Raw genomic sequence first — 268,906 nt, 5'->3', positions numbered from 1 at the left:
ACTCACACACTCACTCATTCGAGCAGACACATGTCAGACACTTTCCCCCTAAACTCAAACACAGGGATGCGGTATGTGGAGAGAGAAGAGGAAGGGAGAGAGGGAGACATTGTCTTACACCTCGTTTTGTCTCTGCTTTTTAAGAATACATCTCACCCTGTGCCCTGTCAAAATGGTACATTGCTAAAGCTTTGTTACCTGCATTTAAGATGGGATTATGAAAGCATGTTCTAATGAGAATGTTTTTATACATAATTTTCTGAAGGAATCTTTTGTCATTGGTCAACAGTGCGAGATGATGCAACATTTAATCTGAATTGAATGAACTGGTGATTCAGAGCTGTTGTGAAATTTCATAAAGTTTTTCTCTGTGCATCTGCCTAAACATGTCAGCACCTGGTGAAGAGTTGGGCAAATTGGGAAGGTATAGCAGATGTCAGACAATCAAGAAAACCAATTACGAACATGCCAATGGTCAAAACAAAAGCATATTTTTAGGTTTATATGGATTACGGTATGCTTTAATAACTGCCAATACGTCAATTCTTTCTTTCCATGTTAATCCAGTTCTATGTGATCACAGTCCTTCAACAGTTAAATGAATACCATTTATTCATTTCCCCCCAGACCCACCCTTTCTCACACACTCACAGAATTTATCTGCAATGAGACATTCCTTGTTTGTGGGCAGACATGCTGGTAGACAGGCTGCAGGCTGCCAGCAGAGTGAAAGCTGTTTTCAAGGCTGTAAAACCATGAAGGTGATGGAAAATTCTCTCCAATGTCCGTTGACTTACAGTACCTTAAGAAAGTATTCATACCCCTATTCATACCCCTTTTTTGTGTTCTAGCCTGAATTGAAAAATGTGTAAATGTATGTTTTTCCTCACCCATCTACACACATTGCGCCATAATGACAAAGTTGTAGCAATTTAAAAAAAATGAAATACAGAAATATCTAATTTACGTAAGTATACACACACATAAGTCAATATTATGTAGAATCACCTTTGACAGTGATTACAGCTGTGAGTGTTTCTGGGTAAGTCTCCAAGGGCTTTACACACCTGGATTGTGCAATATTTGCCCATTTTTTTTATTTTCTAATTTCTTCAAGCTCTGACAAATTTGTTGTTGATTATTGCTAGACAACCATTTTATAGTCTTGCCATAGATTTTCAAGTAAATTTAAGTCAAAACTGTAACTCGACCACTGAGGAAGATTCACTTTCTTCTTGGTAAGCAACTCCAGTGTAGATTTGACCTTGTGTTTTAGGTTATTGTCCTGCTGAAAGGTGAATTAATCATCCAGTGTGTAAGGGGTGTGGAACTGGTGGCAGAGAAGTCAGACGCAGGAGAGCAGAACTGGGTAATAACCGGAGCAGTTTAATATACAAAACCACCGGCATCCAGAATAACAACGTATGGGTACAAAACCCGTCGAGCACCAGACAACAATGTGCACAAACACTTACAACAAACAATTCCACACAAAGACATGGGGGGAACAGAGGGTTAAATACACAACACGTAATGAGGGAATGAAAACCAGGTGTGTGGGGAAAACAAGACCAAACAAATGAAAAATTGATTGGCGATGGCTAGAAGACCGGTGACGTCGAACACCGCCCGAACAAGGAGAGGAACCGACTTCGGCAGAAGTCGTGACACAGTGTCTGGGGGAAAGGAGAATGAACCAGGTTTTTCTCTAGGATTTTGCCTTTGCTTAGCTCCTTCCCATTTTATTTTTTATCCCAAAAAACTCCCCAGTCCTCAAGCATACCCATAACATGATGCAGCCACCACTATGCTTGAAAATATGGAGAGAGGTACTCAGTAATGTGTTTTATTGGATTTGCCCCAAATATAAGTATGAATTGCTTTGCTGCATTTTTTTGCAGTATTACTTTAGTGTGTTGTTGCAAACAGGATGCATGTTTTGGAATATTTTTTATTCTGTACAGGTTTCCTTCTTTTCACTCTGTCAATTAGGTTAGTATTGTGGAGTAACTACAATATTGCTGACCCATCCTCAGTTTTCTCTTATCACAGCCATTAAACTCTGTAACTGTTTTAAAGTCCCCTTTGGCCTCATGGTGAAATTCCTGAGTGGTTTCCTTCCTCTTCGGCCACTGAGTTAGAAATGACGCCTGTATCTTTGTAGTGACAGGGTGTATTGATACACCATCCAAAGTTTAATTAATTACTACACCATGCTGAAAGGGATATTCAATCTGCTTTTTTATTTTTACCCATCTACCAATAAGTGCCCTTCTTTGCGAGGCATTGAGGGACCTTTTAAACCTTCTACACCATGCTCAACTGAGGGACCTTTTGAGGGACCTTTTAAACAATTATCTGTGTGTGGGGTACAGAGATGAGGTTGGCATTCAACATTCATGTTAAACACTATTATTGCATACAGAGTGAGTCCATGCAACTTATTATGTGACTTGTTAAGCAAACTTTTACTCCTGAACTTTTTTAGGCTACCATAACAAAGGGGTTGAATAATTACTGACTCAAGAAAGTAATGTGTAATTAAATTGTTGTTGTTTTTTAATTGAAAAACATAAATCTACTTTGACATTATGGGGTGTTGTGTGTAGTCCAGTCACACAAGAAATCAAAATTTTATCAATTTTAAATTCAGGCTGTAACAACAAAATGTGGAAAAAGTAAAAGGGTGTGAATACCACCTGCCTAGAGCTAACACTATACATGACCTATTCAAATATATTGGCGACTTTATCCGATTATACTGTCTATGTTGCTTCATGGCTCTCCTGAGAGAGGGAGAACGAAAATGCAACCCTAACCATAACAGACATCCATCTGTTTGAGTCATCATGTACTGAATATCTTACATTCTTACTGTCGTCACAGACGATAAATGCATAAACAGGAAACCACAGAGTGTCACGAATGTCACATCTGATAGCTACAGGATGGTGAGGTTTTTGTTCGTTGAAAGAGACTTCGATGTTGGCCAAGCATTGTGCTAATAAGCAGCTGGTCCAGGAGATGGAAGATGGGTTTGAAAACAGCACTTCTCTGGCCTTCTGGGAAATTACATTAGTCAGTAGAAACAATGTGCTGTGTTGAACCTGCTCAGATCTAGATGTTCTTGACCCTATTTTCAGATAGTATGGGAACTTCCTGCCATTTTAGCACTGAGAAAGTCTTCAGACTCCTTACTGGAGTCACTGATCTTTCCTGTGGGTGTTGTGCTGGAAGAAATTATTACAGTAAGTATAAAAAAAAATACCATTGTCTGAAAACAATGCCAGAAAATGTCCCTCCCCTAAACAGAGCATAGCCCACTTGGCAAAAACTGTTAGAATCCAGGTTCTTTCCACATAAAAGTATATGGGATGCTGTTGAATCAGTGTGGAAAACTGATTGGATTTGCAAAAGTCATGAATTTAAGGGATTAAGGGAATGTTGTATTTTTCCCCCAAAAAATGTAAAACCTAATTCCAATGACGTGACCATTTTTGTTGATTTCAGGTTTCGTTTGTTAGTTGACAACTAACCAAATGTAAATCAAAACTAGATGTTGAAATCACGTCTGTGCCCAGTGAGAAGTAATGGACAAGATGGTACAATGAACTTTTTGTACATTGTTGTTCCACTAGCCTGTGCTACAAAGACACATAGACATTAGTTGGAAAAGAATGCCTTGCACGGCTCTAAATGTAAAGTTGCAGAAAGATTTGTATGAATGAAACTTTCTATCCCATAATATTTCAGTAAAACTCTGCCAGCACTAAACTCACATAATCCCACCTCTATCTTCTTTATTCTATGATTTACTGGAGCATCAATTTAGCTCAAGGTTTAAGTTCAAATACACTGACCTCTGGAGTCACCAGTGCAGCCTACTCATCTGCTTTATTCAGTCCTTGCCAAAGATTGAACCCCTGTGCAATGTGAGTACTGGTGTGGGCATTGAGCTAAAGCACTTGCCTCTTTACCTCCATTTGTTTACCTCCCTATGCCTCTGTCTGGCAGTTTTTCCTGAGGCCTGTTATGGGTGGATAGACATACTGTCCAATCTGCCATTATACACCAGCTCTGGTTGCTGCTGGCAGTGACTCTGCAGTGGCTGATTGGATCTCAGTTTACCTCCTCTGTCCTGGCTGATTGATGACCTGGAGGGGACTATTCAAACTGTCTAAAAGCATTATGTCACAGGCCTCGATTTGACATCCACCCCACACAGAAAATGACTTGGTTGAAACAGGACGATGTTTATGTTTGGAGCCACTGACAGTATTTGAGCGTCAGTATTGCTGAATGTCTCTTGCTAGCAGACTTGTCTGTCATTCTGGTCTTGCGTCACCCAGTTGAGCCAACGTATTCTAGGAAACACATCTACAGCTTTGCAGGCAGGTCCCACATCCCCCCCCCCCCAGCAGGTGAGCACTGACAGCCTACAGGGGTGTCAACTCAGGGGTGTCAAAACTCATTCCATGGGGGGCCTAGCGTCAACAGGTTTTAGTTTTTTCCTTTCAATTAAGACCTAGACAACCAGGTGAATTCATCAATCAATTACAAGGGAGGAGCGAAAACCCGCAGACACTCTGCCCTCGTGGAATGAGTTTGGCACTTGCCTACAAGGAGGTGAGAGTCCTGGCGAAGTGGTGCCAGGAAAAAAACCTCTCCTTCACCGTCAACAAAACAAAGGAGCTGATCGTGGACTACAGGAGACAGCAGAGAGAGCACTCCCCCATCCACATTGACAGGGCCACAGTGGAGAAGGTCAAAAGCTTAAAGTTTCTCTGATGTTATTTGTCACGTGCTCTGAATACAACAGTAGACTTCACTGTGAAATCATTTCTTAAAAGCCCTTTCCCAATGATGCAGAGTTAAAAAGTAAGAACATTTGCAAATAATTTGTAAATGATAACACAATAAATAATATTGAGGCTATATACAAGGAGTACCGATAACTAGTCAATGTGCATGGGTACGATGTATTGTAGTTGAGGTAATATGTACATGTAGGTAGGTGTAAAAGTGACTAGGCAATCAGGATAGTATGTAGAGTGTGAAAGTGGTGTGTGTGTGTGTGTGTGTGTTGGAGTGTCAGTGTAAGTACAGTGCATTCGGGAAGTACCCCTTGACTTTTTCCACATTTTCTTAAGTTACAGCCTCTAAAAACGTATTCAATTGTCACAGAGGAACTCTGGAGCTCTGTCAGAGTGACCATAGGGTTCTTGGCCACCTCCATGACCAAGGCACTTCTCCCCCGATTGCCTTTCCAAATCATGTCCAATCAATTGAATTTACCACAGGTGGACTTCAATCAAGTTGTAGAAACATCTCAAGGATGATCAATGGAAACAGGATGCACCTGAGCTCAATTTCGAGTCACATAGCAAAGGGTATGAATACTTAAATAAGTTATTTCTGTTTTTTATTTTTTATAAATGTGCAGACATTAAAAAAAAAAAAACAGTTTTCACGTCGTCATTGTGGGATATTGTGTGTAGATGGATGAGGGAAAAAAAATGTAATCCATTTTAGAATAAGGCTGTATCGGATAACTTTCTGAATGCACTGTATGCGTGAGTGTGTGGGTAGAGTCCAGTGAGTGTGCAGAGTCGGTATAAGAGAGTCAGTGTAATAAAGCCTCAATGCAATAGTCCAGGTAGATATCCAATATACATACTGTTGTAGGCTACACACCTGTTCTATTAATATACACACCATTTATATATTTTTATACCCCGGACTCTGGCATTGCTCGTTCTGATATTGCTCGTTCTGTCTTAATGTCTTGTTATTATTTTTTTAACGTTTGAATCATGTGTTTATTGTTATTGTATTACTATAAATCACTGCACTGTTGGAGATAGAAACATACGTATTTCGCTGCGATAACATCTGAAATCTGTGTATGCGATTCTATATGTATAGGCTAGTACTGAACGTATTTTTACATAACGTTTGCAGAGCTAGACTAATGGGACTTTGAATTGAATGATCATGGGCTTCAAAGATATCATATTCATCGTCTCCTCAAGCACAGGTAGAGAGAGGTTCACTCTAAACCCTTACCCCTACCCATTTTTATGTCAACTTCAATTTGATCAGGACGTCCCAAGGACCCCGGATAGCAGGGGCGAGTGGCGATAGCGCGCGCTCCCGAAAAGGCAAAGAAGAAGTGGGAGGGGATAAGCAGCTGATCAGCTAGCTGCTATGCTAACTAGCTACAACATTGTTCCAAGCAACCTCTCCAGCGTGGCACCTCATGCCATTTCGAAGGAATTAAAACACATTCTTCTGCACTCATGTTTTGACTTTCCGCGATGGAGGCTTGACCTCTCCGAACTGCATTGATCAACGACACTTAAGGAAAACATAATTTACGATTTAATTGTTTTAATAGCTACGTGGATTTTTTTCGCTCATTTCCGTACGGGCCCGACAAACACAGTTTGATAGCTAACGTCACAGTACAGTAGCTACTGATTGTTCGAGTTTGTGCTCAGAAACTCGGTTGTCCTCATCCTGAAATGGACACAGGAGTTGTCCCCGAAAAGAAAAGGTACGTTAACCTCTAGTTTACTAGCTAGCCAATGTTTAAAAAAAATAAATCTAAATAAATAGATAGCTAGCTTCTGTTATATTTTTAACGTTAGATTTTGATGCGTTTGCGTAGCTAACTATATAGATAACAAGCTAAAGCTAGCCTAGCCAACTAGCTAGATAGACAACTATACTTTAAAAAAAAAAATATATATATATATATATATATACACACAACGTTAGTTAGTAACTAACTACCAGCTAGCTTGTTAGCTGTCTGATAGCTAACTAAGCTTCATGATGTTTTAATAAGCGATCGTTAACTTGCTAGGTTCTTCTCTCCCGTAAGGGACAGTGTACAGCCAAGAGGTCGCAAGATGTGGGTATGTGATTCAATCTGTATCGCTGAAGTTCAGCGTTACAGCGTGATTAAAACGACCATTTTTGTTTGAGCTGACATACTGTTGTCCATGTAGTATATGTGGACACTCCTTCAAATTAATGGATTCGGCTATTTCAGCCACATCTGTTGCTGAAAGCTGTATAAACTCGAGCACACCGCCATGCAATCTCCATAGACAAACATTGTCAGTAGAATGGCCCGTACAGAAGTCTTTCAACGTGGCATACTATCATTGTAATCCACCTTTCCACAAGTCAGTTCGTCAAATTTCTGCCCTGCTAGAGCTGCCCTGTTAAACAGTATGTGCGGTTATTGTGAAGTGGAAATGTCTAAGAGCAACAGTGGCTCAGCTGCAAGGTCATAGGCTACACAAGCTCACAAAATGGGACCGCAGAGCGCATAAAAATTGTCTGTCCTCGATTGCAGCACTCACTACCGATTTCCAAACTGCCTCTGGAGGCAACGTCAGCACAATAACTTTGTCGGGAGCTTCATGAAATGGGTTTCCATGGCCGAGCAGCCGCACACAAACCTAACATCACCATTCGCAATGCCAAGCGTCTGCTGGAGTGGTGTACTCTGGAGCTGTGGAAACGCGTAATATGGAGTGATGAATCACGCTTCACCATCTGGCAGCCCGACGGACCAATCAGCGTTTGGCGGTTGCCAGGGGAATGCTACCTGACCCAATGCTTCGTGCCAACTGTAAAGTTTGATGGAGGAACAATGGTCTGGGGTTGTTTTTTGTGGTTCGGGCTATGCCCCTTAGTTCCAGTGAAGGGAAAATGTAACGCTACAGCATACAATAACATTCTAGACAATTCTGTTCTTCCAACTTCGTGTCAACAGTTTAGGGAAGGCCCTTTCCTGTTTCAGCATGACAATGCCCCCAGTGCACAAAGCGAGGTCCATACAGAAATGTTTTGTTGAGATCGGTGTGGAAGAACTAGACTGGCCTGCACAGAGCCCTGACCTCAACGCCATCGAACACGTTTGGGATGAATTGTAACGCCGACTGCGAGCCAGGCCTTATCGCCCAACATCAGTGTCCGACCTCACTAATGCTCTTGTCGCTGAATGGAAGCAAGTCCCTGCAGCAGTGTAACAACATCTAGTGTAAAGCCTTCCGAGAAAAGTGGAGGCTGTTATAGCAGCAAAGGGAGGGACCAACTCCATGATTTTGGAATGGGATGCGAGTACTTTTTGCCATGTAGTACATGCAGCGTTTACAGTGAATGCAGTCTCTGAACGCGGCAACATTGCCTTTAAATTTCTGTCGCACTATAGCGCTGAACTTCAGCGATACAGATTGAATCGAGCCCTTACCCTGTTGGCTACCTTGACCTTCTTGGTCCTGAGAAGACAAATGTGACATGTTCGACCAAGGTATACACAGGAATGTTGATATGCCACACCTATCAGGTGGATGAATTATATTTGCAAAGGAGGATTGCTCACCAATAGGAATGTAAACAAATGTGTGCACAACAGTTGAGAGGAAATGGCTTTTTGTGAGTATGGAACATTTCTGGGGTTTATTTCAGCTCATGAAACATGGGACCAACGCATTACATGTTGCGTTCTATGTTTGTTCAGTGTAATTTGGTGTAGTCCTACAATGACGAGATGGCGCTGGAGAACAAGGCTGACGTTTTATGTATTCCTAACCAATTGTTTTTTTTTTGTTTCTTTGTGTTTGTAACATTTTTTTATATTTACTTTGTACATAATGTTGCTACTACCATCTCTTATGACCAAAAATATATTTTGGGCATCAGAACTGCTATTACTCACCACTGACTGTCAGAATCCTTTTTTTCCTTTAACAAGTCTGACGTGCCCGGCGTGAATCGTATACTGCTCTCTCGGGAACAGGCCCAGATCCCCGTCATTTGCGTGAAGAGAAGGCAGAGCAAGGGGCCAGAGGGCGGTCGTAGGCGATCAAATAGACTAGAGGTCGACCGATTAATCGGAATGGCCGATTTAATTAGGGCCGATTTTCAAGTTTTCATAACAATCGCAAATCAGTGTTTTTGGGACAACGATTTGGCCAAATAAAATAAAAATGTAACACCTTATTTGAACCTTTATTTAATTAGGCAAGTCAGTTACCTTCTTGACGCTACCCATCCCTGTCGTGGGAACAGCGCAACAGTCAAAAAAATCCCAAACTAGGTGTTAATCCACCTGTCGTCTCAGATTTTGAAATGATGCTGTACAGCGAAAGCAATCCAAACGTTTGTGTGAGTTTATCAATAGCCTAGCATAGCATTATGTATACTTAGCATCAGGAAGCTTGGTCACAAATCAGAAAAGCAATCAAATTAACCGTTTACCTTTGATCTTCGGATGTTTTCACTCACGAGACTCCCAGTTACACAACAAATGTTCCATAAAGATTATTTTTATACCCCAAAATACCTCCGTTTGTTTGTCGCATTATGTTCAGAAATCCACAGGAAAGAGTGGTCACGACAACGCAGACGGAAATTCCAAATAGTCTCCATAATGTCCACAAACATGTCAATGTTATTTTTTATAATCATTTCTCAGGTAGTTTTTATGCGATATACCGGCAGGATAGAACAGCGGCATGGGGCGGCAGACCTATGTATTTTTGTAAATAACAGCTGATGCACGATATCTAAGGAAGTCTCGAGTTATTGCTAGCCTGAGGTAGAGTATCTCATGATAAGCTGTAGACCACACTACCTACAGAGAAAGTTTTCATCTGTATTCTTCGTAGCTGTTAACATACCACCACAGGGCCTCCCGGGTGGTTAAGGGCGCTGTACTGCAGTGCCAGCTGTGCCATCAGAGTCCCTGGGTTCACGCCCAGGCTCTGTCGTAACCGGCTGCGACCGGGAGGTCCGTGGGACGACGCACAATTGGCCTAGCGTCGTCCGGGTTAGGGAGGGATTGGCCGGTAGGGATCTCCTTGTCTCATCGCGCACCAGCGACTCCTGTGGCGGGCCGGGCGCAGTGCGCGCTAGCCAAGGTTGCCAGGTGCACGGTGTAGCCTCCGACACATTGGTGCGGCTGGCTTCCGGGTTGGATGCGCGCTGTGTTAAGAAGCAGTATGGCTGGTTGGGTTGTGTATCGGAGGACGCACGGGCCCGTACGGGAGTTGTAGTGAGACAAGCTACAAGCTACTACAACAATTGGATACCACGAAATTGGGGAGAAAAAGGGGTAAAATTTAAAAATAAATAAAAAACATACCATAGTGGCCCGTGTAGTCTGTTACTTTTATTTCTTATTCTTACTCATATATTTTTTTAACTGCATTGTTAAATGTGTGTGACTACTAATATTTGTTATTTCAAACTCTTATCTTGTCTGAAATATAATGAATCTCATTGTGAAGAGATTAGTGATTTTTCTTTAAAATATTCCAAATTCAATTCGAAGTTGTTCTTTGGCCCATCTATAATTTCAGTGGTTTAGTTGCCATTGGCCCACTTAGAGTGAACCGAGGTAGGCTGGAAAATGGTTTTGTTTGTGTTGAGTATAACATTCTCTGGGTGTAGGTGGGCAGAATTTAGTCATGTAGGGAATATATTTATGTATGTTGTGAGGTTTGACTCATACAGGGGGCTAAATGTGTTACCTTTTTATTTACCATTTAGTTCTTATTTTACTTAGAACTGCTAAAATGAATTCAGGAACATCCGCTCTACTTTCACAACACTGCTTTGCCCACAGGTTTTATATAAATGGAAAACAAAACCATTGCAAAAAGTAGCAAGGTTATTTTAATGTTATGGTACACTGATTTTGTGTGTGGCAGTCTACACAGGTTGTTGTGATCTGATTTCTTAATCATTGAGAGCCTGACGTCAATGGGAGTTCCTGGCACAAGTAGGCCTATCGGTATTTCATGATCTGTGGTCTTAAATATATTTATCATAGGCACAGTGCTAGCCTACTTCCTGTTCTGTACTAAACCTGTAGCTACAGGATGGACCTATCATGAGCTTAATTTTATACAAGAGCATCAACCCATAGCCTGGAGCGATTGTGTCTGAGATTGAGCAATTTGGTTTTGTGAGATACATGCAGGCTGTAATACAATTTGTAGAAATCAGAAATGAGTAATTTATCACTGGTCAATTGAAAAGAGGTTAGAACAGCTTGTGAACAGTGTTTTGCACAGTGCTCTACTGTCCTCTGGGGCACTTTACAGCCTGAAAGAGGTTATGTAACACAACAGACAGGCTATGTTTTCCTTCACACTGGACGCTAGTGACAGATCACCCCAAACAGTTCCAAGTAAAAGCAGGTCAGTCCATTTTATTAATTCAGTCAGGGAATGGGGTTATGATAAAATTGATAATGCCTTTCTACAGCACTGAATGTGAGACTTGTCTTTTGACCCATGTCCACCTGTTTGCATGACTGAGCTTTATCCTCAAGTCTTATATAATATATTTGTTGTTATTATAAAACAGGGCAATTAAGACTAACATTATACAACAGATGTGATGGTTAGGCCTATGCTATATCTGCGAGATAATGCATGTGTGTAGAGATGTTTTGTAATGGTGGCCTCTCTTAGCCTTTGTTTTCAGCCTATACTTGTGATTCTGATGAAGGATGAGGATCAATGCAGTGCTTTCCCTGCTTTTAGACAAAGGAAAAAACAGCCTCCCATCTGTACTGTGGATGGGGCAATGCACAATTAAAACTGCCGCAGAAGATTCCTGTATGCTGTACTTGCCTTTGTTTGTACTGCACAAAGTTCACTTTGTAGAATTTGACCTCTAACCTAAACCAGCACCTTTTCAAATAGTTGTCCAGGGAATTCTTGTCTCTCTGCATAAGCCATAGTTGTCAGTTAAATCTGAATAGAATCCTTACAAATACTAAGCACAGAGATATTTTTCTAAATGCTAGGTTAGATTTTCATGTGGCTGATTTCAACAGGTGAAGACCTAGATACTCAGATTTTTTTTATTTTGATCTGCCTCTTAGCAGCAGTGGTTGGTTAGTTGAAAGATATTGCTCTGGGCTGTGGCCAGGCCTCTGTAACAGGGGCCCGGAGGGTGAGAAGTGTGTTTATGCTATGCAGAACTGGTTGCGTAACACATCGGATCATCTTTCAAACTCGGACCCCAGAGAGGCAGACAGTCAGGTCCTGATGTAGTCTGGCAGAGCTGACGTAGGAGAGTTCCCCAACTGGCGGCCTGCGGGAAGAATTGGGCCCACGGGTGGTTTTACAAGCTTTCTGAGTAAAACAATTATATATACATTTGTATTGTTGGAAATGTAAAAACACCAGGAAATAAGCCCCAAATCATTTGAATTTAAGAAATAGGTTCCCAAGTATTCTTACAGTATTCTTGTTTTAGTCAAACATTATAACTGTTTGAGCATCTTGTGGTCAATGTGCAGTCCACTAATTATTTGTAATTATGTTCCAGCCCCCCGACCATCCGCTCAACAAAAAAATCGGTCAGCGGCTGAATCTTGTTGATTTTATCCCTGGTATAAATATTTGGCCTCCGCTAACTGAGCTCCTGACCTGCACAGTCAGCTTGAGGCACAGACTGACTGACTGCCAGCCTCTCTGTTTGACTTCAGGCTGAGGGAATGCATGAGTTCGTCTCATCCAGGGTTTCCATTAGCCAGTAATAGCCAGATTTTGTCCTATTTATTAATTAATTAATTTTAAATTGGCGCCTACCAATTGTCTGGGAGAAGGAAAAAATGGCATTGTGAAATAATGCTTTTTAGCTTATTCATTGATGGGAAATACATTTGATTGCTGATCGGTCTATATGTTAATTAGCTTAACTAAGTGGAATTAAATTGGTTTGTGTGTACAGTATATTCGTTGTGTAGCATACCGATACAGAGCCTTTGAGTGGAAACTCTGTCAGGGAGTGTGAGAGCTGCTGCCATAGCATCTCAACAGCCAATGCATAGGCAATGGCTGGCAGGCTTCGTCAGCACGTCACACCACTTTGCAATGAGCTGGAGGCAGTATGCATTTTTAAGGTATATACTTAATTGTTTGAAACTTGAATGTTTTCTTACATATTATGAGGCATGTCTTACCTTGCTTCAAAGTAGCCTAGACAAAATTAGACCATATCCATGGAGGCAATTATTTGATCAACTAACTTTCATTTTCCAGTAAGTAGCCAAATGGCACAATCCTAGTCATATTAGTAACCCATGCTAGTTTGTTGCATATTAGATCTCCCCTCTTTCTAAATTTCAAACAGATATTTTCATCTGCCCTGTTAAACTGCTTGCATGTGCAGTGCTCTTTTGATAAGTGTTTTCTTACTAATTGCATTATAGAACAAACATTCACGTGTAGCTTACTGCCCTGTGCGCATTGCTGCGCTTATAATGTGAATAAATCATAGTTTAGCAACATTTTAAGCTAAACATTCTGTTCTGTGGCATCACTCATACATTTTTTACTTTTTTAGTATTTTTCTGTAGCCTAGACCAATAGAATAGGTCAACTTTTCTACTATGGGACATAGGCTAGTGATTATGCCGTTCGTTACTCGTCTTGAAAAGTAAAAGTAGACCGTTTATTTCTAACATCTTCAAATTGCGCATCAGAATTATTTAAGAAGGACCGCACATTGTTGCTTCCCTTTTTATATGAATTAGCATAATCTAAATGTGATTTCTGTCATTCTGAGCACTGTGGGTGGACTCGGTAAATTCTTCATATGTCTGTTAAAATGCTGCTGGTCATTGTCCTTTGTCTCATCATGCACATTATGCAAAACCTGCAGACATTCAGTGAGAACAGGGCTCTACAGTGCAACCATTATATTCACATATGCGCCTAACTATTTTGCTGTGTGACCTAGACTTTCAATTTAAGATTCTAGCTTTAATAGCTGACATTTTTTTCATTGCTCCTACATTTTTCAACTTGAAGAATTCCAAATATTTTGGTCACAAAGCAGATCTTCATCTAGGCTACTCATGTAGGACAACATGTAGACCGACACACAGGTGGATCAGCTTCTGTCAATAACTGTTTAGTAGGGACGTGTTTCTGTACTCTAAAAATGTTGGGAAATGTGCAGGCTGGTAGTGCATTTTTATATAAAAACAATGTCAATTCAATTATCTGATGCATTTTCTTCATTTACAGACAGCCTCTAAACATAATTATGTTACTGTAACTTTGTAACAGATCAATTACATTCCAAGTTTCGGAGGGCTTTTATATTGTCTTTATTTTTGTGGGGAATGCTGCACACTTTGTTTGATTTACGCTCCTTAATGTAGGGTTATGAGTCCAACTCAGCAGAATCCCCTGGTATGCATTGGTGTCTACAATCTCTACATGCCTCTATACATCCGGACAAGACCGACAATAAGCAAAGCATGTGATCACATTTGGGAGATAAAAATGCAGACTCTGAAGGGGATTGAAAGATGTTTTGTCTTTGTTTTCAGCAGGCCTTTTTTCAACATCAATAAAGCCTCCTTTCAATTCCCTTGGAGCGTTTCTAAAGTACAGTGGGTTCAGAAAGTATTCAGACCCTTGACTTTTTTCACATTTTGTTACGTTACAGCCTTATTCTAAAAATTAATTATCGTTTTTTTCACCTCATCACTCTACACACTACCCCATAATGACAAAGCAAAAACCGGTTTTTATACTTTTTTGCAAATGTATTAATTAACTCACATATGTATTCAGACCCTTTACTCAGTTGAAGCACCTTTGGCAGTGATTACAGCCTCGTCTTCTTGGGAATGACGCTACGAGCTTGGCACACTTGTATTTGGGGAGTTTCTCCCATTCGTCTCTGCAGATGTCAAGTTGGATGGGGAGTGTCGCTGCACAGCTATTTTCAAGTTTCGCTGAGCGCTCTGGAGCAGGTGTTCATCAAGGATCTGTTCATCTCTCCCTCGATCCTGTCTATTTTCCCAGTCCCTGCCGCTGAATAACACCCCCACAGTATGATGCTGCCACCACCATGCTTCACTGTATGGATGGTGCCAGGTTTCCTCCAGGCGTGAAGCTTGGGTTTCTGGCTAAGAGTTCAATCTTGGCTTCATCAGACCAGAGAATCTTGTTTCTCGTGGTCTGAGAGTCCTTTAAGTGCCTTTTGGCACACACCAAGCGTACCTTCATGCCTTTTACTGAGGATTGGCTTCAGTCTGGCCACTCTACCATTACTGCCTGATTGGTGGAGTGCTGCAAAGATGGTTGTCCTTCTGGAAGGTTCTTCCATCTCCACAGAGGAACTCTGGAGCTCTGTCAGACTAACCATCAGGTTCTTGGTCACCACCTTGACCATGGCCCTTCTCCCCCGGTTGCTCAGTTGAGCTGGGCGGCCAGCTTTAGAAAGTCATGGTGGTTCCAAACTTCTTCCATTTAAGAATGATGGAGGCTAGAGGCTACTGTGATCTTGGGGCCCTTCAATGTTGTAGACATTTTTTGATACCCTTCCCCAGATCTCTGCCTCAACACAATCCTGTCTCGGAGCTCTGCGGACAATTCCTTTGACGTAATGGCTTGGTTTTGGCTCTGACGTGCACTGTCAACTGTGGGACCTTTAAATAGATAGGCGTGTGCTTTTTACAAAATCATGTCCAATCAATTGAATTTACCACAGGTGGACTTATATCAAAAGGTCTGAATACTTATGTGAAGGTATTTTTGTTTTAATAAATTTGCTCAAATTTCCTAACCTGTTTTTACTTTGTCGTTCAAATGAAATTTTATTGGTCATATACACATGATTAGCAGATGTTTTTGTGAGTAGCGAAATGCTTGTGCTTCTAGTTACAACAGTGCAGTAATATCTAACAATTCCACAACAAGTACCTACTACACACGTCTAAGTAAGGAATGGAATAAGAATATAGACAAATATATGGATGAGCAATGTCAGAGCGGCATAGGCTAAGATGCAATAATATAGAATACAGTATATACATATGAGTTGAGTAATGCAACATATGTAAACATTATTAGTGGCGTTATTAAAGTGACTAGTGTTCCATTTATTAAAATGGCCAATGATTTTAAGTCTATGTTGGCAGCAGCTTGTATGTGCTAGTTAGTGGTGACTGTTTAACAGTCTGATGGCCTTGAGATAGAAGCTGTTTTTCAGTCTCTCGGGTCCCTGCTTTGATGCACCTGTACTGACCTCGCCTTCTGGATGATAGCGGGGTGAACAGGCTGTGGCTCGGGTGGTTGTTGTCCTTGATGATCTTTATGGCCTTTCTGAGACATTGGGTGGTGTAGGTGTCCTGGAGGGCAGGTAGTTTGCCCCCGGTGATGCGTTGTGCAGACCTCACTACCCTCTTGGGAGCACTGCGGTTGTGGGCGGAGCAGCTAACGTTCCATTATGGGGTATTGTGTGTAGATAGTTTTTTTTATTTTGTAATAAAATGTGTAAGGGGTCTGAATATTTTTGACTGCACTGTATGAAGCCTGTAATTGAGCTCTATTACACCAGCCTATATGTTTTAACATCCCCTCCCTTAATGGAGAATCACTCTGGCCTATTTTTGTATTCGGACCTCTGAGGGACCGATCTTAGAGAATCCAAGGTCTAGCCTGCATTCTTAGGTTTTTTTCACGTTTCAGAAGAGGCTCCTTTGTTCCTGCAATGGTCATTGTTGCATGCAGTGTACACTTTTAGGAGGCAATCTGCCCAGTAGTCTGTAATTTGTTTAAAATCCAAGTAGACTGGTGAATGGCGCTGTAGGAGTAGGGCTCATTGTAATGGCTGGAATGGTATTAAAGGAATGGAGTCAAACACTTTTTTGTTTTCATGTGTTTGTTTGTTACCGTTCCATTGATTCCATTCCAGCCCTTAAAATGAGCCTGTCCTCCTATAGCTCCTCCCACCTGCTTCCTCTGTAAGTGTATGTGTTCCAAAAGAGCCCTGTCTGTCTCCTTGCTGTCTCAGTAGTGTAAGACGGGACTGTTGGCAGCAAATGTTGGGATGATATGCGGTGCACCAAGCAGGCAGAGTGGAGGGAGTACTGCACATCACACACAACCAAGCCCCGTCTCCTTGGCAATCACTCCATGGGTTATCGCTGCGCTTCCAATAAGACGTCAGACTGAGCCAGCGTATGTAAATGAGCCTACTGTGGTGAGATGGCTGGACTGAGAGCTTGTTGCTGACCCTGCATCCTCTCCCACTGTGTCTGGCCAGTGGCTGAGTGAGCAGCTCACAGAGTAGAGCAGACACAATAACAATGCAAGCCCTGGTGGTGTGTGTTTGGTCTGGACCCAGACTCTAACTTGCCTTGATTGTCTTGTCTCCAACAGCAGGGTGAGCTCGGACCGGAGGAAGGAGAAGTCCCGGGATGCGGCGCGATGCAGGAGGGGGAAGGAATCTGAGGTGTTCTACGAGCTGGCCCAGGAGCTGCCCCTGCCCCACAGCGTCACCTCCAACCTGGACAAGGCCTCCATCATGAGACTGGCCATCAGTTACTTGCACATGAGGAATCTGCTGAGCACAGGTCAGTACCCCAGGGGAAGGAGTGGGAGGATATATATGTTTGTAGTGTCCAAAGTACCTTGGAGGTTAAGTGGTGGGTGTAAGAGAGAGAGAGATGGTGAAGAGATGAGCAGCCTTTGTTAGCCAGGTTAGTTCTGGGAGATCTATGAACTTGCAGACAGGAGGAAATAGATCCTTTTGTCCTCCTGCCTCTGTGCACTCTTTCTGTGTACGTCCTAGTGCCTTGCCCCACAAGCATGTACGTTGGCTTGTAATCCTATATCCCGATCACCACTCGGTCCCTTCTGCTACCTCCTTCTTATTCTTTCTCTCTAGACAATGAGGAGGAGCAGGAGGAGAGTGAAATGGACTCCCAGCTGAATGGATCCTATCTGAAGGCTATAGAGGGCTTCCTCATGGTGCTGTCTGAGGACGGGGACATGATTTATCTCTCTGAGAATGTCAACAAGTGCTTGGGTCTGGCACAGGTAGGTTTTCTGCTCCATTAGTCAGAGACCACTGACTAGGACAGACCGATAAAGAATGCAGATCTTTTTGCTATTCTTCCCTTGGCTTGAACATGTTTGTTTCTAAATGTCTTTCCTCTCTGTCCATGGGCAGATTGACCTGACAGGACTTAGTGTGTTTGAGTACACACACCCCTGTGACCATGAGGAGCTGAGAGAGATGCTGGTACACAGAACAGGTGAGACACCCCTGTGAAAACACAAACTAAGGTTTCTCCTGAAACAACTGTGTTACACACAGCACTCTGGGATATCAGAGTAACAAATAGTGCAGCGCTGAAGTTTAGCAGCTCAGAGCAAAACCAAGTCGGAACCGGTTATCATTTCCCCCACCATCCCTGAGGTCAGTGGTTAGTGGGCTACAGTCTTCCCATGGCATTCACTCTGCTTCACTGGTAAACTGCTACATTCCTTTTTGCACATCACACCAACACTAAATGTAATTTTTTATTTCTTCACCTCTGTCTCATCTCTCTCTCCTCTGTCTGTTCAGGGACCTCTAAAAAGTCCAAGGAACCAAACACAGAACGCAGCTTCTTCTTGCGGATGAAATGTACCCTCACCAACAGGGGGCGCACTGTCAATGTCAAATCAGCCACCTGGAAGGTTCTCCACTGCTCAGGCCATGTGCGGGTCCATGAATCCCCAGCTGAGCAGATCCCCGGTGGGCACAAGGAGCCGTCCGTCCCCTACCTGGTGCTGGTCTGTGACCCCATCCCCCACCCCTCCAACATCGAGGCGCCGCTGGACACCAAGACTTTCCTCAGCCGCCACACACTGGACATGAAGTTCACCTACTGTGATGAGAGGTGAGACAGACCTACCACTCCACTGACTGCAGCACCAACATAATGTACTAGAATAATACCTAATCTTGCACAAATCTTTATTCCATATCAGGGCTATTGCTGTAAGAATGAAAAGTAAAATGACTTGTATTCTCACACAAATATGTGAGGAAAAGAATAGGTAGCTCCTGAATCTAGTGCCACAGAGCCACCTGGTGTCCAATAAACAGTAGGATTAACCTGTCCCCTATCTCTGTGTTGTCAAGGATCACTGAGCTGATGGGTTATGATCCAGAGGACCTGTTAAATCGCTCTGTGTATGAGTACTACCACGCCCTGGACTCAGACCACCTCATGAAGACCCATCACAACTGTAAGCACCCCTACCAAAACATGACCATGCAAAGATATTCCCCCGGAAAGCAGACAGGCTGGAAATGTCCAATGTTGGCAATAGGCTTCGGTACATAATACAATGTTCAAGCTACTTGCTGTCTCTTTTCTCCTAGTTTTTTCTCACCCTCTTCTTTCTTCCTCTCTCCAGTGTTTGCGAAGGGTCAGGTGAGCACAGGCCAGTACCGCATGCTGGCTAAGAGAGGAGGCTTTGTGTGGGTGGAGACTCAGGCCACTGTTATCTACAACAACAAGAACTCCCAGCCCCAGTGTGTTGTGTGTGTCAACTATGTGCTCAGGTATAGTTATGGACCCCAGAGTGTGTTTTAAATAGGATAGTTTGAAGGGGGGGTTTAAACTGTCTGGGGGACTGACTCCACTAGGTTTTGACTCAACCAATCAGATGTTCACTTTGTAAGGGGGAGTAATACATTGATATGTAACTGTTTTTGGCTCCTGCTACAGTGGCATTGAGGAGGAGAAGATGATGCTGTCTCTGGAGCAGACGGAGGATATGAGGCCTGTGAAGAAGGAGCTGGAGGAGGAGGAGAGCTCTGAGCCAGAGGTGTCCCCTGTGCTCCTGAAGGAGGAGAAGAGCCCAGAGCTGGATGTGATCAAGCTGTTCACCCGGGCGGTGGAGACCCAGCCCCTGTCCAGCCTGTATGACCGACTGAAGGAGGAACCAGAGGCCCTCACCCTTCTGGCCCCGGCCGCTGGAGACACCATCATCTCCCTGGACTTCAGCAGCCCCGGTCAGTAAAAATGAACAAGATAATTAGTGATAGGACTCACACTTTACTGGTCCCAACACAGACTCTCTGACCCCCTCTTTCCTGTCCCTGCAGACTCTGACATCCTGCAGAAGGAGGTGCCTCTCTACAAGGATGTGATGCTGCCCTCCACCAGTGACAAGCTGGCCCTGCCACTCTCTCTGCTGCCCCCCAGTGATCAGCACCTGGTCCCCAACACCTCAGTGGACACCACTGAGGTGTCCACTGGTCCAGACTCCTCCAGCACCCCAGGCAGCCACAGCTTCACTGAGGTGAGCAGTGATATCACATCCAGACCGAGACCCTTTGAAACTGCCCATCAGGAAATCAATGGAAAGTTTATTTGTCAAAAATACTTATGTTCTCAAATACTAGTCTATAACCAATGTAATGTCATCTGCAGCCTGACAGCCCATTGGACTTCTGTTTCCCAATGGAGTCTGACATCAGTGCTGAGTTTAAACTGGACATGGTGGAAAGACTGTTTGCCATCGACCCAGAGCCAAAGACTCCTTTCACCTTACAGGTACGGTACCTATCTATGGTGAGACATTGTGGGTAGACTAGCTGTATTAATATAAATGTAAAAAATCCTCACTATTTGTAAGTTCGCTACAATATCCATGTGTGACGATCAGGAACATTTCACAAGTTTGAGTTACACACTCAGCATTGGAGTCAAGATGGGCCAGCATCCCTGTGGAATGTTTTCGACACCTTGTGGAGTTCATGCCCTGATGAATTGAGCCTATAAGGGGGGGGTCTTAATGTCTTGTACACTCAGTGTATGACTTGAATGTGAGTTTGAATTCTTTGGTCAATCGTATGCATATGGTCACTTACGGACCATAATGGACTTCACCATCATCTCAGTACAATGGTAGACCCGAATGAAACACAATCACACCACTCTCACTTGAGTATCTTACCTAGTTATTTTCAGACCTAATTTTGCTCTTTTGTAGCTTTGTCAACTATGTGTGTGTGTTTTCTATACCAGTTTACGCCACTCCCTGTAGGCTTTACAGACAATCCCCACCCCTTGGCTACAACCCTTTTAATTTAGTTTACTCTGTGGGCACAACCCATGTGGATTCCTGGTCTCTGGCAGCGTTTGGAACTGCCGATCTGCGGTCAAGAACGCAGAGTTAATCTCAGCCTCTGTTGACCTTCGGTCCCTTGACCTTTTGACCCTTACAGAGACATGGATTACCCCTGAGAACACTGCTACTCCAGCTGCTCTCCATCTGACTACGTTTTCTCTCCGAGAGCATCTGGTTGTCGTGGTGGTGGAACAGGGCTACTCATTTCTCCTGAGGTGGAGATTTTCTAAATTTCTCTACTCACCTGTCCATCTCCTCATTTGAATTCCATGCTGTCACTCACTTGTCTGCTCAAGTTTAACATTGTCATCTATTGCCCACCAGGTGCTCTTAGAGTTCCTCAATGAGCTTGACACCTTAATCAACTAATTTCCTGACAATGGCTCACCTCTCTTCATACTTACCGACTTCAACCTCTCGACGTCTTCCTTCATTTATTTCCAACCTTGCCTCTTTTGACCTCCTACTTTCCCAGTCCCCCTCCCACTTTCCCAGTCCCACTCACACTTTCCCAGTCCCACTCACAAGGCAGGTAATACACTTGACCTCATCTTAACTAGAGGCTGTTCACCTACTAATTACACTGCAACCCCCCTCCAGGTCTCTGATCACTACTTTGTTTCATTTTCTGTCTCCCTCTCCTCCAACCCTAACCACTCAGCCCCTACCCAGATGGTCATGCGCAGCTGAAATCTTCGCTACTTTCTCCTCTTCTATCATCTCCCTTCTGCTAAATAATTCTCCCTCCCGATTCTGCCTCTTCGACCCTACTCTTCTCCCTTTCCGCAGCCCGTGACTCATACTGTCTCCTTTCCTCCCGTCTGGCTCAGCTCTCCCCACCTGCTCCCTGGCTGAGTGACTTTGCGATCTTACAGAACAGGGCTGCGGGCAGGAAAACTAAACTTCCGGAGGACCTATCATCCTGTCACTCCCTACTCTCTACCTGCTCTTTCTCTGTATCTGCTGCTAAAGCCACTTTCTATGACTGTAAATTTCAAGCTTCTGCCTCTAACCCTTCTCCTCCCTCCCTAATCCTCCACGCCCTTCCTCCTTCTCTGCAGACGACTTTGTCAGCCACTTTGAAAAGAATGTTGATGGCATCCGCTCCTCATTCACTCAGCCTAATGAGTCCACTGGTCCCACTCACTCAGAACTACCCTACGCCTTGACCCCTTTCTCCCCTCTCTCTCCAGATGAAGTCATGTGACTAATGAGGTCCAACAACCTGCCCGCTCAACCCAGCCCCTCCTGCCTTCCCCAGAGCATCTCTGGGAACTTCTGTTCCCTCATCAACTCATCCATGACCACTGGCTGCGTCCCCTCTGACTTCAAAATGGCCAGAGTCACTCCCCTCCTCAAGAAACCAACACTAAACCCTTCTGACGTCAAAAACAATGGACCGGTGTCCCTTTCTTTTATTTCATTAACACTAGAGCGTGGTGTCTCTGACCAACTCTCTCGCTATCTCAGAACAATCTTCTTGACCCTACCAAGACTGCTCTTCTCTGTGTCAGTCTCTCCTCACTGCCAAAGCTGACTCTCTCCTCTGTTCTCATCCTCCTAAATCTATCCTCAGACTTCGACACCGTAAACCATCAGATCCTCCTCTCCACCCTCAGGGCTGGGCGTCTCAGGCTATACACACTCTTGGATTGCATCCTACCTGGCAGGCCGCTCCTACCACTGACATGGAGAGGATCTGTGTCTGCTCCACGTACTCTCGCTACTGGTGTCCCCCAGGGCTTGGTTCTTGGCCCTCTTCTCTCTATACACCAAGCCACTCTGCTCTGTCATATCCTCACATGGTCTCTCCTATCGTTGCTATTCTGATGACTTTCAACTACTTTTTTCTTTCCCCCCTTCTGACACCCAGGTGGCGACACACATCTCTGCATGTCAGGCAGATATCTCCGCTTGGATGTGGTCCTACCACCTCAAGCTCAACCTCGACAAGACGGAGCTGCTTTTCCTCCCGGGTAAGGCCAAGACCTCGCCATTGCGTTTGAAAACTCCACGGTGTACCCCTTTGAGAGTGCAAGAACGTTCGCGTGACTCTGGACAACACCCTGTCGTTTTCAGCAAACGTCAAAGCAGTGGCTCACTCCTGCAGGTTCATGCTCTATAACATCCGCGGAGTACGACCCTACCTCTCACCGGAAGCGGCGCGTGTCCAAATCCAGCTACTTGTCATCTCCAGTCTGGACAACTGCATCTTACTGTTGGCTGGGCTTCCCGCTTGTGCCGTCAAACCCCTGCAACTTATCCAGAATGCTGCAGCCCGGCTGGTGTTCAACCTTCCCAGGTTCTCCCATACTCCTCCAGTCGAAGCTCGCATCCACTACAAGATCATGGTACTTGCCTACGGAGCAGCAAGAGGAACTGTCTTTCCATACCTTCAGGCTATGCTGAAACCCTACACCAGTGTTCCCTGACTGGCAGTCCATGGGCCGAAGTTTTCTGAGCAAAAATACATGTCATTTTTTCTAATTTTCATTGTCGGACATGAAATACTTTAAAACACCTGGAAATCGGCTTCAATTGATTTTTCATTTTGGGAATCTATTCCCAAGTATTCCCACGCATAGTAGAGACACGTGATCGTATACAAATGTATTGAAATGATCATGTTTTAGTCAAATTGTATATCTATTTGGGATTCTAGCATTCTGTTCTGCCACCTCTGGTCTCTTGGGCCTCTTGCCCCCTACTAGTGCTGACTTTGCTGATAGCTACTTTATTGAGGAACATCTTACTTAGTATGACTGATATGTGGTCCCACCTAGTTATCTTAAGATGAATGCACTAACTGTAAGTCGCTCTGGATAAGAGCGTCCGGTAAGTGACTAAAATGTCAATGTAAATCAGCTGGTATGAGGAAGAGATATAACTTGATTCAGGGAAGAGATGATCTGATATGTGCTTGTTTCCACCTGTAGGCCATGGAGGACCTGGACCTGGAGATGTTGGCTCCGTACATCCCCATGGATGATGACTTCCAGCTGCGCACCCTGTCCCCAGAGGAGCCTCTGTCTTGTGGCCCAGCCCAACCCCTAGAGTGCTCTTCTCTGTGCTCTTCTGTGCGCCTCACCCAGGAGGTCCACAGCTACCCTGGCTCCCCCTTCAATGCCCCAGGCAGCCTGACAGCTTCCCCAGCCCTGGCAGCGTCCCCAGCCCTGGCAGCCCCGGAGCCAGCAGATAGCCCTTGCCCTGCTTCCTTACTCACCAAGACGTAAGCCCCCCTACACACACACACAGACGCACTCCCTCAAACTGAGCCTCTCCTCAAAACAAAACACTGTGCTGACATGGTGTGTGACTGACTTTTTGTGCTCCAGGGTGCCTCAGATGGACATGGAGATCTCCCTTAGGTCACTGGCCTCCCAGAATGCACAGCGCAAGAGGAAGATGTCTCTGTCTCAGGCTGTCGGAATAGTAAGTGTGTAGGAAAGTTCTTATCAATTCATTATGTGTAAAATGTTTTTCATTTTAGTTGAGATATTGTGTTCAAAAACATTTTGGCTCATATTGAGTGCTAATTTGAATCTGTTTTTCCCAGGGGGGATTGCTCCAAGACCGTCCTGGTCCAGGTAAAAAGCTCAAAGTATCTGAGCTGAGCCACGCTGATGCTCCCTCCAACAGGACCATACTGCTCCTGCCTACAGGTAGTTTGTCCTCGAACACCAAACAGCCATGGCCTGGTATTATGCCTCTGCATGTTTTACACATCGTTTACATGAAACAATGACACTAATGACCCTTATTCTCTTGTTTCTCTTAGACCTGGCAAGCCGTTTGCTTGGCATCTCATCGGAGGGCAGCGGCTCACCCTTCACCCTTCCTCAGCTGACCCGATATGACTGTGAGGTCAACGCCCCCGTGGGGGGTCGCCAGCTCCTGCTGCAGGGCGAGGAGCTCCTGAGTGCCCTGGACCAAGTCAACTGAGTCAACGCTTAGCCTGCCCCCTGCTGGACCAGACCAGACACTACAACTTCTCCTCATTCACTCTGTCCCCACCCGCTGCCCCTTTATTTGTCTCTCTGTATCAGTGATCTTATAGTTTGGCTGCTGTCTGCATCCACCAAGTGATATCTGCAGCGTTAGAGTTAGTGTTGGGGATGTTGTAGTGTTTGCAGGTAGAGGCACCTAATTGTTTCTTTCTCGGGAGTCTCTGACAGCAAACGTATGGCACCTCCATGGATGGCTCTGTTGTATCAGGTCTCCAGGAAAACCGGCGGTGCTACTGCCAGCAGTGTATTGTAAGCTTCAGTCGCACAATTTATATTTTCTTAAAAAGAAAAAAAGATTACCAGCAATCTATATTAAGCCTTTTAAAAAGTAGTTTTAATGGAATTTCAACCATTTTATTTTACTTTTTCCTCTGCATTCTTATGTTGTGTATAACAATACTATTTGGTCCAGAAGGTATTTTTGAATGTTATATCCCCATTACTGGTTACCAGTATTTTAGGCAAATGTGTAGTCATTCAGTACTTGTCACTTTATTACTTTACTACTGTATGTGTGTGTTTGTTACTGTGCATAGACCAGGGGAACATTCAGAGATTGCTTAAATGCCTTGTCATGAATAATAAATACATGTGCGCGGTATAATTAGATCTAAATCCGTTTGTTTTTAAGATTGGAGGATTGGCCCCTCAGTTTGATCATGTAATCAATACATTTTTAGTTGTCAGACCCAAATGGTTTATTTAGATTGAAGTAACATGTACTTCCTTAGCACCATCATATGATCATATTTTACCAGTATAATTCTCATTTATTAGTAGCAAGTGTTACTCTTGCATACCTGTTTTCTCAGTTGTCTGTTTTATGGTATTGGTCCACATACTGCAGTTTTGGGTTTCTTTCATGCTTCCTGTTGCTGTCTAACATAAAATTACTCCCAAAAAATTATCATAGCCTTGGTTGTTTTTCTTCTTAAATATTTCAACTCTTTAATGTGAACATGGAATATTGTGATGTCATTATTGTATTACACAAGCAATGAAAAATATATATTATACTGAGCCTAACAAACCTCTTAATAGTTTATTAGGTGCTTTACATTTGTCCTATTTCACACATGTAAGTGTGAATTGGAAATGACACCCTCAAAGTGGGGTCAGAACCAGGGATCAGCCATTATTGACAGCAGCTCTAGAGCAATTAGGGTTAAGTGTCTTCCTCAAAGGCACATCAACAGAGTTTTCACCTTGTCTTCTCAGGGATTTGAACCGGCAACTTTCCTGCCCCAACACTCCTATCAGCTAGGCTACCTGTCACCCTGATAAACGCTTGAAATATATACTGAACTGCACCAAGTGGCACAGCGGTCTAAGGCACTGCATCTCAGTGCAAGGGGCGTCACTACAGTCCCTGGTTCGATTCAAGGCTGTATCATCTCTGGACATGATTGGGAGTCCCATTGGGCAGCGCACAATTGGGCCGGGGTGGGCGTTATTGTAAATAAGAATTTGCCTAGTTAAATAAAATGTAAAAATGCAACATGTAAAGTGTTAGTGCCATGTTTCATGAGCTGAAATAAAAGATCCCAGATCTGACACGTGGCATATCAAGAAGCTGATTAAAAAGCATGCTTAAAATGTGCAGATGTCTCAATGCCACAGATGTCTCAAATTTTGAGGGAGTGTCTCTGAATGTCTAACACTTTTTTGGTTACTACATGATTCCATATGTGTTATTTCATAGTTTTGATGTCTTCACTATTATTCTACAATGTAGAAAATAGTAAAAATGAAGAAAAATCCTTGAATGTGTAGGTGTCCAAACTTTTGACTGCTACCGTATACAAAGTATGTGGATACCCCTTTAAATTAGTGGATTCAGCTACACCCGCAACGGGTGTATAAAGTCGAGCAGACAACCATGCAATCTCCATAGACAAACATTGGCAGTAGAATGGCTTTACTGAAGAGCTCAGTGACTTTCAACGTAGCACTGTCACGATGCCACCTTTCCAACAAGTCAGTTCGACAAATTTCTGCCAAGCTTGAGCTCGCCTAGTCAACTGTAAGTGCTGTTATTGTGAAGTGGAAAAATAATCTGTCCTTGGTTGCAGCATTCAATACAGAGTTCCAAACTGCCTCTGGAAGCAACATCAGCACAATAACTGTTTGTCGGGTGCTTCATGAAATGGCTTTCCATGGCTGAGCAGCCACACACAAGCCTAAGATCCCCATGCGCAATGCCAACCCAGCTGGAGTGGTGTAAAGCTTGCCACCATTGGACTCTGGAGCAGTGGAAAGGCATTCTCTGTAGTGATGAATTACGCTTCACCATCTGGCAGTCCGATGGATGAATCTGGGTTTGGCAGATGCCAGGAGAACGCTACTGGCCCGGATGCATAGTGCCAACTGTAAAGTTGGAGGAATAATGGTCTGGGGCTGTTTTTCATGGTTCGGGATAGACGATTCTGTGCTTGCAACTTTGTGGCAACAATTTGGGGAAGGCCCTTTATTGTTTCAGCATGACAATGCCACTGTGCACAAAGCGAGGTCCATACAGAAATGGTTTGTTGAGATTGGTGTGGAAGAACTGGACTGGCCAGCACAGAGCCCTGACCTCAACCCCATCAAACACCAGGCCAAATCGCCCAACATCAGTGCCCGACCTCACTAATACTCTTGTGGCTGAATGGAAGCAAGTCCCTGCAGCAATGTAACAACATCTCATGGAAAGCCTTCCAAATCAAAAATCAAATCAAAATGTATTTGTCACATACACATGGTTAGCAGATGTTAATGCGAGTGTAGCGAAATGCTTGTGCTTCTAGTTCCGACAATGCAGTAATAACCAACAAGTAATGTAGCTAACAATTCCAAAACTACTACCTTAAAGACACAAGTGTAAGGGGATAAAGAATATGTACATAAAGATATATGAATGAGTGATGGTACAGAGCGGCATAGGCAAGATACAGCAGATGGTATTGAGTGCAATATATACATCTGAGATGAGTATGTAAACAAAGTGGCATAGTTAAAGTGGCTAGTGATACATGTATTACATAAAGATGCAGTAGATGATATAGAGTACAGTATATACATATGAGATGAATAATGTAGGGTATGTAAACATTATATTAGGTAGCATTGTTGCTAGTGATATATTTTACATCATTTCCCATCAATTCCCATTATTAAAGTGGCTGGAGTTGAGTCAGTGTGTTGGCAGCAGCCACTCAATGTTAGTGGTGGCTGTTTAACAGTCTGATGGCCTTGAGATAGAAGCTGTTTTTCAGTCTCTCGGGTCCCAGCTTTGATGCACCTGTACTGACCTCGCCTTCTGGATGATAGCAGGGTGAACAGGCAGTGGCTCAGGTGGTTGTTGTCCTTGATGATCTTTATGGCCTTTCTGTGACATCGGGTGGTGTAGGTGTCCTGGAGGGCAGGTAGTTTGCCCCCGGTGATGCGTTGTGCAGACCTCACTACCCTCTGGAGAGCCTTACGGTTGTGGGCGGAGCAGTTGCCGTACCAGGCGGTGATACAGCCCAACAGGATGCTCTCGATTGTGCATCTGTAGAAGTTTGTGAGTGCTTTTGGTGACAAGCCGAATTTCTTCAGCCTCCTGAGGTTGAAGAGGCGCTGCTGCGCCTTCTTCACGATGCTGTCTGTGTGGGTGGACCAATTCAGTTTGTCTGTGATGTGTACGCCGAGGAACTTAAAACTTACTACCCTCTCCACTACTGTTCCATCGATGTGGATAGGGGGGTGTTCCCTCTGCTGTTTCCTGAAGTCCACAATCATCTCCTTAGTTTTGTTGACGTTGAGTGTGAGGTTATTTTCCTGACACCACACTCCGAGGGCCCTCACCTCCTCCCTGTAGGCCGTCTCGTCGTTGGTCTCGTCGTTGTTGGTAATCAAGCCTACCACTGTTGTGTCGTCCGCAAACTTGATGATTGAGTTGGAGGCGTGCGTGGCTTACGCAGTCGTGGGTGAACAGGGAGTACAGGAGAGGGCTCAGAACGCACCCTTGTGGGGCCCCAGTGTTGAGGATCAGCGGGGTGGAAATGTTGTTGCCTACCCTCACCACCTGGGCTGGGGGCGGCCCGTCAGGAAGTCCAGTACCCAGTTGCACAGGGCGGGGTCGAGACCCAGGGTCTCGAGCTTGATGACGAGCTTGGAGGGCACTATGGTGTTAAATGCCGAGCTGTAGTCGATGAACAGCATTCTCACATAGGTATTCCTCTTGTCCAGATGGGTTAGGGCAGTGTGCAGTGTGGTTGAGATTGTATCGTTTGTGGACCTATTTGGGCGGTAAGCAAATTGGAGTGGGTCTAGGGTGTCAGGTAGGGTGGAGGTGATATGGTCCTTGACTAGTCTCTCAAAGCACTTCATGATGACGGAAGTGAGTGCTACGGGGCGGTAGTCGTTTAGCTCAGTTACCTTAGCTTTCTTGGGAACAGGAACAATGGTGGCCCTCTTGAAGCATGTGGGAACAACAGACTGGGATAGGGATTGATTGAATATGTCCGTAAACACACCAGCCAGCTGGTCTGCGCATGCTCTGAGGGCGCGGCTGGGGATGCCGTCTGGGCCTGCAGCCTTGCGAGGGTTGACACGTTTAAATGTTTTCCTCACGTCGGCTGCAGTGAAGGAGAGTCCGCATGTTTTAGTTGCGGGCCGTGTCAGTGGCACTGTACTATACTCTTCCCGAGAAGAGTGGGGGCTGTTATTTTTATTTTTTACCTTTATTTAACTAGGCAAGTCAGTTAAGAACAAATTCTTATTTTCAATGACGGCCTAGGAACAGTGGGTTAACTGTCTGTTCAGGGGCAGAACGACAGATTTGTACCTTGTCAGCTCGGGGATATGAACTTGCAACCTTCCAACGCTCTAACCACTAGGCTACCCTGCCGCAGCAAAGGGGGGACCAATTCCATATTAATGCCCATGATTTTGGAATTAGATGTTCAACAAGCAGGTGTCCACATACTTTTGGTCATGTAGTATATCTGCCAATGCCTTGTGCTCATACGGCACTATTTTGTCCTGACACCCGCACTGTAGCAAAACACATGACGTCATCAGCAATGCGCTTGTGGTCGTTGATGAGTCGAACTAGCTGGTTAATTGCAATGTGGTGGGACAATTTTCCTTGCTTTATTTAACCAAGCAGCCAACACATTGCGGAAAAGTTGTTGATAATGGATTACTGCAAAGACCGTCTTAAAGCAGACTGTGAGATGTTGCTGAGTAGATTTCAGCAGACAGAATCGGTGCGATACGAGCAATTCTTGACCATATGGAAAGAGATGAAGTTCCAAAGTATTTTCTAGTAAGATTCTGTTTTTTTTGTTAGACTAAAATCTACTGCTCTGTCACCTGTAAAATATAGTATATCGTCTGTCTCAGTGAATTTCATTAGCATCACGTGTTCCAATCCAGAGTGTTGCGATGAGTGTAACGTTGTCATGTAAACGGTTTCATATTTGCGTCTTGTGTCTTTTACAGTGGAAAAATTGAAAACAATCTAAAGAGGCTGTTCAGTCGTGAAGTCCTGGCTACAGCGTACACATACTTTCTGCCACCATACACCTTTCAGATTAGAGTTGGGGCCTTGTACCTGCTCTATGGGCTATACCACTGCCAACTGTCCACACCAAAGGAAAAGGTTAGATACTCTGGTTTCACTGAAATACAGATTCCACCACCCACTATATAGCAGAACTACCATTGAACGTTTGAGATACAATTAAAGTCAGTCTTGGACAACATATTCATACACAAACGCATTCAATTATTAACTGTATAAACTTGCATTTGTGTTCATTCATTATTCACATATAATGCAGGCTTTTTAACATAAGCTGTTATTTTTCTCTTGTCTACAGACAAGGCTAGCCCTGAAGGACTGGGAGGAAGTGAATAAGTTCCAGCAGGATGCAATTAGTGCCCAGCACTTTGATGTGGTCTACATCATCAGACAGCTCATCTCACAAAAAGCCTTCTACTTCACTGTCATGCCCACGCCAGTAAGATCTCCAGTCTTCTTTAGCTTGCTGTCCACATCAACAAATGGATAGACCCTGTAGAGTTAATACAGAATCATCCTTAGTTGAATGATTGCACATGAGTAAAGGGTTAGATGTGTTAAAAAATACTAACAAATGTTTGTGCTATAGCCTCAACAACATTGTTTTATAAGAAGGCCGTGAGGAACATTTATTGTTGATTTATTTGAATCCATCTACAATCCATCTACATGATTCAGCTGATTTTCAATGTGAAGAAGAGCAACAAGAACTCAAGAACCGTGTGTGAGGATTTCCTTGAGCGAGCGGCCCGGCCACAGGAGCTGGTCAGCATGGACATGCTTGAGGTGAGCTAGTAGAATGACCATGTATTCCTACACACGCACACAAGCAGCAGGTTGGAATGGTAGACAAGTGCCTGAAGGATACTTTTGTCTTTACTTTCTCAGAGATTATAAACCGGGGTACGTGTAGTTTAAGAGGCATTACTAGTGTCGATGCTGTACTAGGGCCTACATGTTACTGTGTGTATTCTATGGATGAACACAGGAGCTGGCGAACGTACATGAGCACTATGAGCAGGTGAAGGCATCAATTTCAGCCAAGCCAGGCCAGCCAGACCCATCCATCAATCTGATCCACAAGAACTTGGTGCCACGGCTACACAATACTGTCGTGGGATTCTACAACTGGCAGAAGGCTCAGGTTAGAGATCTGTTCATCGTGTGTGTGTGTGTGTGTGTGATACACCTACCATTATGCTAAGATTGTGTGCTTTATGTTAAATTATGTTTAGGGTTCGGAAGATAGAGTAGATGGAGATAGCGGCGAGGGAACTTCAAATAAGCAAGAGGTGAGTTTTAATATACCAAAATAACGATATTTATTTGTTCTAAATTCACCCCTATGTTGAATTAAGACTGAATATTATTTGTGTCGTGTCCACAGATTTTCTCCACTGCCCTCAATACACATGTCTTGCAATAATGACTTTGGCCAGAGGGTGGCACTGTGGTCAACATGTTTTCTCTTTTATTCTCTTCCCAGAGTTCCCAGCGAGCTCAGCTTCTTGCATCCATCAAGTCTAAATCATATGGTCAGATAGTGGAGGTTTGTAAAGTTTTTCTTATGTTCAAACTTACACATACCGCTTTTGGTCCCGCTTTATTTAAAGTGCATCTTATGAAAGCGTCATAAAGGCTTCATATAGGCTTCATAAGCACTACATAAATGCTTCACAAATCATCTATAACCGTATATCATGCTCTATAAAGATTCATAATGTGGCATAACCATCCATTTATTTGTTCACATTTATTAATCCTTTATAGAGCATATACGGTTATAGATGATGAGTGACCCATTTATGTATTGCTTATGAAGCCTATATGAATGCTTTATGAAGCCTTCATAAGATGCACTTCAAATAAAGTGGGTCCCAGTTTTTGTCTCATCTCAAGTTAATTGGTTCCGGTTAATTATAATCTCTGTAATGACTGGAATGGTGGTGACGTTTCTCCCCAAAGGCCTCCAAGGCCCGGCGACACCGGCAGGTTGAGAGGGATGAGGTGGTGCTTGCTAAGGAGACCACGTACCATAAGAGACACAAGTCACTCAAACAAAGGACCAGTCATCTGACCCAAGGCAAGTCCCTATATACCCGCCTGCCAGTAGGCCTGTTCCTCACATCACCTTAAAATGGTCCTGATCAACTGACAGTCTCTGTGTCCAACTAACAATCTGTATGTCCAATAGGCGCTGCAAGGGAAGAAGCTCTGAAAACCACCAGCCTGTGGTGCATGAGTCAACTTGAAGCTCAAGGTATGTAAGGGCTGTGGCACACGGGGTGAATGGATGTGGCAAGGTCACCACACTCAAGTATCTGCTCAGACAGTTTTGAATCAGATAGTGGTAGTTCTAGAGATGAATGTGATTGGATAATACAATTATGCTGTAATGTATTTGATATGAATGATTAGGACTGGGAATTGCCACGGACCTCACTATACAATATTATTATGATACTTACACTACCGGTCAAAAGTTTTAGAACATCTACTCATTCAAGGACTTTTCTTTATTTTTACCATTTTATACATTGTAGAATAATAGTGAAGACATCAAAACTAGGAAATAACACATATGGAATAATGTAGTAACCAAAAAAGTGTTCAACAAATCAAAATATATTTGAGATTCTTCAAAGTAACCACCCTTTGCATTGATGACAGCTTTGCACACTCTTGGCATTCTCTCAATCAGCTTCACTTAGAATGCTTTTCCAACAGTCTTGAAGAAGTTCCCACATATGCTGAGTACTTGTTGGCTGCTTTTCCTTCACTCTGTGGTCAGACTTATCCCAAACCATCTCAATTGGGTAGAAGTCGGGTGATTGTGGAGGCCAGGTCATCTGATGCAGCACTACTTGGTCAAATAGCGCTTCCACAGCCTGGAGGTGTGTGTTGGGTCATTGTCCTGTTGAAAAATAAATGATAGTCCCACTAAGCCCAAACCAGATGGGATGGTGTATCGCTGCAGAATGCTATGGTAGCCATGCTGGTTAAGTGTGCCTTAAATTCTAAATAAATCACAGACAGGGTCACTAGCAAAGCACCATAACACCACCTCCATGCTTTACGGTGGGAAATACACATGTATTTCACATCATCCGTTCACCGACACCGCAGTTGGAACCAAAAATCTCAAATTTGGACTCCAGACCAAAGGACAAATTTCCACCAGTCTAATGTCCATTGGTCGTGTTTCTTGGCCCAAGCAAGTCTCTTCCTATTGGTGTCCATTAGAAGTGGTTTCTGTGCAGCAATTCGACCACGAAGGCCTGATTCACAGTCTCCTGTGAACAGTTGATGTTGAGATGTCTGCTACTTGAACTCTGTGAAGCATTTACAGTGGGGAGTATTTGATACACTGATGATTTTGCAGGTTTTCCTACTTACAAAGCTCGTAGAGGTCTAATTTTTATCACAGGTACACTTCAACTGTGAGAGATGGAATCTAAAACAAAAATCCAGAAAATCATATTGTATCATTTTTAAGTAATTAATTAGCATTTTATTGCATGACATAAGTATTTGATACATCAGAAAAGCAGAACTTTATATTTGGTACAGAAACCTTTGTTTGCAATTACAGAGATCATACGTTTCCTGTAGTTCTTGACCAGGTTTGCACACACTGCAGCAGGGATTTTGGCCCACTCCTCCATACAGACCTTCTCCAGATCCTTCAGGTTTCGGGGCTGTCGCTGGGCAATACGGACTTTCAGCTCCCTCCAAAGATGTTCTATTGGGTTCAGGTCTGGAGACTGGCTAGGCCACTCCAGGAACTTGAGATGCTTCTTACGGAGCCACTCCTTAGTTGCCCTGGCTGTGTTTTTCGGGTCGTTGTCATGCTGGAAGACCCAGCCATGACCCATCTTCAATGCTCTTACTGAGGGAAGGAGGTTGTTGGCCAAGATCTCGCGATACATGGCCCCATCCATCCTCCCCTCAATATGGTGCAGTCATCCTGTCACCTTTGCAGAAAAGCTTCCCCAAAGAATGATGTTTCCACCTCCATGCTTCACGGTTGGGATGGTGTTCTTGGGGTTGTACTCATCCTTCTTCTTCCTCCAAACACGGCGAGTGGAGTTTAGACCAAAAAGCTCTATTTGTGGTCTAATCAGACCACATGACCTTCTCCCATTCCTCCTCTGGATCATCCAGATGGTCATTGGCAAACTTCAGACGGGCCTGGACATGCGCTGGCTTGAGCAGGTGGACCTTGTGTGCGCTGCAGGATTTTAATCCATGACGGCATAGTGTGTTACTAATGGTTTTCTTTGAGACTGTGGTCCCAGCTCTCTTCAGGTCATTGACCAGGTCCTGCCGTGTAGTTCTGGGCTGATCCCTCACCTTCCTCATGATCATTGATGCCCCACAAGGTGAGATCTTGCATGGAGCCCCAGACCGAGGGGGATTGACTGTCATCTTGAACTTCTTCCATTTTCTAATAATTGCGCCAACAGTTGTTGCCTTCTCACCAAGCTGCTTGCCTATTGTCCTGTAGCCCATTCCAGCCTTGTGCAGGTCTACAATTCTATCCCTGATGTCCTTACACAGCTCTCTGGTCTTGGCCATTGTGGAGAGGTTGGAGTCTGTTTAATTGAGTGTGTGGACAGGTGTCTTTTATACAGGTAACGAGTTCAAACGGGTGCAGTTAATACAGGTAATGAGTGGAGAACAGGAGGGCTTCTTAAAGAAAAACTAACAGGTCTGTGAGAGCCGAAATTCTTACTGGTTGGTAGGTGATCAAATACTTATGTCATGCAATAAAATGCAAATGAATTACTTAAAAATCATACAAATGTGATTTTCTGGATTTTTGTTTTAGATTCCGTCTCTCACAGTTGAAGTGTACCTATGATAAAAAATTACAGACCTCTACATGCTTTGTAAGTAGGAAAACCCGCAAAATCTGCAGTGTATCAAATACTTGTTCTCCCCACTGTATTTGGGCTGCAATTTCTGAGGCTTGAAACTCTAATGAACTGCAGCAGAGGTAACTCTGGGTCTTCCAATCCTGTGGCGGTCCTCATGAGAGCCAGTTTCATCATAGCGCTTGATGGCTTTTGCGACTGCACTTGAAGAAACTTTAAAAGTTCTTGAAATGTTCCGTATTGACTGACATTCACGTCTTAAAGTATTAATGGACTGTCGTTTCTCTTTGCTTATTTGAGCTGTTCTTGCCATAATATGGACTTGGTATTTTACCAAATAGGGTTATCTTCTGTATACTACCCCTACCTTGTTATTTAATAGCTCAATTGTTTGAGCCAATCAGCACAACTGATTGGCTCAAACACATTAAGAAGGAAAGAAATTCCACAAATGAACTTTTAACAAGGCACACCTGTTAATTGAAATGCATTCCAGGTGACTACCTCATGAAGCTAGTTGAGAGAATTCCAAGAGTGCAAAGTTTTCATCAAGGCAAAGGGTGGCTATTTGAAGAATCTCAAATATAAAATCTATTTTGATTTGTTTAACCCTTTTTTTTCATGATTCCATGTGTTATTTAATAGTTTTGATGTCTTCACTATTATTATACAATGTAGAAAATAGTAAAAATAAAGAAAAACGCTTGAATGAGTAGGTGTTATAAAACTTTTGACCGGTTGTGTAGGTTCCGATACGATATGTATTGAAATTCGATGTTCAAAACATATTGGTCACTTGTCTGCTGCAGAGGGACAAGAGACCCATGAGAAAACGAGTTTATCAGTCATGGAAATAAGTGCTGAAAACAAATTGGCTCCCTATTTAAATATAACATGGAGAACAGGCTATGAAGGAAAAATACTGGAGTTTTGGTGCAGGTACAGCCAACTAGTGCAAAAATAATATTGTGATATTGTCAAAACGATATATTGTGAAAAATAATGAAGTTCGGAATATTTTATTTATTATTTAAATGTAACCTTTATTTAACTAGGCAAGTCAGTTAAGAACAAATTATTGTTTACAATAACTGCCTACCGGGGAACAGTGGGTTAACTGCCTTGTTCAGGGGCAGGATGACAGATTTTTACCTTGTAAGCTCAGGTACTCAATCCAGCAATTCCCGATTACTGGCCCAACGCCCGATTACTGCTGCCCCAGGAATAGAAGTGTAATGCTATGAATGTTGCTCTCTGCTTGTCCCATTTTTAGAAACAACGGAAAAAAAAAAGAAAAGGAAATTCAAATGGTGACATCACAGAAGAGGAAAAAGTTTCCGACGAGTTGGGTTGGTTTAGAGTCAGTCAGACATCAATCCCTGTGTACAACCACAATCATCATATTTGGTACAACTGATTTTATCCAGCATACATCTGGTTTCACCATAGGTGTTGTTTAATCACTCAATGCAATGCTTTTAAAGTCTGGCACATAAGGAAGTTAGTCTCTAGGTGGTACCCTTCATTTATGAAGGCTTTCGAAGACATGCAAAGATTTTGTTCATGTCGCAGTAAAACATTTAATTGTATTGTGCTGGTATCAGTCAATGATATGGATCATTTGTTTCCATCACTGACAATTTTATTAACTACTTGATTCTTGAAAATATTGAGAGAGAAAAGTTAAATTACGTCGAAAACCAAGTTCCCTTTCAAATGCCTATGATGTTTTTGATGCTGTTGTTGGAACATCCAATGTTATTACTGTTATGGAGTTATGAGTTCAGAGAACATAATGTTGTCACATATGTATGTCTCTTTATCAAAATGTATTGTTCACGTGCCCAATACAACAGGTGTGGACTTTACAGTGAAATGCTTACTTACAAGCCCATTCCCAACATTGCAGTTCAAAAGTAAGACAAATATTTGAAATAAGGAAATAGTAACAAGGTACAAGCAGTATGAGTTCTGAGGTCTCTGTTTATGACGTCACTTTTTTTAAAATAAAAATTCATTTTTACAGAATGTTTGTGGTTTCTCCTTTTTATGCTGTCCAGATTCCTGCAGTCCAGTCTTTATTCTCTTGCCCACCATCTTACTTTGCGTTTGCGTATGTTTCTGTGTGCGTGGGTGTGTTTGTGTATGTTTCTGTGTGCGTGGGTGTGTTTGTGTATGTTTCTGTGTGCGTGGGTGCGTTTCTGTGTGCGTGTTTGTGTATGTTTCTGTGTGCGTGGGTGTGTTTGTGTATGTTTCTGTGTGTGTGTTTGTGTATGTTTCTGTGTGCGTGGGTGTGTTTGTGTATGTTTCTGTGTGCGTGGGTGCGTTTGTGTATGTTTCTGTGTGCGTGGGTGCGTTTGTGTATGTTTCTGTGTGCGTGGGTGTGTTTGTGTATGTTTCTGTGTGCGTGGGTGTGCTTCTGTGTGCGTGTTTGTGTATGTTTCTGTGTGCGTGGGTGTGTTTGTGTATGTTTCTGTGTGTGTGTTTGTGTATGTTTCTGTGTGCGTGGGTGCGTTTCTGTGTGCGTGTTTGTGTATGTTTCTGTGTGCGTGGGTGTGTTTGTGTATGTTTCTGTGTGTGTGTTTGTGTATGTTTCTGTGTGCGTGGGTGTGTTTGTGTATGTTTCTGTGTGCGTGGGTGCGTTTGTGTATGTTTCTGTGTGCGTGGGTGCGTTTGTGTATGTTTCTGTGTGCGTGGGTGTGTTTGTGTATATTTCTGTGTGCGTGGGTGCGTTTGTGTATGTTTCTGTGTGCGTGGGTGTGTTTGTGTATGTTTCTGTGTGTGTGTATGTTTCTGTGTGCGTGGGTGTGTTTGTGTATGTTTCTGTGTGCGTGGGTGTGTTTGTGTATGTTTCTGTGTGTGTTTGTGTATGTTTCTGTGTGCGTGGGTGTGTTTGTGTATGTTTCTGTGTGCGTGGGTGTGTTTGTGTATGTTTCTGTGTGCGTGGGTGTGTTTGTGTATGTTTCTGTGGGTGTGGTTGTGTATCTTTGATTGAATGGGCATCCAGGCAATTTAGCTGGATGGCACTGGCTGTATGACCTCTGAGGTCCGTATGGACTGCTCTCATCTCTGTTAGTGTGTTTGCACACGATTAACTTCTACACATGGGTGACTCTGTCAAGCGGCTGTGTGTGCGTGGTTTTTAGTACTATATTATGTCACAATGAGAATACGAAGTACTAATCTAATCCCCAGATCAGATATACACTCAGTTGGTTTTATCAATCTCTGCATTACATGCTGATGCGTGTCACCACCACAATGCCTGACCTGGATAACCAATGTGCTACCAACCTCAGGGCAGCCTACCAAACACACTCACTACATGCTTATTTTTTTCAATCCCAATATTTATTTCAGATGAATTGGAAATAAAGTTTGACTACAATTTGCAATTATGCAAATATTTCCATCAATTGGAGTTAACTGGGTTGTAGGATGCTGTAACATACTAGTCTTGCAGTAAATTGCTAACTGAAGATGGAGAACTAGTCTGGCATTGGAGGTGCAGAGGCGGGAGAAGAGGACAGGCAGCACACACCATGAGTATCAGCCAGTAACTGTGGGTTTTGTACACTTAAATAAAGAATTCGATCATTACTATAGTCACTCCCAGTCGCGGTAAGTAGTAGCCTATCGTTTTTGAATTATGGTGAATTGTTTCGAGTCATTTATTTATCCTATAATCTATCTAGGTCACTCACTTGGCCAACGTGTCTTTAACAAGACCGACCTGGTCCAAGTACATCTGTGTCTGGAAAGTGTTTATTTAATTTGAAATAAAATAATTTGTGCTCTGTTGGTCAAAGCCAGGTAGGTGCACATAAGGTCACTCGTGAGAAGATGAGAGAGAGACGGGAGGGAGAGGTATGGGGGCGAGCACGTCATTGTTTTGAGGCTAGGAGGGACGGTGTGTTGGCGAAACGTCAGGGTGGTAGGAAGAGTCTAAACCGTAAATGCGGCTAGAGAGCTGGGCAACTGCGGAAGGAGGCGAGGAAACGGCCCACAGCAGCCAGTATACCCCTACCCGCCGCTATCCGTACGGCAATCTATGGACAATGTGAGCCACCGGGGATGCCACTGCAACGTTAATACTATTCACATCTAAATCGGACCTTAAACAGACTCAACCATGGCCACAGATAGTAAGTACCCCAATAGAGAAAATGAACAAATGTATTTTTTTATAGTAGAGGAAAGGCAAGCGATAGGCTAGTACAATTATTTAATTCCACGATCTGCTGTTGCATATGCTATACGGTTGAGATTGAAGCTATTTTCTTTCTTGGTGCGTCTGGCTACAATGTTTCCATTTTACACTGCTTGATACAGTGATACAATATATAATTGTGTTGGCTGCGTCGGCTGACATAATAGGCTATAATTACGCTATTTCAGCTACGACTTTAACACGCATGTTGTGCTCTGCAATTGTATGTTGGCATATGTGAGAATTCCCCTTTGCCATATTTCCTGTGACGACCTGCCATTGCAGTCATTATTATTGACTTTTCTGAGGGCTATGTGTTAAATTATGACGCAAATGATTAGAACTCGATTCAGTGTTGGAATTAAGGATAGGCCTGCGCCCAGATGAGTATTTGCATTTTATGTAGGCTACGGCACACAGAAGTTATATTTTTGATATAGCCTGCCATCTCCAATGGAATGGTTAATCTAGGTCAACATTTGACAAGGTACAACATTAGTTTATACAAATCAGGCCATAAATAGGCTACCACTTGTGAGGTTGAATAACAGCTGGCAGGAGCCTGTATGGACTTCAATGAATGGTAGAATCCCCTAACTGACTCCACACACACACACACTATAAGCGCCTTATTAAATGTGTAAAGTTATCTAACAACTGACCTATCTTTATTATTCTGTCCCATTATTTCAATAGCCTGTTGTACCAAAGCTGAATGGCCCTGCATTGTAGTGATAAAGTAACAGAGAGTAACTCACCAGCAGTTGGACTCAACCTCACTTGCCAAACATAGACATTTAGAAACACAGTCATTTCTAGTTGCCAGCATGGACATTCATGAGGAGTGTGCCTGATTTTTCACTCATAGTATATTCATTAAGAATGCCTAATCGTGTTTATATAAACTCATGGAAAGGTGTGGGTGGAGTCGAGACACCCTTTAAGGTAAATATGCAGATTTACTGTGAGACTAGAAAGTCTGTACATGCATCCATACTTTCAGATCCCTTTTCTGGGTCATATCCCTAGAGGTGGCCACTCTCTCCAGTGGACATTCTATCCCTGAACAACTGGTCTGGAACCATATCTCACCAAACTGCAAAACAAAGCCTGGGGAAAACCTAGACATACTGAACTGTAGACTAACTCAGCCGTAACCAACCTCCTCTCTCAGTTCCCACAATGGAGAGACTGAATAGATGATCTCTGTATGTTTCGGAGCTTTGTGTTGTACAGAAGCTCCTCTGAGCTGGAGAATATGGTTGAATAAGTACAGAGCACTCTGTTGTGTCTGCTGCTGCTGCTAATGTTGGCCTAGTTACAGGGCCATGCGTAATTCATACATTTCTCTCCATGTTGGGCAGACAGGGCTGGCCTGGAACTGACCGTGTGTGTGTGTGCGCATGTGTTATTCATGTACAGTATTTCCTGTTTACTGTAGTCTAAACTCTGTTCAGAATATAGCATATTAATCTATATAGTTTCATGAAACGTCAGATGTTCACACACAGACACGACTTGTTTAATTATTTTGTTAATCATCAAAAAACAATTTGGGCCAACACTTTATCTTAGATGTGTTTCAACCTTACACCAGTGGAAAGGCAGTCTAGACTTTTTGATCGATGTCATCACCTCGCTCCATGTTATTGCATCTGAGAGCATTATTCAGGAAGGGTGTTTGGCCTAGCCCAGTTGGACAGGAAGAACATTAGGAGAGATTGAGGGAGCTAGTTCTTGTAGAGTCAGACAGAACACAGGGAGGGAGAAGGAAGTAGGTTGCGGACAGAACAAAGGTTACGTATGTAACCACAGTTATGTGAGCTACATAATTAGTTCACTCCAATATGGTATCCTTCCTCGCGTCAGGATACATTCAGATTAGTCCAGTGTATCGTGTAGTGCTGAGGCTGTGGCTGACCCCCTTAAACAGCTTCCGCCGCTCTACTTCCACCTTGTCCTTTTTCGAGGTGCCGTAGATCACAGACAAAGAGGATTGAAGTGATCCAATAGCTCACATAGCCATGGTTACATACATAACCTTTTATGTAGCACTATATTGGATCACTCCATTATGGTATCACAATACCAGATTAATCGGCAAACTAGGTAAGGGCCAGGCAGAGAGCAAAGTCCTGTAGGACTGAGTTCGGGGCAGTCATAGTCGCGGTGTTCCTCCGTCCCGACTCAGGGAAGCAGAGGCAACCTCCAGCACAGCCGCCCTGACCTCATTGGCGGGGGCAACATTGACTCGATAGTACCTCTTGACCGTCATCACGGCATGCCTATATTGCGGCTAGATACACTCTCAATGTGGATGCCGCATCGAGCTGTGACTGTGAAAACCGTAAAACCGCTTGCACATATGACTCTCTCACCAGGTACAGAATTTGCCCCGCCACATTTGACATGATGCATTGGTGGAAGAAGCCATGGCGCTCCGCAAAGTGTTCACCACATTGTCCTGAAGGCCTAGACTGGTCCACTAATGCCTCTCAGAGGCCAAGCCCGAAGCTGGAAACGGTGTGGGTCCGTATGCCACAGTGTCCCCCCCCAGCCTGAAAGAGCGGGTCGGGCCTCAGGGGCAGCTGTCATGGAGTCCATGAGAGGAGGGACAACAGGAGGCTGAATCATGGTGGTCTCAGGCCAGCATGAAGCTATCAAGAGCAGCTGGTGGCCCATCAAGATGACCCTGTCTAGGATATGGGAAATGCTGGGAACATGTAAAGTGTCGTTGCCTGCCAATCGTGAGCTAGGGCATCCAGACCCAGAGGGCTTATAGGGTCTGACATCGAGAAAGAGCTGGGGAAATCAGTGTTCTCCTGAGCTGCAAACAGGTCCACCTGTGCTCTCACGAACCTGTACCAAAGCAGTAGCACCACCTGAGGGTGTAGACTCTAGTCCCCCTTCGACAGGCTGAGAGAGCATGTCCCCTGCATTTTTCAGGACCCAGGGGATACTGTATGTTCTGCTTGCAACGATGCCAAGCGGGTTTGGGCCCATGGCAAGCGCTCCCGAGCCTATGGACCAGGAAATGCTGTCCTACCAGGTAAGGCTGGAACTGTTGGAGAGCTAGGCGAACCAACCTGAGCTCCAGCACAATGAGGCACCATGGGGCCTCCAGCGGCCGCTGGCTGCCATGCCACTGAACACGGCTCCCCAACACATCAGAGAGGCGTAGCGCACACCAGCTCTCTGCGGTGGATTCTGATCAGGCACACCCTCTTTTACAGGAAGGAGTAGGATAGCCACTTCGATAGGGTCCTCAAACATGCACTCATCACCAGCAGTTGATGGTGTCTGTGTTGTTTTGGGTAACGGCCGTGGGAGTTGAACCATTGCTGGAGTGGCCTGATGGAACCAACAGGGTAGCCACCATCAGTAGGTCAAGTAACTGTTGGCACTCTAACACTGACAGGGCTCTTCCGAGACAGAAACGGTTGAGGTAGGATAGGATTTTTACTCTCACCTTTGGGAGGTGTCCTCATGAGAGTTGAGTCTATGGACATCCCGAGGAAGATCGCCTTCTTTGGGACTTAAGGGAAAGTGTGTTTATTACTGTGCTTAGTCCTGCAATGGTCACCTCTTGTTAAGCTAGATACTTTGCAAACTTGGAACACAGAAAAGTCTAGGCAAGATGGCTGCACCTTGTGAGAGATGAAAACGTGGTGCGCCTCGCGAAACCTAGCTTACTCTTAGGGGAGAACTGCAAGAAACACACATAGTCTCTTGATCCTGCGGCGCGGTCCCCGAACCCCAATGCTAAAACCGTGAGGGTTCCGGTGTACGGACAAGTCACGCAGACAACTAAGACAAACTCTCAGCGCCGCTATACTGGTCGACCAAACCGAGTATCGACTAGGTTGGTACGCTGTCACAAGTAATAAAAACAAAGACAAAACCAAACAAGATGGCACAAGCCAAACCGAGTGGGGGGACAGCAGAGCACCCAGATGGAGGGCTAGCTAGCTGCTCCAAGCTATTGAATAGCTGCGGGTATACTTCTGCGCTAATACATGCTAACGTAGAGCTCTTACCAAGCAAATCCTCTCTAGAATGAACCAAGAAAATGAAGAGCCACACTAGGCAGCTATTTAAGGGGCTCAGCAGTAGCATCAACACTAACCGGTACACAACTTTAATCTGAAATCCTATCTTGCCACGTGGAAGGATACCCTATTGGAGTGATGCAATATAGTGTTACATAACTCAACTGAGACTGGGGGCAGGAGTGCAAGATTTAACTCTAACTGGAAGCTCGGTGTGAGACATGAAGGGTGAGAGAGGACCTACAGACTCACAGTTCCCCTCTACAGGGACAGAACCTGCTCTACTCCACTCAGCCAGGACATTTGAGCTGCTTTCATTTCATCAGTATATCCTCAGTCTAGTTTGTGCCGGCTGATAGGAAGATGTATGAACATGATATCGGCTGATTAGGGGAAAAAAATCTTGATTGATTTTCAAATGTTTGAAGATGAGAGAACTTGACATTTACACTTTCTTTGCACCTCTATACAGTTTGTATCAGAGGAAACAGCAGATATGTTTCTTACATTGATAGTAATGTAACAAAATGAAAGGTTCCCGTTGTAGAAGGTTAATTTCCGCAGACCTCTGGGAGTCATTTGATAAATTGGTTGTTCTGTTGAATGCCACGACTAAAATGTCCAACAGATGGCGCTATCCTCTTTAGTCTCATGGGTTTAGGACGTTCTCTTTCTAAATCATCAAAGACAGAGAGGTTTGGGGAAGACAGATATTTCCTCTATTTGAATTCACGTAGATTGTGACCTCATTCCAGTGTGTGGGTCTGTGTAATTTTGTATTGTATTGTCTTTCATGATGTTGCATATGCTACATGAAATTGCTCAGTCTGCAGAATATTCATGCTCAACCTCATGGAACCAGCAGAGGGCATCTGCACATCAACATTGTGACAGTGCTCCGATATTGGTTATTGAAACAGGACTGAAGGCCTTGATCATTCATGTGAATGTTCAGTCTTACTTATTTTCCCTGCGTCAAGCTTATTCTATGTTGACGTTAGTATTACCTTCTTCTCATATGCATGGTTAGACAGGTGAACACATGCCCCAGCACATACAATACAGTAGCTATAGCCCACATGTTCATGATTGTTATCAATCACGACCCCCTGACTATTGTTGTGCTTCCTGGTCCCCATTCTCTCTGGGCCCTGTCCTTTGTTTCTGATCCCTACTAACACACTCACCTCATCACTGAAGAGCTCTTGTCCTCCTGACCAATCATGGCAAGACTGACTGGCAGTGCCATGGTAACATGGGTCCTTTCTCTACGTGTGGGCAAAGACACTCATTACATTATCCTCAACAGAGCCATTGGGCTGTTTCCAAGGAAACCAACTACTGCTGTGATGCTCAGGTGTTTCTGAGCTGTGAGATAGGCGTTGTGGTCATAGGGTTTGAACTAAGGAGAAAACAACATAGTGGATATGAAGAAAACATAATGTGGTATATAAGGGTTGTGTTCTTCAACCCCCTGCCCAGAAACTGATTCTCTCTCTCCCAGGCACAGTGTGTACCACAAACACATGTTGGTGTCCTCACCTCAACATCAATGCGCCAATCTACATAGTCAGCAGTACATTTTATAATAAAGATCATGCTTGGAGACTGGACACACACACATAGTCCTGTACCTTGGCACAACTACAGCTGCTACCCCAAACAATAGGACCACTCACACAATCACACAGCCAATAGACAGCATACAGTACCAGTGTTTGTTCACTGCCCTGCCCCTCTCTCTATTACACACCTGTCTACTCCAAGTCTCACTCTCCTGAAACAAGTTCATTAGCAGAGAATACATCCATATCTTCAAGACTTTTCCTTTGTAGCGAGACGATCTGATTCTACTATAGTCGTCTAGTTGAGTGATGTTGCTTTGGCTCATTCTGTTCATTCTGCTGGAGGGCTGTGAACTAGCTGGGTATGTGAGATTTATTTTGATGTGAGTGGAGAGATGTGTTTGAATGTTAATGCCTGTCTGTGCATGATCCTGTTTGATTATTCAGTAAGAGCATGCCTGCTGGAGTGTCAATGTGGTTCTGCGTGAATATTAAAACATTAGCTTGATTATTATGCTGCTGACTTTCCCACCCAGCGTTGAAATGAAACCAGGAAGAGGAGAGAACACTTTGAAGTCAGGGTTAGATTCAACGGATGACTGAAAGCATGGTAAAATTGCACCTCAACTACATGATGATGAGATCAGTCCATAGAGCTTCTTATTAGTGTGAGAATTATCACAGTGGTGTTTAGATTACCTTATAGTGGAGCTGAACAAAGGGACTTCACACTTTCTTTCAGTCTGGTGTAAACAGGGATAATTAGGTTTCCTCTCTGCTTGGCTCGGCACTACTCTAGGTATCCTTCATCTCCCTGCTGTTTCAAATGCAGCTTCTGAATTGGTATTGGTTTGTTTTCCTAGTGAAGACTCAGATGATATTGTCAGTAGTGTTGGCTCTGGTGTGTGTGTGTGTGTGTGTGTGTGTGTGTGTGTGTGTGTGTGTGTGGTAGAGGCAGATTGCCCTGCTGAGGGCTCTGTGGGAGGAGCAGGTGTCGCCCCAACCCCCTGACCCTGGTCCATTTCCTGTCCATCTGTATGGGGACACAGGGGGCTCTCAGAGAGACATAGTGGACCCGTTGTGTGCAGCAGAGAAGGAAACCCCAGTTATCTTGTTTTGGGTCTCACCACAAATTTCCTCTGGTTGTTGTATGTGGATGTGTAACAGACCACAGTGAGAGACCTTGGGGAAATAGCAGATCCAGAGGCTTAGTGCGAGAAGAGTAGTACAACAGAACAGAGAATAACGAGAGGCATCATGGAATAATGGAGAAATGAAATGGATGAAGGAATTGTATTACATGCTTCAGCGTCTTGTACACACACTCACCCACGCACACCTACAGTAATCCTCCCAGTAGTGTTGACTTCATACCATCTGTAAAGGGTGTTTCTCCAAGGCATAGAGTCATGGCAAAGCTCTACTTCTCCTTTTATTGATTCCGTTGCACTTTGGAGGTTGTCGTGGAAACCACAAAGAAAGACTTGGCTCTCTCTTGTACTGTATTTGTATTCATTGGTTGGAAGAGTCATTAAGAGTGGAGTGGAGTACTCTATTTTTCTGTCTTTCTCTTAGGGGCCATTTACATCAGTAAAATATGTCTACTGAGATCTACCTATCTTCAACATCCGATTTGCAACTTTTCTGTTCACACTAGCCTTGGATGTCGTGTGGCCAAAGCCACATTCCTGCTTCATGTGTGACTCAGAAGGAGGTAGTGTGGGAAAAATCTCTTAACGAGAGATTTGAATCTAGATCTGTCTCTTTACACTTCACAGGTATCTCTCCTGGACCGGGTTTTGTTTTGTCAAAGTAGTGTAGTGTAAAGGGGCTGTTAGTACACAAGTCCTCCTCATGGCCTTCACAAGACAGCTCACTAAACATGTCCATAGAAGGACAGGATTCTGAACTTGAGCTCAAGCAGTGGGGGATGTTTATCTATTCCTTCTGTTTTACTATTCATTAGAGTGGTTTCAAAAGAGTTGTGTAATACATGGCAAGTTACGTAACACTTACAACCCTGAATCAGAATCAGAATGTTCAATATGCAATGCTAAATCGCAAGAAAGTTTCATAAGCTTATGTATTGCAAACAAATGTATTATTATTTGAAACATGTACAATTGTATGTATATTTGCTCTAAAATTCAATAGGCAGATACCACACCCAGAATATGTAACTTCTGCCCTGTTAGCTTAATTAAACTGAAACTCTTACTAAAGTGTTGCCCATTCTGTCTGTGTGTGTATCCTGTGTGTATGACTGTATGTGTGTGTGTGTGTGTGTGTGTGTGTTCAGGCTGTCTGTTTATGTGGTCTGATCAGTGTGTCTTTGTGTGTCCTCTCTCCTTCACAGTCACCCCAGAGGCCATCGGCTTCCTGTCTGCGGTGGGTGTCTTTGTGGTGTTTCTGGCTGTCCTCTTCCTCTTCATCAATAAGAAGCTGTGTTTCTCCCGCGTTGGGGGTCTACCCTGTCTGGAGCAGCACGGCCGCGGGAAACGCTCCCGCAGCAGGCCCGGAGTCCGCCAGGGGCTGGGTGAGTGGTTTGGCATGGTGCCTGACTGGGGCCTAGGGGTTATGAGCCTGGGACTGGGGAATACGGGAGGCAGAGGGGTGGGGTCTGTCTGCTCTCTGGGTCCTGAGGTAGGGTTTCTGGTATTGGGTGACCAGTTGGAGGGGTGGGCCCTGGGATGGAGACTGGAGGTGAGAGACTGTCAGTGAGGAGGGAGCGGGCCTAATGCAGGGAGACAGGTAGGAGGCCAGAGAGTGGCTGGCTGGGGAAAATATGTTATATCCATGTAATTCACTATCTTCCTTTCTTCTCAAAAATTGTAGAAATGCTGTCACTTTATCTTGAAACATACGGTAGTAGAACAATGGAACCCTTTAATGCTAATCATTCAGCTAGGGAGGAGGCTGTGCTTTGTTCGTCATTAGTCAAACACTGCAAACATTTCCCATAATCCCCAGGTAAACGTTTGGCTCTCTGTGGTTGGAGAGGGCGGTGTTCTTGGCTCCGGTATTTCCTGGTTGTTCAGTCCCTTGAGCAAACATCTCCTGCTTGGATAGGCAGAGTTTCGGCTGATACTGTACTCAAGTCAACAGTTGCAGTCATGTCACTCTGAAGTAACAGTCGTTTACAGTGCGCTGCTACGAGATGAAGCGAGACGATCCTGTATCGGAGATCCTTTCTTTGAAAGGATGGTTCGTCCAGGTATCGGAGTCTTTGTCTGCGGCCCTCCTACCCTCGGGCCAGGGACCAGGCCAGGCTAGGGAGTCTCAGACAATGTCTGCTGACCCAACACCCTCACCAGGAGACACCCAGGAGGTGTCTGATCCCTCAGAGCTCCAGGAGGACTTAGGGTCCCGTACCTCCAGGGCTGTTGTGTCCTCAATGGACCCCCAGCAGAGGCTACAGGCCCTCCAGGCTCAGCTGGCTCTACGGGGCATGAGTAGGCCTAGCAGCTCTTGTTCTGGGGCTGCCCCATCTGCAGAGTGTCTCTCTATCATACCCGAGGAGAGTGAGGTGGTGGGGAGCAGGGTGAGCTGGGCAGCCTCACGGTACTCCAGTAAGGCTGGCACAGCAGGTAAAGCGTTTATCTTTCATCACACTGGGTGGGTCAATATCAGAAGTAGATTCAGTCTGTTATACTGTGACATACTGAGATGTCAGACATCACCTTGAAGATTGTGAATAGAGAGACTCTTATGTGAATCCTCACTGTACTGTACTGATGTGTGTTTTACAGGAAGGGTGGTTAGAATATGTGTGTAAGTGCGTGGGTGACAGATACACAGAACTCTGAGGGATGCACACACACACACCCACACACTGTTGAGCGAGAGTTGTATGGATCTCTGCTATACTGTAGGCACTTGAGAGTGGCCTACTTTTAGACGTGGGCTCTGAGAGTGGCCGTCTAAATGAGCTCTCCAACATGTGCTACGGCTGTCACATGGAGACTGAGAGGACTGACAAATACTCTCAAGGTCATTCGCTTCAGGAGTGGCCCTCCGCCATATTCATTTGCATACCTTGATGGATGTGTTTGTGCAGCTCTCTGTGCCTGCACCTACAGGTCTTCTCAGCATTGTGGAGTTGAACCTTCTCACTTTATTTTCTCGATCATCTTTTAGTGCGGTCAAATGAGCATGAATCAAATGTTTTTTTTTTTTAATGGAAACCTGCTTTGAGGATTCTTCTGTGCACTCACTAGGCTTTAGTGAAGTGATGGGGGCTCTGCAAGAATAACTGTTAGGATGTGGTGAAGGTCCTGAGCGCAGGAATGATAAGCCTTGGTGTGATTGTGATGGTGGAGTACTGAGGTTGGAGTGGCAGAGAGCTGCGGTCAGTATGTTCCAGTAGTGATGACTGTGTGATAGGGTTGAATATTTTTCCGGTATTTTACAAACGTTCCATCTAGAGAATAAATCACTTTTCTCCCTGGTAACCCGGTATTTCCCGGCAAAACCGGAAGTGTCATTAAAAAGCATTATATTTGATTTGAGCTTTGATCAGCATGAAAATTCAAACCTGATGCTACACACATTAAATACATTTGATTTTTTCCTTTATTTAACTAGGCAAGTCAGTTAAGAACAAATTCTTATTTTCAATGACGACCTAGGAACAGTGGGTTAACTGCCTGTTCAGGGGCAGAATGACAGATTTGTACCTTGTCAGCTCGGGGGTTTGAACTTGCAACCTTCCGGTTACTAGTCCAATGCTCTAACCACTAGCCCAAGCCCAAATGATTGTGCCATTATCCAATACATAATACGATATAGGCTACTGCACATTACACATGACAGAAAAATATAAAAGCCGATAGTATCATGACACTAGGTGAGACCCAAATGCAGACACAGGAGGCAGATGGTTGGAGTTTAAGATGTTTAATAAATCCACAGGGAATAGGAAAGAGAATGGTCGTGGACAGGCAAAAGGTCATAACCAGATCAGAGTCCAGGAGGTACAGAGTGGCAGGCAGGCTCGAGGTCAGGGCAGGCAGAATGGTCAGGCAGGCTCGGGGTCAGGGCAGGCAGAATGGTCAGGCAGGCTCGGGGTCAGGGCAGGCAGAATGGTCAGGCAGGCTCGGGGTCAGGGCGGGCAGAAAGGTCAGGCAGGCTCGGGGTCAGGGCAGGCAGAATGGTCAGGCAGACGGGTACAGAGTCCAGAACAGGTAAGGGTCAAAACCGGGAGGACTAGAAAAAGGATAAAAGGCAAAGCAGGAAAACGGGAAAAAACACTCGTAGGCTTGGACATACAAGACGAACTGGCACAGAGAGACAGTTCTGGGACACACTGGGAAAACAAGTGACACCTGGAGGTGGTGGAGACAATAATGAGGACAGGTGAAACCGATCAGAATGTGACAGGAAGATGTAGCTCGCTATATGCTCTCTTGGGTAAATAATGAAACTAGCTCCAGTAGGCTAATCTTGTTTAGTGTGAACTATATTACTGTACTGTATTGTATTATACTATATTATATGGGCTGGAATTAGGCCTACTCACATCGTTCAAACCCTGATAAAGCAGAAGAGAACATGTGATTCGGGTGCAAGCACTTGCGGCCAACAAAGTTACAAGTGTCGGCTAGCTAATTAGATTTTAAATGTTAAATATAATAGGGCCTATTTGTATAATTATTGGTAGGCTGACTCATATGTACCTTTTTATAATATTTCCCCTAATGTTGTTATATGTAGCCTACCCCCTCTTTCTCTCTATTGTTTCTTCATTCCTTCCTCGCTTACAACAGTTAAATGAAATAAGTTTGTCCTCATCTTCATCATTTTAATGACATGCTTAACATAATATATAGTACTATAATTAGATGCAGACGGCTTTCACTTCTCTTCATGAAGATTGAATGGTTATGGGTCTGAATAAATAAATGCCATAGCCTACCACCATCGCGCGTTCCCTCTTCTTTTAAACTACCCGTGAGTTCTATTGGCTGCTGTATTTAACATTCAGCAAACAAGAACAAGAAATGCAAAGAAATAATGTCCAGCAAGCTATTCTAGTCTAGCTTTTCCTGCATGGGACTCCAAGAGCTAAGGAGCAGTTTTTAAGGAGAGGCCAGAGGAGCACAGGTGTTTGTGTATTGCGCAAGAGACAGAGGCTATAAATTATAAGCTTGTTATGCATAACCCATCATTAGTTAGCTAAAAAATGTGGCTAAAAGTGCATTGAATTTATTACCTGGAAGAGGTAGGCTAGGAAATCTCTATATAGAGGGCTATATATATCAATCTAGAACAGGATTATCTATTTTGGATGCAATTTGAATAGAGTTTATGGGAGAGAGAGAAAGGCTGCGAGAGAGTGCTCGCGTGTACACTGATTTAAAGCAACGATATTCGAGTGATAGGCTATTTTAAAACTCTGCAGCTGCAATAAGAAAAAATTTAAAAAATCTTTACAATTAAAAAAACAAGTTGACTCCCGAAAGCCAGATGGAGATGGGTAAATTAGATGCACATTCGGTCTTCATATTATTGTAGCATAGGCTTCGCTGCAGCAAGTGTAACAAAAAGTTACCATGATGAGATAGATGATAACGCAGTTCACAATGCATGTAGACCTGTCTGTGGTTTTGGCCGGTAAATCCCGGTAAATCACGGTAACCGGGTTTCCGCCATTCAACCCTACTGTGTGATGATATTAAGGCTAAGGGTTAGATGGCTCTCGGTACTGCAGCCCTGGAGACGCATTGAACACGAGGTGGGCAGGGCCACAGCAAATCAATCAGCAGCCTCTCGCCCACTCACTAGAGCCATCCAAGGGTTACCATGGTGATGTATGGTTCAGGTAAAGAGGGTGGTATTGTACTGGGTGACCTACACTGACGAGGGAGACAGGGCCAGAGACATGTGATACATCTCCATTACAGCCTCAATCAATATGTCAACAGACACTTACATAACCAAGTTACTCACTGTCTTTCTGTCCATCACTGGTGGAACTAATGGTGTTCAGATGAAATGCTTTGTTGAGAGGGAGGGAGAGAGTGAGAGAGAGAGAGTGTATGAAAGGATAACAGGTAACAGCTAATTTGTTTTGTAATGCTTTGGGGATGTACAGCTGGCACTTCTCTCCCGCTCTCCTTGTTCTGGTTTCATAGCATGTTAGATCACTGGTTGACACTAAAGTCCCAGTGATCCAACACTCCTCTGCCAGGCACAATCCAATTTGGATATGCGGGTTGTGCTTGTGATCGTTTTATCAAATGGTCTTTGAATTCATTCCTGTGTTTGTCTTGCCTTCAGCAGTAGTTTTAACAAGCACACGTATTGATGTGATCATATTCACATTGTTATTATTGATGTGTTTCTCTATCCTCCTCTCCTCTCTTATCCTCTCCTCTCCTACTATAATCCTACTATAATAATTCAGTTCTATAGTAGCTCTCCTGCCTGCACCTTCTCTCCTTCTCTTTGTGAACTCTGCATTCCGTGTGTGTGTGTTTGTGTGATCTCTGGTCCATCCAGTTAACAGTTACGGGGATGGTGAGGATCAGTCCAGCTCATCGGATAGTGAGGACGAGGTAGTGAAGCAGTTTGAGATCTCAGTGTCTCGCTCTCAGAGCTTCCGCTCTACAGGGACCACCGAGGTTGTAGCCCAGGCTGCACCGGGAAAACGCCACAAGTTCACCCGCCTACTCTCTGACCAGGAGGAGGGCAGCACAGAGCCCTCAGACTGCGAAGGTACACATACACACACACATAACGCACACAGAGGCACACATACATAACGCACACAGAGACACACGTTCTGACACAGTACAGAGTACAGATTAATTGGAGGATCTTAATTGGATCACAACTTTCTTGCAACGCAGGACATTTGAAACTTGTAGTGTATTTGAGGTTTAGAAAGGCTTCTGAAGTTTTTAATTTCCACATTTCAGACTTGATTTTCTCTTACGGAAATGTATCAAGCCCTAGAAAAATGTCCATTAATTATAATCCACATAATAATTCACATTTCCTGTAGCTGCAGGATTATCTTCCTGCTGTAGCAAACTGGCTCAAAATTACAGTGCCTTGCGAAACTTTTCGGCCCCCTTGAACTTTGCGACCTTTTGCCACATTTCAGGCTTCAAACATAAAGATATAAAACTGTATTTTTTTGTGAAGAATCAACAACAAGTGGGACACAATCATGAAGTGGAACGACATTTATTGGATATTTCAAACTTTTTTAACAAATCAAAAACTGAAAAATTGGGCGTGCAAAATTATCCAGCTCCTTTACTTTCAGTGCAGCAAACTCTCTCCAGAAGTTCAGTGAGGATCTCTGAATGATCCAATGTTGACCTAAATGACTAATGAGGATAAATACAATCCACCTGTGTGTAATCAAGTCTCCGTATGAATGCACCTGCACTGTGATAGTCTCAGAGGTCCGTTAAAAGTGCAGAGAGCATCATGAAGAACAAGGAACACACCAGGCAGGTCCGAGATACTGTTGTGAAGAAGTTTAAAGCCGGATTTGGATACAAAAAGATTTCCCAAGCTTTAAACATCCCAAGGAGCACTGTGCAAGCGATAATATTGAAATGGAAGGAGTATCAGACCACTGCAAATCTACCAAGACCTGGCCGTCCCTCTAAACTTTCAGCTCATACAAGGAGAAGACTGATCAGAGATGCAGCCAAGAGGCCCATGATCACTCTGGATGAACTGCAGAGATCTACAGCTGAGGTGGGAGACTCTGTCCATAGGACAACAATCAGTCATATATTGCACAAATCTGGCCTTTATGGAAGAGTGGCAAGAAGAAAGCCATTTCTTAAAGATATCCATAAAAAGTGTTGTTTAAAGTTTGCCACAAGCCACCTGGGAGACACACCAAACATGTGGAAGAAGGTGCTCTGGTCAGATGAAACCAAAATTGAACTTTTTGGCAACAATGCAAAACGTTATGTTTGGCGTAAAAGCAACACAGCTCATCACCCTGAACACACCATCCCCACTGTCAAACATGGTGGTGGCAGCATCATGGTTTGGGCCTGCTTTTCTTCAGCAGGGACAGGGAAGATGGTTAAAATTGATGGGAAGATGGATGGAGCCAAATACAGGACCATTCTGGAAGAAAACCTGATGGAGTCTGCAAAAGACCTGAGACTGGGACGGAGATTTGTCTTCCAACAAGACAATGATCCAAAACATAAAGCAAAATCTACAATGGAATGGTTCAAAAATAAACATATCCAGGTGTTAGAATGGCCAAGTCAAAGTCCAGACCTGAATCCGATCGAGAATCTGTGGAAAGAACTGAAAACTGCTGTTCACAAATGCTCTCCATCCAACCTCACTGAGCTCGAGCTGTTTTGCAAGGAGGAATGGGAAAAAAATTCAGTCTCTCGATGTGCAAAACTGATAGAGACATACCCCAAGCGACTTACACCTGTAATCGCAGCAAAAGGTGGCGCTACAAAGTATTAACTTAAGGGGGCTGAATAATTTTGCACGCCCAATTTTTCAGTTTTTGATTTGTTAAAAAAGTTTGAAATATCCAATAAATGTTGTTCCACTTCATGATTGTGTCCCACTTGTTGTTGATTCTTCACAAAAAAATACAGTTTTATATCTTAATGTTTGAAGCCTGAAATGTGGCAAAAGGTTGCAAAGTTCAAGGGGACCGAATACTTGCGCAAGGCACTGTAGATCCTACATCTGTACACACACTCAATGAATCAACCCACCGCTCCAGAGCCCAAAAATAACATTTCATCACAGACTGCTGTCTGTAAAGATCTCAGGCTGAGCTTGGTTGGCCCACTCTGTGAGGGATCAACACAGAGATAGTGAGAGAGCGCTCTGGGTCTTTAGATTAATTAGTGACTTGTTTGGACTCAAATGGTGGCTGTTGTCTACGACAGGCTATAAGAATTATCAGTTTAAGTGGTGACAGCAGACCCAGGCATTATACAGATGTCATGGCCCTGGATAATAAGGGGGGATTTACCCACCCAACCCCCTCTTCCACCACTAGTTACTGGTACATAAAGAGTACAGTTCAAGTCTAAGTGTTCATCAAAGCCCCTGTTAGACGCATTGGAGGCCCCTTGCATTATGAATTCCCTGACTATGCCTAAATATTTTTTCATTGAATTCAATTATTTTATTGAACAAATAATCCATTTGTTTGTATGACTGACATCCTGTCATGGGGGTTCAACATGCCTCAGTGACTCACAATAACTACCTGTGAATCATAATAACTACCTGTGAATCATAATAACTACCTGTGAATCATAATAACTACCTGTGAATCATAATAACTACCTGTGACTCACAATAACTACCTGTGAATCATAATAACTACCTGTGACTCATAATAACTACCTATGATTCAAAATAACTACCACATTTCCTTCCTCCAGCGAGCATGTGACTGGTGGTGTTATGATATAACTAGTGGTCTGATCGACCCTGGGAACACACAACACACACTGATGAGTCACACTGTGCCCTGTTGCCATGGTGATCGCTCTCTGTAGTCGTTGATATAACTGTCGGTCTGCCCTTAATGGTACAGAATTGGAGGTAATTGCCATTGATCAGCTCATGGTGCAGCCCCATACCAGCCACACTAATTGAAGGAACAGGTTTCTGAAAAGTTATGCAATTTCTGTTCAAATAGGAGGCTTTATATTGCTTATGTTTATAAAATGCATTCAATTACTATGTTATACACACAGGGCTGGCTTGTATTTCATATCCCAAGGATGTTTCATGACAATGTTTAATTACAGAAGTCTGTTCTGTCCGATATGTTTATTAAGGGAAGCCTGTTCCATTTCAGACTGCATACTATACAAAATATCTCAGTGTGAGTGTGCTGTATGTTTCCATGTGATATTGTGTCTTTATGAAGCCCTGCTGTGATCGTCCCCAGACGTGGACGGAGACCTGAGCAGGCTGAGTTACCAGAACCCCCTGTCATACGGGGATGAGAAGCGGGGCTCCCTGGGGTCCCAGGAAATGGCTGAGGTGCTGGACGGCCCACCACGGGAGGGCTCGCTGGACACAGGGGGCAGCCCGGCCCTCAACATGAGTCGCCAGGCCACCGAGGGGAGCCTTGAGATGGAGACAGCTGTGGACAACCAGGGTGACGACAACAACGACCCTACAGACAGCTCCTCCACATGGAGCCCAGAGGTACTGCAGCCAACGAGCCCTCGCTGTCACCTTGGGCCTGGTGAACCAAAGTTTCCTGATCAGGGTTCAGGAAACAGTCCTAGCCCTACTAATAACATACAGTAGCTTTGCTATACAGAGAAACATAGTTTTTTCTCAAGGGAAATGTTGGTTGGCAATAAGAGGCAGCTATGCCCATCATGCCACACTGATGAGGAACCTGACAAGGAGAAGATGTTTTGTATTAGTCCCACAGTCTTTTCCTGTCAGATGAATTTTGGGCATACCAAGAAAAGGCTGACATGAGGCCCAGGGGCACATTGGAAACAGTGCATAACTCCTTCCTTATGCCTCATAAATATTGATGAAATGTGGCACAACCTGTTGCTGTAAAGCGTTACTGAGTATTGCTAATGCTTGCATAAGCGTTGTGTTTGTGTGCTACTGTGCTAAAGCACTTATGTGTCATGTTTGATTTAGGCGCCCAGTTGGAGTGAGGTGAGAGCGAGTGGGCAAGTGATGCTGGCTAGCACTGCAGGCCTCCATTTCACTGTCTGCCCAGACCCAGGCCCAGACGTGCTTTTGCGACAGCTTGTCGCTGTGTGTGTGTGTGAAATGGGGAGCAATCTGTGCATGAGTATCCCACTAACTTTTTTTCACCTTTTATCCAACTCACTTTGTCGAATAGAACATGGTATGTAGATGGTAGCTAATAGATACCTTCGACATGTATTGAAAGATATATATATATATATATATATATATGGATGTGAATGTGAATGGAACAACACATACAGATACACGTGAATGAAAGCAAATTGTTTGCATCATTGTATATTGTTTGTTTTGGATCATTTGAGTCGTGGCTAACCTTGAGCGTCAGGTTGTCGTGTCAGTAAATGAAGGGAGTGTTGGGGAGGGATATAGCTTGAAGAAGCGCATGTCGCCTGATCTGTGCAGTATATTGTAGCTGCCACTATGATTATCTTAGCTGTGGTTGCCGTGCCAACACCAACACTCCGCCTGCTCTGTCAACATGATGACCCAATCGATGCTGTGTTTACTGACCGCATGAAGCGCTGCTTGGCTGGCGTCAATTTTCTCTTTAACACCATCCTCTATCTTTGCCTGATGCAAAATACAGTATGTGATTAGAATTATGACATTGATGACTATTTCATATGTTGGCTTCTCGCAGGGAGCATATATCAGCAACTGTCTGTGTTTTCTGCTTCTCCTCCTCTCAGCAGGAGCATCTTCCTGTAGAGGAGGTCCTCCCTTGCCCCCCCAGCTCCACCTCACGCCCCCCTATCACCAAATGTGGTGACCTCGAGGTCACCCTGGACTACAAGGCCGCCTCTCAGAAGCTGTTTGTTACCGTTGTGACCGCGCGGGACATCCCAGACAAAGGGCGCAGTGGGATGGACTCGTGGCAGGTGCATGTGGTCCTGCTCCCAGCAAAGAAGCAGCGCCATAAGACCTCCGTCCAAAAGGGGTCCGTGCCCGAATTCAACGAGACCTTCCGCTTTTCACACCTGGAGCCTTCTGAGCTGGGTACCTCTGCCCTGCGCTTCCGGCTCTACGCCCTGGGGGGCCGGATGTCCCGTGAGCGCATGATGGGGGAGAAGGTGGTCCGCCTTGAGGGGCTGAGCCCAGAGGGGGGAGATATGGACACCACGCTGGTGCTGGAGCCCCGCAGCAACATGAAGGTGAGAGAATAGACCCTTAACATCACCCAAAGACACAACAAAACACTGCTAACATGTTACTGTATACGATGCAAACTTATACTGTATGTGTGTAACCTTCTCCTGTGCTCCAGAGTGTTGACTCTCAGGTCAGTCTAGCTGGGGTGTCCCAGAGTGACAGTGCATCCTCCACCCAGTCTCTAACCCACGGGGGCGTCCCTGAGCTGCTGGTGGGCCTGTCCTACAACGCCACCACCGGGCGCCTCTCTGTGGAGCTCATCAAGGGAAGCCACTTCCGCAACCTTGCCATTAACAGGCCGCCCGGTGAGCAAACACCCTCACACACACACCCATGTTTACCATCATACGTACAGACTATCAGATTGTAAGGGCTATTGCAAAGTTCCAATTCGCCACTTGATGCATGAGTGATGTTTCTGATGCCCTAAACAGAAGAGACTGGTGGGAGGAGCTATAGGAGGACGGGCTCATTGTAATGGCTGGAATGGAGTTAATGGAATGGAGTCAAAAATGGTTTCCATATACCATTCTATTTACTCCATTCCAGCCATGACAAGGAGCCTGTCCTCCTATAGCTCCCCTCACCAGCCTCCTCTGGCGCTAATGATTTTATTTTATTTGGACTAAATGATGTAATGTCCAGACTTAGATATATTGTTGGGTGATGTAATGAATAAAAGAGTATGATGACACATTATACTTGATGATTCACCGTGATGGTTTGTGGTTCAGTAATCTGTGTTAAAGGCAATCTTGTGAATAGCGGTAAAAGAAACTGCTGAATCTCCTGTTCACCTATGCATGACCACTACCTGGTTACCGGTGACCTTATACACCTGACCCACCACATGACCCATAACCTCAGTGAGACTGCTCTCTAGTGGTGAGAAATTACAGTCCAAAACTGACAAAACTATACAAACATACACCAGAGGAGGCTGCTGGGGGGAGGACGGATCATAATAATGGCTGGAACATAGCAAATGGAATGGCATCAAACCATGTGTTTGCTGTATTTGATACCATTCCACTCATACTGCTCCAGCCATTACCACAAGCCTGTCCTCCCAAATGAAGGAGCCACCAACCTCCTGTGACACACACCCTATCAAAATGGCTCTTAAACAGAATGCACCCCCATGCAATCATGACTTAGTCAATCATACTTTTTTTGTTTATCCCTTTTGACTTCATTAGCTCTATCTTAGCCTCTCCTTTCTTTCTGTCTCCCTCCCTCAGACACCTATGGGAAGCTGACTCTGCTCAACTCAGTGGGCCAGGAGATCTCCAGGTGTAAGACATCAGTGCGGCGGGGGCAGCCCAACCCCGTCTACAAGGAGACCTTTGTATTCCAGGTTGCCCTGTTCCAGCTGTGTGACGTCACCCTCATGGTGTCCATCTACAACCGCCGCAGCATGAAGCGTAAGGAGATGGTGGGCTGGCTCGCCCTGGGCCAGAACAGCAGCGGGGAGGAGGAGCAGCTGCACTGGCTGGACATGAAGGAGTGTAAAGGCCAGCAGGTCTGTCGCTGGCACGTCCTCCTGGAAGCCTAGAAGCCAGGATGGAGAGGAAAGGATGGGAAGCAAATCCCCACCACTTACCCAGTCACTTAGGGCCCAATTCCGACGTATTATGCCTTTCTTACTCACCACTTTCCTACGCACTTCTCAGTAGTTGGTATTCAGACTTACCTTATGAAGGTGGGAACAGGGATTTGCAGGTGTGGTTCCCTTGCACGTGCTGAATGAATGTAATTCAACCACTGAAACCTACGCACTTCCTGGCCAACAGATTTTCTTGTGGAGTTTTCATTCAATAGGGTTTTCTGTACATTTATCTTGAACCATCCTTTTAAATGCGGTGTACCTTTAAGTTTGTCCACAGACTCACTAGAATATATAGTGAGAACGGTTTCAGAATATTAGGGATCAATGAAAGAAAGCCATCTACATATGCACCATCTAAATATATGCATATTCGTCTCTGTTTCAGCACCAAATGGTAGATTTAAAAATACTTTGATCTTGTAGATTATTTAGTGATAGGAAAGTATTTATGAATCATAAAAAACAGGTTTGGAGAGCGTTTATGCACGAAAGAAAGAAAACGGTGGTTTGATTCATTCTTAAAATTGTTAACCCGTGGTAATGTTGGAAGATTAGTGTACATAGAATTATAATAGGGAGAATAGTGTACAATAGTAGGCTATACCCATGTTTATTGCCTGCACTAACCATGGAACTGTGTGATGACACGGCCAGGTATTGCGCCATGCGACTTACGGCTTGGTCTGCGCCCTTCTCCGTAATGATTTAATTAGCCTACGTATATATTTTTATATTATCAACTGTTACTAATGATCCTCAGCAACAACCACATGGCCGTGGCAGCGTTTACAGAGGAAGCAAATGAAGGTAAACGAAACAATGTATTTAAATGGAATGATAATGTAGGCTATAGCAATTGAGGGAACTAACAGTAAATTGTCAGGAGAATGTGTGTTATTAGGATTACTGACAGTCAATGCTGATAGTGTCTAATATTTAACATGATAGAAATAGGAGACAGAGAAAGTTGAGGTAGCCTATAATTAAGACATTCGAGAGTGCCCATCCCTGCAAGTTAAAAGGCAGTACAATTAAAAGTCTGCATAATGGCCCAGCATTTCATAAACTTTACAGTGGGAAAGTTGATATGTTGATATGCTTCAGTTTGCTACCATATGACTGGTTTCACATTTTTTCCCCAGTGACTATAAGGTAGAATATATCTAAAACAAGTGTAGTTTATATTTACAATTCCCTTATCCAAACAGTTTGCTCATATACCTAGCTCTTATCAATAGCTCTTATCAAGTTGTAAATTAAAGTGCATGGAAAATGGTGTTATTGATTTTGGAAAAAATTAAGTAGATGCTTTTTCCACTTGGAACCGGCAGGTTCGCTAGCCCTTATACATAGTTCCCTTGCGCGCAAAGTTGATTAAATTATTATAGGGAATTAAGTCAAGGTCAGAATATCGCTTATCAGTAGACACACAGAATATTGCGTATCAGTAGACACACCTCAGCCACACCTTACTTTAGTCAATCTCCACCCTGAGCGAATAGCAGGTGAATAGCATGCTATTCTCATGCTTAATTGCAAGGTCAGAATACGCATAGAGAGAAAAGTGCATAAAAGGGGAATTCCGTTCCATTTATGCACTCATCACTCGGGTTGGAATCGGGCCCCTAGTTACTAAGTTGGTTGTTCCTGGTAAGTGGAGGGAGTTATCCTGACTCCAGTCCCCGGACAGACACCTGCTCTGTGTAGGCAGGAGAGCCTCAACACAACTACTGCGGCCCCACCATGACTACAATCTGCAACCTACAGCTCCACACACCTGTTTACACCATTGATGAGCAAAAAAGGATTTCACATAGCAAAAAAAAACAACAAAAAAAGTGCTTCAATTATGCCGATATGGATATACAGAAAAGATAAATTGTTGCATTTATTCTATGGGTTTTTATAAGTTTAAATTCAGAAAAGGTTATTGAGTATTGGTTTCAACTATAGTTACATTGTGTTGTCACAGACAGCTAGAAGTTTGGTTGGTCTTCTCTGTATATCCGCTATGAAGATGTCAAACATTGTGTCATACAAAAATGAGTATACTGTTATGATTGTCCAAGGACAATGGTTTTTGATGAATTACTATCGTACTTTATTCAGCCACACTTCAAGGTGAAGAAAAACAAATGTTTTAGAATGATTTCTTCCTTTATGAGGGAAAGGGAGACTGAAATCTTTGTTCTTTTGTATCATTCCAAACATACATTTAATCATTTGGATTTCAAAACTGTTTTGATAGATTTCTTCCTGCTTTCTACTTTTCTAGGTTTTGAAACTGTATAGTTCAGGGTAATTTCACATTGAATGAGCATGTTTTCTGTTCTTTATCACACGTGTTTGTATCTTCATCTACAACTTTTACTCCTCCTCTCCTACTGTAAGACATGACCTGCTCTCAGACAAACAACTGAAGGACTTTTTATGACTCTTTATATTACTCTATTTGATGAGAACATCTGTCCACTCTGTCTGACAGATTCAATATCTTCATTTAGTGGCCCTTTCTTAGTGACTTCCCAGGGTAAAGTTCATTTCAACTGCCATCCATGCTGAGCTGAAAAGAGGCTTTAAATATCCCAGTGCATCTGTTAATAATATCATGCCATGAATGACCCTCCCAAGCAGTGTATTATTTTTCTCTGCTCATTGGTAGTTTCAGTCCTTGGACCGTACAGTGTGATGATGAAGATGATGCTGATGCTCATGGCCAAGTCTGCCTCAGCTTCATTATATCCTATGGCAGTAGCTGCTTTTGGGTGATTACACTTATTACACACCCTAGGCCAAGGGTTTCTCACACCAAGGAGGATATTTTAGAGCAACTGTATTCCTACTAAGCATATTTTGCAAAGCACCTCTCCCTGGACAGCAGTTTACTGGTCTTCTAGTCCACTGGTCTTCAACCTTAGTGTACCTACAGTTCAGTCAGTGTCTGGCTTGTGGACTCCTATGGGGCCTGTCTGATTAACTCTATCTAAGCAGTCATTGATTGTTCAATTAAGTACTGAGGTGGACTGTAAATCAGTATTATTCTCTGCCATTTGAGTTAATTATGCATGGTCCATGACCTGTGGGGTGTTATGGAGCATTGAACCTGCAACCTTCACAACCACTCTGTTTTCCTGGATAGACAACAGATGTAATTGGGTCCCTTGGGTTGCATAGGGGAATCATACTCTTAGTCAAAACACCAGGGTTTGACTCAATTAGAGAGCTGTGCTACATATGAAAATGTACATTTCCTCCAATCAAACTAATCACCCCTACATCACATATGGAATTCTTCCAATGAGAAGAATGGATGGAGAAATATATTTGAGCTTCCTTGGAACTGAGTGGCTGTCTTAGAATTGCCCAGGTTGGTCAAACGTTTACATTTGTATCAAAGGTTAAAACCACTTTTTTTTCACTTTTAGCGAGAACATTGACTTAGTAAGTAACTGATTCAGGGAAGAGAATAGCACTGCGTTTGATGATGATCTTTTCATTACAAGATGACAAACTATGGATGCCACAGTTGGAGAGACTTTCCTCTGCTCTGTGGATGAACTAACCTAACCTGATATGACTGGTAGGTGCAGTTCATGTCATGTTTATAACACGGGTTTGTATAGTTAATGATTTGACCAATGATTCCAGAATGACCATTACATTGATAAGATGTTATTTACTGTACCGGCTGAACCAATTATGATGTATTGTATGCATGTCAAGAGTTGCTGTACATGATCCCTCTATATTTTTGACATTTGAAATGATCAAGATGCCCTCTGAAGTATATGTTACTACTACAGCATGCTAGCTTTCAGCTTCCACACAGTGAGATTCTAATGAAGTGCCTGTATCGTAAGGGTAAGAGTTGATGCCTGTATGGGGTGAAATTGATAGATGCATAAAATAGAAATACATGCATAAAAATGAGCATGAGTGTATAGTCAACCATGTTTAATGTTCCTGTGAGATGCAGCTGTATGCACGGACTGTTGATTTGTTCTCATGCCTATATACACAGTGCCTGCACCATGCATGCAAAGAATGACAATGACATAGATAGTACTTTTGTACATACTGGTGGTATTAGTTTTGTTCTTCCTAATAAAATAAAGATCCACGTTGTAGTAAAACTGGCTGCCATCTGGTTTTTAAGTCTTCTGAGCGTGTTAAGATGCCTTAATTCTCAGAATGGCTGTGTCTTAATGATGGTCATCAGCAGGACATAGTTGGTCCCATAGTGTGAAAGGTTTTCAGTTGTAATACCTCCTTGCCCAAAACACTAAGGAAATCATCAGGCTCATAGGCAGGATTATGAAAGATTAGGAATACAATCTTGTGGTTTCTAAGTGTTTTTGGATGAGATAAATGAAATCCAGCAGATGCTTGATTTAGTTAATAATTCCAGTTTTAAGAGGGGGAAACAAGAACTCTATGTTTTGTACCTAAACCAAGTTGAATAGGGCACTATTGTTTATTTGTCATATCTGGGCTATCATAGCAGCTGTAAAATAAAAAGGTTTACATTTAAATCAGACATCAAATAATTACTCATCCAGTCAATAGGTTGCCCATACACCCAAGTAGAGCGAGAGACACCCAGGTATAGATAGAGAGAGGGGGGGGGGGGGGGGGGGGGGTTGGAAACCAAGGAGCACATTTAGAGGATGTGAGAATAATGGAGCCTGATGATGAAGCGTCATCATTGCCTAGTGACTCTCCTAGCAACAGGAAACATCTGCTTCGGCGAAGACCAATGAGGTTGTAGAGAGAATGGTGTTGTTGCTTGTTGCACAGAAAGGGATATTTTAAGACTCTAGGAGTGTTTCGTACACTGAAGGGATTATTAAAACGAAGATACGGTGACTGGGTGTGAAGCGCAAACTTAAGGCAGAGCTTGGAGCGGGATAATTGGCACAGACGGTAAATGTCGCAGCAACGGACGGTCACACATTGGACAGACACATCCAGAAGAACGCATTACCTTCAAAGGCTGCCTACATATAAAAGGACTGCTGATTTGCTGAAGTGCTTTATGAACTGTTGGAGATCGCCATCATAAGGTAATTTTCCTTCTTGATGTGATTATATTTGATCAAATGTGTGGGTGATTCTTACAAATAGGTGACATTCCAAACTGATAGAGATAGCTAAGTAATATTAAGACATCATCATTGCATGGTATCATCATCATCAACATAATCATGAAGATCAATCAGTTGCATGATATTTTTTGTCCAAGCAGGTGAATGCCTTATTTGTGTTACAGGTATTTTGTTTGATCCCTTGAATAGGAATATTACAGTTCCACTGTGCCTAACTGCAGTGGGAGTGAAACGATGTGTTATAGCAGGTGTCATTCTGTTGAAAATTCACTAATAAGTGCAATATCAGAAAGTCTCTGTCTCTCTGTTCGCTCTCTCTCTGTGTCACACACGCACGCACGCGCGCGCGCACACACACACACACAGATACAAACAGACTACCCACGCATGTACTCAACCCAATTTCTTTGTAAATAGCCTTGTGTGGGGAAATGGCAATGGCTGTAAAGATTTCAGCTTCGCCTACAAAGCACATGCTGCAGAAAGAAGAAGAAAATGTGCTTTGATATTTAAAAAATAATCTGTTTAATCTGGCCATGGTAAATAGCCTATGCAGTGAGATGACATCTGAGAAAACATAACCCACATTTTCAAATTGTGCAGAATCATTTTTTAATGGTTGTTTTGAGATACAGATTAAAACATATTGTGTGTGATTTACAACTTTAATAAAACAGGTGTCTCTCCAATCTCTTATTTTCTCTTTATATCTCATTCTCCTCCACTATAGGCCCCTGAAGGCAATGTGTGAGGCTCAGAGAACATCCCAAGCAATCAGGACCCCAGTCAGACAACTCATTTGTGGCTCTGGGCTGTCATCATCAGGTAATGTACCGTGGCGTGGATATGACTCCACTACTGCTGGGGCTGTTATATAAATCTGTGTCACTCCTCTAACCACATAATCTCTCCTCACTAATGTGTTCAAAGGGAGAGCTTTTTCAAGGTTGTAATTGCAGTTTTCCTGATTGTGCTTCAAGCAGTCGATTCCCTTGAATAGAGATCAAACCATTCAACAACGTCGAAAGTTGCCTACTTCAAGAGGAAATATGCGGAAGAGGAGGATTTACATGGCGACCTACATGGATATTTTCAAAAAGTACGAACTGCTTTGTTTGTGTTGACATGTTCAGACATCAATCTGTTGTCCTATGACATGACACTTCAGATGTGTCTGTCTCATAATCACAACCTCTTTTTCTTCAGCACCTGATACGTCAGGAGGACCGCAGCTGCATCCTCAAGCTCTCCTTGGAGAAGCTGAGATTCCTGGAGGACCCTGAAGCCTACCTGCGACGCTCTGTGCTCATCAACAACCTGCTGAGGAAGATCCACCATGAGGAGAAGGAGGTGGAGGAGGAAGAGGAGAGGCAGGGGACCTGTGACAGGGGCTCAGGCGGGCAGCGGCTGCTCTACCCAGACAGGAAACGTGTGAAGGTGGTGGTGGCAGACTGCTGCTCTCAGTCCTTTGGGTTGGAGGAGATACCCCACTACCACCTGGTTCCCTACCCCTCCCCCACATGCCTCTATGGCCTGGGCACATGTCCCAGCATCTCCCCTGGCCACGGGGCTCAAGTCCTGCTCTACAAACTGGATGATAACGGGTGACTGTGACTTGCTGCCAAAGTACGGGAAGAAATTTGATATGGACCATGCACATCGAAGTAATTGGCAGGGAGTGGTTCGGTGACAGAATGCCCTATTCACTCAGAGCTGCATTCTGTATCCTGCAGTCTGACGTTATCTACATCCAAAAGGGAGGCTACGGCTTCTCCTGTGTGATTTTTGACTAGGTCAACAGAGCAAGTCCAAATCAGGGTCTGTCTTCTAAGGGCATCTTTGTTACAGCGTCACTGCCTTTACAAGCTGATGTGAGAGACGGAGATTCCTTGCAGGAATTTGTTTTAATGGTCTTTGCACATGTGAACCTTAAGGGATACATATAGTACAAGTCATGCACCCTGCCACTACACTACTCTCTAAGAAGAAAAATTGCTATCTAGAACCATAAATGGTTCTTCAGCTGTCCCCATAGGAGAACCCTTTGAAATATTTTTTTGGGATTCCAAGTAGAACACTTTTGGGTTCCAGGTAGAACCCTCGGGTTCTACCTGGAACCAGAAAGGGTTATCCTATGGGGACAGCCGAAGAACCCTTTTGGAACCCTTTTTTCTAAGAGTGTAGAGAAACAGACAAGGTTTGTGTTTGGAGGTTTGGATGTCTGCTAGTATGCTTGTGTGACCACAATCAAACTACTCTGTTGTGTATTTGAAAAATATTACATTTCACTAAACATATCCCTAATGTTAAATGACTACTTATCAGAAGCTTGCAAAACATGATTGAAATGCATATGGGGAAAACTAATTCAAATGAAACTCATGATGGCATATTTGTTGAAAAATTAAGCATTATGCATTTGATATAGAGGTTTTGGTGTAAGTCAACTCTCTGGGCGAATCAATTGTTACACATTTCTGTCATAGTGATGCATGTAATTCCCCCCCCCCCCCCCCCTCCTGTTTCTGTGTTCTTTCCTACAACATTTTGCTGCCCTCCAGTGGTCAAGTTGAGTGTGTGAATTTTGGGGCTGGCTATTCAGTACTGTGCATCATTCTGACATCAATATTTATATTTTCTTGTCTGTTTAAATTAGCTCTCTGTAGCTCAACCATCCCGTTTTGAGGTGGAATCTATTCAGGCCAAGAAAAATAAAGCAGAACAGTAGGCCGTTTCACAGCCTCGTCTTGAATGTGCCAGTTTTAATGTATTAAATAATTTTAATTCTCAAAGAGACATAACCTTGTTTAGTGCTTGTTACTCATGCTCCAAGAATACACTAACTTGATTCAGCAAGAGCACATTGGCACATTGCTTTCTTTGATGTCAAACAATTCCCTGTATTTTCTAGCTAATTTTGATATTTTTCTGCAGATTTCTCAGTTTTATGTGTCAGGCAAACAATGTTAAGGTAAATAACAAATATTTATGAATAGATTGACTGTTCATTATCTTGTTTTTATTTTATTTTAAAATTTGTGCAACAATGTGAATATCGTTTGCTATTGTCCATTTTTTTTTCTGTAATTGAGTATCGGTAGTTGAGTGTGTTCAGTGTAAGGATTGTTTTTCCATTATTGTTAAACATCTTACAAACTACAGACTAAAATAGAATTTTAAATGCTACTTTTCAACACAATATTTTACTGTATGAAATGTATATTTGGAAGACAATTTACATAGGCCTATTCCTTATTAAAGATAAGCTATTTTGCCAAAAGACTTAAGTAGCACCATGAATCTTTCTTTTTTCAGGTGATTGCTAATGCTATAAAATAAAGTGTGTAAGATGACACTGCCATTACGTGTTGGAGTGATTATTTGTAACGTTACTCTGATGAGCTACAGAGCATCCACTGGTCAGACTATGATAGAAGAGAGACTCTTCAGGGACAATTCAGGGATATTATGATGTGTCATTCATCCATAGGTATATCTTCTACTCTATGGAAGCAAATGTATTTAAAGGGACAAGCTAAAACGATTAGATAAAAGCTTGGGTCAATCAATACCCATGATTTGCCCTATTTAAATTGTGAAGCGCGTCCACAGCACCGCGAAATCGCGAATACAAGAGTCCTTGGAATTCACAATCTTAGGGACGTCCCTCAGGGACGGTCCCTACCGCATTGAAGTTTACGTTTTAAATGGTTACTGTATGGGTTATGGTTACGTACGCGTTATGGGTAGGGATTCGTGTTAGGGTTTAGAGTAGGGACATCCAAAGGAATCGATAAGCACTAACCTGACTGAATACAAGCACAGTCCCGTTGAAATCGTGAGTGCGTCACCCATGCGTGCGCGTTCGCGAGCACTTCATAGATCTATCATTAACCGGATACTACTTGAGATAGCGGAGGTTCCTGGACGACTAGCTACGAGAAAAATACTCTGTCATCTAAAACGTGTTTGCCGAACATTGTAAAGTATCACCTGATCTTTTAACCGGCCTTGTTGCTTCCTTCGACAGGAAAACGTGATACACGTGTTTATTTTATGGGAATAAGCTATATGGAATGAGTAATAACTCATGATGCACGAGCTTCTGCTTGAAAGCATAGGAAGCTTGATATATGGCTAACGTTAGCTAGCTAGGAACGGTTAATTTATAGTAAATACACAGTGCTCTATATTGAATCAACATGGCACACAATATTATAACGCAAATTGGACAACTCTGTAATTATCTCCAAGACCCGATTCATGTAGCACGGTTTCAGCAGATTTGCGGTGTGAGCGGGACTTTTTCAAGGAACCCAGCAGAGACTAAAGAAGTGGAGCGAGCTCGCTTGCACAACAACAGCATTAGCGATTTCCAGGGTGAAAATGAGAAATGTACTGTCAACGGAGGAGAAGGGGAGAAAACCAAGAGTCTCCGGCAGAGAAAAGTCACCTCGCCGGGGAACAGTTTGAAACAGGAAGGAGTAGCCAATGCTTCTCAGAACGGGTCAGTGGTAACTCCTGCGGGGAAAACGGCCGGGCACATCGGGAGCGGTTGCCGCCTCGCAAGATCCAGTGATTTCGGGGTACGGGACCTCAAAGAAAACGGCTCAAGTGGCGTCAACGGGTCCAGGGTGGAATGCACCTCTGCGACACCTGATGAACGGCTTAGTGAGGACCCCGGTCCTAAGACTACTGTCAAGCCGCTGCGCAAAAATTCCCTGACAGGCGATGTGGGCCAGGAGTTTTTAATCGAGAACAAGTTTTTGTACTACCTGTTCACCTTAGGAACTGAGCTGGGCAACGAGCTGTTTTACATCACCTTCTTCCCGTTCATCATATGGAACGTGGATGCTTATGTAAGCCGGCGTCTGATCGCCATCTGGGTTTGGGTCATGTACCTTGGCCAGAGCACTAAGGATGTCATTCGGTCGTCCAGGCCAGCCTCACCGCCCGTGGTCAAGGTGGAGATGTTCTACAACTCTGAGTACAGTATGCCCTCTACACACGCCATGTCAGGCACGGCCATTCCCTTCTCACTGTTACTGCTGACCTATGGCCGTTGGGAGGTAAAGTTTTGCTGTGTTGTTTTCAGTTAGGAGGAAGTATCAATGCACAGTTTGATCAAATTGCTTGTGTTTTCATGGAACGGGCAGCTATTGAGGAAAACATCAAGTTCCTCTTAGTAACCCCACTGTAAGTGGCGTCATCAACTTGTTACAGTTGTAAGGGTCAAATGTCCTCAAGGCTGCTTCAGCTGACAGTCATGCAAATATGAAGCCCATGTTCTATGGATTTATTTATTGATGTTACGGTCACTTGTGAAGTGTAATTTTTTGGGGGGACAAAACATTGAACTTCAATCTCCCCCAAGCAGCCTAGCTAGACTAAGGGTTAATTATACAATTATATCAGAGAGTTCTACAGTGTCTCAGACATGATTCCCTTCAGTGTGCAGTTGCAGAAGATATTGCATTACTCCCACAGTCAGTGCTCATTTTTATAGTCTTTTGTTAGCCCCTGGCCTTATTACTCATTGTCTCATACCAAATCATCATGAAGCATGAAAGAGCCAAAGGAAAGAAAGGAGTGCTTCATGGCTCCACTGTCATTACCTTGACAGTACACTGCCTTCTTCCCCTACGCTGCCTGTAGGCTACATCCCTCCTGTACATTCCCTGTTTCCTCATACATTATGCAAATGTTGACATAATAGTCTGTAAGGTCTACATATACACCTGGCCATATGGTCCTTACTCTTATTATTACTCAACGTTTAATTTACCAGGTTATCTGATAGAGAACTCTTACTTACAGCAACGTTGGGAAAAGAGTTGCCGAGTTTGACCTACTCCTTCTGGCAGCCGAGTTCTAAAGAGCTCTGCTGGAGAATCATTTCAGAGGCGACAATGATGCTGTTTGAATCATACCATGAGTGCAGGGGAGGGATTGATGTATGTGCACTGCTCACTATATGTTTGCCTGGAGATAAGAGAGGAACCAAGCCTCCTGCAGGTCATCAGATAAGCCATTCACATCTTTTGCCTCAGCACTAGAGTTACGCCACGGGCCCAGCCATTGTGTTGTTTCCGATTTGACTCAAAAATACAGTCCTGTCAACATGATAGGCCTATCATGCTCTTTCATTAGGCTGTTTTTGTATCGTCCTTACAGTTCTCTCTCTGACTTGCTCTGGCATGCCGTAGTCTTCATGCGGAATGCCTGCCTCTGACTTGCCTGAGCAGTTCAAGTATTTGGGATGTGCTGCAGACCCCCTCCACAGTCTTTCCGGCCCTGCACGAGTAATTAGAGCCAGATGTCTCTCTGTATGAAGACACTGGCAGTAAGAGGACAGCCAGAGGGAGAGGCAACCAAGGTCCTCTGTGGGACAGATCTAATACATGGAGAAAAACATTCCCTGGCAATAAGCTGCTACAGGCCTGGTCGGGAGGACAACCATGTTTACAGATGTGACCTTTTATTTTGGCTGTGTTGATATAACACAGAAAGCTGCTGTAGACTTTGCACTGACAATCCAGTCCCGTCTCTGTCAGCATCTCAACTGAGTAATGTAGGGATCCACCACCACCAAGTGATCACAGAGCTACAAGCCCAGCAGAGATCCTTCTCAATAACAAGCGGCCAGTGAACCACAAGCTGCACACAGCATAGTGCTGTACACACACCACCTCCATAAATGTTTGCATGACTTAGCTACAGTATGACCACACACCAGAGCATAAGAGGTCTGTCAGTGGGCTTCCAAACCAAACGAGCATGTTAACATGGATGTGGCCCTGTGGGGCCCGTCAACAGACAGTTCATGTGTTGACAGGGCTGTTTGGACAGTCTTCCACCACAAGGCTTGTGATTTCATCAACCCCCTGCTCTCTGCTCCCACAGACACACTGACCTCAGGACAGTTTAGGAGGGCAGGCAGTAGGGCAGCAGGCTATGTGTGTGGCCTGGCTTTGTGTCTACTACAAACACAAATGAGTTTTTTCTCTCCCTCTTTCGCTCTCTGTTCCCCTAGTGTTTCTCATTCTCTTGTGTGTAAAGCCTTCAGAGAGGCATTGTTCACTGGATGGACTAATTACTTTTCATTTGACACTGAAATCTCCAACCATATGCGTGTTCAGTTCTGCAGAGGAACCAGTAGTGTGCTGTGAATCCAGAATGATGATGTGTGTGTTGCGGCAAGTTTAGGCTCCACTCTGGTTAATTAAGTCATCTTGATTTCCCCTCAAGGTTTCAGTCCCAGATGAGTGGGAGTAAGGACAACCGGGGGAGGTTACATGGATTCTGTGCAAACCTCAGCAGTCCTCGCCCTTTATCTCTCTCTTTTTATGGACCAAGTGCACTCCATCTGATAAGAAAATAACTAAAGTGGCAGGCTGTGTAGAAAAATGCATAATCCTCGTGTGACTGAACGATGTGTGTTTAGCCCCCCTTCTTTTGAGTACTATCCCAAAGGTCTGTCAAATCAATTTCAATGAGCATTGCTGAGAAGTGTATATATGCCTATATATCACGCTTCAAACTCATTCCACAGAGGGCTGAGTGAATGGGTTTTTGTTTCTCCCTTGTACTTACTCACTGATTAGTAAGGAACTCCCCTCACTTGGTTGTCTAGGTTTTAATTCAAAGGGAAAAACAAAAACCATGCGTTTGACACTCCTGCTATAGATCAGGGGTTGACGTATTCTATTGAAGTATAATTTCATCTACTTTCTCCTTCCTCATCCCTCTCTTACTCTCTCTCTACAGTACCCCTTCATGTTTGGGTTCACTCTGGCAATGTGCTGGTGTGTGCTGGTCTGCATAAGCCGCATCTACATGGGTATGCACTCCATCCTGGTAAGTCTACCTTACTTCACATATTTGTGGTGGTACCTGCCATTTACACTAATATCAACCAGGCTGTCAACTAGAGATCGACCGATTTCAAGTTTTCATAACAATCGGTAATCTGCCTTTTGGATGCCGATTACATTGCAATCCACGAGGAAACTGCGCAGCAGGCTGACCACCTGTTACGCGAGTGCAGTGTCAAAAGGACCTTGTGGCTGTAAGTTGCTAGCTAGCATTAAACTTATCTTATTAAAAAACAATCAATCTTAACATAATCACTAGTTAACTACACATGGTTGATGAGATTACTAGGTTAACTAGCTTAACCTGCGTTGCATATAATCAATGCGGTGCCTGTTAATTTATCATTGAATCACAGCCTACTTCAACTTCGCCAAACGGGTGATGATTTCACAAAAGGGCATTCGCGAAAAAAGCACAATCGTTGCACAAATGTACCTAACCACAAACATCAATGCCTTTTTTTAAATCGTTACACAGAAGTATATTTCTTTAAACCTACATATTTAGTTAAAATAAATTCATGTTAGCAGGTGATATTAACTAGGGAGATTGTCACTTCTCTTGCGTTCAGTGCAAGCAGAGTCAGGGTATATGCAACAGTTTGGGCCGCCTGGCTCGTTGCAAACTGTGAACTCATTTGCCAGAATTGTACATAATTTTGACTTAACATTGAAGGTTGTGCAATGTAACAGCAATATTTAGACTTAGGGTTGTGACCCGTTTGATAAAATAGGTAACGGTTCCGTATTTCACTGAAAGAGTAAACGTTTTGTTTTCAAAATTATAGTTTCCGGATTTGACCATATTAATGACCAATGGCTTGTATTTCTGTGTTTATTATATTATGATTAAGTCTATGGTTTTATATTTGATAGAGCAGTCTGACTGAGCGATGGTAGGCAGCAGCATTCTTGTATACATTCATTCAAACAGCACTTTATTGCGTTTGCCAGCAGCTCTTAGCAATGCTTGAAGCACAGCGCTGTTTATGACTTCAAGCCTATCAACTCCCGAGATTAGACTGGCAATACTAAAGTGCCTATGAGAATATCCAATAGTCAATATTTAATATTTAAATCAAATTTAACATGTTTCATTATTTAATTCAGACGAAATACATTTTATTTATGTATTATATTAAGTTACAAGTGTTTATTCAGTATTGTCGTAATTGTCATTATTACAAATATCTATATAAAAAATTGTCAGATTTTAATCGGTATCGGCCTTTTTTGGTCCTCCAATAATCGGTATCGGCGTTGAAAAATCAGAATCGGTCGACCTCTACTGTCAACCACTCAGCTAGTTGATTCAGGACTGTTCACTGCTGGCATGTCTTGAAAGCACTTGAATTTGATACCTAACCTATGTGAAACAGTATCTAAACCGTAATGTCACCTTGTCCTGAGCTTTGTGTCAGGCGCTGGCTCTACTCTAGTGTCTTCTCCCGGTCTGCCTGTAGGTTATAGACACCTCAGTAGAGGCCTGTATTGGACAGTTAAAACACTGCAACAAATGATGATTTCTTTGGGAGGGGAGAGCATAGGGATTCTGCAGTAGATCAAATGATTATAGGCATTTTAGGGAAGAGAGGGCTTATTAGATACAAAGCTGGTGGTCTGGTAAGCCGGAAGAGGGGTTCTGACCCCCACATGGCAGGCAACATGTTGGTCTATGGAGGTGGTCTCTCTATACCACATACCCACAAAGGCTGGTGCTGGTGGCCCTCAACTACTTCCAGCTAGAAGTTGGGACAACATGAGAGAGGTTGTTGTTGGTAATTTAACAAATTCTAGGTTACTCCTCTATGATCATAGGGACTATCACCAATCTCCCATAACAGGAACCAGTGAAGAAATAACTAGTCCCAGCACCAGAAAGATACTAAAATAAATGCATTGGATTGAAACAGTGGCTTACTATGGGATGCATTCAGGCACAGTTTATAAACACTACTCCACTCTGTGTCGTCTACCACACAACTCCATGGGCATCCTGGCAGACTTGTTTGCTAGTCTGTCTGCCACTGGGCTTTAGGGAAATGAGAACATTACAGATTTATATTTGCCTTTGTGTAGTGCCTTAAGGTCTACAGTGCAGACCCATCTGTCCTATAAGCGGCAATGCTGTCGTCAGGGTATGAGTATTTATCCTGAAACTTTCTTTGAAGAAGAAAGTAAAGGCCATTTTTAGTATTTTCTCCAACCTTTTTATCCCAAAATGTTTTTTTCTCTTATGTAATAGAACACACAGCTCAGATGTGGCAGGCAGGCAGTAGGCCCATCTGGAGAGTGAGACTAGTAGCGATGAGGCATGCTGTCTGTTCTAATATGGACCTGCCTGTTGGCCTCCATTTCTACATCTAAGCACCAGAGAGACAGAACTGTGCATGTTTGACTCGCTGGCTGTTTGAGTGTGACAGTGTCTGTGTTTTTCAGAACGTGTGCGTTTGTTTCCACAGCTCCAATTAAGTCCCAAGGGGTGATGTTGTTGTCGCTTACTGGTATGATGTCATTGACCTGGTTGGCTGCAATGTTGCGTTTGACTGCCGGTCGCACGGGCAACTGTTGCTTTGGTGATGCCTGTATCATGTCTCAGGGAGTTGACTGATGCAGTGCAGTCAACTAGGCACAGGCAAGGGAGTTAGTAGTTACCCAGCCCAGTAACCCTGTGTAGCCTTTCTCCTCCTTCTCTATAGCTTCACTGACCCCCTCATGTACACTGTTGATCTGTGTCTCTCTGTACAGGACATGAGGGGGCTTGTTTCCAGCTCATATAAGCCTTTAATGGCTGAGCTAACGCTGTTAATGGGGCTAAATGTTGTCTGGGGGACATTATATCAGAAACGGTTTTTCTGGGGTCTGCTGGAGTGTAGAACATCCATTTGTGGTCTCTGACCACTGCCAGGCTTCACTGCTTAATGTGTTCTGTATCAACTTAAAATATTATCTTGCTCAATGAATACGCTTCCCCCTCTTTTCCTACACTGGAATGGTTTGAAATGTAGCTAAAGGAATTACCGTAGATATGCCAGCACTATCTTCTCCACCATCTGAGAAGCTAACAAAGGTTGGTCCTCCAGGCCTGTCTCTCATTAAGCTGGGAATATACGGTCATTGGAACTAATGAGGCTTGATAGCTGATCCTATTAAGTCATTTAGGATCTAAGAGGTAATACAAGAGACCAAGACTTGTCTATTCTCTATCCTCCTCCCAGGCTTTCTGTAATGGTAGGCAATGTAGGAGCTATGTCATAAATGATTTTGTGGGTTGTATGCCACAGTTCATGGTATTTCTCTCTATAGGCTTTATGAGTGCTGGTTTGGCTGGGGTTAGAGAGAGCACTGAGTAGCACTAGATTAATGCTAGTGTAGTGTCAGCACAAGCTACATTTTCAGGGTGTCTGAGTTTAGCCTAGTTGGACCAATGGAGACAACGGTTGGGACAGACTAGTGATAGCATTCACAATGAGAGACTAATTCTTAATGATTAGACAGAAGGTGATAAAACATTACAAGGGCATTGATAGGGATATAAACTCTAGTGACCCCATCTACGGAATATTTCCTGCTACTTTTCTTTTTGTTGACTTCACAGTTAACAGTCAAACTTTGGACCAGAGACTTTTCTCCTAGCCTGGTACTGAGGGATGCCTGGTAAAGCCTTCATTGACATTGACATTGAAGGATATTGTGATTTATTTTTTAAGTCCCTGCATTTGAAATGAAATATTGGAACTTATATGGACAAGTATTGATACTTGTTATTAAGGGTACATAGGTTACTGTGAGAGGCTGTAACAGGTTTTCAGTTTGCCGGGCCAAAAAACGAACAAAAGAAAAGCAGAGAAATAAAACTGTTGCCGGCCAAAATGACCGGGAGAAAAAAAATCCCATTCCAAAATAATGCTTTTTATTCATTAATGGGAATCAATTTCACTGTCATGTTTATCGGACTATAGGTTAATTTGCAATTTGTGGAATTAAATTGGTCTGTGTGTATTTTCGTTAGTCATCCTGTTTCTTATTTATCCAACACAACTATCACACATACAGAGACTATTTTGAGCTGGAATTCTCCTGCATCTCCTCAACTGGTTGCTGCTGGAGTAAAACATGTGCTTTTATAAGACCATTAATTGCACAACACTTCTAAATGTAAAAGTGTGTTAAAAACAGTTGGTGCACAATTAAAAAGAGCTATTTTTTCCCCTTCTCAACTTGTAATTGAAGTCATCTCCCATTCAAGTGTAGGCAACAGGCTATTAGCACATCACCCACTCCTTTACAATGTAGGCTGGAGGCAGTATACATTTTTAGGCTCCTTAATGGTTTGAAACCTGAATGTTCTATTTCATGTTAGGAGGCATGTCTTACCTCACTTCAAAGTAATCTATAGGCAAAATCCGACAATGGAAACATGGAGTCAATTATTTTATAAAGACTTCATAGGCGGCACTTGAGTTTAAAGTTTGGGGAAACAAACCATGTATCCTACCTATTAGTATGTTCTGCATGCCAGTTATGATTTTCATATGCGCATTTTCGTGGAACAATTTAACTTCATTAATAACGGTTTCGTTTCTCAAAATCATTGTCAACTGGTTACTCTAAAAATCTGAATGAAAATGATAATAACCTAAAAGTAAACTAATGAGAGATCACCAGCATCTGCCATATGGACACATTGATACACGGTAATTAATGATTGGCGGCTAAAGAAATGAGCACATGGAACTCCTAGCCCACAGGCCAATGCAGCAGTAGGCCTATAGCTTCCATTGCTCTTTCACACCGAGGATTGGTGATTATGGAAGAGTAGATTGTTGGAAAGATTTTTCAAAAAGCTTATTAAGATGCATTAGATGTTAAGATGCATTACCATTATCTAAATGTGATTTATAATTCTGGGCACCGTGGGTGGACCCTACTGGGTTTTGCAGCCAATGCATATGGGTCTGGTAAATTTCTCAAATGGCGGAAAATTTAAAATCTTCCCATTCATGTTGTCCGGCGCCACATTTTCCTAACAGAAACCCTGTCAGTAGTGGAATAGAAGCTTGTCTGAAAGTGCTTCTTAGAGCTATTTCACTGTGTGCCTCTGGCCTATCTCGCCTCTGGAGCTCTGAAAGTCCCTTTGATTGTAACATGTGGCCTTGCAGTGATTTTACCACGAGGTCACACAGAGAGGCTGCCAAGTGCCAACACGTGAATGTGGAATGACTTTGACATGGCTGTGGTAGACACGTGTAGGCCAGGGTGGGTTAATGACTGACAGCATGAAGAGCGGGGTAGAGGTAGGATGATCTATGCCCACTGGGCACAGACAACATTTCAACATCTATTTTTGATTTCATTTTGGTTGAGTTGTCAGCTAATGTGAAATCAACAACAAAAATGTCGCCATGTCATTGGATTTAGGTTCGAAGTGATGTGAAAAGACGAAAAATCCTCACGTTGATGACTTTTTGCAAATCCAATCAGTTTTCCACGTTGAGTCAATATCATCACATACAAATCTTTTGTAGAAATTACGTGGAAACAATGTTGATTCAACCAGTTTTTGCCCAGTGGGTGGAGTGTAAATAGTTTACTGTCCTGAGCCCTGTACTATGAATTGGGTACTGTATGAGGAGTTAGTGAGTTAGCTTTGGTCCCCAGCTAGCACATATGGTTCCTTGGAAGTTGTGGGAACGTACGTTTTTGATTTCCCATTGGTTCTGGGAAAGAAGCCATACGCTTCCTAACCGGTAAAACTGAAAGTTGTTTAAACGTTCTGAGAATGGAATTGAAAACTTTTTATTTTTAGGTTGTAGGGAGGTTCTGAGAATGTTTTACTCTGGTTCCTGAAGTTTTCCTGGGAGGTTTTATTAATGCTCTGAAAACAGAAATGGTTATTTTGAGGTTTTTTAATAACTTCCTTAACTTTTTTGTTTGTTTGTTTATTTATTTATTTGTATTTTTTGAATTTGACCCCTTTTTCTCCCCAATTTCGTGGTATCCAATTGTTTTAGTAGCTACTATCTTGTCTCATCACTACAACTCCCATACGGGCTCGGGAGAGACACCGTGCACCTGGCAACCTTGATGAGACAACTATATCCCTACCTGTTCATTTTAGTATATTCAAACAGACCACATTTCAAAGGAAAGCACTCATTAAGATCAGGTGAGGTCATTTACTGTGCATGGCCAAAACACCTGAACACACTTAACAAAATGGAGGAGAGAGAGGGTTTTGTTGATGCTGAGAATGGAATGTATGTTTTTAAATGACATTCTTAAAACGTTCTCTGAACATTTAGTAAAGTTTTCTTGTGGAACGTTTTCTTAATGTTCTCAGAACAATTTGAGAACATGACTAAATAAAACCATGAGGAACCTGTAGGAAACGTTATGCGGAAGTACTGATATTCCCACAGAAGAACATTGTTTCTGAACTGTTTGAGAACATTCCCAATGGCAAACCAGTTCCTAGAACATTACCAACATTGAAATTAATTTGAACTTTTAGGATACATTCTGTTAAAGTTTTGAAATGCCCAGAATCTCATTTTCTTAAATGTGCTGAGAATGTTCCAAAGCCAAGAAATTATCCTGCACTGTTGTATGCAAAATAACCATAGGACAACCACACTCTCACCAAGCTCTAAGAAACTGTCTGGGTCAACTGAGTTCAATTTGGGATTACCGGTCATACGAAAGTTGCTCACCTTTTAGCCAGGTAAATTTCTATGGCAACGAATCCTTCAGAACTTACCTTACCTCTGCGGCAGGCTAACTCACTGCTAACTCTACTTACACTGAATGAAATAACTGAGCAAATTAAATCAGATTCCCCTCCCTCTTGCACAGATTGCGTTATCCCCTTCATTTCAGGAAGACAATTAAATCAGATGGCAGCGTACGCACTCCCTCTTTTTTTTCTTTTTTTTTTCTGGTTCAAATACAGTCAATGAAGTACGTAGACCAGACCCAGCTGCTAATGCTTTGGTGCCTATGGGAGAGCCACCCCATTAAGCAGACCAAAACGGACCTATTTTTTTTTCCAATGGTAAACTGCTTGAGTGTGACATCTTAATTTATCCACCATCTTTGATTACGTTTTGTGTGTGTTATTTTAATATTACTATTTCTACCACATTACACCTTTAGTAATGACAGGATGCAATCGAAAGTTCACTCACAGTAAAACCTTTGTATGACTTTATAAAATAATTGTACCGATAAGATTGGGGGGGAAAGGTGGTTGTGCATTGATAAGCACACCAAAGACGGCATTAACGATACGTAATAAATGAATGACGGCACTTCTAATAGCCTATTTCATATCATAGCCTGCTGAATTTGCAAGAACTTTTCTTTCATGTTGATTTCTGAAAAAAAGAAACTGTGACACTAACTTGACCATGGATTGATGGTTTTGCATTGTTTCTATTAATAGCTTGGCCATGTGCGACATGCACGAGCAGGAACAAGCCAGCTTGAGTTGGCAGCAACTGCATGATCAATATCCACCTTCGTAGTATGGATGAAGCCTGAGTTGGAATGTGAAGCAAACTGAAGCTGGCTAACTTTATAGAAGTCTGAGTAGATCTAGCTTCTATCGTAGTTTAACCCTCTGGTTACTGAACTGTAGCTAGATAAGAGGTGTTTCCCCATGGTTCAAGTGAAAATCAAAAGTAGATTATAGCACTGTCTCACATATATGTAGTTGGACCCTGCTGATACGTTCCCCATACTTTCCCAGGAAAATAATCACTGTAGAGAATGAGCTTTAAGGTTTATAGGACATGAGTCACATTAGGCTGTTTGTGTGCATAGTTTTGTTCGGTGGCCTCCATGGAATCGCACACTAAATGATAAAGTGATCTGGAACGTCAACTTCACTAAAACACACACATGAGCACAGGCTATTCTGTTAAACAGAATAGCCTGCTTCATGACCCCTGGCCTGATTGTTTTCAGATTGGTGGGTTGTTCTCCCTAGCCAGTCTTTTTTTCTGCACAACATGTCACACCACCACTTTATGGTCCCATCCACCCCCCTTCAATTAAAATAAAAGGTTTTTATAGATATTTTGTTACATATACATTATTCAAAGACTTCACATATATGGTACTTTTATACACACATGGTAGGAATACAGTTTGATATACACATTCAGTGTAAACATGGGATCTTTAGTGCCCACAGAGTTGGGACACCCGTTTAAGGTCCCACCTGCTTCAATTTTATTGAGGATTGTTAATTAGTACTTCAACATTATTAAAATGAAATTAATGTTGTACAAGTGTATCATATAAAGGTCAAGAATATGATATTACTATTAGAATGAAACACTAGTAGGGAAACTAAGAAGGTTGCTCTGTCAAATAGAATTACTCTGTGCTTGGAATGGAAGCTAGCTAGCTCATTTTAGATAAGAATAGGGAAATTTAGCTACTAGAAAGGACAACTTACCCTTTTGCGAAAACTTTTGTATTTTCTTAATGTTATACATTTTAATGACGTTTGCAATTCTTGTTCCTGTATGTATTTATATTGTTATTTTGTCCTCAAACCTGAACTCGAGATATGCCATTTAGAAAATGAGGCATTTCCCACAAACCGGCATCATCACACTCCCTCCACTGATTGGTCGGATAGGCAGATCTTCCTCTATTGTGTCATTTTCAAATAAAAAAACTCAGGTTAAGCAAGACTTGAAAATCTGTCATACATTACTCACATGATTAAAGCATTGTTAAGATTATATGCATTTATTAAGGAGTGCTGTCTGTATAGTGTATACTTTGCTAAGTTGTTCATGTTGTTTTTTTCTAGGATGTCATTGCTGGCTTCCTGTACAGCCTCCTGATCCTGGTGGTATTCCGGCCAGCACTGGACCTGATTGACAACTTCAACCTGACATACCGCTACGCCCCCCTCATCATCATCTCCCTGCACCTGGGCATGGGCCTCTTCTCCTTCACCCTGGACACCTGGAGCACCTCACGGGGCGATACCGCTCAAATCCTGGGCACTGGTGCTGGCGTGGCCCTAGCCTCCCACCTTAACCACTACCTTGGCCTGATGCCCGACCCCCCGCTGGACCAGCTGCCCCTATCCCCCCCGGCTCTCAGTGCCGCCCTGCTGGCCGTAGCCATGCTGAGGATGTGCCTGGGCGTCCTGGTGCTGCTGGCCATCAGGGCCCTCATGAAGGCCATCACCATCCCTCTGGCCTGCCGTATCTCTGGCATCCCCAGTGGAGACGTAAGAAAGGCCCGGCAGCACATGGAGGTGGAGCTGCCCTACAGGTACATTGTGTACAGCATGGTGGGCTTCAGCACCCTCTTCCTGGTGCCCCAGCTCTTCACCTACCTGCAGCTGTCCTGATGAGAGAGCCCTGTGGATCCCCCAGTCCCCTGTCCTCACCCCTGCTCATCTAAAACCAAGCCCATAGGAACATGGGAAATTCACACCTTACATATCCTGTACATCCACCTCCTATACCACTAACCTTTGTCCCTGCCAGTTCTAATGACAGAAACCTCTTATCAGGGAACTCCTATAGACAGATTTGACACGATGTCAGCACTGATTACTAAATCCTATTCGCTTTATCTTACTTCAATTTTTTTTTGTCAATCAGAATTTGACCTCTGTTTTATCTTAATTTTCCATTTTATGGTCTCAATTTGAAAGGAGAAACACTAATGATTTTGGGCATCAGAGCAAGTTATGGATCAACTAGACTAATAATTCTCTATTATTAGTCACCCCTTCCCCATCCGTATATACATAGTCTATCCTGAGTATTTATTTAAAGTACTTTCCCTGCTTTTTTGTACTTGGGAGAAAATGAGGATTCAATTCTAATCTGATAATTTCAGTCTGTGTCCTGGTTGTGTTCTCTTATCTATTTTTCTAAAGGGCTCTTTTTATCTATTATTATTGAAGATGATCTGTTGAGGTTTGAATAAATAGATTTTTACTCTGTACTGATGAGAGAAAAGCCATGACTGGGGCTAGGCACATGATGCAGTGGTGTTACTGTGGGATATATAGAGGACAGGACATTAGCCCTATAAGTCAGAGGGTTAAAAGTGGGATTGTTTTGAGCGTCAGGAGGACTTGGCTCAGACACACAGTGAGGAACTTCCTGTTTTATAGGAGGGGATGCACCTGACTGCACGGAATCACTTCCTGCGGGTCTCGTGTTTGGAGGGGCCAAGGGAGAATTAGAGGAGATAACCCCAAGGGTAAATAAGTATAGGAGCTAAGTTCTGCTTAAATGCAGGTTCTGGACGTCTTTCGTTCAGAAACATTACTTGCATTCACAGAGGGATTTCACATGGAAAGCCCCTCAACAGTAACTAAGCTAGACAGATTATCTTCCAGTTGTACTTTAATGAACACTGGCAACTCTTTTCTATCACTGTATGTTTCATCCCCTTGTTTCTTTGACTAGCACAATGAAGATTCTTTCTTCGTCATGTCCCCCCAACCGTACTCCCTCTCTACCTTCCTTTGCATCCTTATTTTGTTCCAAGTCCATAGTGACTGGACTAGATCCACAGGCACTGAAGAGTGTAAAGTTACTCTTACCTCAGTGTTCTTACTATATCTCTTTCCAGAAGTGACCAAGACGTTCACTGCTTTAATGAGGTACATAATATAGTATAGGTATACTATCATAGTATTGTTTATTTGTCCGGCTAATTGATTTGTTTTTGATTGTTTTTAACAAAAGAATAGTGCTGACCGGAAGAATGCCAGCAGTTTCCCACTAGCAGAGAAAAGACTGAAAGGACTGGAGCCCGTTGCTGTGCTGATCACACTGATATAGATATACTGTAGATACATCTATTATTGGAAAAACAATATTGTTCCTGGACCAACTGTCATAACAGAACTGTATCTTGGCCCACAGGGGAAGAGGCTTGATAAGAAAGCTATACTGTACATCCTAGTGTGGTTATGGAATACATATGATATATAGATGTCTATAGTACTGTCCTAATAGAAACCCAGCTAGCACATTTTGTTCCTTGTAAGTGGTGGGAACGTATGTTTTTGGGAACGAAGCTATGTGTTTCCTGACTGTTAAAACGGAAGTTAAAAAAAAAAAAACATTCTGAGAACAGAAGTGAAAGTTTTGCCTGTTCTGGGAACTTTTATTTTTAGGTTGCATGGAGGTTCTGAAAACATTTGACTCTGGTTCCTTAAGTTTTCCCGGGAGGTTTTATTAACGCTCTGAGAACAGAAATTATATGCTATTCAGAGTTTTTTTTTTTTTATATATAACTTCCTTAACAATGCTAGCTTGTAGTGGGTAAACTTTTTTTTTAAACTCCAAGCATGGATAGGACACATGGAAAGGAATATCTTGAAGCATTAATCATGCAAAATAACTTTTTATTTTGACCACATTAGTGAGATTCAAACCTATAAAATTCTGATCTCTATCCATGGACTTAGTCCACTGCGCCACCAGGATGGAGCTAGTATGCCTTTTTCTTTTGTATATAAAGCTATTCATTTTAGTCTATTCAAACAGACCCCATTTCAAAGGAAACAAGCATTAAGATCAGGTGTGGCCAATTAGTGGGTGCGACCAACACACCTGAACAATTAACAAGGTGGAGGATAGAGACAGTTTTGTTGATGCTGAAAACGGAATGTATGTTTTTTAATAACATTCTTAGAACGTTCTCTGAATGTTTTCTTGTGGTTTTTATGTTAAGTTTTCTTAACGTTCTCGGAACAATTTGAGAACGTGACTTTAAATAGAACCATGAGGAAACTTGTAGAAAAGGTAATGCTGAAATTCCCCCTGAAGAACGTTGTTTCTTAATGTTCTCTGAACTATTTCAGAACGTTCCCAATGTCAAACCAGTTGGGGAACATTTCTAGAACATTATAAACATTCAAATTAAATGTAACCATGTTTGAACTCTTAGTTCTGTAAAAGTAATGAAGTACCAAGAGAATTACTTTTTTTGTCAACTTATTTAAATGTGATGTGAATGTTCCTAAGCCAAGCAACTATGAAGCACCATTCTCAGAAAGTTGTGGGAAGGTTGTATGCAAAATAACCATAGGACAACCACGCTCTCACCAAACTCTAAGAAACGTATGGGTTCTCAGAATTTTATGAGCTAGCTGGGAATGCACTGTTTCCACAATGCACTGTTGTTGTTGCCCTGTCCATTTGCTGGTCTGTCTGTCTTTTACTGGCCACTGTTGACCGGAAGCGCTCAGGAGACAGCTGTGTTGTGGCCTTGTCTTACGTGTGAGAGTTTGTGTTTTATTTGTGCTTGTCTCCTTCCATTTCAGTGAGAAGGAAGGTCATTTTTGTGGTTATTGTGAACAGACAGTACAGGGCTCTGATATGATAATAAACTTGGACTAAAATAGAGCACATCATTCTGATCCTCTAATAAACAGTGTGGTTGGACCTAGACAGTCAGTTAATTTAGCACTACCATTTTATCTTGGCCAGGAAGCCTCCCTGCAGATTGATGCAGGGAGGCTTGGCCAGGAAGCCTTCATTAGATCGATGCAGATAACTCAAGTTTCAAGTGTTATTAGTTGTATGTGCGGGATACGCATGGTATTCGTCGTCTAACAAAATGCTTACTTGCATGTGTGTTCCTTCTCGACAATGCAATAACAATAAGAAAAGATAAGATTACAAACATAAAGTTAACAGCAGTAGAGTATGTATATTTTTTTAGCATAAGTATCCTATAGGAAGGCATCATTTATAGTCCAATATTTACGTGTGTATTGGGGGTGGCATCTTCCTGATGCTGATTACAGTAGTTATTTCTATACTGAAAGCCTCCAAATTCTGAAGTGAATCTTAATAATCAGAAACTATTTTAAATAAATGTAAGAAATGATATGGTTAATTGTTGGGTTGTGTTATCTATGTCTTATTTCAAAGCATTTAGTTTCAACATGAAGATGTGACGTTTTCCAAGATATTCCTAATGACTTTCCATTCAAATGGTGATGTGATCACCGTTTCTTTTAAACTTTTCTACCAAATGAAAAGGGTTCAGTAATGTAGCTGTACTGTGGCTTAAGTAGAACTCTGTTCTTACTACCCTAGTGCCTTTACTGTGTTTCAGGAAGGAGTTGTAACCTTTCATGTTTTTTGTAGCCATTGAATTGGAGAGTGGTGAGAGACATGTAAAAGTGTTGTTGGGTTCAACCTATTTCAATTCCATTTTAATTATATTAAAAACTCTGCGTTTGCCTTTGCACTTGTAACTGCAGATTTAGGTTGATTGTCATTAATACTTTAGTACTTTGTTCAAACGGCAGATGTTTGAAACAGTTATCCATGTTTTTCACTGTTACTTGTTTCCCGTTTGCTTCTCATTTTAATTTGAAGCATTTGGTCCTTAGTTCTTAATGTGTCAAACTGAATTCTATGAGATATTTGCATGAACAAATCTTACAGATGCGGTATTTGTGATGATTTTTGACATGGCTACAACAAATGTCCATGTCAAATTGCTTGTTTTACAGAATCATCTTTTTATAGACCAAATAAATATTTATATTGAACTGTATTTAATATTAGAAATGTTTGTGTCCACCTGAAAATCTCTTGATTCAGTTATTTGTTTGATCAAATGTTATTTGAAATGACCATTTTTATGCAGTTTTGACATGGTAGGTAAATTCTTTACAACCTAAAAAAAATGTATGTCCATTTTAATGGTTGGGTTCAATCTATGATGAGAATGTTCATTCTATGAGGCTCTGATCTGTATGAGTGAATTAATCAAAATAATCTAGTGAGCTAATTAAAACAATCAAATTGACTGTCCACTCCAGTCCATTTTTAACAATTTCAATAAAGAGATGTAATTTTTGGTCACTTAGTGTCTGTGGTTTCACTTTGAAATGGCTCTAGTTTTTACCATGTTGAAGGGACTTTCTTTTGTGTCCTTTCTCTGCATTACCTCAGCCCTGTTGGTTCTGTAGATTATGTAGACGTGGTGAGGTGTGTTTTTCTAAGCACTGAAGACATTCAGCAAAGTTTCCAATCTGTGCTGCCAAGGTTGTCAGGAACAGTGAAAACATGCAACCACTGGCCCAAGATAAAATATATTTTCCTCTGCAGTGAGGCATGTTGATGCAAGCGAAGCATGTGGGAGTTGGTCAACCTTGCTCAATGTTTTGGAACACTTGCTGTACCTTGCCTGCAGTGCTTACACACTCAAACTGCACTAGCAGCCAGCTAGGCCACCTGCTACTAGCCAGCCTCACAGCAGTCCACAGTTCACCAGCAGTATGCAATCACGCAACCAAGGGAGGGAGGGCAGGGGTCACAAAACAGATTGACAGTAGGATAGCACCTAGGTTATATCATTTGTCCCCCTATATCATTTGTCCACACTCATCTGATATCCAGAACTGCACATTACTTAGACTTGTAGTGAGGGGAGGATGGCTCATAATGAATGGAATGGTATCAAACACATGGACAATCAGGTGTTTAATGTGTTTGAGACCTATCCATTAATTCTCTTCCAACCATTACTATAAAGTGACACCAGCCACCTCTGTTTGTATTTCACCAGGCAGCTAGAGGAATGACACTAAAAGTGCCTCACAATGGCCTTTTTTCTTATTTGGTTTGCTCAACTGCTGCATCCTCTCCTCTGCCTCCCTCACCTATCGAAACTCTTCCGGAAAGGACTCTGGTAGGATACACCTGACTTTCCTCAATGAAAGGTGCCTACTCACAAATGGACACTCTCCTCGACCGCTTATCTGTTTCCGAGTCACAGAGGAGAGAGGACGAAGGATGTACATTTGTCTAAAAAAAGGAAAAAGACAATAACAGCCATGTCACTATCCACAGCCTCCTCTTTCTACGATCTGGGCATCCCATACAATAATGTTGTCTCTCTGTCTCTGGGAGAGATGAGGGCTCTCAAAGAACAACCATGCAGATAAAAGGCTCTCTCATTTTCTCTCCCACACACAAACATTAACTTACTCACCAAATGACTTCTTACAATTGTGTTGTGTGCGTGTGTGTTTATGTGTGCCTGTATGACTCACTGTATGACTCTCACACTTGCTTGTCCCTTAAAGATTCGTAGGGCACTCCACCCATGTGGCAGCTCTTAATTCATTCAGCCATCAATTTTTCCTGTCTAGATTTTTGTAACATTTTATTGGTACATTTGTTGGGGGGGGGGGTCTGTGAACAGTTTAAAAGTATTGTTAAATGTATATAAACGTGTACAAAGAAGATGTATATAATCAAATTGAAATAGTAATCATTGTATTCGTTGGTTGAGTTTATTGCATCAAAACTGGTGAACACCAGGGGCTACCAGATTGCAGGGGTCTACTCCCACCTGGTGGCCAAGTCCATGAAGATCACACCTAAGCCTGTCACTAGATCGCCACACCAGAAATGTCAGTGGGAGAAGATGGAGCGAGATGGATTTTGGCTGACATTCTGCAAATATTCTCATTGATAAAACATTTGATCTCCATACAGTTTTCTGTTTCCGAAACTAGAATCTGTAACAAACCGAATGGACTGCGTTTTGTAGACTTTACCTTTCGCCAAAATGGTAAAAAACGACATTGTTTAGATGGAGTGCCAGAGCGAATTTAGTTATTGCACACGCGCACTTCACACAGTAGGCGTTCCCTAACATATTTGTATAACTAACCCAAGATGGAAACGACAGGCTCTGGTCTAATGGTAGCAAATTAATCATAATGTGCAGACCAAATAACGAGAAGGGCAGAGCCAAGCACGAGCTAGTGAGATCCTATTTGCGTGTTCTAGCATTTATTTGCATATTTTCGCTACTCTGTGAGGTGCGCGTGTGTAATAACAAAATGTACCCTTGCGCTCCTAAACAACACGATATTTTGAAAATTGGCATAGGGTAAAGTCTACAAAACGACGCCCACCACTGTTTGTTACAGATTCTAGTTTTATAAACAGAAAACTGTATGGAGATCAATCGATGAGACAATTTGCAGAATGTCTGATAAAATCTCACACCGTCGTCTCCCACTGCCAGCCGCTGGGGTTCCCCTCCTCTCAGGGACTGAAAAAGCCAACCGAATGCTTCACATTTATAAATCCGGTGAAATATCTATCTGTGGCGACACCATGTCACAATGTGCTCATGAAAATCAGAACCAGCCGATTTCGCCGGGTATGTGTCCTGTGACGTCCACAAGAGTGCAGATGTTACATAAATTATTTTCCGGTTTTTGTATTTGTGGTTCATACTGGGCATTGAATTAAAATGTTACTCCAGAATGGCGCAGCGGTCTAAGGCAGTGCTAGAGGAGTAAATACAGATCCTGGTTTGATCACACAGGCCGTCATCGGGAGTCCCATAGGGCAGCGCACAATTGGCCCAGCATTGTCCAAGTTAGGGGAGGGCTTGGCCGGGTAGGTCGTCATTGTAAATAAGAATTTGTTCTTAACAGACTTTCTTAGTTAAATAATGGTTAAATAAAATGTAAGAACTTATTTTGTTCTTTCAAGAAGTGAACCACATAATTTGTACTGTCTGAGTGAACCCTTCAACAACTTTCCACTTGCAAGCTAGCTAACGTTAACATTGGGTTACGGATGTAAACATGGTTCTCTGAGTAAAGTAACGGTTCCCCAAATTACCTATGGGAACTCCTTCCCCTTCATGTGATGTGATTGAGATGCTTAATATCAAAGATGTTTACAGTCACGTCACACTCTTACTGTTCCCACATGACCTGTCACTATGAAAGGCGGTGTGGCGTGACATACTGGCTATTACTTTACTTGAACCCCACGAAGGCGGAGGAGCGACATGAAAGCTTGGGGACCCGTTACTCTACTCTGAGAACCACGGTTACATCCGTAACCCAACGTTCTCTTTAGTTTTCATAACGGGTTGACAAAATATGTATGTGAGAGTCTGTACCAAAGAGGTCATCCCAACAACAGAGCGGGAAAACTCATCATTTAAAGGGGAATTTCATCCTGGGGGAATCTTGGCATGTGTTCATCATATCTGAGGTATTTGCAGAAAAGTGAGATGTGATTACCCAGGAGGAATGCAGGTCAAAGCTTTGAGCGCTGAATGACACACCATATGACAGCTTCCAGTGTATTGATGTGGGGGTAGTGGCATTTCACAAAGGTTCTGTGTTAATAGGTTCTGATCACACTTTTTGTGGGTGTAGATGTGATTGTCCTTGTTCGATAGAGCCATTTGATGTCTTTCAGCGATGTTCCTATTGGCGGATTAATTGCTAAATGTACAAGGAAACACCGTTTTTCCAGTCCCTGAAAGACTACAACTTGTGTTGGGCTTTCCTTCCTGCTCTAGCATCCGTCCCTCCCCCAAGTCAGACTTTTTTGAAAAGGAGGTGGACACCAACAACAATCCTTTGGGCAAAACTGAAAGAACTGACCAGACGCGATGGCTTCAAGTGATTCCTCTTATCAACACAAATTCAACGATGGAGCATCTATTATCTACATGGTGACATTCAACCATACATGTTTCAACCAGAATATAGTGAAGAGGATTTGAAACAAAGAGTTGGATTTAGTTAATGTTAGAAGCTCAGCTACAGCTGATGCCAGCACCAAGAGAGCAGATGACAAATACTGTGCCTAGCTAAGTAAGTTCTAGAACATGATGATGCCGGTGGGTAGGGCTGCCGTCTTATCGTCCCTCAACCAATAATGCTATTTTGTTAGTTTTTTCGCGTTGTTCGTAACTTGTTTTGTACATAATGTTGCTGCTACTGTCTCCTATGACCGAAAAGAGCTTCTAAACCGCAGAATTGGGATTGCTCACCTCAAACTGGATGAAGATTTTTTCTTCAATGAGTCGGACTAGAGGGATATACTGTTGACACCTGATCAGGCCCCGATCCCCATGATTCGCTGGAGAAGGAAACTGAGATTCCGAGGCAAAGGATCAGGGTGCCTTGTGAGGACCAGGCAATGAGTGGCTAATCTACCTTTGCCCTACGTTCTGCTATCCAATGTTAAATCGCTAGAAAATAAATGGGACGAACTGAAAGCACGTATATCCTACCAACGGGACATTAAAAACTGTAATATTTTATGCTTCATCGAGTCGTAGATGAACGACGATATTAAGAACATATAGCTGGTGTGTTATATACTCTATCGGCAAGACAGAACCGCAGCCTCTGGTAAGACATGGGGGGCAAAGCATTTACTTAAACAACAGTTGGTGCACGATATCTAAGGAAGTCTCAAAGTTTTGCTCGCCTAAGGTGGAGTATCTTATGATAAGCTGCAGACCTCACTATTTACCCAGAGAGTTTATCAGTTTTTTTCAAAGCTGTCTATCTACCACCACAGAGCAAGGTTGGAACTAAAACCGCACTAAATGAGCTGTATTCCGCCATAAGCAAACAGGAAGACGCTCTTCCAGTGACGGTGTTCCTAGTGGCCAGTGACTTTAATGCAGGGAAACTCAAATCAGTTTTACCTCATTTCTATCAACATGTTAAATGTGCAATTAGAGGTAAAAAATATTCTAGACCACCTCTACTCCACAGACAGAGATGTGTACAAAGCTCTCCCTCGCCCTCCATTTGGCAAATCACACCTTTTTTTTTTACTTTTTTTTTTCTCACCTTTATTTAACCAGGTAGGCAAGTTGAGAACAAGTTCTCATTTACAACTGTGACCTGGCCAAGATAAAGCAAAGCAGTTTGACACATACAACAACACAGAGTTACACATGGAATAAACAAACATACAGTCAATAGTACATAGAAAAAGTCTATATACCGTTGTGCAAATGAGGTAGGATAAGGAGGTAAGGCAATAAATAGGCCAGGGTGGCAAAGTAATTACAACATAGCAATTAAACACTGGAATGGTAGATGTGCAGAAGATGAATGTGCAAGTAGAGATACTGGGGTGCAAAGGAGCCAGATCAATAAATAAATACAGTATGAGGGATGAGGTAGTTGGATGGGCAATTTACAGATGGGCTATGTACAGGTGCAGTGATCTGTGAGCTGCTCTGATAGCTGGTGCTTAAAGCTAGTGAGGGAGATATTAGTCTCCAGCTCCAGTGATTTTTGCAGTTTGTTCCAGTCATTGGCAGCAGAGAACTGGAAGGAAAGGCAGCCAAAGGAAGAATTGGCTTTGGGGGATGACCAGTGAGATATACCTGCTGGCGCGCATGCTACGGGTGGATACTGCTATGGTGACCAGTGAGCTGAGATAAGGTGGGGATTTACCTAGCAGAGACTTGTAGATTACCTGGAGCCAGTGGGTTTGGCGGTGAGTATGAAGCGAGGGCCAGCCAACGAGAGCGTACAGGTCGCAGTGGTGGGTAGTATATGGGGCTTTGATGACAAAACTGATGGCACTGTGAAAGTGCATCCAATTTGTTGAGTAGAGTGTTGGAGGTTATTTTGTAAATGACATCGCCAAAGTCGAGGATCGGTAGGATGGTCAGTTTTACGAGGGTATGTTTGGCAGCATGAAAGAAGCATGCTTTGTTGTGAAATAGGAAGCCGATTATAGATTTAATTAACATTTTTAACCATAACTCTATCCTCCTGATTCCTGCTTACAAGCGAAAATTAAAGCAGGAAGCACCAGTGACTCAGTCTATAAAAAGTGGTCAGATGAAGCAGATGCTAAACTACAGGACTGTTTTGCTTTCACAGACTGGAATATGTTCCGGGATTCCTCCGATCACATTGAGGAATACACCACATCAGTCACTGGATTCATCAATAAGTTAATTGAGGACGTCGTCCTCACTGTGACCGTAGGTACATACCCCAACCAGAAGCCATGGATGCAACATTCGCACTGAACTAAAAGGGTAGAGCTGCCGCTTTCAAGGAGCGGGACTCTAACCCGGAAGCTTAAGAAATTCCGCTATTGTTAAGCACGCCTCTTTGAAGAGGGAACGCAACACCCTGCTACAACTCAACTCTCCGTGAAGTGAAAGAGGTATGGACTGTAGGTGCGAATAAGGATGACAAAAGGCAGAGAATTTACCATTTACTAGGACTTTATTCCTTCACACGGTAATATGGGGAAAAGGGTCTGGATGGAACCAAAGCAAAGAAAGTAAATATCAAAGCCCCCTCTCTCATCTTACCTGCCTAATCACTACTTACCTAATTTAGCACCACCTGGTGCCCAAACCAAAATACGGGGGGTGGTCCACCCAGGTCTTACCTAGTGTGCCTAGACCATGAATATACTACGGGTATATGTATGCCCGCTGGCCTCTTGCCTAAGCACTCCCTAGGTGCCTTCCCCTTACCCCCTGGGAACAAAGGAAACATAATATTATTAACAATTTTGCAAACACACTGAGAAGCACAGGACATCAAATAGGCTCTGTCTGACTGAGCAACAAACTAACATAGAACATACCAAAGCTGCTCCCAGCAACAACTAACACAGTAAATAACCCACAGCCATCAGCCTCATCTCCCAGCAATCATCTCAAGATATACAATCAATCTCTCTGCAATGACCTCCCAGCAATGATCTCTCTTCAATCTATATCTCTGCAATGATCTCTCTCCAATCTTCGACGAACCATCAAACAGGCATAGCGTCAATTCAGGACTAAGATCAAATCGTACTACACCGGCTCTAACATTCATCGGATGTAGCAGGGCTTGCAAACTATTACAGACTACAAAGGGAAGCACGGCCGAGAGCTGCCCAGTGACACGAGCCTACCAGACGAGCCAAATAACTTCTATGCTCGCCATTGAGGCAAGTAACACTGAAACATGCATGAGAGCATCAACTGTTCCGGATGACTGTGTGATCACACTCTCCGCAGTTGATGTGAGTAAGACATTTAAACAGGTCAACATTCACAAGGCCGCTGGGCCAGACGGATTACCAGGATGTGTACTCCGAGCATGCGCTGACAACTGGCAAGTGTCTTCACTGACATTTTCAACCTCTCCCTGTCTTTAATACCAACATGTTTCAAGCAGACCACCATAGTTCCTGTGCCTAAGAACACTAAGGTAACCTGCCTAAATGACTACCGACCCATAGCACTCACGTCTGTAGCCATGAAATGCTTTGAAAGGCTGGTCATGGCTTCACATCAACACTATTATCCCAGAAACCCTAGACCCACTCCAAATTGCATACCGCACCAACAGATCCACAGATGATGCCATCACTATTGCACTCCACACTGTCCTTTCCCACCTGGATAAAAGGAACACCTACAGTTGAAGGCAGAAGTTTACATACACCTTAGCCAAATACATTTAAATTACGTTTTTTAATCCTAGTAAAACTTCCCTGTCTTAGGTCAGATAGGATCACCACTTTATTTTAACAAATGTGAAATGTCAGAATAATAGTACAGAGTGATTTATTTCAGTTTTTTTTCTTTCATCACATTCCCAGTGGGTCAGAAGTTTACATACAATTAGTATTTGGGTCAAACGTTTCAGGTAGCCTTCACAAGCTTCCCCCAATAAGTTGGGTGAATTTTGGCCCATTTATCCTGACAGAGCTGGTGTAACTGAGTCAGGTTTGTAGGCCTCCTTGCTCACACACACTTTTTCAGTTCTGCCCACAGATTTTCTATGGGATTGAGGTCAGGGCTTTGTGATGGCCACTCCAATACCTTGACTTTGTTGTCCTTAAGCCATTTTGCCACAACTTTGGAAGTATGCTTGGGGTCATTGTCCATTTGGAAGACCCATTTGCGACCAAGCTTTAACTTCCTGACTGATGTCCTGAGATGTTGCTTCAATATATCCACATAATTTTCTCTCCTCATGATGCCATCTATTTTGTGAAGTGCACCAGTCCCTCCTGAAGCAAAGCACCCCCAGAACATGATGCTGCCACCCCCGTGCTTCACGGTTGGGATGGTGTTCTTCAGCTTGCAAGCCTCCTCCTTTTTCCTCCAAACATAACGATGGTCATTATGGCCAAACAGTTCTATTTTTGTTTCATCAGACCAGAGGACATTTCTCCAAAAAGTATGATCTTTGTCCGCATGTGCAGTTACAAACCGCAGTCTGGCTTTTTTATGGCGGTTTTGGAGCAGTGGCTTTTTCCTTGCTGAGCGGCCTTTCAGGTTATGTCGATATAGGACTCGTTTTACTGCGGATATAGATACTTTTGTACCTGTTTCCTCCATTATCTTCACATGGTCCTTTGCTGTTGTTCTGGAATTGATTTGCACTTTTCACACCAAAGTACATTCATCTCTAGGAGACAGAACGCGTCTCCTTCCTGTGCGGTATGACGGCTGCATGGGCCCATGGTGTTTATACTTGCGTACTATTGTTTGTACAGATGAACGTGGTACCTGCAGGCATTTGGAAATTGCTCCCAAGGATGAACCAGACTTGTGGAGGTCTACAATTGTTTTCTGAGGTCTTGGCTGATTTCTTTTGATTTTGCCATGATGCCAAGCACAGAGGCACTGAGTTTGAAGGTAGGCCTTGAAATACATCCACAGGTACACCTCCAATTGACTCAAATGATGTCAATTAGCCTATCAGAAGCTTCTAAAGCCATGACATCATTTTCTGGAATTTTCCAAGCTGTTTAAAGGCACAGTCAACTTAGTGTATGTAAACGTCTGACCCACTGGAATTGTGATACAGTGAATTATAAGTGAAATAATCTGTCTGTAAACAATTATTGGAAAAATGACTTGTGTCATGCACAAAGTAGATGTCCTAACCTACTTGCCAAAACTATAGTTTGTTAACAAGACATTTGTGGAGTGGTTGAAAAATGAGTTTTAATGACTCCAACCTAAGTGAATGTAAACTTCCGACTTCAACTGTATTTGAGAATGCTATTCATTGACTACAGCTCAGCATTCAACACCATAGTGCCTCCAAAACTCATCACTAAACAGCTCCCTCTGCAACTGGATCCTAGACTTCCTGACGGGCTGACCCAGGTGGTAAGGGTAGGTAACAACACATCCGCAACGCTGATCCTCAACACGGGGGCCCGCTCAGTCCCCTCCTGTACTCCCTGTTCACTCATGACTGAACGGCCAGGCACAACTCCAACACCATCATTAAGTTTGCTGATGACACAACAGTGGTAGGCCTGATCACTGACAATGATGAAACCGCCTATAGGGAGGAGGTCAGGGACCTGACCATGTGGTGCAAGGACAACAACCTCTCCCTCAACATGATCAAGACAAAGAAGATAATTGTGGACTACAGGAAAAAGAGGACCTAGCATGCCTCCATTCTCATCGACGGGGCTGTAGTGGAGCAGGTTGAGAGCTTCAAGTTCCTTGGCGTCCACATCAACAACAAACTAACATGGTCCAAGCACACCAAGACAGTCGTGAAGAGTGCACGACAAAACCTATTCCCCCTCAGGAGACTGAATTTTTTTTTGACATGTTCTCGTTTAGTCATAGATATGGCTAGCTACTAAACAGCAAGCTACAATGTTACAACATGTCACCGAAAGCTAGGTTTACCAGCAAACGTTAGCACATGACTGGAGTTGACTAGTTAGCCTGGCACCTGCTAAGTTGTTTCTGTGTTGTGGTTTTGTTTGTATGTGTGTGTTTCAGGATGGCTTGAAATTCCCCCAAGCAGCTGATTGGTCAGCCCCATTGCTAATTGGAGCTGACCCCGCCCTCTCGTCAGAGGATCCAGCTGTCTCCCATTAGACTCCCTCTCCAGCTATATAAACCAGTGTTCTGTTGCTGAGAGGGAAATGATTAGTATGTCCTATGTTGGATTGTTGCAGAGAAAAGAGCTGAGGGTTATATAATATGTTGGTTGTTTCTCAGAAAGAGATTTTGTATGTACTATGTTAGTTGTTGCTGAGAGAGCTGATGGTTATGTTCTGTGTTAGTTTGTTGCTCAGTCAGATATAGCTTATTTGATGTCCTGTGTTATTTGAGTTTTTTTGTGAAATTGTTTGTAATATTCTGTTTCACTTGTTCCCATGGGGAAGAGGAAGGCACCTAGGGAGTGCTTAGGCAAGAGGCCTGTGGGCATACATAACCCGTAGTATTTACTGTCTCTACACACTAGGTAAGACCTGGGCGGACCACCCCCTGTATTTTGGCTCACCAGGTGGTGCTAAGTTAGGTAAGTAGTGGGTAGGCAGGTGAGGTAGGAGAGGGTAAGTAGTGGGTAGGCAGGTGAGGTAGGAAAAGGGTAAGTAGTGGGTAGACAGGTGAGGTAGGAGAGGGTAAGTAGTGGGTAGACAGGTGAGGTAGGAAAAGGGTAAGTAGTGGGTAGACAGGTGAGGTAGGAGAGGGTAAGTAGTGGGTAGACAGGTGAGGTAGGAGAGGGTAAGTAGTGGGTAGACAGGTGAGGTAAGAGAGGGTAAGTAGTGGGTAGGCAGGTAAGGTAGGAGAGGGTAGGTTAGGTAAGTAGTGGGTAGGCAGGTGAGGTAGGAGAGGTTAGGTAGGAGAGGGTATGTTAGGTAAGTAGTGGGTAGGCAGGTGAGGTAGGAGAGGGTAGGTTAGGTAAGTAGTGGGTAGACAGGTGAGGTAGGAGAGGGTAGGTTAGGTAAGTAGTGGGTAGACAGGTGAGGTAGGAGAGGGTAAGTAGTGGGTAGGCAGGTAAGGTAGGAGAGGGTAGGTTAGGTAAGTAGTGGGTAGGCAGGTGAGGTAGGAGAGGGTAGGTTAGGTAAGTGGTGGGTAGGCCGGTGAGGTAGGAGAGGGTAGGTTAGGTAAGTAGTGGGTAGGCCGGTGAGGTAGGAGAGGGTAGGTTAGGTAAGTAGTGGGTAGGCAGGTGAGGTAGGAGAGGGTAGGTTAGGTAAGTAGTGGGTAGGCAGGTGAGGTAGGAGAGGGTAAGTTAGGTAAGTAGTGGGTAGGCAGGTTAGGTAAGTAGTAGGTAAGTAGTGGGTAGGCCGGTGAGGTAGGAGAGGGTAGGTTAGGTAAGTAGTGGGTAGGCAGGTGAGGTAGGAGAGGGTAGGTTAGGTAAGTAGTGGGTAGGCAGGTGAGGTAGGAGAGGGTAAGTTAGGTAAGTAGTGGGTAGGCAGGTTAGGTAAGTAGTAGGTAAGTAGTGGGTAGGCCGGTGAGGTAGGAGAGGGTAGGTTAGGTAAGTAGTGGGTAGGCAGGTGAGGTAGGAGAGGGTAGGTTAGGTAAGTAGTGGGTAGGCAGGTGAGGTAGGAGAGGGTAGGTTAGGTAAGTAGTGGGTAGGCCGGTGAGGTAGGAGAGGGTAGGTTAGGTAAGTAGTGGGTAGGCAGGTGAGGTAGGAGAGGGTAAGTAGTGGGTAGGCAGGTGAGGTAGGAGAGGGTAGGTTAGGTAAGTAGTGGGTAGGCCGGTGAGGTAGGAGAGGGTAGGTTAGGTAAGTAGTGGGTAGGCCGGTGAGGTAGGAGAGGGTAGGTTAGGTAAGTAGTGGGTAGGCAGGTGAGGTAGGAGAGGGTAAGTTAGGTAAGTAGTGGGTTGACAGGTAAGGTAGGAGAGGAGGCTTTGACATTTACTTTCTTTGCTTTGGTTCCGTTCAGCCCCTTTTCCCCAAATTTACCATGTGAAGGAATAAATTCCCAGTAAACAGTAAATTCTCTGCCTTTGTCATCCTTACTCGCACCTACAATCCCATACCTCTTTCACGCCACGGGGAGTTGAATTGTAGCAGGGGTTTGCATCCCCTCTTCCTAGAGGCGTACATAACATGCACCATGCCTTGCATTTGTAACGTGTTAGCAAACGTGTAACATCAGCAACTGTAAATACGTTTACTAGCTATGTAACATAATTGATGAGGGTTGACATTGGTTATGATTATGACTGTGGATGCATTTTAATCCCACAAAAACAATAGGCATGATGCAAGATAGGATTCCAAACATGTAAATAATAAGTATTCCATATCCAGCAAGCTAAATTTACTAGCAATCAGGGAGGAGAAACAATAATACAACAATTTACTGTTAACCTCTAAAACTGAAGCTGGTTTAACTATAAAAATATTTGCCTAAGCATGCCTGATCAACATGTATGTATGTTGATACTGTCTGCCTACCGACCTAGGCTCATTTGCACTGTCTGGTCTCTGTGCAAAGGTTGAGAGTTATGCCATATTTCCTTCTATTAGGCTACACATTTTTGTAAATGTAATCTGGGTCTGTGCACATGTATGCATGTTCAACTAGTCTACCCTAATGTTGATATTATGCTGGCATGGTTCAACTGTTCAAACTGTACAATATAATTTGTTTAGTTTTTTGTCTTTCTGACAATACCGTGTGGTGCCTGGGCTTCTTCCTGGGGTGGATTCTAGATACAGAAATATAAACCTTTGCCTACACGTGTCATTGTAGCAAAACTGCATCCTGTAAACTGTATCCCTCTCAAGGGATTAGACATTATGCTGTATTTCAAGCAGATGACTCACGAGGAGCTGAATGGCAGTTTGATTGTGAAAACACTCCTCCCATCTGCTGGTCACAGGTTCTCTTAGCTACAGAATGTTACACCAGATAATGTGATTTAACCAAAGACTTTTGGTATTCATTACTGGGAGTTACAGGATAGGTACTGTTTGGTGTAGCACAGAGAATTTTCGACCAACCTTGGTGATGCTGTCTTCGTCCTCAGTTCTGGGGAAACAGGAGTCTCATAAAATGTCCATGTCCAGTTGCAGGGGGTCAGTTTGAACTTAGGAAATGCTCCGTTATTAAAATAAATACTTTTTTTGTGCGCCGCCATCATGTTTATTTCAAGTCTTCTCACTCATTGATTGAGACAGGTCTCTGTCCACATGACATGCAGCACTGCCTCGATCAATGAGAGAAGTCATGAAATAGACAAGATGCCTGCAAAAATCTTTGGTAAATCGCATTGTCTGGTGTAATAATCTGCAGCTACAATTCTCTGCACTTGAGTCTACACGTTAGACACACTCGGACACGCTGAACTGTACTACACAGTTCATACTAATTTTTGTTGTATGTTACTTTTACCATATAACGTTCTTGTTGAATACCCAGTTCTCTTGAGTTAGCATTAAATAGTGTACACTCCCCTGTATTTCAGAATATGACAAATAAACAAACATTCTTTGGGTATCTGAATGTCTAGCATCTCTTTGATGCTACAGAGCCCTGTACAGCTTATATGAATATCTTATGTAAATCCATAAGGGCAGACAAATGTTTAAGATTGATAGAAAATATCCATATTTACATCAGGGCTCTCCAACACTGTTCCTGGAGAGCTACCGTCCTGTAGAACCTACAGGGGGGTTGCTCTCTAGGAACAGCGTTGGAGACCATGGTCTTATGCTGAGCCACACTGGCTGCGTTTACACAGGCATCCCAATTCTGATATTTTTTCCACTAATTGGTCTTAATCACATCAGATCTTTTTCAGAACTGATCTGATTGGTCAAAAGACAAATTAGTGCAAGAGGACTAAACAGTTGATGGTTAAGAAGCCCTACACCACTTTCGGCAAAGTCTTATCCAGCTTGCCATTCACCGCAGCCACAGCCCTTTATCCGGCTTCGGTACACTGGCAATTGTGTTTGGCATGGTGGACTGGGGAAGCTGAGACTCTTTGTGCTTATGGCGATGGGCTGTCCTGTCGGCGGTGAATGGCCAGCTGGATAAGACTCTGCCGAAAGTGGTGTAGGGCTTCTTAACCACCATTGTTTGATCCTCTTGCAGAATATTTACTGGTACTACACATCTCCTGGAAAGACATGTTTGTGGTGTTAGCATTTTACACTTTTTGTGAAAGGGACACAGGGCAACACACCTTTGGTCAAGGTATCAACTGAATGGGACATATTTATTTACAATAACGGCCTTGGGCCAATTGTGCACCGCCCTATGGGACTCCCAATTACAGCCGGATGTAATTCAGCCTGGATTCAAACCAGAGATTGGAGTGACACCTCTTGCACTGAGATGTAGTGCCTTAGACCACTGCGCCACTCGGGAGCCCTTACAGTGAAATGCTTAGTTACAAGCCCTTAACCAACAATGCAGTTTTAAGAAAAATACGTGTTAAGTAAAAATAGATAGGTAAAAAATCTAATTAAAATAACATCATTAAAGAGCAGCAGTAAACGCTCACCCTCCCCACTAATCTTAGACTGGCTAGGTAAGCATACCTAACATGAACATTTCAATATGGTCAGCTTGCTGTTAGCTAACTAGTGTCACTAAATTTGTAGCAAGATTGCTAGCCAGCTGAGACTGCCTGAGAACCAACTAAATCAAATAAATTGTATTTGTCACATGCGCCGAATACATCAGGTAAGACCTTACCGTGAAATGCTTACTTACAAGCCCTTAACCAAGAATGCAGTTAAGAAAAACAAGAGTTAAGAAAATATTTTCTAAATAAACTAGTGAGTAGCAGCAACGTAAACAAAAAATGGGGGATCAATGCAAACAGTTTGGGTAGCCATTTGATTAGCTGTTCAGCAGTCTTATGGCTTGGGGGTAGAAGCCGTTAAAAAGCCTTTTGGGCCTAGACTTGGCACTCCGGTACCGCTTCCTGTGCGGTAGTAGAGAGAACAGTCTATGACTAGGGTTACTGGAGTCTTTGGCATTATTTAGGGCCTTCCTCTGACACCACCTGGTATAGAGGTCCTGGATGGCAGGAATCTTGGCACCAGTGATTTACTGAGCCGTACGCACTACCCTCTGTAGCGCCATGCAGTCGGAGGCCGAGCAGTTGCCATACCAGGCGGTGATGCAACCAGTCAGGATGCTCTCGATGGTGCAGCTGCAGAACGTTTTGAGGATCTGAGGACCTATGCCAAATGTCCTGAGGGAGAATAGGCTACGTCTAAGCACACACCCCCGAGGGGCCCTTGTGTTGAGGATAAGCGTGGAAGATGTGTTGTTGCCTAACCTTACCACCTGGGGGCAGCCCATCAGGAAGTCCAGGATCCAGTTGCAGAGGAAGGTGTTTAGTTCCAGAGTCCTTACCTTAGTGATGAGCTTTGAGGGCACTATGGTGTTGAACGCTGAGCTGTAGTCAATGAACATCACTCTCACATAGGTGTTTCCTTTGTCCAGGTAGGAAATGGCAGTGCAATACAGGTTGCGTCATCTGTGGATCTGTTGGGGCGGTATGCAAATTGGAGTGGGTCTAGGGTTTCTGGGATGAGGGTGTTGATGTGAGCCATGACAAGCCTTTCAAAGCATTTCATGGCTACAGACGTGAGTGCTACGGGTCGGTGGTCATTTAGGCAGGTTACCTTGGTATTCTCGGGCACAGGGACTATGGTGGTCTGCTTTAAACATGTAGATATTACAGACTCCGTCAGGGACAGGTTGAAAATGTCAGTGAAGACACTTGCCAGTTGTCAGCGTATGCTCAAAGTACACGTCCTGGTAATATGTCTGGCCCTGCAGCCTTGTGAATTTTGACCTGTTTAAAGGTCTTACTCACATTGGCTACGGAGAGTGTGATCACAGAGTCGCCCAGAACAGCTGGTGCTCTCATGGATGCTTCAGTGTTGCTTGCTTGGAAGTGTGTATAGAAGTCATTTAGCTCATCTGGTAGGCTCATGTCACTGGGCAGTTCACGGCTGGGTTTCCCTTTGTAGTCTGTAATAGTTTGCAAGCCCTGCCACATCCAATAAGTGTCGGAGCCGGTGTAGTAGGATTCAATCTTAGTCCTGTATTGAGGCGTTGCCTGTTTCATGGTTTATCTGAGGGCATAGCAGGATTTCTTGTAAGTGTCCGGGTTAGAGTCCCGCTCCTTGAAAGCGGCAGCTCTGCCCTTTAGCTCGGTGCAGATGTTCCCTGTAATCCATGGCTTATGGTTGGGGTATGTACGTATTGTCAATGTAGGGACGACACCATTGATGCACTTATTGATGAAGACGGTGACTGATGTGGTATACTCCTTGGTGCCATTGGATGAATCATGGAACATATTCCAGTCTGTGCTAGCAAAACTGTCTTGTAGCTTAGCATCTGCATCATCTGATCACTTCCATATTGAGCGAGTCACTGGTACTTTCTGCTTTATTTTTTGCTTGTCAGCAGGAATCAGGAGGATATAATTATGGTCAGATTTGCCAAATAGAGGGCGAGCTTAGTACCTGTCTTTGTGTGTGGAGAAAAGGTGGTCTAGAGTTTTTTTCCCCTCTGGCTGCACATAGAATGAGGTCAAACGGATGTAAGTTTCCATGCATTAAAGTCCCCAGCCACTAGGAGCGCCACCTCTGGATGAGCATTTTCTTATTTGTTTATGGCCTTATACAGCTTGTTTAGTGTTGTTTTAGTGCCAGCATCGATTTGTGGTGGTAAATAGGCAGCTACGAAAATATAGATGAAAACTCTCTTGGTAAATAGTGTGGTCTACAGCTTATCATGAGATACTCTACCTCAGGCGAGCAAAAACCTTGAGACTTCCTTAATATTAGAATATTGACAAATAGACACTGACCACCACCCCTTGTCTTACCGGAGGTAGCAGTTCTGTCTTGCCGATGCACGAAAACCCAGCCAACAGTAACCAACCATAGACGATTTATACACATTCATCATTGCTACCAACACACAGAGTGAGTTTGCTATATCAACAATTAAATGTTTAGTAATGGAGTGTTTTGCAAACAAGGGTGGAATAGACGGCTACCAAATTGAGATACCAAATAAGAGTAACATTAGCTAGCTTACTTTAGCTAACGTCAGTCAAAGATAGATCGAACAAACAAACATGTTTGCTCTGCTGAATATAACTACCAGTCTAGCAATGACTAACATGGCATAAGCAAAATTGATTGACAGTGTGTATACCAAAATATAGGTATATGATTTAACTGATGGCTTTCAGAGTTCAATACAGGACTGTAATGTTAGCTAGTTAGCTAACTTACCCAGTTTGTCCAGCTAGGCTAGCAAGCTAGCTAACGTTAAGTTACCTATAATTGAGAATATTCCGTTCTGTTGTGAAGGAAAAAAATAAAAAATAAATCGATGGTCACTTCTCAGCTGTTGTCGAAATGGATTCCCCTTCAGTTCAGTCTGAAAATAATCCCTCTGATAATCTTTGATCATTGCATAATTTTTGATAGCCATGAGGCACTGGCAGAATCGAGGGGATTCTCTGGTACGTATAACTTTTTTTCATGCTTGTTTGTAATTAGCACAGCCAGGCACAGAACACCACACTGGCATGATGACGAACATTAGTGAAAAAGATTCCATGAGACTTTTAAAAAAAACATGCAGGGGTTGATATTAACCTGTTTATCCACTTGTCCTCCAGGCAAGGAGGTGACTGAAAATGTTGTGTTAAATGCAAGAAACCACTTTACAAAATAAAATGTATTATTATTTCCATACCATTATTACAGAAAATCAGACAAATTATGCTACACTCTGCCTATTGGCTACTTATATGCCTATTGATTGCTTATTTGAGACCATCTCAAAATACACTTCCCCTTTAAGACATAAATAAGCTCTTTACCTGACTCGCTTCTCAAAGATGGCTAGAAAGGCAAACATTTTGGGCTCTTGTTGGAGGAAACCACTCCCCCAGTGTTGCTATAACTGGGCTAATAACTCACTAACTAGCAAAGAATATGAACAATTGTGCACACATGGCTACATGCAGCTCTCACTTTGATCTCAAAACAAGCACATCTACTCATGACCACTCATACTGTAGCCTAAAACACAGTTCAGTTCAAAGTGAATGGCACAGATCCATATATGGCAATGGTTATTTGCATATGGGCCTGCTGCAGCTCTGATTGGTTATGGCACACCAGTTTGTGTAGAGTATGGGCCTGAGTGTGTCTGTCAATGCAATGGAATCCTATTCCAATGCACTCTGCCTTCGTTTTGCTTAATAAATGTTGCATAGTTTGTTTTGTTTTTGGTATATTACATTGAAAGTGGATAGTGTTGCATTGATTCGGTCACAATTCCCACAGTAGTGAGAAATGTTGATAGTGTAAACTGAAGGGGAAAACTGTAGAAAGTTCACTGAAGTTCAATCTCATGGTTCTCTGCACGGGCTCATATTTCTGTGCATGTAGAGGGAACATTGTTAATGACTATATGCCGATGCAGAGCAATGGTGACATTCCCCTTTAACTTAGTCCAGATGAGTCCCTGGGACGTCCTCTTATCCACCACAGGATTGTCGTGTCTTTGGCATCATTAAAAGTGAAGACTGTTATTTTATCAAATTAATTCTCTGTAATTATTATTACATAATTGAACTAATCATGTAAATGTATTTAACTAGGAAGTCGGGACACCAAGGAAAATCTTCAGATTACAAAGTTATAATTTTCCTAATATAACTCTTCAGATATTTTAATATCTGATCAATTAGTCTTCAAAATAACTAATTATTATTTAGCTCACGTCAGTCTCATTCCAAACGTTGTGAATTATTGGTTATCTGCACGAACCCAACCTTTACTATGAATCATCCATACACAAATTGGCTTAATCATTTATTTACTAACTGACTAAATAATCAAAGAAATACATAAACAAACAGTAGATATGGTTACAAGGAAATGGAAATGATAGGGGAGGTTCCCTAGTGGGCTAAGCCAATATGACGGATTGGTGGACAAAGGGAAGTGGGTGTGGACTGAGAACATGCCGGAAAGACAAAAGGGATCACTACACAGTTGATAATTAATATGAATTGAAATGGTATCCTTTGCACATGAATGCTCACCCATTCGGGAATAATTGAAATCAATATATATTTACGCCCAGTGTGTAGTCATGATCACTGTTGGAATCGTCAGTCCGTCTGTTGGAGAGTTCATCCTAGTCTCTTTCTCTCTCTCTCTGTTTCTCTCTCTCTCTGCTTCCCCTTTCGTGGTTACAATAGACACTTCAGAGTACCATTCAGAAATGTTCACATAGAATAGATGTTTCGGCGGTTGTCGGTAATAACATTCCCAGGTTTACATCATTTCTAGCTGCAGAATAGTAATTCATATCTAAGGTTTGCTCTTATTCTGTAGGGATCGATAGTCTCAGAGTTGAACCATTTCCAGCCGTGTAGCCAACGCGGTATGGTTAGGAAATCAATAACTATTCGCAATCACAGCTCACGCTGTGGGTTTGCTTAGTCTAAACTCAAACCTGTGCCCCCTCAGTGTCCACTGAGGTACGTGTGGTCTGAAGAGGATTTCCTCAGGAGTGGGTTTATTCATAACAATAGAAAAGGCGGTTCTATGATGCCAGATCATGTCTGTGCTCACGGGGGCGGGCCAATGACTTAGTTCAACTTTAAAGGGAATTCTCTCACATTAAAGGTTTAACATCACGTTACATCATTTCACAAATAGTTGAATCTTCACTCATTCATTTTATACCTGAATTAGATGCAAAACTCATAATTGAGAAATGTACACATTCAGAGATATTAACTCAGCAAAAAATGAAACAGGACCATGTCTTTCAAAGATAATTTGTAAAAATCCAAATAACTTCACAGATCTTCATTGTGAATGGTTTAAACACTGTTTCCCATGCTTGTTCAATGAACCACAAACAATTAATGAACATGCACCTGTGGAATGGTTGTTAAGACACTAACAGCTTACAGGCGATGGGCAATTAAGGTCACCGTTATGAAAACTTAGGACACTAAAGAGGCCTTTTTACTGACTCTGAAAAACACCAAAAGAAAGATGTCTTAGGGTCCCTGCTCATCTGCGTGAACGTGCCTTAGGCATGCTGCAAGGAGGCTTGAGGACTGCAGATGTGGCCAGGGCAATAAATTGCAATGTCCGTACTGTGAGATGCCTAAGACAGCGCAACAGGGAGACAGGACAGACAGCTGATTGTCCTTGCAGTGGCAGACCACGTGTAACAACACCTGCACAGGATCGGTATATCCGAACATCACACCTGCGGGACAGTTACAGGATGACAACAACAACTGCCCGAATTACACCAGGAATGCACAATCCCTCCATCAGTGCTCAGACTGTCCGCAATAGGCTGAGAGAGGCTGGACTGAGGGCTTCTAGGCCTATTGTAAGGCAGGTCCTCACCAGACATTACCGGCAACAACGTCGCCTATGGGTACAAACCCACTGTCGCTGGACCAGACAGAACTGGCAAAAAGTGCTCTTCACTGACGAGTCGCTGTTTGGTTTCACCAAATGGGGTGATGGTCGGATTTGCGTTTATCGTTGAAGGAATGGTCATTACACCGAGGCCTGTACTCTGGAGCGGGAACGATTTGGAGGTGGAGGGTCCTTTCATGTTCTGGGGCGTTGTGTCACAGCATCATAGGACTGAGCTTGTTGTCATTGCAGGCAATCTCAATGCTGTGCATTACAGGGAAGCCATCCTCCTCCCTCATGTGGTACCCTTCCTACAGGCTCATCCTGACATGACTCTCCAGCATGACATTTTCACCAGCCATACTGCTCGTTCTGTGCGTGATTTCCTGCAAATCAAGAATGTCAGTGTTCAATCCCATTGAGCATGTCTGGGACCTGTTGGATCAGAGGGTGAGGGCTAGGGCCATTCCCCCCTTAAATGTTAGTGCAGCTGGTGGCCGCACCAGACACTGACTGTTACTTATGATTTTGACCCCCCCCCCCCCTTTGTTCAAGGACACATTATTCAATTTCACCAAATGAAACACACTCGTCATACCCGTCCCTTACGTGTCCATGGACCATTCCCACCTTCTCACAGTGACCATTTCCCCTGCACATCCCGCAAAGATGGAGGTGTTGCTGACATTTACAATGTCAACCTCTTCAGTACCTGCAAACTGAGACGAGGATATCGGTCTGTGATATACTTTAACTTATAATAGCCACTGCCGCTGTTGCGGCTGAACAGTTTGTTTGTGTGCTTAACTCTGCTGGATGATTCAGAATCCATTGAAGAGCTTGAACGATTCATTGACGAGAGATACTTACGAACTCAAAGAAACATGTCGCTGGTTTCGGAGGATTCAAGCATTGTTAAGGACAACCAACCAAATCAACGAAACAAAACCAGGTTGGCCAATAGGTATCAACGATGGAACCAAACCATCCCCTAGTAAGAGGGCGTGTGTGTTGAGTGGGGAGAGGTTTACTGATATGGATGTTGACTTGTTAAAATCCTTCAATGAAGGCCTTGCCAAACTTGATAACTTAGATATATTGCGAGAGGACATCAATGCATTATGTGCTCGTCTCGAATTCACCCAACTTCAGATTGATGATCTAAGGAAAGAGAACACGACGCTGAAAGGTACTGTAGACTCTATTCATAGCAAGGTGGAGGTGGTGCAAAGGGAGAACAAACAACTTAAAGAAACATTGCTTGATGTAAAGTGTCGATCAATGCGGAACAATCTAATATTCTCAGGGATACCTGAGAATGACAACAGCAGAGGCTGTGAGGTCATAGTCCGAGACTTTATGTCAACTGAACTGAAACTGCCCACGATGTTGTGCGTAATGCCACTTTCTCCAGAGTCCATAGAATTAGTTAAGGCCTCTGGAAATAGGCCACGGGCTATTATTGCATGTTTTGATAAATTTAAGCAAACGGAAATGACCAAGAACATGTGCAGAGAACTCAGAAACACTGATTTTGGAATGAATGATCACTTCCCCACCGAGATCAATGAAAGGAGAAAAAAACTATCTTATGAAGGAAAAGCGTTGCCTGAATCAACGAGTCTCCATGGTGATGGATAAACTTTATATCAACGGGCAATTGTATCAGGACTCTAGAGTAACTCCCTGGTCATTTTAATTGAATGTTTAAAACTGAGTTTGTGTGTTGTACTGTATCATGACAACTTCAACTATAATGAATACATGCTATATTGATCTCCACTTGATAAGGAAAGGGCTGCATATAGCTCAGGTTAATGTATGTAGCCTTCCTAACAAAATACATGAGGTTTTTAACTTGGTCAACATAAATAATATTCATATTTTGGCTTTGACCGAAACGCATTTAGATGCATCTGTAAATGATGGGCAAATTAACATTCAAGGATATAGTCTACTGAGAAGGGACAGGAATAGGAATGTTGGGGGTGTTGCACTGTATATTCAGAATCATATACCTTTTAAGAGGAGGGATGACCTTAATGTAGGTCAAATAGAGGCACTATGGGCTCAAGTACATTTGCCTCACCAGGCACCCATATTGGTAGGATGTGTGTATAGACCTCCTAGCTCTACGGTGTCCTATCTGGATGACTTATGTACTGGGTTTTACCAGGCCACAGATAGCAACAGAGATGCATTTATCTTGGGTGGTTTTAATATAAATTGGAGGGTCACAATAATACGAATAGAACAAAATTGATGAGATATGCTAAGAACTGTGGTTTGAAACAAATGGTTAATGATACTACTAGATCTTCAATTAAGTTGATCATCGTTCAGACACATGCATTGATCTGATTTTCTGTAATATACCATTGCAATGCTTAAAAGCCAGATTGAATTTTTTTATTTAACCAGGCAAGTCAGTTAAGAACAAATTCTTATTTTCAATGACAGCCTAGGAACAGTGGCAGAACGACAGATTTGTACCTTGTCAGCTCAGGGGTTTGAACTTGCAACCTTGCGGTTACTAGTCCAACACTCCAACGCTCTAACCACTGGGCTACCCTGCCGCCTCAATGCCAGTGGGATGGACAGACCATAATATTGTGACCATAACCAAGGTTCCAAAGAAACCCCCTAGGATTGTGGTAAAAATACATTTTAAAACATTTAATCATCAGTTATTTCTAAATGATTTAGCTGCTGTACCCTGGGAGCTGATTTACCTAGAGGATGATTTAAATCACGCTACAGAATGTTTTATTGATTTGCTCATGGAGGTAATGGACCATCATGCCCTATAAGAATGAGTACAGTTGCTGCCCGTCCATCTCCATGGATTGATGATGAAATGGGTGAGGCTTTTTTTTCAAAGAAATATGGCAAAAGTCTTAGCAGCCAAGTCAAAATTAGAAATTGGTGAACAGAATTATAGAACATTACGTAATTATGCAGTTAAATTGAACCGAAAGAAAAAAAAGTTATTTTACAACAATGCTTTTATTGATTGTAAAAAGGTATGGAACACAGTTAAGGGCTTACTTGGTACATCTATCTCATCATGCCCATCTAGTGTGAAGGTTGACGGGAGAATATTAACAAAACCAGTTGATGTTGCCAATCATTTATCAGATTTTTTTTACACAGAAAATTAAATTACTGAGCAACACTGTAGACATACATTCTTCCAAACAAGCTATTGTCCAATGGATTGATGATCATATTATGATCAATAAGATCTGCTCTTTTAGTCTACAAACGGTATCAGTGGAGGAGGTGTTAAACCTATTGAAGTCATTACCTGATGGTAAATCTACAGGTTATGGTCTTATGGACAATTTTTTGCTTCCCTGTGCTGCTCCCCAGATTGCAGTTCCACTGAGATACATATTTAATTGGTCACTGGAAAAGGGGATGTTTGCAAATGTATGGAAGCATGCGAAACTGTGTCCTATTCCGAAAGACAGCAAAGAACCCCTTACTCCTGCCAATCGTCAACCAATTAGTCTACTCCCTTCACTCAGTAAGATACTGGAGGGTATTGTGAGTAGACAAATGTGGGAGTACATGGAAAATAATGATCTGATTACAGCCAATCAGCATGCTTATCGCAAAAACCATTCCACTACCACTGCATTGGTTGACATGACTTACCAGTGGCTCAATGCTATGGATAATAGCACATTTTTAGGTGTACTATTTTTAGATTTCAGTGCAGCATTTGATTTAGTGGATCATGAAATAATTTTTACAAAATTAATGCATTATGGTTTTAAGGAGGTAGCATTGAATTGGGTACAGTCATATCTAACTGACAGGAAACAGTCCACCTATATCAATGGTTTATTTTCTTCCTCTAATGTGTTAAACTGTGGAATACCGCAGGGCAGCTGCCTTGGGCCACTTCTTTACTTAATACACTGCTCAAAAAAATAAAGGGAACACTTAAACAACACAATGTAAATCCAAGTCAATCACACTTCTGTGAAATCAAACTGTCCACTTAGGAAGCAACACTGATTGACAATAAATGTCACATGCTGTTGTGCAAATGGAATAGACAACAGGTGGAAATTATAGGCAATTAGCAAGACACCCCCAATAAAGGAGTGGTTCTGCAGGTGGTGACCAGACCACTTCTCAGTTCCTATGCTTCCTGGCTGATGTTTTGGTCACTTTTGAATGCTGGAGGTGCTTTCACTCTAGTGGTAGCATGAGACGGAGTGGAGTCTATAACCCACACAAGTGGCTCAGGTACTGCAGCTCATCCAGGATGGCACATCAATGCGAGCTGTGGCAAGAAGGTTTGCTGTGTCTGTCAGCGTAGTGTCCAGAGCATGGAGGCACTACCAGGAGACAGGCCAGTACATCAGGAGACATGGAGGAGGCCGTAGGAGGGCAACAACCCAGCAGCAGGACCGCTACCTCCGCCTTTGTGCAAGGAGGCCACAAATGTGCATGTGTCTGCTCAAACGGTCAGAAACAGACTCCATGAGGGTGGTATGAGGGCCCGACGTCCACAGGTGGGGGTTGTGCTTACAGCCCAACACCGTGCAGGACGTTTGGCATTTGCCAGAGAACACCAAGATTGGCAAATTCGCCACTGGCGCCCTGTGCTCTTCACAGATGAAAACAGGTTCACACTGAGCACATGTGACAGACGTGACAGTCTGGAGACGCCGTGGAGAACATTCTGCTGCCTGCAACATCCGCCAGCATGACCGGTTTGGCGGTGGGTCAGTCATGGTGTGGGGTGGCATTTCTTTGGAGGGCCGCAGAGCCCTCCATGTGCTTGCCAGAGGTAGCCTGACTGCCATTAGGTACCGAGATGAGATCCTGAGACCTCTTGTGAGACCATATGCTGGTGCGGTTGGCCCTGGGTTCCTCCTAATGCAAGACAATGCTAGACCTCATGTGGCTGGAGTGTGTCAGCAGTTCCTGCAAGAGGAAGGCATTGATGCTATGGACTGGCCCACCCGTTCCCCAGACCTGAATCCAATTGAGCACATCTGGGACATCATGTCTCGCTCCATCCACCAACGCCACGTTGTACCACAGACTGTCCAGGAGTTGGCGGATGCTTTAGTCCAGGTCTGGGAGGAGATCCCTCAGGAGACCATCCGCCACCTCATCAGGAGCATGCCCAGGCGTTGTAGGGAGGTCATACAGGCACGTGGAGGCCACACACACTACTGAGCCTCATTTTGACTTGTTTTAAGGACATTACATCAAAGTTGGATCAGCCTGTAGTGTGGTTTTCCACTTTAATTTTGAGTGTGACTCCAAATCCAGACCTCCATGGGTTGATAAATTTGATTTCCATTGATCATTTTTGTGTGATTTTGTTGTCAGCACATTCAACTATGTAAAGAAAAAAGTATTTAATAAGAATATTTCATTCATTCAGATCTAGGATGTGTTATTTTAGTGTTCCCTTTATTTTTTGGAGCAGTGTATATACCAACGAACTTCCCTATGCCTTGGTTGAAACTCAAGCTACTATATTTGCAGATGATACTACAATTTATGCAGCAAGACAATCGGTTCAACAGGTACAGCAGGCTTTACAAGGAGATTTGGAGAATATCAGGAAGTGGGTTTGCCTAAACAAACTTGTTTTAAACACCAAGAAAACCAAAGTTATTTTGGTCTGTTCAACTAGGAAAAGGCCAAAACAGCATGGGATACAATTAAGTATGGGAGGAGTACAAATTGAAGAAGTGGCAGAAACCAAACTATTGGAAGTGCAGCTAGACAATTGCTTATCATGGTCATCTCAAATAACTAATCTATGTAAAAAAAAAAAAAAAGAATATTTAAACAGCATGCATAATCAGAAGGATAGCTAAATATTTACCAGGAAATATTCTTCAGCAAATAACACAAGTATTAATTGAGAGTCAGGTGAACTACTGTTCGGTGGTCTGGGGAAATGCATCATCAAGTGAAGTTAGGAGGCTGCAGAATGCACAGAATAAAGCAGCAAGGATTGTTTTAAGGTGGAGATATGGTTCTTCTGTTGCAGTCATGCGCAGTGTTCTTGGTTGGTCATCAATCGACAAGATACAGTGCCTTGCGAAAGTATTCGGCCCCCTTGAACTTTGCGACCTTTTGCCACATTTCAGGCTTCAAACATAAAGATATAAAACTGTATTTTTTTGTGAAGAATCAACAACAAGTGGGACACAATCATGAAGTGGAACGACATTTATTGGATATTTCAAACTTTTTTAACAAATCAAAAACTGAAAAATTGGGCGTGCAAAATTATTCAGCCCCCTTAAGTTAATACTTTGTAGCGCCACCTTTTGCTGCGATTACAGCTGTAAGTCGCTTGGGGTATGTCTCTATCAGTTTTGCACATCGAGAGACTGAATTTTTTTCCCATTCCTCCTTGCAAAACAGCTCGAGCTCAGTGAGGTTGGATGGAGAGCATTTGTGAACAGCAGTTTTCAGTTCTTTCCACAGATTCTCGATTGGATTCAGGTCTGGACTTTGACTTGTCCATTCTAACACCTGGATATGTTTATTTTTGAACCATTCCATTGTAGATTTTGCTTTATGTTTTGGATCATTGTCTTGTTGGAAGACAAATCTCCGTCCCAGTTTCAGGTCTTTTGCAGACTCCATCAGGTTTTCTTCCAGAATGGTCCTGTATTTGGCTCCATCCATCTTCCCATCAATTTTAACCATCTTCCCTGTCCCTGCTGAAGAAAAGCAGGCCCAAACCATGATGCTGCCACCACCATGTTTGACAGTGGGGATGGTGTGTTCAGCTGTGTTGCTTTTACGCCAAACATAACGTTTTGCATTGTTGCCAAAAAGTTCAATTTTGGTTTCATCTGACCAGAGCACCTTCTTCCACATGTTTGGTGTGTCTCCCAGGTGGCTTGTGGCAAACTTTAAACAACACTTTTTATGGATATCTTTAAGAAATGGCTTTCTTCTTGCCACTCTTCCATAAAGGCCAGATTTGTGCAATATACGACTGATTGTTGTCCTATGGACAGAGTCTCCCTCCTCAGCTGTAGATCTCTGCAGTTCATCCAGAGTGATCATGGGCCTCTTGGCTGCATCTCTGATCAGTCTTCTCCTTGTATGAGCTGAAAGTTTAGAGGGACGGCCAGGTCTTGGTAGATTTGCAGTGGTCTGATACTCCTTCCATTTCAATATTATCGCTTGCACAGTGCTCCTTGGGATGTTTAAAGCTTGGGAAATCTTTTTGTATCCAAATCCGGCTTTAAACTTCTTCACAACAGTATCTCGGACCTGCCTGGTGTGTTCCTTGTTCTTCATGATGCTCTCTGCGCTTTTGACGGACCTCTGAGACTATCACAGTGCAGGTGCATTTATACGGAGACTTGATTACACACAGGTGGATTGTATTTATCATCATTAGTCATTTAGGTCAACATTGGATCATTCAGAGATCCTCACTGAACTTCTGGAGAGAGTTTGCGGCACTGAAAGTAAAGGGGCCGAATAATTTTGCACGCCCAATTTTTCAGTTTTTGATTTGTTAAAAAAGTTTGAAATATCCAATAAATGTCGTTCCACTTCATGATTGTGTCCCACTTGTTGTTGATTCTTCACAAAAAAATACAGTTTTATATATTTATGTTTGAAGCCTGAAATGTGGCAAAAGGTCGCAAAGTTCAAGGGGGCCGAATACTTTCGCAAGGCACTGTAATTGAAAAAAACATGCTTATTTTATTTTATAATATACATAATTTAAAACGGCCAATTCTATTCATAACGGTATTCAGTTGGTAAGAGACAGACATTCTGTAAATATTAGGAATGGATTGTCCACCATCTATGTGTTATCCAGACAGAAAGGAGAAAAAGGCAAAAGAACATTTCGATTTAGAGCAATAAAGAAATTGAATAAATTAACTGAGCAAACTAGAAACCTTTCAATATATACATTTAAACATTATTTTAAAACAATTTAAATATAGTATGTAGAAAATGTTGTGGAACTATAGTAGATGAAGAATCAATATTTTTTAGATTGAGTATTTATTGGGTAATTATGCTAGTATATTATGTATGTTTATAATAGTGTGTTATATGTGAAAGTATGTTTGTATTATAAATTGTATTTTAATGTTTAAGGACTCTTGGAAGATTAGTCCAAATGGGGACTAAAAGAGATCCAAATCCAAAAAATCAACAAAATCACACAAAACAATCACAAGTGGACATTTTGTTCGCCATGTGAAATCCATTGTTCTCTCTGTGTCTCCCTTTCTGCATGGCCACGGGGAGAGATTCTCCGCCAGGAATGTATGGCCTGAGATAACAGAACCTGGGTGTAGGACAGAGTGAGAGAGAAGGGGAAGCCACTATCTAGACTCAGAAAGGGCCACGTCATGACAGGATGCAACAGAATATATCTACCCAGCAGGGTGACACAGAGTTTCAACTGTGGTATACAACTGTATACACAAGCAAGCTGAATGCTAGAACTTATAACATGAGGCTTCAATTAGGTGCAACAGCACTAAGAGTGGAAGGCCTCTGTATAGAACATCCATCTCACTAATGGTTGATGTGTAAGTATTTACAAGCTTTACGGTATGCTCACTTATCTCGATTGAGACAGTGTGCCGTGTCCAGAACCACAAACCCCACTGATGGTGTAGACATAACATTGAGTCTGTAGTACCTCATGCAAATCATGGGTGATGCCCAACTTGCAGCAGCACAGATAGAGTCCAGGGAGGCCCCTCTGAACAGGGCCCATGAAGTGGCTATACCTATACCTTTGTCCACCTGCTGCAGCATATGATTTTGACACTGCTTTGGTATTCCAATGTGCCAGTCTCTGCTTAATGGCAACGCGGCCTTTGGTGTTCTCCCCATAACACACAAAAGGCTGTTCTGTTTGATGAACAGTTCTTGTTGCAGCAAGATAAGCAAAATGTTTGCAACTCATGAATTCCTGTGAGGAGTGGGGTAGTGGGTGAAATGCCACTATGATTAAGGGCTGGTTAGCATGTGATTATGAAAGCAATGCCTTAGTTCCATCTTCTGCTAAAGTGAGGCATGAAGGATGTGTAGAAAGCGCATGTAATTCTTCAAAACACTTGGCTGAAACAATAGCCAATAGAAAGGCAGTCTTGAACTGAGAGTACACATAGCTCAAGTGACGGGATCAAACGGTGAACTCATAAGTGATCGTAGGATAACATTTACTAAAGGAGCCTTGCGGGACCGTAGCCTGCGGGCACTTTTCATGAATTGCGATAATAGAGGGTGGGCCCCTGATGATGCAGCCGCAATCTGGTCATGACCCATAGAGATGGCTACCATATACACTTTCAATGTAGATGGGGACTTCCCTGCAGCCACAAGCTCCTGGTGGAAAGTCAAAATGACAGAAATTGGGCAGGAAGATGGCGATTCTGCATGGTTGACACACCACTACCTGAACACATTCCACTTGTAGGAACATAGGTTTTGCATATTGGATGCCCTTGCTGCCTGAATTGTATCAATTACCATTACCAGCTTTGAAATAAACATGCCAAATACATTAAAAGGAACAGAGACCACGCTAGAGACTTTTATTGGACTCAGGTGTGTCTTATTATTTCACGATTGTGTCCCTGTTAAAAGAGGTGTGTTTTCTGTGGTCCTTTGCAGAAGCTTGAATTGTTTACCGTGTGCAGTCGTTTCCTGAGTGACTTAGTGTTTGTTTTATCAAGTGTACTGTGATCCTGTGGCTACCGTTTCTCAGTAAAGTATTATGTTTATTCTAAACCACTGATTCCTCGTCTGGTCTCTTCTCTGCACCTGGGTCCAAATTTAACACGTCACAACTTCAGCATGCTGGTGTCGTGACATTGTATTAGTTAATGTGATGACTGTTGCTCATCGAATGATTACAAATGTCTAATTACGTGATTAAATGATTAAATGAATCAAGCAATTATTAACTCATTAACCTGGGGCACCATGGGAAAACTAGTTTGTATTGAATTTCTATTTCCCTAATTAACTCAAAGAATATCAGAATATCGATTTTACAACAGCCGCTAATTAACCAGTAATTAACAGTTCCAAGAAAAGGTAACAAAAAATATTTGTATTTCTATGTTTCTCAGTGTATGCTTCGGTATCGGCTTCGGATGCTTTGAGAGAAAGTTATACTTACCTTGGCTCCGACCCTCCGACCCATAGTGCTTCGGGGTTGACACTCCCGCCTAAATATGTATCAAGGACCAGGCTCAAAACTCTCCCCTATATGAAGCTACATAGAAACCATGTGTTTGATGTTGTTGATACCTTTCCACCTATTCCGCTCCAGCCATTACCACGTGCCTTCCCCAATTAAGGTGCCACCAACTTCCAACTTCCAGGTCAGGTAGTCCTGAGGCATGGTCCTAGGGCTCAGGTCCTCAGAGAGAAAGAGAGAGAAAGAGAGCGAGAGAAAAAGAGAGAGAGAGAATTAGAGAGAGCATACTTAAATTCACACATGACACTGGATAAGACGGGAGAAATACTCCAGATATAACAGACAGACTCTAGCCCCCGACACATAAACTACTGCAGCATAAATACTGGAGGCTAAGGCAGGAGGGGTTGGGAGACTCTGTGGCCCCGTCCGACGATACCCCAAGACAGGGCCAAACAGGCAGGATATAACCCCACCCACTTTGCCAAAGCACAGCCCCCACACCACTAGATGGATATATTCAACCACCAACTTACTATCCTGAGACAAGGCCAAGCACAGCCCACAAAGATCTCCCCCACAGCACAAACCCGAGGGGGGGGGCCAACCTGGACAGCAAGATCACATCAGTGACGCACCCCTCCTAGTGATGGCATGGAAGAGGACCAGTAAGCCAGTGACTCAGCCCCCATAATAAGGTTTGAGGCAGAGAATCCCAGTGGAGAGAGGGGAACCGACCAGGCAGAGACAGCAAGGGCGGTTCGTTGCTCCAGTGCCTTTCCGTTCACCTTCACACTCCTGGGCCAGACTACACTCATTCATAGGTTCTACTGAAGAGATGAGTCTTCAATAAAGACTTAAAAGGTTGAAACCGAGTCTGCGTCTCTCACATGGGTAGGCAAACCATTCCATAAAAATGGAGCTCTATAGGAGAAAGCCCTGCCTCCAGCTGTTTGCTTAGAAATTATAGGGACAGTAAGGAGGCATGCGGCTTGTAAGGTAGGTGTAGGTATGTACGGCAGGAACAAATCGGAAAGATAGGTAGGAGCAAGCCCATGTAATACTTTGTAGGTTAGCAGTAAAACCTTCAAATCAGCCCTAGCCTTAATAGGAAGCCAATGTAGAGAGGCTAGCACTGGAGTAATATGATACCATTTTGGGGTTCTAGTCAAGATGATAGCAGCAGTGTTTAGCACTAACTGAAGTTTATTTAGTGCTTTATCCGGGTAGCCGGAAAGTAGAGCATTGCAGTAATCTAATCTAGAAGTGACAAAAGCATGGATCAGTTTTTCTGCATAATTTTTGGACAGAATGTTTCTGATTTTTGCAATGTTACGTAGATGGAAAAAAGCTGTCCTTGAAACAGTCTTGAAATGTTCGTCAAAAAAGAGATCAGGGTCCAGAGTAACGCTGAGGTCCTTCAGTGGTCCTTATCCACAGATAAGATCTAAACCAGGCTAGAACTTGTCCATGCAGACCAATTTGGGTTTCCAATCTCCCTAAAAGAATGTGGTGATCGATGGTATCAAAAGCAGCACTAAGGTCTACTAGCACGAGGACAGATGCAGAGCCTTGGTCTGACGCCATTAAAAGGTAATTTACCACCTGCACAAGTGCAGTCTCAGTGCTGTGTTGGGGTCTAAAACCAGACTGAAGCGATTCGTATACATTGTTTGTCTTCATGCATTGAGTTGCTGAGCAAAAGCTTTTCTAAAAGTGGAGATTCGATATAGGCTGATAGTGTTTTATATTTTCTGGGTCATGGTTCGGATTTTTCAAGAGAGACTTTACTACTGCCACTTTTAGTGAGTTTGGTACACATCCGGTGAATAGGGAGTCGTTTATTATGTTAAACTATACTCAAAACTATACTGTACAAAGATATAAACGCAATATGCAACAATTTCTACGATTTTACTGAGTAAGAGTTCATATAAGGAAATCAGTCCTTATAAAATTCATTAGGCCCTAAATAAATTAATTCATTAGGCCCTAATCTATGGAGTTGGCCTGCAGGGATGCCACCATTACCTTCGACCAACTGGTTACCCGTGGACGTCCAGAGGGGGCTCTATCAGTTCCATCTCCACGCCCCCCCGCTCCGGTACCCATGGAGCTGGGAGGGGCTGCGCGTAGGGAGGCTGGAGGAGGGGCCTTCACGTGCACCATCTGTGGCCGCAGAGGGCACACTGCAGGTCGGGGCCGGGTTGGTTCCTCTGGGAGTCGAGGCAGCAGGCAGGGCACTCTGGCGTCACCCCAGGTGAGTTTGCACCACTCTCATCCAGAGCCCTCTGTTGTTCACTTGTTTGTACAATTTTTTTCTTCCCGAGTTTCCCCGCATTCCCAGCATAAGGCTCTCGTCGATTCAGGCGCAGCTGGGAATTTTATAGACAGAGCGTTCGCCTTTAGTTTAGGGATACCCATTATTCTGTGGTTAGACCTTTCCCGGTACACGCTCTGGATAGTCGACCATTAGGGTTCTAGCTAATCAGGGAAGCCACCATCTCCCTGGCTATGGTGACGCAGGGGGGTCACGAGGAGAGAATCAGTCTCTTTCACATTGATTCTCCTGCGTTTCCTGTAGTACTAGGCATTCCCTGGTTGGCCCGTCATAACCCCACCATTTCATGGCAACAGAGGACTCTCAAGGGGTGGTTGCCAGAGTGCTCGGGGAGGTGGGTAGGAGTTTCCATTGGTGCTACAACGGTGGAAAGTCCAGACCAGGTCTCCACTGTGCACATCCCCCCAGAATATGCCGATTTGGCTCAATTACTACCCCATCGACAGGGGGATTGTGCGATAAATCTCCTGGTGGGCGCTGCACTGTCCAGGATTCACGTGTATCCCCTGTCGCAAGCGGAGACGGAGGCTATGGAGACATATGTCTCTGAATATCTGCGTCAGGGGTACATTCGGTCATCCACTTCACCCGCCTCGAGTTTTTGTGAAGAAGGAGGGAGGTCTGCGCCCGGGCATTGACTATCGAGGTCTCAAATCAATCACGGTGAGGTACAGTTACCTCTCATCGCCACGGCGATTGAGTCAATGCACGGGCAATGCACGGGGTGCGCTTCTTCACTAAACTGGATCTCAGGAGTGCGTACAACCTGGTACTTATCCGGGAGGGAGATGAGTGGAAGATGGCGTTTAGTACTACCTCAGGCCATTATGAGTACCTCGTCATGCCGTACGGGTTGATGAATGCTCCATCAGTTTTCCAATCCTTTGAAGACAAAATTTTCAGGGACCTGCACGGGCAGGGTGTAGTGGTGTATATCGATGACATTCTGAAATACTCCGCTACACGCGCCGAGCGTGTGTCCCTGGTGCGCAGGGAACTTGGACGACTGTTGGAGCATGACCTGTACGTCAAGGCTGAATAATGCCTGTTCTTTCAGCAGGTCGTCTCCTTCCTAGGGTATCGCATTTCCATATCAGGGGTGGAGATGGAGAGTGACCGCGTTTCAGCCGTGAGTAATTGGCCGACTCCCACCACGGTAAAGGAGGTGCAGCGGTTTTTAGGGTTTGCCAATTACCACCAGAGATTTATTCAGGGTTTTGGCCAGGTGGCTGCTCCCATTACCTCACTGCTGAAGGGGGTCCTGTAAAGTTGCAGTGGTCGGCTGAGACGGACAGGGCTTTTGGGCAGCTAAGAGCTCTGTTTACTTCGGCTCCCATGCTGGCCCATCCGGATCCCTCTTTGGCGTTCATAGTGGAGGTGGACGCGTCAGAGGCTGGGATAGGAGCCGTGCTCACTCAGCGCTCGGGCACGCCACCGAAGCTCCGCCCTTGTGCTTTACTCTCGAAGAAGCTCAGCTCGGCTGAGCGGAACTATGATGTGGTGGACCGGGAACTGTTGGCTGTGGTTAAGGCCTTGAAGGCGTGGAGACATTGGCTTGAGGGGGCTAAACACCCTTTCTTCATCTGGACTGACCACCGCAACCTGGAGTACATCTGGGCAGCAAGGAGACTGAACCCTCTTCAGGCAAGTTGGGCCATGTTCTTTACCCGTTTTGTGTTTACCCGGTCATACAAACCAGGTTCTGTCTGCTGTCCGTGACCAGTTGATCTACTGGCCCATACGTCACCCTCCTCTGGTCATCCAGGGATCAGTCGGACGGTACGCTGTCTGATTGGGAAGTATTGTTGGCCTACCTTGGCCAAGGACGTGAGGGTTTACGTTTCCTCCTGCTCGGTGTGCGCCCAGTGTAAGGCTCCTAGACACCTGCCCAGAGGTAAGCTACATCCCTTGCCCTTTCCACAGCGACCTTGGTCACACCTGTCGGTGGATTTTCCAACAGATCTTCCTCCTCACAGGGAAACACCACGATCCTGGTCGCTGGATCATTTCTCTAAGTCCTGTCGTCTCCTCCCTCTGCCTGGTCTCCCTACGGCCCTACAAACTGCGGAGGCCCTGTTTACACACGTCTTCTGGCACTACGGGGTGTCTGATCAGGGTCTCCAGCTCACTTTGAGAGTCCTGAATTCAAGGCACCGGGCGAGGGGCTTTCAGTACCTCGTGGAGTGGGAGGGGTACGGTCCGGAGGAGAGGTGCTGGGTTCCGGTGGAGGACATATTGGATCCTGAATTGCTAAGGGAGTTCCGCCGTCTCCGTTGCGCCTCGTCCTCCGGGTTGTCCCCGAGGCCGGTGTCGGTGCGCTGCTGGAGCCGCACGTCAAGGGAGGGGGGGGGGGGGGGGGGGGGGGACTGTCACGGCATTCCACCGGCTTCACAACTCTTCACAACTCTGCTCTCCTGCACCTGACTTCTTCACCAGCAGCGCCCAGCCTTAATTAACACTTGCATTCAATTGCCACTCCCTTTTCACATGATCTTCCATTCTTGTAAAAGGAAAATAAAAATAACCATCAACATTGAAATAGCAAATTATTTTAACTTAAATTGTAACTTTTACTCTGAGTACTTTAATGTGCTACTTTTTACTTTTACTTGAGTAGTATTTTACACCAGTACTTTTACTACTTGATTAAAGTAACAGTTATTCTACTTAAGTAGGATTTTACAGTATTCTTTCCACCCCTGCGTGTTTCACACAGAACCCACAGTCACCCTGGCCCCTCGGACCTACAGACCGCACCAATCCCCAATGTGATCAATTCAGTGTCAGGACGGCTCGAAGTCACCCGCAACCGACCAATTATAGGTGTCTTTGAGTCTACTTACTCTCAGATCATCTTCCACTGACTTGGCCCTGTTTATGCCTCCAAGGTCACACAGGAATACACACTCAATCCACTTAACAGAGGCTTTGTTAAAATCTCAACTTCAAGTGTGGTTCGCGCACCTCTCTCTTTTTTTAAACTAAGTTTGAATGTGGTATCCACTTGGCTTGCTGCCTATCAGATCAAAGGTGGGTCCATCTGCTTCGTTCCCGAAGTGTGGTCTCTCTGAGATCCCAAGTTTGAGGGATCCCTCATGCACAATTTACCGAGGTCGTCAGGAGCGGTCACCAAGTGAAGATTCACATGCCCGTTGCCAAATGTGGTGGTTAATTTCTTTACTATCAAATGAGGAGAGACAAACTTATCACACAAGTCAGAGTTATACTTAAACAAAATCTTGATTAATTTATTAATAAGGGAGCAGGTCAAGACAACACACACATATAAAGTGAATCAATTGCTTGCTCTATGATAATGATGGCTGTTCAACGAATCACCCTCAGATGATTCGTTGAGAGCCCAGAAACAAAGGTATATAGCCTTCAGTCTACATGACAAATAACAGATGTATGGAATGGGTCACATGGTTAAGATTTGTATAAAAGATACTTAGAATTCACAGCAGACAGTATCTGCTGTAAAAACGGTTCTTATTGTGTAGAGAGTGGGGTCTGGCCCTGGAGACATCTCCCCCTGGTACCCTATAGAACAGAAACACCAACTCATGCGGTCTTGTTAGGATTATCTTTTTTTTTTTTTAATTTTACCCCTTTTTCTCCCCAATTTCATGGTATCCAATTGTTGTAGTAGCTACTATCTTGTCTCATTGCTACAACTCCCGTACGGGCTCGGGAGAGACGAAGGCTGAATGTCATGCGTCCTCCGATACACAACCCAACCAGCTGTACTGCTTCTTAACACAGCGCGCATCCAACCCGGAAGCCAGCCACACCAATGTGTCGGAGGCTACACCGTGCACCTGGCAACCTTGGCTAGTGCGCACTGCGCCCGGCCTGCCACAGGAGTCGCTGGTGCGCGATGAGACAAGGAGATCCCTACCGACCAATCCCTCCCTAACGACGCTAGGCCAATTGTGCGTCGCCCCACGGACCTCCCGGTCGCGGCTGGTTACGACAGAGCCTGGGCGCGAACCCAGGGACTCTGATGGCACAGCTGGCGCTGCAGTACAGCGCCCTTAACCACTGCGCCACCCGGGAGGCCCTTGTTAGGATTATCACCCAAATCTTCTGTCAGCATTAAGCCCCACTTTCAGTTCACACAGACACATTAGAGTTATAAGAACCCTCTATTATGTTGCATAAAACAACCATTTGATGCAATAACAGTATTATAGCATCATTTTGTAATTTCTCTCACAGTAGAGGGAAGTATCTGGGTCAGTGTCCCACTCCTTGAAAGTGATAGCCTTTAGCTCAGTGTGGATCCCCACATTCTTTATCTTTATAGTACATTTTTAAAAATATAGTGATATTACAGTGAACTTTGATGATTCCTTTGTAAAAAAAATAAACACAGTAAAAATGGCTTTTGAGGTGTGTGCTGCTAGTAAATCATTAATCCAGTGTGATGACCATTGCATACCATAAAATGCCCATAAGTGCTGAGCGTTTAATCAAAATGTTGGTTATTTTTCATTTTTTGACCAACATCAGTTAAACTATTTGAATTCCATTTCTTTCTATGTTTTTGTGGGCACAACGCACTGTTTCTCTCAAGGTAAATCAGATCAAGCACAAACTGCAATGTAGTAGGTTGTTGTAGTTTCAAACAGGCCAATTTTCGCACAGAAAACAGCTAATTAACTACATTGCCCGCCTACTTGTCCAGTCTGTGTGGTGTAGACCATAGAGAATGATAGAGGCCTCTAGTGGCCAAAAGGCAGTTTTAGCATGAGCAAAGGCAGTTTTGTGTGTTTCCACCATGCATCCACCATTTTAAAGGGATACTTGGGGATTTTGTCAATGAATCCCTTTTATCTACATCCCCAGAGTCAGATGAATTCATGGATACCAGTGTGAAGGAAGTTAGAGGGCATTTTGCGAGCCAATGCTTTCTAGCATTTTTAGTTTTACTTAACCTTTATTTAACCAGGAAGGGCTCATTGAGATTAAAATCTCCTTTTCAAGAGCACCCTGGCCAAGATAGGCAGTACCAAGTCATTACAAACTAATTACAGACAGACAACATGACAAACTACAAGTAATCTAGTAAAAACCATTGGATTCACAAGAGTATAAAACAGCAAATTAAAAACATTGACAGGTCAGGGAATCAGACTCAAAATCCTTCATCAGTGATTTAAAAACACCAATCGGGCATTAACACAATGACTGGAAGTCTATGGTATCTACTTTTTTCCCCTTTTTTCTATGGTATCTACTAACATGCTAGCAGTTTACATAGTTTCCAGTCATTGTGCTAACACTAGTTAGCAATTGCGCTAATGCTAGTTAGTGACTTCCTCCAAACTGCAAGCAGACACCAAAATGGTATCCACAAGTTCATCTGATGCTGGGTAAGTAGATAAAGGACTTCATTGTCAAAATCCTGAAATATCCCGGCCTTTAAAGTAGCCAAAGTAGTCAACAGGGTGGGGATTCCTATGGGTTGTACTGGTGGAGGAAAAAGTACTCAATTGTCATACTTGAGTAAAAGTAATTATACCTTAATAGAAAATGACTGAAGTAAAAGGGAAAGTCACCCATTAAAATACTACTTGAGTAAAAGTCTAAAAGTATTTGGTTTTAAATATAGTTAAGTATCAAAAGTAAATGTCATTGCAAAAATATACTGAAGTATCAAAATTAAAAGTAGAAATCATTTCAAATTGCTTATGTTAAGTGAACCAGGGGCACATTCCAACACAGACATCATTTAAAAACAAAGCATTTGTGTTTAGTGAGTCGGCAAGATCAGATGCAGTAGGGATGACCAGGGTTGTTCTCTTGATGAGTGTGTGAATTGGACCATTTTCCTGTCCTGCTCAGGATTCCAAATATAATGAGTACTTTTGGGTGTCAGGAAAGATGTATGGATTAAAAAGTACATTACTTTCTTATGGAATGTAGTGAAGTAAAAATGAAAGTAAACAAAAATATAAATAATAAAGTAAATTACAGATACCCCCAAAAACTACTTAAGTACTTTAAAGTAGTACTTTAAAGTATTTTTACTTAAAACTGTGAGTCTTTCTGGCTAAGTCTCTAAGAGCTTTGCACACCTGGATTGTACAATATTTGCATATTATTATTTTTTAAATGATTCAGGCTGTGTCAAGTTGGTTGTTGATCATTGCTGGACACCCATTTTTAAGTCATACAGTTAATTTATTTGCCACCTTTTTTGCAGTTTTACTTTAGTACCTTATTGCAAACAGGATGCATGATTTTGAATATTTTTATTCAAATATTGTATTATTCTTTTCACTCTGTCAGGTTAGTATTGTGGAGTAACTACAATGTTGTTGATCCATACTGTTTTCTGCTATCACAGCTATTAAACACTAACTTTTTTAGAGTCCCCATTGGCCTCATGGTGAAATCCCTAAGCAGTTTTGTAACTCTCCGGCAACTGAGTTAGGAAGGACACTTGTATCTTTGTAGTGACTGGGTGTATTGATACACCATTCAATGTGTAATTAATAACTTGCTCAAAGGAATATTCATGCTCAAAGGAATATTCAATGTCAATATTTTTACCCATAGGTGCCCTTCTTTGCGAGGCATTGGAAAAACCTCCCCGTTTGAATCTGTGTTTGAACTTCACTGCTCAACTGAGGGACCTTACATATAATTGTACTGTATGTGTGGGGTACAGAGATGAGGTAGCTATTCAAAAAATCCTGTTAAACACTGTTACTGCACACAGAGTGAGCCCATGCAACTTGCTATGTGACTTGTCAAGCACATTTTTACTCCTGAACTTATTTAGGCTTGCCATAACAAACATAATTAGTGGCACATGTACTAGTGGCACATGTGACAAAATGTTTACCATTCATTTTTACTGTGCTAAAATTCAATTAGCTTTCCTAAACGTTCACTGTAATATACAGTAAACAAGTATTTTTACCATCTTGGAACTGATATATTATGGGCATCTTATGGTTTGTATAGAAATTCCAATATATAGAATTACAAATAATTTCCCCCCATCCTTTAAGCTAGCATAATATGGGCATTAGTGCTTAGCGATTAGTGCTTTTTGAGGTCGGTTCAGCTTCATCTTAAAAAAAAATGTGGTTTTCCATTTTTTTTTTTACATGAAATGCACCATGCATAATGCATTGTTATGGTTGACTGCTGTAACAACACATAATAAAATCATTTATAAAAGTCCCATGATGGTAGTGACTGCCTATTTACTGCTTATCACTTATTAATATTACTTTACCTTAATAAAATAGTTCAGTTGTTGTGCATATGACATTTGTTTTAGGCCTATTTGATGACTTTATTATTTCATTCCAAGTCACCACCTGTCACGGCCGTCGAATGAAGTAGACCAAAGCGCAGCGTTGTGAGCGTACATATTCCTTTTATTTAGGATGATGACGCCGACAAAAACAATAAACAATACAAAACAACCGTGAAGCTTAAGGGCTATGTGCCACAAACAAAGTTAACTACCCACAAAGACAGGTGGGAAAAAGGGCTGCCTAAGTATGGTTCCCAATCAGAGACAACAATAGACAGCTGTCCCTGATTGAGAACCATACCTGGCCAAAACAAAGAAATAGAAAACATAGAAAATAGAACATAGAATGCCCACCCCACATCACACCCTGACCTAACCAAATAGAGAAATAAAACGGCTCTCTAAGGTCAGGGTGTGACACCATCTCATCTCTATAGAGCTGCTGCCTATGTTGTCTGACAAAATCATTATTTCAGTACTTCTTCAAACTAAAGAAGGCATACTTTTATGACTCAATCACTTAGAGAGAAGTTGCTTCGTGAAAATACACAATCTATCTCTCTTGATCTCACATATCAGTCATACAACTAAATAAAGTGCATATAGTGCCTAACACATATCCCCAAAGTGCAGTGAGAGTCTCAAAGGTATGTTAACCATCATTATAATATGACGCACCACTAGTGTATGGTTTATTACTTTATCACACACCCAGTGCACTTGACTTGGGTAATATAAGATATGACCAGTTCCAACCCCTGGTATAGATACAGTCACCTCCAAAATGATTGGCACCCTTGAAATAGATTAGCAAAAAATTATACCAAATAAATAATACAAATACTGAGCTATATTGTATGCCCCCTAAAAACTGGGAAACAATATTTTATCCTAATACAATTTGTCATAGAAATAGATTTTGCATAAAAAGTAAATACTATTTTCTCTATCAAAAAGAGGGTTCAAAATGATTGGCACCCGTTTTCAAGACTCCGGTACTCTCCCCTTGCGATGATAACAGCACAGCCTTTTTCTAAAATATTTGATGAGGTTGGAGAACACATTGGGAGCGATCTTAGATTATTCTTCTGTACAGTATCTTTCCAAATTCTTGATATCCTTCGTCTGCACTCATGGACTCCCCTATTCAATTCAAACCATAGGTTTTAAGTGGGGATAAAGTCAGGAGACTGAGATGGCAATTGCAAAATGTTGACTTGGTGGTCAATTAACCATTGCTTTATGAAGGGTGCCAATAATTTCAATGGTGACTATATGACTGGACTAGAGAAGATCTACTTGAAGTGCCTAGAGGGTAGGTCCCACCCCTCCCTCCCTGCCCTAAAATATGCAAATGTTATTTTTTGTTGTACAAATATACGCATAAGAACACCAGAAGCCTTTTGAAATCCCCTATATTAATTTCTGGTGGAAAAACAGATATTTCGTTTTTACCTCCACCATTCCTACTCTATACCACCAGAGGGTTTCTTTATTTTTCAAGCTATAACATGAAATTACCTGAAATGAATTACAATTCTTAAACAATATTGTAATTCAAATTGTAATTGTAATTGTAAAATTGTTATAAAAATCTATAATATTATATAATATTCAAGCACAGTTTACCTTCTTTCTTATATGATACTGTATTTGGATAGAAAGCAAGCATTTAACGTCAATGGAAGGGTATAGCTGGCTCAAACGTGTGTGTGTGTGTGTGTGTGTGTGTGTGTGTGTGTGTGTGCTCAGCCTGGAGTGGGGGATGGTTTTGGCTTTTGTCTTCCCTCCACCCCCATTCCCTGAGCAACACCTCTTCTGTTTGTCCTCCCCTCCATTCCTCTTTTTTCTCCTGTCATCTGCCTCATCCCATGTGTGTTCGCGCCTCATAGTTCCCCTCTAAACCCTGTAAGGAAGAGGGAGACAGGAGAAGATACAGAGACAGGAGAAGTTAATGTTAGGGACAGTTTCAAGACGCAAGTATTGAAACGAACACCATGCAGGAGGCTGCAGAGAATTGGTGTGTGTGTCATATTCATATAAATTCATTTTTATCAGCTTTTTGCTTTAGCGGACCTTTATTTTTTTTACAGTGCATTTGTAAAGTATAAAGACCCTTTGACTTTTTCCACATTTTGTTACATTACAGCCTTATTCTAAATTGGATTAAATATAAATGCACAAACCTGTCTATATAAGGTCACACAGGCCAGCATCCCAGAGTCGCCTCTTCACTATTGACATTGAGACTGGTGTTTTGTGGGTACTATTTAATGAAGCTGCCAGTGAGGACTTGTGAGTTTCTCAAACTAGACACTCTAATGTACTTGTCCTCTTGCTCAGTTGTGCACCAGGGGCTCCCACTCCTCTTTCTATTCTGGTTAGAGACAGTTTGCACTGTTCTGTGAAGGGAGTACTACACAGCATTGTACGAGATCTTCAGTTTCTTGGCGATTTCTTGCATGGAATAGCCTTAATTTCTCAGAACAAAAATAGACTGACGAATTTCAGAAGAAAATGATTTGTTTCCGGCCATTTTGAGCCGGTAATCGAACCCACAAATGCGGATGCTCCATATACTCAAATAGTCTAAAAAAGGCCAGTTGTATTGCTTCTTTAATCTGCACAACAGTTTTCAGCTGTGCTAACATAATTGCAAAAGGGTTTTCTAATGATCAATTCGCCTTTTAAAATGATAAACTTGGATTAGCTAACACAACGTGCCATTGGAACACAGAAGTGATGGTTGCTGATAATGGGCCTCTGTACGCCTATGTAGATATTCCATTAAAAAATCAGCCATTTCCAGCTATAACAGTAATTTACAACATTAGCAATGTCTACACTGTATTTCTGATCAATTTTATGTTATTTGAATGGTCAAAAAATTAGCTTTTCTTTCAAAAACAAGGACATTTCTAATTTGAACAGTAGTGTATATTACATTTATTTTAGGCCTATTTGAGCTGCTGCCTATAGTGTCTTACAAAATCACAATTTTAGTAGTTCTTCAAAGTAAATAAGGCATACTTTTATGACTGCGGAATACCAATTATCAATCACTTAGATCATGTATTTTCAGGTAGAGATACTGCTCTCTAAATACTGCAACTGCTCTCTATCTCTCGAGAGAGCACTCATGCTTCTGTCTTCTCTCAATCTCTGTGTCTGCACCATAGAGATAGATATAGGACTCATCTTTATATCTATGCAATTATAGCATCTGTGATTGCATGGGCAGCACCATTGAGGCTACACACCATAGGAATCCCCACCCAGTTGATGACTTTGACTACTTTAAAATGGTGGAAACATGGTGGAAGCCCTCTATGGCACCGCCCATGCTAAAACAGCCTTTAGGCCACGAGAGACCTCTATCATTGTCCATGGTCTGCACCACACAGAACGGACAAGTATGCGCACAGTGGAGGATGGTCATTGTAGTTAATTACCACATTTTCTGTTCTAAACTATGTAGAATATTGGCTAATTGGAAACTACAACTCCCTACTACATCGTTCAGTTCGGGCCTGATCTGAGTTATCTGAGTGATGCCGAAACGTTGGTAAATACCCATTAAATTGCTGGAAGTTTTTACATGGAGTACGCGACTTTCTTTATTTTGATAGTTTATAGTTTATTCGCCATTAGTCAGCACATCCACACAAACAAATTGTTCTGGGTTTGCCCCAGCTCATGTTAATTGGTATCTATTATGTGTCATAACGGTAACACATCTTGCTTTCACAACTTAACATTTGCTAAACAGTACCCCCGGGTAGGCTACTGCCTCTCCTTCCTCACTCTATCCATGATATCAGACTCAGGAGTGAAAATGAAAGAAACGATTTGGTAGAATTTTTATTGTGAAACATTGAATAAGTGTGCTTCAAACTGTTTGCTTGGAATGATTTGTAGCTATCATATCTATTTGTGCATGAATGCATCCAACTCCAGTTCGTAAATTCATCAGTTATTCTGCGCTGTGGCTCAATCATACTAGAGTGCTCCGAAATCGGAGTAGTTAGCCAGAGTAAATTTACAAACGGTCACCCTCAGTTTCCCTACCAGAAAACACGTGAGAGACATAAGCGCGGATGGCTTGAGTGCATTTTGCAAGTGTTGGCTCACTTGACCGCAGTCTAAAAGAACTCAGTCCTCTTTAAAGTGAACTCTAGGGTGGAAAAAAAGCTGAACAACCCAGTTCTCTTTGTATTCACACTGCTCTTGCCTTTGAATGAGGACTCAATTCTTTTGCTAGTTCACTTCACCTATTTTGTGGTCCAAGTCCTCTTTGTATTCACATTGCTATGTTTAGAAAGGAACCCAGATCTTTTTCCAACATTCATTCACTTTTATTTAACTAGGCAAGTCAGTTAAGAACAAATTCTTATTTACAATGACGCCCAACCAGGGAATAGTGGGTTAACTGCCTTGTTCAGGGGCAGAAGGACTGATTTTTACCTTGTTTGCTCGGGGATTCAATCCAGCATCCTTTTGGTAACTGACCCAAAACTCTAACCACTAGGCTACCTGCCACCCAAATGCACTCTGGGTTTTTACAAAGTGCAGGACAAATCAAATCAATCTTTATTTATACAGCACATTTCAGAGTGTTTCACAGGGAAAAACTAATAAAACGATGAAAATAAAAACATAAATATTTACTAAACAACAAACAGAAGAGGATAAAAAAAGAATAACAATATAAAATTAATGACTAAAAAGCACCCTAAGGAAAAGCAAAGCTAAGAAGTTGTGTTTTAAGATCTCTTTTAAATATGTCCACAGTTTCGGCCCCCTCAGGTTCTCTGGCAGGCTATTCCAGAGGCTGGGGGCATAGTAACTAAAGGCTGCATCTTCATGCCTCTTGGTCCTAGGCTTTGGGATAGTTAAAAGGCCAGTGCCAGAGGACCTGAGAGACCTACTGGGTACAAAACTTAAAAGCATGTCTGACATGTATTGAGGTGCACAATCGTGGATTGATTTAAAACCAATAGAAGAATCTTTAAATTAATTGTAAAACTCACAGGCAGCCAATACAGAGACCTTAAAACCAGTGTAATGTCTGCTCTCCGTCAGTTTAAGCCATTGCATCAAAACGTGTTAAAGGACAGCTATACAGCTATATACTGTACAGTGTCAGTCAAAGTTTGGACACACCTACTCAGTCAAGGGTTTTCTTTATTTAAACAATTTTCTACATTGTAAAATAATAGTGAAGACATAAACTATGAAATAACACATATGGAATCATGTAGTAACAAAAAAGTTTCAAACAAATCAAAATAGATTTTATATTTTCCATTCTTCAAAGTAGCCACCCTTTGCCTTGATGACAGCTTTGCACACTCTTGGCATTCTCTTAATCATGAGGAATGCTTATCCAACTGAGAACTTGTTGGCTGCTTTTCCTTCACTCGGCGGTCCAACTCATCCCAAACCATCTCAAATGGGTTGAGGTAGGGTGATTGTGGAGGCCAGGTCATCTGATGCAGTACTCCATCACTTTCCTTCTTGGTCAAATAGTCCTTACACAGCCTGGAGGTGTATTGGGTCATTGTCCTGTTGAAAAACAAATGACAGTCCCACTATATGCAAACCAGATGGGATGGCATATCGCTGCAAAATGCCGTGGTAGCCATGCTGGTTAAGTGTGCCTTGAACTCTAAATAAATCACAGACAGTGTCACCAGCAAAGCACCCCCACAGCGTCACACCTCCTCCTCCATGCTTCACAGTAGGAACCACACATGCGGAGATCACCTGTTCACCTACTCTGCATCTCACAAAGATGGTTGGAAGCAAAAATTTCTCATTTGGACTCATCAGACCAAAGGACAGATTTCCATTGGTCTAATGTCCATTGCTCGTGTTTCTTGGCCCATTGGTTTCTTTGCAGCAATTCGACCATGAAGGCCTGATTCACGCAGTCTCCTCTGAACAGTTAATGTTGAGAGGTGTCTGTTACTTGAACTCTGTGAAGCATTTACTTGGGCTGCAATCTGAGGCGCAGTTAACTCTAATGAACTTATCCTCTGGGTCTTCCTTTCCTGTGCTGAGAGATAGTTTCGTCATAGCGCTTGATTGTTTTGGGGCTGCACTTGAAGAAACTTTCAAAATTCTTGAAATGTTTTGGATTGACTGACCTTCATGTTTTCAAGTAATGATGGACTGTTGTTTCTCTTTGCTTATTTGAGCTGTTCTTGCCATAATATGGACTTGGTCTTTTACCAAATAGGGCTATCTTCTGTATACCACCCTTACCTTGTTACAGCACAACTGATTGGCTCAAACACATTAAGAAGGAAAGAAATTCCACAAATTAACTGTTAACAAGGCATACCTGTTAATTGAAATGCATTCCAGGTGACTACCTCATGAAGCTGGTTGAGAGAATGCCTAAAGTGTGCAAACCTGTCATCAAGGCAAAGGGTGGCTACGTTGAAGAATCTCAAATATAAACTACATTTTGATTTGTTTAACACTTTTTTGGTTACTACATGGTTCCATATGTGTTATTTCGTAGTTTTCACTATGTCTTCACTACTACAATGCAGAAAATGTAGAATGTAGAAAATAGTACAAATAAAGAAAAACCCTGGAATGAGTAGGTGTGTCCAAGTGTTTTACAGGTACTGTGTATATACAGTACCCACTTACATTTTGGAAGCTAATAGATTGCATTTCGTTAAAATATGAGACATAATAATTGCAATCAGAAGATGAACATATAAATATTATTGCTAACAGAATAAATAGCAGAAGAATAACTACAGATTAAATAATTCTGTAATTGAAAATGGTGTACCCAATGTAGGCTACGGCCCCTTTAAGATATATCATTGATTTTGTACCCTATGTTGTGATTTTCACGAAATATGTTGTCTTCTCAAACTATTCAAACCCCACAAGCTAATAAAACAAGTTGATAAAGTTCTCTTTATAGACAACATATTGCTAACAAATAATCTGGACTAAAAACTCTAATCTAATCAAATCCAATAACAGCAATGTTTTTTTTCAGAGAACCTGCTACTTTCTACTTTCTAGCACCAATGTGAGGGGTTATGGCAGGGGAAACAGTATTGCAGTATTCTAGTGTGTTGTGTGGGAATAATGACAAGAGAACCTGGGGAGCTTTGTTTTCACAATGCCCTTAAAAAGAGAACCGGACCTAGGAATTCAAGCTAACCGAACGAAGACCATCTCTCCAGATGGTCTCAGTTCGGTACGCTTCTGGGGCTTTTTTGAGGGGTCTGATTTCCTTTTAACTGAACTGAGTTCACAAAAATTGTCTGAAAGGGACCTAGTGTGAAAACACCCTTGTAGTACAAGAATCGTACATGTTCTGTTCAGAGGCAAATTGACAAATACTAAATCTAAATGTGAATTGATTTTCAATTGCAGCCCTCTACTTTCATATCACATTGGCCAGAAGATACTATTGTCTATAGGCTCTAAAGGTAGTTAGCGTCTATGAATGGGTTACTCACATAGTGGATAGTATTGCCACAGTTAGTTAGCTAGTGTTTTAACCATAAGGTAACAGGTAACATTGGTGAGCAAGTGAGGTCAAACACTCACAAGCATAAAAACAGCTGTCAAAATTTGATTAATCAACAGCTTCCTTCACAGGGTGGCAAGCTACTAACTTTAGAGATACTATAGCTATCATCGCTATGGGTGTAAGTTGTCTAATACTGTAGCTTAGGCTTTGTTATTTTTGGGGTCTTTTTTTGTACACAGAGTATGTACAACAAGCCTCACGAATCACAGTGAACTCTATGGAAACTGTAATGTCCCATGGCTCCTTATTGTGTTAATTTCACCATCATCAGACCAGTGTTTCTCATATTAACTTGCCACCGCTGCAAAAAATATTATGTCCATTTTTAGGTGTGACATTTTTTAAAATATATTTCTGCCGAGATGTGATTTTAAATGCATGTGGCTCAACGACTGGAAATCTATGGGAACAGCTAGCATATCATTGCACTAACATTATCCCTGGGTCAGAGGCAACACAGGTGTTGAAAAGTGACGCCTACCACCACTTCTGCATCTTTGATGTGAGCTGCAGCTCTGTGGTCCTGTGTGCAGGCATTGAGCAGCTGGACGAAGAGGACAGCTTCTTGGGTTTTCTGGGACACCTGCATGGCCAAGGAGAAGGAAAGAGGGGATCTTGGAATGTACTCTGAGTCCCACAGTGATGACATCACATAGGTGCACTTTCACTGACGGAATGTGGACCACCTGGCTCCACTGATGGCCGGGTGAATGTGTTTGACCTGAGCCTGGTAGCAGAGGAGTACGCCCAGCTAGCCACCTGCAACTGGGGCTCCTCAGCCAGTCCAATATGCAGGGCAGGAAAGGACTTTGAAGAGGGCCTCCATCTGTGGGAAATGGGTGAGCTGGATGCAGACGAGCCCTTCACACTCCTCAGTGTGATTCGGCCGCAATAAAGGGTCATCAAAGTCAGGACCGCAGTCTGAATTCTTTCAATCAATATTCCTCTTGCACTAAAAGAGTACTCATTTGGATTCATGTAATCAAATAAACAGAGTTTAAAAAAAAACATTGTGTCAAACATAGGACTTTCTTGCTTGTTGGGAAGAAAGTAATATTATAAATATCCCAGGAACGGATTCATCATATTTTTAACCGCTTGGTCTAAAAATGAGATTGAATCGCCATATACATTTTTTTACTGTGTTTCTCCCAACTTGTTTTGTAATTTGTTTAGCTAAAACCAACTGGTATTTCTTAGATATAGAATACTAATACTAGCTGAACTAAAGCATACCTTCCTGTCACCTAATTAACATACTCCGTGGTCACAAAGGCCAGGGTTCAGAACCAGAGCACTCGGTACTTCTTCATATTCAGAGGAGTAGTTTTCATTCCACTCATATGGCACAAAGTGGAATAACATGGCAGTTGCTGTGCAGGGACTCTGCTGTTTATGTACTGTATGTTCCCTCACATGCAGTCCTGAGACAAGTTGAGTGTTTATGGGGTTTAATTTCAAAGTCTTCAGGGCAGAGATGAGCTTTCCATTCATTTGGCCGCCTCTCCTTCCAGTTCTCTGCTGCCAGTGACTGGAACGAACTACAAAAATCTCTGAAACTGGAAACACTTATCTCCCTCACTAGCTTTAAGCACCAACTGTCAGAGCAGCTCACAGATCACTGCACCTGTACATAGCCCACCTATAATTTAGCCCAAAAAACTACCTCTTTCCCTACTGTATTTAATTAATTTATTTATTTTGCTCCTTTGCACCCCATTATTTTTATTTCTACTTTGCACATTCTCCCATTGCAAATCTACCATTCCAGTGTTTTACTTGCTATATTGTATTTACTTTGCCACCATGGCCTTTTTGCCTTTACCTCCCTTATCTCACCTCATTTGCTCACATCGTATACAGACTTGTTTATACTGTATTATTGACTGTATGTTTGTTTTACTCCATGTGTAACTCTGTGTCGTTGTATGTGTTGAACTGCTTTGCTTTATCTTGGCCAGGTCGCAATTGTAAATGAGAACTTGTTCTCAACTTGCCTACCTGGTTAAATAAAGGTGAAATAAAATAAATAAAAATAAATAAAAAAATTAGGTTTACTGTGCCTGCTGCTTCCTGTGGTGTGCAATGTACATGAGTTGGAAAATCAAGGTAATACAATTTTTTTGTTATATGCTAATATATTTGTAGCATTGTATTTATCAGCTCCCTAAAACACTTCTGTGAGCAGGCCTTTCTAATAATTTTGCACGCCCAATTTTTCAGTTTTTGATTTGTTAAAAAAGTTTGAAATATCCAATAAATGTCGTTCCACTTCATGATTGTGTCCCACTTGTTGTTGAATCTTCACAAAAAAATACAGTTTTATATCTTTATGTTTGAAGCCTGAAATGTGGCAAAAGGTTGCAAAGTTCAAGGGGGCCGAATACTTTCGCAAGGCACTGTACTTCCGGCCCGTCCTTGGACACTGTGCTATCTAACCTCCAAACGAGCTTCAATGCCATACAGCACTCCTTCCGTGGCCTCCAACTGCTCTTAAACGCTAGTAAAACCAAATGCATGCTTTTCAACCGTTCGCTGCCTGCACCCGCACGCCTGACCAGCATCACCACCCTGGATGGTTCCGACCTTGAATATGTGGACATCTATAAGTACCTAGGTGTCTGGCTAGACTCTAAACTCTCCTTCCAGACCCATATCAAACATCTCCAATCGAAAATCAAATCAAGAGTCGGCTTTCTATTCCGCAACAAAGCCTCCTTCACTCACGCCGCCAAACTTACCCTAGTAAAACTGACTATCCTGCCGATCCTCGACTTCGGCGATGTCATCTACAAAATTGCTTCCAACACTCTACTCAGCAAACTGGATGCAGTTTATCACAGTGCCATCCGTTTTGTCACTAAAGCACCTTATACCACCCACCACTGCGACTTGTATGCTCTAGTCGGCTGGCCCTCGCTACATATTCGTCGCCAGACCCACTGGCTCCAGGTCATCTACAAGTCCATGCTAGGTAAAGCTCCGCCTTATCTCAGTTCACTGGTTACGATGGCAACACCCATCCGTAGCACGCGCTCCAGCAGGTGTATCTCACTGATCATCCCTAAAGCCAACACCTCATTTGGCCGCCTTTCGTTCCAGTTCTCTGCTGCCTGTGACTGGAACGAATTGCAAAAATCGCTGAAGTTGGAGACTTTTATCTCCCTCACCAACTTCAAACATCTGCTATCTGAGCAGCTAACCGATCGCTGCAGCTGTACATAGTCTATTGGTAAATAGCCCACCCATTTTCACCTACCTCATCCCCATACTGTTTTTATTTATTTATTTTTCTGCTCTTTTGCACACCAATATCTCTACCTGTACATAACCATCTGATCATTTATCACTCCAGTGTTAATCTGCATAATTGTAATTATTCGCCTACCTTCTCATGCCTTTTGCACACAATGTATATAGACTCCCATTTTTTCTACTGTGTTATTGACTTGTTAATTGTTTACTCCATGTGTAACTCTGTGTAGTCTGTTCACACTGCTATTTTTTTATTTATTTATTTATTTTACCTTTATTTAACCAGGTAGGCAAGTTGAGAACAAGTTCTCATTTACAATTGCGACCTGGCCAAGATAAAGCAAAGCAGTTCGACAGATACAACACAGAGTTACACATGGAGTAAAACAAACATACAGTCAATAATAAAGTATAAACAAGTCTATATACAATGTGAGCAAATGAGGTGAGAAGGGAGGTAAAGGCAAAAAAAGGCCTTGGTGGCAAGGTAAATACAATATAGCAAGTAAAACACTGGAATGGTAGTTTTGCAATGGAAGAATGTGCAAAGTAGAAATAAAAATAATGGGGTGCAAAGGAGCAAAATAAATAAATTTATTAAATACAGTTGGGAAAGAGGTAGTTGATAGGGCTAAATTATATGTGGGCTATGTACAGGTGCAGTAATCTGTGAGCTGCTCTGACAGTTGGTGCTTAAAGCTAGTGAGGGAGATAAGTGTTTCCAGTTTCAGAGATTTTTGTAGTTCGTTCCAGTCATTGGCAGCAGAGAACTGGAAAGAGAGACGGCCAAAGAAAGAATTGGTTTTGGGGGTGACTAGAGAGATATACCTGCTGGAGCGTGTGCTACAGGTGGGAGATGCTATGGTGACCAGCGAGCTGAGATAAGGGGGGACTTTACCTAGCAGGGTCTTGTAGATGACATGGAGCCAGTGGGTTTGGCGACGAGTATGAAGCGAGGGCCAGCCAACGAGAGCGTACAGGTCGCAATGGTGGGTAGTATATGGGGCTTTGGTGACAAAACGGATTGCACTGTGATAGACTGCATCCAGTTTGTTGAGTAGGGTATTGGAGGCTATTTTGTAAATTACATCGCCAAAGTCGAGGATTGGTAGGATGGTCAGTTTTACAAGGGTATGTTTGGCAGCATGAGTGAAGGATGCTTTGTTGCGAAATAGGAAGCCAATTCTAGATTTAACTTTGGATTGGAGATGTTTGATATGGGTCTGGAAGGAGAGTTTACAGTCTAACCAGACACCTAAGTATTTGTAGTTGTCCACGTATTCTAAGTCAGAGCCGTCCAGAGTAGTGATGTTGGACAGGCGGGTAGGTGCAGGTAGTGATCGGTTGAAGAGCATGCATTTAGTTTTACTTGTATTTAAGAGCAGTTGGAGGCCACGGAAGGAGAGTTGTATGGCATTGAAGCTTGCCTGGAGGGTTGTTAACACAGTGTCCAAAGAAGGGCCGGAAGTATACAGAATGGTGTCGTCTGCGTAGAGGTGGATCAGAGACTCACCAGCAGCAAGAGCGACCTCATTGATGTATACAGAGAAGAGAGTCGGTCCAAGAATTGAACCCTGTGGCACCCCCATAGAGACTGCCAGAGGTCCGGACAACAGGCCCTCAGATTTGACACACTGAACTCTATCAGAGAAGTAGTTGGTGAACCAGGCGAGGCAATCATTTGAGAAACCAAGGCTGTTGAGTCTGCCGATGAGGATGTGGTGATTGACAGAGTCGAAAGCCTTGGCCAGATCAATGAATACGGCTGCACAGTAATGTTTCTTATCGATGGCGGTTAAGATATCGTTTAGGACCTTGAGCGTGGCTGAGGTGCACCCATGACCAGCTCTGAAACCAGATTGCATAGCAGAGAAGGTATGGTGAGATTCAAAATGGTCGGTAATCTGTTTGTTGACTTGGCTTTCGAAGACCTTAGAAAGGCATGGTAGGATAGATATAGGTCTGTAGCAGTTTGGGTCAAGAGTGTCCCCCCCTTTGAAGAGGGGGATGACCGCAGCTGCTTTCCAATCTTTGGGAATCTCAGACGACACGAAAGAGAGGTTGAACAGGCTAGTAATAGGGGTGGCAACAATTTCGGCAGATAATTTTAGAAAGAAAGGGTCCAGATTGTCTAGCCCGGCTGATTTGTAGGGGTCCAGATTTTGCAGCTCTTTCAGAACATCAGCTGAATGGATTTGGGAGAAGGAGAAATGGGGAAGGCTTGGGCGAGTTGCTGTTGGGGGTGCAGTGCTGTTGACAGGGGTAGGAGTAGCCAGGTGGAAAGCATGGCCAGCAGTAGAAAAATGCTTATTGAAATTTTCAATTATGGTGGATTTATCAGTGGTGACAGTGTTTCCTATCTTCAGTGCAGTGGGCAGCTGGGAGGAGGTGTTCTTATTCTCCATGGACTTTACAGTGTCCCAGAACTTTTTTGAGTTAGTGTTGCAAGAAGCAAATTTCTGCTTGAAAAAGCTAGCCTTGGCTTTTCTAACTGCCTGTGTATAATGGTTTCTAGCTTCCCTGAACAGCTGCATATCACGGGGGCTGTTCGATGCTAATGCAGAACGCCATAGGACGTTTTTGTGTTGATTAAGGGCAGTCAGGTCTGGGGAGAACCAAGGGCTATATCTGTTCCTGGTTCTAAATTTCTTGAATGGGGCATGCTTATTTAAGATGGTTAGGAAGGCATTTTAAAAAAATATCCAGGCATCCTCTACTGACGGGATGAGGTCAATATCCTTCCAGGATACCCCGGCCAGGTCGATTAGAAAGGCCTGCTCGCTGAAGTGTTTCAGGGAGCGTTTTACAGTGATGAGAGGAGGTCGTTTGACCGCTGACCCATTACGGATGCAGGCAATGAGGCAGTGATCGCTGAGATCTTGGTTGAAGACAGCAGAGGTGTATTTAGAGGGGAAGTTGGTTAGGATGATATCTATGAGGGTGCCCGTGTTTAAGGCTTTGGGGAGGTACCTGGTAGGTTCATTGATAATTTGTGTGAGATTGAGGGCATCAAGTTTAGATTGTAGGATGGCTGGGGTGTTAAGCATGTTCCAGTTTAGGTCGCCTAGCAGCACGAGCTCTGAAGATAGATGGGGGGCAATCAGTTCACATATGGTGTCCAGAGCACAGCTGGGGGCAGAGGGTGGTCTATAGCAGGCGGCAACGGTGAGAGACTTGTTTTTAGAAAGGTGGATTTTTAAAAGTAGAAGTTCAAATTGTTTGGGTACAGACCTGGATAGTAGGACAGAACTCTGCAGGCTATCTTTGCAGTAGATTGCAACACCGCCCCCTTTGGCAGTTCTATCTTGTCTGAAAATGTTGTAGTTTGGAATTAAAATGTCTGAATTTTTGGTGGTCTTCCTAAGCCAGGATTCAGACACAGCTAGAACATCCGGGTTGGCAGAGTGTGCTAAAGCAGTGAATAGAACAAACTTAGGGAGGAGGCTTCTAATGTTAACATGCATGAAACCAAGGCTATTACGGTTACAGAAGTCGTCAAAAGAGAGCGCCTGGGGAATAGGAGTGGAGCTAGGCACTGCTATGCCTTATCTTGGCCAGGTCGCAGTTGCAAATGAGAACTTGTTCTCAACTAGCCTACCTGGTTAAATAAAGGTGAAATAAAAAAATAAAAAAATAAAAAAGTCAGTCAGCTAATATCAGTTTATTTAACAACGATTAAATAATGCTGGATCTTGTCTATATTGATTATTTCACTACAACAAAAAAAAACATTTTGGGGCTGAACAGTTTCAAGATGACCAAAGCTGAAAGAAAAAAATGGTGCAACTTCTGGTCTAACAATATGCACTTTTTTAAATATTCCCATTAGAATACCATGAGTCATAATACCCATAAAACATAGCAGTCAAACAGGGAGTTTGTTCCAATCGTTTTTCTACCATTAACTTTAGAAACTCTTAAAATAAAGGTTGAGTGTCGTGTACACTTACTCTGGAGTGACGTTTTGATAACTGTGTAAATATCTCTAGGACAAGGTAACATATCAATATATTTGCCTGTATTTACCCGCAGAAAATGAAATGCTATATAGCTGCTAATGTGGCTATCATAAATAACTACAAAAAAACATTGTGTTCTGGACGAAACTGCCGAATCGAGGCAAAGGTAAGGATCTCTGGATTCATAAAAATGTATTTGTTTTATTAGGATCCCCATAAGCCAACACCAGTGGCGACAGCTAGTCTAACTGGGATCTCACACAACGAAAAATACATTACAGACAAAAGACTTTACAATTTACATACTGTACATTGAAAAACATTAACATGTAGTGTGTGTGGGTGTGTGTCCATCTATCAGTTACACAGACATGTCAGTACATACACACAAGAAGTAGGTCATTTGGGGGAGAGACGTTATGCCATAAGGTGTTGCTTTATTTGTTTTTTTAAACCAGGTTTTTCTGTTCACTTGCGCTATAAAAGATGGAAGGGAGTTCCACGCACTCATGGCTCTGTAAAATACTGTACGTTTCTGTGAATTTGTTCTGGACCTGGGGACTGTGAAAAGACCCTTGGAGGCCACTGTGTTCTTGGGGACTTTCAATGCTGCAGACATTTTTTGGTACCCATCCCCAGAGCTGTGCCTTGACACAATCCTGTTTCGGAGCTCTACTGACAATTCCTTCAACCTCATGGCTTGGTTTTTGCTCTGACATGCACTGTCAACTACGGGACCTTATATAGACAGGTCTGTGCCTTTCCAAATCATGTCCAATCAATTGCATTTACCACAGGGGGACTCCAATCAAGTTGTAAAAACATCTCAAGGATGATCAATGGAAACAGGATGCACCTGATCTTAATTTCGAGTCTCATAACAAAAGGTCTGAATACTTATGTAAATAAGGTATTTCTGTTTTTTATTTTTAATACATTTGCACAAAAAGATTTAAACCTGTTTTTGCTTTGTCATTATGGGGTATTATTATGTGTAGATGAGGATTTAAAAAAAAAATGTAATCAATTTTAGAATAAGGTAACAAATGTGGAAAAAGGGAAGTGGCCTGAAGATCTTCTGAATGCACTGTATATAGTTTAATGAAATACTATAGCTACTGCACATTGTCACTGTTGAAAATCAACCTTGATAACAAATGCTTGTATATTTTACATTTCACTAATATTTTCACTAATTGCCATTCTGTTTTTCAGGTATTATTCTTATCAGTACTATTTCTGCATTTATTATGTAACAGTTGATGTGGTGCATTTCCTGAAAAAATATAATTTAATCTCAGTGGATAAATAGAGCAAACTGTTATTGTAAATCCTCACCTTCGATCCGTAATGTGTGTGTGTGCTATTTAAATAATATAATTAATGGGAAACCGAAAGGAGTGTTTACGGACATATTCAATCTCTCCCTATCCCAGTCTGCTGTCCCCACTCGCTTCAGGATGTCTACAATTGTTCCTGTACTCAAGAAAGCAAAAGTAACTGAACTAAATGACTATCGCCCCGTAACACTCACTCTGTCATCATGAAGTGCTTTGAGAGGCTAGTTAAGGATCATATCACCTCTACCTTAACTGACACTCTAGACCCACTTCAATTTGCATACCGCCCCAATAGATCCACAGATGATGCAATCGCCATCGCACTGCACACTGCGTGCTCAGCCCACTCCTGTACTCCCTGTTCACCAATGACTGCATGGCCACGCACGCCTCCAACCCAATCATCAAGTTTACAGATGACACAACAGTAGTACTGGACTGAGTGCTTGTAGGCGTATTGTAAGGCAGGTCCTCACCAGACATCACCGGCAACAACGTCGCCTATGGGCACAAACCAACTGTCGCTGGACCAGACACAGCTGGCAAAAAGTGCTCTTCACTGACGAGCCGCGGTTTTGTCTCACCAGGGGTGATGATCAGATTCACGTTTATTGTCGAAGGAATGAGCGTTACACCAAGGCCTATACTCTGGAGCGGGATTGATTTGGAGGTGGAGGGTCTGTCATGGTCTGGGGCAGTGTGTCATAGCATCATCGGACTGAGCTTGTTGTCATTGCAGGTGTAACAGTATAACTAACATCCGTCCCCTCTCCCCGACCTGGGCTTGAACCAGAGACCCTCTGCACACATCAACAACTGACACCCACGAAGCATCGTTACCCATCGCTCCACAAAAGCCGTGGACCTTGCAGGGCAAGGGGAACCACTACTTCAAGGTCTCAGAGCGAGTGACGTCACTTATTGAAACGCTATTTGCGCGCACCACCGCTAACTAGCTAGCCATTTCCCATCGGTGACACAGGCAATCTCAACGCTGTGCATTACAGGGAAGACATCTTCCTCCCTCATGTGGTACCCTTCCTGCAGGCTCATCCTGACATGACCCTCTAGCATGACAATGCCACCAGCCATACTGCTCGTTCTGTGCATAATTTTCTGCAAGACAGGAATGTCAGTGTTCTGCCATGGCCAGCGAAGAGCCCAGATCTCAATCCCATTGAGCATGTCTGGGACCTGTTGGATTGGAGGGTGAGGGCTAGGGCCATTCCCCCCAGAAATGTCCGGGAACGTGCAGGTGCCTTGGTGGAAGAGTGGGGTAACACCTCACAGCAAGAACTGTCAAATCTGGTGCAGTCCATGAGGAGGAGATGCACTGCAGTACTTAATGCAGCTGGTGGCCACACCAGATTCTGACTGTTACATTTTGACCCCCTCTTTGTTCAGGGACACATTATTCAATTTCTGTTAGTCACATGTGTCTGGAACTTGTTCATTATATGTCTCAGTTGTTGAATCTTGTTATGTTCATACAAATATTTACACATGTTAAGTTTGCTGAAAATTAACACAGTTGACAGTTAGGGGACGTTTCTTTTTTTGCTGAATTTACATAGACATGGAATCACTGGTCACTTTAATAATGGAACGTTAGTCACTTTAACATACTGCTTTACCCATTTCATATACTGCTTTCTATTCTACTGTTTTAGTCAATGCCACTCCGACATTGCTCGTCCTAATATTTACGTATTTCTTAATTCCATTCTTTTACGTTTATATTTGTGTGTATTGTTGTGAATTGTTAGATTGCACTGTTGGATCTATAAATGCAAGCATTTCGCTACACTCGCAATAACATCTGCTAAATATGTGTATGTGACCAATACAATTGTATTTGATTTGAGAGAAGTAGCTAGTGTTCGCCTGTTCAAAACCATCTTTCAGTGAGGATGATACGGTAAATCAGGGTTGGTTGGGCCTTGGACAGGTTTAACTTCATTCCATATGGGGAGGATTCGCGATTCCCATCTCGTTTTCTGCCCAATCTCTTTCTTAGTCCCATGCTCTTCAACCTACCTGTTTTTATTCATCTCTATGAGCGTCTCAACTCGCGCAATGATGGACGTTGTCGAACATCCAACCCCATCCATGACCTCTTTCAAACCGACCAATCACCATCGTCTTTAGATCCAAACCGAGCATCACGGTTAGTTGTATCTCTGTTTTGTGTGCCATGGACTCAGCCCAGTAATATTGACAATAGGGTGAAAAGAGATTACCCCAAATAAAACACTGTTTAAAGAAAATTTACCTAAAGTACAGAGGTGTGGTGTAAACAAGTGATTTCCTTCATAACTAGGGAATGTGATTGACTCAGCTTAATATTTTTATACATCCGTATTTTGTTATTAATGGGACTCGGAGGATTATTTCGTTAGAAGGTAAAAGGTGCTCGTGGGTTTGGCTGTCTAATAAAGGCCAAGATAGCCTTTTCTGGTGTTTTTTTCCGCTACTTGCGAGAGGCTACTTGTACGGGATTGGAAGCATTTTAGTTTAATATCGTCTAATACAGGATAACTACTTGCCACCGTCTTCGTTTCGAACCACAGAGCCTCAGAGGATCAAGGTAATGTACGATACGACTCATTCTCGTTCGTCTGCAGCTATCTTGTTTCGGGTACGTGTGGTTCTAGTTAGCATTAGAAGCTAGCTAGTTTCCATATCGAGAGATGTGTGGGATTAATGTTCAGCTCGTTTTCACAATTCGATGTCAGTAGGACACATTAGAATACATATTTTTGTTATAAATTAAATCGTTTTAAAAATGCTAGATAGCTATACAACGTTATGTAACACACACAGTACTCATTCCTACAACGTTCATGTAACTCGCTAACATTAGTTAGCTACCTAGCTATGACTGGCTGACGAATTTAGCTAGCTAGAACGACCCAACATCACAGCTGGCTAACCGTTAGCTAACTTTCTGTCGTTACTAGCCATTAAATAACGATAATCTTATATTTTGCTCATATTACTACCAATATTACCAGTATTACATTATATTGTGTTAAGACCAAAACAGTATATTGTAAGTACACCTAGCTAACGACAAACACTGAAGAAGACGCTTGTTTTTGGTGGAAATGTCGGATGGCTAGGTTGCTAACTAGCTAACGTTAGCACCAATTACTGTGATCTTGACTTCGCTAGCTACTATACGTGTTTGTTCAAGATAAGTAGAGAGTTGATGCTGAGCCTATGCTATCCACTAGTTATTATTATAGCAATACAACCGTCAACACTTGCATTGCGTTACGTTACATTGGTGTTGACGGAATGTCTCAACAAAGGTCGTTAGCTAGGTATATTTGAGATGGATATGGATTAGCATATGTTTTCACGCTCTCACTAGAGATAGAGAATTTACACTCGGTTTCCAGCTGACAGGCGAATGCAGTCATTATGTTGTGGTCAGGGTGTGCTTCATCGAATTTGTTATCAAACCATGTTCCACCAAAGAAAGCATGGGGCAATTGGCAGGTCCATGTGAACAAATAAATGTTCTTAACTAGATTAGTTTTTAATATGTATTTGTTTTATAGCTAGTTCGTTTAATTTTACCCCTGCGTATTTAAATATTTATCGGTGCATTTGAATCAACAATCGTGTTTAACCCAGGATTGGTTTTTAATATATATTTGTTTTATAGCTAGTTCGTTTAATTTTTGCATTTGAATCAACAATCGTGGTTAACCCGGTTTTAATAGAAGTTTGTAGGCTAACTAACCAAGGGTTTCCTAGATGTGCATAATGTTAACATTAATCCATTTGTTCTTGTGGAGGCTTGCCCAGAAGGTCAGGTTCAGAGGAAATGTAATCATCATACATACATTGTCCCTGTTTTGGTTGAGGAATACTGTCACATTTCTGAGCCTTGCCGTTTGGAATGAAGATTTTGACAACCAGTCTGTACTATTAGAGTCCTTGGACAGATGTTCTCCAGTGGCATATTTGGTGTCGTCTTTATTTTGTTTATGAAAGCATACAGATAAGGGTGGCTTGATTGAGATTTCATTTGAAGGGTGTTTTTTTTTGTTATTTCTGCAAACCATGTTTTTCTTAGAAAATGCTTAAACCCAGTGAATCATGTTGAACAATTTATTCACACTGTAGGTGTACATGATTGTGATTTAAGCATCCACAGGTGTGTGCCAGTGTTTGTGTCTCGTGTGTGTTTGAGTGAGCGTGCGTGTGTACACACAATTTTCATGTGTCCCACCGGGTCATTCTGAAGGGTTTTGAATGTCACATTGAGGAAGGTAAACATCATGTCCCAGCCAAGATAACTTAGCATCCAAAGTCCCCTGTATTTATGATGGGAGTAAGTGCCTATGCCATGTGCCTGACTGTAATATAGCCCAAGTCTTAGTCACTGTTCCCCCACCTTATCAGCCTTCTCTGGGCGCCTGTCAGTTTGGGCTTGGTGCATTATGGGATTGCCTTGTTTTATGATGTGCCTGAGCTCTGTGCAATCATTATAGACTATCAGGAACTGACCGGGTCATAATTTTATGTCATCTGTCAGTTCTCATGATTCAGTATACATTTGTTACTTGGAAAAGTCCGGACTACTGTCTAACGCCTATCCTCAGTTTAAATGCAGAATTAGGATTAAACTATTGTGATTATGATACCACTTCCCTTTCCCAGAAACTTTCTAGATTTTAGTTTTATTTAGCCATAGTAAGCAGGTCCTATTTTCAGGTCCTTTGTGCACCGGTTTACATGTACACTTAACAAAAATGTAAACGTATCATGCAACAATTTCAAAGATTTTACTGAGTTACAGTTCATATAAGGAAATAAGTCAATTGAAATAAACTCATTAGGCCATAATCTATGGATTGCACATGACTGGGCATAGGCCCACTGGGGAGCCAGGCCCAGCCAATCAGAATGAGTTTTTCCCCCATAAAAGGGCTTTATTACAGACAGAAATACTCCTCAGTTTCATCAGCTGTCCCGGTGGCTGGTCTCATACGATTCCGCAGGTGAAGCAGCCGGATGTGGAGTTCCTAGGCTTGGTATGGTTACACACGGTCTGTGGGTGTGAGGCCGGTTTGACATACTGCCAAATTCTCTAAAATGACATTGGAGGTGGCTTATGGTAGAGAAATTAACATTAAATTCTCTGGCAACAGCTCTGGTGAACATTCCTGCAATCAGCATGCCAATTGCACGCTCCCTCAAAGCGTGAGACATTGTGGCATTGTTGTGACAAAACTGCACACTTTAGAGTGGCCTTTTATTGTGATCATGCTGTTTAACCAGGTTCTTGATATGCCATGCTTGTCAGGTGGATCGATTTTCTTAGAAAAGGAGAAATGCTCACTAACGGATGTAATCAAATTTGTGCACCACATTTGAGAGAAATAAGCTTTTCTTTTTGTGCTTCTGGAAAATGTCTGGGATATTTTATTTCAGCTCATGAATCATGAGACCATGTTGTGTTTATATTTCCGTTCAATATATATCCACCTATCACACTGACACTTTTGCACACATACATGCACCACCCACCACTTATGTTGCTACCATACTGTTTATTTTTTTATCCTGCAACCAATCACTTTCTCCCAATCCCTGCCTACATGTACATATCTACCTCAACTACTCCAGTATCAGATTCCCTGTACATTGTAAATGTGGTACTGCCACTGACCCTATATATTGCTTACATTCCCCATTTTTTTCTTCTGCTTATGTGTTATTTCTTGTGTTTTTGTTATACTATTTTGTTTTTGAATAATGCTCTGTTGAGAAGGGCTTGCACTGTACTTGTGCATGTGACAAATAAAACCTGAAGCTATGCTGGGGAGGAGTTTAATAGGGATTTTGCAGTATGGCACATTGCTTGATCCCCTCATCAATTCTGTCCATCCTTTCGCTCCTTGGGTTTCTTTTCTGTGTTTGTGATTTGTTCTTCTCCAGCTCCCTGGCTGGTAATAAGAGGAGCTTTCTTGGGCCTGCTGATATTTGTTAACTTCCTGTAGTGTTGCTCTCTTCTTCCCCATTCTCCCTGCTCCCTCTGTTGCTCTCTCTCCCTCTGTTGCTCTCTGTGTGTTCTCCCTCTGTCTTTAATCCCCCCCAGCCTGTGTGGATGTCATCTGGTCACTTATGTAAGGAGCATGGGGGGGGGTGGCTTTGTGCTGTGAAGCAGCAGCGGCACCCATGCCTCAACCATTAGGGCTTGTTGTTTGGTCAGTGAGTGAGCACTAAGGACTGATGGTGATATGTGTGGACTCTATTGCCACTGTGCACAGGTGATTGTAATGTGGAATAGCATGCACCGCTGTGTGCTTGGGTTTACATCGGCTGTAGCCCAAGTCTCCACTGCATGGTGGCAGGTGGTGTTTGCATGGCTTTTTGTAGGCTTTTGTGGCATGTTCTCTGGCTCCAGGGACTCACTTTGTATAATATTTGAATAGGCCTGTCCAGTTTTCAGTGGCAAACTATCACAATATTTTTCTGCGGAAAAGGACTTGTTTGCTTTCTAGATTTTGTTTTTCTGTGGTAACAGACCTGCGTGGCTATGCAGGTAAGCAGTAGGAACGAGAGTTACGACCATCTGATTAACTATTTCACCCTTGGGTCGGTAAACAGGCTAATAAAGCCATAGCTAACAATGCCACCCATATTCTCAGGGCAGGCTACATGACATGATTGTGTGTCTAGTTTCAGGGCTGAGTGTCTTTAGTTTGCTTGCTATTCTCTGTCTCCCAGCCTGTCCCTTGACCGGTAATGTGTTAGACGTTGGATGAATTTGACCCGATGGATGGATTCTTGTTAACCCTGCTGCACCCCGTCTCTGTCAATGCTGTCCCTTACTCCGCTACGCTGTGGGTTTCTTCTTATTACACACACAGTCTGAGACCCGTAGTAATCCAATTATGAATTGCCTAAATTGGTGGATTAAAGGCGGCGCATATGCGCCATTTTGGTTTAGGCTGTATCACAATCGGCCGTGATTGGGAGTCTCATAGGCGGGCGCACAGTTTGGCCCAGCGTCGTCCGGGGTTGGCTGGTGTAGTCCGTCATTGTAAATAAAAATTTGTTCTTAACTGACTTGCCTAGTTAAATAAAGGTTAAATAATAAAACAAATTGTTGTAGTGCAGTAAAGGCTGTTGGTTTTGGTTGTGTACAGTGTCTTTCTGGCTTCCCCTCCTGGTGCTCCTAATCAATGGCTATGAGGCATAATCAGCAGCACACACAACACTGGACATTTCCTTAGCTTCCTCTCAGCACAAGAGTGTCTGCACTCAAATGACAGCTTTCAACCTCACTAGCAGCATTGTTGCTGGTGGTGCTGTTGTGTGTGCATGTAGGTACGGCGTGGACATTCACTATATATACAAAAGTATGTGGACAACCCTTTTAAATGAGTGGATTTGGCTATTTCAGCCACACCTGTTGCTGACAGGTGTATACAATCAAGCACACAGCCATGCAATCTCCATAGACAAACATTGGCAGTAGAATGGCCCTCCTGAAGAGCTCAGTGACTTTCAACGTGGCACCGTCATAGGATGCCACCTTTCCAACAAGTCAGTTTGTCAAATTTCTGCCCTGCTAGAGATGACCCGGTCAACTGGAAGTGATGTTATTGTGAAGTGGAAACGTCTAGGAGCAACAGCGGCTCAGCTGTGAAGTGGTAGGCCACACAAGCTCACAGAACAGGACTGCTGAGTGCTGAAGCACGTAGTGTGTATAAATCGTCTGTCCTCAGTTGCCTTAATTTTGCTGTCCCCCAGGAAAAGTCAGCAGCTAATGGGGATCCATAATAAATACAAAAACAAACACTCACTACCGAGTTCCAAACTGCCTCTGGATGCAACGTCAGCACAATAACTGTTTGTCGGGAGCTTCATAAAATGGGTTTCCATGGCCAAGCAGCCGCACACAAGCCTAAGATCACCATGCGCAATACCAAGCGTCAGCTGGAGTCGTGTAAAGTTTGCCACCATTGGACTCTGGAGCAGTGGAAATGCATTCTCTGGAGTGATGAATCACGCTTCACCATCTGGCAGTCTTACATATTAATCTGGGTTTGGTGGATGCCAGGAGAACATGACCTGCTCCAATGCAAAGTGCCAACTGTAAAGTTAGGTGGAGGAGGAATAATGGTCTGGGCTGTTTTTCATGGTTCAGGCTAGGCCCCTTAGTTCCAGTGAAGGGAAATCTTTACGCTATAGCATACAATGACATTCTAGACAATTCTGTGCTTTCCTGTTTCAGCATGACAATGCTCCCGTGCACAAAGCGAGATCCATACAGAAATGGTTTGTTGAAATCTGTGTGGAAGAACTTGACTAGCCTGCACGGAGCCCTGACCTCAACCCCAAACACCTTTGGGGTGAATTGAAAGGCCGACTGCGAGCCAGGCATAATCGCCCAACATCAGTGCCCGTCTTCACTAATGCTCTTGCGGCTGAATGGAAGCAAGTCCCCGCAGCAATGTTCCAACATCTAGTGGAAAGCCTTCCCAGAAGATTGGATGCTGTTACAGCAGTAAAGGGGGGGACCAACTCCATATTAATGCCCATGATTTTGGAATGAGATGTTTGACAAGCAGGTGTCCACATACTTTTGGTCGTGTAGTGTATTTGCACATGAACACTGTCTTGTTTTTTATGTGTTGCTATATGTTAAGCAGAGACTTACAACTTGTTATCTCCCCTCCTACAGCAGGGCTATGTCCTCGGCAGCCACCACACCTCCATCTGTGGACAAAGTGGACGGATTTTCACGGAAGTCTGTCAGGAAGGCCAAGCAAAAGCGGTCGCAGAGTTCGTCCCAATTCCGGTCTCAGGGCAAACCCATCGAGCTCACGCCCCTGCCTCTGCTCAAGGGTAAGTGTTTCATTTCGAATACCTCATATCTTCCCACATAGTCTCTTTCCATAACCCTCCAACTAACCTTCATGCTAACTTGTGAGTGGTGTGATGTGGGAGTGTGTTTAGTAGTGAATGCTGATACCAGCATGGTCAGAAGAGAGCAGAGAGATGTCATCGATTCTTGTTCATCCCTTCTCTCTGCAACTCTTTTCATGAGCCAATGTGAGCGAGTGTATGTTTATCACAGTCCCTGTGTCAGGGATGCAAACTCGTCACTTTTGAGCTCAAAATAGGTAATCCACGTGAATCGTGTAGATCCATAAAAATAACTTTTGTGGTGGCTGAACTACAAAAGAGAGGCGCGAACTGATCTTCTCCCTGTGTGATCACCACCAGAGATACTGGATATAGTGATGGGATGCTTGTGTCTCCGCCCTTAACAATGAGATTCGTTGTCCACAGAGCGGAACGGCGGGCTGTCAAGCTCCCGCCTGTTCCGCTCTTTTTAGGGAGGGATAATTCACGGGCTGCTGCGTTGTCACAATGGGAACTCTTTCTAGAGCACCCGGTTAAATTGTGCATAACAGTAGGGTGTTAGGTGACGTGACAAACAATGAACGCTATACGATAATAAAAAATAAAAAACACAGGCTAATCAATAATGTGATCATCAAAATACATAGTAAATCATTTCAAAACACAAACATATTTTCAGTCTAAATGGTTAATGTAGTGAGAAATATGTGATTATCGTAAAAGTTTGTGAGTGCATCAGTTACGATCATCCTGAATTAAAATATGGAATAATTTTTGCCATATTAAATTATTTTATATATGCTATTTTCCTTGATGTGTGTTACTACATTACACAAGCTCATGTTTTGAACACATCAAATTTGGGGAATTACTCATCCCTTTTACATCAGACTGGTGGTGATTAAAACAACTCAATCTATTTGTGGGCGGCAGGGTAGCCTAGTGGAGCGTTGGACTAGTAACCGAAAGGCTGCAAGTTCAAATCCCCGAGCTGACAAATCTGTCATTCTGCCCCTGAACAGCCAGGCCGTCATTGAAAATAAGAATTTGTTTTTAAACTGACTTGCCTAGTTAAATAAAGGTTTATAAAAAATACAATTTAAAAATGTTGTGTGTGCTTGTATGATTGTGTGTGAGAGGAGCCAATGTGAGCGAGTGTATGGTACACTGTATGCTACTGACCTTATATTGACCTTAATCCCCAAAAACCCAAATAACTGCCAGGTGTGTGTTTGAAGAGGGTGGTGGGGTGTCTGTGTTTACTTTTGTATCTATGCCACTGGCTTTCATGTCTGTATTTTATTTTGTGGTTCGCAATGTGCCCCACTAAACTAATGCACTGCCAGGGATAGCTGTCACTTTGGTGTGTGGGAAGAAGGAGATGACACACTGCAGCAGTGCTAGTATGGAGGTAGATAGTAGGGGAAGTCAGGATTTTGCTAGTGCGTTTTGATCTGTCTATTGAAAGGCCATGTAAGGTTAGTGTTGACTAATGGCATAATGCTGGTGAGCCGGGCACAATCAGGTGATTGTCCCATGGTCCTGAGTTTACATATCAGCAAAGGTACTGTATCATGTTGTTTTTGAGAAACTTGGTGGATCACAGGTTGACAGGCTACCAGGTCCAACGCTCTGTAAGTGGGCTTACGTGGTTTTGTAGGCACATGTTTCATTGCAACGTGGTGAAGATCTGGTTGGAGAGCTGCACTACTCTCTGCTTCCCATGTTGAAGGAGTACGTTATGGTTTCCCAGGTGCGTATCTTCACATTTTAAGTGAATTCTAAATTCTTATTGGATAAGAAAAATGATATACTATGCCTACTCTCTGGGTCTCATCAGTTGGATGGACATATAAGCAGAGTATTTGCCCTTAACTGCAAACCATCTCTCTGTGTGGTCATAAAATAGTACAATTTTCCTTTAACATGCCATAATGAATTCACAGGGCAGCCAAACCATTGTCCACAAGCAGCTTGAAGTGATCACCACTTTCATGGCATGCTTTCTCAAGGCTGAGCATCACCACACCCAAGAAGCTCATGGAGATGGACTTCATTGACAAGATGCTGCCTTCCAGAGAATTGAATGATGGATCAGTGTCTGAGAAACCTAAGGCAGAACATCCAGGACACCCTGTTAGTAAATGTATAATAATAATGAGAAATTAAACTTAAAACACTTTTTTTTGCTGGGTAAGATGTTTTCATTTACAATCTATTTTGTCAATGTTTTCCAGATTGTGCAAAAGTTTCTTAGCGTGGTGAAGACTGCATACATGACAACTGCAGCCTACATGCAGAAGAAAATGCCACTGGACAGCATGACCCTGCAATTGCTCTCTGCACACGACCCAGTGGTGAGAGGCCATTCACAGACTGGCATCCTGTTGAAGCGGCTTGCTAAGATGATGGACCACTCAGTTCCACCCGAATTTCAGCTTCCACTGGAAGTCGTGAAGTTTAATGTGGATTCTACCCTTCCCCCTTACAAGGATGAGGACAACATGGTCAAGTGGTGGGGCCTGAACCAGATTTTACTAGTGTCTCCCTCAATCTTCCATGGTCCTATTGTGAAGTCTTCATTTATTGTGATGGGAGACATCACAGCTCAAAAGAGCATGAACATGGCTACCTTCAATGCAATTCAGACCACCAATTATATCCACAGGTCCAGGAGTCTGATTGCCTTACAGATGTTCCAGAGACATGATGTCAAGTTGAGCAAGGGATTCTAAGAACATCCGCACTGCAGGAAGGAAGGATAAAGCTCAGAGACAGGAGAACCTGATGAAGAGGGAGGGGTATGGTTGCCAGCCAACATCCAGTGCCCAGCAGACCAGGAAGACTGCAGTGGAGTAGGAGAAGCAGGCCAGACTGAGGACACAGCTAAACAAAGAAAAATATCAAAATCATTTTTAGTCTAAGCTAAAAAAGAAGGAAGCTAAAATGTGGTCTGTAGGTGGGTGTAGGCTAGATGTGAGTGATAACCTGTTACTGTTTATTTTGAGCTTCAAAATAAAATAATTGTCTTAAAATGAGTTGTGTGTGTGAGTTATACTGACAGGTCAAATTCTACTAAGAGGAGACTGAGTTGTGCTTAATGTTGGCTAAGAATTAATTTAGCAGATGGGTCTAGTCCTTGACCTTCACCTTGCAGTGCTTCATTAAACCCACTGGAAAATGTATGTCCCCAAGAAAATAATCAAATCCTCACTCTGTCTGGGGAGACTGAGATTTATCATGACATGATAACCCATAAACCAAGACCAAAGAACCCAACCCCCTTTTCTACCCCAGGACACTATTTTCTCTGTCTATTGTGGTTTGAAAGGTTAGGAGTATTGACAGTATTCCACTATGTATTATGCACTTGATACTCTCTGAGAATATGCAAATTATATGCAAAAAAAATAGCCTTTTTGGACCGTCACCAGTTTGCACCTCTGCTCTATGCTCGTGTAGCGTACACGCCAGTGTGTGTGCATTCTGCTGGTGGTACTTGAACTGCATGCCCAGACAGGGAGGCAGCCTGCTGCTGATTCACAGGTGGGGTCAGTCCTCTCCTGCCTGCCTGGCTCTATACAGAGAGGTTGAGACTAGAGTGACGGACGGAATGCAGCCTGACAGGAACCACAGCCTCAGCCAGGGTGTGTCCCTCCCTCCTGGAGGTCTGTCTGCCACGCGAGTGACCTATTGGGCGTGGGTGGCATCACTTCACTGTCCTCTCTCTTCTCCACTCAGGGCCGCTCTTTAGTTTGTTTGCCTGGCCGTGAGTGAGTCACACTTTCACCATTACCAGCCAGTGCCGCTGCAGAGCAGAACACAGCAGAGCTCTGGGCGAGTAGGGTGCAGTAGTTGCTCTGCATTCAGGCCCATGTGAGGATGATGTGGTCGGGCAGCACTACTGTGCACTGTATACCATCCGTGTTCTTATATAAACACCTGCATAATAAAAGGTGCAAATCTGATCTGACATACTATGATTTTCTCATCATATTGGACACCATCATTTTAAATGGTTAAACCTAAGTATTGTTGTCTTTGTAAGTGCCTTTTTAAAATGTGATTCCATTTTCATGATAGCTTGTTACCTGTAATCTCCTCTTTAATTCAGGGTATGAGTACTAGAGCTCTGCTCCCCTCCCTGAGCCCGACGGACCCCGACATCATGCTAGGGCCAGGCAGGGCCTGTTTTCTTTCCTCTATAACAACAGTACGGGCAGGGCACGGACGGGTACACTAACATTTTGAAGCTCAGCCATTAGCGTGTGATGTGCTGCGCAGTACAGTCATATCTGTTTAAGATCATAACATGGTGTCAGAAGTGATTCAACCTCACGACCAGAGAGATTATTTCACAAAAAAATAATGTTCCTTGAGTTTTGTCAGAGTCTAGCGTGACGAAAAGTAGCTAACAGCTAACTGCTCTCTCATGTCTCTTCATTGAGCAGAGCAGCCCAAGCGGAGCCGTTGCTATGGATACTCAGAACCGCCATGAGCAGAGCACAGGGAGCGAGTGACCGAGGAGCAACAGCAAATAGATTTACTAACAGAGGAAGTTATTTCTGGTTTCGAGCAGGGCGTGGCCTTAAATTTGGCAGAAGCAATCAGGCCTGAACATCGTGGACATGGGTAGGTGTTCGGGCTTAAATTCATGCCCGTTCATTGCTCTAACGAGCACATCACCACAGTGAAACGCAGAACCTTAATACATTGAAATGGTATCTACCATCCTGTGACGTGATCACAGATCTGACATGACTGGATTGATGAAAGCTTTGTGAAACCCTCTGATTTCACCTCTCAATTTGTGTTGGATCTTTGCACACTTGGGAATACTTACAAGGATTAGAGGAAGGATGCATTTTCAAACGATTGTAGTCGGGTCTGGGACCATGTAGACAACAGGAGGAAGTAGCTGTTGGCTGACTGAGGAGGTGTGTGTAGTTGCCTGGTGTTAGGTGAGCTGCACTTATTCTATCCAACCATGTGGTGGCGACTGGCGATGCCTCAACCCTCCGTGCGGCACCAACACACGCCCTCATCTATCATCAACTGACTGACCTTTGACCTCTAAGGAGGAGCACTCTATGTACGCAGTCAGTGAGAGTGAAGAGACTGAGGGTGGCCTTTCAGACTTCACCCGCTAGTCACAGCCAGGGAAATATGGTTTTCCTGTAACTAGATCTGAGCCTCCTATGTTGATTCAGTTTGTTTAAATTCTTTTGCTATTTCTTGAAGGTGGAAAGGGGACAGATTTTCACCCCATGTCAACAAAGACAGTAGAAATAAGCATTCATAGTTTGCTAGGCTGCAGAGCCCATGGTCCCAACAAGGGATACTTTTTATTCCTAAATGTTGTTTCGGGTAGTTGTTCCAGGCCTGCGTGGATGTCTCCCTCAGTGTGCAAGTCAAGAGTTGTTGTGGTAGCTCTTTAAGAGCCTTCACAGGAAGTTAGAGGGATGGTGAGAGTGACCGAGAGAATGAGGGAGTGGTGATGAGTCTGGCATGGAGCCTGAAGAAAGAATTAGTGTCCTAATGCTTCATGGCAGAGGGAGGGAGGAAGAGGAGGACGAAGAGGATTTTCCAATGCTTGGCCAGGTCATGGCAAACCCTTTCCCCTCCTTCCACATCTACTAGGTGGAGTGGAGATTCCCTCTGTTTACCAGAATCTTCGAGGTGAAGTGATGCCCACGTTAAGGATGTGCGCTGGCGAGATGCCTGTTTTTTAAGACCACCTCTCTGTGTAGTACGGAAGACAGATCGCTCTCTCTGACCTCGTGAGCCGAATTTAAAAAAACAAGGGGAGTAGAAATAGAATGAAGACGGTGAAAGGGGAGTTAGGGGAACAGCACTGGCCGTAGAGCTTCCACCAGCCCCTCTGTCTGGTGGTTCCTGGTCTCTGTTTGGTCAGTGCGGCCCCCCAACGCTCCCTCTCCCCCCTACGCCCTCCCCTCAGGGGTAACCTGATCCACCAGTTGTCTCGTTATAGATTTCCAGTCCCACTCGCTCCAAACAAGCTGCATAGGGGGGAGTGTGTGCCCACTACAACAAACTACTATTTTTCACACCATCAGTATTTGAATAATTTTGCCCCAACAGATAATATTTTGGGCTGGTGGACTCTACAGAGGAACGGAAACCTGAGAGTGAGTGTCCGTGATTCTGCTGGGGGTGGAGGAGTGTTCTAGTTAACCTACTAAGGGCCCTCTTGAAGGCTTGGCAAGCTGTGTTGGTATGTCTGTCTGTGGGGCTGAGTGGAGAGTATATAAATGGAGTGGTAATGGCAGGGGGACATGGAAAGAGGGTATGACTGAGCTTTTGAAGTCAGATGTAGGATAAGGGTGGAGCGGCCTGTGCAGCAATCATCTCTAAGGAGTGCTGCTGTGTAGTACTGTGGATGAGCAATGCAGTAGCTTCGCCATACAGCAGCCTTCGTTCTGTTGGCTTTCTGTCTGCCAGAGGATGTGGTAGCCAGGCAGGTCTTACAGCAGGTAGCATATTGACTGTGTTGTCATGGTCAGTGCCACTGATTGCAGGGGTTTTCAGAGTTATGCTTGTTAAGGGCGTGGTGGCTATGGCTGGTGGAATGCTTGCTATGTGATTCACCTGCGCACGCTGCTGCTGGCCCTCTCACCTGACCTTGTGTGTGAAGAGTGCCTTTGTGTTGACAGCCCCAGATTACCCACACTGCCTTTGAAAGGAGGCACACAGAGAGAGAGACTGTTCTCTGCTACCAAGAGGTGACCGTAGCTGTACAATGCCTAGGAGGCTTTCGATGTTCAAAGTTAAAATGACTTGTATGAACTCCGTCGGCCTTGTTACTATAGTGGAGAGCAAAGTTAGCACCGTGTGATTACATCCGTCAATGATTGACAGTACATGGCAGTGTAGTTCATAATGAGGCTTCTTGAAGCTGCCATATGAGAACACATAGAGAACAGAAAATAATGTCTCAACTTATTTCATGGTGTCATTCCATTGTATAGCATACTGGTTGACTAAATTAACAAGTAGTAGGAACTTGTTTTTAAAGGAATTAAGTATTTTCATTATAGAATCGTCTGAATGATGAGATGGATACAAAGATGGGCACACAAACAGGAAGGGCTCAGGTGGGAATTGAATCCCTATGGTCCAGAGTTGGTTGCGTTTCTGCCAGACCATACTCCGACCAACCATTACCTGGTTTGTTGTCTAATCTTCAGCTCAGAGACGATGCAAACGGTGTGTGTGTGGTTCTCCATCTCTGACACAGTGTTGATGTGATGGTCTGCCTCCCTGTGTATACATACAGTACATATCATACATATTGACCTTCAGTCTCTGACAGTGTTGGCCCGGTCACCTGCTGAGCCCATCTGTTGGAACCGCTCACTCTCTCCTGCAACCGTAACCCAAGCCCGCCAGAGTGTATAGTGTGGCCGGGATTTTCCCCTTAGACAAGCAAGCAGGCAGACTTTCTGTGTGTGTGTGTGTGTCGGCTGCTCTGAGGGACGTAATTGTTACTCTATACCTACACTCACTTCCTGGATTTGTGTTTCCATCTAAAAACGGTGACCACTAAGAATAGCCTTCTACGTTCTGAGTAAACTCCATGGATGATGGGTTTTTATTAAGTCCTGAAGCAAAGTACTTGAGTCTTAAGACCTGGCAAAGTGTCCATTTGCGTTACTTCCATGTGAATTTCAACTCAGTGTCCGTTAGCTTTAGCATCACATGACTAACACTGCTGGTCGTTCATTTACAGGGATGGCCTCCCAGTTACAGTACTACGGAGTACTTTGTACTGTACTACCGTGTGCTCTGTACGGTTACAGTACTACCGTGTGCTCTGTACGGTTACAGTACTACCGTGTGCTCTGTACGGTACTTACAAATGTTGCTACTGCCGTTGCTATTGGATTTTCTCTGCCTGCAGGTGTCGTTGTTTAACCCACATTTTTCAGTCAGGTGAAAAAGGTGACTGTTGGGCAGGACAAGGGGACTGCGACACATTGGGCTGAGGTGGGTGTGTCAATCATGACTGATGTCATATGATGTCATGCGGTAGAGCAGCATTGCACAGCAAGTCCAAGTCTCCACATAGGGCTCAGAGACACCAGTAGCGTTTGCTGGCCGAGAGTACTTGGCACATCTGGATGTCATTTGTGAACCGAGTGCGCACCGATTTTACATTTAGAATCGTGGGAAATGTCGGCAGTCAGACGTCTTCCTCGGGTGGTCCTTAAAATACAGCGTGCTGAACGATCGGCAGACGACCGCTGGATCCACATTGGGTGAAATGTGTGCGAGCTTTTAGAGTACGTGATGTTCCTGAGGCTCCAGTCTCTCATCAGTAGATGTCCTATGAGAGGACCCTGGTTATGTGGATATGACGAGAGGCTTGCTTGCACCCTGCTCAACAGCTTTAAGTGATTATGAAATTTACTTTCAACATTTCCTGTGGTGAGCCATTAAACTACTCTCTCTCTCTCTCTCTGAGAAGCTCAGCTTTCTCCACATTAATTAAGCAGCAGTCTTTATTTAGTCTGCCAGGGGAGCTATGATGATGCTCCCCTCCCTGTGCTGAGGCTTGTCAGAGTGTGCTAGACTGAACTATTCTGTGCAGAGTGCTGACCTAGTCTTGGGCTGGGAAGGGTGATGTGGTTTGCTGTGCTCAGTTCTGCTGGTATGGGCTTAGCATCTGAATTTTAGATGTCATTATTTTAGATTTTAAGGTAACTGTTAGTGAATCAGGCTAGATTACATGGTGCTGAATGCTGATCTTTCCTATGTTGCTTATTTGGGACAATTGGGATTGAGACCTGCTGAATGCTTCTTCAATGGTGTGAGTCTGGACCCAGCAGCCCAGGGTTGTGCTAGGGTAGTCTGACAGGGATGGGTTGGACTCTCACCTATTTTCTAAACTATACATACTTTATTACACATTGGAATTGTGGACTTTACTGTGTTGGTGTGTGCCAGGGGCTGGGCAGAGAAACGTACTCGGTATTGTGATGAACTGGTATCTCCATTGTGTTGTCCAAGACTGGGTGCTCCAAGCCGTTCTAGGACTTGCTCCCTGTCATGGTCTGTTGTGGTCAACTGAGCCGTGTGCTCACTCCTGGTTGGTTACTGTATGCTGTATTGTTATGGATAGGGCTGTCGTGTTCACTCCTGGTTGGTTACTGTATGCTGTATTGTTATGGATAGGGCTGTCGTGTTCACTCCTGGTTGGTTACTGTATGCTGTATTGTTATGGATAGGGCTGTCGTGTTCACTACTGTTTTAAACAGAACAAATATTTATTAGGATTATTATTATTTTCACCCTACCACCCCTTCCCTGATTGGAGTAAACTGACAACAACACTTCTGCTACTTACAGCTATTTTCGCTCACATGTACGGCACATGTAGATAAATAATTATACATATATTCCTCATTTCCTCTTTCTGCAAGTCTTCGATTTTCACCGACTGGCCAATCCACCATTTATTTTGATCTTAACTCCAACCCTCAGATGTCCACAGACAGGTTCATCTGTCCCAGTACACTACCATTTTGCTATTTCCTTTTGCAATACATCCCTCCATTTTACTGTGATGTCTTACGAGGGTCCTGAACCTTCCTATGTGTAACATTTCTACTGATATTGCCCCAAAGATAAGTACTTGACCCCAGGAGCATATTGATATTTCCCATTGACTGATCGTGGTTTTTCAGATCCCCTAACAATACAGTTCGCAGGTCCATCTAAACTGTAATATTATGACATAAAAACCATTCCTGGACCCGACTGCAAAAGTGAGCTATTAGATAAAAATGTTGCTGCAAAAATAATGCTCAACATATGAGGAATTGAACAGTCAGCCTTGTGCAGACTCTGCCACGAAGAAACACTCACTAGAGCATCTTTTCCGCTACTGTCCATCGGTGGCTCGCTTTTGCAGTCAGATCCAGGAATGGTGGTTTTATGTCATATCAGGGTTCAGATGGACCTGCAAGCTGAGTACCAGAAAAGATGCTCTAGTGAGTCTGTTTCTTCATAGCAGAATCTGCACAAGGCTGACTGTTTAATTCCCCATATGTTCAGCATTGCTTTTTTGTGGCAAGTTTATCTAATAGCTTAAATTTAAATGAACGGATTGATGTCAATTGTTGTTTTACATGTCAGTTCATAGACCCGATGCCAAGGTATTGGTACATCAGAGGCCTGTTTCCAAACGGACTTGAACTTTATGCGGCACTGCGGTCAAACCTTTTGACTTCGATTTATACTAATAAGTATAAGCCATTTCTGTTTTTTAATGAGTGGTAATGTGTAGTAGACAGACTCATTCTTTAATTTCTTCTTTAAGTAATTGCCTCTTAGTTGCTTTTGTGAAAATGTTACTTGTTTACAATGTCCTTCATGAATATTATACCCTTAAATGTTTTCAGTAAATTGGAGTTTAGCCATATTATTTGCCGTAATATTTGATCTGCCTTTTCTGGAGGATGAAATTTGAATTGTAGCCAACTCTGTATGGCTTCATTTAAAAGGAGGATACTTCAAACAGGGATGCTTTGTCAATCTTCAAAAAGGCAAAGAGCCCAATCTTAAACAGGATGGGCCTCTCTTAGTAGCCTGCTGGAAAACTAGTTTGGATTATGATATAATGTTGGTATAATGGAGGCTATAAAGGGGTTTAATGCCTTAATATTTAAGTTTTAACCCTCCAAACCCATTTTCGTTATATACAGTGCATCTGCAAAGTATTCAGACCCCTTGACCTTTTCCACATTTTGTTACATTACAGCCTTATTCTAAAATGGATGAAAACATTTTTGCCCCTCATCAATCTACACACAATGTCCTATACTGACAAAGCAAAAACAGGTTTTTAGACATTTTGGGGGGGAAAACAACTGACTAATGACATTTACATAAGTATTCAGACCCTTTACTCTGTTGAAGCACCTTTGGCAGCGATTACAGCCTTGAGTCTTCTTGGGTATAATGCCACAAACTTGGAACACCTGTATTTTGAGAGTTTTTCCCATTCTCTGCATATCCTCTCAAGCTCTTGTCAGGTTGGATGGGGAGTCGCTGCACAGCTATTTTCAGGTCTCTCCAGAGATGCTAGATTGGGTTCAAGTCCGTGCTCTGGCTGGGCCACTCAAGGACATTCAGAGACCCGAAGCCACTCCTGCGTTGTCTTGACTGTGTGCTTAGCTTTGTTGTCCTGTTGGAAGGTGAGCCTTTGCCCCCAGTCTGTGGTCCTGAGTGCTCTGGAGCAGGTTTTCATCAAGGATGTCTCTGTACTTTGCTCTGTTCATCTTCTCTTCGATCCTGACTAGTCTCCCAGTCCCTGCTGCTGAAAAAATATCCCCACAGCATGATGCTGCCACCCATGTTTCACCGTAGGGATGGTGCAAGATTTCTTCCAGACGTGACTCTTGGCATTCAGGCCAAAGAGTACAATCTTTGTTTCATAATACCAGAGAATCTTGTTTCTCATGGTCAGAGTCCTTTTTGATGCCGTTTGGCAAACACCAAGCGGGCTGTCATGTGCCTTTTACTGAGGAGTGGCTTCCATCTAGCCACTCTACCATAAAGGCCTGATTGGTGGAGTGCTGCAGAGAAGGTTGTCCTTCTGGAATGTTCTTCCATCTTCTCAGAGGAACTCTGGAGCTCTGTCAGAGTGACAAAGGGTTCTTGGTCACCTTCCTGACCAAGGCCCTTCTCCAACGATTGCTCCGTTTGGCAGGCGGCCAGCTCTAGGAAGAGTCTTGGTGGTTCCAAACTTCTTCCATTTAAGAATGATGGAGGCCACAGTGTTCTTGGGGACCTTCAATGCTGCAGACATTTTTTGGCACCCTTCCCAAGATCTGTGCCTCGACACAATCCCGTCTCCGAGCTCTACGGACAATTCCTTTGACCTCATAGCTTGGTTTTTGCTCTGACATGCACTTTCAATTGTGGGACCTTATATAGTAAGGTCTGTGCCTTTCCAAATTATGTCCAATCAATTGAATTTACCACAGGTGGATATACCAAGGATGTTCAATGGAAACAGAATGCACCGGGTATTTAGGTGAATAAGGTATTTGTTATTTTTAATACATTTGCAAAAATTCTAAAAACGTATTTTCACTTTGTCGTTATGGGTAATTGTGTGTACATGGACGATGAACATTTTTTTTAATCCATTTTAGAATAAGGATGTAATGTTACAAAATGTGGATAAAGGGAAGGGTTCTGAGTACTCTCCAATTGCATCTAAATGTGACCGTAGCTTTATCTGGTTTGCCATTCCAAATATTATTTTCTTGCATTTCAAAAAGGATTCTCCTGGATTTGGTAGAGCAATGAATAATTATCTAGAAATATCGCAGTTGACATATTTAATCAGGGTAAATTTCTTGTAGATGGACAGGTTTCACTCTCCATAGTTTCAAGATCCTATATATTTTGCTGCGTTTTATATCAAAGTTAATAGTTGCAAGATCGCTCTTCCAGGAGACTTTCTCACATCAACTGATGAACAACACCTGGAATAATGGCATCACGAGCGTTTGTGTGTTGGTTGTGTGCTGGGCCCAGCCGGGCGCTCCTTCTCCCTGGAGAGATTTCTCTCTCCTGTGTGACTCTCTGCTCTATTAATAGCTTCCTTTTAAGGCCATTCACATGCTACTCCTCTCCTATATACCCAGGGGTTGGATGGAAGACCATCACTGACTGTACTGGTGCACTAATTATATGAACCAACCAGGAACGGGACAGGCAACAGCCACAGACCCTTACACAGACCCCCCCACACACACACACACACACACACAGTGGGGCAGGCCTAACAGGAGAGGCATTGTACTAGACTAACCACGCACTCACCCTGATGGTCCTAGCTATCTGTGATTTAAACTTGGATAGGTATAGGAACAAGAGCATTAGGCCAGGGGGTAATGTCGGATTATCTTGGAAATTTTGAAAGAGGACAAAATATTGTTCCAGGGAGGGTCGTCATCAGACCAACTTTCCCAGCAAATCCAGATTTTGGGTAGGCAGGAATACAGGCAGACATTCTGCTCATGTTTAGCTCGGGCAACAAGCGTATATGGCAGTAACGTCACCGGTGACACGCGGCCCATTTTCCACTTGTACTCTATCCCAACTGACGCCGGAACTTCTACAGACATGTAAGCTGGTGCATTGGTACATTGTCAGAGGCAACCTGTCTGTCAAGAGAGACTAGAGTCCAAGTCAGACACCTGTTTGGATATGTAAAGCTGGGCGATTTATCCATTTCGAGATAAATTGCCTGAATTGATGCCCTAACGATAAGTTTATAACATTAATGTGCATTGTTTTTTTTTTGTCCTTTTAAATGGGCTCCTTAGTAGAACAGCGGTCTAAGGCACTGCATCTCAGTGCAAGAGGCATCACTATAGTACCTGGTTCGAATCCAGGCTGTATCACATCCTGCCGAGATTAGGAGTCACATAGAGCGGCGCACGTTTGGCCCAGCGTCGTCCGGGTTTGGCCGGAGTAAGCTGTCATTGTAAATAAGAATTTGTTCTTAACTGACCTGCCTAGATAAATAAATGTTACAAATGCTCAATGCAGCCATTTTTATATCACCGACACTCCCACCCATACAAAACTGCAGATTTTTTTTAGAAGGTCCTGTGTAGATTTGATATTTTCAACCATCAGCTATCAGGAAATAAATAAAAAGTCACACTTTTACAGTGTTGGTTTCATCAGCTGTTGTACAATATGATACAAAACACACAAACTGAATTTGGACTCCACTGGGAATTTAAAGATGTCCTCCAGCAATTTTACTTTTACTGTTGGAAACGATATCCCAAATATAAATACAGTAAACACACTGAAGGATTACAAGGCTACTATTCTTTTACAGGCCTGGTAGACTTGTTCTGTAACCCTGGCCTCTCCTGTGCTCTGTCTTACCCATGCTGCCTGGCTGGCTGAGATATTGCCCTGTGTAATGTCATGTTGACAGATGCTTGGCTGAGGAATACCGGGTAGATAGTTGGTGTCTTAGTGATGGTCCATGATAAGGTCACTTTTAACAGTACTGTCTGTGAGTTTTATACCTCCTGTTTAAACTACAGGAACAGACTAATGCACTATGTAGGAGACTCAGAAGACTAGACTACCTAGATATAAGTACTAGTACATATAGCATCGGTTGAAGCTCTTGGGCAAACTGGTCCCTGATGGAAACCTCTTTACATTATTACATTTTTATTGATCAGTTTCCCAATCTCTGGGACAGATGCCCATTCCTCTGGTCTGTATGGTCTTTGTTCTTCTACCTGTGGATGCTACTCGTATACATGTTGACTAGAGCCACATTCTGCAGTGATGAGTGACCTGTAGGGTCAAGTGGTGTGTGCATGCGTGTGGGCACAGAGATGATCAAATGTTATTTGTCACATGCTTCGTTAAAGGTCATCTCTACTCCAGCTTTCTTTTATTATTGGTTTCAGGGCTCTGTTCAGATATCCTCTCATGTGATTGCTCTGTTTCTGCCATGTGCTCCTCTTCCTCTCTGCTAGAAGTCTCCCTATACTAGTAGGCCTCTCACTCCTGACATCTCTTTCTCTCCCTGTGTGTAGACGTGCCGGCACCGGAGCAGCCGGAGCTGTTCCTGAAGAAGCTGCAGCAGTGCTGTACTGTGTTTGATTTCATGGACACGCTGTCTGACCTGAAGATGAAGGAGTACAAGCGCTCCACGCTCAACGAGCTGGTGGACTATGTCACCGTCAGCAGGGGCTACCTGACAGAACAGGCTTACCCGGAGGTGGTCAAAATGGTGAGGCTACAATACACTAAACAGAACACGCACTCATGCCATAAATATACTTGCTTCCAGCCAATTTAAGTTTGTTGATAAAAATGATAAATACAATGAACCTTAATTAACGTTTCTGTTTCACATCCATGTTGAAGTGCCTGAGTTTCCTATAAAACTGATTTTCATATTACTCACTCCACTCACATGTCCACTGCCTTAATCTCCAGGGAAGTCAGTTGATTGTATATTGTTCTCTGTCCTGTCTCCCAGGTGTCTTACAACATATTCCGGACCCTTCCACCCAGTGACAGTAATGAGTTTGACCCAGAGGAGGATGAACCCACACTGGAGGCCTCATGGCCACACTTACAGGTAACACTGAGGCTACAATTGATTGGTGTGTGTGCGTACTGCCTTCTATTGGAGACTGAGTGTCGGTCCCCTCTGTAAAAACCTACCTGGAATCCTTGGTATCTTGATGTTTATCTTTAATGCATGATGATGTGGCCGGTGGCACTTTGCTTCTTGAAAGTCCAATATCTTGATAACTTGACTGCTGACATGCCATAACATTTTGGGACTGTATCAACAGTGGACTAATAAAAATAAAAAAAATATATAGTTTTTGAGTTGAGTTCCCATTTAAGTCCTGGCTCTGACAGTCCCTTGTATGGCTACAGGTCTAGTGTCAGGTGCTCTATCTCTCAAACCCTTTTCTGTGTACCTGCTGCTGTACCTCCCAGGACTCCTTTAGAAATTAGATGAAGATCTCAAGGAGATTCTTCCTGGTAAAACTTTTTCATTGTATTTATCTTTTATAACATTTCCAAAAACAGCCAAATTCATTTGACCAATTAAAAAATATATATATATATTAACCCTCCTAAACATAAGCCCTCCTCCCCCTGGCCATCTTGTAACCCTGGTTACCACTAAAGGTAATAAGGACCCTACCCAAGGTGTGCCTCTGACCTTTGACCTCCTGCGACCTATTGACCTCCCAGTCTGTCCTGCTCCAGTCTCTCCATAGCCTTACCTTTGCACTATGAAGACTCCGTCCCTTAACCTCTTCCACCGCTCTCTCGCTTTCTCTGTGTCATAGCTGGTGTATGAGTTCTTCATACGATTCTTGGAGAGTCAGGAATTCCAGCCCAGCATTGCCAAAAAGTACATAGACCAGAAATTCGTTCTACAGGTGAGTGATGTTTTTTTTTTACATTGGAGATGCTGTAGAGATGCACTTCAAAAATGTAGACTAGTGTTGTACAAGTTTGAGTAGTTTGTAGTTGTTTAATCTCTCGTTCTCTCTCGCTCTCTGTAGCTCTTGGAACTCTTTGACAGTGAGGACCCTCGGGAGAGAGACTACCTGAAAACAGTCTTACACAGAATCTATGGGAAATTCCTGGGGCTGAGGGCTTTTATACGAAAACAGATCAATAATATTTTTCTACGGTAAGACGGCGCTCCTCATTCTCACTATATTCATATTGACATGATACTTTCACGGATGTTTCACTAAGGTTTATTCTCTCGCTTTCCCTCTCGTAAAGTTTTGTTTATGAGACTGAGCATTTCAACGGGGTTGCTGAGTTGCTGGAGATCTTGGGAAGGTATGTGACACTGGTTTGACCTGTGGTTAGTTCTGACGCCTTTGTTCTCTGGCGCTGTCTTAATGGAGTAAAACATGTTTTACTTCTTCATCCTCCCTGGGCACTGTAGTACTGTAGTCAAGCCTAAGGCTTGTTGGTTACCTTGCATAAAGTAGCTACAGTACCTGTGTAATTTGTTGGCCCATGTAAAGCGATTGATCGTTAATATATGTTGTCCTCTGTCTTGTTAACATTTGATTCTCCAGTCGACTCAATAGTATATTCTGGCCTCTTTGAATGGACATGTATAATTTGCCCTACTGGCTTAGCTCTGCCTTTCTCCTCTCTCTCTTGCAGCATAATCAATGGTTTTGCCCTGCCGCTCAAAGCAGAGCATAAACAGTTCCTGGTCAAGGTGTTGATCCCCCTCCACACTGTTAGGAGCCTGTCCCTCTTCCACGCACAGGTAGTGTGTGTGTGTTAATGCGTGTGTGTATGTCCAGGTGTGAAATCATGATTGTGTTGGTAATGTGCTACATGATTGAGTCTGTCTCCCAAATACTGTACTTCTCTGTCCAGTGAGTTGATCCCAATTAGTATTAGTATTTTCCAACCATAACATTGACAATGTGTTCACATTCGTTTCTTTATTGTGACCTATTTCCAGTTGGCGTATTGCATTGTACAGTTTCTAGAGAAAGACCCAGCGTTAACAGAACCAGTAAGTGCCCCCCCCATGGTCACACCAACCCTCTAATCAGAAGGAACTTTGAATTATCAGGATTTCTCACTGTCTCCATTCATTCATCTACTTCCCCCATCTCTTGCTCTCATCACAGGTCATTAGGGGATTACTGAAGTTCTGGCCAAAAACCTGCAGTCAAAAAGAGGTAAGAGCCCTGGCCGTTGCCCTAATTGGGGCTGGAGCAGTGACCTGCTGCTACTGGGAAGTGTTAATGGGAGTTTAGATGTGGTACCTGGATAGTAAGGATGTGTGTGTGTGTGTGTTGTCCTGCTCATTTGTGTATGTAACTGGGTATGTTCTCAGGTGATGTACCTGGGTTAGGGTGTGTTTGTAACTGGGTATGTTCTCAGGTGATGTACCTGGGTTAGGGTGTGTTTGTAACTGGGTATGTTCTCAGGTGATGTACCTGGGTTAGGGTGTGTTTGTAACTGGGTATGTTCTCAGGTGATGTACCTGGGAGAGCTAGAGGAGATCCTAGATGTGATCGAGCCGACACAGTTCGTCAAGATCCAGGAGCCGCTCTTCAAACAGATATCCAGATGTGTGTCCAGCCCACACTTCCAGGTCAGTCAGTCTACACAATCTCAGTATATCTATGACTGTTTGCTGTGTAGTCTACTCCTATGATCGTTATCTTGTCATGACAATGACCATAGGAGTTTGCTCTACAGCACAACACTGATAATGGTGAAGACATCAAAACGATTAAATAACACATATGGAATCTTGTAGTAACCAAAAAAGTGTTTAAAACATCTAAATATATTTAGATTCTTCAACGTAGCCACCCTTTGCCTTGATGACAGCTTTTCACACTTGGCATTCTCTCAACAAGCTTTGAGGAATGCTTTTCCAACCGCCTTGAAGGAGTTCCCACATATGCTGAGCACTTATTGGCTGCTTTTCCTTCACTCTGCGGTCCATCTCAATTGGGTTGAGGGTCGGGTGATTTTGGAGGCCAGGTCGTCTGATGCAGCACTCCATCACTCTCCTTCTTTGTCAAATAGCCCTTACACAGTCTGGAGGTGTGTTTTGGGTCATTGTCCTGTTGAAAAACAAATGATAGTCCCACTAAGCTCAAACCAGATGGGATGGCGTATAATTGCAGAATGTTGTGGTAGCCATGCTGGTTAAGTGTGCCTTGAATTCTAAATAAATCACTGACAGTGTCACCGGCAAAGCACCCCCACACCATCACACACCACCTCCATGCTATACGGTGGGAACCACACATGCAGAGATTATCTGTTCACCTACTCTGCGTCTCACAAAAACACGGCGGTTGGAACCAAAAACCTCAAATTTGGACTCATCAGACCAAAGGGCAGATTTCCACCGGTCTAATGTCCATTGCTCGTGTTTCTTGGCCCATTTTATTTGGGCTTTAATCTGAGGTGCAGTTAATTCTAATGAACTTATCCTCTGCAGCAGAGGTATCTCTGGGTCTTCCGTTCCTGTGGCAGTCCTCATGAGAGCCAGTTTCATCATAGCGCTTGATGGTTTTTGCGACTGCACTTGAAGAAACTTTCAAAGTTCTTGAATTCTTGTTCCCTATTGACTGACCTTCATGTCTTAAAGTAATGATGGACTGTTGTTTTTCTTTGCTTATTTTAGCTGTTCTTGCCATAAAATGGACTTGGTCTTTTACCAAATAGGGCCATCTTCTGTATACCACCCCTACCTTGTTACCGCACAACTGATTGGCTCAAACGCATTAAGAAGGAAAGAAATTCCACAAATTAACTTTTGAGAAGGCACTCCTGTTAATTGAAATGCATACGAGGGGACTACATCATGAAGCTGGTTGAGAGAATGCCAAGTGTGTGCAAAGCTGTCATCAAAGCAAACGGTGGCTACTTTGAAGAATCTCAAATATAAAATATATATAATATATTTATAATACACTGCTCAAAAAAATAAAGGGAACACTAAAATAACACATCCTAGATCTGAATGAATGAAATATACTTATTAAATACTTTTTTCTTTACATAGTTGAATGTGCTGACAACAAAATCACACAAAAATGATCAATGGAAATCAAATGTATCAACCCATGGAGGTCTGGATTTGGAGTCACACTCAAAATTAAAGTGGAAAACCACACTACAGGCTGATCCAACTTTGATGTAATGTCCTTAAAACAAGTCAAAATGAGTCTCAGTAGTGTGTGTGGCCTCCACGTGCCTGTATGACCTCCTTACAATGCCTGGGCATGCTCCTGATGAGGTGGCGGATATTCTCCTGAGGGATCTCCTCCCAGACCTGGACTAAAGCATCCGCCAACTCCTGGACAGTCTGTGGTGCAACGTGGCGTTGGTGGATGGAGCGAGACATTATGTCCCAGATGTGCTCAATTGGATTCAGGTCTGGGGAACGGGGGGGGCAAGTCCATAGCAACAATGCCTTCCTCTTGCAGGAACTGCTGACACACTCCAGCCACATGAGGTCTATCATTGTCCTGCATTAGGAGGAACCCAGGGCCAACCGCACCAGCATATGGTCTCACAAGGGGTCTGAGGATCTCATCTCGGTACCTAATGGCAGTCAGGCTACCTCTGGCGAGCACATGGAGGGCTGTGCGGCCCCCCAAAGAAATGCCACCCCACACCATGACTGACCCACCGCCAAACCGTTCATGCTGGAGGATGTTGCAGGCAGCAGAACGTTCTCCACGGCGTCTCCAGACTGTCACGTCTGTCACGTGCTCAGTGTGAACCTGCTTTCATCTGTGAAGAGCACAGGGCGCCAGTGGCTAATTTTCCAATCTTGGTGTTCTCTGGCAAATGCCAAACGTCCTGCACGGTGTCCCCCATCTGTGGACGTCGGGCCCTCATACCACCCTCATGGAGTCTGTTTCTGACCGTTTGAGCAGACACATGCACATTTGTGGCCTGCTGGAGGTCATTTTGCAGTGCTCCTTCTCCTCCTCCTTGCACAAAGGCGGAGGTAGCGGTTCTGCTGCTGGGTTGTTGCCCTCCTACGGCGGCCTCCACGTCTACTGATGTACTGGCCTGTTTCTTGGTAGCGCCTCCATGCTCTGGACACTATGCTGACAGACACAGCAAACCTTCTTGCCACAGCTCGCATTGATGTGCCATCCTGGATGAGCTGCAGTACCTGAGCCACTAGAGTGAAAGCACCTCCAGCATTCAAAAGTGACCAAAACATCAGCCAGGAAGCATAGGAACTGAGAAGTGGTCTGGTCACCACCTGCAGAACCACTCCTTTATTGGGGGTGTCTTGCTAATTGCCTATAATTTCCACCTGTTGTCTATTCCATTTGCACAACAGCATGTGACATTTATTGTCAATCAGTGTTGCTTCCTAAGTGGACAGTTTGATTTCACAGAAGTGTGATTGACTTGGAGTTACATTGTGTTGTTTAAGTGTTCCCTTTATTTTTTTGAGCAGTGTATAATAATTTTTTTGTTTATTACATGATTCCATATGTCATTTCATAGTGTCGATGTCTTCACTATTATTCTACAATTCAGACAATACTAAAAATAAAACCTGGAATGAGTAGGTGTGTCCAAACTAATGACGGGTACTGTACACACACACACACACACACACACACACTACCGTTCAAAAGTTTGGGGTCACTTAGAAATGTCCTTGTTTGAAAGAAAATCACATTTTTTGGCCATTAACACAACATGTATCAGAAATACAGTGTAGACATTAATGTTGTAAATTACTTTTGTAGCTTGAAACAGCTGATTTCTTAAAAAATATATAATATCTGCATAGGCATACAGAGGCACATTATCAGCAACCATCACACCTGTGTTCCAATGGCACGTTGTGTTAGCTAATCCAAGTTTATGATTTCAAAAGGCTAATTGATCATAAGAAAACCCTTTTGCAATTATGTTAGCACAGCTGTAAACTGTTGTCCTGATTTAAATAAGCAATACAACTGGCCTTTAAACTAGTTGTGTATCTGGAGCATCAACATTTGTGGATTCGATTACAGGCGCAAAATGGCCGGAAACAAAGAACTTTCTTAGATAATTCATCAGTCTATTTTTGTTCTGAGAAATTAAGGCTATTCCATGTGAGAAATCGCCAAGAAACTGAAGACTCGTACAACGCTGTGTACTACTCCCGTCATAGAACAGCGCAAACTGGCTCTAACCAGAATAGAAAGAGGAATGGGAGGCCCCGGTGCACAACTGAGCAAGACGACGTGTACATTAGAATGTCTAGTTTGAGAAAGACGCCTCACAAGTCCTCAACTGGCAGCTTCATTAAATAGTACATGCAAAACACCCGTCTCAACGTCAACAGTGAAGAGGTGACTTCGGGAGGAGTTTTTCCCCTTCAATCTACACACAATACCCCATAAAAGAGATCTTTAGACATTTTTGCAAATGCATAAATATTTTTTTACCTTATTTTACATGGTCAATGTCCAAATATTTATGGACCTGACTAAGTTATTATTTTAGCTGTCTACCACAGCATATTGGACTTGAAATGAAATAATGAATATTAGCTGGAAGTGCAGACTTACAGCTTTAATTTGAGGGTATTTACATCCAAATCGGGTGAACGGTGTAGGAATTACATTTTTTATTTGTGGTCCCCCTCTTTTTAAGGGACCAAAAGTAATTGGACAATTGGCTACTCAGCTGTTCCATGGCCAGATGTGTTATTCCCTCATTAGCTCATTTACAAGTAAGCAGATACAAGGTCTAGAGTTGATTTCAAGTGCAGCATTTGCATTTGGAATCTGTTGCTGTTAACCCTCATTATGAAGTCCAAAGATCTGTCACTGCCAGTGAAGCAAGTGATCATTAGGCCGAGAAATCCAAACAAACCCATCAGAGATAGCAAAATAATTTGCTGTGGCCAAATCAACTATTTGGTACATTCTTAAAAAGAAAAAACACATTGGTGAGCTCAGGAACACCAAAAGGCCCAGAAGACCACGGAAAACAACTGTCGTGGACAGTATTCTTTTCCTGGTGAAGAAAAACCCCTTCACAACAGTTGGCCAGATGTAAACCATTGGTATGCCTCAAAAACAGGAAGACCAGATTAGAGGTTCCAAATAACATCTAAAAAAGCCTGTACAGTTCCGGAACAACATCCTATGATCATGATCCGAAGCATACCACCTCACCTGTGAAGAGTGGGAATGTATGGCTGCCAGTGGAACTGGTTCCCTTGTATTTATTGATGATGTGACTGCTGACAAAAGCAGCAGGATGAATTCTGAAGTGTTTTTATAGCTATATTTTCTGCTCCCACTCAGCCAAATGCTTCAAAATTCAATGGATGGCGCTTCACAATGCAGATGAACAATGACCCGAAGCGTACTGCGAAAGCAACCCAATACTTTTAAGGCAAAGGAGTGGAATGTTCTGTAATGGCCAAGTCAGTCACCTGACCTGAATCCAGTTAAGCATGCATTTCACTTGCTGAAGGCAAAATGCCCCATGAACAAGCAGGAATTGAAGACGGCTGCAGTAAAGGCCTGGCAGAGCATCACCAGGGAAGAAACGCAGCATCTGGTGATGTCTATGGGTTCCAGACTTCAGACAGTCATTGACTGCAAAGGATTTGCAACCAAGTATTAAAACTCACCATTTTAATTTATGAATATGTTAGTTTGTCCAATTACTTTTGAACCCCTTAAATTGGGGGGCTATGTATAAAAATGGTTTTAATTTCTACACGGTTCATATAATAATTGACAAAACCAATAAATTAAAGATCAAAGTCGACGCTTAAGGCACATCTTGATTGTTTCCTTTCAAATCCATTGTGGTGGCGTACAGAGCCAAAATGATGCAAATTGTGTCACTGTCCAAATACTTATGTACTTGACTAAGTATTCATACCCTTTGCTATGAGACTCAAAATGTATCTCCGGTGCATCGTGTTTCCATCGATCATCCTTGATATGTTTCTACAACTTGATTGGAGTCCACCTGTGGTAAATTCAATTGATTGGACATGATTTGGAAAGGCACACACCTGTCTATATAAGGTCCCACACTTGACAGTGCATGTCAGAGCAAGGGTACTTGATCTGGGGGAGGGTACCAAAAAATGTCTGCTGCATTAGTAGCGCTATCTGCAGAGTTTGCTCGAGGTACATGTTGCAATTCTTCAGCCATTCCTGGAACTGTGACCAAAAATAAGCTACAGTACCAAAACAAATGATATAAGGATTCTGTCTCTTCGCAGCAAAATCTGCAGAGCTGGGATGGTTGTATCCCCTATATACAGTGCATTGGGAAATATTCAGACCCCTTCCCTTTTCCACATTTTGTTACGTTAGACTTATTCTAAAATGTATTAAGTAGTTTTTTCCACCTAAATCTACACACAATACCCCACAATGACAAAGCAAAAACACATTTAGAAACATTTTTACCAAATTCTTTAAAAATCACATGTACATAAGTATTCAGGCCCTTTACTCAGTACTTTTTTGAAGCACCTTTGGCAGCGATTACAGCCTCGAGTCTCTTTGGGTATGATGCTACAAGTTTGGCACACCTGTATTTGGGGGTTTTCCCGTTATTTTCTGCAGATCCTCTCAAGCTGTCAGGTTGGATTGGGAGCCATGCTGCACAGCTATTTTCAGGTCTCTCCAGAGATGTTAGATCTGGTTCAAGTCCGGGCTCTGGCACTCAAGGACATTCAGAGACGTGTCCCCAAGCCACCCCCGCGTTGTCTTGGCTGTGTGCTTAGGGTCGTTGTCCTGTTGGAAGGCGAACCTTCAACCCAGTCTGAGGTCCTGAGCAGGTTTTCATCAAGGATCTCTATACTTTGCACCGTTCATCTTTCCCTCGATCCTGTCTAGTCTCCCAGTCGCTGCCGCTGAAAAACATCCCTACAGCATGATGCTACCACCATTATCCTTCATCGTAGGGATGATGCCAGGTTTCCTCCAGATGTGACACTTGGCTTTCAGGCCAATCTTGGTGTCATCAGACCAGGGAGTCTTGTTTCTCATGGTCTGAGAGTTCTTTAGGTGACTTTTGGCAATCTCCAAGAGGGCGGTCCTGTGCCTTTTACTGAGGGGCTTCCGTCTGACCACTCTAACATAAGGGCCTAATTGGTGGAGTGCTGCAGAGATGGTTGTCCTTCTGGAAGGTTTTCCCATCTCTACAGAGGTTTTTCCATCTCTAGAGCTCTGTCAGAGTGACCATTGGGTTCTTGGTCACCTCTAACCAAGGCCCTTCTCCCCCGATTGCTCAGTTTTCTTGTTGATTTTAAACTTCTTCCATTTAAGAATGATGGAGGCCATAGTGTTCTTGGGGACCTTCAATGCTGCATAAATGTTTTGTTACCCTTCCCCAGATCTGTGCCTTGACACTACCATGTCTCGGAGCTCTACGGACAATTCCTTCGACATCATGGCTTGTTTTTTGCTCTGACATGCACTATCAACTGTGGGACCTTATATAGACATGTGTGTGCCTTTCCAAATCATGTCCAATCAATTTGAATTTACCACAGTTGGACTACAATCAAGTTGTAGAAACATCTCAAGGATGATCGATAGAAACAGGATGCACATGAGCTCAATTTCGAGTCTTATAGAAAAGGGTCTGAATACCTATATAAATAAATGATTTGTCTTTTTTAAATGATGAATGTACAAATATTTCTAAAAAACAGTTTTTGCATTGTCATTATGCGGTATTGTCTGGATTGATATCCAGACACAAGGTATAATTTAAATGGAAAAATTCCATTGTTGAATCCAGCGTTGTTTTGCATATCAGTTCATAAACCATGTGTCATGGAAATGGTACATCGAAAATCTCTTCCCAACTATTTTTCATTTATAATGCACAGGTACGTTTTTTGGTAACTGGTATACTTTTTTATTTATCCCAATTTTCTTTAACCAATTTTGGTCTTTAGCCGCATATGTGACAACCCCACCAGTCCTATTCATGAGATCATTTACAAAGATTATACTTTAAAAATATATGTATTTTTATTTTATATATGTTTATCATTTAGTATATTTGAGTTGAACCACAATATTTGTTTGTATTATTTGATCTGTCTTTTCTGGTGGATTAAACTGAAATTGCAACCATCTTTCAATGGCTGTTTGTATTCAATCTCTGTGTGTTTCTGTCCCTGGCAGGTGGCGGAGAGGGCCCTGTACTACTGGAACAATGAGTACATCATGAGTCTGATCGAGGAGAACTCCAGCGTCATCCTGCCCATCATGTTCGCCAGCCTCTACAGGATCTCCAAAGAGCACTGGAACCCGTGAGTCCACCTCAGCACACCCCTCACACAGATTTATCCAATCAGAAAACTTGATTTATCTTCTTGTATTTGGTTGTATATTCTATTGTATTTGTTTAGACTCTTGGCTCAATATAGAAAAAATAAAGTGTAAAAGAGTTAATGTTGGCATGTTTTACATTTTTCTTGCAGGGCGATAGTGGCGTTGGTGTACAACGTACTAAAAGCCTTCATGGAGATGAACAGTACCTTGTTTGATGAACTCACAGCTACGTACAAGTCAGACCGTCAGCGGTAAGATATGCAGCATCACTAAAGGATCGTATGTGGTGTGGTCAGAGCACTGTTGTAGTTTTTTAAACACCCACTCACCCGTATAGGCCATGCTCACTACACAGGTTCATACCAAACATTTACAGTTATTTATATACAGAATCTCACTTTCTCTCATATACTGTGTGTGTGTAATATTGTGATTCTTAACTCTGGCAGCATAAGACATTTTGATTGGGTGGTACTTGACCAAGAGTTGTTGTTGTGGTGGTAAACCCAGTAGTAATCTCTCAGTAATCTGCAGCTAGTCCCCCCTCCCCCCTGTGTGATCTGTACTGTCTGCAGTGAGAAGAAGAAAGAGAAGGAGAGGGAGGAGCTTTGGAAGAAGCTGGGGGACCTGGAGCTGAAGAGGGGCCTTAGGAGCGACGGGATCATTCCCACTTAACGAAGCGCCACACTCCCCTCCCATCCATGTCCACCAGAGCCGCGCCCTCTGGAACGACATGGAGCAACCGTGTTTTTTATTTTTTTTCTCCTTTTCTGTATTGTGCGACTTACTTTACGGTAGATTCACACGTCTGTTTCATTATTTCAACATCACTGTAAATAACTTTTTCTTTTTCCCTTAAACTGATATTACTGCGAAAAAAAATTATTAAAAAAAAGGAAGAAAAAACAAGAAAAAGAACTTGTGTGGGGAAAAAAGACATTGGACAGTAGGACTTGAAATGAACTCTTCTTGGAAAAAAATCTACAGCGAAAGAAAAGATTGTTTTAACCTTGCCCTTTGAGAACCCCACTTCCCTGAATACAAACCCATTTTCCATCTCTACAAACCCATGCTCTTTCTCTCTTTCACTCTGTCTCCTGTGGTGCTTCTGTACCTCTCCCTGTGTGGGACGTCCTGACTGAGTGAGATACTTGGGAGGCTCCGCCCTGACCAAGAGGACACCCCTTCCCTCCGTAAGGACCAGCCTCTGACCCCTCCTGACCTGCCTCTCTCCATGCTCAAGCTAAGCTAGTATTATGGACCCATTAGCCATGAGGAAATGAATTGAACCCCCCGTCTTTCTCGACCCTTCCTCCAAGAGGCAAACATGTTAAGGGCCTGTATGTACAGGGAGTTTAAAAAAACGGTAAAGGGAAGGTCTTCATACACACACTTACATCCACCCTCTCGCACCATTTTCTCCCCACTTCCACATTTTGTTTCTGTTCACTTATCTGTGTGCATCTGGCTCCCCAATGATTGATTGGTATCTGTCAGTTCAGTTGTCTCTCTTTGGGTTTGTGGACTTTGACGCTGCAGTACCAGGCAGCCTGGTATCAGTCTGGCACTGGTACCCTCCAGCCACACAGCAAATACGAAAAATGTAAAACGATTGCGAGCTGTAGAGAAGCGCCAAACTCTCCTATTGTGAAAAGGAGCATCCGTCCCGGGTGTACTCTTCACAGTATTACAAAATTGTATATTGTTATTATATGCAGTACACTGATATCTTGTATCTTGTAGTAATTTAGCATATATTTTTGCTTCGGAACAGTCGAGGAGTATCCAGTATATAAGAGGTATTATAAGAGGTAAGACTTACTGGTATTTATGATAGTGTTTTCCCCTCTTTCTTTTTTCTCTTTTTGTTTCCTTCTTGGTTTTTAGCTCTCATTTTGGATTTTTTGATTAAGCTTCTTTGACCATCAGATCTTATTTTTTAGTTGTGGAGTGAGTGAGGGCAGGGCAGAGAGAGGAAAGGCATGGAGCAGTTGATATCCTGTTCAAATTTACAGTAAGTTCAGCATTGTTGACCCCATTGTTGACATAATTAATGTGTGCTTTAGGATGGCCAAGATATATGATTAAAATGAAGAAGAAAAAAAAGGGTTGGAGAAATACAAATGTTTAATTATTTTAAAAAATAAAGAGATATTAAATTAAACCTGTTTTGTGATAAAGCCCAGATGCTGGATTGCCTTATTTTCAGACCATAGACTGCTGTTTGTTTTGTGCCCGTGTTTGATGGAGAGGTGAAAGGATGAATGAAGGGGTCTTGTGTTTTTGATTGTTGCTGAGCTACTCTGAAATGGTGCTGTGCATTTCATGACTAATTGATTCTGCTTGTTGTTGTCGCTTGGATAGTCAAGCGACAGCTGTGAAGCGGCCTGCAGTCCCACGAAGAGCGTCTCGATATCCTTTGATATGACGAATGATCGATTAGAAGAGTTTGCTTATTGTTTGTGTTTAATTGACTTGTTCAACAACAATTAGCAGAACATATGAATTTTGTTTTTCCATTTTCAAGTAAAGATCATTTTACTTGACCACAAATGTAAATCTATCTTGGAATGCCACAGGAGGGCAGCAAGACTTCACATCTGATGGACCCCATAGCCGCCATTGAGTCACTATGTAGTTGATTGCATCTGATATGTCATTTGTGAGCTTTTATTCAGCCCTGTTACAATATCAGTGAATAATGTAGATTTCTGCACCAAAGTTATCAAAACACTTAACTAGGTCTTAAATTGGTCATTTAAGGTGTAATGTGATCTGACCTGTGTGGAAGGTGGGTGTAATGTTGACCTGGCGCGCACACACCATCACACTCAGACTAGTCACTAGTGTATTGTCCTTGGGTAACCACTGAATGTTTTGTTGGAGATAGCTGGTAGGCAAAGTTTTACGAGGACAATGGAGCTTTACTTTTAAGGTTTTCTGCCAAGATCATCCCAAAGGAAAATGCATGTGTGGTGTTTTCATCTACAGGTAAGAGATTATCTGTCCAGTGTTCTGTATGAAAATGAGAATAACAAATTATTATATAGGAGCAACCTTTCTCTATTGTCAATTTTTCTGGGGAGTTTTTTAGGCAGTCTGATTGGTTTAGCTTTATTTCGGTTAGATTCTACTTTTATTTAGGGTATTTCTACTGTGTGTCTGGCAGTGTTTATCTTTTCCACCGCTATCGAGGCAGAGCTCACCTTTTTTTAAAGTCTTAGTCCCTAGTTCTGACTGCTCTGAAAGGGCCAAGCGGCGCCGCTGACGCTGTGATTGTGATCTGCTCTAAGTGTGGCTCTTGTTTTTCTACTTCCTGTCATTTTGACTGTTCCTAACAATGTTCAACATGGGAACTGGATTCTCTTGGCTTAATCTGCCTGGAATTAGATGGATTCTAGTAGGATTTGGCAGCTGTAGACGGAGAGGACTGTTTTGGCTTAATAACCAGGGACAGTGCATTGTCAAAGCCCTGCTCCCATGTTTGGGCACGAGGTAATGCCCTGGGAAACAGTAGCAGGCCAATTAGGAAAGGAAGGGTAACAATGCTTTATCTCATTACCATCACCCAACGGGCACACATCCGGTCCAATGCAGCCATTTTTATTTCAATATCAAATCATTTCTGGTAAATAAGTAAGTACCTTATTGTGATTGTTTTCAATTAAAATTGTCAAAAATGAACAAAAACTGATTCTTACAAAGACCAATTCCTCAAGCAAGAATTTAGCTTGGACTGTCTGGGAGTGATCTGAGTAGGGAGGCTGTTATTGGCAGAGGTTTGGAACTCCTGGTGATGTCACCAGGCTGTCCAAAACTCCATCCCTCCAAAACAGGCAGAAATTTCAGACGGTCTTTTCAAAAAGCTCTTACACTTAAAGGGCATTATCATTTTCACAATTTCACAGAATTATTCCAACAGTGTGGAAACATAAAACACATAAATAACACAGTAAAATCACGTTCTGACTGCACTGGGCCTTTATAGACTGCCACCTTTTTCTTATTTTGTCAAAGCAATTACTGGAAGTCATTTCCACTTCTCAACCCTTGAGTGCACACTTGGCCTGAACTGGGGTGAGGCTGTGACACACTGAGGGCATTGTCATAATTAATTATAGTGCTGATAATTCAGATTACTGATTTTCCCCCTCTTTCTACACACCCAGCTCATTATTACTCTGTCTTGCTCATCAGATGCATGCATCAATGCCCTCTCCTGCAGGCTGTAGGGCAGCACCCTCATAAATGAATAAAAACAGAGTAGACTAAAAGCATTATATTGTTTACTTCAAACATCCCTTCCTGAGGTTGTTTGACTGGTGATTGTATCTCATTGTTGACTTTTGGAACTCTGCCTTTGTTTCCTACAACTATAGATGAGTTTAAATCAGGCAACATCAGCACAGACCTGCGGTGGTGTGTCTTCACCAGGAGGGGGAGTCCCTACTTTACACAGACTCAGGTATGCCAGGTGTCACTCAGAGCCTGTTCAGCCCAAGTGGCAGAGAGAGGTAGACGGAGCTCAGACACGGATAGGTTGAGGGTTTTCCCTGAGAGTCATATTTCCATGGATTCACTCACCTTCCGAGACAAGGGGGAGGACATTTCTGCCTATAAACAACAAGGTGTAAGTAAGAGCTAACCTTTTTCTGATGTTCTGTTTGAGCTTTCTGTGTTTCTGCCGTCACTCAGCCCTCCCTCTCTTTGCTTAAGCATTACTGGCCCAGTGTATCTATATCATACTATAGGATCTCCATGAGTAACGTATGTAGCCTATTATAATCCCATTCATCCCTTATTGTTCTCACTTCTCAGCTAATCTATGTCTTCTGCTGTAATGCATGTAGAAGGAAAATAAGTCAAATATTTAAATCCACATTAATATTCAGTGTAGAGGTATTATGGGAATCTAATGCCATTGATTTCACACTGGGCAGTATATCAATCAAATGTATTTATAAAGCCATTTTAAAATCAGCAGATGCCACAAAGTGCTTATACGGAAACCCAGCCTAAAACCCCAAACAGCAAGCAATGCAGATGTAGAAGCATGGATATCATGTCTGGGAAATAAAATCTGTTTTTGTAAAGGTTTGAAAGTAACAAACCTGTTGGTTTATTTGTGTTTCAAACCATTGTGAAGGTCCTCAGATAATGCAACATAACAACCCCTTACCGTCTGTGTCCAGGCTTTGTTTCATAATATCTGGTGTTTTAAACTCATCTTCATACAGGAGGTTCAGATTATATCTTTGCCTTTTTGTTTTCTCAATAATAAGAAAAACAATGCATGATGCGCAATCACCACCCACTTGGGTACCAGAAACAATACAGAGGACCTCCGCGCGCCACACCTTCCTACTGCTTATCCATGAGGTAAGTAGTGTCGGGAAACCCAATAAACTACTGCTTGTGCAGGAAGGGCCACGATGTGCTGTAAAACTACTCAGTGTTTACAGAAGTCGCCCCGTTACCATGACAAAACCATGTTAAGAAAAACAAGAGCTGCTTTTGTCTACAGTCACTGTTGGGTTTGGCTGAGTCTAGAACGTTGTGGCCTAACTCAACTGCAATACCCCCCAGTAAAGAGACTATCTGCACTATTTTCAAAGATACATATTTTATGTTCCTGGCAGATTTATACACAAACGGAGTCAAACAAGGGATGAAAAGTGTCAAGGCCCGCAGTAGAGACATTACGTTTCTCTGTTCGATCCTTTGATGTTAACATCATCCCATTGCATTTGATGTCAGGTATCCCAGGGACTCTCAGGAGATGGAATCAATTTCCATTCATCACAAAATGTAGTTGATAACATTATCAGCGAGGTGGTCTGAATGGCTTGCTCTTTTAACTTCATCCCTTAAGCATATCATATTCACGTAGTTTCCTCTCTATGGGCGCAGATGGAATTTATATCTGATATGTTCTCATCAACAGAAAAATATTTCACCCTTCCTTTACTACCAATTAACCTTGTGCAGAATGCCAGTCACCTATTATGGTCAATGGGCACAGCTAAATAATACACCTTTATCACGTTTGCTAAACAACCTATGGGCTCACCTAGGCAATAATTATCTTGCTCTCTTCTCGGTAATGGGAATACATCTTGTGATGTACTGTATTTAAATGAAGGTTTACTCTTTTCCCCTCCACTTGACTCACAGCAAAAGATACACCGCCGACCCTCCCCACCGCAAAGCAGCTGAAGGCCTGTCATCCGAACCGGCATCATAGCATCTGGCTCTGAGGATCATCGTCCCTTCCCAAACTATTTTAATAAACGTTCATACTTTCATTTTGTCTTTGTTGTTCATTCAGTTAGCCTGTCATGGTTTGAACTGATGTTAAACATGTAGAGGTGGTTATTGGATACTGTCTGCTTAGTAGAGGTGAGGGGAATTATGTGTTAAGTAGGTCATAATTTACATGTAGTAAATGTTATTCTAGTATTTGTAAGGTGGTAACTGTATAATTGATGTGTGTACATAGCTCTGAAAGGAATGCTGTGAAGTTGTAGGACCTAACCAGGCCAGTGGAAGTCACAGTGCTCCTGTGGCTTCTTTATTAAACATCTACTTTTGCATCTGATTGGTTCCTCAAAATAAATATTTCATGACAGTAAATGCACAGTGCAGAGTGCCTGTCAGAATATGCTAAATGTTCTCTCCCCCAATTTACCTTACTATCTAACCAAGGAGCCAGTTATTCAATTGTTTTTCCTAGGGAAAAGGAAGGTGCTGGTAATTTCTCACTTAACTCACCACCAGTGGTTGAAGGAATACGCACCACAAAACACCTCCCACCCTGCCCCATACAGCTCTGTTTTCATTTTATGCTGATGATATCTTTCCTTTGAAGACTGTAGGCTGCACAGTATGTGACAAAAGGTGTGATTCATATTGCATCTTCTAGATCAAACTTGTGCTCATCGTGACTACTGGCATATGCTTATGCTGCTGTTTCACTGACAGTCTTCAGAGTCTCGTTCCCTAGCAGCCCTAGCACATGATCCCCAGAGTACGCCTCTATGTTGTGGGGTGGAGTTTGACTCAATTAAAGCTGCTACATCAATACGACAAATCAATTAATCAATTATGTATTGCATTCTGACTGGCACAGGGAAGCATGTAAGTCTTTAATACAGACCCACAGACTAGCAGTGTAATTAGCACTAACGAGAAGACATGATATTTGGCAGGTTGCGCTCAAGTAGCACATCCAGTGACAGCTTGCAGCTCAATCTGAACATTCTCGTTTGTAGTCCTATCGAAGTAGTGATGTTTGCAATTGCAGCTGAAGGAAACACGTTTGAAATGCCATGAACTGTGATGTTATACAAGGAGCAACGAGCTGCGGTATCTGGCATACACACACTTTACATCGAGGAAGCAGAGACATGGGTCATCTGTACACATTGTGTTTGGAGCACATCTCTTACTGACTAATGCAGCAATTTAGTCCCATTCAGACTCCTTGAGGGCATAAATGGCAATACTACAGAGAGAATAGCAAAGTTACACTGTCTGATCAATTTACTACACCTACTTTCTGAACTGTTCAGGGAAACCGTTGCATCTTGGGACGTGGGCATTGACTTCTCAATTGAATTGTTTTTCATAGTCTATTTTAGCTTTGATGGAGCTGCTGGCATTCCAGTAGAATGAAGCAGAAGGGGCCTTGATATCCAATCCTCCTTTTAGCCCAGAAAGGACCATCGAGGGGACCATGAAACATCTTAATTAATTCTCAGATCAATGAGGAAGAATGGAGACAGATTTCACCAGATGTGCTGCATTGATTAGGGGAGAAGTTTGATATTTTTTCCCAGTCCCCAAACGAGGCATCAATGTCATCTGCTTTTTGTTTTAATTTGCCTGTGACATTTACAGCTTGAATAATACAATCGAGGGAATCTTGAATCTCTCACACCTGGAAGGGATTTCTAGAACAATGTTTCTCACATAATTCACATCTTCCTGACTGTGGTCGGATAACTTTGTGCTTTGTGTGCAGCTTCCTCCTGGGGAGGGCAATGATAAGTCCAGAAATAAATTTGTTAGGCACAAGCAGTACACTGATGTATGCCTTGTTGTTGTGTGAGTGGACTTTCAACGATTTTTTTTTACTCTTCACACTGAACAATGAGAGTCCTGTTAAATGCTGATTGGGTGTAATTGGTGGTTAGTGAGGCATGGTAATTAGTGTGATTACAGTAATCAAGTCCCTGCAGAGATGTCCAAGTGCCTGACACGTGCCTCTGCGCTCTCCCCAGATTTTTCAATTCCGTTCACTGTAATGAACATTTATCAAGAAAGTGTTACATCGGAGTCAAGAGGTAGAGTTGAATAAATAGTGCATATTCAGTAATTCAGGATTTTCCTTGTTTCTCCTGACAGGTTCTTACTGTCTTGCTTATATCCTACAGTGACGTTTGGGATCTTCTCCACCTCAATCCCATGTCAATGTCTCAGAGCCACTCAGAATTGACCGAGAGCTGTCTATGCAGCATGTTCAGCTGCATGGTGGTGGCACACATTTCATTTCTGAGTAATAGGGTTGAGGAGATGATCCATTCCTGTACGACTGCCTGCCTGTGAACAGGATCCTAGGTCTATTAGTATTACAACTCAGGAAGGCAGCTGTCCAACCTGCACTGTCACATATGTCTGATACTCTGTGATGCAAGTGGGCCAATTAGAGACGTCCTGTGGGAACACTTGGCAGTGCACACACTCCCACCCCTACCCGCTTCCTCACACATATTTATTTGGATATCTCTTCTGAAGTGCTTCTGCTTCTGACATTCTGTTTGACAGATTGAAGATATTTAGGCATCTGCTGTTGAACAGACAGGGAATTTCTATGAAGATGTATATAGCCTTTACAGCCTATAATAGAATGAAAAAATTGGCATAAACCGTTGTTTAGTTTGCCCTGTATGTATTGTATATACAGCCTGAGCCATATTGAAAGACCAACCTGCGTCATGGCATGAAAAACAGAAACAAAACACTGTCACACTGACTATCACAAGTGACAGTCCATACAGTGCAGGTCCCTTATGCAACACCTGTTACAGTTATGTGTTTCTTGGTGGGGGACTCAGTTCCCCTGGGTCCTATTACCAAGAACCAATTGGGGACTCAGTAGATACAAGACTTCTATTGTGTTTTCTGCATTCACTGGAGATGACTCACCGTTTAAAAGCAGTCTGCTCAGTCAACACAATCCAATGTCTCTTAGATCATCTTCATAAAATCTAAGTTGTTTACACTGTATTGTCTGGGCTCCCAAGTGGCACAGCGGTCTAAGGCACTGCATCTCAGTTCTAGAGGCATCAACCAGCCGTGATTGGGAGTCCCAAAGGGCGGCGCACAATTGACCCAGCGTTGTCCGGGTTTGGCCGGGGTAAGCTGTCATTGTAAATAAGAACTTCTTCCTAACTGACTTGCTTAGTTAAATACAAAAATTATTATTTTTTTGTCTATTTCCCCTATTTAACGTTCTCGACATGGAGGCACATTGTTTTGTGGATATGTTGCAGTAATTGTTTGAAAAAGTGTCAGTGCGTCAGTGAAAATAGTTCGCCAAAAAGCAAGTAGGTAAACCGTTTCCCCCTGCATACTGGTAAACCTAGATGTACACCACAGAGATCCCCCGACGCCTGTATTAAGGAGCGTGTTGTGTGTGGTGATACGCATGCGTTATCACACCCCGGGAGCCTGCAGAATGCAGCGCTTCCGAGGCGCGCGTCTTTGCCACAGTGCGCTCTCAGCAGAGGAAAGCGCAGTGTTACAATGAGCTTCTCCATCCCACCGGTTAATACCCACTCACACTGCCGTCCTCCGATAAGCAGCATCAAAATCGCCCACCACTCTCACAACCACCGCCTGGCCCCAGGATGCCCGGGGGAAAGAGAGGGCTTGTGGCACCGCAGAATACTTTTCTGGAAAACATTGTCCGGCGCTCAAGTGGTAAGCAATGTACCCGTTCGTGGGTTTCCATAACAGACAGCTTTAAATAGTTTGGATGATTGTCTTCCTTTTTTTGTTCAAAAGATAATTCTAGTCTATTCATAGTCTAATCATTGTTTTTTATATGACTTGCCTTTATTGTTAAAATTATCTGGTAGTTTGTTTACAAAGTTTATTCGATGACGTCATGCCAAGGCGATTTGGTGTTCATCATGGTAGTGCAAAGGCTGCTGAATTGGATATACTGCCAGTCATGTTGCACGGAAATTATATTTCATTAAGGTCAATATAAAATATATTTATTTTCAGATATTATGTATATTGTTTTAGTGATTATTTGTAAGTTCATTTGTAGGCTATATCAAAAATAGATAACAATAGCTTAATTTGCAATCCATTTAGCAATCATTAGACTACTCTCTTATATTTATTTGTCTGTTTGTGGTGTGTGTATATCACTTCTTGGCAAAGTGTTAGGCTATAGGCTTTATACATTTGCAGTAAAAATAATCAGGATGCAGTAAAACATTTGTCGTTACTTAAAGGGGCAATCTGCAATTGCTACATGCATTTTGGGATTTATAAATTAATGATATGTACTCATTGATTCTTAAAGAATATAACTTATAAATGCCGCATGAGCTTAGTTCAACTGTTGTACCCCATCACAACCCAAAATATAAGCTTGTTTTACTCCAATGTTTCTAAACAAAGTAAATGTAAACAAACATTTACAAAGTAAATGTAGCCTCAAAACATGGTTAAAACTATAATTATGAAATCATGGATGATCAGTCCTTGCATGCTTAGCTCTATCTATAAATTGTTATTTCTCTCCCAGTTTCTGTGCATAGAAATGTGATGATCCATATTGTGCTATTAACAACCTGAGAAATTAATCACTCTTGTCTATCAGCGAAAAGCCAGTAAATCTGCAGCAGCTGAGGCATAGAATCCCTAATGCAGAGGCTGGTGTGGACTTGGCAGCAGAGTTAAGACATATGTGCTGTAAACTCTCCCTCTCTGATTACATTATGGTTGTTGTTGTGGACGTAGAACAAGCTACTGAGTGTAGTGTCATAATTATATGGACCACAAAAGAGCGAGACATTTGATGGACACGTCATCACTGTGTTAGGCTTCGTTGTGTGGGGTCACTCTCATCACGCATCGCCAATGGGTTGTGACAGACCATCTGAGTGTTTGCAGACATTTTACACCAGAACCCTCCCCACTCACCTCACACCTGTTTACTTCGACCTTTCCTCACAGAGACCAGCTTCCTCCTGGGGAACGCCCAGATCGTGGAGTGGCCTGTAGTCTACAGTAATGACGGATTCTGCAAGCTCTCTGGGTTCCACAGGGCTGAGGTTATGCAAAAAAGCAGCACTTGCAGGTAAGGATGGTTATTGTATGGTAATATAGTAATACTTTTATTTTGCACCATTGTATGTGTACTGTATCTGCCGTTATAGATGACCTCTAAACCACTGTAGAATGCTTTGAAAAGTGCCTTCATTAAAGTGAAGTAAGTCAGTTTATTGCCTGAGCTGTCTGAACATCACATTGCAAGACACTCACTGAATCTGGTGTTCCACTAGTACTGAATGAGTCCATGTACTGCCTGCTGCTTATAGAAAGAGTTTCAAATGGAACAAATGACTGTTGCAAAGGGGAACCAGTCGGTCCGCCCAAGGCGAGGCCATCTTTAAAATACAACTCCAAAAGCTTCACTTGAGGTTTTCCTAGCCTTCGACAAGGGCTAAGGGCTTGTTAATTAAGCCTGGGGCAAAAGTTGTCCTTAACATGTGATTCTATGGGAGTGGAGGAGCATTGGCCTTAAAGGGTAGGTAGCATAAATGTAACCACATGTAACATGGATTTTCAGGCCCCCCCACTGCTTCACAGTGCTACAGACCCGGTGTCATTCCCGGGCTGTGTCACAACCGGGCTGTGTCACAACCGGCTGTGATCGGGAGTCCCATAGGGTGGCGCACAATTGACCCAGCATCATACGGGTTAGGGGAGGGTTAGGTCATTTATTTGGCTCATCGCGCTCTAGCGACTCCTTGCGTCGGGCCAGGGGCCTGCAGGGGGAAAAGTGTTTCCTCCGACACATTGGTGCGGCTGGCTTCCGGGTTAAGCTGCAGGTGTTAAGAGGCGCTGTTTGGCGGATCATGTTTCAGAGGACGCATGACTTGACCTTCACCTCTGAGCCTGTTAGGGAGTTGTAGCAATGAGACAAGGCCGAAAAAGGGGGTAACATTTTTTATAATAATTTAAAAAAAGAATTTGCATCAAAAGTCCCAGCGCAAAGTTACACCTCACTTTCCCCCCCTTTCTAGTTATTACATAAAACTGATCCGAATGATGAAGAATGTCTAAATCAGTCTGGAAAAAACATTTGTGGGGTGTGATGTAATATGGAGGTCCTGGCAAGCCAGCCTATTCCCTATAATGTAAACTCCAACATAAACAACTTTGTTTGCACTCTACAGCCAACTTACAAGCAAATACTGTACGAATACATTGTTACAAGTCAGCTTGTAAGATTGCTAGCCAACTAGCCTGCTAACATTAGCCCTACTAGACTTCTAACATTATCCGTACCAGCCTGCTAACATTAGCCCTACTAGCTTTCTAACATTATCCCTACCAGCCAGCTAACATTAGCCCTACTAGCTTTCTAACGTTATCCCTACCAGCCAGCTAACATTAGCCCTACTAGCTTTCTAACGTTATCTCTACCAGCCTGCTAACATTAGCCCTACTAGCTTTCTAACATTATCCCTACCAGCCAGCTAACATTAGCCCTACTAGCTTTCTAACGTTATCCCTCCAGCCTGCTAACATTAGCCCTACTAGCTTTCTAACGTTATCCCTACCAGCCTGCTAACATTAGCCCTACTAGCTTTCTAACGTTATCCCTCCAGCCTGCTAACATTAGCCCTACTAGCTTTCTAACGTTATCCCTACCAGCCTGCTAACATTAGCCCTACTAGCTTTCTAACATTATCCCTACCAGCCAGCTAACATTAGCCCTACTAGCTTTCTAACTTTATCCCTACCAGCCTGCTAACATTAGCCCTACTAGCTTTCTAACGTTATCCCTACCAGCCTGCTAACGTTACATTAGCACTTCATGAGTCAGTAAGTTGCCATCAACACCTAGCTCACAGCTACATTAAAGTAAAACCAATGTTTTTGAAATACATAACCACAGCTAACCAGTTATCAGAGAATTGTAAGGGAGTGTGTACGCTTATTACTATGAAATTATTAACAGGGCTATAAATCAATTATAACTACGATCAACTTATGGGCAATTAAGTTCTCAAAATGACAGGCAATGTATCCTTGGAGACAGTAAATATCTTTACAAAACAAATATATCTTTGTTTGCAAGTGCATCGGTGATGTTGTACCCACGGTGACTATTAAAACCTTCCCCAACCAGACACCGTGGATTGGTTGAACTGACAGCATGAGCCACTGCTTTTAATCATGGCAAGGTGACCGGAAACATGACCGAATACAAACAGTGTAGCTATTCCTTCCGCAAGGCAATCAAACAAGCTAAGTGTCAATATAGAGAGAAAGTAGAGTCACAATTCAACGGTTCAGACACAGGACATGTGACAGGGTCTACAGTCAATCACGGATTACAAAAATAAAACCATCCTCATCGCGGACACAGATGTCTTGCTCCCAGACAAACTTAACAACTTCTTTGCTCACTTTGAGGACAGTACAGTGCCACTGACACGGCCCGCTACCAAAACCTGCGGGCTCTCCTTCACCGCAACCAATGTGAGTAAAACATTTAAATGTGATAACCCTCGCAAGGCTGCCAGCCCAGACGGCAACCCTAGCCGCGTCCTCAGAGCATGCGCAGACCAGCTGGCTGGTGTGTTTACTAACATATTCAATCAATCCCTATCCCAGTCTGCTGTTCTCAAAACATGCTTCAAGAGGGCCACCATTGTTCCTGTTCCCAAGAAAGCTATCGTCCCGTAGCGCTCCCTTCCGTCCTCATGAAGTGCTTTGAGAGTCTAGTCAAGGATCATATCACCTCCACCCTACCTGACACACTAGACCCACTCCAATTTGCTTACCGCCCCAATAGGTCCACAGACAACGCAATCACACTGCACACTGCCCTAACCCGTCTGGACAAGAGGAATACCAATGTAAAAATGCTGTTAATCAATTACAGCTCAGCATTTAACACCATAGTACCCTCCAAACTCGTCATCAAGCTCGAGACCCTGGGTCTCGAACCCCGCCCTGTGAAATTGGGGCGTGGACTTTCTGACGGGCTGCCCCCAGGTGGTGAGGGTAGGAAACAACATCTCCACCCGCTGATCCTCAGCACTGGAGCTCCACAAGGGTCCGTTCTCAGCCCTCTCCTGTACTCCCTGTTCACCCATGACTGCGTGGCCATGCATGCCTCCAACTCAGTCATCAAGTTTGCAGACGACACTACAGTGGTAGGCTTAATTACCATCAACGACGAGACGACCTACAGGGAGGAGGTGAGGGCCCTCAGAGTGTGGTGTTAGGAAAATAACCTCACAGTCAACGTCAACAAAACAAAGGAAATTATTGATGACTTCAGGAAACAGCAGAGGGAGCACCCCCCCCCCTATCCACATCGACAGGACAATAGTGGAGAAGGTGGAAAGTTTTAAGTTCCTCAGCGTACATATCACGGACAAACTGAAATGGTCCACCCACACAGACAGCGTGGTGAAGAAGGCGCAACTGCGCCTCTTCAACCTCAGGAGGCCTAGAAATTTGGCTTGTCACCAAAAACACTCACAAACTTTTCCAGATGCACAATCGAGAGAATCCTGTCGGGCTGTATCACCGCCTGGTACGGCAACTGCTCCGTCCAGAACCGTAAGGCTCTCCAGAGGGTAGTGAGGTCTGTACAACGCATCACCGGGGGCAAACTACCTGCCCTCCAGGACATCTACACCACCCGAGGTCACAGGAATGCCAGAAAGATCATCAAGGACAACAACCACCCAAACCACTGCCTGTTCACCCTGCTATCACCAAGAAGGCGATGTCAGTACAGGTGCATCAAAGCAGGGGCCGAGAGACTGAAAAACAGCTTCTATCTCAAGGCCATCAAGAATGTTAAACAGCCATCCCTAACATTGAGTGGCTGCTGCCAACATACTGACTCAAATCTCTAGCCACTTTAATAATTAAGAAGTGGATGTAATAAATATATCACTAGTAACTTTAAACAATGCCACTTTACATTTGGCTCATCGCGCCCCAGCGAGTCCTTGTGGCGGGCCGGGAGCCTGCAGGCTGACTTCGGTCCTTAGTGGAAGGGTGTTTCCTTCCACACATTGGTGCAGCTGGCTTCCCGGTTAAGCCAGCGGGTGTTAAGAAGCGCGGCATGTCGAGTCATGTTTTGGAGGACACATGACTTGACCTTCACCTCTCCCGAGCCAGTTGGGGAGTTGCAGTGATGAGACAAGATCAGAAATCACAAAATGTATTACATTGGATTATGTTGGAGACTTCCATTGTGGGTTATGCATGGATGACCAAGCTGTTTGCTACTGGTTTAAACAGACAGCTCGGTGCATTCGGGGTGTCAATACTTCTTACAAAAACAAGTAGTGATGTTCTGTTCTGTTAGACAGGTAACTCTTTATCCACAATATAGCATGGGCATGTGAAGCCATAACACATACGTTTTTCCAGCAGCAGACTATGATTGATCATGTCAAAAGCCGCACTGAAGTCTAACGAAACAGCCCCCACAATCTTTTCATCATCAATTTCTCTCAACCAATCATCAGTCATAACCTCACAGTCAGGGTAGCCTAGTGGTTAGAGTGTTGGACTAGTAACTGTAAGGTTGCAAGTTCAAACTCCCGAGCTGACAAGGTACAAATCTGTCGTTCTGCCCCTGAACCCACTGTTCCTAGGCTGTCATTGAAAATAAGAATTTGTTCTTAATTGACTTGCCTAGTTAAATAAAGGTTTAACATTTTTCAAAATTGTGTTAGTGCTGTGCATATTGAATGTCGTTCCCTATAAGCATGCTGAAAGTCTGTTGTCAATTTGTTAACTGTAAAATAGCATTCATTGTATCTGGTCAAAAAAAAGGTTTGGGACAGGCTGATTCGTTGGCTATTTGATTAACTTAGGCCAGGGCAATTGTTCACACACATTCCGAAACTATTCAGACTTCTAAAAACCTGGTTTTGCTTTGCCATTATTGGGTATTGTGTGTAGATATATGAGGGGGAAAAAACTATTGAATCCATTTTAGAATAAGGCTGTAACATAACATAATGTGGAAAAATTCAAAGGGTCTGAATACTTTCCAAATGCACTGTATTGTTCACATAAATGGAGGTCACTTTGTACACTCTCATGACATCTTCCACTGCATGTGTGAAGATTGTGATTGCACAGATCAAATCAACATTTATTTGTCACGTAGTCCAAATACAACAGGTAAAGTGAAATGATTACTTACAGGCCAACCAGGCCTAACCAATAGTGCGGAAAAAAGGTGTGTGTATGTAGGTAAGTAAAGAAATAAAACAACAGTAAAAAGACATTTGAAAATAACAGTAGCAAGGCTATATACAGACACTGGTTGTTCAGGCTTATTTAGGTAGTATGTACATGTAGGTATGGTTAAAGTGACTGCAAATATGATGAACAGAGAGTAGCAGTAGCGTAAAAAGAGTGGTTGGCGGGTGGTGGGACACAATGCAGATAGCCCGGTTAGCCAATGTGCGGGAGCACTGGTTGGTCTGGCCAATTGAGGTAGTATGTACATGAATGCAGAGTTAAAGTGACTATGCATATATGATAAACAGAGAGTAGCAGCAGCGTAAAAGAGGGGTTGGGGGGGGGGGGGGGGGGCACACAATGCAAATAGTCAGGGTAACCATTTGGTTACCTGTTCAGGAGTCTTATGGCTTGGGGGTAAAACTGTTGAGAAGCCTTTTTGTCCTAGACTTGGCACTCCGGTACTGCTTGCCATTCGGTAGTAGAGAGAACAGTCTATGACTGGGGTGGCTGGGGTCTTTGACAATTGTTAGGGCCTTCCTCTGAACCGCCTGGTGTAGAGGTCCAGGATGGTATGCAGCTTTGCCCCAGTGATGTACTTGGCTGTACGCTCTACCCTCTGAAGTGCCTCAGAGGCCGAGCAATTGCCGTACCAGTCAGGATGCTCTCGATGTTGCAGTTGTAGAACATTTTGAGGATCTCAGGACCATTGTCAAATCTTTTTAGTTTCCTGAGGGGGAATAGACATTGTCGTGATCTCTTCACGACTGTCTTGGTGTGTTTGGACCTTTCTAGTTTGTTGTTGATGTGGACAGCAAGGAACTTGAAGCTCTCAACCTGCTCCACTACAGCCCCGTCGATGAGAATGGGGGCGTGCTCGGTGCTCCTTTTCCTGTAGTCCACAATCATCTCCTTAGTCTTGGTTACGTTGAGGGATAGGTTGTTATGCTGGCACCACCCGGCCAGGTCTCTGACCTCCTCCCTAAAGGCTGTCTCGTCGTTGTCGGTGATCAGGTCTATCACTGTTGTGTCGTCTGCAAACTTAATGATGGTGTTGGAGTCGTGCCTGGCCATGCAGTCGTGGGTGAACAGGGAGTACAGGAGGGGACTGAGCATGCACCCCTGGGGAGCTCCAGTGTTGAGGATCAGCGTGGCAGATGTGTTGCTACCTACCCTCACCACCTGGGGGCAGCCTGTCAGGAAGTACAGGATCCAGTTGCAGAGGCAGGTGTTTAGCCCTAGGTTCCTTAGCTTAGTGATGAGCTTTGAGGGTACTATGGTGTTGAACACTGAGCTGTAGTCAATGAATAGCATTCTCACATAGGTGTTCCTTTTGTCCAGTTGCGAAAGGGCAGTGTGGAGTGCAATAGAGATGGCATCATCTGTGGATCTGTTTGGACGTTATGTAAATTGGAGTGGGTCTAGGGTTTCTGGGATAATGGTGTTGATGTGAGCCATTACCAGCCTTTCAAAGCACTTCATGGCTACAGATGTGAGTGCTACGGGTCTGTAGTCATTTAGGCAGGTTGCCTTTGTGTTCTTGGCCACAGGGACTATGGTAGTCTGCTTGAAACTCAATCAGGGACATGTTTAAAATGTCAGTGAAGACACCTGCCAGCTGGTCAGCACATGCCTGGAGCACATGTCCTGGTAATCCGTCTGGCCCCGCAGCCTTGTGTATGTTGACCTGTTTTAAGGTCTTACTCACGTCGGCTACGGAGAGCGTGATCACACAGTCATCCGGAACAGCTGATGCTCTCATGCATGCCTCAGTGTTGCTTGCCTCGAAGCGAGCATATAAGTGATTTAGCTCGTCTGGTAGGCTCGTGTCACTGGGCAGCTCACGGCTGTGCTTCCCTTTGTAGTCTGTAATAGTTTGCAAGCCCTGCCACAACCAACAAGCGTTGGAGCCGGTGTAGTATGATTCAATCTTAGCCCTGTATTGACGCTTTGCCTGTTTAACGGTTCGTCGCAGGGCATAGCGGGATTTCTTGTAAACTTCCGGGTTAGAGTCCCGCACCTTGTAAGCGGCAGCTCTACCCTTTAGCTCAGTGCGAATGTTGCCTGTAATCTATGGCTTCTGGTTGAGGTATGTACGTACAGTCACGGTGGGAACGACGTCCTCGATGCACTTATTGATAAAGCCAGTGACTGATGTGGTGTATTCCTCAATGTCATCGGAAGAATCCCGGAACATGTTCCAGTCTGTGATAGCAAAACAGTCCTGTAGTTTAGCATCTGCTTCATCTGACCACTTTTTTATAGACCGAGTCACTGGTGCTTCCTGCTTACATTTTTACTTGTAAGCAGGAATCAGGAGGATAGAGTTGTGGTCGGATTTACCAAATGGAGGGCGAGGGAGACCCTTTGTACGCGTCTCTGTGTGTGGAGTACAGGTGATCTAGAATTTTTTGGTTGCACATTTAACATGTTGATAGAGATTTGGTAGAACTGATTTAAGTTTCCCTGCATTAAAGTCTCCAGCCACTAGGAGCGCCGCCTCTGGGTGAGTGATTTCCTGTTTGCTTATTTCCTTATACAGCTGACTGAGTGTGGTCTTAGTGCCAGCATCTGTTTGTGGTGGTAAATAAACAGCCTGCAACTTTTCACAATATACTCTACTTCAGGCAAGCAAAATCTAGAGACTTCCTTAGATTTTGTGGACAAGCTGTTGTTTACAAATATGCACAGACCTCCCCCCCTCGTCTTACTGGATTGTGCTGTTCTATCCTGCCGGGGCAGCATATATCCCGCTAGCTGAATATCCATGTCGTCATTCAGCCACGATTCCGTGAAACATAGGACATTACAGTTTTTGATGCCCCATTGGTAGGATATTCGTGATCGTACCTCATCTAATTTATTGTCCAATGATTGCAAGTTGGCAAGTAATATTGACGGTAACAGCAACTTTCCTACTCGCCTTCTGCGTGTACGGACGGACGAGGCATCCGGCTCTTCATCCTCTGTACCTGCGTCGCTTCCTCTTGCGAATAACTGGGATGTCGGCCCTGCCGGGTGTTTGGAGAATATCATGTGAGTCTTGCTTGTTGTTGAAAAAATCTTTGTCTAATCTGAGGTGAGTGATCGCTGTCCTGATATCCAGAAGCTCTTTTCTGCCATAGATACGGTTGCAGAAACATTATGTACAAAATAAGTTACAAATAACGCAACATCCCCCCCCCCCCCCCCCCCAGCCATTTCTTCCGGCGTCATTTTAGCGATATCAAATAGCATCCCTTTTGTGGATACATTTTTGGTAATAACTGTACACACACATCTCAACACATTTAACCATGTGATTTTCAGTCTGTTTACACTGTTTGCTTGAGGAAATAAGAGAGGTTGAGGCAATTGTGTCGCAGTGTATTGTGCAGAAGTACCTTGGCTGAGTCATCATCATCAAAACTCTTCATCAGAATCCTGCTCTGTCCATGTCTCCAGCAAAAGTTAGAGTGCCCTTTGGTTCAAACCTGCCACCCCTGTTGCTAATAGTAGAAGCTTTGATGAAGACTAGAGGCACAGATAGAACAATGAGACAGATATTTCACCAAGATGTATAAATGTGAAGCATCCGCTTGGCGTTTCCACTTACTACCAAATATGGTGGTGAGAAGAAGCCTAGTGGCTGGCAGTTGGAGAAGATGGAACGATATGGATTTTGGCTGACATTCTGCAAATGTTCTCATCGATGATCTCAATACAGTCTTCTGTTCCCAAAAGTAGAATCTGTTATGAACAGAGTGGACTACGTTTTGTAGAATTTTTACACTTTGCCAAAGTTTCCATAAATTGCTTGTTTAGAAGGAGTACAAGGGCAAATTTAGTTATTGCACACGTGCACTTCAGAGTAGGTGTTCCCTACGGAAATATGCAAATAAATGCTAGAACGTGCCAATAGGATCTCGCTAGCTCGTGCTTGGCTCTGCCCCCCTCCTTGCTTGTTCTGCCCACTATGACCAATTTGTTCCTATTGGAAACGACAGGCTGTGGTCTTTCTTGGGTTAGTTATAAACATCTTTGCTAGAGGTGTGAGATGAGCAAAAGAGAAGGCCGACTCCTGCTGTGAGCTTGCTGTGAGTGGTCCTCCATCTTCCTTTGGCCAGTGAAGAGAGGGAATCCTTGTGTATTGTTATTGTGGTTGACATCTGGCCTGGATGTGTTCATTTGACGCTTCTCTACAGAACTGTATTTGCAGTTAACGTTATCTTAGCCAGCAAACTAGCCAGCCAGAAACCATTATAAAAATGAAGACCAGCGAGCACAGGCATTAACCCACAGAACATGACTAAATCAAAACCCGCCAACAGATTAAACAAAACAAAAAAAGCTAAGACAGAGTGGAGACTTACATATTGACGGCTGTGGCCCATCATGGCAAGGACTGTAGGCTGAGTTAGCTACAAAACAAAGAGAGAGCCAGCGAGAGAGAGGCACTTCTGGTGTGATAAGTCTAGCTAGCTTTTTAGCCAGCTAACTAGTCTTGCCAGCTAGCATATCCCTGCAGAGGAAACTTTCACCAGATATGAAATGTCAAGATGTCTTACAAAAGCAGCGACTCCGAGCATAGCAGAAACTGTGTTTCCTCTGGGCCTGACCATTTTGGAAAATCTGATGAAGATGAGGTGGTGGCAGAGCAGGCAGCTGAGGCAGGGATCACTTTCGCGTTTCGATTTGACCCAGATGCATGGCACAGAGAGCTTGCTGGTGCTGAACTTGTCGTGCGCGATGCGGCTCCACGTGTAGGGAATGTTGATTGGTAATATGGCTAGCTAGTTTGCTACTGAGAAGTTTGCTACACCCTATAATATCACTTATTTTGTTACTACTAGTGGGTGATATAATGCAACATTCTGACTTCCCCACAATCTACTTGGATGTCAATGTGCTGCTCACAGCCTACAATTCCTATCGGCAGGACCACACCCAGGATGCTGACACCGAGTCCATACTCAACACGAGTTAGCTAATCTTTAAATAAAATCCTCATTTGAATGCAATCAAATTATGTTACACCACTCCCCCTACCAATAGTAATAAACTTTTCCCCTTTATTTTTAGAAAGTTCAGACAGTCAGTTGATCAGCTGGATTTGGAGCTATCTGGGGCGGTACAACCGTGTGCAGTCAATGGGATAAGAAATAGGTTCACAAAATGAGGAGAACATGCCCTACACAAGCTTCAAGTGCCCCCCACTTGGGGCTCCCGAGTGGCGCAGCAGAAATCAGCTTAGGGCTAGAAGCAGGTGTGTTGATGGCAGCGTGACATTAGAAGGCTGATGTTGGACTGAGGTGGTAATCAGGTTCCTAGAGAAAGAGACAGGGAGAAAGATAGAAAAAATAATTACGAAGTTACTCAAACATTTAGACTTTGAATCAACTCCCCATCAAGTAACTGATGCAAGCAGTAAAATTAGATTTAAAAAAACACCTTATGGAACAGAGGGGACTGTGAAGCAACACAAACATAGACACACACACAATAGCATATGTACTATACACATGGATTTAATACTGTAGATATGTGGTAGTGGTGGAGTAGGGGCCTGAGGGCACATAGTGTGTTGTGAAATCTGTGAATGTATTGTAAAGTTTTAAAAATGGTATAAACTGCCTTAATATACAAATATTACGACACCGTATTTTACCAATGAGATAACAACAATACTTGCTGCATGAGTACTGTCTCGAGTCATTCCAGAGCAGGCTGGAGAAGCTGAGGCACGAGGAGAGCCACCCGCATATAGAAAAAGCCCATTATATAATCCCTCATTGCCTGGTCCTTCATGGGATGCTGAAACTGGCTACAGAGTGGTGGAGGTGATTTCAGGATCCTGGTGTCTGACTCGTCCTCCGGGAGTAGGGGGGGACAAACCACAGCTTCCACTATTTTGGCAGCATAGTCTGTAAAGACACAAATAATAACAGGCATTTCAACATTTATATAATTTGACCTAATTGTATATCCAAAATTCTTGGCCCTTGGGAAGGAGAGGGAGTACCTCAGCAGGTTGTCTTTTCTCACTGCCTGCATCCGTCCGCTGTTCTCATTGTAATGCAAGGCTGGGGCGGCAGGTAGACTAGTGGTTAGAGCGTTGGACTAGTAACCGAAAAGTTGCAAGATCGAATCCCCAAGCTGACAAGGTAAAAATCTGTCATTCTGCCCCTGAACAAGGCACTGTACCTAGGCCATCATACTAATAAGAATTTGTTCTTAACTGACTTGCCTAGTTAAATAAAGGTTAAACATTTTTAAAAAAGACTGCAAGATCTAAAACAAAAAGGATAAAAAATTCCATGAGAGCACCAACCCAAAGTTGGGTTCCAATTGAGAGACACAAACAATGGAAAGGGTTTTGATACACTTGACTGTAATAATGACAATTTCAGTAGTATTGCTTTACCAACACTGCATGCATTCCCTCGTGGGAGAAGGTAGCGCTTCGACAGGAAATGCAGCATCAGAGAGTGGTACTCCTAGCCCTGATTTCTGGTAGTCAGTGGATCGTTGCGAGATGTCCTTCAGGATCAAGGCTCCATGTAGAATCTTCTCCAAACCCATTGAGGTCCCAGAGTCTGGAATTTGATTTAAAAACAGAATGAACAGAATGAATATTGTAAGATTGGCTGTTCTGTAAAAATGCATGTACTACATGCAGGATATGTACACTGACTTAGTTCCAGCCACTCCTTTGTTCGTTCCTCTGCTTGCAGTGGTGTATGATGACACAAAGGCATGAGTGGCATCAGTAGGTTGGTATGCTGGTTCTGTATGTGGTACAGTGTAACATTTCCATTTTGGCACAATCATTTCCCTGCTTTCTTCAGGAGTCACATGACCAGTAGGGGTGGTTGATAGTGGAGTTCCGCCACTGCCCAACATCAGCACACCCTCTCGAGTGGTGTCAATTGTCTTGTGTAGAGCTAATCACAGTAGAAAATGGGTAATACAAATGTACACATGGATGAGTAGAATAGTCGTACCCACTTATACAGTATAATGACACAAAGTTAAATATTTCTTACATTTAGCCAAATATCAAAGCGATGCTTTGTATCTGGCATGTTCTCCCAGATCCATTTAACGATCTGTCTGTTTGGGTCAGTGATGAGGGTTCCAACCACCAGCTCAGCACTGCTTAGTCCTCTTCAACTCCTCCAGATCACACCACGTGGCACTCTTCACCTCATTGCTCTTAGATACAAACAAAAAATAAATGCACTTAAATGCACAATGCAATTAAGCAAATCAGCTTTGACACATCAATGTAACAAATTGTTGCATGATTTTACAGTATAACAATAGACAACATACGGTGCATTCGGAAAGTATTCAGACCCCTTGACATTTTCCACATTTTTGTTACGTTACAGCCTTATTGTAAAATGGATTACATTGTTTTTTCCCCCTCATTAATCTACACACAATACCCTATAATGACAAATCAAAAACAAGTTTAGAAATGTTTGCAAATGTATTACAAATAAAAAAAACAGAAATATGACATTTACAGTACTCAGTTCTTTGATGAAGCACCATTGGCATTGATTACAGCCTTGGGTCTTCTTGGGTATTCAGAGACTTGTCCCGAAGCCTCTCCTGCGTAGTCTTGGCTCGGTGCTTAGGGTCGTTGTCCTGTTGGAAGGTGAACCTTTGCCCCAGTCTGAGGCCCTGAGCGCTCTGGAGCAGGTTTTCATCAAGGATCTCTCTATACTTTGCTCTGTTCATCTTTTCCTTGATCCTGACTAGTCTCCCAGTCCCTGACTCTGAAAAACAACCCCGCAACATGATGCTGCCATGACCATGCTTCACCGTAGGGATGGTGCCAGGTTTCCTCCTGACGTGCCGCTTGGCGTTCAGGCCATAGAGTTCAATCTTGCTTTCATCAGACCAGAGAATCTTGTTTCTCATAGTCTGAGAGTCTACAGGTGCCTTTTTGCAAACTCCAGTGGGCTGTCATGTGCCTTTTACTGAGGAGTGGTTTCCGTCTGGCCACTCTACCATAAAGAGCTGATTGGTGGAGTGCTGCAGAGATGGTTGTCCTTCTGGAAGTTTCTCCCATCTCCACAGAGGAAATCTGGAGCTCTTTCAAAGTGACCATTGGGTTCTTGGTCACCTCACTGAACAAGACCCTTCTCCACCAATTGCTCAATTTGGCCGGGCGGCCAGCTCTAGGAAGAGTCTTGGGGGTTCCAAACTTTTTCCATTTACGAATGATGGAGGCCACTATGTTCTTGGAGCCCTTAAATGCTGCAGATATACCCTTCCACAGATCTGTGCCTTGACACAATCCTGTCTCTGCGCTCTAAGGACAATTCCTTCCACTTGGTTTGGCTTGGTTTTTGCTTTGACATGCACTGTCAAATGTGGGACCTTATAGACAGGTGTGTGCCTTTCGAAATGATGTCTAATCAATTGAATTTACCACAGGTGGACTCCAATCAAGTTGTAGAAACATCTCAAGGATGATCAATTGCACCTGAGCTCAATTTCGAGTCTCATAGCAAAGGGTTTAACCTCTCTGGGATATGTGGGATGCTCTAGCCGGATGAAATGCATGCCCAAATTCAACTGCCTGCTACTCATCCCCAGAGGATATGTCTGATGGGAAGCTAGCATCCCACCTGGCCAAGAGCCAGGGAAATGCAGAGCGCCAAATTCAAATAAATTACTATAAAAATCAAACTTTCATTAAATCACACATGCAAGATAGCAAATTAAATCTACACTTGTGAATCCAGCCAACATGTCAGATTTTTTATCTGAGGATAGCACCTCCGTAAACAAAGAGAGAAAAGCATATTTCAACCCTGCAGGCGTGACACAAAACGCAGAAATAAAAATATAATTCATGCCTTTGACAAGCTTCTTTTGTTGGCACTCCAATATGACCCATAAACATCACAAATGGTCCTTTTGTTCGATTAATTCCGTCGATATATATCCAAAATGTTCATTTATTTGGCGCGTTTGATCCAGAAAAACACTGGTTCCAACTTGAGCAACTTGATTACAAAATATCTCAAAAGTTACCTGTAAACTTTGCCAAAACATTTCAAACTACTTTTGTAATACAACTTTAGGTATTTTTTAACGTAACTAATCGATAAAATTAAGACGGGATGATCTTAGTTCAATACAGGAGTAAAATAAACTGTAGCATGCTTTCTGGTCACGCGCCTCTATCTAATAGTACACTTCACGTGACCCTCGTTCAAGATGGCCGTACTTCTTCATTACACAAAGGAAAAACCTCAACCAATTTCTAAAGACTGTTGACATTCAGTGGAAGCGATAGGAAAGTGACCTAAAAAAAATATATTCTGAATGGTTTGCCCTCGGGGTTTCGTCTGCTAAATAAGTTCTGTTATACTCACAGACATGATTAAAACAGTTTTAGAAACTTCAGAGTGTTTTCTATCCAAATCTACTAATAATATGCATATCCTATCTTCTGGGGATGAGTAGCAGGCAGTTGAATTTGGGCATGCATTTCATCCGGGCGTAAAAATACTGCCCTCTGTCACCAAGAAGTTAAATACTTATGTAAATATGGTATTTCTGTTTTTTTGATAGATTTTTAAATGTGTCTAAAAACTTGTTTTCGCTTTGCCATTATGGGGTATTGTGCGTAGATTGTGCGTAGATTGATGAAGGGGAAAAAATATTTAATACATTTTAGAATAAGGCTGTAACGTAGAAAAATGTGGAAAAAGTCAAGGGGTCTGAATACTTTCCGAATGCTCTGTAAATGTATTACATTTACAGAGCCCTCTTAGGGCTAGGGGGCAGTGTTCGGAAGTTCGGATGAATGACGTGCCCAAAGTAAACTGTCTGTTACTCAGGCCCAGAATCTAGGATATGCATATAATTGGTAGCATTGGATAGAAAACCCTCTGAGGTTTCTAAAACTGTTAACATAATGTCTGTGAGTATAACATAACTGATATGGCAGGCGAAAACCAGAGGAATCTTTTTTGAGGTCACAGGCCATTTCAATGCTAGTCTATGGAATATACAAACAAATAGCTCCCAGATTGCAGTTCCTATGGCTTCCACTAGATGTCAACAGTCTTTAGAAAGGGTTTCAGGCTTGTTTTCTGAAAAACTAACGGGTAATTGTAGTTTTTCCCAAGGTGTCTCTCATTAGAAAAGTAGTCTTGTTGCGCGTGTGAATGAGGTGCGCGCTCTTCGTTATTCATCTTCCCTATTGAACATACTATTCTCCGTCTTAAATTTGATCGTTTATTTAGATATTAGAGTACCTGAGGATTAACTAGAAACATCGTTTGACTTGTTTGGATGAACTTTACTGGTAACTTTTTGGATTCGTTTGTATGCATGTTGAAAGAGTGGATTACTGAATCAAGCGCGCCAACTAAACAGATATTTTTGGGATAGAAAGAAGGACTTTATCGAACAGAACAACCATTCATTGTGTAGCTGGGACACTTGGGATTGCAAACAGAGGAAGATCTTCAAAGGTAAGTGATTTATTTGATTGCTATTTGGGATTTTGTGACGCCTGTGCTGATTTGAAAAAGTATTTTGATGTGGGGCGCTGTCCTCAGATAATCGCATGGTATGCTTTCGCCGTAAAGCCTTATTCAAATCTGATAACGCGGTTGAATTAACAAGAGGTTAAACTTTTAAATGATGTAAGACAATTGTATGTTTATGAATGTTTAATATTACAATTTTGTCATTTGAATTTGGCGCGCTCCAGCTTCACCGGATGTTGTCGATATTGATCCTGATAGTGGGATCTGTGCGCTACGGGGTTTTAACAATTTATATATTCAGGATCTTGTTGATTCTCTTTTCAACATCAGTGAATGTCCCAAACTTTGCAGAGTGGCCAGACTATCACTCCGGTACTATCACTCCATATGCTGCCAAGAACAGATCTCCACCCATTTCTTTGAGGATTTCGATGGTGCCACTCTGCTCGACATCCCATGTCCTGAAGACTGCTGGCTCAAGGTGGCTATGCTGGTGACAGAAGAATGTGCTGCAATGAATGGTGGCCACTCCCATCATGCAAAGCATTCGGAGGACATTGGTCGGCATACAACTTGACACCAAAATGTCAGCAAAAATGAGAAGATTGCTTGCTGGCACCCTCCCAATCATAGGCTGGCTGGATCATTCTCTCACATGGTTGCGCGAACTGCAGATCTGCGTGATGTTGAGCGCTGTTCGTCTGGCTGTTGACGTAGTCTCTGGAATCTCCACACCAAACACAGACATGGAAAAGCTTCATCAGTTGGGACTGGAAGACATAACAAGTATTTCCTCATCCAGACTGGCTGAAGCTTCAGGCTCCCTGAGAGTGAATAAAATACATGTCAGACCTTATTAGAATGGCAGACATTTTTAAGGAGGCTGTAGGGCAAACCAAGTTGTGTTCACAATTTACAATATGCACGTCACTACTCACCCAATGATCACATCTTCCTCTTCCTCAGCTTTTATTCTAATCAATTGTATTGACAGCTGTTTCACAATAACTGCCTGGTCATGACGTGAGGTGAGAACTATAAATGTGACATATGAGAAGACAAAACAACATATCAAATCCAAAGTAACTAGGGCAGACATATAAGATGATGACACACCAATGCATCTAGTATGTGGCATTACAAATGACACCTGTGTGCCTTTATGACACATTCCAGTTACATGCTAGCATGGCCAGTAGCTAACGTTCGCCTGCTGGAACTAGCTAAGTACACCGGTTGTCCATATGACGTTGACAAATAGTACATTGTGGATAGTTCAGAAGTTTACATACACTTAGGTTGGAGTCATTTAAAACTCGTTTTTGTTTGAATTTTTACCCCTTTTTCTCCCCAATTTCGTAGTATCCAATTGTGTAGTAGCTACTATCTTGTCTCATCGCTACAACTCCCGTACGGGCTCGGGAGAGACGAAGGTTGAAAGTCATGCGTCCTCCGATACACAACCAACCAAGCCACTGCTTCTTTAACACAGCGCACATCCAACCCGGAAGCCAGCCGCACCAATGCGCCGGAGGAAACACCGTGCACCTGGCCACCTTGGCTAGCGTACACTGCGCCCAGCCCGCCACAGGAGTCGCTGGTGCGCGATGAGACAAGGACACCCCTACCGACCAAGCCCTCCCTAACCCGGGCGACGCTAGGCCAATTGTGCGTCGCCCCACGGACCTCCCGGTCGCGGCCGGTTACGACAGAGCCTGGGCGCGAACCCAGGACTCTGATGGCACAGCTGGCGCTGCAGTACAGCGCCCTTAACCACTGCGCCACCCGGGAGGCCCTAAAACTCGTTTTTCAACCACTCCACAAATTTCTTGTTAACAAACTATAGTTTTGGCAAGTCGGTTAGGACATCTACTTTGTGCATGACATAAGTAATTTTTCCAACAATTGTTTACAGACAGATTATTTCACTTATAATTCACTGTTTCACAATTCCAGTGGGTCAGAAGTTTACATACACTAAGTTGACTGTGCCTTTAAACAGCTTGGAAAATTCCAGAAAATAATGTCATGGCTTTAGAAGCTTCTGATAGACTCATTAGCATAATTTGAGTCAATTAGAGGTGAACCTGTGGATGTATTTCAAGGCCCAACTTCAATCTCAGTGCCTCCTTGCTTGACATCATGGGAAAATCAAAATAAATCAGCCAAGAACTCAGAAACAAAATTGTAGACTTCCACAAGTCTGGTTCATCCTTGGGAGCAATTTCCAAACGCCTGACAGTACCACGTTCATCTGTACAAACAATAGTACGCAAGTATAAACACCATGGGACCACGCAGCCGTCATACCGCTCAGGAAGGAGACGCATTCGGGTCTTCTAGAGATGAATGCACTTTGGTGCGAAAAGTGCAAATCAATCCCAGAACAACAGCAAAGGACCTTGTGAAGATGCTGGAGGAAACAGGTACAAAAGTATCTATATACACAGTTAAACGAGTCCTATATCGACATAACCTGAAAGTCCGCTCAGCAAGGAAGAAGCCACTGCTCATGGGGACAAAGATCTTACTTTTTGGACAAATGTCCTCTGGTCTGATGAAACTGTTTGGCCATAATGACCATCATTATGTTTGGAGGAAAAAGTAGGAGGCTTGCAAGCCAAAGAACACCATCCCAGTCGTGATGCACGGGGGTGGCAGCATCATGTTGTGGGGGTGCTTTGCTGCAGGAGGGACTGGTGCAATTCACAAAATAGATGGCATCATGAGGAGAGAAAATGATGTGGATATATTGAAGCAACATCTCAAGACAACAGTCAGGAAGTTAAAGCTTGGTCACAAATGGGTCTTCCAAATGGACAATGACCCCAAGCATGCTTCCGAATTTGTGGAAAAATGGCATAACGACAACAAAGTCAAGGTATTGGCGTGGCCATCACAAAGCCCTGACCTCAATCCCATAGAAAATTTGTGGGCAGAAATGAAAAAGCGTGTGCGAGCAAGGAGGCCTACAAACCTGACTCAGTTACACCAGCTCTGTCAGAAGGAATGGTCCAAAATTTACCCAACTTATTGTGGGAAGCTTGTGGAAGGCTACCTGAAGCGTTTGACCCAAGTTAAACAATTTAAAGGCAATGCTACCAAATACTAATTGAGTGTATGTAAACTTCTGACCCACTGGGAATGTGATGAAATAAATAAAAGCTGAAATAAATCATTCTCTCTACTATTATTCTGACATTTCACATTTTTTAAATAAAGTGGTGATCCTAACTGACCTAAAACAGGATATTTTTACTAGGATTAAATGTCAGGAATTGTGAAAAACTGAGTTTAAATGTACTTGACTAAGGTGTATGCAAACTTCCGACTTCAACTGTACGTAAAAATGCTAAACACAACTATGTTTGTAGTTATAGGTAACCAGATCATGACTACAAATAAGTTACTAAGTGTTTGACCACACTTTGATGTTACTCTGGTGAGTAAAAACGAATGCCTCCTACCCTTTAACCTCAGGCTATCTAAACTCAGCCTTGATCAGGGAAGGGTAGACTAGTGGTTGGTGTTAAGCTCAGGAACCACAGGAGCAGGCACAGTCATTTTCTTAAACTGATCCCACACCACTATTAGGAAGAACATTCAGAGCCTATGAAGAGGAGGAGAGCTTTTATGAGTTAGATCATTAATTGATTAATAACTGTCATAGTTGATGCCTAGGATCAAATGACTAATCGTTTTGATTTTATTCGTCACTTTTCTTCCAGTTTTATGTATGGAGAGCTGACGGACAAGAAGACAATAGACAAAGTCAGAGAGACATTTGATAATTATGAGTCCAACTGCTTTGAGGTCTTGCTATACAGGAAGAACAGTGAGTGTTCACATTGTATATGTACTGTATATTCTATTCTATTGTATAAAAAGGAAAATGTAAACAAAATGTACCTTATGAGATAAGCAACTGTTACTACTACATTGTAACGAATCCATTCTGTCTGCAGGGGCGCCAGTGTGGTTCTATATGCAGGTGGCCCCCATCAGGAATGAGAATGACAAAGTGGTTCTCTTCCTGTGCACCTTCAAAGACATCACTGTCTTCAAGCAGCCCATCGAGGACGAGTCCACTTCGGGTAAGGACGAGTCCACTTCGGGTAAGTCTCGATCATGCTGAACTGTGGCTGTTTGCTTGTTCTGAAGAGCCAGTCTATGAATTACTGGAAATAAAAAGGTCTTGTGATTGTTGTGGGCAGAACCTACAGAAGATGTGGGTGTTTTTACCCTCTCCTCCTAGATGAGTGATGCACGTTGTCAGGACTTTGCCCCCCCCCCCCCCCCCCCCCCCCTGCGCGGTGCAGACTCCCCATCACCATGCCTCGTCAGAGACTTACTGCTGGGAAAACCAAGCTCATGGGATTGGAAGATGACTAACACATGATGATCAACACATGATGATTAATATGGGCTTTACATGCTGTTAATGTTGGGAGCAGGTTGACCAGAAACAATAACATGACAGTTAGGGATATTGTCAAAAGGTGACGTTTTGTTGAACATTTTACAGGACGTGCAACTTCTATTGTTGTTGTCGTTTTTAGTCAAGTTAGTCCCCCAAAAAATAATGAGTCCATTTACATGTATACATTCCATTCATACATTTTACAAATAAAATCATACAGTCTCAATTTACAATTTAACATTAAAAGTTCAGTATGTCAACTACTCACAATGAAGCCATTGAAATCCTCCGGGGTGAAATGAGCACCGCATACAATGCCCGCGGTTCCACTTAACGTTACTCTAATCCGTTTATATTTTCCACTATTTTGTATTTTATTAGGAGCTTATTAGTATCTGTCCTCTAATTGCTTGTGATGACCTTACCATAGAATGACTGCTGTGTTTCCAGACCTTGTCAAGGGGTCACTGATTAGGAGTGGACCCAGAGCAGAGCTGTAGTGTGAACTGTCGCAGTGTTCAGTGTTATGGGATGGCAGACATGGATGGGTCTGAAGGGTATGGAAGCTGAATGCTGACACTATAGAAACACAACCTCCTCATGCTATAGCTCAAGCTGCTCCCACAGCTCAACACCCATTCACATCAGTTGAGGAGGAGAGACTCCATCTAGACTGATTAGCCTTTCCACATGTATTCGTCCACGCATTGAATTCAAAAGTGTTAAGTATTCACTGTCAGTGTTTCCCCTAGGATTTTTGTTCAGTAGTGGTGGGGGGGTTGCTACTAGTGTTAGTGCAATGACATGCTAGCTGTTCCCATAGACTTCCAGTCATTGAGCCAACGACTATCTCATAGTTTTTGCATTGGTGGCAACAATTCAGCAGCCACTGGAGCTAAAGGATTCGAGGGGGTACTCTGCCTGTATTTGAGCAGAAATTATTTGATCATCATATGCAGTTTGTTCGGGGGTGATGCTTGGATTTGGTTCTTGCTATTTTTAACTTCGCCACATTGTATTAGGTTCTTCTGGTCGGGTTGTTTTCTTTTTGTTTTCTCGAGGGCTAGCAGAATGCACATTAGCCGGTTTTACAAGGCTCTTTTGGGCTATTACAGTAAAGATTGGGGGCTCTTTACATGGTCGGTGTAGAGTGCTGCTTTGCCCTGGCGGTATACAATGAGTTACACAACTCCTAACACTCTCTTCATCCGAGGGGAGGTCAGTTGTATCTGTTGCAGTGCCATTGTGAGTAGGCTGCCGCTGTGGCCTGTGTGGGTCTCTGCCACTGGTCTCCTTTCACCTTGCTGCCCTTTGGGAAAAATAGCTGAATTAACCTACTTTTGAAAGGAAGTGAAAGAGGATATGAGGTTAGAGACCCTGGAGCTGAGGGCTATTTCAAATCCCTGTTTCTCTCTGTGGTAATGGCACCTGAAAGGGTTTGACTGATCTTATATTTCATCCTGTACAGTCTTCACATTATTATGGTTTATACAGCCAGCGTGAGAGTGGGGCTGTAGTTATAATATTTGCCATTTAGCAGACACTTTTATCCAAAGCAACTTACAGTCATGCGTGCATACTGGGTCCCCGGATTCAAACCCACTATCCTGGTGTTGCAAGTGCCATGCTCTACCAATTGAGCTACAGAAGACCCAGAACTTTGCTGTGCATGCCTAGTGCCTACATCATCACTGTGACTTTGAATCCGTAGCTGCTGGTTTTACAACAAGATAAAGTCATCTTTAGATGAAGTCATGTATTAATGTATGGTTAATAGCGTATGCTTTCAGTGTTTCTCAAAGTGTATATAATTTATGTACCCTTTCCACACGACCAAGCTGTGCTAAATGTGTCATTGTTTTTTATGTCTGCAGGATGGAGCAAGTTTGCACGGCTGACACGGGCACTGACACATAATAACCGCAACACCAGCCACCATACCACACCACAGCAGCTCACTCCTATGAGCAGCCATGAGGTCAGCCAACCCAAGCAGTCCCGTCTGGCAGAGGTAAGTGCTGTGTCACATGTAGAGCTGGGAGTAAACCAGGTTAGGGTTGTGGTGTAGGGAGTTAGACAGACAATCATCATCCTGATCACCTCTTCCATCACATTCAGGTCCTGGGCCTAATGCAGAGAGAGAGGACAGACTATTAAGACTATTAACATACAGGGGCTAAACAGAGAGAAAAACAGAGATGGCCAAAACGTTTTATTTTATTTTATAACAAACAGAAGAGCAGATACAAGAGAGGACTTTTAGGTAGAAAATTGATTGACCTAATGTTTGACTGTACACACATACAAACACACACACCTCCCCATACATACTGTACGTTCAAGTTTTATTAGCCGTATGTACGGGATACTCTTGCTATACACCATAAGCATAACATAAGAAGGCACAATTTATAGTCCAATATTTACATGTGTTTTGAAGAAGGGAGGATTGCGGGTCAAGTGTTTAAATTGTGAAGTATTTAGCTGTGATAATAAGTCTGTTGGCAGCAGTTGTGATGTGTGTGAAGCATAAATGTATATGAGTGGATGTGTGGATGTCTGTGTGGGTGTGTGTGTGAGTGAGTGAGTGCATGTGTGTGTGCTAAGGTGCGGAAAAGAGCAGGTGGTCAGTCCAGTGAAGGGTGTTCCGCAGTCTGGTGGTTTGTAGATAGAAACTGTCTCTGAGCCGGTTGGCATCAGACCTCATGCTCCAATACTATCTGCCAGATGGTAAGGAAGTGAACAGCTCATGACTGGGGTGTGGGGGTTCTTGATAATGCTGCGGGCCTTCCTCAGGCACTGTTTCGAGTAGATGTCCTGGATGGGTAAGAGCACGATCCAAGTGATGTGCTGGGCCTTGCGGCCGTGGACGGAGTAATTTCCGTACCAGGCCGTGATGGAACTGGTCAGGACTCTCTCAATGGTGCAGCGGTAGTATTTGGAGAGGAACCACATTTCTTCAGCCGCCTCAGGAAGTAGAGACGCTGTTGCACCTTTTTGACAAGAATGGTGGTGTTGTTGGTCCATGTCAAGCAGTCGGTGATGTAGATGCTAAGGAACTTAAGTCTCTCTACTGCAGTCCCATTGACAATCAACTCCTTTGTTTTGCTGACATTGAGAGAGAGTTTGTTGTCCTGGCACCACAATGCCAGTTCACTTACCTCCTCCCTATAGGCTGACTCGTTATTATTGGTTGTCAGGCCTACAACTAAGCTGTCGTCAGGAAACTTGATGATGGAGTTGGTGTCGTGCAAAGCCACAGTCGTGGTCGAAAAGGGAGTACAGCAGAAAGTTGAGGAAACACCCCTGGGGGACCCCTGTGTTAAGAGTCAGTGTAGAGAAGGTGTTGTTGCCAATCCTCACAGCCTGTGGTCAGGAAGTCCAGAATTCAGTTGCAGAGGCTGGTGTCCAGACCCAGGGCTCTGAGCTTGGTGTCGAGCTTGGAGCGAGCAATAGTCTTGAATGCTGGACTGTAGTCAATGAACAGCATTCTCAGATGTGTTTACGGCCGTTTGAGTAGCGATGGAAATGGCATCTTCCGTGGATCTGTTGGAGTGGTAGGCAAATTGGCATGGGTCCAGTGTGCCTGGCATGCTGGCCTTGATGTGGGCCATGACCAGCTTCTCGAAGCACTTCATGATGACCGGGGTGAGTGCGAAGGCATGATAGTCATTTGGGCATGTCACCTTATTTTTCTTGGGCACTGGGGTGATGGTGGTCTCCTTGAAGTTGGTGGAGACTACAGCCTGGGACAGGTACAGGTTAAAGATGTCAGAGAAGACAGCTGGTCAGCACACACTCTGAGGACGTGGACAGGGATGCCATCTGGGCCGGCAACTTCGTGAGTATTTACTCTTTTGAGAGTTTTCCTCTTGCCAGCCTTGAAAAGCGAAAGCACCTGGTTGTCCGGATCAGCAAAATTGTTCCTGGATGGCTCGGTATTGTCTGCCTCGAAGCGAGCATAGAATGTGTTAAGCTCATCTGGGAGGGAGGCTTCGGTGGGCTGGATTTGCCTTTGTAGTCTGTGATAGTCTGTAGTCCTTGCCACATGCGTTGCAAGTCTGAGATGTTAAACATCAATTAACATCCATCCTGCAGTATGGGCTCCCAGCAAGGTACGGATATCTATGTTCATCCAGGGTTTTTGGTTAGGGTATGTCCGGATTGTTATTGTGGGTACAACATCATCAACACATTTACTAATGAAGCATGTGACTGACAATGTATTTTCCTCAATGTTGATGGATGAGTCCTGGGTGGGTGAATCTTTGAACATATTCCAATCACTATTCTCAAAACGGTCCTGCAGCACTGAGTCTGCCTTCTCTGTCCTCTGTCGCCCGCGACAATAAAGACTGCTTCCGGATGAGAGGATTCTTGCTGGCTAATGATCTTGTACAGTTCGCTGTGGGCTGTGGCTGTACTGGGCATCATTAATATTGCATGCATAGCAGTGAGACGGAGGCAGTGTGCCGCGAGCACTTTCACTGTCTCCGTCTGCTGGAAACTCAGATGACTTGTTTTGGGACGAGCCATGTTCACTTTACCTTATCTTTTCCCTAGCTAAGTGACCTTACCTGGCTGTCTAACTGTCCTGAGTCATCTATTGATGTTTCAGGGCAGTGGATTATTTGACATAAACCTTAGTGTTGGATTTTCAATCCTGCCCCTTTGGTAAGTACCGATGAACAACATCTACAGTGCATTCGGAAAGTATTCAGACCCCTTGACTTTTTCCACATTTTCTTATGTTACAGGCCTATTCTAAAATTGATTTAAAAAATAAATCTACACACTATACACCATAATGACAAAGTGAAAACAGGTTTTTAGAACTTTTAGCAAATGTATAGAAAACGAACTGAAATACCTTATTTATACAAGTATTCAAACCCTTTTCTATGAGACTTGAAATTGAGCTCATGTGCATCCTGTTTCCATTGATCATCCTTGAGATGTTTCTACAACTTGAATTGAGTCTATATGTGGTCAAATCAGTTGATTGGACATGATTTGGAAAGGCACACACCTGTCTGTATAAGGTCCCATGGTTGACAGTGCATGTCAGAGCAAAAACCAAGCGATGAGGTTGAAGGAATTGTCCGTAGAGCTCCGAGACATGATTGTGTTGAGGCACAGATCTGGGGAAGGGTACCAACACATTTCTGCAGCATTGAAGGTCCCCAAGGACACAGCGGCCTCCATCATTCTTAAATGGAAGAAATTTGGAACCACCAAGACTCTTCCTAGAGCTGGCCAAACTGAGCAATCCGGGGAGAAGGGCCTTGGTCAGGGAGGTAGCAGGGACTGAGAAACTAGTCAGGATCGAGGGAAAGATAAACGGAGCAAAGTACAGAAAGTTCCTTGAATGAAACCTGCTCCAGTGCGCTCAGTACCTCAGACTGGGTCGAAGGTTCACCTTCCAACAGGACAACAACCCTAAGCACTCAGCCAAGACAATGGACGAGTGGGAAAGTCTCTGAATGTCCTTGAGTGGCCCAGCCAGAGCCCGGACTTGAACCCTGTGCAGCAACGCTCCCCATCCAACCTTGACAGAGCTTGAGAGGATCTGCAGAGATTAATGGGAGAAACTCCCCAAATACAGGTGTGCCAAGCTTGTAGCGTCATACCCAAGAATACTCAACCCTGTAATTGCTGTCAAAGGTGCTTCATCAAAGTACTGAGTAAAGGGTCTGAATACTCATGTAAATGTGATATTTCAGTGGCAAACATTTCTAAAAACGTGTTTTTGTTTGTCATTATGGGGTATTGTGTGTAGATTGATGAGGGAAAAAAACAATTTAATGAATTTCAGAATAAGGCTGTTACGTACATTTTTTGGGAAAAAGTGAAGGGGCCTGAATACTTTCCGAATTAAATGTATCAACATGAAATGATACTTACTGTCAATTCATGCAAAGGGGATTGTGATTTGGATTTTGTGATTTGCTTACCCCTACCGGTCTCTCTCAGACAGAGAGGTAAGACTAAATCAAACCTCAGTAAAGAAGGATGAGTTTTAATATCTCTTCTCATTTACATAACCAATAACAAGATGTCTGAGTGGGTTTGTAATATCTGGGGAACATTCAATAAATTAGGCAGGTGATTCATCTGAAGAGCATCTGACGTCTCACATTGAGTATGCGGAATGTCAGATGTGCTGCTATTTCTCTGAGAAGGTTTTTGTGTGCTTAATTGAAGTTCTCATTTTGCACAGCGCTTCTGGTCTTGACTGAGGCCTGTTTGATTGGCACATCTGATGATGAGGATTAGATGAGAATTGTAGCCTCTGTTTATCTTCTCAGCGAGCACCCAACCCGCTTTTATAACATGGAGTCAGGAAGCCCCATTCCTGATATAGTCTGTATGAGATGAGAACAATCAACTTTAACATGGACAGTGTCTCCTCCTCCTATAACTGTCAGTCCCTTTCTTTCTTTCTCTCTCTCTCTCTCTCTCTCTCTCTCTCCATCCCTCTGTGTGCGCTCAGGTTCTCCAGCTAGGCTCAGACATCCTCCCCCAGTACAAACAGGAGGCTCCTAAGACTCCCCCTCACATCATCCTCCACTACTGCACCTTCAAGACCACCTGGGACTGGGTCATCCTCGTCCTCACCTTCTACACGGCCATCATGGTGCCCTACAACGTGTCCTTCAAGACCAAGCAGAACAACATTGTGTGGCTGGTGCTGGACAGTGTGGTGGATGTCATCTTCCTGGTGGACATCGTACTCAACTTCCACACCACCTTCGTGGGGCCCGGTGGGGAGGTCATCTCAGACCCCAAGCTGATCAGGATGAACTACCTGAAGACCTGGTTCGTCATCGACCTGCTGTCCTGCCTGCCCTATGACATCATCAATGCCTTTGAGAATGTGGATGAGGTACGGTAGGCTGGCTCGGGGAAGGGGTGGTGATGGTTTAGGATCTTTGAAATTGTATTTCTTTTTTGTAATTATCTTTTTATTAGAATGTTATTTTCTTTTAATAGGGGTTACATAGACAACCAAACAAAGTGCACCACACAGACTAAGTACAATCAAAGGAATAAATAAGGATACAGCAAAACATTATACAAAAAGGCAGTCATAAAATGGAGAGAAAACAATATACACAAACATTACAATTATAACACAGGCATTTATGGGAGGTTTTCTACATAGGACAACAATGGAGACCAAATTTTCCAAAATGTATCAGACCTCTGGTGTAAATCAAATGTACATTTCTCTAGAGCTTGGATAGCAGAAGCTTGAAAGCCACATTCTCGCAGATGGTACTTCAGGTGTGGACCATAATAACAATATACATTTTTTGGCTAAGTAAACAAGGGTATTGAACAGATGTTCAGAGTCAGGGTCAAACATGACGTTACAATCAAAATAGAGCAAATATAACTTTGGTGAAAAAGCTAATTATCTACCCAAGATATTCTGTATGTGTAAGTGAATATCATTCCAATAAGACTGGATTATGCTACAGTACCTAAAAACGCACATGAAGGTGCCAGTATCCTGTTTACATTTGAAACAGAAATGTGTTGCATTGGAATACATTCTGTGAAGACGGACAGGTGTAAAGTAGGTTCTAGGAAAAAATGTGAAATTTAGCTCGTATGCTTATGGGGGTGCATTTGGGGTAGACCCTTTTGCAGATAGAAGCCCATTCTTCCTCACCAAATGCATGTCCAATGTCTCTCTCCCAAACATGTCTCAACGCAGCATAGGATGAGGCACTTCTGTTCAATAAAATATAATATATATGGAGATTAAACCTCTCCGAACGGTAGGATTCGTAAATAGTTTCTCAACTTCAGTCATTTGAAAACGTAGTTTATCGACTTTCTTCTGACCCTTTATGAAGTGTTTAAGTTGTAGGTATTTGTCAGTTGTACTTCTAACAGTTGCTTCTTATGTCGGCTCTGAAATCCAGAAATGTGGGCTTCTGTCAAAACCACTTTGCCTGATGAGCTCTAGACGATTTTCAGTCCTCCAGGAGAAGCAATTATCAATACTCCTTCAACCCAATCATACAGAACACAATTAATTGGATTTTAAACAGAAAAACTTATGGACTGTGTTACTGCTTTTCTAGAGTTGAATGATAGGTGCTCCATCATCATCATTTCATTAGTATAGCTCATAAAACACATGTTTTAGGAGAGAGTGAGTGAGTGTGTGTTTGTGTATCCGGGTCAATGATACTGTACTTTGCTGTGTAGGTTATAAAAAATACATGTTTAAATAGGTTATGTATACTGTAGGCAATGTTCCCTCAAATTTGTTCAGCACTAAGTAAATTTCAGGTCTGCTGAGCACCAACTTGAATATTCTGTGCAACTTCCGGCGCGTGTTTACTGTGAATACTGAAGCTGTACCCGTTTTAAGTTACTGTTTTAACAGTGGCCAAGTAGACTAATGTGGCTACTTTATCATAATGTAGGCATACCAGAGTGGCCTACCATAAAACATTTGAGAAAATGCATCCCATAACATTTTAACATGAAAACAGCTGTTCCATCGTTCAGCCTACAGTAGGAGCCAATGTGTGGTGTTCAATGTAGGCCTACATTCCATGCGACTTTAGAAAAAAACATGCAGGGCTTCAAATCAAATCAAACTTTATTGGTCACTTACACATGGTTAGCAGATGTTCATGCGAGTGTAGCGAAATGCTTGTGCTTCTAGTTCCGACCATGCAGTAATATCTACAAGTAATCTAACCTAACAATTTCACAGCGACTACCTTTTACACACAAGTGTAAAGGAATGAATAAGAATATGTACATATAAATATATGGATGAGCGATGGCCGAACGGCATAGGCAAGATGCAGTAGATGGTATAGAGTACAGTATACACATATGAGATGAGTAATGTAGGGTATGTAAACATTATATAAAGTGGCATTGTTTAAAGTGACTAGTGATACATTTATTACATCCAATTTTTTATTATTAAAGTGGCTAGAGATTTGAGTCAGTATGTTGGCAGCAGCCACTCAATGTTAGTAATGGCTGTTTAACAGTCTGATGGCCTTGAGATAGAAGCTGTTTTTCAGTCTCTCGGTCCCAGCTTTGATGCACCTGCACTGACCTCGCCTTCTGGATGATAGCGGGGTGAACAGGCAGTGGCTCAGGTGGTTGTTGTCCTTGATGATCTTTTTGGCCTTCCTGTGACATCGGGTGGTGTAGGTGTCCTGGAGGGTAGGTAGTTTGCCCCCGGTGATGTGTTGTGCTCTGGATAGCCTTGGGGTTGTGGGTGGAGCAGTTGCCGTACCAGGTGGTGATACAGCCCGACAAGATGCTCTCGATTGTGCATCTATAAAAGTTTGTGAGTGTTTTTGGTGACAAGCCAAATTTCTTCAGCCTCCTGAGGTTGAAGAGGCGCTGTTGGGCCTTCTTCACCACACTGTATGTGTGGGTGGACCATTTCAGTTTGTCCGTGATATGTACGCCTGTACCATCGATGTGGATAGGGGGGTGCTCCCTCTGCCGTTTTATCTACTTTGTTTTGTTGACGTTGCTTGTGAGGTTATTTTCCTGACACCACACTTGATGATTGAGTTGGAGGTGTGCATGGCCACGCAGTCATGGGTCATGGGTGAGCAGGGAGTACAGGAGAGGGCTAAGAACGCACCCTTGTGGGGCCCCTGTGTTGAGGATCAGCGGGGTGGAGATGTTGTTTCCTACCCTCACCACCTGGGGGCAGCCCGTCAGAAAGTCCAGGACCCAGGTGCACAGGGCGGGGTCGAGACCCAGGGTCTCGAGCTTAATGACGAGTTTGGAGGGTACTATGGTGTTAAATGCTGAGCTGTAGTTGATGAACAGAATTCAGAATTCCTCAGAATTCCTCTTGTCCAGATGGGTTAGGGCAGTGTGATTGCGATTGTGTCGTCTGTGGACCTATTGGGGCTGTAAGTAAATTGGAGTGGGTCTAGGGTGTCAGGTAGGGTGGTGGGCCTGATAGTTTCTGAGAGCTCCTGCTGGGATGTGGCTGTGAGGTCCACTTGCTCACAGAGGGGGAGGGGCAAGAGCAGCCATGAGGGGCTGATAGGAAATCAATAGGATTCAAATGCACAACCACAAAACTCAAAGTGATGATTTGTCTCTGTGTCAAGATGTGAGCTCATATTGAGGGAAAAGGGTAATGTACAGCCCGGGTGTGGTGACCAATGTGCACAGTGTATTGTAGTGTGTTCCCAAGACCTAGCGTCACTCCGAATCATGCAGTGTAGAGAGAGAGAACATATAAAATATAATAGAGGAGCTAGAGAGTGAGAGGTGAGAGAGAGAATGACAGGGAAAGACAAAGAGATGTCAAACAGGAAGAGATAATAAGGATAATTTTATTTTATGTCTGGGTTGTTATTTTGCCCTTTTCTCTCTGGAGGTTTACATTGTGATGACAGTTTTTGCCTTTCAACATTGTGGTTTTATAGTTGATTTGAAATCAGGTGCTATGCAGAATACCAAGTGCTTTGCTACACATTGAAATGTCTTTAGTTGCTGCAGGTGCTTTGATATATGTTGAGCTTTATTCGCTGTACGCTAGTGTTCCCCAAGTGTTCATTTATTTGTCCAACCAAGTTTTCAGAGCAACATTTTTTGTTGCACCTAAAAGACTAAAATCACCAGGAAATCATGTATTCTACTGATGGCGGAAAAATCTATCCAGTTACATATCGCAATATTAGTTTTGACGATAGATTGCAATATTAGTTTTGACAATATCGCAATATTAGTTTTGCACTATTCGGCAGTACCTGCACCAAAACGCCAGTATTTTTCGTTCATAGCTTGTTCTCCATCTTCTATTTAAATAGTGAAGCAATTTTGTTTTCATCACATTTATTTCCATGACTGATCAAAACATTTCTCAGGGGTCTCTCTTGTTCCTCTGCAGCAGACATATGGTGAGCGATATGTTTGGAACATCGAACCGCAAAAAAATCACATCAAATCGCAAACATTTCGTATCGGCACCTAAGTATCATGTTAATATTGTGTTGTGAAGAACCTGGCAATTCCCAGCCCTAAAGTATTCCAACGCATAAATAGAGAGACATATGTGATCGTATCCAAATGTAATCAAGATTTCCAATCATTATGTTTTTGTCAAATATGAAATATGTTTGGACATCTTGCGGTCAATGTGCAGTGTACAAATGATTTATAACTATGTTCCAGCCCCCTCACCATCTGCTCAGGAAAAGATCGGTCCACAGCTGAATGTAATTGGGGACCCATGATGTACACTATAGTGAGGGGGATGCTTTAAGATGTCATAGAACACAACAGAAGAATCGACATCCAGATATTTTACACACAGAATCCCGCTTGTGTACAAGGCATCACATTCACAAGTCTTCTTTGCAGTGTGCTGATGACTGCTGAGGTTCCCTGAGGTCATAGAGGGGAGGAGTGGGCTTGGAGAGGAGGAGGGGGCAGGCAGCCCCCTGTAGTCTGGGCTGCTACCTGCTGGCACAGAGCCCCAGTAAAGTGCACTCAGACGCATTTTTCCTGTCTGCAGGGGCCATGCCAGCACTGGCTAATCCAGCGTGACCTTTTTATGTGCCATGCATGTTGCAATGAACAAAAACAATCTGACAGGCCCAGGGGAGCCTCGCCCTCAGCACTATGGAGGCTTGGTTTAGCATTATTAGCACCCACTCAAGCTGGCTGTGGAGGTTGTGGGTTAGCATTAGCCTAGCACTAAGGCTGGCTGTGGGGGTATGGGTAAGCATTAGCCTAGTGCTAAGGCTGGCTGTGGGGGTATGGGTAAGCATTAGCTGAGTACTTAGGGCTGTGGGGGTTTGGGTAAGGATTATCTAAGCACCGCAGTTCGCAAGCTAGGGATCGCAACCCCATGTGTGGTCGCCTGATATGAAAATGGGGCCACGGGAGAATTTTAAAAATCCTGAAAAAAAATACATGTGTGTATATATACACAGTGCCTTGCAAAAGTATTCATCCTCCTTGGCATTTTTCCTATTTTGTTGCATTACAACCTGTAATTTCATGTAATGGACATACACAAAATAGTCCAAATTGGTGAAGTGAAATTTAAAAAATAACTTGTTAAAAAAAACGGAAAGTGGTGCGTGCATATGTATTCACCCCCTTTGGAATGAAGCCCCTAAATAAGATCTGGTGCAACCTTCAGAAGTCACATAATTAGTTAAATAAAGTCCACTGGTGTGCAATTGAAGTGTCACATGATCTGTCAAATGATCTCAGTATATATACACCTGTTCTGAAAGTTGTGGAGAAGTACAGATCAGGGTTGGGTTCTAAAAAAATATCTGAAACTTCAACATCCCACGGAGCACAATTAAATCCATTATTAAAAAATGGAAAGAATATGGCACCACAACAAACCTGCCAAGAGGGGGCCGCCCACCATATCTCCTGGACCAGGCAAGGAAGGTATTAATCAGAGGCAACAAAGAGACCAAAGATAACCCAGAAGGAGCTGCAAAGCTCCACAGCGGAGATTGGAGTATCTGTCCATAGGACCACTTTAATCCGTACACTCCACAGAGCTGGGCTTTACGGAAGAGTGGCCAGAAAAAAAGCCATTGCTTAAAGAAAATAATAAGAAAACAAGCGTGGTGTTCGCCAAAAGGCATGTGGGAGACTCCCCAAACATATGGAAGAAGGTACTCCAGTCAGATTAGACTAAAATGTAGTTTTTTGGCCATCAAGAAAAACACTATGTCTGGCGCAAACCCAACACCTCTCATCACCCCGAGAACACCACCCAGAGAACACCATGTTTTTCATCGGCAGGGACTGGGAAACTGGTCAGAATTGAAGGAATGATGGAAGGCACTAAATAAAGGGGAATTCTTGAGGGAAAACAGATTGTCTGCCAGAGATTTGAGACTGGGACGGAGATTCAACTTCCAGCAGGACAATGACCCTAATTATACTGCTAAAGCAGCACTTGAGTGGTTTAAGGGGAAACATTTAAATGTCTTGAAATGGCCTAGTCACAGCCCAGACCTCAATCCAATTGAGAATCTGTGGTATGACTTAAAGATGGCTGTACACCAGCGGAACCCATCCAACTTGAAGGAGCTGGAGCAGTTTTGCCTTGAAGAATGGGCAAAAATTCCAGTGGCTAGATGTGCCAAGCTTATAGAGACATACCCCAAGAGACTTGCAGCTGTAATTGCTGCAAAATGTGGCTCCCGAGTGGCGCATCAGTCTAAGGCACTGCATCTCAGTGCTACAGGTGTCACAACAGACACCCTGGTTCGAATCCAGGCTGTATCACATCCAGCTCTGATTGGGAGTCCATTGGGCGGAGCACAATTGGCCCAGCGTCGTCCGGGTTTGGCTGGAGCTGGCTGTCATTGTAAATAAGAATTTGTTCTTAACTGACTTGCCTAGTTAAATAAAGGTTAACTAATATATTATAATATTGTCTTTGTACCTGAAAATTATTGTAATGTGGTTAACCTTAAAAATGTAACTGAAAATTAATCAAATTTCAAAGATACCATTCAACCAGAGAGTGCCCTTAGATCATGGGAAAAGGCTGCACTTGACCGTTGCACTTGAGTCATTCCCACGGTGAACGGCTAGGCCCCTACGTTATGAAGCCACACACTATTGCAGAGACTTTGATATTACCGGACGCAATTGATATGGTGAAAACAATGTGTGGGGAGGCAGAGGCACAGAAACTCGCATCAATACCTTTGTCAGATAAAACTGATCAATGAAGAATTTGTGCTTTTTCTAGCAATCATGACTGAACGACTCAAAAACTCCACAGCTTATGCTCTGCAAATCGATGTTAGCTGTGAGGGCCGAGATGCCCATGCTTTGACTTATGTTCGCTGTATATGTCAGGGGATGTTATTCACAAGGACATATTGTTCTGTCTCACGATGCCGGAACATGAAACGGCACAGGGGATGCTCAGTGTGCTGAGTGGCTAAATTGATGAAAAACAGATTCCATGGGATCGAATGGTGGGCTTTTGCACAGATGGGGCTCCATCTATGGCGGGATGGCAGGCAGGCCTCTGCACTCTTGTTATTAATATGTCTCCTTCTGCGATATGGATGCATTGTATGATACACCAATAGCAATTGGTGGCAAAAGAGCTGAGCACAGAACTCTGAGAAATACTGCAGCAGGTAACTTTGATTGTAAACTACATCAAACCACATCTACTGTGCACACACCTGTTCGCAAAACTATTTGGAGATTTAAGATCAGAGCATGACAATGGTCTATTTCACACCAAGGCTTGGTGGTTATCGAGAGGAGCTGTTGTCATTCAAAATGGATGTAAAAAAAAAAAAAAAAAACAGACTTGGTTGACTTTGTGCCTCCTTACCTATGTAACAGACATATTAGGGAAACTGAACAAAGTGAACGCAAGCATGCAGGGGAAATACAAAAACATTCTACAGATGAGTGACAGAATCAGTGGACTCAGAGGAAAGAATTCTTATTGGAGAGAGAGTCTTTCAAAAACTAGCCATGCCCCCTTCCCTCGGCTGTGCATGTTTTTAATGGAAAACAGTGTCCGACACAGGTGAAGACTGCTCACCTCCAACGCTTGGAAGAGCACTTTGGGACCTTCTTCCCAATCTGTTTGACTGTGATCCTTGCTCAGTTGACATGCCGGTAGGTGAAATTGAACAGCTGATTGAGCTGTCATGTGACCAATTGTATTCACGGGTCACTATGGAGGAGTTTTGGTTCCTGACTCAAAGGGAATACCCTGCCACCTCCCTCTGAGCATTAATGCCACGTTCACAACAACTGGGAACTCGGAAATCTCCGACTTCCGACTTTAGTGCGTTTAAAGCAACTGGGAACTCTGAAGAAGATTAACAAAGACTGGGAAAAATAGTTTTGAACGGTCATCCAACTTGGAATTCCAACTTGGGAACTCAGGTCTCTTTCTAGGACTCTGACTTTCCGAACTGAAGGTCACTGATGTCATGATTTGACCTCCTACTTTTCCAAGGCCCCAGTTGTCTTGAAAGCAGAATAAAACCAATGATACCCTTCGTCGGCTCATACAATATATGTGTGAAGCTGGATTCAGTGCTCTCGTCTACCTTAAAACCAAATATAGATCCAGGTTGGGTGTGATAGCAGAGATGTTATTTTTATTCAACCTTTATTTAACTAGGCAAGTCAGTTAAGAACAAATTATTATTAACGATGACGGCCTACACCGGCCAAACCCGGACCACGCTGGGCCAATTGTTCGCCGACCTATGGGACTCCCAATCACGGCCGGTTGTGATATAGCCTTGATTCGAACAAGGGTGTCTGTAGTGACGCCTATAGCACTGAGATGCAGTGCCTTAAACAGCTGCACCACTCGGGAGCCCAAAAGGGAAGGAAGGTAGAGACAACAATACATAATGCGAAGCAGCCACAACTGTCTGTAAGAGTGTCCATGATTGAGCCTTTGAATGAAGTGGAGATAAAACTGTCCAATTTGAGTGTTTTTTGCAGCTCGTTCCAATCGCTAGCTGCTGCGAACTGTAAAGAGGAGGAACCCAGGGACGTGTGTGCTTTGGGGACCTTTAACAGAATGAGACTGGCAGAACGGGTGTTGTATGTGGAGGATGAGGGCTGCAGTAGGTATCTCAGATAAGGGGGAGTGAGGCCTAAGATAGTTTTATAAATAGCCATCAAACAGTGGGTCTTGTGACGAGTATACAAAGATGACCAGTTTACAGAGGAGTATAGAGTGCAGTGATGTGTCCTATAAGGAGAATTGGTGGCAAATCTGATGGCCGAACGGTAAAGAACATCTAGCCGCTCAAGAGCACCCTGATGATATCTGATGATCTATAAAAGACGTCTCCGTAATCTAGCATGGGTAGGATGGTCATCTGAATCAGGGTTACTTTGGCAGCTGGGGTGAAAGAGGAGTGGTCACAATAGAGGAAACCAAGTCTAGATATGTGCTCAGAGAAGAACAGTGAACCGTCTAGCCATACTCCCAAGTTTTTGTGAGGTATTTGTATTTATTATGGATCCCCATTAGCCAGTGCAGCAGCTACTCTTCCTTGGGTCCAGCATAATTAAGGCAGTTTATACAATTTTAAAACATTACAGTACATTCACAGGTTTCACAACCCACTGTGTGCCCTCAGGCCCATACTCCACCACTACCACATATCTACAGTACTAAATCCGTGTGTGTGTGTGTGTGTGTGTGTGCATGTGTCTGTGCCAACGTTTGTGTTGCTTCACAGTCTCCGCTGTTCCATAAGGTGTTTTTTAAATCTAATTTTACTGCTTGCGTCAGTTACTTGATGTGGAATAGAGTTCCATGTAGTAATGGCTCTATGTCGTACTGTGTGCCTCCCATAGTCTGTTCTGGACTTGGGGACTGTGAAGAGACCTCTTGTGGCATGTCTTGTGGGGTATGCATGGGTGTCTGAGCTGTGTGCCAGTAGTTTAGACAGACAGCTCGGTGCATTCAACATGTCAATACCTCTCATAAATAAAAGTAGTGATGAAGTCAATCTCACCTCCACTTTGAGCCAGGAGAGATTGACATGCATGTTATTAATATTAGCTCTCTCTGTACATCCAAGAGTCAGCTGTGCTGCCCGGATCTGAGTCAATTGCAAAGTCCTTTTTTGTGGCACCTGACCACACAACTGAACAGTAGTCAAGGTGCGACCTAACTAGGACCTGCCTTGTTGATAGTGTTGTTAAGAAGGCAGAGCATCGCTTTATTATAGACACACTTCTCCCAATCTTAGCTGCTACTGTATCAATATGTTTTGACCATGACAGTTTACAATCTAGTGTTACTCCAAGCAGTTTATTCTCAACTTGCTCAATTTCCACATGATTTATTACAAGATTTAGTTGAAGTTTAGGGTTTACTGAGTGTTTTGTTCCAAATACAATGCTTTTAATTTGAGAAATATTTAGGGCTAACTTATTCCTTGCCACCCACTCTGAAACTAACTGCAGCTCTTTGTTGAGTGTTGCAGTCATTTCAGTCGCTGTGGCTGACGTGTATAGCGTTGAGTCATCCGCATACATGGAAACTCTGGCTTTACTCAAAGTCAGTGGCATGTAGTTAGTAAAAAAAAAATAAAAGCCAGAAAACAGCTACCCTGGGGAATTCCTGATGCTAACTGGATTATATTTGATAGACTTCCATTAAAGAACACCCGCTGTGTTCTGTTAGACAAGTAACTCTTTATCCACATTATAGCAGGGGGTGTAAAGCCATAACACACAAGTTTTTCCAGCAGCAGACTATGATCAATAATGCCAAAAGCTGCACTGAAGTCTAACAAGGCAGCCCCCACAATCATTTTATCATAAATTTCTCTCAGCCATTCATCAGTCATTTGTGTAAGTGCTGTGCTTGTTGAGTGTCCTTCCCTATAAGCATGGTGAAATTCTGTTGTAAATATGTTTACTGTAAAATAGCATTGTATCTGGTCAAACAGGCTGATTGGTCGCCTATTTGAGCCAGTAAAGGGGGCTTTACCATTCTTGGGTAGCGGAATGACTTTAGCTTCCCTCCAGGCCTGAGGGCACACACTCTCTATTAGGCTTAAATTAAAGATGTGGCAAATAGGAGTGGCAATATCATCTGCTATTATCCTCAGTAATTTTCCATCTAGATTGTCAGACCCTGGAGGCTTGTCATTGTTGATAGACAACAATAATTTTTTCACCTCTTCCGCACTGACTTTACGGACTTCTAAAGTACAATTCTTGTCTTTCACAATTTGGTCCGATATACTTGGATGTGTCGGGTCAGCGTTTGTTGCTGGCATGTCGCCCTAAGTTTGCTTATCTTGCCAATGAAAAAGTCATTAAAGTTGTTTGCTTTGGGATGAATGAGCCATCTGATTCAATAACAGTAACGCAGAGTTGGCTTTTTTTCCCAAAATTCCATTTAAGGTGCCCCAAAACATTTTCCTATCATTCTTTATATAATTTGTCTTTGTTTCATAGTGTAGTTTATTTTTATTTAGTTTAGTCACATGATTTCTTAATTTGCAGTATGTTTGCCAATCAGTTGGGCTGCCAGACTTAATTGCCATACCTTTTGCCTCATCCCTCTCAACCATACAATTTTTTAATTCCTCATAAATCCAAGGCGATTCAACAGTTTTTACAGTCATTTTCTTAATGGGTGTGTGCTTATTAGTAAATGGAATAAGTAGTTTCATAAATGTGTCAAGTGCAGCATCTGGTTGCTCCTCATTACACACCACAGACCAGCAAATATTCTTCACATCATCAACATATGAATCACTACAAAACTTATTGTATGACCGCTTATACACTATATTAGGCCCAGCCTTTGGAACATTGGTTTCTCTAGATATGGCTATTATATTGCGATCACAACATCCAATGGATTTGGGTTCTGCTTTAAAGCAAATATCTGCAGCGTTAGAAAAACTGTGATCAATACATGTTGATGATTTCATTCCTGTGCTGTTTATAACTACCCTGGTAGGTTGACTGACAACCTGATCCAGGTTGCAGACACTGGTTACAGTTTGAAGTTTTTTCCTGAGTGGGCAGCTTGATGATAGCCAGTCAATATTTAAATCACCCATGCAATATACTTCTCTGTTTATCACATACATTATCAAGCATTTCACACATATTATCCAGATACTGACTGTTAGCACTTGGTGGTCTATAGCAACTTTCCACATGAATGGGCTTTAGGTGAGGCAGATGAACCTGTAGCCATATTACTTCAACAGTATATAACATTAGATCATCTCTAAGCTTTACAGGAATGCGGTTCTGAACATAGACCACAACACCGGCTCTGTTGACATTTCTGTCTTTTCGATAGATGTTATAACCATGTATTGCTACCACTGTATCATCAAAGGTATTATCTAAGTGAGTTTCAGAGATAGTAAGAATATGAATGTCATCTGTTACAAGCAAGTTATTAACTTTATGGACCTTGTTTCTTAGGCTGCATATGTTAATATGGGCTATTTTTAGCACTTTTCTGGGTTGCTTGTTTGTTTTTAATGCTTTACTGGGAAGCTTATCAGAGGTAGACTTACTCATGCTATTTACATTGGAGCTGACAGTGAGCTGCATAAAGTGGTCTTCCTACTATTGCACACCGCCTCGGTGCTAACAATATAACTCTGGTTTATAGGCTCATGATTACTGCTTACAATAGCTGTAGGATAAACAGATGTATTCGGTGCAATTAGGGGTACATAAATTAAATTACTTACATTGTGTTTGCCAATGCCCCTAAGATCATGTACATTTGATGCAGAATTATGACGACTCATTGTCACAATGGTGACTGAGCTGGTCTTGGATCATTTACCAGTCATTGTTTCAACACAGCCTTGAAATGCGTGGACAGAGTCCAGGAGCCAAGATGATTTGGATGGACTCCGTCATTCCTGTAGAGCATCTTCTGTTCCCAGAAGGTGTCAAAGTTATCAACAAAAGTGACTCCAGCAGAGCTACAGTAGTCTTTTAGCCAGATGTGTAATGCCAGCAGTCTGCTGAATCTTTCATACCCGCGGACCAACAATGGTACTGGACCTGAAATGATTGGCCGTTTTTTTGAAGTCTTTTAATGCTAAAATCAGTTCTTTAAAATCAATTTTCAAATGTTCCGAGCTAGCCCTCCTGATGTCGTTTGACCCCACATGGACAATGACAGTGTCAGCTCCCGGCATCTGTGGTAGAACAGTCAGAAGCAGCCTTGGGGTGACTACCTCAAGCGCTAAACACTCAGAGGTAGTTATCACACCCGAGGGGAGAGGGGCATTCTTCTTACCAAACTACATGACCTTTGTTTTGGAGGTGTTCAGAACAAGGTTAAGGGCAGAGAACGCTTGTTTGACACTAAGAAAGCTTTATTGTAGAGCGTTTAACACAAAATCCGGGGAGGGACCAGCTGAGTTTAAGACTGTATCATCTGTACATAAATGGATGAGAGAGCTTCCGACTGCCTGAGCTATGCTGTTGATGTAAATTGAGAAGAGCGTGGGGCCTAGGATCGAGCCTTGGGGAACTCCCTTGGTGACAGGCACTTGCTGAGACATCAGATGTTCTGACTTTACACACTGCACTTTTTTAGAGAAGTTGTTAGCAAAACAGGCCAAAGACGCCTCAGAGACACCAATACTCCTTAGCCGGCCCACAAGAATGGAATGGTCTACCATAACAAAATCTTTGGCCAAGTCAATAAAAATAGCAACACAACATTGCTTAGAATCAAGGGAAATGGTGACATCATTTAGGACCTTTAAGGTTGTAGTGACACATCCATAACCTGAGTGGAAACCAGATTGCATACCAGAGAGAATACTGTACACATCAAGAAAGCCAGTCGATTGATTATTGACACGTTTTTACAACACTTTTGATTAACAGGGCAACATATAAATTGCCCTATAATAGTTAGGATCAGCTTGATCTCCTACTTTAAATAAAGGATGCACCACCGTGGCTGCCTTCCAAGCAATGGGAACCTCGCTAGAAAGGAGAGACAGGTTAAAAAGGTCAGAGATAGGCTTGGCAATAATAGGGGCAGCAACCTTAAAGAAGAAAGGGTCTAAACCATCTGACCCAGATGTTTTTTGGGGGGTAAAGTTTAAGGAGCTCCTTTAGCACATTGGACTCAGCGACCGCCTGCAGGGAGAAACTTTGTAGCTGGGCAGGGGAAAAAGAGGGAGGATCATCGGGGCTTGTTACATTAAAAGGGGTGTGAGATGAGGAAATGTTGGAAGGGCAAGGAGGCATGGCTGAGTCAAATAGGAATCCTGATCCAACAATCCAGGCTGTATCACATCCGGACGTTATTGGGAGTCCCATAGGGCGGCTCACTATTAACTCAGTGTCGTCCGGGTTTGGCCGGGGTAGACCATCATTATAACTAAGAATTTGTTCTTAACTGACCTGCCTAGTTATATAAAGGTTAAATAAAAAATATATATTAAAAAAATCAACAAGGAGCTATTTCAAAGTTTAATGCTTAAAAAAAACAGCAAATTCAATTGTTTGGAGATAGACTTGGTGGAGACAACCTAGCACCGAAGGTGTTCCTTGGTAAAGATTGCCACTCCATCACCTTTGGAAGATCTGTCTTGCCAAAAAAGGTCATAACCAGAATGGTTAACATCAGTATTCAAAACACTCTTTCTTAACCACGTCTCAGTAATGACTAACACATCTGTATTGGAGCTGTGAACCCACACTTTTGATACATTTTAGGTAATAAGCTTCTAATGTTAAATGGCAGAAAACCCAGGCTTTTATGAGAGCATAAATAAGTGAAGCAGATAACAGGGCACAAGTCAGAATTGTGGCTATCAATAGTAGATGGGCCAGGGTGTACATGCACATTTCCAGATATCATCAGCAGTAATAAAATTAGGGCACGGCTGAGGACAGGGAGAGCTCTGCAATGTTGATTTATGACAATTGAATGTGCATTAGATGTCAACAAGATCATATTGTACAGCAATTTCATTAGGTAACATGACTACAAAGCCGGTGAGAGGTGGTTAGAATAGGATGGGAGACCAAGAGTCCGTGTAACCAGTAGAGTCAGAGTCCCGAGTGTGGGAACAAACAGTCTGTCCCACGGTTGGGTAAACAATCAAGTTCATAGTCAACAAAGCATGCAGGAGTCATGAGGCAAATAGCATAAAGCACAATAAAAAAATATAACGACTTGAGGCTAGCCATTGTAAGTTCAGAGTAACAAAGATGAGATGTGCACTGTTGATCAGGCCCCCGACGCGACATGCATCAAGCACACCCATCTCATTAGTGGTGATGAGATAAGATACATTATGTCAGACTAATTTGCAATTGACTGTCATAGCCCAAAATAAAAAAGTAAACATTGGTTGTTAATTCCATCATTTTTGGGGTAAGCATTAGCCTAGCGCTAAGGCTGGCCGTGGGGGTTTGGGTAAGCAGTAGCCTAGCACTTAGGGCTGTGGGGGTTTGGGTAAGCATTAGCCTAGCGCCAAGTCTAACTGTGGGGGTTTGGGTTAGCATAAGGATAATTTAGCGCTCATGTATAATATTATAATGCCTCAGGATGAAAACCTCTCTGGACTCTACAGGATCTTTGAATCTTAATCGAATGATCAAGATCATGGTGGCAATTTGCTATCAATTTGATTAACTGCACACTATGTCCCAGAATAATTATTGTATTCAATCTATTAACTCTTCTTCTCCTCAATCTAATGTTACTCCTATTTTGTATTTGTATTTGTATTTATTAGGGATCCCCATCTGTTGCCAAGGCAGCAGCTACTCTTCCTAGTGTCAAAACACATTAAGGCACTTACATTACATAAAACAAAAGATTAAACAGTAAGGGCATACACACCCTAGGCCCAGGGGTACACTACGCTCCATTTCTCACGTTCATGCGTCATGCATGAAGGTGAGAAATGGAGCGTAGTGTACCCCTGGGCCTAGGGTATACATGACTTAACAAGGCTGATCTGTAATAAACAGGTGCTTACCAGCCGTAATCACTCATCATCATGTGTTGCTGCTTTTTACGACCCATGCTGTTATCTTTTCATCTGATTGCCCTATAGGTGAGCCTTTAATGTGGATAGTTATATGCTCCTCATTTACATATGAGCTTAGCTGAGGTCTCCTGTGGAGGCCTTTGATGCTGTGGGAGGAAGAGAGGAGAGGGGAGGGGCCGAGGGGAAGCGATGATGGGACGGTACAGCTCCTCCGCTGACTGTTTTCGCCTTTTTTGTGCTTTTATGTTGCTGCTATACTTCACCTGATAAAAGCACTGTATTGAGATTCATGTTTGTAAACATTACACTATCTATGGATGTTGTTCTGTTGTTGCCTTGTGGAGACTCCCCTGCCTGCCTACCACCCGTTCCTTAATGTCTACACAAATAAAGTGGATACAGTAGCACAATAAACATGCTCCGGTCTACTGAAGGTTTCTTCGTCTTTACCATATAAGCAAAATCCTTTTGTTTGTTGTCTGCTTGTTTTCTCAGCCAATTACTTCTGTGTCCTTTCTCTGGGAAAGTTGTGTTATTACAGAGACAGTACAAAGGCACTTTGGAGAACGTGTCACTTATGTCAGAAGAGATAAAATGCTGAACAAGCTGTTAGATTGGGATATAACAGAATGTTTGTGTGATGTGAGATAAGGAACCTAAACTACAGCTGCATTCTGTTTTTACGAGGCATTGTATTGTGTTTTCTACGTTTTGGCTGGCTAGTGGGAAAGATGCAATTCTGCCTACTTTTGTCCTATTTAGCTCCACTCATAGAACAACTTTGTTTAGCTTTATTTAGATGACATTCGCCGAGATGGAAATGAATCCGTTTTTGTACCCCAGGTCCAGCTGGGTTGATTACATCATGCTAATTTGAGGGCCGAGGGGTTAGTGTTACATGTCAGCACATACCATATAGTTTTGCACAATGACCCTGACCCTAACAAAACCTTTACCATGTCCACTTCTTCTCTGTGTCTCCTCCAGGGTATTAGCAGTCTGTTCAGCTCTCTGAAGGTGGTGCGCCTGCTGCGTCTGGGCCGGGTGGCCCGTAAACTGGACCACTATCTGGAGTATGGAGCAGCTGTATTGGTCCTACTGGTGTGTGTGTTTGGCCTGGTGGCCCACTGGCTGGCCTGCATCTGGTACAGCATTGGCGACTACGAGGTCATTGACGAGGTCACCAACACTATCAAGACGGACAGCTGGCTCTACCAGTTAGCCATCAACCTCGGCTCGCCGTATTGCTACAATGCCAGCGGCTCAGGCCAATGGGAGGGTGGCCCCGGGAAAGACTCTCTGTACATCACGTCTCTTTACTTCACCATGACCAGCCTGACCACCATCGGGTTCGGCAACATTGCCCCCACCACGGATGGAGAGAAGATCTTCTCTGTGGCCATGATGATGGTCGGCTGTAAGTAACTGGGCTTGGTTGTTTTCCCTTCTCCATGGTGTTGGATGGTTGGGTTGGTTGGTTGGTTGGCTAGCTGGTTGGTTGGTTGGATGATTGGTTGGATGGCTAGCTGGTTGGTTCATTGGTTGGTTGGATGGATGGATGGATGGTTGTTTGGCTGGTTAGTTGATTAGTTGGCTGGATGGGCAGCAGTTCCAGGGAGATAGCTGATAGTACAGAGTGATGATGGAGAGAATAGATCTCCACGATTACGATAGCGAGCAATGATGACACGTTGATGATTAATGACACACAATACTCCCCATCGTCTGTCAGCATTATCTTGGGTGGCAATCTGAGCAACAAAGAGAGAGATGAGGATAGGCTGCTCTCAGATAGAGCGAGAGAAACATACTGTAGAGAATGCTTTGCTCCACTGCTGTAAACAGATCTGATGGTATTTGGGTCTCCTCTATCTGCCAGCTCTGCAAGTCCTCTGGGCTGTCCTGTCCTGTCCTGTCCTGTGATAGTCAGGGGTTCACACTGTGTCAGTCTGATTCTGTAGACTGTCAGAGCCAGGCTAGCCAATAAACAACAGAGCAAAATGATCTGTGTTTCCCTCTGAGTTGTCTGGGCATAGCTGATAGTGTTGGCATGGCGTGCCACTGTGCCACAGCCACCTAGCACACAAAACAGACAACACTGTGTCGTTTGTGTTTTTGACCCATGTGAGTGTAGTAGTAGTAGTGGAGCTGAACAGAGATAAGATTGGTTCAGCAGCCCCAGTCAGAGGAGCTCGCTCAGTGAAGTGATCACAGGCTTATTAATTGGCACCTTTTCCCATTACTCTGAATAAGGCCATTCTTACCTCCTCCTCCTCCCCCTCCCACCTCTTTCTCTGGCTGTCAGAAATCACTATTAGATTAATGATCCACTTAGCTATCAGGAGCTGAAAGGAGGGTGAGTTGTACACATTGTTATAACATGCATGTACACGTACACACTTACATTACATGCAATGCACATGTTAGCACCGACATACACTTTTGCAAACATTATGCTATTACTCATATACTGTATGCACATGAAAAGTTTATTTCCAAAATGTTATATCCAACCATTTTTTTTACTCTGTAATTTCTCATCAGAAATGAGAATTTTTTATTAATGGATTTTTAATGTGTTCTTTTGCAAAACACTATATATATCCACTGTTTAGCTGGAATTTCATGTTTGTATCCTGTATTTTTGACTGTGATATGCGGTTAGCTCACCTAGCTATCTTAAGATGAATGCACTTACTGTAAGTAACTATGGATAAGAGAATCTGCTAAATTGCAAAAATGTAAAACGTAAATATTTGACATACAGATTTCATATTACTGTATTGACTTATATGACTGTATAAAACCTCTCAGTACTACTTATTTCTCTGAGAGTGAGGCAGATATACAGCATTTAGCAAAACAACATGATAATTTGTCTCTCTGAAATGAAATCTTCAAGTGATGGATTTGAAATAAATACATGTCTGTCATTGAACAACCCCATGCCATGATTCGATAGTGAAAAAGCACACCAATCTCTTTCATAATTATTCCTCACAAGTCCAAAAATGAACAGCTTGATTAAATAGTACCCGCAAAACACCAGTCTCAACATCAACAGTGAAGAGGCTGTTGATGCTGGCCTCCTAGGCAGAATTGCAAAGAAAAAGCCATATCTCAGACTGGACAATAAAAAGAAAAAGATTAAGATGGGCAAAATAACACTGACACTGGACCGAGGAACTCTTCCTAGAAGGCCAGCATCTCAGAGTTGCCTCTTCACTGTTGACATTAGGACTGGTGATTTGCATGTACTATTTAATGAAGCTGCCAGTTGAGGACTTGTGAAGCGTCTGTTTCTCAAACTAGACACTCTAATGTACTTGTCCTCTTGCTCAGTTGTGCGCCATGGCCTCCCACTCTTATTTCTATTCTGGTTAGAGCCAGTTTACACTGTTTTGTGACGGGAGTAGTACACAGCGTTGTACGAGATCTTCAGTTTCTTGGCAATTTCACGTGTGGAATAGCCTTCATTTCTCAGAACAAGAATAGACTGACGAGTTTCAGAAGAAAGTTATTTGTTTCTGGCCATTTTGAGACTGTAAATGAACCCACAAATGCTGATGCTCCAGATACTCAACTAGTCTAAAGGAAGCCAGTTTTATTGTACATCCATAATTGCAAAAGGGTTTTCTAATGATAAATTAGCCTTTTAAAATTATAAACTTGGATTTGCTAACACAACGCGCCATTAGAACAAAGGAGTGATGGTTGAGGATACTGGGCCTCTGTACGCCTATGTACAGTGCCTTGCGAAAGTATTCGGCCCCCTTGAACTTTGCGACCTTTTGCCACATTTCAGGCTTCAAACATAAAGATATAAAACTGTATTTTTTTGTGAAGAATAAACAACAAGTGGGACACAATCATGAAGTGGAACGACATTTATTGGATATTTCAAACTTTTTTAACAAATCAAAAACTGAAAAATTGGGCGTGCAAAATTATTCAGCCCCTTTACTTTCAGTGCAGCAAACTCTCTCCAGAAGTTCAGTGAGGATCTCTGAATGATCCAATGTTGACCTAAATGACTAATGATGCTAAATACAATCCACCTGTGTGTAATCAAGTCTCTGTATAAATGCACCTGCACTGTGATAGTCTAAGAGGTCCGTTAAAAGCGCAGAGAGCATCATGAAGAACAAGGAACACACCAGGCAGGTCCGAGATACTGTTGTGAAGAAGTTTAAAGCCGGATTTGGATACAAAAAGATTTCCCAAGCTTTAAACATCCCAAGGAGCACTGTGCAAGCGATAATATTGAAATGGAAGGAGTATCAGACCACTGCAAATCTACCAAGACCTGGCCGCCCCTCTAAACTTTCAGCTCATACAAGGAGAAGACTGATCAGAGATGCAGCCAAGAGGCCCATGATCACTCTGGATGAACTGCAGAGATCTACAGCTGAGGTGGGAGACTCTGTCCATAGGACAACAATCAGTCGTATATTGCACAAATCTGGCCTTTATGGAAGAGTGGCAAGAAGAAAGCCATTTCTTAAAGATATCCATAAAAAGTGTTGTTTAAAGTTTGCCACAAGCCACCTGGGAGACACACCAAACATGTGGAAGAAGGTGCTCTGGTCAGATGAAACCAAAATTGAACTTCTTGGCAACAATGCAAATCGTTATGTTTGGCGTAAAAGCAACACAGCTGAACACACCATCCCCACTGTCAAACATGGTGGTGGCAGCATCATGGTTTGGGCCTGCTTTTCTTCAGCAGGGACAGGGAAGATGGTTAAAATTGATGGGAAGATGGATGGAGCCAAATACAGGACCATTCTGGAAGAAAACCTGATGGAGTCTGCAAAAGACCTGAGACTGGGACGGAGATTTGTCTTCCAACAAGACAATGATCCAAAACATAAAGCAAAATCTACAATGGAATGGTTCAAAAATAAACATATCCAGGTGTTAGAATGGCCAAGTCAAAGTCCAGACCTGAATCCAATCGAGAATCTGTGGAAAGAACTGAAAACTGCTGTTCACAAATGCTCTCCATCCAACCTCACTGAGCTCGAGCTGTTTTGCAAGGAGGAATGGGAAAAAATGTCAGTCTCTCGATGTGCAAAACTGATAGAGACATACCCCAAGCGACTTACAGCTGTAATCGCAGCAAAAGGTGGCGCTACAAAGTATTAACTTAAGGGGGCTGAATTATTTTGCACACCCAATTTTTCAGTTTTTGATTTGTTAAAAAAGTTTGAAATATCCAATAAATGTCGTTCCACTTCATGATTGTGTCCCACTTGTTGTTGATTCTTCACAAAAAAATACAGTTTTATATCTTTATGTTTGAAGCCTGAAATGTGGCAAAAGGTCGCAAAGTTCAAGGGGGCCGAATACTTTCGCAAGGCACTGTAGATATTCCATTAAAAATCAGCCGTTTTCAGCTACAATAGTCATTTACAACATTAACAATGTCTACACTGTATTTCTGATCAATTTGATGTTATTGTAAGGGACAAAAACATTACCTTTTCTTTCCAAAACAAGGACATTTCTAAGTGACCCCAAACATTTGAACGGTAGTGTACATAATTGCCTCTACATCATCTTGAATACATGCCAGTACAACTGTAAATGCACACACTTATATGCATTTGTCAGTTCATGCACACAGGCACATGCATACACACACATGCATGCACACACACACACATACAGTACAGTTGTGACTACATACGTTGTAGAGAAATTAAAGCACATTCCAACCTCACTGCTGTCTGTGTTTCTGTGATGTTGAGGTTTTATTATGAGCGGTAAATCAAAGACATGGATTATTAGTTGACCCTATCCCAGTCACTGGGAATTATGGGAATTACCTGAGCTCAGCTCGTCAGCAGGCGGATGGCAAGGGCGCTGGGCGGAAGGATGGAGTAAAGGACGGGTTCTGCCTGAGGAGCCTGCGCTTGATGGCCGAGTCTGTAAAACAGTAGAGACTTCTTCTCCCCAGTGAGTGAGAGAATGAGAGAGAGGAGACAAGAGAGGCAGAGCAGTGAACTAGAGAGCGGTTTTATTTGAGCAGAATCGCTTCGGCGGATGTAAAAGTGTATTGAAAACCATAACACATGATTGGGGTTGTGTAAGGATCAGGATTAATTCCATCAGTTGCAAAGAGGAAGCTTCAATATCTACTGTTTCTGTGCCATGATGTGGATGTTCAATCCAGATTGACATTTATTTTTCCCCCCAGTCCCCCTCCCCATTTGAGGACCCATTACCCAGTGATCAGCCCAGAGTCAGGCCTGAGAAACAGTGATGGGGCGTGGGTGGAGGAGGTCTGAGGGCGTTGACAGAGAAGCAGCTCGGAGTGTCTCTCCCCCTTGGGCTTTTTAGCTCCCATGCCCTGATTAATGGAAAGAGAGAGGGTTAGAGAGGGGGAAGAAGGACAGAGATTTCAAGGGACAGACACAGAAGCATAAAAATATACACAGTAGGTTGAAGAACAAGTGATGACAAAGAGAGAGAGAGAGGGAGCTGTATTGTCCTGCCTGCCCTGATCCATCCTGCAGTGGAATTGGAGAGCTTTGCTTTCTCTGGCTGCTCTGTCTGCAGGGCGATTAGTCTAATCCATAAAGGGGTGTCGTTCTCTGCTCTCTCTCTCTCTCTCTCTCTCTCTCTCCAGGAGTCCTCTAAACTGACTCATCCGGGTCACTGCTAATCCCACATCAAGTGGCCCAAATCAGGGGAGGCTCAGCCCAAAACCAGCTCCTTTACTTTGGAGGTGACTGCTGCCTCTGTGTCTGTATCCTGTGTGTGGGTGCCTGGCTGCTTCCATATCACGCGCGTGCAAGTGTGTGTGCACATGCATGTTCAGGTGTGCGAGAGTGTGTGTAGAGGTTCTGTGTGTGGTTGAGTGAGTTTGTTTAGATTCACATTATACAACGGATTCAGAAAGTATTCAGACCCCTTGACTTGTTCCACATATTGTTACGTTACAGCCGTATTCTAAAATGGATTCAATTGTTTTTTTCTCTCATCAATCTACACACAATATCCCATAATGACAAAGCATAGAATTGTTTAGCAAATGTATAAAAAAAAACATGTATGGCTCTCATGTGGACTGCTACAGGAAAGGAAGGCCCAGAGTCAACTCTGTTGCAGAGGATAATAAGTTCATTAGAGTTACCAGCCTCAGAAATTGCAACCCAAATAAATGCTTCATAGAGTTCAAGTACGAGACACATTTCAACATCAACTGTTCAGAGGAGACTGAGTGAATTAGGCCTTCGTGTTTGAATTGCTGCAAAGAAACCACTACTAAAACCAATAAGAAGAAGAGATTTTCTTGGGTCAAGAAACACGAGCAATTGACATTAGACTGGTGGAGATCTGTCCTTTGGTCAGATGAGTCCAAATTTGAGATTTTTGGTTCCAACCGCCGTGTCTTTGTGAGACGCAGAGTAGGTGAACGGATGATCTCCGCATGTGTGGTTCCCACCGTGAAACATGGAGGAAGAGGTGTTATGGTGTGGGGGTGCTTTGCTGGTGACACTGTCTGTGATGTATTTAGAATTCAAGGCACACTTAACCAGCATTGCTCCGACAGCATTCTGCAGCGATATACACAACTGTGGGAAGCATTGGGGTCAACATGGGCAGGCATCCCTGTGGAATGCTTTCAACACCTTGTAGAGACTGGCCCAAATAATTAAGGCTGTTCTGAGGGCAAAAAGGGGGGTTGCAACTCAATATTAGAAAGGTGTCCTTAATGTTTTGTACACTCTGTGTATATATACATCGAAATCCCGATGTGGCCCTCGAGCCAAAAACTCTGTCCGGCCCTGAGTTAGAAGGTCTACTTCTCTGCTCTTGAGAGGAGCTGGCTACTGTACCTGTAGACTTTCAGCAATTGCGCTAATCTAACGATATGCTAATTAACATTATCTCCAAACTGCACACAGAGACATAAATATGGTCATTTGACTCTGGGTAAGTAGGAAAATGACCAAATTTAAAAATCTCACAGTTTCCCTTTAATCCCCCTGGCATGGTGACCTTGCACTTTCTCTCTAAATGTTTGGGAATATTTCTAGCTGAGGTTTTGCGTCAGAGTTTAGGCTCTCCCTCCTTTTGGAACACAGCATGTAGACCGTGGTTGTGGGGACTTCCTCTATGACTCTTACATCGCAGGGTTAAGTAGGGGGTTCCACTGTCAATACGACCTGCCTCATTTGACATGTTGGCATGACAACGGGTCAGGGGGACTTAGCTCAAGTGTGTGAGTGTGCAAGGGTTATGCAAGTGCTTCGTAAAATAGTTGAACCTCTACTAAACAAAATCACCAGTCTTGCATTACAGTATTATGCAATCCTTAATCAGTAACTCATGAATACCAGTTTCATATTTGCACTCTCCATGCAAATTACCCAAGGGTTGTATCTGTACTGATTCTGACACCATTTCCATAATTATCACCGTTCTAATTGTCCCTGTGGGCTATCTCCCTGACTCATTCATTTGTGATTCTCATTTTCCATCGACCCAATCTTCCCATGTGAAAAGTCCTGAAACACGGGAAATCAATTTTTTATTCTAATTATTTCATTTCTCACAGCGATTTATGCAGGGCTGAACGGGTAGAGTCTGCAGTCTGACTTGCAGTGGGGGATAACTGAATCAAGCAGGTGCCAGGCGTGATGGATTGGACCTCTTAAGTGTAATTGCAGACAGTGTGAGTTGGGGTCTGGCTGCACGTGTCATGAACCTTTTATTCATGGTACTGATACAGGATGAACCCACTCACCTGCTCTTCTTTAAGGGTTCCTTTTATAAGGAGCTGTGAATAATGCCTTTAAGAAGTAGGATCCTTTCAAAGATGTCCTTCTCAGTTTACACAGCCTACAAAACCCCTCCCAGTCCCTCAGACACCTAACCTGACCCAGAGTTAAATGAAACCTGAATTCATGTCCATGTCTGTAATTACAGTATCTGATGCTACCAGTATGTAGCCTTTTGCACAGTAAAGCCATCAAATAAATGGGGTGTTTCAGCTTACGTTGCTAGTTTCCACTCGTTACAGTATATACCTGCTGGTATGATCCGTGTGTGAGTGATGAGGGTGAGTGGTCACAGTGTTTACCTAGCCAGGTGGTTCTCTGAGTGGTCCTCCATGACTTCATTATGGTTCGCCCCTAAGCCTCTGAGGGAGACCCCCTATGGCCTTGTTACCTTCAACAGCAGACCCACAGGACTGGTTATATTTGTTTCGCAGCTCAATTCAATCCCCCAGGTGTGCTGCCACTGTTAAATTCTTCTCACAACACCCAGTGTGATTAGCACTCCTGCAACATTCATGCAACAAATACAGCAAGGTGGTCGCTCGTGGTCATCAGTCTGGTTATTATTTTAATCATGATCAATGAATGGAATTAAAGGATTGAATGAGGCGATTTATCTTTGTTCATAACATTTTATTTATTGGCAGTGTCTGTGTGTTCTAATGGAAATTCATCTCAAATTCAAAAAAATTTCAGTGAGAGAAAAATTTACATAACCATTTATGATATCAGTCATTGTTCAGTATGACTGATATTAATGACTGTTATGAAAAAGCGCTCTACTTTTGATGTGTTGTGTTATGAATGTTCCCCTCTCTGTATGTTTACTGTGCCAGTGTAACTAGTAAAGAGCAGATGTTCTACTATAGATCAGAACTCCCCCTCCCCCCTCGGGCTCTACAAAAGCCATTATCTTCTCTAAATAGCATCAAATTGACTATTAAGTTGATCTAATGAAAAAGAAACCCCACAATGTCAACGCTAAATAATATTTCTTCACTCAATGAGAATTCTGATGATAGAAATGATAGTTCCCAATTGGGGGTGAGAGTATGACTTATGCATGCTGCCTCTGCACATTGTTCAGTCAATTATTACTTAGAGACACTGCAAGAATGTTTACTTAGAAAGGGAAGGCCTGATACACAATTACACCTTGTCAAAATAGATTTACACGGTTGTCGTACTTTTGGAAAGAAAAGTAGTTTCAATTGACTGTTAGTGCCAGTGATTGGCTGCTTGACCATTGCGTCATAGATATTTATTGGACATTAATGTGTTGAGTTGTGGTTTTGGACCAGGCTCTGCAATGTGGTCTCAAGGCAATTCGTCTTATTCTGTTAATAAATCTGTGACACTCCATTTAGTATGATATTTATGTTACGTTAGGTTACATTATGAAATGAATAGTGGTCGTACAATATCATACGAATTTGAGAACGTATAGTATCATACGTCTTACCAGGGCGTACAATAGCATACGAATTGGATGATGTAAGTTATCGTTTTAATTGTTTTAATTGAACCTTTATTTAACTATGTTCGTAAGTTATCATACCTCTTAGAGGATGTATAGTTTTGGAGTCTTTCTCTGAGTCCAGGTTGCTTGTAACAACAAAGGTGAATTATGAGGATAATTTATGTGAAAGGTCAGGGGAACTAAAACGACAATGTAGCATGTTGGTGATTTGGGGTAGAATAAGGGTTAGGGGGAAGACTTAGCTAAAATGCTACAGTTGTCCCCGACGCAACTCGAACACGAAACCTTTGGATTGTTAGACGGTCGCAGATTACACCCACCCATCCTTTCCCAACCTCCCTACTTTCATTGCTGTCTAAAGTAACTAGACCATTGTTAGGTATCATATGTCTTAGAGGTGCTCAGAAATATGTCAATTATGTTTTGTTTGGCTCTGAGGCCAGGCTGGCAAGCGCAGAGCTAAGGCCATGCCCTCTGACTTGGTCTTTGACTTGAAGAGATAAGGTAGAATGTCAATGCTATCTTCAATTTGTGTTTTTGAGTTTCATTAACAAGTATCCAAATACCTGGATTTATTTCCAGAGGTATTTTAGATTTATAAACTAGACTTTTAATCTGAAACGTACAAATTGGTATTGTCACCCTGCTGTCTGTTGACGTTGACTAAACAACACTGTCAGCAGTCGTTCACAGGTGCGTTGATGTCAGGTGTGAGGTGCAGCTGTTTGAATCTGTCTGCATTGAGAGGAGACTAGTTATTAATAATTCCACAGGGAAGGAAGGAATATGTGCCCTTCCTGCCTGCTGAATCATTCTCAACAGCCAGCCTGACACCCTCTTTTCTCTGGATCATGTGCCAGCGCGGATCCCTCCCCCATTGTAAAGTCTTTAAAGTTGTTATTTCTTGTCTTTTATTGTCTTTTTATTGGCTGGGAGAAGAAGACAGAACTATTTTTGGGTAAGGTCTCTATGGTAACAGTGAGCTAGGTTACAATCACAGCGTTGGAGGCTGTCAGTAAGTCTTGTGGAGCACTAGTGGTTCTGGAACTCTCCCTATTCTTTCTCTTATGGAGTACATGAACACCATTAAATACACAATCTGTCACCTGTCATTACCACTCACTTCAGCTCATTTCATTTTATGACAACTGTATTTGAAAGATAATTTCCCTTTTTTCTCCAGCTCTCCTGTACGCCACCATCTTTGGAAATGTGACCACCATCTTCCAGCAGATGTACGCCAATACCAACCGCTACCACGAGATGCTGAACAACGTGAGGGACTTCCTCAAGCTCTACCAGGTGCCCAATGGGCTGAGTGAGAGGGTGATGGACTACATTGTCTCTACATGGTCCATGTCCAAGGGCATCGACACTGAGAAGGTGAGCCATGCCCCTGAGCTTGGACCCAGGAGAGATAGGCCTAACAACACCAGGGCTGCCTGTGGTTACAGCACAGGAAGGATGGGATCTAACAACACCAGGGCTGGGGTTAGAGCATAGATGCAGTAGTAGTATGGTTATGAAATAACTGCAGAAGTCTTGTAGAACACATTGGATTCTAATGAATGGGACTACACAATACTGCAATGGCTCAGTACAATGGTGAAACCCATACTATACCACAAGAATTTCGCTACACTCTCAATAACATCTGCTAAATCAAATACGATTTGATTTGAAAGTAATACAAACAACCTGAAAGCCTGATGGACAGGTGTCTGTCTGTCCACTCTCTAGGTGCTGTCTATCTGTCCTAAAGACATGCGGGCAGACATCTGTGTTCACCTGAACCGGAAGGTGTTCAATGAGCACCCTGCGTTCCGCCTGGCAAGTGACGGCTGCCTGCGTTCTCTAGCCGGGGAGTTCCAGACCATCCACTGCGCCCCTGGAGACCTCATCTTCCATGCTGGGGAGAGCGTCGACACACTCTGCTTTGTGGTGTCAGGGTCACTGGAGGTCATCCAGGACGATGAGGTCATCGCTATCCTAGGTGAGCAGCAAAATGCATCATGGCAACTTTATCTAGTTTCCACACCAACTTAATGGTGAGTTCTTGTGTTTGTCTGTGGATTAGTGGTGTGCGGGTCAGCTGTTTGTTCACTCGCAACAGCCTGCAATTGCTAATAACTCCGCAACCACCAACTTCAATGTGAAAATCTGAGATCCGCACCCAACCTTAACCCTTAAATATAGAAAATGCACTATATGCTACAGTCAAAGACTGCAGAACGATTTTTTGACAGGGTGTGCAGGATTTAGCTTTGCCTTATTTAGATATGTTTCTGCTTATAATGTCTATAGTTAGATACATGCAGTGGCGATTTTAGCATGTAAATCTTGGTGGGGCAAACTATAAAAAATGCATGCCAGCAAAGCCACAACACAACACTAAACAATACATTAATTGCACTATTACGGTGACAAACGGGGTCCGCAAACTGTTAGGGCCTACATAAAGCTGTCCCAACAGCAGTCCCATCACCTTACCACTGCTACACTTGGCTTTCAGCGGAGCCTTGTCTGGCAGTGAAACAGTTCATTCAGTCTCATTTACTGCATAAAAAAAAAAACATAGCTGATATGGCTGACTTGCTTAAAAAAATGTGGTTTCTACTGACAATTGAGATGTACACACTATGGCATAAGGGGACGACGAGCGGATAAGAAGGAATCAGTCATTCCGATTAAGACATTAATGAGCGAGCTAGGACGGCCATAGTCAATATAACTATTTGTTCATCACTTTTAAAATGTACACCGACAGAATTCAGAACATGGGCCATTCTTACAGTGTTCTCCCTGTACACCAAGTCAGAACCGTAGGATAAATAAAGGGGGCAAATAAGTAGACGACGAAAGCTCTCTACAATATTCGATGATTACATTTCTCTAAAACAGGCTATAGGCTACATGTGCACCACCAAGTCAGAACAGTAGGTGAAATTAAGAGCTGAAAAGGGACCAAATTATTAGGGTGAGGAACATGGGCTACTAACAGCTTACTACACAACATACTGTACACTTAGTATTACTTTCTTTGCTACAGTATATATATCTCCCTGGCATATTACAGAATGTATGCAGCAGCATACAATACTTTTTTGGACTCACCTTGTTGTGCTGTGCTCACTTGAACCAAAACATGGCACGGCGGTTCCTCGTGGGCAAATTTTGTCTTCAAACTTTGTAATCAAAGTCTGCCATTTTCTGGATTTATGGTGCTTTGAATAAAACTGGGAACTCTGAAAAAACAAGGTTGAATCATGATAGCGTCAGTGATCTTCAGGTCGGAGCTCTAGAAAGAGGCCCGAGTTCCGGACTTGCAATTCCGAGTTGGATGACCGTTCAAAACGTATTTTTTTCAAGTCTTGAACTCACTGTCTTGAACTCACTGAAGTTAGTTGTTTTGAGCGTGGCAGAAGTCATGCTGGATTGACAGCATGGCCAATGTTAAATGTTGATCCATTTAAGCTTGGAAAAGATACCCTTAAAACTAGTCTTGGGACCACACACCCACTCCACTGAATAACATCCACTGATTCCTTCCAAACCTCTCATTGTTGAATTTGCGATTTCCAACTTGTGTGTAATGTTTATATCCAATGTCCGATGAGCATTGATACGTTTTATCTATCATTTCTCTTCATTATTTCTCTTCATATGACAAGGATTAAACGTAATTTGCCAGTAGATTGTCGACTTGATTCATGATGATGACTGCTAGCTTGCTAGTTAAGATTTTGAAAGTATGATGTTGACATGATAAGTGCAATCAATGCTAATGTGATTTGACATACTAGAGAACATTAACCAATCACAGCACAACTAGAGAACATTACCAACCTACACTCCTGTATTTTCTGCTGGCTGCCTCACCACCACATAAATCGCTGAGCTAGGCTGAAACATCTGGATTTTGGAGATGCCTTATTCAAGAAAGCAAAAAAGAGACCAAGTTTGTATGCGGCTTTATTTACTCAATTATTATATATATATATATTTTTTACGTTACCCCAACGTGGGGCTCAAAACAGGTGGGGCAGTGGTCGACACTGGACACATGTAGCTTCTCTTTTGTCATTATATGTTGCACTATAAGAATAAATAAAACCTTGCTCAACAGAATATTGTAATAGATCGATAGAATGACTGCTTCACACTAGGTGACTTCGGTAAAGTTTTTTCTGTCATCTTCCGCGGAGCAAAGATGTTTAGGTACTGGGGAGAAAATACAATAAAGCAATAACAAACGGGAAAGATTTTCTGTACAAAGGAACAAGAAAGCTGTGAAAACGACCGGATGTGTTCCGATAAGATTTCAGTTTGGCTTCGATACATATTTTATATGGTCAGCTTCTATCAGCTTTTATGATGCTTTTATGATGAATACAGCACCTCTACAGATCATAGAGGAGAAATTTGGAGTTTGCCAAAAAACAGTAGGTTATATTCTAGTTAATCAATGTTCAGATTTCAGTTTCTATTTAAATAGTAGGCTACAGTTTCCTTGACATGCCATAGGCCTATTTGAAGTCTTGTGACTGTCGATTTGTATAGTTTCTCACATTCATCACACAATAACATAGCCGGCACTGCTATTATCTTTTTTTTTACCACTTCACCAAATATTTTCCAAGCATGCATTTTTTTGGCCTTCCTTTCTCTTCATTTTTAACTCTCATTTCGCGGCTTTTGTCTTGAATTTAAGTTCGACAATGTAATTTTTGCCTCCGTGATTGATGTTAACTTTTTATGCCAGTTCCCAAAAGTATGCAATTTGGCGCGGGTACAGTTAGACCCTAAAGTTTAGGCTTATGCACTAATACCAGATAACCTAAAATAATGAAATAAAAAAGTCAATGTAAACTATATAAATTACGCAATAATTATGCATTAATGGATTTTTTAATGGTATTGTTTCTCTTAATTCAACTCGTACGCCCGTCACCCGCCCTTCAGCCACACAATATTTAATGACACTAAACTCGTCCACCCCGCGATAACCGCAGGGACTGTCACTATTGTGGATGATGTTGTTTCTGGGGTTTGGCTGATGCCTTGTCAACTCAAACAGCAACAAAAAAATACACATATGCAATAGAAAGGGCGAAAGATAAAGACAGAGTTGGAGACCAGCAGAGCAGGCTGTAGTGCCAGCGGGTGTTTTCGGAGGCTATTTTATTGCTTTTCTACATTAACTTCATTAGGAGCTAGAGTAGGGCTGTAGTTAGAGCTTCATAAAAAGTATATTAGCCACAGATGAATTGCCGCACAACATGGAGGACATTAATCAGCAGCTCAAATGGACACCGACGTGAGGCGTCTGTCTTGCCACCACAGGTGGTCCCGGGATCACATTTACAGACTTCGTAGGGGGCATGGATGGTTTGGGGGGGGGGGGCATGCCTGGTGCTACTGTGATGATTTAGAGCAGATCGACAATGCAGGAGACCCACGGTGGAGGAGCCGTGGGGGGGCGCAGCACGAGAGGAAGGAGGCACATTAGTGTAACATCCTTCTGAGAGCATTAACTCTCTGCACAATGGTAGTCTGTACATTTGTTCTATCATGTTTAATATTGTTAATGGTAAGTTATGAGCACTACTCATCTGTCACGCCTAATTTTGTACCAGATATGTTGCTATTCACCCTGCTCAATTCCACTTTACTGTAGGTATGTGATTCTAGTCATAGACTGGTTGCAAAACTAGACAAAACTATGGTGGCAGGGTTAGCTGACTGCTGTATGTCTCGTGGGCAAACAGTGAACACCTCCCTTTAGCCTAGGCCAACTCTGCCTGCCTCCACCTGGAGGTAAGAGGTGCAAACAGGCAAGAGGAATAGCTAGGGCTCATAGCCGACGGGGGAGAGAGACCGAGACAGAGCGAGACAGAAAGAGAGACCCCTCTGATTTCCCCTGGCAATCACTAAGCTAACTCTTAGCTGTGGATCCTTTCTCTCTTCTTCATTAGCAGCCCACTAGCAGAGGAGAGGAGCTGCCTGCAACACTCCCACTGTAACAAGCCTATACTTGGACAACCTGCAGAGTCACACACCTTTAATAATCCATTCCACTGGCCACAGGGTTACAGCAACTTTCCATCAAACAATATTCCATCGGCCTTATCAGTTTATGATTTTCTCCTCTGTCTTGGATTAGTTGTGTTTCACGAAACGACGATTGGACTAATTTTGCAATCTATTATTCATGCTGCTTTATGAGAAAGGGAATTTTAGTGGGGAAAATTATTCACACAGCAATATGTTCTGGCCCAGTGAACTGATTGGATATGCAGTAAACTGAAGGAGATGAGACTGTATCAGTCCACGTCAGCACTGTGCCTTAGTCTCAGAAATCTGCTAGCTTACATGGAGCTATAGTTGTCACCATGACCACCATTGATCACACAAACATGAAACACTGAATTCACTCCCATCCACCTCCACAAAGGATGGTTGTAGTGTGAGAGTAGTGTTGCATTGATCTCCAACCACAGACAGTAAGACACCTCTTCTCAGGTTGATGCTGACCTCTAATTCCTCTAGAGCCACCAGGCTGATCTCTCTGACCTTCTCCATATCGGCTCCAATAATTGGTGGCGTGCTGTGCCTCTAAGGGGGGGGGGGGGGGGGGGGGGCCTTCCAGCACCGAGCACATCCAGCACCGAGCATCCAGCACCGCAGGACTCTTTAGTTGGATGGTTTCTCAGACCCAATTTCTCAGACCCAAATGGTACAGGAGAGACAAGATTGACACATCCTGTCTGTGTTGTGGTTCTGATGTTTGGGTTCTCTCTGCTGTATGGTAGACTGGTTGGTTGGTTTCATTGGTTGTCATTTGGTGATACTAGTGCAATCCCTTCAAGTGAACCATTGATTTGATATTCAACTGACAGTTTATGATAATTTTAGATGAGAATAATATGTTTTTATTGGTCTTTACTGGCTGTAGAGTAAATCAGCTTGTAACATTTTACTGTGCACTGAGTAATGAGAATCTTTGGTTGCTAAGGGCTCAGCCAGATAACCTCGTTGCTAAGGAAACCTTTAAACCTCAGATCTCAAAATATCCATAACATCTGTGACTGGTGATTTCACTGAGAAAATACTAAATATTGTACTATTTTGTCTCCCACACAAATCTCTCAATGTATCTTTCCCCTCTCTCAGGTAAAGGAGATGTGTTTGGAGATGTGTTCTGGAAAGAGACCACTCTTGCACATGCGTGTGCTAACGTGCGGGCGCTGACATACTGCGACCTGCACGTCATCAAGAGAGAGGCACTGCTCAAGGTTCTGGAGTTCTACACAGCCTTTGCGAACTCCTTCTCACGCAACCTTATCCTCACCTGCAACCTACGCAAGCGGGTATGATTTACGCAGTGACACGCACGCACAACACACCACACACACACACACACACACACACACACACACACACACACACACACACACACACACACACACACACACACTGACAACCACATGTCAGTCCTCCTCCTTTTTCCTCCCTCTTCTGTATCCTATTTTCTCATCTAAAACATTTGCAGAGCGTTTTTGTGGCCTTTCTCCTTGACTGCAGAAAGTTAGTTCTCCGATCACTAGTGCTGAGCATTAACCGAAATGTCAGTTTTATTTGAATTCCTTTTCTTTCTTTTTCTTTTTCGGTGAGCTCAATGTGCACATTGCACAGTTTGTCTAGAGATAAATCATATCAAGCCTGAACTGGGCGATGTAGTAGGGAGTTGTAGTTTCCAACAGGCCAATATTCTACATAGTTTAGAGCAAAAAATGTGGTAATTAACTACAATCACCATAATCCATTGTATGCCTACTTGTCCGGTCTGTGAGTTTTTTTATTTACTTCTGCTACTAGGCAGGGTAGCCTAGTGGTTAGAGCATTGGACTAGTAACCGAAAGGTTGCAAGTTCAAATCCCCGAGCTGACAAGGTACAAAATCTGTCGTTCTGCTCCTGAACAGGCAGTTAACACACTGTTCCTAGGCCGTCATTGAAAATAAGAATTTGTTCTTAACTGACTTGCATGGTAAAATAAAGGTAAAAAATAAAAATAAAAATTAGATTAGTGTGGGACAGACACTGAGCGAGAGATTCGAGAGAAGAATGTGTGATCGATAGAGAGCAGTGTCTTCTCTTGGTATCTCTACCTGAAAATACATAATCTAAGTGACTGATAGTTGGTATTCAGTAGCCATAAAACTATGTCTAATTTACTTTGAATAATTACTAAAATAATGGTTTTGTCAGACAGCATAGGCAGCAGCTCCATAGAGATGAGATGATGACTTGGTAATCAAATAAAACAAATGTAATATACACAACTGAAATATTTTATTAAATAAATGAATGTGAATAAATGATGGTTAGTAAGTGTTAAGCCGTTATGGGCAGTCACTACCATCATGAGACTTTTTATTTATTGTTTTATTCAGTGTTGTTTGGGACTGCTCGTTCAACTCAATGTGTCCCTTGTACTGTAAAATAAATTGAACACCCTCCCCCTCATAGAATGAACTCAAAACAAAGTTTACGGCCACAAATGGCATTATCTGTAGTGACCTTGTGTTTATAAACGTGAGTATCTATCTACTTTGCTTTTGTGGCACAATCGATGCCACGCAGTGCTACGGGTCAGAAAGTTGAAGGTTTGCTGACCATCACAGGGGAGCTCACTCTGCCTGTTTCATTACTTCACAATCAGAGCTGGCTGCAGACAATGATCAGCTAGGGGGAAGTTAGATTTTCAGCATTTTGATGCCATCTTTATACTTCAATAAAATATTGTATATGCAATTCATTTTTCACCATCAGGTTTCTGTGCCAATGTACCAAATGACCAATAAAGAAAAAAAAACATACTGGCGTGGTTTGCGTTTTCAACACCACAATAAATAGATGTCAATCTCGACAAACAGAAAACACATCCCTCCTTACCTTGTAGCCGTACCCAGTATTGAAGGCTTGGCTTGACGATCTCTGAATGTCGTTAAACTTTTTTGGTGTTTTTTAACAGATGTCTCTTTTGATTCATCAATAGCCTCTGCACAGTTTGGATTGATTGATTGATTTTATTATAAAAATACATACAGTATATACACAAATCATTTAAAAAGTTACCATGATTGCACAATAAAGTCGGGGACGTATTTCCATTGTGGTCCCTACATTTGCTGCAGAATATGCTACAGTAATATAAGGACTGAATGCACATCTAATGTGCACATCTCTGGCTTTTGGGGTCACCTTATGTTTTAACATAGCTACAGTACATCTATGGGCTTTTATGTTTTTCTGTCATGCGTAATGGTAGCCTTTCATAGGCTGTCTATTGGATAACGGCAAAATCATTTGTTTCTTTGGGGCTTGGTCTCATAAAATGTCATTAATGTAGGGCTCATAAAATGTATTTAATGTATGGCTTATCAGGCTCAGGTAGCATCAGGCTTGAATTTTCATGCCAACCAAAGCTCTAATCAAATCAAGACATATTAGAATACTTCTGTTTTGGGAGGGAAATACCGGCTTACCAGAGAGAAAAGTGATTATTCTTGGATGGAACATTTGTAAAATAATGAGAAAATATTCAACCCTAGTCTGGAGCTTATTCTTTAGATGTTTGGGGCTGCTGGGGAACCATGATGTGTAGGCATAATCAAAGTGACACTGGACTAGCGTACTTGCCAGAGTCTTTAGGGTGTCTATAAGTTCCCATCCAATTGGCGACAGATTTTAATGCAAATTTTGGGGTTTACTTTAGGAGAATTTGGCGCCGCATAGCGTGACCGGGAAGATTTTAATTTACCAGACATCCATATGCATTCAGATCCGAATTGGCTTAGCCAGCACCATCAATAAACAAAGGATATTGGAGCCACACTTACGTGTCCTTAAAAACAGCCTACAACAAGTTACAAAAACACTATTCCTTATCTTTCGATGTATAGTATATGCACAACTTTATAGCCATTTAAAAAATAAATCATTTTTAGGCTACTTTCCTAAAACAATAATTGTCCACCTCACAGTTCAGCTGTCAGAGATTTGAGCACTAAATGAATCAGGGCATTGCATGTATAGGCTTAGGGTCCACTGTGTGATATTAATATTTAACAAGAAGCTTAGGCCTAGCCCCAGAGCGATAGAGAGAGAGATAGTCGCTTTGGATAAAAGTGTCTGCTACAGTAAATGGCATATATTATTATATATTATAGAGATATGCTGACGGCTTTCTATGGTACCGACATGCATGTTTTTATGTCAGATGGCTTACGAGCAGGCTATCACACTTGCGAACTGGTTTAAACCTTCACAGGATATATCGCAGCAATTACCAACAAAGGCAAGTGCCTACCATACCCAACAAATGACAGAAATAGGCTGTCATTTATTTTACAACAGACCTACTTATAACCTACAGTATCTTCAAATAAATACGGAGTACACAATTAAAAAGACAGATCAAATTTAATTTGGCCAATGAAAATGTCTCAACAGAATTAAACAAAATAGGTTCAGCATATTTGCACAACTGGTTTCAATTAATAAATATCCTTACAATGATATACAATAATAATAATAATAATAATGATAAAACAAATGATTATGAATACATTTATGTTCTAATATTGCATCCTAACTGAATAGGGAGCACAGTAACCTACATTCTTCTCATCTAGTCCACTACTATATTAAAACACTCTAAAGCCCGACCCTGTCAAATCCTAGAGCATTTTCCTGTCAGCGTTGGGTTTTCATCAAATTGACTTATATTATTAATTGACATAAAAAATACAAGTTCAATGGATTTCCATTGCTTCTTCAACTCTAGGCATGCTGATGGTTTTGTCACTAAGCATGTTGTGTACAGTAGTTGTAGGGAATGTGCCCACTCTGCTATTGGCACGTGCGCTCTAGCCAACAGCTTGCAGATACAGTGCCTTCGGAAAGTACTCAGACCCCTTGACTTTTTCCACATTGTGTTACGTTACAGCAATTTACACATAATACCCGATAATGACAAAGTGAAAACAGATTTACATTTTTTTTTTAAACAAAAAAACAGATACCTTATTTACATAAGTAAGAGCTCAGAGACAGGATTGTGTCGAGGCACAGATCTGGGGAAGGGTACCAAAAAATGTCTTCTGCATTGAAGGTTCTCAAGAACACAGTGGCCTCCATCATTCTTAAATGGAAGAAGTTTGGAACCACCAAGACTCTTCCTAGAGCTGGTCGCCTGGCCAATCTGAGCAATCAGGGGAGAAGGGCCTTGGTCAGGGAGGTGACCATAAACCTGATGGTCACTCTGACAGAGCTCTAGAGTACCTCTGTGGAGATGGGAGAACCTTCAGGAAGGAACCATCTCTGCAGCACTACACCAATCAGGCCTTTATGGTAGAGTGACCAGACGAAAGCCACTCCTCAGTAAAAGGCACATGACAGCCCACTTGGAGTTTGCCAAAAGGCACCTAAAGACTCTCAGTCCATGAGAAACAATATTCTCTGGTCTGAGGAAACCAAGATTGAACTCTTTGGCCTGAATGCCATGCATTACTTCTGGAGGAAACCTGGCACCATCCCTACGGTGAAGCATGGTGGTGGCAGCATCATCCTAAGGGGATGTTTTTCAGAGGCAGGGACTCGGAGACTAGTCAGGATCAAGACAAAGATGACCAGAGCAAAATAGAGAGAGATAAAAATCCTTAATGAAAACCTGCTCAGGATCTCAGACTGGGGGCGAAGGTTCACCTTCCAACAGGACAATGCCCCTAAGCACACAGCCAAGACAACGTAAGAGTGGCTTCGGGACAAGTCTCCGAATGTCCTTGAGTGGCCCAGCCAGAGCCCGGACTTTAACCCGATCTAACATCTTTGGAGAGACCTGAAAATAGCTGTGCAGCAACTCTCCCCATCCAACCTGACAGAGAAAGAGAGGATCTGTAGAGAAGAATGGGAGAAACTCCCCAAAAACAGGTGTGCCAAGTTTGAAGCGTCTCACCCAAGAAGACTTGAGGTTGTAATCTCTGCCAAAGAAGCTTCGACAAAGTACTGAGTGAAAGATCTGAATACTTATGTAAATGTGATATTTAAAAAAATAAAAAAAGAATTAAAGGAGTCTGAGTTATTTCCGAATGCACTGTATGATTGCTAGTTAGCCTATTACAGATATGGACAAAGGATCCACCTATCACTATTGTCACTATGAATGTGGGATAGAGGGCAGGACAGACCGTTAGACTGATAGACTATACTGACCTGTGGCATAGTAAAAGTTAGCACACGGAAAAGCTTAGGTCATAAGGGAAGTACCAAACCACCTTGATACAGGGGAGCAGATGAGGAAATTTGGCTATATGGAAGAAATAATAGAGTAAATCCTGCAAAAGAGCGAATTTACTCCATGGAAAAAAAAAACACTACCCTCTTTGCCCAATAAAAAACCCCACAGCCCTCCCCAAAGCAACAAAAACTAGTTTGACAACCTTCTCCTATTTTGGACGACCCCTCCTCCAGTAAATTGTGATCTGTCCATTACAGCATTCACCCACATAATGAATAGTGTATTTAATGTTTAAAAAATAACCGCGATTCGTTTTTATAAATGGAACCGAAACCGAACCGACCTCAGAAAACACTAATTGTTCAGCACTACCTTTCACTCTTGAGGGAACTCTGGAATGTAATTCTCACATTATTAGGTTATTAATCCTAAAGGTATTTACCATGTTTATTCTCTCTACACCCAATAGGTCTTTTGTCAGAGCCATTTTCGCATAATGAATTATATATTAAATACTAATAGACTCCTTACTTACTGTGGCCTTTTAGCAGTTAACACCCACAGACATGTTGGCAGTCTGCTATCTCCCAGTGAGAAATAGCAGAGGTGTGTGTGTGTGTGTGTGTGTGTGTGTGTGTGTGTGTGTGTGTGTGTGTGTGTGTGTGTGTGTGTTTTGAACTGCCGCTATATTCAATCAATCAAATGCACCAGCCGATGTCACAAAGTGCTATACAGAAACCCAGCCTAAAACTCCAAACAGCAAGCAATGCAGATGTAGAAGCACGGTGGCTAGGAAAAACTCCCTAGAAAGGCAGGAACCTAGGAAGAAACCTATAGAGGAACTAGTCTCTGAGGGGTGGCCAGTCCTCTTCTGGCTGTGCCAGGTGGCGATCATAACAGTACATGGCCAAGATGTTCAAACGTTCATAGATGACCAGCACGGTCAAATAATAATAATCACAGTGGTTGTAGAGGGTGCAACAAGTCAGCACCTCAGGAGTAAATGTCAGTTGGTTTTTCATAGCCAAGAATTCAGAGTTCGAGACAGCAGGTGCGGTAGAGAGAGAGAGTCGAAAACCGCAGGTCCAGGACAAGGTAGCACGTCCGGTGAACAGGTCAGGGTTCCATAGCCGCAGGCAGAACAATTGAAACTGGAGCAGCAGCACGACCAGGTGGACTGGGGACAGCAAGGAGTCATGAGGCCAGGTAGTCCTGAGGCATGGTCCCATGGGAGGGAGAGAGAATTAGAGGGAGCATACTTACATTCACACAGGACACCAGATAAGACAGGAGAATTACACCAGATATAACAGACTGACCCTAGTCCCCCCGACACAAGCTATTGCAACATAGATACTGGAGGCTGAGACAGGAGGGGTCGGGAGACACTGTGGCCCAGTCCGACGATACCCCCGGACAGGGCCAACCAGGCAGGATATGACCCCACCCATTTTGCCAAAGCACAGCCCCCACACCACTATAGGGATATCTGCAAACCACCAACTTACTACCCTGAGACAAGGCTGAGTATAGCCCATGAAGATCTCCCCCACAGCACGAACCCAAGGGGGCGCCAACCCGAACAGGAAGATCACGTCAGTGACACAACCTACTCAAGTGACACACCCAGAAACAAATACTCAAACTGTTGATCCTTTTGATTTTAAAAACATTGAAAACATTCATGAAAGCATTCATCGTTTCATACAACACTTGACAAATGATTGACTGCTCATGTTAAAAATGGGGCCCTGTGAATTTTCAACACAAAGCACCTTTCTCTCTCTTAGTCTTGAGCGATTGTTTCCATCTTGGTAAAATGAGCATTAACTTACCTAACCATTTTCTCATTTAAGAAAACACTTCGGGGCTTTTAGACTCCTCTTTACCTGACTAAAAAAAACACATGCAAATCTGCTCTTTTTCTTTTGCCTAAAGGGGCCACTGCACATTGTTAAGCAAAATCTATGCTGTACTTCTGCAGCGCTTTACGGTTCTGGTATTAAAACGATCAGTTTTGAATATTTTCCCAGTGCTGTCGAATACTAGGCTACCAACACTTTTCAGAGAATTCTAGATCTCTGGAGTATTCCTCTTTTTACATTTAGGTTGAAAGCCTAAGAAGCAGACATCCACAGAGTGCACCAAATATTTACAGAATATCTGTGTCGTTAGGGGCTCTTTTCTATGGTTTATTTTTGTTAGCTGGGACAGCTTGTGTGCTTGGAGGACAATGGTAAGAGACGCCTGACCCTGCAGACAAGGATACTTTTACCAGCCGACTGATGTATTAGTAATGAGAGTTTCCACAAAAAACCAAGACCAAAAAAATACCAGGATTTTGGGGATTTTCACAAAATGTAATCGATCCATAGAATAGTATTCTGGAGGAAGGATTGTTGACATATTTAACATTTGTATCTAAAAGCATAATTGAGAAATAATGAATCAAAGCATAGTTATTACTATCATAGTTATTACTATCATATTTATTACTATCATATTTATTACTATCATATTTATTACTATCATAGTTATTACTATCATATTTATTACTATCATATTTATTACTATCATATTTATTACTATCATATTTATTACTATCATAGTTATTACTATCATATTTATTACTATCATAGTTATTACTATCATATTTATTACTATCATAGTTATTACTATCATAGTTATTACTATCATATTTATTACTATCATAGTTATTACTATCATAGTTATTACTATCATATTTATTACTATCATATTTATTACTATCATATTTATTACTATCATAGTTATTACTATCATATTTATTACTATCATATTTATTACTATCATATTTATTACTATCATATTTATTACTATCATAGTTATTACTATCATATTTATTACTATCATAGTTATTACTATCATATTTATTACTATCATAGTTATTACTATCATAGTTATTACTATCATATTTATTACTATCATAGTTATTACTATCATAGTTATTACTATCATATGTATTACTATCATATTTATTACTATCATAGTTATTACTATCATAGTTATTACTATCATATTTATTACTATCATATTTATTACTATCATAGTTATTACTATCATAGTTATTACGTTTTGCCCTTGCCCAGGCCTCCTTTAAGACTCCTTAATGTTTTATCTGTAGATGCTGTAAAGGAAAAATAGGTGTCATATGAGTAGTATTTTGATTTCAATAAAAACATTTTAAATGATGAATATTGAAAAATATAAACATGAATATTAAAACATATTGTCTGAAAATATGTTTATTGGTTTATTTGTTCATTTTCAACACAGTGATACAGCCTCACTGATAAGACTGCACAGTTTTGATTCGTGATGTTCAAATAGAGCAGTGGTCACCAACCTTTTTTTAAATCAAGATCCCTTTCTGAGTCAAAATGCAAGCCGAAATCTACCGCTGTGATTTAAAAAAAAAACATGACTTAAAAATGTAAGCCTAGGCAACATTAACCTATTAAAAACAGTACTGTGAGGTTTGTGCAGTAGGCTATAGGCCCAATACATTATCACCGCATATAGGCTTTTCTTGAATTGCCCTGCTAATGCATTGGTGTTCGGACCATTTTTAGGTAGGCTATATGATCACACCGGTAAAAGCAGACATTTAAATAATTCGCTTTTTATTTTAATTTTACTGGGCTGATGATCCCTGCATCTGATGGTCAGTCTCAGCGGAAGGAGAGAGCAGCAGACTGAGGTTTCGTCTCTCAACATCCCTCTGCTCTCCCTTTCCTCCGCTGACACTGACCAAAAAGGGACACACCATCTTCCAGCTGATTGCGAAACTCGAGTCGCACTGCACTGCTGCTAATAATAACAATGCAAGCCTATTGATACAATTTTCTACTCATTCATTACAGTTGCAGTGCTGGTTGTAGCGTGAGTTGAAGTTGGAAGAACGCATATTTCATGGCTTATAAAAGTAGAACGGCTAAAACAGTAGCGAGGCTATATACAGTAGCGAGGCTATAACAGTAGTGAGGCTATATACAGGCACTGGTTAGTTGGGCTGATTGAGGTAGTATGTACATGTAGATATGGTTAAAGTGACTATGCATATATGATAAACAGAGAGCAGCAGTAGCGTAAAAGAGGGGTTGGTGGGTGGTGGGACACAGTGCAGATAGCCCAGTTAGCCAATGTGCGGGGGCACTGGTTGGTCGGGTCAATTGAGGTAGCATGTACATGAACGTATAGTTAAAGTGACTATGTATATATAATAAACAGAGAGTAGCAGCAGCGTAAAAGAGGGGTTGGGGGAGGGCACAATGCAAATAGTCCGGGTAGCCATTTGATTACCTATACAGGAGTCTTATGGCTTGGGGGTAAAAACTGTTGAGAAGCCTTTTTGTCCTAGACTTGGCACTCCGGTACCGCTTGCCATGCGGTAGTAGAGAGAACAGTCTATGACTGAGGTGGCTGGGGTCTTTGACAATTTTTAGGGCCTTCCTCTGACACCGTCTGGTGTAGAGGTCCAGGATGGCAGGCAGCTTTGCCCCAGTGATGTACTGGGCCGTACGCACTACCTTCTGTCGTGCCATGCGGTCGGATGCCGAGCAATTTACGTACCAGGCAGTGATGCAACCAGTCAGGATGCTCTCGATGTTTCAGCTGTAGAACCTTTTGAGGATCTGAGGACCTATGCCAAATCTTTTTAGTTTCCTGAGGGGGAATAGACTTTGTCGTGCCCTCTTCACAACTGTCTTGGTGTGTTTGGACAATTCTAGTTTGTTGGGGATGTGGACAACAAGGAATTTGAAGCTCTCAACCTGCTCCAATACAGCACCTTCGATGAGAATGGGGGTGTGCTCAGCCCTCCTTTTCCTGTAGTCCACAATCATCTCCTTAGTCTTGGTTACGTTGAGGGATAAGTTGTTATGCTGGCACCACCCGGCCAGGTCTCTGACCTCCTCCCGATAGGCTGTCTCGTCGTTGTCGGTGATCAGGCCTACCACTGTTGTGTCTGCAAACTTAATGATGGTATTGTAGTCGTGCCTGGCCCTGCAGTTGTGGGTGAACAGGGAGTACAGGAAGGGACTGAGCACGCACCCCTGAGGGGCTCCAGTGTTGAGGATCAGTGTGGCAGATGTGTTGCTACCTACCCTCACCACCTGGGGGCAGCCTGTCAGGAAATCTAGGATCCAGTAGCAGAGGGAGGTGTTTAGTCCCATAATCCTTAACTTAGTGATGAGCTTTGAGGGTACTATGATGTTGAACGCTGAGCTGTAGTCAATGAATAGCATTCTCACGTAGGTGTTCCTTTTGTCCAGATGGGAAAGGGCAGTGTGGAGTGCAATAGAGTTTGCATTATCTGTGGATCTGTTTGGGCGTTATGCAAATTGGAGTGGGTCTAGAGTTTCTGGGATAATGGTGTTGATGTGAGCCATTACCAGCCTTTCAAAGCACTTAATGGCTACTGACGTGAGTGCTACAGGTCTGTAGTCATTTAGGCAGGTTAACTTCGTGTTCTTGGGCACAGGGACTATGGTGGTCTGCTTGAAACATGTTGGTATTACAGACTCAATCAGGGACATGTTGAAAATGTCAGTGAAGACACCTGCCAGTTGGTCAGAACATCCTGGTAATCCGTATGGCCCCGCAGCCTTGTGAATGTTGGCCTGTTTAAAGGTCCTATTCACATTGGCTATGGAGAGCGTGATCACACAGTCGTCCGGAACAGCTGTTGCTCTCATGCATGCCTCAGTGTTGCTTGCCTTGAAGCGAGCATAGAAGTGATTTAGCTCGTCTGGTAGGCTCATGTCACTGGGCAGCTCGCGGCTTTGCTTCCCTTTGTAGTCTGTAATAGTTTGCAAGCCCTGTCACATAAGACGAGCGTCGGAGCCGGTGTAGTATGATTCAATCTTAGCCCTGTATTGACGCTTTGCGTGTTTGACGGTTTGTCGCAGGGCATAGCAGGATTTCTTATAAGCTTCCGGGTTAGAGTCCCGCACCTTGAAAGCGGCAGCTCTACCCTTTAGCTCAGTGCGAACGTTGCCTGTAAATCCATGGCTTCTGGTTTGGGTATGTACGTACAGTCACTGTGAGGACGACGTCCTCAATGCACTTATTGATAAAGCCAGTGACTGATGTGGTGTACTCCTCAATCACATCGGAAGAATCCCGGAACATGTTCCAGTCTGTGCTAGCAAAACAGTCCTGTAGTTTAGCATCTGCTTCACCTGGCCACTTTTTTATAGACTGAGTCACTGTTGCTTCCTGCTTTAGTTTTTGCTTGGGAGCAGGAATCAGGAGGATATAATTGTGGTCGGATTTACCAAATGGAGGGCAAGGGAGAGCTTTGTACGCGTCTCTGTGAATGGTGTACAGGTGATCTAGATTTTTGTCTCCTCTAGTTGCACATTTAACATGTTGATAGAAATTAGGTTTAAGTTTGATTTAAGTTTCCCTGCATTAAAGTCTCCGGCCACGAGGAGTGCCGACTCTGGGTGAGCGGTTTCCTGTTTGCTCATTTCAGTGTCCATGCTAGCTGTGCTAGCAACAAATGTAGAATTACTGATGCTAGCATTGGAAGCAGAACAACTTGTGTCGTCAACAGGTGCAGGTGTAGTACTGCTGATAGTAGCACTACCACCAGTAGAGCTGGTATGTGTCTCTATGGACGCGGACCTTACCTTTTTAACAATTTATCAATTTTCGAGCAAACGGAATGAGCAGAAGCTACGTTTTGCTACATACATTTGTGGAATTCCCACGGGAGAGTAACGGTTAATGTGATTGGATGTTCATTATTTGACTAGGCTACCTGTTTGACATTTGACATTGTGTGGTTTTTCGCTGAACACTAGATGGTTTATTTTTGGCAGTGCAACGAGGCTACTTAACCCTTAACCCTAGCCCTAACTCTAACATGAAGAAAGGGTTGTGAGACATCACCCAAATGTATAGCCCCGTTGGAAAATCGAAATGGACTGTTTGAAAATGTGAATCACATTTTTATTTGGCGTACCTCCAACGGCATTACCCCAGTTAGGGAATAGCCGAAATATAATATATTTTGTTCAACAATATATTGAAAAATTGGTCATATTTTATTTGGATAGTCCATCTGCAGATGCACTACAGATGGTCATGCTATCAACAATTATCTGTTGATAAGCAACTGACTATCTGTTGATAAGCAGCTGCTTGCTAGGTTTACGGTAAGGGCTAGGGTAAATTTTAGAATAAGTGTTAGGGTAAGGGTTAAGTTTAGGGGTTAGGATAAGGGTTAAGGTTAGGGGTTAGGATAAGGGTTAAGGTTAGGGGTTGGGATAAGGGTTAAGGTTAGGGTTAGGAGATCGCTTGTTGAAATGTTACAGATAGTACACCTGTAGATGCTCTACACACTATCCAAATAAAGTTTGACCGAAAAATGTGCCAAATCATAAATGGTATATTTTCAATATTCATGTTTATATTTGTCAATATTCATAAATGAATATAAAAAAAGACTAAATACTACACATATTACAGAGCCAGCGTTAAAGCTTCATATGACACCAAAGTTCTACCAAAGCTCTATAGCACCTACACAGATGAAACACTATGGAGTCTTAAAGGAGGCCTTGGTCATGCCAAAAGGTCATAAATATGCCAAATGATTTCTCAATTATGCTTTTAGATATACTGTATGTCAAAAATCCTTCCGCCAAATAACTATTCTATGGAGGACATTTTGTGAAAATCCCCAAAATCATGGTATTTTTTTTGTATCACTGTGACTATGGAGAAGTGTCTGCGTGTTTGTGCGCGTGCGTGTGCGTGTGCGTGTGTGTGTGTGTGTGTGTGAGAGAGAGGATATGGTGGGGTAGGGAGTTTAATACAGAAAAGTGAAGTCCAGGCTGAAGTCCAGAATGGTGATTTGTTGTAAGTGTTTTCCTGATTTCAGCAAGAGAACAGCAGGTCTATGTGTGTATGGAAGGCAGTGCAGTGATCAGGTGAGATGGAGAGAGCTGAGCAGCAGGAGGAGGGGAGATGAGGAAGTCACCCATGCAGAGAGTTTCATTTTCTCTGTTCTGTCTGATAAATAATGAATTGCTGAACTTAAGAAGAAAATTGACCCACTTTTTTATGTGGAGAAGAAGAAGCCAGAGCTAGACATCCACACTAAGAGAGACAGGGTAGATTATCTCTGCAGTCTCTACATCAGAACAGAAAAACATAGACACTTTGAAATGTTCAAGCGGCAATGGACACTCCATGTACTGCTCTCTAATCCACTCTGTGCTTTTTAAGATGCTTCTTCACCACACAAGTCTAGAATGAGCTCCCATTGCAATATCTCCTAGCCTCCGTTATGACTCTCCTTAAGGCCTGTGTGTGTGTGTAGGTACTGTATGTGTGTGTGCACATGTGCGTGTGTCTCCGTGCATGTACGTACATGTGCTTTCCAATGTGTGTGTGTGCTTCCTCGTATACATGTGTGCTTGTGTGTGGTCCTTCCCCCTCCCCTGGCATGTATATTTGGGACCGGAGTGGGAGGAGGATGACAGGCTGGATCACCTAGGGAGCAGTGATGTGTCATCCATTCGCCTACAGAGACGCTTCCCAGAGGGGGAGTACAAGTCCCTTTCTCTCCTGCCCCCACTCCCAGGGCCTGTGTGATGGGGCTGCCCAGAGACAGAGAGAAAGCGGTATGGAGAAATGGACAAGCATCTCTCCTCATATTGGAGGAAAATGTGACAGAATGAGTTTGGTCAGGAGTTCTGACTGTGCCTCCACAGCTCTGCATCATCTATCCCTCTTCAATATCTGAATGTGGGATTTCGGCCTCACATCCAAGTCAGCAATACATTTTGATTACAAGTTTGAACCGAATGGTTGGCATGCGGTGCGGGAGTCAGGGGTACAGTTTGGATCCTGTATTCATTCTGATTCTGGGATTGTGCGAGTATTGTTAGAGGGCCAACAGAGTATCTATCACATACCCCATGCTCCAGGAACCTCCACTCTCTAGCTTACTGGGATAAATATAACTCTGTAATATAACGCTAAATCTAATCAAGAGGAGAGATGAGACCACCTACACACTCCCAGACCATCCAGCTACCAGGATTAGCTTCCCTGACCAATATCTCCTCCCAGGAATTACACAATTACAGTACCTCCCACTCCCTGGCCCTGCATTCTCCTGCAGGCTTGGGACGTTTTTTAAATAAGGGGGGGTACTTGGGGGGATGGGGGGGGGGGGGGGGTACTTGGAGAAGTGTTTCAATGCAGTTATATCATGTTTTATTACTCTGAGTGCTTTGCATAATTTATATTAGTAGAAGGTCTGCATGCTGGCAGCTGTATATTTAAGTGCTTGGACCTTTTTCAGTCAGTGTGCTGACTAGGCTTGGCTCTGCCACTGGAGCACTGCTGGTTAGATACATTTTTAGCTCAGCACCTGAAAGTGGAGAAATTAACTAGGCTTTTGATTATCATCTCTGTCATAATGAGTCGGGGGAGAGGAGTGACTTGTGACAATGTGACATAGCTCAGCAGCACGCATCTCAGCCATCTCAGTAATTGGCAGCACAACCTACAGTGTTTTCCTACAATACTGCATGGAGGCAGGTTTTTATAGTGTTGTGGTGGCAACGTGTGACCTATGAAGTCAGTGGTACACTACCTTTCAAACAGGCTTGTTTGTCTTTGGCACAGTGCTGCACACTGTAGCCTATCAGGTTAATCAGGCTTACCAAGACCACAACCGCAACAATGAATGAGCCTGACTGGACAATTCCCAGTGCACTATCATTAATACATGGAAGATATCATGTTGATAGGGATGTCAGGAGAGGGGGAGAGATACAGAGAGAGAGAGGGAGAGAGAAAGCGAGGATAGGAGAAAAGAGACATCAAGTGTGAGAAAGTAGAAAGGACGTGGTTTGTTGGAATTAGGGAGATAGAGGCAGGGTTAATCATGGCCCTCAGTACAAGGCAACCAATTCCTCATGGGCCCTATTTGATATTGAGTTTTGGAGATAAGACAACAATCGTTGTTTCTCGATTTCTTTCTGTCTCTGTCCCCTCCCCTCTCCCTCTCCCTCTTTTTCTCCCCACTCTGTTTCTAGCACTCTCTCCGTCACTTCTTTCTCTTGAGCCAGAGGTCGATTGTTACAACGGAGCCTCAGAGAAGAAAAGAGTTCAAAGGCAGACCAAACACACCCTTGGTGTGAGCGTAGTGAGCGGTTCATACGGACCTTGAACCCTTTCTCCCCCTCTGGCCCAAATATTACTTCATCCACTGTGTAAACATAGGATTGTTGTACTATTTTTATTTCTACTTTGAACCAGGGTAGGATTTTATTGATTTGAGGTTCATTGTATTTCTGTTTTTTCAACGAGCTTTGAAGTCTGCTCCAAAATAGAGCCTACGCAATGCTGCTTGGAATAATTCTTCCCTCCGTCTGCCGAACTGTCTGCAAGAAAAATGCTTGTTGATATACATATACTGTATAGAATATTCTAGAATAGGCCGCAAGGGGCTGTGTATTTCTAAGTTATTCTTTCTTTCTTGACATATTTTAGAGATTTCAGTGGCAGCTGTTCTTCTAGTTGAAAAAATAAAACTTCTAATGGGGTTAGAAAGGTTGGATTTTTATTAACAACAAACTTATTACAGTTGAGAGAATCAGGTCATGTGGGTGTGTTTGTATTTTCTCCATCTTGGTCAGGTTGTTATTGTAAAAGAGAATGTTTTCTCAATTACTTACCTAGTTAAATAAAGGCAAAATAAATCAAATATGTTTGTGGAAGTTAGTTTTATTTTGCTGCAATAAGTCTCTGTAGGGTAGAACAGGTGTAGTCGGTCTGTTTTCAGGCTTCTATTATCAACTTACCCTTACTGCCCCTCTCAAAAAATGTTTTTAAAGTACTCCAGGCCCTCTTTTCATCTGAATAATTAATCTGTCTGTTTCTGTCTGTGTCCGTGTTTCTTGTTGTTTTATGTTTGATGGCTATTTTATGTTCTGTACCGTCTTGTGGGGTGAGCTCATAGCTGCTCCCCTTCCGGCAACACTGCTAATTCTCCTCTCCATTACCATACACATTAAGACATCTGCATACTGTCCTGTCTCTCTAGGAGCTCAAAGCCCCTCTCTCAGACGAAGGCAGGATGAACTTGGAGGGGACGATGCCTAAATGCACATCCATTTTGTCTCCCATACATGTTTCGACAAATAATGCTGGTGTATTCCTGATATCATTAACTTATCGTTCCCTTAATTGATATCCCCGATTTTATGTTTGAATGATATGACTTCAGTTCCCACATAGGTGGAAAGCTTGCCGTATCTGAGAATAACTCTGGCAGAACGACTGTAATGTGGTCAGATATTGTGAAGAGTACTCCTCGGTAAACCGTAAAGGCCATTCATCCCTGTTGATAGCAATGGTTTGTAATTTGTCCTGCTCTACCGTATGGATGTAAAATAAAGTCAAAAGTTCCATAACAGACAGATGGAGAGAATAATTGGGTCAGTGAAATTAGTTTGAATAATTAAAATAAGTCAAGCCACTTGTCTGAGAGCAGTGTGGTCAAAGTATGTGTCTTGAGTTTTAGCTTCCCAAGGATGCCAACCATACTACCATGACAACCTTGTTTCTTTTCCAAGCCTAATTGCCTCTCACTCAAGAGGTCCAGGCAAATCGGTATAGCACTTAACCTGTCAATCAAAGTTGAGACCTTTTTCCCCCCTTAACTTTATTCAAATCTACCCACCTACTCAAGCTGCCCAAGTAATGGTCTCTAGACAATCTATGTTTGACAGAGAGAAAAGCTAACCTGTTATGCTGTAATTAAAATAAGTGGGAAACACTATTGACTTGTGTAGAAAAATCGACACAATTTTGCTGTCCCTGCACTGGATGAATCAAGACAGTGACTCATCACATAAATGTAGACTACATTTCAGCAAAAGCTTTAGTTGTCTTGTAATGAATAGTCACTGCCTCCCAACTAAGCCTACAGTACATACTATCTGCAGGTGATGTGATTGACAGGTCCTTTCTTTCCCCTTCCTTGTCCCTACACTAGCCCACTGACCCAGCAGGGGGCTTGATACAATGACATTAAGTGACATTACGCAGCCACTTCCAACAGAGGTGCCGGGTACAGCGAGGAGGGGACATGTCCTGACAAGGCTGAGAGAAAGAATGTGAGGGAATAATATAATAATACATTCTGGCCATGCTGAAGAGCCACATGCCTGGACTGTCAGCTGCAGAGGGACCATTATTATTTTAACCAAGAATAATACTTCAGTCTACTGGCTGGCTGAGGTCCCTGTCATTCCCAATTTAATTAGTATCTAAGCGCCAGGAGAGGAGAGCAGATTGGCAAAGCAGGTTGAATAATAGACTGAGGCACAGTCAGGAGTGCAGATGGATATTTTCATAGAGATCCCTTCTAAAGCCAGACTTGACTGCACTGCGCTGTCAATGGGACACGTGATGAATGGATAGCCAGATAGGCAGGCAGACAGGTGCTCTTTATCAGTTTGCATATAAATCTCTCTGGTTCCTTTGTTGTTTTCAGAGTCATATATACATATATACAGTGCATTCGTAAAGTATTCAGACTGACTTTTTCCATATTTTCTTATGTTACAGCCATGTTCTAAAATTGATAAAATAGATTTTTCCCCTCATCAATCTACACACATTACCCAATAATAACAAAGCAAAAACAGGTTTAGACATTTTCACAAATGTATAAAAAAACAACTGAAATATCAAATTTACTTGGGTATTTTTTTATTTTATTTAACCTTTATTTAACTAGGCAAGTCAGTTAAGAACAAATTCTTATTTACAATGATGGCCTACACCGACCAAACCCTAACCCGGACGACGCTGGGCCAATTGTGCACCGTACTATGGGACTCCCAATCACGGCCGGTTGTGTTTCCATTCTTCTCTGCAGATCCTCTCAAGCTCTGTCAGGTTGGATGGGGAGCATCGCTGCACAGCTATTTTCAGGTCTCTCAAGAGATGTTCGATCAGGTTCAAGTCGAGGCTCTGGCTGGGCCATTCAAGGACATTCAGAGACTTGTCCCGAAGCCACTCCTGCGTTGTCTTGGCTGTTGGAAGGTGAACCTTCGGCCCAGTCTGACGTCCTGAGTGCTCTGGAGCAGGTTTTCATCAAGAATCTCTCTGTACTTTGCTCCGTTCATCTTTCCCTTGATCCTAACTAGTTTGGCCGGGCGGCCAGCTCTAGGAATAGTCTTGGTGGTTCCAAACTTCCATTTAAGAATGATGGAGACCAGAATTGTTTTCGTACCCTTCCCCAGATCTGTGCCTTGACACAATTCTGTCTCGACAGGTGTGTGCTTTTCCAAATCATGTCCAATAAATTGAATTTACCACAGGTGGACTTCAATCAAATTTCAAATAACCTGTTTTCGCTTTGTCATTATGGGGTATTGTGTGTAGATTGATGAGGAAAACAATTTATTTAATCAATTTTAGAATAAGGCTGTAACAAAATGTGGAAAAAGTCAAGGGGTCTGAATACTTTCCGAATGCACTGTATACAGAATAATGTATTACTTTTCATTCATAAATAATGTATAAAAATGAGATTACTCTTCTATTTTTTGTACTTTGCAGGTAATTTTTCGTAAGATCAGTGACGTGAAGAAGGAGGAGGAGGAGCGCCAGCGTCAGAAGAACGAGGTTCAGCTGACCATCCCCCAGGACCATCCGGTCAGGAAGCTCTTCCAGAAGTTCAAGCAGCAGAAGGAGCTGCAGAGGAATCAGGGGGCGTCCTCCCAGCTGGACCTGGAGAAGAACCAGCTCCAAGTGGAGCACCACCTTCACCCCATCCCCCACAGCCTGCAGCTGTCCCACTCCAGCCTGCAGCACTCCCTGCCCCTCAACATCCAGCGGCCCGGACCACACTCCTCCCTGCAAGGGCTCCAGAACGGGGCTCCCCCTACGGGCTGCAGTAGCAGTGTGCTCACCGTGTCCCAGGTCACACCCATGCAGTCTAGTCCTGCCATGGGGGAGCCGCCTCCAGTCCGGCTCAAGGTGAGCAGCAGCCCTGCTCTGGTAAAGCCTCCTGCTGCCAGGGGCTGGGGGCGCCTCAAAAACGTGGCTGCCCCACCTCCCGTGGTCAGGAAGGAGGGACTGAACAATGTAGCTAAAGCCGTTTCTGTGGAGATGCTATCTCAGAAGGGCAGGGGTCAGGAGGCGGGGCTCAGAGGAGGAGAGGGAGAGGACAACCGCCTCCATAAGACAGACTCCTGCGACAGCGGCATCACTAAGAGTGAGCTGCGTATAGACAGGGCCGGGGAGGCCCCCCTGCCACACCCGTTCGGCCCCATCCCAGAGCAGGCCCTGCAGGCTGCGCTGCAGGAGACCCGGCTGGAGCTCCGGGGGGACCTCCAGACTCTGGGGGGCCGGCTGGGGGCCCTGGAGAAACAGGTGGCTCAGATCTTCAAACTGCTGACCTCTACAGAGAAGAGGAGGCCGTCTCTACCTCTGGCCGCCACCCCCAAAACCAAAACCAAACGTCAGGACATCTTCACTGTCTCCAGACCCGTTTCTCCTGACTTAGTGGACGATGACGGGCACATGTGAAGAGGACAAAACACCACTGTTCGACGTACCTTAACATTTGCACACAAACTTTTAACTCATGTCCATCATGAGACCTTTCTTGATTGTAAATATTTCTCTATGCATGTCCAGCTGGATTCTGGCTTGCCAAAGAAACAAAGTCTATTCAGGGGCGCAACTTTGGTTTTAGAAGTGGGGGGGACATAACCTAGCAGTGGGTCTGGGAGTCCCTCAGAATTTTGGGGGCATCTAAAGCTCATTTCCTGCATTTCTACTAGGGCTGTTCCCGACAACAAACAAATATAGGTCGATCAAGAGTAGTCTTTTATTTCGACTAATCAATTGGCTGAAATTTTTAAACATGTATTTTTAGGCATATAGACTCACCCTATGTGTTCTAATAAAATCAACTAGGCTATAAGTACTGAAATTGTCTGATACTTTGAGCACGCTGTTTGATGAAATAATTACGACACACAAATAACTCAACAGGGAGCCGGAGATCAAGATAGCCTAACCAGAAGAAAAAATAATTTTCCAGACCCTCTTCTCGCTGCTGCTGGCCTTTGCAGCTTCTGCCTTTATGCTCCTGAAGTTGCTGGTAATAGGCTACACCAGCGGTCAGCAACCTTTTCCATTTGAAGTGCAAGGTTATGATACCATTTCTACCAATCTGCGTGACTGTTATGATTTTTATATGCACATTTTCGTGGAACAGTTGCATTTAATTTATTAGTCTTTGTATCTCAAAATCTTTGTCTGTGGTTAATCTACAGTCTATCTAAATATAAATGAAAATGATACAAATCTAAAAGTAACTTTTATTGCCATTGCCA

At 43.0% G+C, this 268,906-nt stretch overlaps 7 protein-coding genes and 2 long non-coding RNA genes across 15 annotated transcripts; 8 read left to right on the top strand and 1 right to left on the bottom strand.

The window, feature by feature from the left end:
* Positions 1–6,235: 6,235 nt before the first annotated feature.
* hif1a (hypoxia inducible factor 1 subunit alpha) lies at positions 6,236–25,886 on the top strand. Its single transcript, NM_001124288.1, is given in 14 exon segments — positions 6,236–6,556; positions 17,220–17,413; positions 17,728–17,879; positions 18,013–18,097; positions 18,412–18,727; positions 18,973–19,079; positions 19,251–19,398; positions 19,565–19,851; positions 19,945–20,141; positions 20,273–20,395; positions 23,909–24,201; positions 24,308–24,404; positions 24,529–24,634; positions 24,751–25,886. Coding segments are annotated over 14 exon segments (2,301 nt in total). The 5' UTR covers positions 6,236–6,524; the 3' UTR covers positions 24,915–25,886.
* Positions 25,887–29,988: 4,102 nt separating this feature from the next.
* snapc1b (small nuclear RNA activating complex, polypeptide 1b) lies at positions 29,989–37,432 on the top strand. Its single transcript, XM_021574258.3, has 10 exons — positions 29,989–30,269; positions 30,446–30,605; positions 30,826–30,966; positions 31,206–31,313; positions 31,516–31,671; positions 31,763–31,819; positions 32,014–32,076; positions 32,493–32,610; positions 32,722–32,787; positions 36,678–37,432. The coding sequence occupies exons 1-10, from the start codon at positions 30,139–30,141 to the stop codon at positions 36,716–36,718; spliced, it is 1,041 nt and encodes a 346-aa protein (XP_021429933.3). The 5' UTR covers positions 29,989–30,138; the 3' UTR covers positions 36,719–37,432.
* Positions 37,433–38,863: 1,431 nt separating this feature from the next.
* syt16 (synaptotagmin XVI) lies at positions 38,864–63,834 on the top strand. 4 transcript variants are annotated; one of them, XM_090211261.1, is made up of 7 exons: positions 38,864–39,025; positions 47,585–47,764; positions 52,729–52,944; positions 56,144–56,406; positions 57,633–58,094; positions 58,208–58,397; positions 59,334–63,834. In XM_090211261.1, exons 4-7 carry the CDS (start codon positions 56,230–56,232, stop codon positions 59,645–59,647), a joined length of 1,143 nt encoding a protein of 380 aa, XP_090067387.1. In that variant the 5' UTR covers positions 38,864–39,025; positions 47,585–47,764; positions 52,729–52,944; positions 56,144–56,229; the 3' UTR covers positions 59,648–63,834. The 4 variants fall into 4 exon arrangements, with proteins under 4 accessions (XP_090067387.1, XP_036810696.2, XP_036810695.2 ...); XM_036954801.2 differs by lacking the exon at positions 38,864–39,025 and adding an exon at positions 39,294–39,549; XM_036954800.2 differs by lacking the exon at positions 38,864–39,025 and adding an exon at positions 39,319–39,549 and having other exon boundaries at positions 47,528–47,764.
* Positions 63,835–64,319: 485 nt separating this feature from the next.
* Positions 64,320–68,167, top strand: LOC110497832 (uncharacterized). 2 transcript variants are annotated; one of them, XR_002469707.3, is made up of 4 exons: positions 64,320–64,764; positions 65,537–65,631; positions 65,790–65,905; positions 66,013–68,167. It is a non-coding gene; the product is annotated as an uncharacterized LOC110497832 (long non-coding RNA). The 2 variants fall into 2 exon arrangements; XR_016488965.1 differs by having other exon boundaries at positions 64,379–64,764; positions 65,737–65,905.
* Positions 68,168–68,401: 234 nt separating this feature from the next.
* Positions 68,402–86,560, top strand: LOC110497831 (sphingosine-1-phosphate phosphatase 1). The gene is made up of 3 exons (XM_021574252.3): positions 68,402–69,875; positions 72,574–72,663; positions 81,508–86,560. Exons 1-3 carry the CDS (start codon positions 69,009–69,011, stop codon positions 82,057–82,059), a joined length of 1,509 nt encoding a protein of 502 aa, XP_021429927.1. The 5' UTR covers positions 68,402–69,008; the 3' UTR covers positions 82,060–86,560.
* Positions 86,561–144,762: 58,202 nt separating this feature from the next.
* On the top strand, positions 144,763–179,084 carry LOC110497830 (serine/threonine-protein phosphatase 2A 56 kDa regulatory subunit epsilon isoform). 3 transcript variants are annotated; one of them, XM_021574251.3, is made up of 14 exons: positions 144,763–145,209; positions 151,333–151,496; positions 166,130–166,326; positions 166,579–166,680; positions 167,411–167,503; positions 167,630–167,760; positions 167,859–167,918; positions 168,255–168,363; positions 168,565–168,618; positions 168,737–168,787; positions 169,087–169,206; positions 176,771–176,898; positions 177,070–177,171; positions 177,496–179,084. In XM_021574251.3, the coding sequence occupies exons 2-14, from the start codon at positions 151,340–151,342 to the stop codon at positions 177,593–177,595; spliced, it is 1,404 nt and encodes a 467-aa protein (XP_021429926.1). In that variant the 5' UTR covers positions 144,763–145,209; positions 151,333–151,339; the 3' UTR covers positions 177,596–179,084. The 3 variants fall into 3 exon arrangements, with proteins under 3 accessions (XP_021429926.1, XP_090067386.1, XP_036810694.1); XM_036954799.2 differs by lacking the exons at positions 144,763–145,209; positions 151,333–151,496 and adding an exon at positions 156,625–157,666; XM_090211260.1 differs by lacking the exons at positions 169,087–169,206; positions 176,771–176,898; positions 177,070–177,171; positions 177,496–179,084 and adding an exon at positions 168,946–168,978 and having other exon boundaries at positions 144,769–145,209.
* Positions 179,085–181,361: 2,277 nt separating this feature from the next.
* LOC149975224 (uncharacterized) lies at positions 181,362–183,225 on the top strand. The gene is made up of 3 exons (XR_016488964.1): positions 181,362–181,550; positions 182,203–182,299; positions 183,095–183,225. It is a non-coding gene; the product is annotated as an uncharacterized LOC149975224 (long non-coding RNA).
* A 3,373-nt stretch (positions 183,226–186,598) lies between these two features.
* Positions 186,599–268,488, top strand: kcnh5b (potassium voltage-gated channel subfamily H member 5b). Its single transcript, XM_021574250.3, has 11 exons — positions 186,599–186,904; positions 188,177–188,300; positions 207,687–207,793; positions 207,924–208,073; positions 210,253–210,389; positions 214,872–215,264; positions 231,895–232,324; positions 242,363–242,562; positions 242,920–243,172; positions 248,353–248,549; positions 267,120–268,488. Exons 1-11 carry the CDS (start codon positions 186,832–186,834, stop codon positions 268,089–268,091), a joined length of 3,036 nt encoding a protein of 1,011 aa, XP_021429925.1. The 5' UTR covers positions 186,599–186,831; the 3' UTR covers positions 268,092–268,488.
* On the bottom strand, positions 188,940–204,706 carry LOC149975223 (uncharacterized). Its single transcript, XM_090211774.1, is given in 6 exon segments — positions 188,940–188,991; positions 199,410–199,535; positions 199,719–199,726; positions 200,482–200,602; positions 204,234–204,319; positions 204,614–204,706. Coding segments are annotated over 6 exon segments (486 nt in total).
* Positions 268,489–268,906: the final 418 nt, after the last annotated feature.

The sequence above is a fragment of the Oncorhynchus mykiss genome, chromosome 19 (genome assembly GCF_057628025.1).
Source record: "Oncorhynchus mykiss isolate SJ-2025 chromosome 19, ASM5762802v1, whole genome shotgun sequence".
In the NCBI taxonomy this organism is placed as follows: domain Eukaryota; kingdom Metazoa; phylum Chordata; class Actinopteri; order Salmoniformes; family Salmonidae; genus Oncorhynchus; species Oncorhynchus mykiss.
The sequence above is the reverse complement of the archived record's forward strand: the minus strand, read 5'-3'. Positions and strand labels throughout refer to the sequence as shown.

Excerpts from the sequence above, each read along its gene's own strand:
- snapc1b (XM_021574258.3), top strand. The coding sequence starts at position 30,139 with ATGGATTACTGCAAAGACCGTCTTAAAGCAGACTGTGAGATGTTGCTG. Across the intron at positions 30,967-31,205 it reads TCACTGTCATGCCCACGCCA|CTGATTTTCAATGTGAAGAA; the intron begins GTAAGATCTCCA and ends TACATGATTCAG. Across the intron at positions 32,788-36,677 it reads GAGTCAACTTGAAGCTCAAG|AAACAACGGAAAAAAAAAAG; the intron begins GTATGTAAGGGC and ends TCCCATTTTTAG.
- syt16 (XM_021574255.3), top strand. The coding sequence starts at position 48,386 with ATGAAGCGAGACGATCCTGTATCGGAGATCCTTTCTTTGAAAGGATGG. Across the intron at positions 58,095-58,207 it reads AGCCCCGCAGCAACATGAAG|AGTGTTGACTCTCAGGTCAG; the intron begins GTGAGAGAATAG and ends CCTGTGCTCCAG. Across the intron at positions 58,398-59,333 it reads TGCCATTAACAGGCCGCCCG|ACACCTATGGGAAGCTGACT; the intron begins GTGAGCAAACAC and ends TCCCTCCCTCAG.
- LOC110497831 (XM_021574252.3), top strand. The coding sequence starts at position 69,009 with ATGGCACACAATATTATAACGCAAATTGGACAACTCTGTAATTATCTC. Across the intron at positions 69,876-72,573 it reads TGACCTATGGCCGTTGGGAG|TACCCCTTCATGTTTGGGTT; the intron begins GTAAAGTTTTGC and ends CTCTCTCTACAG. Across the intron at positions 72,664-81,507 it reads TGGGTATGCACTCCATCCTG|GATGTCATTGCTGGCTTCCT; the intron begins GTAAGTCTACCT and ends GTTTTTTTCTAG.
- LOC110497830 (XM_021574251.3), top strand. The coding sequence starts at position 151,340 with ATGTCCTCGGCAGCCACCACACCTCCATCTGTGGACAAAGTGGACGGA. Across the intron at positions 168,364-168,564 it reads TGTCCCTCTTCCACGCACAG|TTGGCGTATTGCATTGTACA; the intron begins GTAGTGTGTGTG and ends ACCTATTTCCAG. Across the intron at positions 176,899-177,069 it reads TCCAAAGAGCACTGGAACCC|GGCGATAGTGGCGTTGGTGT; the intron begins GTGAGTCCACCT and ends TTTTTCTTGCAG.
- kcnh5b (XM_021574250.3), top strand. The coding sequence starts at position 186,832 with ATGCCCGGGGGAAAGAGAGGGCTTGTGGCACCGCAGAATACTTTTCTG. Across the intron at positions 186,905-188,176 it reads CATTGTCCGGCGCTCAAGTG|AGACCAGCTTCCTCCTGGGG; the intron begins GTAAGCAATGTA and ends CTTTCCTCACAG. Across the intron at positions 243,173-248,352 it reads TGAGGTCATCGCTATCCTAG|GTAAAGGAGATGTGTTTGGA; the intron begins GTGAGCAGCAAA and ends CCCCTCTCTCAG.